This window comes from Arvicanthis niloticus, chromosome 13 (assembly GCF_011762505.2).
Source record: "Arvicanthis niloticus isolate mArvNil1 chromosome 13, mArvNil1.pat.X, whole genome shotgun sequence".
NCBI classification, from domain to species: Eukaryota; Metazoa; Chordata; class Mammalia; order Rodentia; family Muridae; genus Arvicanthis; species Arvicanthis niloticus.
In genome coordinates, this window is record NC_047670.1 from 17063570 (window position 1) to 17351927 (window position 288358).

Sequence of the window (288358 nt, forward strand, 5' to 3'; positions counted from 1 at the left end):
GCCTGGCTGGGTGCCATTTAGGATTCTCTGCTAACTGTAAAATGTGGACTGATTTTCTTAACTTTCTTACAGTTCACATGTATATAAACTTAAAAAAAAATAGTATGACTATAACCATGTCAGTGCATTGCCCTAGCTTCAAAAATGTACAACTATATAAATAAAAACTGTTTCTTCAATGTTACTTGACATTTCTTCTGTAATTTATTTAAAAAAGTAAAACGTAACAAGATACTTAAAAAAAGGCTAGATACAAAAGTAGTTAAGTTGCTCACGAACATTTAAAATTTTCCAAAATGTATTTTTAGTAATCATGATCTTATAAAACATTTTACAGTTATCAGAAAGTGCCCAGGCTGAGTACACATAACTGGATCACCTTTTAGTACAGATGTCTGGTTAGAACTCAAGTGCAGTGTGACCTATCCGCCTGCACCGGAACAGGTACAAAGGAAAAAAGGTGACTGTGGTCAGGTATTGTGCATCGGCCCATCGTATGTACAGAAAAGTGCCTCTCGAAAATGAACACATTACATGCAAAGTTTTAGTGGTATTTAGTATCCTAGAGCTCAATGCTGTTGAAATAAACCACAATAAAAGTGGGGTTTATAGGTAAAAGTGATTTCGTCTCTAAAATCTGAATGTAAAGAACTTTTTACAAGTTCCATATACATGATACACAATTGCAGTCAACCACAAATAACACCATAAAAAAAGTTAAAATGAAAACACAGAACATACTTAATTTTTTATTTTGAAATTCCCTATTCCCTCTATACAAGAACCTTTGCTGAAACACTTTCCACAAAGGCAGCAGTGAATTTTCAGAACATTTTACATTTTTCCCCCTCAGCAAAAAAGATAAATCACAGTGTAAATTATGTTGTTCTGCTGTCATCTTTGGCTGGGGTTAGACCTAGAAGTTGTCGACTAGCAAACCATCATAGAGAAAAGGTGCCAGTGCTTCTCAGGCCTTTAAGCTACAAACTCAGCAAGGAATGTTTGCATTTAATCTCTTTAAGGTACCACCAGGGGAGGGGTATGACAGCATTAACTTCCATAAACTTTTATAGACAAATGGGAAAAAAAAATCTACAAAATTAGCTAGTAATATTACACAGCAATACACACTTTTTATACTCTACACAAAACCAAAATTCTTGGTCTTAATGGCGAGTAGTAATTTTTGTTTGAGAATCTGTTTAGAGGAATAGAGTGGGACATAAAGTCGAGAAATACAAGTATTTGCAGTAGGAAGATGTTGGTCATCTGGTGGTCTTATTGTGATTGAGGGCATAGGCTGAAAACCTTCTTCACTGGCTGGCAATGATGGGCTTGATGTCCAGAAGTAAACCTAAACAAAAGTATATAGTTACGTCGGCTGTAACAGATTAATAGTCAACTTTAATTCTGCAACATATACAACCCCACTGTGATGTTTTAAACTTAAAGCAAGAGAGAGAGAGAGAGAGAGAGAGAGAGAGACAGAGACAGAGAGAGACAGAGACAAAGACAGACCCTGAATTTGAAAAAGAGCAAGGGAGGGTTTGGAAAAAAAAAAAAAAAGGGGGGGGGGGGGGAATGATGTAATTATAATCTCAAAGCAACTAACAAACAAAATATCCCTTAGTTTCAAAATTATTTTCTTGTACTAAAAAACCACAATCAATTATATTTCAATAAACTACATTTTAGAAAAAATTTCAGGATTAAAAGAAAAAAAAGGTGTCACATTATGTGGTTTTTTTAAATTGCTATTTTAAAGTAACTGTCTTAAGGCCTAAGAGTTTTCTCATCTGAGACATGAAGTTATTGTGTCAAATGATCACTAAGGGCCTTTACTGTAGCTAAGTTCTCTGAGTAACTCTTACTGAAGGAAAAAAAAAAAAAAAAAAAAAAAAAAAACCCACATTTCTAAACAAAAGAAAAACTAACATTCCCCCAGGATAGCTAAAGTCATTTTAGATTTTATCTACTAACAAAATACAGTTTTATCAATGATAATTATGATAACAGTAATTTTATAACAATATATGAATACTGGGCAATACCTACAATGGATCAAATTTCATACAATGACATATGGAATTCTAACACAAATTTATTTTGTACAACACACAGTGTAAACCAGTACTGCCCAGTAAGTGTCTAATGTTACTCTATTTATTACTAAATATACCAAAGAAATGCTTCTTTGCAGAAATACATACTTTGTGAATATAAAATACTCTTCAAGATCTATCCTTCTATACATTCTTCTAGAATAGAGATGAATCTATGGTATTTACTTTGTACAACTAAGCACTCAAATAAATCTAACTTTCCAGAGTGACTCAGAAACTTGAGTAATTAGGGTTATTTTCTAAAACATCATCTTAGAATGCTACAAAGGGAAAAGAAGAAACAAATCCTCTCCAAAGTACAATTGTTAAAGAACTAGGAACAAAGCTGGTCCCATCCATTCATTTAACAGGTAAGAAAAAGCTTAATGGAAACAAATTCCAGAATGAATGAGATGGGGCTAGTGAGTGGGTTAGCAGGTAAACGTAGAGGGATGTTCTTCCAAAAGATCTGGGTTTGATTCCCAGCACCCAAACAATGACTCAAAACTATCTGTAACTCTAGTCTCAAGTGATCTCACACCCTCTTCTGGCCTCTGAAGGCACTACATGCACCTGGTGCACAGACATACATGCAGATAAAGGAGAAATGGGAGAGGGGATGAATGATCAACCAAAGTGGTAGATTTCACAGAACTTTTATCAGTAAACTGTTCTCCAAGAGGGAGATCCACCATTCCATCCCCTAAAACACACACACACACACAGAGAGAGAGAGAGAGAGAGAGAGAGAGAGAGAGAGAGAGAGAGAGAGAGAGAGAGAGAGAGAGAGAGAGAGACACGGACGGAGGGAGGGAGGGAGGGAGGGAGGGAGGAGAGAACACAAAGCAGTTTTGTGAGACTTTTAACTTACCAGGTCCTGTCGTTCTGTCATGCTCATTTTCTCTACTATTGACCAGAACCAACGTTTGAACTGGAGGAGCTTCTCAGCATTTTCTCCTAAGAATATAAATTCAATGTGTTGTGTTAGATGTTGTTTCTTTTGAATACTGGTAAACTTCTTATATAAACAAAGATAAATTAAACTTACATCTAATTCCTAACAGGAAATTAAAGCTTTCTGTGTAATTACAAACTTTTGTAATTAATTAGGTCATCCTGACTTGAGTAAGAAAGAAAATGCAACCTGTCATCATCAAGGTTGATGTCTCATCTATAAACCCTGATTCTCCTGTGACTTTAAGCCACAGTGCTTCTCAAACCACTGAGTGTATAAGCCACAGAAAAGATTTTTTTTTTGTTTTTTGGGTTTTTTTTTTGTTGTTGTTGTTGTTTTGTTTTGTTTTTTTGAGACAGGGTTTCTCTGTGTAGCCCTGGCTGTCCTGGAACTCACTCTGTAGACCAGGCTGGCCTCAAACTCAGAAATTCGCCTGCCTTTGCCTCGCAAGTGCTAGGATTAAAGTCGTGCGCCACCACCACCCGGCCAGAAAAGATTTTTAAAAGGCAGATTCTCATTCACTATTCACTGAGTCTAGAAGATGGAAGAGAAGGGCACCACAGAGTCTATATTTCTAAAGTTTTCCAGTGATGCACACGCTCCTCATCTGCTATCTTTGCATGTTATGTTTCCCCTTCTACAGTTTTAGTTTTAAAATGAAACAAGTTCTTCTAAGTACTGATATTATAATGTGGCACAAAGCCCATTACATAAAAGTTAATACAAAAGAAAAAATACCAATTTAAAATTTTCTGTAATTTGAGCTCATCATGATGGCACATCTTTAATCCCAGCACTCAGAAGCAAAGGCAGATGGGATCTCTGTGGGTTCAAGCCCAGCCTACTCTGTATAGTAAATTCCAGGACAGCCAATTCTTTATAGACCCTATTTCAAAAAACCTAAATCTATAATTTAGTGGAGGCCACTTAAAACACAAACCACAAAAGGGAAAAATTCATGTACGTAGAAATCTTAGTACAGCTATAATCTTTTCATAATCAACTTCTTATAGCTTTAAATTCTACACTTACTTTAAATGTCTAAAAAATAAAACAACTTGAGAGCAAAGCATACACTGAGATAAAGCTTATTTACAAAAGATTATCACTTTTTTTGCTTCTAGAATCATGTGACTTTTGTCTTTACAATAGTGTGTGATCCAGTCAAACTCTACAAAGCAAACATTATGTGATCAAATTCTTTGACTGTCAGAGGCACAGAAAACATTTATTATTTTTATTACTTTAGCATATAAACATCATTTTCCCACCACAAACAAGTTTACTGTGTTCTAAATTAGTCATCTTTTTGTTTGTATGTGAGCATACACACACACATATTTTTTTAGACAGGTTCTCACATTAAGTATTTGAAGCAGATACTCCTGCTTTGGCCTTCCAAAAGGGAAATTAGAATAACCCAATTCTAAGCTATCAAAATACTAAATCTGATTTAATCATACCTTTAAAAGTAATGTGAATAAAAAACCAAACCTGAGTATTTACAGGGCTTGGGAAGTACTCTCAGATCCAGAACCTGAGAAGGGCATGGAGCAAGCTCTCAGGTTTCTACCTTTTAGAAGACTTGCACTTTTCCTACCTGACTCATCATTGAAAGAAGTGAAGCTGATCAGCATCTGCACATTGACTTCACCACAGCCGTTCACCAAAAGCCGGAAGTCCTCTGCTGTTAGGTCTTCTAAGGAATTCTTTGGAAGCACATCTAGTAGACCCTTTCTCATTGCCTAGAGAATTTAAATTTTTTCTTTTAATATAAGCAGAACTTTATTTTCTAAGGCATCTGTTTATACTATTAAAACTCAGTATCTAATTTTAGCAGCATTCTCTAAAAAAAATACTGGTTCCTAAAGCAAGGAGAAAAAGAGCAGGGCTGTATTGTGACTTTCTTAACAAAGTCAAGATAGAAAGAGGGGAAAGCTGAGCACAGAAAACAGGCTGCAGTTCAGAAGTTAGTGGTTTTCTATTCCAGTAGAAAAGGGAAGTTACTTTTTATACTATATAAATAACACACAGACAGCATATAAGCTAAGCATCATTTTAGTTTGGTGAAAGTGCATTCTAAAAAACAGTAACAACAAACCTTCCAGACTCAAACCCAAAATCTATTGGAAAATGTACCCAGAGCTATGCTAAATACCTTAGGTTCATTAATTGTTCAATCTTAGCCTCACTTTGCAGAAGGAAACCCTTGAACGAAAGTATTAAATAGCCTGCTAATATGCAGTTAGAAAGTAGTGAGTGGAGTAATAACTTAATCTCAGTATAATAATTCTCAGCACAAGAAATCAGTACCACCCTTAGTTTATAGAAACTTTATCCAGGAAAGGGAAAACATTAACATTACAGGAATGATGTGTTGATTTTTTTGAAAGGGCCCGAATGCAGAGCTGGCCCTTGGGTCTTAAGAACTTCATGTTTGGAATATCACCTCCACTGCTAAGACTAGGGCAATGAACCTTCCAATATATAACCCAATGTTATTTGTGTTAACAATATGGTAGAAACACGTTTTCCTCTAAAACTGCAGTAATGGCAGCTGGGTGTACAGCCAAGAAACATTTATGGGTCTGACCACCAATAAAAACCCTGTGACTCTGAGGGTTCCTTAAGCAATGTCGCACATGGGCTGAAGCACTTTACACTCAGAGGAAGAAGTATATTGTCTGTGACAGCCATTCATGCCCTGACCTATAGAGAACAAGGCGAAGCTTGTATTAGGAACCCTTTAGGTTCTGCGTACCATAGCCTCCTCCTCTGCTTATGTTGCTGGGGTATGTTTGCATTTAGTAAGTATAACTGACTGAGTGCAGTGAGTCCTTCTAACTAGGATATTAGTAAGCACGGGTGGCGACAGGATAAGTAAAGAACTGTATTTCAGCCCTACAAGCCCCTTCCAAATTATGCTCACAGAGCTACTTTCTGATGGTTACATAGTTTTTCTAATAGTCATATCCAAAAGAAATGAGTACTTAGTCTGAACTCTTGAGTTTAGTTGTAAACTCATTTTAACTTTGAAAATCTGGGCCTTTTGGAAAAGAACAGATGACTGGGCGAATTCACCACAATGCCAAAACAGAAAGTTTCATCACATGACATAGTGCTTTCTAGAAAATACTCACGTGCAATGGCTGTTCTGCAACCACCAACATCCTGTGCTCTGCGTATTTCCTTACATACTCATACACATTCTGCGGAGTGACGGGTATATTTACACCGTTTGGAATAAGTTCAACCTACAAAAATTTCAGCAGTGACATTTAAACACAGTTCTGACAACAGTCAGAGTTCATGAAAACTTTCTATCTCACTCGTTCTTGGTTCTTCTCTGTTATCACCTATAATGCCGTGTGTGTGTGTGTGTGTGTGTGTGTGTGTGTGTGTGTGTGTGTGTGTGTATGATGCACCTTGTCTCAATCTTTCTCTCTTGGCTCCTACCCCAAACTGTTCTCTATAAAGTGAGCCTAACAATCCAATTCTCTTGCAAAAATCAGAAGTGGGTTTGTTTTACCTGTCCTCCTCCCTCTTCTTTGCACAGGTCAATTGCAAAAGCCAAATCCATTGCTGAGAAAACAGCATCAGCATCTGAACTCTGAGATGCAAGGATCAGTTGTCGTAAACTCTCATACATTACAGGGTCAAAAAAAGCAAAGTCATGCCAGTTGACCTGAGAAAATAATCAAGAAAGAGTCAAAATAAGCATCCTTTCTCCACACAACACTAAATTAAAATCTGTGATGACTTTACCTTTTCGGGGAGGGGAAGTGATAAGGATTGAACCCAGGAACTGTGCACGATAAATAAATGCTCTACTACTGAGCTATGTCCCAGCCCTAATTGTATTTAATTTACAGGTACAATGATAAAAAAAATTTCCCACAAAATACATAAAACTGCTTTAAAGAGAGAAAAAGTAATAAATCTTTGGCTTTGACAATTCAATTTTTAAAAACAGGAATAAAAAAAGTTAATTGCTATGAGGTGGAGCCAACAATATGCTTTTGATGTAGTAGTAGTAACAAAAACAAAAATTAGTTTCAAAAATAATTGGGAAAGCCAGCATGATTTATTGAACATTGATTATGTGAATGAACTGGCTCTTGACTAAATATCCCATATGCTCTTGATAGTCATCATATGATACAGGTTATTAAATCCAAGTGATAAACTGGACTGCTCTAAGAAACTTGGTAACTTACAAAGGTCAGATCACTGAGTTAAACTCAAGTCAAGTAGTTCTCAGGAGCTAAAGGGTCAACATATTAGCATTTCTATGTTTCAGAGCTTTGGTTCTCACTCTAATTCTATGCACAAGAGCATTTTAGCTGGAACATGTCAAAACTTAAAATTGTAGTCTCAGCTAAAAAAAGAAAATATATACCTCTCATTATAATACCCTTGTTTATGATACATTCAGTGGTTTGGTTAAAAGCAATTAATTTGGTAATATAAATGTGATCAAATATTGTGGGATGAGAAAGTAGGCCCTAGGGGAAAGGCTTCTGGAGTTATTCTGTGAAATGGACAAGATGTACCCATCAAATTGTCTTCTAAAAATTGTATATTTAGTGCTGCTGTCAACTTCTTTCAGAAGTGTTTTGCATCAATCAGTGTGACTGAAGACTCAACTGGTCAAAGTACCAAAAATAACTGTTGAATGTCCAGCTATAAATAAATGGGAGATCTCTATCACCCTACCCAAGGTTCAGTGTTCATTGTGAAAAAAGTGGGTTGAGAGGTAGGGGTGTGTGTGTGTGTGTGTGTGCAAGTGTGTATGTGCACGTACCCATGTGTAAAAGCCAGAGAAAGCAACACTGTAGAAACTGACTATGGAGCACAGCAAGGCTCTTAAAATACTGAACTCAGAACAGCTGTGATTACCTGCTCAAGACTGGGGGCCATCAACACCCAGTCACCGACTGGAGGGTCTCACAGTGCCCACATCTCCCTAACAATTTATACAATTAATGGCTGAAGTGGAAGGACAGACCATTTTCTTCAGTGACTTAACCACTGGTCAAGTGTCCATGCTCCTGTAAACAACCTTAATGATACATAAACCACTAGGTCACAAACAAAAACAGACATGAAAACAGAAGGTGATCAAAGGGAGCAGGAAGAGGATAAAAACAAGTGGGGAGAATGGGGATGCAGTCAAAATCAATTATTTACACAGGTGAAAATGTCAAAATAAACTCATTACTGTGTATAATTAGTATGTGCTAATAAAACCATTAAAGGGGGTAATTAATAGACTCAGTTTTAACAATGCAATTTACAATACAGTCTGGTATAGCCACCTCTTTAAAAAGACTGATATTCAATACTTTGTGTCAATTTCTTTCTAATAGCTTTAGGGATTGTTCTGATACAGCTGAATAATTAACACATTAATCTTGCCAGACTATCAGACTATCAACACATAAAGAAAATAAGCTGATTCTATAAGCCAGAGGAATACCAATCATGTCTGCCTTATTGGACTCTTGGCCCACTGTGGCACTTCCATGTATTTTTCAAGTTGAAGTGTTATTGAAGACCATCTCTATACTCTATTGGCACCCACTTGTGACCAATTACAGTGGCTTAGGTACAAAGCTTTACAAAGTTGCCAAGAGAATTTTTCTTCAGTAGGATCAAAGTCTGTGAGGAACCAAGCCTAATCTGTTGTTACCTATTCTACTGTGCCATCTCTCCATGTACAAAGACTTTATGTCATTAAATACTTGACATTTATTTATGACTATAATGCTTCAATACAAAGTGAATGCTATACAGTGTACTATCATTTATTTTGCAAAAGAAAATGTTTACAATTATAAAAGCAGTTATATGCATCAAACTTACTTTTCTACCAAGCAACACTTTAATTACATGCCTATTCAATGTGATAGGACATAGTTCATTTTGCAACAGACATAGTCCAAGAATCCTAAAAATAAGAACAGAAATATAATTTAAATTCAAAACTAATTATACAATTAGTCTCACATACATAAATATATATAATATTGAGAAATTCTCTAAGCCTTATTTCTACCTAATATAGAATACATATCCAATTTAAAAGCTAATACTATATTTTTAGCCATGTGGTGACACACCTTTGATTCCACAGCCCTATGAGGCTAGCAGGAAGATCAGCAATTTGAGCCCAGCCTGGCTCAAATAGAAAGCTTGGGGCTAGAGGAGTAGCTCAGTGGCAGAGAGCATGTTTAACACCGACAAAGCCCTGGGTCCAATCCCCAGAACCCCGTGTCCCCAGATTCAAGTAGTAAGAATTGTTAGTTTACCTGCCAATGTTTCTGAAACAATTCAGCCTTGCTTCTGTGTTTTTGCCAGGTCTTGGAGTATAAAACCCTCTCTTTCCAGGTTGGTAAAACAGAGGAGCATTGTCATCGCCGTCATCGGTGTCATCTAAATCCATATCGACTACACTTCTACTAGAGCCATGACGCTTACGGTTTTCCTAGGAACAAAATTATGAGTAATCAAATCCTGAGCTCATTTGTAAAACTGAAATGTTTCTCTGAAATTATTCAACCAGAACAGCATTCATGTTTAAATGTGTGTACATAACAATGTTAGAGGTAAACTTTAATAAATATTAAAGGCAAAGCTGTATTACACAAACCTTATGTGTCTTAAATCTTCTCTATATTATTTATTTACCTATTTGCTTATTTATTTACTAATTTATTTTTTGCCTTCTTACTTAATATTGTCTTGTGTGTATGGGTGTTTTGCTTGCATGTATGTCTGTGCACATGTATCCAAGGCACAGCAGAGGCTAGAAGAGGGCAGGAGATTGCCCTGAGACTGGAGATGCAAACAGTTGTGAGCCATGTGGATGCTGGGAATTGAACCCTGGGTCTCTGGAAGAGCAGCCAGGTGATCTGAACTGCTGAGTCATCTCTCCACCTTCTGTATGTTAAATATTAACGTGTAGTCTTCAAATAAAAACACTTTAGGACCTCAGGTCAGTTGGGAGAATACTTGACTCAAAAGCACAAAGCTCTGGGTTATCTTCTAATGCATAAAGTAAACATGATAGTGCAAGTATGTAATCCTAACACCGGGAGGGCTGAGATAGGAGACTCCCCTGGTAAATTCCAGGTTAGTCTGGGCTAGAATAAAACTCTGCCTTCAAAACAAAATGAAACAAACAAAAACCACTCTTTTACTTTAATGTATAGAAGGTACTTTTTACAATTCTTCACTGACAGTTCTTTCAGCACATAAATGATGAAGTTGTACTGTCAAGGAGATACTCAGTGTAGTTTCTGATAAGAAATCCATTGTTTTTTCAAATCACTGTTTCCCTGCTTTGAATGTTTTATCTGAACAGTTTTAGTTCTGGGTGCTTGAAGTCCACTGACCTTGAATTTGTAAATCTACACCTTAGAAGAACTGATCAGTCTTGACTTGTTCTTGTTATGCTGAATAGTTTTAGAGCTTAGGAAGATTTGTAGCTGGTACTTTGTGAGTATTAGGTGTGACACTAAGTTGTTTTAAACACTGCATTTAGGGGAGGGGGACAAAAGGAATCAAAATGGTCCAATTACACTTCAAAACCATTGAGTATGCGCTTTCAGTGCATCCTGCATACACACACACACACACACACACACACACACACACACACACACACAGACACACACGGGATACTTGCAATGCTTCCCAAGCAGGTAATTCTCAAAGCCTTTGCCGTCTTCCAGGTAGGACAGAAGAACAAGGATCAGCTTTACCCTCCTACTGAAGACATTGTACTAGCCACCTGTCAAGTTTGAACTACTCTTTCTACTCTGTGTGCTGCTATGTACTTGTTCAGAATGTGCATTTTGTGCTGTTTTTCACTGTAACCAATGACAGTGATTGCAGAGCTTGTTCCTCTTCGCTAACACTAGAAGCTTACTCATAAAACAAACCACATTATACCTAGTTTCCCATACTGCTCTACTGTGATATACTGTTTTCTCTGCATCTTTGGCACCAACAGCTTCCTGGAGGAGTGGCTCCTAAGATTCTACACTGCTAGATTCTGCTATTCAGTTCCAGGGCCCTAAAGCTTAATTCAGTCTGTGTTCAAACATAAAGAGCAAACTGACTAGGCTTTCATTAATGACTAACTTAAGTTTTTATTTGACTCTGTGTAGTACAACTGCATGTCTTTCTCTTTCTGTACTATAAAATGTGATTTGTATTTTCAAAGGCAGCTCCTAAATCCTGGGGGAATGCGGGGGGAGGTGTGCTGTTGTTCTATTGTACTGAAAATCCCTTACCTGTACCTTTTCTGAGGAGTCTAATAATCCGAGGTCCAGGATACTGTCAGCTCCGTTTTCCCTAAAATCAAATGAAATCCTTTTATAATCCGGAGAGGTGAAATGTCTAAAATTTAGTGTGAAAGTATCTATTCATATTTATTATACATTTAAAGACCCAAAACCATGGAATATGCTTACAATTCTAGTGTTTGGGAGCCTGCATTACACGGCAAACTCAAGGCTAGTTCTTGTGCTACACTGGCATAGACACTGTTTCAAAACTAAAACAAACAAAAAAATCAAAAAGTAAACCAACAAAAACAAAATTAAACAAAACCCCCCCAAATTCCATTAGCCACTACACATACAATTCAAGACACAGCTAAGGCTCCCTGATGTAAGACAACATACATAGTAGTCTTTAGTGGGATGCTAGGACCAGCACAAAGCAAGCAATGCAGGAAGGGCAGAAGAATGTAACTGGAATCAAATTCTCCATCATTATGCCTAATATACTCCAACTAAATTCACTATTCACTCCATAAAGCCAGGTATTAGTTTTACTTAATAGGCAGTGCTAAATCAGCAATACTTACAAAGTCTTTTTATAAAAATGCAACTTTCTCTCAACATTTTGTATAATGGGCTAAGCTATTATCAGTCTGCTTCCAGCCCCAAAGACGAGGCAAAGGAATAAAGAAACAATACATAAAAGTCCAGAGAAAAACAGCAGCAGTGACAGCAAAGGAAATTATCAGTAGATCAACAGCCTTTGACTTGGACCATGCAAAGGCCTTGAAAAATGGCTCTTTAATTCCGACCCAGCCCAGCTGTGTACACTACTTCTACAACTGTATCTAATCCCGTTCCTCACTCAAAATTATGATCAGGAAGACACTTACCTAGGGTCTGGGATGTTAGCCCTGGGCTTGTATCTAGTACAGTGGTTTAAATAAGAATGGCCTCCATAGGCTCATAATAGACTTGAATGCTTAGTCATCAGGGAGTGGCACTATTTAAGAAGTCTTAGAAGGCTTAGGAGGTGTGACCTTGTCCAGACAGTGTGTAACTGGGAGTGAGGTTTCAAAAGTCCATGCCAAGCCTAGTAGCTCTCTCCCTTCCTGCTGTCTACAGATCAGGGTATTGAACTCTCAGCTACTTTCCCAGGACCATGTCTGCCATGCTCCTCTGCCATGATGATAATAAACTAAACCTCTAAAACTGTAAACCAGTCCCAACTAAATGCTTTCCTTTGTAAGAGTTGCCTTGGCTATGGTATCTCTTTACAGCAACAGAACATGACTAAGACACCTAGTATGTACAAGGTTCACAGTACCACAGAAATTTTCATTTAAGCTGGCTGGAAGAGTAAGCCCTACACAGGCCATCTAAGTACACCAGATCTTCCTGGTGCGTCACTTGTACTTCTCACCATCAGTAGAGGGACTATTTGGTATTTTTGGATTTCATATTCAAACAAATACACTTTGCAGAAGGGAAAGAAAACACTTGCACAAAGTTTTAAGGTAGATTTGGAGCCCTAAAAAAAGTCATATTTAACACAAGAAGTTAGGAGACTTCCCCAAAGTTCTTTGCATGTACTGTAGTCTCCTACCATGGGTACTCCAATGGAGAAATCCGAGGTCTAACTCTGCATACACTTCTTCCAAATAAAATGTTTCCAAGCCAGAGTAGCTCTAAGTCCCAGCACATGACTCAGAGGCAGGAGGTTAGGGGTGCAAGGCTAATTTTGTCTTGTAAACAAAACAGAACAATTCTAAATACCAAATACTTCTATATAACCTAATAAACATGAAAAATTTAGCTATTGCACTTATGTATTTGAAGATGCCACTTTAAAAAAATCTTAAGAAAGTACTTTGTTTTTAGAGATTTTTGTGTATGTAGTGCCACGGGCTAGAAGAAGGTATGAGATCTTCTGGAACTGGGGGTAGCAGATGGTTGTTAGCCAATAGATGGGTATAGGGAACCAAAACTAGGTCCTCTGAAGAGCAACAAATATCCCTAATCACTGAACTATAACTATTTTTAGGATATGGTGAAAACTGCTGGATCTGGAAATAATAATATAGCTACTAAACTGAAATGCCATTCCTACTGTCCACATTACCGTCCGTGTGCAATAATGAGTTCCATGGCCTCATCGACTCTTGCCCTCAGAGAATCTTCACTTGCTAGAAGGAGAAGCAGCTGAGCTGGGGATAATTCCAACAGCATGCCAGTGATTTTACTCGCGAATGCCTACAAAGGATGAACAAATATTATTTTATCAACTATCTGCTTGTTAAGAGCTACAATTACAATCAAAAGAAGAAAAAGACACGAAAAGCTAAAGTAACACAACTGTCTTATGACTACCAAGGCTTTTTTTTTTTTTTTTTTTTTTTAAAAAACAAAACTGCAAAATCAGTCAGACAGCTCTCTGACAGGGGAGGCAGTTGTCCAGGAACTTGAAGTTTTGTTGGGGCTAGAATATTTGTATGAGTCTTTTTTAAAAAAAAAAAAAAGATTCCAATTAAACATATATACAATTTCTATCTTCCTCAGGAGCCACACACATGCTTTCTCATTTAGTACAGGAAAAAGGGAGGAAGGGGAGTGTGCCCTTCCCCCAGGCCTGAGCAGGCCTGCAAGCCATTTGCCACAATAAACCAAACAATAGTAGCACCTGAGAGGCACTGCATTACTAGCCTTGGCACCTTGGAGCCTGCTACCTGAGCTAAGAAGAATGGACTGCCTACTGAGCTAGCCTTGACACCTTCCGGACTGCTATCTCCTTGCCCAGCCCCTGGGCTGAACTGAGAAGAGACTCTGGGAGGTGGGGATTCCCCTTTATATGTGAAAGCAAATTATTAAACTTTGGGCCTTGATCAGAATACTTTGTCTTGGCCCCATGTATCTCTCGACCTCCTTCCCGTTAATTCCCAGGCTTCATCTCAGGAGAACCGGGTTACCCGTACAGGGGAGGAGAAAGGTACCTATTACCTTAAGGCTGGCTTACTGCCAAGAAACAGAACTGATTTTCTGTTTTATTAGTCTTTGGGCTACAACATTTATACATAAGGCACAAACACCTACAACACTGTATGAGAGAAAAATAGATAAGACATTCAAATTTAAATCTTGAGCTATTTTATTATTATCAGTAAAAGACTGCCATTTTTTCCCCAGCTACAACTTGCTAACAACAGATCATGTGTACTTCAAAAAGTAACAATGATTTGTGCAAGTAAACATACAAGTAAATATAAATCACAGCAATTAGCACAAAGGAATTCAAATTGGGTAGAATTAGAGTATACTGAACTAAGTTAGTGGGGGAAAGAGTCAAGTTGTACAGTTACTTTCAAACAACACTTCATTCCTTCTAAAATCCCTTATTTCCTCTGTACAGCCATGCAGTCCTCAGCCATGTAGCTGCTAAGTAGTTGACAATTACAGAGAGAGAAAAAAAAGAAAACCAAATAGCCATTTTAATTCAGAAGGGCAAAAGAACTGCACATGTAGTTAGGAGTAGAAGAGTGCCCAGCACTTACAGGTTGCATTGCTTGCACTCGGGGGTAAAGCCTCTCTCCAAGTGCCTGCCGATGGGCAGGAAGAGGGTCAGGGTCATCACTAGGATTCCCCTCAGAAGCAGGTCTGAAAGGTCTGGTGTCAATGGAGAGCTGTCTCCTGAAGTCTCTGTGAAAGGAAGAAAGGTGTATGACTCCACTATCAGCACACCTTCATCAATAATCAATAGAAAGCCAGAATGCATACAGACAGTGTCAACCATGACACCAGGTTGGTATGACATCTAAATACAAAATGTTTGAGAAATACAGATGATCTAGGTGTGTCTCTAAATATCTACATGTAAGGTATAATTTAATTCTAAGGGTGCAGAACCAGACTCCAAAAGACTACCTATAATTCCTGGAAATTCTAAACAAAAGTAAGTGTAACCTATTTTTTAAAAAAAGTAAAATTAAAAGCAATTAATATAGTTTGCTGCAATTAAAGACTTAAAATAAGAAAGCAGTAACTGCAACAAAATGTCAAACTTGAGTGAAAAAATGAAAAGGCAGCGTAATTTCAAATGTCCTGGAGCTGTTAAAGCAGAACCTTTCATTAAGTAACATGACCATGCACTCGTCCAAACGACAAATTTTCTATTATTTACAAAAGCCTTTATCCAACTTGCCTAAAATGCTCGCATTCAGGAAAACCTAAAACCTATCATACCTATCCCGGTCTCTCCGAGATCCTGCTCGCAGGCCACTACTCCTCCTCATTTCCCGTTCTCTCTCTCTTTCCCGATCTCTTTCGCCTCTGTTCCTCAACCTTTGCATTAAACCTAGAAGAAAAGATGAAATACAGCACATTGAGAAAGGTGCAAAATAAAAGGCTTTGTATTTCAGTCAATGTTAAACTGAGAACACAAGAAAATATGGCTGCTCAAGATCATCTGTGCTGCCAGAGCCTTTCTCTTTCCTCGGGCTATGTGCAGTATGTTGCATGTATGCCCATATGCCTAGGTGCCTGCTTCACAGATGTCTATTGCCATGCCTTTTGATACAGGCTCTCTCACTGAAACTTGCCATTCCACAACATGGGTTACAAGGACATGCAAGCCATGCCCAGCTTTTAATGTACTAAGAATTTGAACTTGGGTCCTCCTGTTCCCACAGCAAGCACTATTACTAAACCATTCTCTTATCACCTTGGTTTCTGAGGGTTACTGATACGTGTATAGGATGTACATGACACATTACACTTCACTTTAATTTGTGAACTACATTTTCCCCATCATGCCAAAGCTATGAAATAATATGCAACAACTAGAGCTAGACTGCTTTCATTATATTTGGTTGTGAGCCTAGCCTCTGCTGGCTGGGCCATCTCTCCAGACCTTGATTTCATTATAAACAGTGCTGAGATTTCTTACACAGGTGAAGCCACTGAATATCTTTTCTATTCTTAAGTTTTTGCCTTTGAGCCGGGCAGTGGTGGCGCACGCCTTTAATCCCAGCACTTGGGAGGCAGAGGCAGGTGGATTTCTGAGTTCTGTGAGCTTCCTCTGACTTTTATAAGTGACTCCAGTCACTTATAAAGCTGCCAATCTTCTGACTATACTTGGCATGCATCACCAATTCTCTACAACTTTTGTCATTTCCACAAAGCTATAAATATATTCATTAAAAACCAGGGAAGAGCCCTAACCCCCAAGTGGATAGTCTGTGATGAAGCTATAACACTCTTGATTTTTAAACAGGAAAACAAAACAAAAAAAAAGTTATTGAAATTAAAATAAGCACAGTAACATGGCTGGTTGACATGTCTCAAGCTCTTTACCTCACTGCGATCACAGCATGTTTGTCAATCAATCCTACAACAGCCTACTCTGAGAGTTCTGTTCTCTCTTTAAATAACTATCAATTAATACAATTAGTCAATTAAGCACTCCAACCCCCTCACTGGATTTTTGGAGTAACACTTAAGATCTTATAATCTGTCACCCTCCAAACAAGTAACAATTGAGGTGAAAAGCTAATCACAAATATCCAAGAACACGTTGTAGTAAAAAGCAGACTGTTAAATTGTCAATTCAAGCAGTTTGGTCAAAACTAAATCATAATCTAAAGTAATGTAAAATGTAGAATCATGATTACCACAGCTGTGGTGACAAACAAGAGAAATAATTACACTGCTTACAATCTGTACAGTACTTACTTGTATGAGTACCTTTGTTGGCATTTTGGATACAATCTAGATTTGGCAATTTTTCATTTGATAAAAACGCTTGTGCAATGGCTGTATAGAAGCTTCGTGCTACACCACTGCCCTCCCCTGGCTCATCCTTAAAGGTGACTTTAACTCTGTGGACAGCCATTGGCGTGGTAGCACATCTTCGGCCGAAGTGATTGTTGAGCTGTCTCATAGTCTGCTGAATGAGAAGATCCCGATCCCGATCAACCTATTAAAACACACCAAACAGTTAATCAGGGCTAGAAACCACAGGGACCACAGGGTTTTCTGTCAAGCCTAAAATAGAATCTCACCTTTGTAGCACACTGTAAGAAATTTGAGGTCTCAGAAGCTTTTACACTCCAAAGCAAAGAAGAATGTCTTTTAATTAAATCAGGCCAATGGAATTTAACTCAAATTCATTCTCTCTCACACATCCCTCCCTCCTCCCTACCCCCATATCTTGGCATGTAACCCAAGCTAGCCTAAAATTTATTCTATAGCCCAGAAAGGCCTCAAACTAATGAACCTCCTACACTACTGATAGTGTACTCCAAACACATAGAACTCCCCAGGGACGGAATGTGGCATACTAGAGAAAACACCTGCCAATTCCACCACAGAGACAATCACTGCATGCACATCACCTAAACACTGACAAACAACTTCAAACATTGGAAGGGATTGGCAAAGTGGCTTGGCGGCTACAGGCAAGAGCATGAAGCACTCTAACTTGGATATGGTCTAAAGACAATGAAACTACAAACTAATCTTAAGCTATTACCAATAATCATTTTAAACCAGATGTGATAGATCATGCTTGTATAGTCTCAAAACTTGTTAAATTGAATCAAGAGAATTGCCAGAAGTTTAAAGGCAGCCTGAGCTATATAGTTGAGTTCTAAAGCAGCCTAGGCAATAGAGCAAGTCGTGTCTCAAAACAACAAAAAGAAAAACTTTTATTGGTGGTGGTGGTAGTAGTAATGTTGTAATTCTAAAACTGTTGTAAGATGCGGAATAAGAGCACCAGTGGTAAGAAGCTGTGCATTCTGCCTAGAAGAAAGGAATTTTCAGTGTGAATTTAATGTCTCAGTATGAATTCACAGTAATTTCTTAAAGGCCTAGAAATAACGATCAACTTAGTAGAACAGGTAACCTCAAATCAGAGCCCCCCCCCTTTTTTTGGGGGGGGGGGTTTCGAGACAGGGTTTCTCTGTGTAGCCCTGGTTGTCCTCGAACTCAGAAATCCACCTGCCTCCGCCTCTCAAGTGCTGGGATTAAAGGCATGCGCCACCACCGCCTGGCTCAAAGCCCATTTTTAACCTTATAATTTATTAAAGAAATGGTCAGTTTAAGGCCCGTGGCAGGAAATGCACATGACATACATGGGAAAGTAACAAGGAAGGCTATTATGGACAATATTAATTGAGGCAAAAAAAAAAAAAAAAACAAAAAAAAAAAAAACAAACAAAAAAAAACCCCACAAAAATTAGCCAACAAGACAAATTAACCACCAATAAGAATATTCTGAATGGAATTGTGTACATCAGAAATTTTGCAGTTCCTGTTTATGTAATGAAGTGTGTGTGTATATACATGGTCATATGTCTGTGCAAACATGTGTGCAGGTATGCTTGCCCATGCAAACGTGTGAAGGCCAGGGGTTGACGTCCGGTTTCTTCCTCTATCATTTTCTACCTTATTTTTGTGAGATGGGGCTCTCACTGATTACACCAAGATTAGCTGACCAAGGAGCACTAAGAATCCTGTCTGTATCTCCCCACGCCACCACACTTGGCTTCATAAGTGAGTACTGGAAATCTGAACTCAAGTCTTTAAGCACATGACCAACTGAATCACTTTCCAGCCAAAAACTTTCTTTAAAAAAAAAAAAAAGTTACTGCACTAAGTTTTGTAATTATTGTTTCTTTAAAATTTTAATTATAAGCACGTATCTATCTCTCTCTGAGCAATATTGTTATTCTAAATGTTTAAATGTGGCATGGCATACTATAGAGAAAATCTAAATACCTTTACCTCTAGTGATAAATCTCTTGATTGCTGGTTTCTCAGTTTTTCCATCTCTCTACGGAACTTTGATTCTTTTACTTCAAAACCACCCAATTCAGTTAAGATCTTTAGGGAAAAAAAAAAAAAAAAACAAGAAAAAAGAAGCAAAACAATTATTCATTAAAACTTGTTCTTAACATGCAGAATAGAATTAAAGTGCACAAGATACACACCGATCCAGGCTCTGCTCCAACATCTTCCATGAATACTCTACCAAACAATTCTAAAGAAAGGCGCCAACGTCCCAGCAGCATGTCATGAGAAATAACCATCCCCATGAAACTACACTGAGGCCTGTGAGAGATTTAAATAGAGAGAGAAGGAAGCAATTAATAAACCCCCCAAATTCAAACCTTTGGTCACTAATAGTACCTTTCTTGGTCTTTTAATATTTTGCCATCTTAAGTATTTCAAACCATATCTTATTTAATGAAAGAAGCTTCCCAGGGCTGACTGCTCCGGTGTCTGTGTGACTGACGTGTGTACGTCCACATCCACATCAGGGCACCTGCTAGCTCCAACTGCCACTTCATTTGACTTCCACTCCTCAGGTCAAATGTCTCTTGGATCCCCTCTAGAATTTGTTATATCCATCAGTGTACATAAATAAAACTGATCACGGCCTCATGGCAATATTTCCTAGTGATTTATATCCAGACTTGCATCACATTTTTCTGCCTTCTGTCCCTCCACAGTGATACAGTCCACCTTCCTTTGGCATCCTTTCCTTTCTACGCTGGAAGCTAACTTGCTAATCAACTCCACTTTTCCTCATCAGGCGGAACCACTACAGTTTGTAGCTGGTCTTCCTACCTCTAATTCTTTTCTCCAATCTGGTTTGTGTATTCTGATTGGTTCCTCACATACTTCTAAGTCTAGGCTACTGCACTGTAGAAGCTATCCCGTGCCCTTTATGGCTGGTAGACAATACAGTGTACTTACTTGTTTACTAGGTAACACCTTTTATCTCTCTTATTTCATTAACAAGTAAGCAAAAATATTGTCTTATACTTCTAGCCGAAAACTAGTACATAAACAAGAGGCAACATTTGGTGACTAAGCAACAGTATATACCTGTAACTTCTTATTTAATAAATAAAAGCCCACTATGTCCAAGATACCTTAAACATTAAGAAAAACAGCAACTTAGAAATTCATAAAAAAAAATCAATTTTTTAAATGTCAAAGTCCAGAAAACTCATTAATATTTAACTACCCGATAGTATAAATTATAATACCAATATACAGATTTACAAACTATGTTTGTAAATGTTATATGTTATATCTAACTAAAAATGATATTAAAAGTGTAACAAGAACCCCAAGGGCATACTTCATGTGGGTGTACCTGAAGGACGTAAGCGGAGGCCCTTCACTTTCCGTGAGTCCTATCTCTGCTAGTAAACTGCTTTTCAACTGGGCAGCAACATCATGGGCAGATGGCCCAGGCTTTGAACTGTCAGCTTCTTCGGCCAGCATGCTCTGCTCTTCCCCTTCTTTCTTCTGCCGGTTTTGCATGTTCATTACATTTTTTAGATTGGCAGCATAAGACATTTTAGTTGGAAGAACCTATGCAATATTAGGTTTAAATAAAAAGTTATACTTGGGGGGGGGGGCGCCACACAAATTGATTTGAACTTAACAGAGCTCCACAGAAACCACATGGGTAGTTAATAACGCTCCATTTCTAAAGCATTCACCATCACAGTGCAGTCTGCTCTTGTCAACCTGAAGCCCTGAATGACCACTGACTCCAGAGGCGCCTTAGACAATTTCAAAGCAACTATTTATAATACTATCTCTGGTACTTCCGTCTCCTACATATTCTCAATAATTTTAATACTACATTCTCCTTAACCATAAATATCTATTCAACTGTATTTCTCCTATACTGCCTTTAAACACAATACTGTTTATTTTTCCAGAACAATAACAAAATGTGATTTCACCTCTAAAATGAGACACGACTTTCCAAAACCTAAATCTGTCATGTAATTAGGTGTGAAAACTGACATTCCCACTTGAAATTCATCATCTCTTCAAACAAAGTGTTCTTACTAAGTGTTTCCTTTGTTATAAATAATGAGGTACTCACTACCTACGGTCAGACTATTTAGGTGTGTGTCACTGCTAATGCTGCGGCCTTACTTTATTAACTTTATTCTTCATTCAAGTAACAGCACATCAAGGGAAAAAAAAACCTTGAAGCTAAAATTACAAATGTTTATACAGAAGTATTCTCATTTGGAAACCTAAGTTTTCATCAGCATACATTAGTAACTCTCTGGAAAACACTAAGCCATAATAAAGCGGTGTGTGTGAAAGGGGTCGACACTAAAAGCCAGTGAAAGTAACAGCTCCATTCTACTGAGAGAAAGGACTTCCGACACTTCTACTATCAGGAATATACATATATTATAAACTTCGACTATCTTACCTCGAGACAATTTCTGTCCATTGTGACTTCCACTAAGCATTTCCCACTACCAGTAGATGAAGAATAAAGACCTTGACTTGGGCGACCAAAGAGATCTTCCTTTCTAGCATTTGGCTGGAATTGTAACAAGACATATTATAGTTAGAATGAATATGTGAAAATCAACCATAAAGAACATTAAATCTGTTTAGTTCACCTGCAACAAATGTGGCTGATCAGCCAGGGGTATGGCCTCAGCCAAAGGCACTTCAAATGGATTTGGAGGTATACATCCAAGGAATGTCATAGAGTCTGAACGTCGGAAAAATGGATGGTTTTGGCCAGTTTCTACAGGAAGAGATTCATCATCCTTATCATTCAAAGTAGCACCTAAACATTAAAAAAAATATTGTAATTAGAAAAGGTAACAATATTAATCTGTTCAACCTAAACTGCTCGGAATCTCATAAAATATTAATATACTAGGAAGCAAGTGAAGGGCTGGAGGTGTTATATGATAGAGCTCTTGCACAGCACATACAACCCTGGGCCTGGGCCTGACTCCTGCAATTCATGCACACATGCACGCATGCACATAAACACTCCTGCATGTATGCACACATGCATGAGTCCATAGTCCAAATTTTTGGCATTTTGTGGGGTTTTGTTTTGGAAATAGGGTCTCATTGTGTGGTATCCTTGGCTGTCTTAGAATTCTTCGTAAAGACAGGGCTGACCTGCCTCTGATTACCTCCATGCTGAGATTACAGACCTGTGACACCACACCTAACATTTAGTGTTTTTTAAAAGTGACAATCCAAAATAGTTGAATGTATATTTATCCTGCAATAACAAAAATCCAAGAATAAATACTGTCATCAATAATGGTCCATTCTATTTGAATAGTTTTCTTATATCCCCTCTTTAGATAGAGAGAATGAAACCATAGAGAATGAAGCCAAAATACAGCTAGTTTCCTGAGCATATTTCAGGACTCAACCTGATTATGCCAAAAGGAGATGACCAGAAGCGGAAGTCTAAGTATTCCCATACTGAAGTGAACAAGAAGCTGTCTGAACGCTGTATTGATCCAGCCAACAGTAACAGATACACAACACACCAGCGACAGCTCTCCTTAATGGAACAGAACTTCCCCAGGCGGAGCTCACTAAATAAAGCATAGAAAGTGAGCTTCGGCTGAATTTTCAAAACAAGAAAAAAGCCAAACCCACCACCACAAACAGCACCATCACCAATAAGACAAAAAGCCCAGACTGTCTGGGAATAATAAACAGGAAGAAGGACTATTTCACCCCATTTTAAATCTTTAACTGTCAATTAAAATAATGAAAATCTACAAGTTGTCTCTACAACAACAGTGGTTCTCAACCTAATGCTACAACCCTTTAATACAGTTCCTCATGTTGTGGTGGCACCCAACCATAAAAATATTTTCATTGCTACATCATAACTGTAATTTTGCTACTGTTCTGAATCATAAAGTAAGTATCTGTGTTTGTGACTTAGGAACCCCCAGTGACAGGCCACATAAGAGGCCCACTCCATACTCTGTGCCGCCCCACGGGACACTCTGATTTTATGGCATGTAATCTTAACTAAATCTATTCTGCATCAATATTAACAGAGACTTTCATGAGACTTAAAGTAATAATGGTAAAGATAACCTGAGAGAAATAAAAAACATGAAGTAAAAGAAAAAGTATGGATATTGGAAAATTCAGAACCTTAACTCAATCTTAATTATGAAATGTAGAATATAATGCAAGGGTGTATAAAAAAATGACAGAAAAGGTATTCAACACAGAGAAGAAAAGAGAAATTCCCACCCCAACAGAACATAATGTAGTTAAAAAGCCTGGAGGAAATACTGAAGCAGCCATTTCTTAAGGAAGAGTGGGAGACACTCTGGGAACTAACTTTGACTGGTGTCGTCATCATTTTCATGTTCCGAATCTTCATTATCAATACCCAGTTCCAGAAGTTCTCGTGTCCTTAAAAACAAACAAACAAACAAACAAACAAACAAAAAAACAATGAGAGTCATTTAAATGAACTATTTGTGTGGTGTGAAAAAGAGCACAGGTGAGAGGGACATTGGAGATGTCACTGGGCATCTAACTTGTGTGTGTGTGTGTGTGTGTGTGTGTGTGTGTGTGTGTGTGTGTGTGTGTGTGTGTGTATCATAGCTAGTACATGGAAGCCAGAGGACAATCTGCAAAGATTGAATTTTTTCTTCTACCCTGTGAGACCCAGGACTTGAACTCAGGTGGTTAACCAAGTGCCATCAGAAGTCTCACCCTGGAACCTAACACAGCTGCATAGTCTGCTGCATAATTTCAGATAACAGGAAATGGTAAAGTGGTCTACTTAATGCATTCCAATAACCAAAAGGGCTCAACAGAAGCTCCCCACCCCACTCACTAAAACAAAAAGCACTAAAGAAATACTGAGTGTCCACACAAACTCTCTCATAAAATATGACAAGACTTAAAACACAAATATCTCAACTATTAGGTTTAATCAGCCTCTGGTTTCTCATTTTAGGTGAGAAGTTGACAGAGGACAAGTCCAGTTTTCTACATGAAATATCTTTGTTCTCTTTTGCAATGCTGATCTCCTTAGTCCAAACTGTGACTGTTTATTCAGATACCACACAAAGCAAGGAGATCTCGAACAAACTCAAAAAGTCTGGATATACCTTTTGCGTTCCAGTTGAGGGGTGTCTAATGTTGTCTGTTGATTCATTGCTTTAATCCAATATATAAGGGCTTGGAAAACATATGCCACATGTTTCAGTGAGCACACATCCAATACTGGAAGAACATCAGAGTGCTCATCGTTATGAGATCTCATTAATGACAGAGCATAATTGAGAAAGTCTCCTCGAGCAGACATCATTCCCTGGCGGGCGCTCAGCAATGTCGCACGTCTACTGGAGCAGAAAGAAATGAAAAGGTTTATAAAAAGCACAAGTATGAAATTTCATGAATACATAAAATTAAGAAATGAAGAGCCTGGACCGGAGTGACCATCACTAATGATCACCAGTTAGGAGCACTTGATGCTCTTGCAGAGAGGACCCAGGTCAGTTCCCAGCACACACATGGTGGCACTCAACCACCTCATAACTCCATTTTCAGGGAGACCTGACACCTTTATGGACTCCTTGGATACTGCATGCACAAAACACTTAAACATGAAAATAAATGAATCTTTAACAGAGAAAAACAGAACATTTATAAATATCTTTGAAAATAATACTGCTTATGATTTACAGTCCTGTACTTAGGGTATCTACTACCAGTCTTAATAGGTCTGAATTTGCATTTTAACAAGTTGTCAGTTAAGGCCAATGATAAGAGTTCTAGGAACCATTATGAGAAACACTACCTATCCTGCCTAGTATTATGTGTCAACCTGATACAAGCTAAAGCCATTTAAGAAGGAATCATCAAAATGGCTCTATCAGATTGACCCTGAGTGAGTCTGTGAGGCAATTTCCTCCCTTATGTTTGAAGTGAGAGGATCTAGTACACTGTGCATGGTGGCACCCCTAGTTGCTTTAAAAAAGCAGGCTGAGCAAGTCATAAACAAGCCAGTAGTAAGTAGCTTCTTCTAAGGCTTCCTGTATCAGTTCCTTCCTCCTGGTTCCAGGTTTGATGTCTTACACCAACTCCCCTGGATGACTGACTACAAGCTCTAAGATGAAATAAGCCCTTCCCTCCCTAAGTTACAGCAATAGAAAAGGGATCTAAGACAATACATAAAAGTAACATTGCATGTCGGGCATTATGACTCATGCTATCCCAATGCTTTGGAAATGGAAGGCTGAAGGATGGAGAATGGAGCAGACCTGGGCTATATACCAAATCTGATGCCAGGCTACATGGCAAAACAGCTTAAAATGGATGGGAGGGAGGGAGAGAGGGAAGGAGATACCAAAACCCACCCACAAGCAGCAAAGAAAAGTGTTAAGAGATCCGGATTTTTATTAAAATTAGAAACGTTTGTACTTTTCAAAGGACATCAACAAGTAAGTCAACAGGGAGACTGAAGAAATGGCTCAGAGGTGAAGAGCCCTAGAGGATGCAGGTTTGGATCCAGGAACCCAAGGAAGGCAGCACACAATTGCCATTAACTTCAGTGCCAAAGGATCCAATGCTCTCTTTTAGGGTTTCCACAAGTGACATTCACACATATACACATTCTTTTAAAAAGGAGAAAAAAGACAACTTAAGAAAAATGAGGGAGGCTGGAGAGATGGCTCAGAGGTTAAAAGCACTGACTGCTCTTCCAGTGGTCCTGAGTTCAATTCCCAGCAACCACATGGTGGCTCACGACCATCTGTAATGGGATCTGATGCCCTCTTCTGGTGTGTCTGCAGAGAGCAACAGTGTACTTATAGATTTTAAAAATAAAAAAAAAAATAAAAAAAAAGAGGGATAATAAATCTTTTTAAAATCTGATAAATTCTGATGGGATATATTATTGTGCACTGTGTAAAGATTATCTTTGTATTATTCAAATGAGATACAGGCTGAATTCTGGTATTGTTAAGGATTTCCTGACTTAGTTTGTTAACAATCACCTTCTGATAGTCCCCATGTCATTATTTGAGAACTATGGTAGGCATAGAAAGGCACATGGACATAGAATTCTTACCCAAAATATATTAAGAACTCATGTAAATAAAGCTAATTTACAGTTGTATGAAAGAGCTAAGGAGACACAGGGCAACTGTTAATCATGATAAAAAATGTTCCAACTTGCTGGGCAGTGGTGGCACACGCCTTTAATCCCAGCACTTGGGAGGCAGAGGCAGGCGGATTTCTGAGTTCGAGGCCAGCCTGGTCTACAGAGTGAGTTCCAGGACAGCCAGGGATGCACAGAGAAACCCTGTCTCGAAAAACAAAAAACAAAAAAAAAAAAAGTTCCAACTTTACTACAGCAAATCAAAAACCTCACAATGAACTCCGATCTGTAATGTGAGATGCCCCCACCCTCAGGTAGGAGAACAGTTCCGTGCTGTGTTATACCAACTAGGATGCCTACAATAAAAAAGATACAAAGAAACTGACACCTACTGGTATAAGATCTATGTCTATACACCCAGCACACTCAAGGGGGCTACATGAAGATGAGAAGTTCACAAGATCAGAGGTCAGAAGTTCTCTGCTACAAAATGAGTTTTATGCCAGAAAGGGAGTGGTAGAGTGGGGGGAGAAAAATGTAGAAAAAGTAAAGCTCTTCCAAATACTACTATTCAGAGTATTTTCCGTAGGAAATACTTATAGGAAAATAGCAAATTTACAGCTAGGTAAAGACACCAAAAGTTTATGTCCACACAAAACCTTTATGAAAATTTACAACAGCATGCACAGTAATGAAAGGTAGAAATACTTCAATGGTGAATGGTTAATATTTTTAAAATGTGGTATAATAATACACAGTGAGTTAGAACATATTTGGGTTGGTTTTTTTTGTTTGTTTGTTTTGTTTTTTTTTTGTTTGTTTGTTTGTTTGTTTGTTTTTTTCGAGACAGGGTTTCTCTGTGTAGTCCTGGCTGTCCTGGAACTCACTCTGTAGACCAGGCTGTCCTCTAACTCAGAAATCCACCTGCCTCTGCCTCCCAAGTGCTGGGTGGGATTAAAGGCGTGCTCCACCACTGCTGGCGAGTTAGAACATTTTTAAAGCGTTATTGTCACATGCTACACGAGTGATCCAAAACAAACATGTTAATGCCAGTCCTAAAAGTCCATGTACTGTATGATTCTATTGACATGTGCTCAGAATCTACAGATAGAAAAATACGACAGAAATGACCATTGAGATGTGTATGATTTCCTAAAGAGATGATGATTTATTGCCAGTTGTAATTAGTCAATTAACTACATACCTTAAAAAGAGTAAATATATGTGATTATAATGTAATAATGACTGAGGTATGGAGGAATAGACACAGCACTAACACCAATCAAGATCCCACATCAGAATTCTGTGTTTTGGTTTTTTAAGACCATTTTATGTATGACACTGCCAGAGGAGGCCAAAAAAGGGGATTTGATCTCCTGGAACTGAAGGTAAGCTGCCACACGTGTGCTAGGAATTAAACCCAGGTCCTCTGCAAGACAAGTGTTGTTAACCACTGAGCTATCTCTCCAGCCATGCTATATTGGGTTCTTTTACAGCAACTGATTACAGCCTAAGAAAGACAAGAACCTCTGTCCTTCCTTTGTGGAGCCGGTCTCCTAGAACAGAAGAGCTGCTATTTCCCAGTCTCCTTCTATTGCAGGTGTCTCTACCAACTATCCCACTAAATTTGTTCCCAGTTCCTAAATAGTCAAAAGCAAATATGATAATTATATGCCTAATTTTTTTTATTTTTTATTTTTCAGTAAGTTGTTTAGAAGCAAGCATTAAACATGCATCTTGCCGTACACTGCCTGGCAACAATTAATAGTTTCTCAATGTTTTCTTTCATCTCGTCCTCTCTTGCTGTCCCCTCTCACTTCTTTATCTGCCAGTAACAATAAGACCCAAATCCCAGACTCTGCTGCAGACCCTCGCTCTCACTGGATGGTACAGCTATTCCTCTGACTGCAATGCCAGGCTAATTCCTAGTCCTGAGAGGTGGTCTGTATAACTGAACACAGAGCATATACAAATACATAATTGCATTTTATGGTTTAACAAAATGGCATGTTTGTGTGTGTTGACAACCTATAAGGGACAACACAGTTGACCCTCCTACATTCCTATTAAGGCCTAGTCAAAAACAAGTCTCAAGATCGTGCACCTGCCGTATAAAACAGAGGCAGAAGAGGAACAGGACACATGTAAACAAGGACACAGGCCAACAATGGTTTTCACTAACAGGTTCCTGGGATGACATGAATGGATTTTTAAAAAGTAACTTGGCTAACTAGATTATTCTGCTTCAACTGCCTATCAAGTAGCATGAGGCAGTTACCTTCCCCTTTGCCATTAAGAGGAGCTCAAATGTACAAACAATCGAAAAGCTCTGACCTCGGCTTTAGGGCCTCTGGTCCAACACATGAATGATATGGAGGATCTCATACCGTCTGCCTTCAAGCGTTCTTAAACTGGCCTCTTCTCGTGCAGTCATCCTCTCTCTTCGAGCTGAATTCTGAGAGGCATGAAGGGGATGATTTGGATGTCCTGGATCACCAGCAGATGCTAATGCAGAACCATAACGTAATTGAGCTTCAGTAGAATCCATAATACTGACCATCCAGTTCCACGTGGGAATAAGCTTTTCTTCTACATAGTTCTATGAAGATCAAACTAAAATAGTCAAAACTATCCAAGCACAGCTAATTTTGATACAGTACTAGTATATCAACAGTTAAGCATTTCCAATATAACCATTTATATTGAAATTCTCCTAATTGATAGGCAAAACAATAAGTAACTTTTCAGTGGTTTCATACCTGCAAGTTGACTGCATCTTGGTAAGTCAGTTTCACAGCTGCTGGAATCTGAGAGTATACTAGGTGATTATACTTAGGAATAAGGCCCATCAAGTCCGAGATTTGTCTGATGACAATGCTGTAAGCCCTGGCTAAACTGCTCGCAGATGTTAAGTAGCTGCTGGCATTGCTAGCTTCCAAAGCAGCTGCCGCCGCTGCAGCACTTGTACTGATGGTGCCGCTCCGGCGTAAATTTGAAGGATCAATATAAATCAAACCTGCAGAACTTGCTATAAGGAGAAAGGACAATTACTATGAGCTTATATAGTTGCTAACTGTAGTGACATTGTATAAGCTTATACAACTCTAAATGGTCAATTAATAATATGTACATGAGCAAAAAAGTATACATCTACTATACAGTCTGGAGAAGGAGAGTGTCAGGGTGGGCATTATCATCCAGGAGTAATTCTGTACTTCATAACCGCTACAAAAGGAAGCATATGGCAATGTGTGCAGACACTTTCGGTTGTTACAAGGAAAGAAGTAAAGAACACAGGGTTGGAAATACTACTGACGTCTACCAGGCAAAGGCAATGGATGCCAGTAAACATCTGACAATGGGCAAAAGACCTCAACAATAGAGATGATCCAGCCCAAACCAATAATGCAAAGATTAAGAAATCTTGATATAATCTTAGTTATGTACTTCTTATATCTGACACTCAACAGAAGGAATGTTTATCAAACTTTATTGTCTAGATAAACGAGTTTGCAGACTTGCCTGCCGGTGTGGACGCACTGGACGGAGCCGCGCTGGCCGCTCGCTGATGGTGCGTATTACGAACAGCCCACTGCATGGAGCGAGGAGCCTGGGCAGCACCATTGGCATGGGAGCTGTTTGTGGTCCTTTCTAGAGGCTCATCGAGCATAAAGGTCTCCTGCTCTATGTCATCACTCTGACTGCTACTGCTGTCAGAGTCACTTGAGTCATTTGACTGAGAATCATCTTCAGAAAAAAAGGCAGGAACACTGCTCGCTCCTAAAATTTTAATTTTTAAAACAAAAAACATTGTAAATCCATTGATAATTAACTTCACAATGTGCCCCTCACTCAAGAAAATATTATATTCAACAGTGACAGGTGGTATATAATACTGAAAAGCCATCATAAAAATATTTTAATTAGAAAGGAACTCTTTTGGATAAACTTTAAAATTAATCCATTACTGAAAAAACAAAAGCTACGAAGAACAGTCACAGAAAAAGAAATAAAATTACAGAAGGCTCTGGCTGCCCATATATGCATACAATATCAACTCATGTTGAAAGCAGCTGATCCCGTAAGACACATACCTGCTTCTGAGCCAGCAGTGGCAGCAGTGACAACACTTCTGCGCCCACTAGCATTATCTTGGTTGCTATGGTTACTTTCACTGTCACTTTCCGTTTCAGCTGCTGCTAACAAATCTAGCTCCATGTCACTTCCTAGAAAAGTATTAAATAAATAAAAAGGGTAAGGGTTCCACCAAATAAATAATCAATATATGTCTGACAAACTGGTATATCCTAGGAGTAGGAACTAAGAAGACACAGTGGTAAGGCAGGGGGGAAAAATTTAGAGATCCAGGGATAACAGCTATTTTTCAGAAAGAATACCTGGCTGCTGGCAATGGAAAAATTCCTCAAGTACTGTAATCAGTAGGCTTTGACACAGCCATTCACGTCCTGCAGAGCCCTGGTGTCTGGTCAGTACCCACTATTCATTCACCTGCCCTATTTTTCATCTCTTTTTCTTCAAAAAAGTTTTTTTTTTGTATTCACACTAACGTGTTGAGATAAATGAAATTCCAATACTGCAATTCAGTTCCCTTAAACAAAGGGTAAAGATTCTACGTGTCATCTTTAGGGAGACTGCATGGGGACCACCAACACAGAGGAGAGTGCTGACTGTAAGAACACAGCTGTTACTATCTCAGGAGATTATAAACTGTTTTTCTGTTCTTTCCACTGCAAATTTTCCACTGTTAAATCATGATTGATTTACTTTAGAGGTAGACAAGTCAGACAGGTTCTTATAGCCCAGTCTGGCCTTAAATTTGAAATCGGCCTCAGCGTCCAGAGTGCTGAGTATTTTACCACTGAAGTATTTTTTAAGAAAACAGACTGACTGCTGGGCCAGTGAGAAGGCTCAGAGTACAGGCAGTAGTAGTGCAAAGTCAGAAATCAGATCTCAACCAGAGTGCAAGGGAGACAAAACAGCACGTTGTTGCTGACTTCACACTCAAACCATGGCAAATACATTCTTACATTCACAAACATATATACACACATCAAGTAAATGAATAATGAACTCAGGTCATGGCTGGCCAATGATGTCTTTACCCACTGGCCATCAACCAGTTCCACGTAAGCATGAAAGAACTGAAGGTGGGCTAGGGATGTAGTTCAGGTGGGAGTGCTTGCCTGGTGCATGTGGATCCCCACCACCAAACAAACTTGGCCTAGTCATACACATCTGTAATGCCAGCACTTGGGAAGTGGAAGCAGGAGAATGACAAGCTTAAGGCCATGCTCACTTACACAGTAAGTCTGAGGTCAACCTGGGATACACAACAAATACCCTGACTCACATAAACAAGTTTCTTAAACAAAAACAGGGGAGGGCTATTAAAAACAATTACGTATGTTTATAGTTACTTCCTGAACAGTAACACATACTACAGAACAAATTATTTTTGGCTGAAAATAATCTGGTTACCTACAGACCAAATGAGGCTTCTCTCTAAAGGCACCTGACGTCACACTACAGCACTCAAACCCCCCACATACCGTCTTCATCATGTTCATCGTGATGTCCCTCAGCCTCAGCATTCTCTTCCCCATGCTCTTCCTGCTCGTCGTGATGGTCCTCCTCTCCAGCCACGCCTTCCACCACCTCAACCTGAACCCAGAATTTCACTTATAGATAATCACAGCACATAACAAACCTGTCTACACCAGTTTTGTCCATAGAATTAGTGAACTAAAATTGTAAAGCTCCCTAAAGTACGGGAGCCTAAATTTGTATTATGCAGTTTTAAAAATCATTTACTAATGACAATTCATTATGAAAAATTCTATCAGCATATCCCATAGTTTGTAATTAGTGTATATAAAGAGGCTTCAAAATTAGAAATATAAAACTGTTCTGGGAAATGGGGAAGGGCTGAACTTTCTATATACGTCAACCATTATAAAATTACAATTAAAAATACACTGCATTAAACTATTAAAAATTGCATTAAACTATTACATTATTATCCTTTAGGTAAAAAACAAGTTTATGCATCCAATTTCCTGGTACTCAGTAAATGGAAGATTACTGACATCACTGTAATATACAGCCACAAGTGAGTATAACCAAAGTCCACAAGGTGGCTGGAAGACAGAGCAGTTTTTAAATTAGCACCATTGATACTTCTAGTGACGGCTCTTTCTACCTGCACGTAAACAATTCAAACTACCTCTTCCACATCTGCTGACACAATATCATCCTGTTCTTCATCTCGGCCTCTGACAGGCTGTGACTGGCTGATCCGCCTCTGCTGTGGATTCCGGATGATGTAAGATGACTGAGACTGACTGGAGCTGTAAGGAGTCAGGGAGAGAACACGGCTATCACAGACTGCTCACACAGCACACTGCTCACTGGGATCCTTTCTGCAGCTCAATCGTTACATTTTTTCTTTCCTCCAACAACCTCAGATGCCAAGAGCACTGACACCGACATTCATGCACTACAACAGTTGCTATCCTGCACCAGCGTGCTTCCCACTGACTGGTTTGTGGGTGGACATGGCATAGGAAAAATCACATTTACAAATCACATACTAAACAGACTAACAACCAAAAGCAGAGTGGGCAACGTTTCACTCCTAAAATTTGACTCAGACATAACCAAAGGCAGGTGCATCCACACAAAAGAAAGCAAACAATTACTAATTGAGTTTTTAAACAAACCAGAAACTAGAAATGTAATATTAAATAGCCCTCTGGTCACTTCATTTAGAGAATCAAGAATGAGCTAAAAGAAATTAAAATATAAAGCTTTTAGTGTCTTTCTTCTTAACAGTTTTCCTGAGAAAAGAGATCAAAGAAACTATGAGAGACAACTAGAGTAGCAGTGCCAAGGTACTTACCTCACAACCAGGACTTCTAGGATCTGCTAAAACAGATGCATCATTACAAAAGCAAAAAAGAAGCTGAGAGGAAAAAATTTTTAGAACTACAAAAAAAAAAAAAAAAAAAAAAAAAAAAAAAAGGAATTTCTTTCCTTTTTTTAAGACAGGGTTTCTCTATGTAGCTCTCTCTGTAGACAAGGCTGGCCTTAAACTTAGATCTACCTGCCTCTGCACCGCAGGCTGGGATTAAAGTCATGTACCACCTCATCTGTGAAGGGAGCAGTTCTGATGCTAAGGTTCTGTTCCCCAATTGGTTCTTGCAGTAAAGAAAGGCAAGGGGCCAATTGCTGGGTAGAAGGTACAGGTGGGACTTCTGGGTCACAAGAGGAAAAAACAGACGCAAGAAAGGAAAGGTTTTTCTGCCATGCTTTGGAAGAAGAATGCAGCAACCATGTGAGGTCCTGGGGTAGGGGGAAAGCTGGGGCCTGTGGCCACTTCTACAGGCAAGTGGCCAGACATATTTGACAGGAGCTAGCCACTGAAGTTAGGGCAGGTAGAGGGATGAAATAATAAATTGGTAAGGGCACACTTTTCCAGGTAAGAGATATCAGCACCCAGAAATTGTGCCAAGAAAGCAAGTGGTAAAGGAATTAACTGTGTGTGTGTCTTTTGTCTGAGGATTCAAGGAAATCCAGGTAGGGGCTGGTAGCACTGCCCACTTCCTGAAGCAAAGGCGGTAACATAAAACTGCTCACAACACATCTGGCTATTTGACTATTTTTTCACTTAGTAGTGAGGTGTTCCAATTCCAAAACAATTTCTGTTGTTAATATTTAGCTTTAATCCGTGGTAATCAGATTAAGTTCTAAAATATTACACTTACATTAAGCGAGTAAATTAGACATGTAAAAATTGTTTCAACTGGTACTCAAAAGCACAGCTTTAATAAGCCAAACACAACATTTCCATACAAAACATTAACATACCTGCTTGATTGATCTGATGATGGTCGTGGTGGTAATGGTTCTACTGAAAATAATTCTTCACTGCCTTGCATAGCATCTATGCTAGTACTGGCCAGTGTAAATGGTGCTGTAGGGCGGGCAATCCCCATTCTGACAGGAACAATCAGAGACTCTGCTACATTACACAATTCTTCTACAGCATAAGGAAGTAGTGCTTGGAACACACGTTTGCATTTTCCAATTGGCTGTGGAATAAAGTTGCTATAGCAGAAAAAAAAAAAAGAAACCTCTAATGACTCTTCTTATATACACACTAACACTAAACTGTGTGCTGAAGGTTTCTGAATGCCTTACTTTTTCTTTTTGGAAGAAGCCATCTCCACACTAAGAATGACAAACACTCGTGCGACTGATCGTAGGAACCTCATTGTCACGGCAGCTGCCTCTTCCCGGCGCCCAGGGGTGTATTTGTTTTGGAGTTCTTTTACTAATGTGCCTAGCAGAGTATCTAAAAGCTTTAAAAATTGAAATCATTCTATTAATGCTGAGGTAGTTCATATGATGGTTAAAGTACAGTATTCTAATACTTTTAAAATATTAATAGTTCCTAATGTTTAAAATGTTTTTCTGTGTATATACATATATATGATGCATGCATGCGCGCGTGTGTGGTGTGTGTGTGTGTGTGTGTGTGTGTGTGTGTGTGTGTGTGTATGTGTGTGTAGATGACCACCAACTTGCAGGCGGTGTTCCTCCCCTTCTATCATGTGGGTCCAGTGATGGAATTTAAGCTGTCAGGCTTGGGTGGCAAGCACCTTTTACTAGTTAAGCCACCTTGACAGCCCTTGGAACAAAATTCTGAAACATAATGAACCAAACCATTTACACACCTACCACTGTGTGTCTGATATAGAGTGGATCCCAAATGCATACTAACTTGGCTTTTGTTCCATAGTCCTGTATATACTTATCATGGATGTTTAGAAGAAAATATCAAACATATAAAATCAGAAGAATATAGTTCACTCACTGAAGTACACTTATTGGATATCTGATTTACTAATTTCTAATACTTTCCTGTGCATGGTTTAAAAAACAGATACCAACTATAAAAAAAACCTAATTTCGTGTTATTTTTTAATGTTGCTTATAACAATCTATATCAAAATGCATTACATTTCATTTCCATAAATAACTAGGCTGTAATTTAAGATCTACTATGGTTAGAGACACAGAACACTTTCGTTTTCCTCATTTCACAGTGTTGTATAACAGCTTTGTGCTGCTTTATAAACTATGTAGAACACATTTGGGGGAATAGGTTAGAGTGGCCCGTGACAGTAACAAACTAGCCCGCAGAGAGGACTGAACTCAAGGTCCTGTCAGTGCCTCAGTAACATCTTCCCACCTTTGGCTCTTATGAGCTAAATGTTAATTTACAAAAAAAGAAGAATTTAAAAGGGGGTTACACATTTTTATCATTTTAAGGTTTTTATTTAAAATAAAGTAATTTTTCCACTGAAAAGCATCCATGTTAATGGATTCCTCTTAATGTAATCAACAGAAGTTACCAATCTTACAAGTCTAACTTTAAAACCATGAGATGCTAAGAAAAGATTTGTATGTTGAATGAACTCACCAAAATGTCTGCCGTACACTTGACAATAAGGCAATGAGTGAAGCAGTCGAGCCGGATCGTGCCGCTCTGCTGACTGAGGTAGACCTGCTCTTCTGGCAAAAGATGGCCTATCCTGCTACTGGCGCTCAGACTGGAGAGGCAAGGAGAGACAGGATACACTGTAAAAGGCAACATTAACCCAGGAACTGAGAAAATGATTAAAATAGTTTAACAAATACTTACGGGTCTTTATTTTCCTGTGACCCAAACATAATCATAGATCTCAAAGCATTCCAGTCCTGGAGGACACGCTCTAGGGCAAGCTGGGCAAACCTTGGGGGCTCTAAGTCATGGTCAGGCATATCAGAATCTGGAAAGTTGGAATGGGTCAGACAAGATAGAATTCAAGGCTTTGGACATCAGCACAACTGTGTGATTCACTCACCTTCAGGACTCGCTGTTTTCCTGTTACGATCCTCCCTGATTCGGGGAGGCCGATACTGACAGTGCTCCACGGTCTGCCTGGCCACAGTCTGTACTAAGAACAGCAGGAGGTGCTCTCCCCTGGAAAACAAGGCATGTTGTGAGGGTAAGAGAGAGACCAGCATGTGCTAACCTCCTTCCGTCTATGCAGTCTGCATCCTAATCATTCCACTTGCCTACTGTTGGGCAGGGTGACCAGATTTGTAGCCGTGAGCAGGCGGTAAAGCAGGTCAAGACGGGCCGACTTCTGGCCAGCGATCAATGTTTTACACTTACACTTCTCCCAACAATCACAATAAGCTGTTGGTGAAGTCCGCTTAAGTCTGTTTAAAAAAAAAAATTCACAGCAAAGTTCATATATGAAAAAAACTTTTAAAAATACAGATCTACATACACTGCAATGGGGACCCATAACTTGATAAAACTAGAGAACTCTGGTTGATGCTTAAATTAAAGGGTAACTGCTACCAGCTACATACAAAAAAATATTATTTAATGGTGCAAAGTCCAGAAAGCAACACGGAAATTCCTCTGAAAACTAATTCTCTGTAACGTCCTGGGACACCATTTCCGTTGTCCTTCCCAATCCCTACTTGGTCCTCACATGGGCAGAGTCAACTCTAACCATGATAAATAAACACGTTTCTTACATGTGTTTTATCTGACAGGTCTGCAAATGCTGTCACAAAATGAAATAACTGGCTCTCCCTGGCCTGGTAGCTAGTGTTGAGTATACCTAACAAACACAAAGTGTAACTCAGCATCGATGAGGAACCTGAAATGATCACCTGACACTTAGTACAAGGCAGGGTAAGTGAAAGACAGAGGCACACATGTGCCATGGAGTATGTAAGTCAGAGGACAATTTGCGAGTCTGTTCTCTCTCTGACATTATGTACACCCAGGGAGCGAACTCAGGCTTTGCAGCAAATGCCCTGCCCTGCCAATCCACCTCAGAAGAACAAGATGGAGGATTCTGATGGCCCATTTTTAAAATAACTACCACATCTACACATTTTTGTACATTTACAGCCAGTGTTCCTGTTGGTACCACTGAGACTCTGTAAATGTTAACCTCGAGTTTTAATGCTTAGGTCTGTGAAAACTAGCAAAGTCAGCTAGAATGGCCTTCTTATAAAAGAAGATTACTGCATCTAAAAAATAAGTAACACAGTTACTGGCCCAGAATGAGAGGGATGGTGGTACTTAAGACTTTGGCTGTAGAATACAAATGAAACCATTCTGTAAACATACTTAAAAACATTAATCCGACTAACAAGATTAATCGGATTCTAGACACAATCCTTAGCCTACTGTCCTGCTGTTAGTTAAGAACTACACTACAAGTAACAGAATACAAGTATTTCTGTATGTATGAACTGAAAACCTCACTTTGTGAATTATGTCACAATTAAAGCATACAGTACTCTGTATCTAGTCGTTTACGAACTTCACAACGGCACCAGAACTTACTTGCAATCGTGCCCTTTATGACAAACCCTTGCACATTCTGTACAACAACAGAGCGACTCCAGCAAACCGCAAGTCCGACACTCAAAGATGTCCTGGAATTGAAAAGGTCACTTTTGAGAAAGAATAATCACATGTGTGAGTCATTGATACCAGGTGCTTGGGAACCCAGCACAGTGTACACACAGCTGACGATGTAAAAATGTTTGATCAAAAACCAAACAGAATGAGTACATCCAAACTAACTCAAAGTAGACAGTGACTGGTTATACGGCGCCTACCACATGTGCAGACCTAATTTTCAGAGCTGCCATATTTATGTAGGACTTAAATCAAAATTAATTCTTTGGTTGATTTTAAAAGTTAAAGTAAAAGAAAGCAGCAGACATGCTAACACAATTTTAACTCTCATCAAAGGAGGGGAAAGGAATCCTGCCAACAGAACAGATGCAGGGAGCGTGGATCATTTACCTGGTTAATGTGCTCTGCTCCCGTCCACGTAAAGCTGCAGGTGTCATTGCAACATAAGACGTACAATGGAGAGTCATCGGGGTTGGTGCCTGACGGGCAAACCATTCCCATAAATACATCTTCCTCCTTCTCACTTGCAGATACTTCAGCTAAAATAGCAAAAACACATAAATTTATCTATCAGGAAAGGACTAATCACAAGCACAACAGAAGAACCTTAATACATATTTTGTATAAACTAGAAACCACTACATATTAATTAACATTTTTGGTTAGTCAAAAGTCTGCCTGGAGATGGCTCAACTATTAAAAAATACTAGCCATTCATCCACAGTACCTAACTAGTACTCACATGGCAGCCTCAGAACCGTGTTACCTCCACTTTCCAGAGACCTAGTGCCTGCTTCCTGCCTCCACAGGCATCAGACACACACATGGTGCACCGAAAAACATAAACGCAATACCTGTACACTTGAAAATAATTTGCTTTTTTTTAAATTTTGAAAGCCAATGAATGTGTAAAAAAAATCTAACCACTGCTGAAACAAAACAGGCAAAGCAGAACTACACGGCAACTGTGTGTGGTGACAATGCGCTGTCCAGTCACTGCAATTCTTAGCCATGGGACCAATAGTGAAGACCCATGAAGTCAGACCTGACACTGCACACCTATAATCTCAGCACACTGGAAGCAGATCTCAAATCAAAGTTTAGCCTGCACTACGCAGTGACACAGTCTGAAAACACTAAGACGCAATCTGTGTCACTTACTAAGTTATAGACCATATCACAATTTATTAACACCAGTGTTTGGAAAAAGATAATTCATTTTGAAGAGCTCAATGGCAGAAATCGCTATTGCTCAGTTCTTGCTTAAACTCCTACTGTGGCAGTCTGTCGTTGCCACACACCCTTCCATATCCATCAGGCAACACTTTTATCAAGATTTCACACTATGAATTATAAGCATAGTCCTTTTACTTTTTTTTAAGTCAAAACTTTATACCATTGTTTTTTGGAAAAAACGTTAGAGAATGTATTTGAAAAAAGCACTAACAAAAGTCTGTATTTAAACATACAAGACTGCCTCACTCAACAGAATCTCAATGCTATCGTTTATATACACAGATATAGTTCAAATAATTCCACTGGTAGATATGAACAAAATCCATTCAAATTTTAAAGTGAGAAACTTACTTAGACCCTGATCTATATTCATTACCTTTGGCAATTTTCTGGGCTGTTTCTAAGATGGTGATTGCAGCAGGGTAAGCTCGCCCACTCACAGCCGACATGAATGGGGTCATTCCTCTTGCATCCCTAAAATGAGAAAAGATTATATGTTAAAATCTTATCTTCTATATCAGGTGTGATGGCTCACACCTTGAATCCGGCACTTTGGAGGCAGATCTCTGTGAGTAAGCAGCCTGCTCTACAGAAATCCGGGCCAGCCAAGGATACATAGTGAGATAAGTCTCAAAAAAAAAAAAAAAAAAAAAAAAAGCCATAAATAGATGTTCTCTTCCTGTTTTACTGGAAAAGAAGCATCCACGGTAATCACTCAACTTCTGTCAGCATCACAGACAGACTACTCTATGATCCTGTTAGAGAAACAATCTTACTATTGTAGCCTACTGATCATGAGCGAGGCAGTATCCTAAGTGCTTGGATAATGGCCATGCCAACATCATTCTGTGCTTTTATTCCACAGAGAAATATGGACACTGATTCAACTAACATAAAAGCTGGTCTCTATTCATTCAAGGTATATTCTCTGAGGCTGATCTCGTTCACTGAAGAAAATTTAGTAGCAGAGCAAATACAATCCTATGCTTTAAATTCAAATAAAGAGTGTTTTAGCAGCAGAGGAATAACACTGATACATTCGAATGTTTTTAATGTGTCACAGGGTCAATTTAATAAGTCTGTCACGCCTCTTACTTGGCAGAAAGAAGCTCTCGTAGATAAGGCTGCAGAACCGCACTGTCGCATAGCAATTTTAATATAAAGTGAGCATTGGCCTTTCGATCCTTGGATTCTACAACAGAAGGCTCTGTGGAAGGACCTGTAATTAAGCAGAATCATGTAATATCAAGTAAGCAAGACAGAGTTCTGCAAACCTATCAGATATATATTAAGTCGACAGAACAAGAACCATAAAAATAAATTAACATATTGTAAAAAACTGAAGCATATTAACATATTTTATGAATTTCAAATGATTTCTTATATATTCAAACAATACACTGTAATGCATATTAAATATACATAGGAGAATGTACACAGAAATACTTTTTAAGCAAAAAAAAAAAAAATCTGAGACAAAAGAACAAAACTTTATTTAAAGTCCTATATCCAGTGTGTTCTTTTTAACTCAAAAAGCACAAGTAGACATATAGTATAGTCTTACCTGGAATGGTGGAGGTGCTTGGTCCTTGACCACTGCCAGTCGCTGCTGTGGTAAGAGATCCCACAGCGGGGGCCAGGATAAAATCAATGTCACCGTGATCTTTCGGCACAAGAACAGCAGGATGCATATCATTATAGGCATACACCCCAACCATTCTCTTAACAGGCCTTAAGGATTTTCTCTGTAAACCAGTGGTCAAATCCAACAACAGGTTAAGTGAAAATTCCTTTTCAAGACTTTAGGAGGAATCCACTGGGTAAATCATTCATTTATTTGATGTATTACCAATCAAGAGGTGACCGTGCCTTTTTACCAGTACAGAAATTACTGTCAAGAGAAAATTCTAAAAAAGCAAACTGTGTAAACCAATATTTCAAATAATCCTGTTGTAGTATTCACCATACTACACTCACAATGTTTTAAACATTTCACAAAATGTTCACTTATTTTCTTTTACAACCTTGCCTTTTTATTAAACACTGAATAAAACAAGAGCTCTTACCAGGATCCATTGAAGGAGGGTCAGGAACCCAACTAGGGGGAGCTATGGGGGGTGAGACTGGATCCTGGTGGTCGCTGGATGAAGCTCCAGCCTCATGTCTACCCAAACCAGCTGCTCTCAATGAACGTCTCATCATCTCCCGTAATCTCAAACTAGAAGGACATGGACAAAACCAGAACTCATTACCATGGCTCACCTAAGCGGAGGCGTGCACACAGACGTTCTCATCTGAGAAAGTCAAAGACTGGTCTATAAGCAAACACTCCAGGCAAGGGAATGAAGGACAAATGCCAATTCTGTAGCTCACAGAATGAGTCAGTAGAGGATACGGATGAAGCTAGGGAGTCTAGCATCCAGTGCAACACTGAAAGCGTTATAGTAGCTCCCTACAGACTTAAACCAAGGGAACAAGAGTCTCAGTGAAAAAGAACTAACGATAGCCTTTTGTGCACTTTAGGATAAATGAACAGCTAGACATTAGGAGAGTTTTCAGTCCCAATTCCTAAAAATTAAGTTTAATAACAAATATCAATAAAACTACTGATTAGTACAAAATGAAGTTAGCCTACTAAATCCCTTTTCTGTAACTCAAAAGCAATTAAACTAATATCCACACAAGCAATTTTAAAACAAAGAACAGTTTAAATGTTTTAATACCAAAAGTCCCTCAAAACAAAAAACAACAAAACAAAACAAAAAGCCTCAATAGTATAATTCACATCTTCAAGAAATTAAACTAAAATTGTTACTATCTGGGGCTTGATTTTTTTTTTTCCTCCTGCTATGGAAAAAGAGCACTGTACAGGTAAGTGTTTTCCACCACAGGTCCCTTCCTACACAAAAGCCTGTACTGTACCTGAATAAAAGCTTCCAACAGCCACGCAGTCACGCTTAGGAATAATAGAAATTTAAAAAGCCCAAAACCCTTCATTGAGCCACACTTTTTAAAGCTTCCAAATAAAAACTCAATTGTGAGGGCAGGATAACACATGGAGACTTCTTTTTTCCATGCAGCCATAATCCCAAAGACATGACTTCTAGAGACCTGATACTTTATAAAATGAGAACATAAGTGGCCCTAAATGATTGTCCATTTTTGAGTCTCCAACTGTAATAACTAATCTCAGAGTAAATGTTTTCCACATTGATGTATTATTGCTTTTGTAAGATAAAAAGGGTATGTCCATTTCTTTTAAAATGCTATTTCCAGAAATGCGTTTTTAGAAACTTATTTGTATTGTACTTTTTGGAATAAACACTGAAAGACCCTACAAAGTAAATTTTAATGTCTCAAATAATGTTATTACCTATTATAATATTCACTCCTATAAATATCTATTAAACATTCTCCCCCCTTCCCAATTTAAAAATTTAAGATGAAAAGTTTTGTTAAGACAAGGGAGCAGAGCGCCATGACTATTTCAGTCAAAGTCACTTCTCTGTTCACAGTCATCACTCAGAGAAAAAAAGCAGCTTTCTTCCAGTGACAGAATCCCCCAGTGCATGTACACTGTGCTGATGAGACACTAGGCATGCCGATATGCTGTACTCAAAGTACAGATGGGGAAAATGCAGTAATAACCTGAAATAAATGTGCCGTTGGGGCTTTAAGGAGCGTGCTCATTCCAAGTTCACAGTGAAATGTCTACTGGGTAGGAAATACAGAGGAAGTGACTATAAAGGGAAGTCAGGCGTGAGATAACACAGGCAATAGCAAACTAGAGGTATACATGGTCGTATAAAGGCATTCAGATTTTTAAAAAAAATTAACACTACATAGGCCAAAGAAAACACATGTGGGGTATTCTCCAACTGCTAGCTTAGAGTACATTAAAAATGAAGAAAGGAAATTGAGACCACAGTCTCATCTTGAACTTGAAAACTCCCAGCTTTGTTGCTGTGATGTTGTCAATTCAATATTAATGTGGGAGTCATTCTTTGTCATGTATTTAAATTGTTCTTAACCTTTTTCTTCATTAGGTCTTGGGAACATTTTTAAGTATATTGCCCAGCTCCTCATACAGATTCTTAAAAAATAAAACAAAAACAAAAAGAAAATTCATCTTCAAGATGCTGTACACAATTCATGGATTCACCTGGATCCTCAGCCACTGAGGACAACACTGAGGCGATGCCACCTTGGCTGCTAAGATTCAGAGTTTTGACATTTCTTCACATAGGCTTGCCTGGAGTCATCGTGTTTTCTGACAATATGGAAGAATTCAAGGATGGTGTAATTTCCTCTTTGTAAGCACGTTATATCCATGCTACAGAAGCCTTAGAATCCAGTCATGTTCAAATATACCACTGTGACAAAAGAGTGAAGGTCATGTGTCTTCCAGATTAACAATGGCTAGAGTACACACACCTGCAATCAGATGCATCAACCAAGCTCTCCACTAATTCTGCCCTTTGTACTCAGGAACTATTGAGTCACATAACAAAACTTGGGAGTCATAGCATCATCAGAAGTCATTACAGTATTCCATTCAACAGTGAGACTGCATCAGTTCTGAGCTCACAGCTCAGGAATCCCAGCCTGCATACTCATCAAGGGGCATCGCCTAGAAAATCCATTGCAGGCTAGTGGAGGGTTTCACTTCAGTGAAGCAGTCTGTGGACTTCCTACTGCCCGGCGTGGATAGTAAGCCTCCTGTGCTGTCATCTGTTCAGCTGGCAGCCCTGAGTTTGCACTGGTTAAGAGCACTGCAGTGGAATCTTCGGCAAATTCCTCAAAGGAGCTTACTCTGCAAATTTATTTCTGTGAGCAACTCTTCGCCCACTCTTGAAGCTCCTTTTAGTCTTTGCCTTCAAAATAATCCTTATATGAAAAAAGATGGCAGCATTGGTATTGGACCAACCATATCAGAGTCCAAAGTGATTAGCACCCGCAATTTCCCTGAGGAAATGAAATACCTGAAATAATTCAGACTAATGTCTTCATGAAGAATTTAAGTTGTTTTCCATTTTGGAGTCAACACTTTGCTTAATGTACTTCTAAATAAATAAACTGATAATAATTTCCATTCTGTGTAGTATACATAAAGTTTCTGTACTATTTAAAATTATAATTTTGATCATCCACAGGGTTTTTGTTAAGTGTTACTTTTGGATCTTTTTGAGCCCAGGAACCTATCAACCTGGTAGCCTTCCTAATGCCAATTTAAGAAGGAAAAACAAAACAAAACAAAACAAAACAAAAAAAAACAAAAAACAAACAAACAAAAAAACCCAAAATACTTTGAATGGGGAAGATGATGAGTGTGTAGCAGAAAATAGGCCAATAGGTCTCTACTTGAAGTAGCCTTCCACCTGTCACATGACCACCTAGAGAGCAGTGCTTTCACCAACCATTGGTCAATAACCAACAACTCTAACTTAAATATCTAAAATAAAATTGTTTTTCTACAGAAAACTACTAAACTCTTTATATTTATCATATAGCCAAACACTTAACAATTTTAAATAAGTTATTAAATAAAGTTATATAAAGGACTATCCATCCAACAGCTCAGAAAACCTAGAAAATTTAAAATCAAGCAATTCAAAATACACACCAGCCTTTCTTTGCTTCCCAGGCCATTAAGACATCTGAGGGTTGGACCTAAAGAAAAGAACTACCTAAAAAGAATGCTAAGTTCAGAACATGTTCCAAAGATGACAGCTGAGCTGTGTTTCCAAATGATCCTGCTTATCAAGTGTGAGAGAGCCTAGTGTTCAGAGTGGAACTCTAATTAGTCAGACACTGTGCCAGTGTTATTGGCTAAAAACAAAACAAAAGGGAACCCACCAATTCATGCACATGACAGTAAGAGACACACTCTTTCTGTACTTGGACTTTTTTCCTCCAATTAAAGTTTCCTTGCAAAGATCATATTACCTTCGACTACTTGATGATCCAGCCCGATTACCTGGGCCGTTACTGGAAACAACTGAAATAGCATTTGCAATGGCCTCCACAGCAGAAAGCCTTTCTGCAAAGGTATTTCTTTCTGAGCGCTCGGCTTCTGGAAAAAAAAAAATTGATTTAACCTTTGAAAACAACTGACAATAAGTGCATTGGCCAGTAAACACTAACTCATGCATGTTAGTGCTTCAATTAACAAAGTGACCATTCTCCTAACGGCAGCAAGGTTGTGAGAAAGATTTGACTAGGACCTTTATGCAATTTCTTTATTCTACGTTATTTCAGCAACATATAAACTTAAGTGGACTTAAACTTATCTTTTACTATTAAATATATTAATATTATATATACTATTAATATTATATAGATGTATATAATACTAGTGTATCAGTCTTAGTTTATATGCTACTTATAAACAAACCCTAGTGATTGTGAGGACATTAAAAATGAAACAAATGGGTCACATTTCAAAATGCAGTGTCCACAGTAGCAGCAGCAGAATTCAAGGTAATTAAAAAGTTGCACTTTAGGGTCTTCCTTCATTTAGCCAGTGGAAAAAATCCATAGCAAAAACAAAAAACAAAACAAATAAACAAACACCTTTATTTATTTTTTCAGTAACATTTTTTCCCTTCTAAATTCCAAACAACAGAACAAAAACTTGACTCGGTTAGCTTAAGATGCCACATTCCTATGGTAGATTCATTGGAGACTGTGGGTGGGAAGCTGCTGGAGAGACAGGCAGCTCACAGCTATTAAGAGCACTTTCTGTAATAGGGCAGTGGTGGCATAAGCCTCTAATCCCAGCACTCAAGAGTTAAAAGGCAGGTGAATGTTTATGGGTTCAAGACCAGTCTGGTCTACAAAATGAGTCCTGGGACAGCCAGGGCCACAAAGAGAAAAGCTGCCTCAAAACAAACAAAAAAGAAGAAAGCACTCACTGCTCACATTCACCTACAACTCCATCTCTAGGAGAGCCAAAGTCTTTGGCCTCCCTAAAACTGGCATACATGTCAGATAAACAGACATATATGTAAATTAAAAATAAATGTTTGAGGGGGTGGAGAGATGGTCCCACAATCAAGAACACACACTACTCTTCCAGGGTACCAGAGTAAGGTTGTCAGCACCAACGTGGCTCACAGCTGTGTGTTTTAAGTCCAGCTCCACCCAGGGGACCCTCTGGGTCTTCTTCCATACCTGCACTCATACCCATAGACATACACATGTACGTGGAATTTAAAATATGAAGGTTTTTAAAGTAATTTGTACTCATCAAACTAGTTACATTCATTTAGTGTCAACACAGACCAAACTTTGTCTGTTTTCACATCTAACTCTTAGAAATATTTTTACCACATGACAAAAGTCAGACCTTCCAAGACCATACAAAATAAAGTAAAAATGATACATGTTCTCTACAAGAGTCTTCTTTTCCTAGTATTCTTGCAAAGGTTTTGTTCTGGTTTGAATCTTACCCTCCTCTTCTTTAGTTTCCTTATTGCTAGTTGGAAAGCAAACTGATACACAAGCATGTAAAATGTTCCGGTTTCCATCACATCTGTGGCTGATGAACGTCTGTAACATCTGTAGGTTCTGCTCTAAAACAACTGCTTGCTCCAGATTCACGAGATATTGTCGGCAGGCCTCATAGTCACATCTGAGAATGTGCTGCATTAAGGTTTGCTTCTGTCCTCAGGCAAAAGAGGGCAAAAACACTTCAAAAAACTGAAACTGAACACTGAACATGTCAAAATCACATACAGCAGAATGGCTCATGGCTACTATCATACAACTGTATCTTCAAGGAAGTAGAAATTGGTCACAAGTGGCCTGGTAAAAGGAGATGAACTTGTCTAGACTCTGTAAGGAGAGTACACAGAAGTGTAGAACATGAGAAAATATTTTCAATATTCCACACCACCTCAACCTGTAGCCAATGGGAAAGCAATCAATCCACTGAGTAGCTGAAGGAGAATGCTGCATGTGATATGCAGCCGTGTTTGTGGCTGCCTGGGATTCACTCCGGCTTTCAAATTACAACTCTAGCAATACTGTCAGCCAATTAAGCAAAGGATGTATATTTTCTTCCAGAATTATTTATCAGCACCTCACTGTTTAAGCGTTACATTTCAGGTCCCATGAGAAGGACCAGGGATAAAGCACTTGCTACCAAGCCAGACAACCTGCGAGCAATCCCCAAAACCCACGTCGTAAAAAAAATCAGCTCCCACAAGCTGTTACCTGGCTTCCACAAGAGCCTCTATCACGCCACCACAATCATGGATATAGACAATAATGTTTATAAACGCTTACATTATGTTGTGATACATAAAATACAAAACTTTGGACTCTCTAGGAATCATGATAGGTGTAATCATGATAGGTGTAATCATGATAGGTCAATGGCAGATATATGAAAGACATTAACAATGCTGTAAGGTATACATAGAAAATATCATTAGCTGTCTCACAGCAAAAAGTACTAGTTTGATTGCTGGAAAGATAGCTCAGCAATTAAAAGTACAAGATGTTCTTGCAAAGACCCCAGATTCAGTTCCCAGAATCCACAGGAACCACAGTAACTATAGTGCCAAGCGGTCTGACACACTACTCTGGTCTCTTTGGGCACCAGTAACACACACGCTGCACAAGCACACATGCTTGCAAATACTCATACACATATAAAAAAAATCAAATCTTTTGAACAACAAAGAGTATAGAAATAAAAACTAAAATTATGGAACACTTAAGAGTATAAAGCACTTATTTTAAAAAGCAAACTCATTATTTGTACCTTTTACTAGAAACACATAGGTGGGTATGAAAATACAAAGGGACAAAGGAAAGGCACTTAACAACCTGCCAGAAAACTGCCTAAATAAAGTCTCCCTTGCATAAACTTATGGGGAAGAAAGTGCCCTAGAGGGACGGATCACTGTCCACATGAGAAAATAAATGTTAAAGGACTTGGCTCGTGTGAGAAAAGCTGTTTTCACTGTAGAATTAAGTATATTCTGGGCAAACTTATGCTCGTAAAGTGAAACACAAAGCCTTCCCAAAAACCAGAAGCCCAGTATGTGGGCAGCATACGGTTCCCTTGTGTTCTGTGCAGTATGTTACACAGCACACTAGTCAAAGTACATGGGTTAACACGCATGTTTCCTTGCTTTGTGCACTTAGTTGGCACCAGCGACTATACAGGAAACTCTTATAATCATCCTCTGACGTAACCCAGACTGACACTGTCAGTATTGTCAGTATCATGCGTAGCTATGCTGTAATAACAATTCCTATATCAAAGGGCACAGGGAATATTAAAAAAAAAAAAAAAATGCAGCTCTATCCATGTCACATTTAAATAACTGAATTTGGTTCTGTCTCTCCTAGCCTTCAAGTTTCTGTTTTTCCTTTTTATTTCCCATTGCCCTCATAGATATGTGATAAACATTCTCAAGGTCACATGTCTAAAAGCAAAGTACCTATGCTAACCCCACCTCCTAAACTTCTTTAGATGCTCCAAAAATAGAAGCTTCCTTCTGGCAAACCTTTGGCTGTCAAGATGGCCCAGCAGTGAGGTGTTTTGTTGCAGAATCCTGACAACTCTGGCTCCATCCCCAGAACCCAAGTAAAAAGAGAACAAAGCCCACAAAGCTGAGTGCTCACCTCTATGGGCCCCTTGGCACATTCAGATAATTTAGAATTAATAATTAAAACAAGATCTTTTGCTCTTTCTTCTTGAATTTGATCTCTTGCATTTAACAAATTAAAATCTGCTGATTCTATTTGTGAAACCAAATCACAATCTAATCCACTTCAGCTAAAACTGCACCAAGGGCTTAGTATAACACCTCTTTCCTACAGCTCACAAGCCCTGCACCAAGGCAAGGTCATCTCCCCCATCTTGTCTCCACCAAGTCCCCAGGGCAGAGATCAGACTTGGTGCTCCTGTGACTACTACCATCCAAGTAACAAGCTTTCCAGTTTCTGCTTCCTTCACATATATCAAATCTGTCCTGCCCCCTTTCCCACTTCTAAGAATTCAAGTTTGCTTTGTTTCTGACTTGGATTATACAGTGACCTTTATACGGTTTGCTAATAAACAGCTGTCTTCTGCCACTCCCCTGATACTTAATTACTAATCTTTAAAATACACACACACACACACACACACACACACACACACACACACACACACGAGTCATTTACGACTCAAATTCTTCTGTTAGCATTCGGTTCAAATTTAGGTGCCTCAGGCAAGGATGTAAGTCAACCTGTGCACTCTCCAGCCATACCGCCTGCTACTTCTAACCAACACACCCCTCATCTCTTGGCTAAATACATTTTCCTAAAATTAATGACTCTCACAGATGGCAGCTAGCATCACAGAGAGCAATCTCTTCCTTCACCCTAACCACAGATCACCTCCTCAAAAGCTTATCCAGTCTGATTTCTCTCAATCAATATGCTATCCCAACAGTATATATGCCTGTTTTAAAAAAGTTACAACATAATCGCTGACTTTTCTTATCTGTTATATTAATAAACTATTAGCTCTTATAGGGAAGGAGGGACAAATGATCTTTTCATGAATTTTCAAGATGTCAGTATTTTTTTTCTGAATTAGAATGCCAAGTAATTTCAAAAGTTAGATTACCTCTACAGCCATGATAATAATAGCTGCTTTCTTTTTGATTGTTGAATTGGCAGGAAGATTTATTAAAGAATGTACGCCCATCCCAAGACTACTAATTGGTGGGAGATCGAGCCAGTCAGGGTCCCTTATTCCTCCCATGCAGTCTTTGGCCATTGGGTAGATAGTACCATTTCCATCTCGAAGAATAATAGGAGATTCCTACAATAGATGAAAGACAATAAATAATACTTGTTCCAAGTCACAAATGTTTACACAAGCCTAGTGTGACCACGTATGCCCAGATTCTAATACTTGGAAGGATAAAATAGAACAGTTCAAGTTCAGCCTAAGCTTGGGACCCTTATCATCCAAAAAAATAGAAAGAGAAAATGAAGGGGTGAACAGATTTTTATTATAGTAAGTGTATTTATTTTAAAATAAACTAAATGTTAGAAATAACAAGCTTTCCTAACAGAATGTGCTAAGTATTATCAACTTTTCTTTAGTTCTCTAATAGGCAAACCCTAAGTTGCACAAAAATGCCAGTCTTGTATCTGTTCTTAAAAAATAAAATGAACAACAAAAAATAATTAAAAAAAAAAAAAAAAAAAAAAAAAAAAGTCCACTGAGCTTCTTACCTGCCCGGCAGTAAAGATAGCTACATTCCGCTCATCCTGACCAAGGAAAGCAATGCTGCTTGTTGGGAAATTATTTTCTTGTTCAGCTTTTCCTGTAGCAAGATCAAAGATACAGTAACGTACCCAGCTTCCTGTCTTCAGAACAGCATGGACACCTTTCAAAGGCACAGAAGAGAAAAGAAAAATAAAAAGTCTTACACGGTTCAAGCATTTAACAAGCGTTAAAATCTCCAGCACCAGCTGTGATTCCATCCATCCAGCCACATTTCACTGCTGTGTTACGTGCCGGGGCAAACACTGTCAAATCTCAAACAACTGTACCCTAGTCCCACATGTGACAGAAGATGTAAACTCTACACAACTATAAAAGGCTTACCTTTGGAATCCACATTCACTGCTAGTATTTCCGTCTTCTCAGGTATACAAAGCTTTTTGGGAGTCCTCTGAAAACAGTCGGGAACTTTTGGAGTGCCACCTGTTTTGACAACCTGCACAACAACAGAAGTAACTTTGTGCTCACTGTCACACTCTTAGTGAGTCCATCCCCACATTCTCTCAACTCCCATACAGATTACCTGCAGCTCATCAATTCGAAGTAGCCTGCAGTCCTGCAGCAGCGAAGAAGGGTCAGCGTCTGGGCCAGAGCTGTTCTGACAGTTGGTGTTACTGGATGTTCCTGGAAACTTTACAGCTACATAGGCACCATCCACCTTTAGCACCTGGAAGTAAGAGATGGATACAATTAGTAAATATTTTAAAAGGCTTGAATAAAAACCTGCAACTTCTGCTTGCCCACCTGACAAAACTAAAGACACTTAAGCCCTTGTAAGTATTTATCAATGAACATTGTAACGTCAACCTGGAAAAAAAACCAAAGACCTTTGCTGTTTGTATCCACAAATCAAGACTCAATGAAGCAACTCACACAGCCACTAATCACAACGAGTGTTAAGCCATTTACTGACCCAAAACTAGATCCACCCAGATAAACCTCTCATCTTCTATCTTTATTATCTAAGCAACAATATCTCATAGACAGGTCTTCATGTGTCCTACTGGTCTTCACCATGCAGCTGGGTGGGGCCTTGAATAATTTCTGGGTCCTTCTGCCTCCTCCTCTAAAGGGATGACATTACAGAACTATAACTGCACCCATCCCAGCACTTTCTGCAACCATACAGGTCAGCAGCCTAGGAAGCCACAAATGGGACTAGCATGACTGAGGACGAATATACATTACTAGTATTTTATTTAATAAATTCAAATTGCCAGATCCACAGCTGTGGCCACACAGCTTTCAAGCTGGAGATGAGAGCAACAATACAGACAGATGAGCACAAGACTTGGAAGCAGGACACTTGAATCCCAACCTCTTCCACTGGGTATTTGTGAGTTTAAGTCAGTGTGATTTTCTCAAGTGAAACTGCAGCTAATCAAAAGCTTTATAAGGCCCTTATACATTGTAGCTCTTCATTTTTATCTCTTTTCATTGTGTACAAATTAAAACACCCTATTTTAAAAGGTTGAATTTTACAAAACTAAAAAGCTATCAGAAAACCTTCACTGTGCAGATATTCTATACCTGTAGGGAAATTTAAATTATGTACTGCAAAACAAAGGGGTAAATTAATGACATTCAAGCAAATGGCTTCTATTTACTTGACTTCTTGCAGTAAGAAAAAGAGGAAAAAGAACAAGAGAGTTCAAAGAAAACAGAGCTTAGTGCTACAAATTAGCATCTTCTGCAGTTTCATAGTTCCAGTAACTTTATCAAACAAAAAGGACTGTGCTGGGCCAGCAGAGCTAGCTTAATAGCTGAGAATACACACTGCCAAAACTAAACTAAAACTCAGGAGGCTGGGTACACCTGTGAGGAATTTTCTCTTAATTAAGTCAATTGAAAAAAAGACCCACTTTTCATCTGGGCCACACCTTCTGCCGGACAAAAAAGCTGCAGAAGGGAACTCCTGGCCCGTTGCTTGTCTTCTGTCACTAGGAAACACTTTCCTTCCCTGGCTCCTTGGACCTTCCATCAGTAGACAGCCATTGTTAGACTGGATGGACCTCGTAAGGCATCTTAGTAAGTCCCACATATATCCCTGTTATCAGTCCCACCCTCTGGACCTAATACACCACAGTGTCACCTCCTCACCTCCAGCAGAGACCGATCTTAATCAGACTCAGACTAAAGCAACCACTGAAGGAGACAATGTAAAGGCAACCTTGAAGAAAGAGGTCTCAGACACTAACCATAAAAACCCTCAAGGAATCAAAGTGAGCTAGTAAGTAAATAATTCTCATCTATTTTGTACAAACCTTGCCAACAGGAACATTCTTAACATCTTCAACAAAAACAACTTCCCGAAGGGACCACTGCTCTTCATTCACCTTCTCCTCTTCTTTCGGGGCAGGAGTTGATCGACGACGTTCTTAACAACAAAATGTTAAGTATCAAAAGGAGAATATAGAAAAGCACACCAGTAAGGACAAGGAATGAGGAATCTTTAAGTCACCCCTTTGTGATCTGAGGGTGATGTAAAACTGTTACTTCAAATAAACACACAGTAAATAAAGAAGAGCTACAACTGGTTACTGCTTAACTAGACTAGTATCACTACAAATACTGAAATGAGCCAAAATGTGTGTGTGCGCTACACTTAAAAAGAAATATATTCTATGTTCTTCTTAAAACCACTATGTAGCTTCACTCTGTGACTTTCAAGGAGCTTAAAATTTAGGACACAGTTCTAAACCTAGGTTTATAAATTCTAACAAGTTGAAATCATGTCATAACTAATATACAAAGTAGTAAGGGTCTCAAAAGGAAATGTAACATATATTCTGGGTAATGGTGGGGTTTCCATTGATGTTTACAAAGAATTTTATATTTTTAACTATAATTGTCAAAAAGACAAAAACAAAAAACCCTGAAACAATTAGGACCGTAAATATTGTCTTTCCAATTAAAGCTGTATCAAAACCAAAAAATAGAAAACACCAAGGGAACACACAACATCTATAGAGAGAGAGTTTTGAAATGCTACTGAGTCGGCTGGTCAGACAACACACATAAAGCTTACTGTATGGCATGGATGCACTGCTGGCAATGGAGGAAGCATCGCTGCAGGTGGATGCTGGGGATGGCGGAGGACCCATTTCTGTTTTTACTGGTTCCTGCTTACTCTCAGGCCTAAAATGAGAAAAGTAAAGTACTCTTCTTATAACTAGGAATTAAAACAACAGAAACTTTCAAACAACTTACTGAGGCAAGTTTATAAAAGAGAACAAAATTCTTACGAAATGGATATAGTTTTAAATATCAAATGTAACTTATGTCAAGAGTTCCATGTAATAAAAAGATACATGGTGCACATAAGAAAGAAAAAGCAGTAAAGAAAGCTCTCTACAGCTCAAGTCGGCAGTGCAGACACACAGCCCTGCTCTAGGCGACGCAGCTAGAACTCCAGCTCCAGGACGGTCTATAAGCAGCCCACATTTACATCAAGTAAAATAAGTCTAGACAAACGCTTAGTTGCTCACAAACCTTTTAAAACTATTTTATCATATATACAAAATAATTTGGGTCTTCATCTTAACCCTCCTGCTTCCTACTGCCCTCACTGGGAATTTTGCCTGAATTTAGACTTAAAAAAAGTTAAAGGGGGAAAAAAAAAAAACCCAAGGTCTCATGATGTAGCTCTGGCTGGCCTGGAACAGACCAGCTTGCCCTCCGCTTCCCAAGTGCTGGGATTAAAGGTGTCACATCAATCTGAATTTTTAAATGATTCTAAAGTAACATAACAGTATTTTATCACCATGCTCGAGGCAGTCAACACTACTACTCTGTAGAGAGATGGAGAAACGGGGCAATCTGACTGATGGCTAGCATACTGTAAGTGAAGGCTCTTCAGTGGCAGGCAGGCAGTTCTACTGAAGCAGAAAAGGCTGTGTTCTCTATACAGAATGTGACTTAACTTTATTGATAGAAATTAATAAATCCAAAGAAGACTGAAAAAATCTTTTTATGGAGTTTAAATATATTCCACTCATTTTATTTACAGGTTATATCTGTTTTTTTTTTTGTTACATTTGTTTGAAGATAAGTACACAAAACTTTGAGCACTTTCGACACCTACGTATATGGTGGACCCGTAAATTTCCATGTGTAAAATTGTGTCCATTTTCTGATGTACCCAAAACTTAGCAAAGAGAAAACACTCTTCCATGCTACAACGATGGGAGCACACTTCCATCAGGTGACACTAACAACTTTACTGCATAGGAAGAAGAGTCTCAAGAACTATATTAACACCTGCAAAGCACACAGACTAACGACAACAAACAAAACAAGACAACAAGAAAGAGCACTGCCTTGTCACTCTGACCACCATCAGAAACTGTAACAATGCCTGGACACATGGCTCAGCTGTCAAGAGCACTTACTGTGTTCTTCCATGCTCTCCAGCATACACAGCAAGCAAACACTCTACACATAAAATCAAATGTTTTAAAGAAGAAACTGTAAAGTACAATTAAAAAACAAAATCAGCATGTCCCCCTTTTCTTTATCACATTTTTGATGGCCGTGTTCACACATACAGAAAGAACAGAGGTCCCAGTACTCACTTTGTTTCAATCGTTTTGCTGGCTTTTTCCATGCTTTTCAGGCTCTCTGGAGACCGAAGCTGAAATCTACAGCTGTCATTCATATTCCAGACTGACTCCATTAAGACACCAACTTTAGGAATCCCAGCACTAATTGAAAAGGCAACCGCTCCAGCATGATAGAGAGGATTATTTCTTAAGCACACCTGGCAGACAAAAGAAAATCACAGTTAGGATGATACAACAGACAATGACAATCAGTTCAAACATTCGGGAAAGTGCCTTCCTGTTTTCCAACACAAAGTCACCGGCAGCAAGGATACACTGTACCCTTCTCCATCCAGACACATATCCCCACAACTAAAGAGCAGTGACACCAGCCTGTCTGCTAGGAATGAGTCACTAAACTCACACAGCCAGTGTCAACCATTCTAGGAAAGGGAAAGGAAACAGAAGAGAAGAAAACAACTATTTTTCTCCATTTCATGCCATTTTAAACTTTTTCTTCCTTAATTCTGATGTTCCACAGGCTCTAAGATATCGTTTCTTATGGATGCTACTCTCAGCCTTCAATGGACCCTGTAATCTTCTAAAGGAGTATAGTGTGCAGCTCAGCCTGTATCCCAGCACTCAAAAGGCTAAGGTAGAAGAAATACCTCAGCAAAGCTGGAGTAAGACTCCTGAATAAACAAACACACAAACACTAACCTTGGCATCAGGGGTTTAAGGAAGCTCAACTGTCAATGACCTATAAAATTCTCACTGTTAGCTAAAAAAAAAATAGGACATATTAAAGGACCATGCAGAACTAAGGCTATCTTATCTCTAAAGCTAAAAAAAAAAAAAAAAGCCAGAGGTTCATTCATGGCAGTTATGGGCGAGCGGGCAGCTGGCCTCCAAAATGACACAGTCAAGCAAACCACAGCAGTGGCTCAGTTCCCCTGACAACAACTCTGAGACATCAACTACAGGTTCTGGCATAAATAAATAAATAAATGCTCTCTAAAGCAAATGTGGAACTAGAAAAACGTACAGCCAGAAACTTTCAGGAAACATGTCTGTCTGCTACCCTCCACCACAAGCCAAAACCAGCTACTGCAGGCCATGCTCCTGCCTTCTCTTAAACATCTCTCCCCCGATATTTAGTGACTGCACCTACCTAAATTCATACTAAAAACTTTTCTTGCCAGGCATGGTGGTGCATCCTTTTAATATTAGCAGTCAGGAGGCAGAGGCAGGGGCACCTCTTTTGAGTTTCAAGAGGCAGAGGCAGGGGCATTTCTAATCTGCATGGCAAGTTGCAAGCAAGTTCCAGGGCAGTCAGAGCTTTCTAGGTGAGACCCCATTTCAAGATAATAAATACACAAAACTCCCCACAAACCTATCCCTAATAAACTCCAACTTAGCCTTACTCTAAAAAATAAAACTAATGAAAGCTTAGAGCCCAATATATGCTCAACAAAAAAAAAAAGCACTTTAACTGAAATCAAAACATTATTATTAACTGAAATTCTTTACTGGCATCTTCTTACATTAAATGTGCCTCAAAGTCAAGGAACAATTCCAAGTCTGGGTCAGCAGTGTTCAATTAATAGTTGGTAAAGACATCATTCTCAACTATTAAGATCTATAAATGCAGGTGACCAACAGTTCTTTCTGTTGTCAGAAAGTCAATGTGTACGAGTCTGTGGCTCCATAAACCTCTGGGTTTTAAAAGAAAACCTTACTTGTACCAGAAGGAACTCCGATATGTCCTATGCTTCAGCGGTTTGTTACCAGTGTTCCTTATTTAAAGATTTCCCCTTGGTCTAGAGCAGTGACTATCAACTTTCCTAGCGCTTCAACACTCTCCTATTTGGAGTCAACCCATGTTGTGATGAACCCAAACTATAAACATATTTTCCTAACTATGACTTTGTTCCTGTTATGAATCATAAATGTAAATCTGTGTTTTCCTATAGTCTTAAATGATTGCTGCTAAAGGTTCACTCGACCGCTGGGCTAACGATGGCTCAACAATTGAGAGCATTTACTGTTCCTACAGAGAGCCTGTGTTCGGCTCCGAGCACCTACCTACCTGCTCACAATATTCTGTAACTCCAGATCCAGCCATTCAACATCCTCTCCTGGCCTCAACCGGCACCAGACACACACATGATGCAATACACACATGCAGCCAAAATACGCATACACACAAAATCAAGTCAGGCAAGTCTAGAACTACACAGGTCAAACCTGTTTCCTTCTTCAAGCTCCTTTGCCCCACCTTCTTGTCACTTGCTCTTTAAATAGCTGCTGTGTCCTGTCTGTAAGCTCAGTCACTAATAATTAGTGTTCATACAGAAGAGACCTTGTTCAAAGCACCTTAGGGTAAGTGCTGAAAACAGAGTCACCTTGGAGAGCTGACATTTCTATCTGGAAGATGAACGACTCAGAACAAGACAACCTGGGACTGGGGAAGAGGTAAGGAAACAGTCCAGGAAAGCTGGGATACAGTATGACTATTTCTGGACACACAGAGAGTAGGGGGATAGGACAAATATTTTAGTGCTGGAGAAGAACCTGAAATGCAAATGCATGAGAAGGTAGGAAGGCTGTTATGTAATAAAAATCCACACTCGTCCTAAATCCCAAGGACAATGACACTCTTGAAGTACAACACTTGATATGATAAATAAATACTAAATTTTATCATGTAAATGTCCACTAGGGTCCTTCTGATCAATGTCCCAAAAGCCCTTTAATCCTGTGGGTCATCTCATTTTAATAATCATTTTACAAACATTTAATAATATTAGTAACTACAACTAAAAACCATTAAAATGTTTTATGATAGTAATAACATTATAACTATCAAAAGCAGCCAAAATATTAGTGGCAACAGTTCATAAGTACCTTTTTGATAATCTCTTTAAGTGTTTTATTTTTAAGTTATGTGTGGGTGTGTGTGTCTGTATGGGTCTGTGCTCATGAGTGCAGTACTTGCAATGTCCAGAAGATGGGGTGCAAGCATCTACAGCTAAGCCACCAGGAGCCAGGAGCTGCCCAACAGGGTGCTCAAGAATGGGCACTGTGAACCACTGGGCTCTCTCCAGCCTTGCAGAGTCCTTTTATCATGTATTATGTGCACGGCGTTATGGGTGCGCGTGTGCCATGGTGCACATGTGGAGATCAGAGACTTGATACAACTGTTTTCTACCTCTACTCTCTGGGGCTCCAGATTCAAACTCAGGTCACTAGGTTAACAGAAAGCTAAGCCATCAACAACCCACTTTTACTAAACTCTCACTATCTTATCTTCTCCTTCATTCAATTTGCTGTACTGTGTATTAGGCATTCAGAAATAATCAACTACACATAGATAAAAGGGACATGAGGCCTACAAGAGACTCCTCCACTTTGAATATCATTTTCTAACATACCATCTCAGAGCCCAGAAACACCAATTTGTAGAAATGAATGCAGGATCTGACACAGCCTCTTTCTGTCTGACAATACTCCACAGAGCAAACTTTCAAGCTGCTCACCTCCAAGGCTTCCCTAGGATGTCAATCATAGACATGCCCGGCCTTACTGCTAGGATGACCTCAACCAACACTCTTACAAGGCTCTGCAATGGAAAAGCACTAAATAATTCTTGAAGCTATGCCAATAAGGAAACCCTGCTCCGTAGGAAAACTCCAAAGACATGAGACAAGAATCTACAGAACATCGCTTCTCTGAAAGAAGGCTGACAAGGCTCCAACATGCTAGAGACCCAGAACACTGGCTAGCAACACTCACCTACAGAAAGGCTTGCTAAGGGGAACTGCTCAGCAGGGAGAATGATTGCTTTAGAAACCAGCCATTTAGACAAGTTCAACCCTAACCACTTACCTGAGTTCCAACAGTGATGTTTGGCATGGAGGAAATACCAGCACTGGACTTGGGCTTTTTATTCTTTGCTCTGGCTTTCTCTAACATTTTCTTCCTTTGACTAAAAGGAACAACACCCCTGGAGAGGAAAAACATAAATGGGTCAAAAACCAGAAAAACAGTCCATTAAGGAACTGTAAACTTACTTAGCCATGTAGTAAGCACGGCTGGTGCGGGCTTCTCGACGGTGTCTCTCTGCTCAGCACTGACCTGCAACTCCTACTTACTTATACCTTGCTCATAACTTTATTAGTGAAGAGCAGCTGGTTTTAGTCAACCTTCAGAATTAAATCCTATAGAGAATACAACCAATATTCTCTTTACAATGAACTTCTCCTACACATAACTATTGGTACCCCCTAACAAAGATTAACTTTAGAGCTTTATTAACACACACACACACACACACACACACACACACACACACAAACACACACACAAAAAACACTTGAAGAAAAATTCATGCAATAAAATTTTTAAATTATATATCCCATAATTTATAATTGTGTGGAAAGGATTAAAACTACCTGCAAATATTAGCCGTAGTTATCTGCACATAGTAGGAGTCTGTATAATGTATTATACTTTGTGCTCTCAGGAAACTTAATAACATGGTTGCTAAGCATACAGAGTTTGCATAAATGTCTTCTTAGTTTTTCAATGGAACGGCTTTAAAGAGAAGCTCCTTCCTGTGTCTACAAAGCACTGTCTCACAATGACCTCATGATGAATGGCATTTTTCTCTTCAAAGCAGCTTTCGATGTAGCAACAATATTTTGTGAAACTTACCACCAATATAAATTATTCTCCAGCTGGGCGCAGGTATAAAGGGCACAGCAATGTAAAGAAACTATCCGTTCTCCTTGAAGCTCGGAGTAAGTCTGTGCTGTGTGTTCTAACTTAGAAGCCACAGAACTTAGTGTTTCATCCACCCAGGTAGCAACCTAAGGAGACAGGAGGCTTAAGTAAGAGCTGTGGTCAACACAGAGCAAGGGACAGTGTGTATTCTATCAACTCAAGGTCTAACATGCTTGGAGTTCAATACAACAAAAGTAAGATACTTCAGAAATTTTTCCTGGGGACTGGAGAGACTGCTCAGTGATTAAGAGCACTTTCTGCTCTTATAGAGGACCCAGATTCAGCTCCCATCCCAGCACCCCATGGAGCCTGACAACTGTCCCTAACTCCAGTTCTAGGAGCTCAGACATCCTCCTCCTGTGGTCACCACTGACACATGTGCAGGCACTCATATACATCAAAGACTAAAAACTACACTTTACTCCCTTGTAATCAAACAACAACCATTCCTAAAGCACTAACCATGTGCTCCCCTAAGAATTTTTAATAGAATTTGATCACTTTAAAGCAAGCTGCTTGCCTAACGTGTAATTCCAGGTTATAGGCGTGCCATGAACATGCCTACTCTCAGCTGAAGTGGAACATCAATCCAGTTTCAAACAGGCTGTCCTAGCTTAAGCCCCTTCTCCTGTCTCTAAACACTTTCCTTTCTAGCTTTTCTTGGGTATTTTCCTCTTTCCTCAACTATAGAAAGCCACTTTCAACATACATAACCTAGCAGGATGGCTGGTGAAAGTGCTGGCCCTTAAACCTACAAGTTCAGTCAGCAGACCCCACATACTGATCTGGAGAGGACTGGCCCTCACATGTTATCCCTCCCACCTCCACATGTCGCCATGCACTCACAAACAACTACAGTAAGCAACTTTGAATTACGATACAAACTAGCCAGCATCAAGACTGAGGGGCAGAGTATTGTTGTAAATGTTCAAAGGCTTTTACTATGGACCTACATCAGACTGAAAGAAGATGAAATGAGGCAGAGAACGCAAGCCCACAACTCTACACAATAAATGTCCATCAATGCAAAAATGGTCCCTACCTTGTTATTTTCAGTAGCTACGGTTGCTCTTATGCTATTTGCGGACAGGAGGACTATCTTTTCATTGGTCAACCCCAAAAATGTTGCTCGTGGATGATGCAATGAAGGATTCTTTGAAAGCATAAGAAAAAATGATTATTACTTCTTATGTAGACATGTAGAGTCATGAATTCCAAGGCTTACTGTAATAAAATACCTGGGCATTTCTGTAAGGCTCAGATTCACTCCATCTCCACTGGTAAAGTTCTCCTTTACTGCTGACAGCAACAAGCTCAGAATACAGAGCCCCAATGCAGGTAAATTTTGTTCCATCCTAGAAAATACAAATAAAGCAAAACTGTGAATACAAAAATTGCCAAATTCCTTGATTTGACACAGCTTTTAAATCACTGCAGAAATCCAGAATGCTTACATAAGCACATACACCACAAGCTACAGCACACACACACACACACACACACACACACACACACACACACACACACACACACCCCGCCCTTGGCTCCCTTTCACTAACTCTCCTCCAGCAATGCTGGCCTGCTTCCTGTTTCCAGACGGATGTCCACCAGGACACCACAGCAGTACTTGCTGTTGTCTCTACCTTTGCTTTGAGGTAATACATTCCCTCTCCTTCAAGTCTGTGAAGAGACTCTCAGCAGTGCTGACAGCCTAGCTCCCACCCTGCCATCTTCTCTGTTCACACCACATGTCCCAGCCCAGGGAGTTTACCAGTTCATCTCGCACAAATGACAGCTCTTGCTCACCACTGTAACGTAACCTAGACAGTCCTCAGAAAGTACTCAGTGAAGGTGCTAAATGAGGGCTGAGGTTGTAGCAGGAACATTCCTTCCCTGTGGACACTTCCACAAGTGTCCTGCTGAGACACTGGTTTTTGTGGTAAAAGTTCATTAACTTTTAAGGTGAAAGATAGACAATAAATTAGGGTGCAATTATATCAACAAAAAAAGCAATGACTGTAAATATGATTTTTTAAAAATGTAAGACAATGACTGAGTCCATAAACCTTCAACTTCCAAAACCAGAATCTTATTTGGTCAGATAAGCTCCACACTGCTGACCTAACTTAGAGTTACAAACAACAGGTTATACCTTAAAATTTACAAAAAGATCACTGATTTTAATCTTATTGGATCTTCTCTAACTACTTCCACTTCAAGTCACCCTACAGATGGCACCTGAAGGATGATACGCAATACAATTTCAATTCTTCAGAACTGACCCGAGCCCTCTTCCTGCTCTTTGTGTAGGGTTGCAGTGTGTCTTACCTCTCGACCTCATTCACACTTCTCAATCCTTCAGGGAAAATTAATATACTGAACAGCGTCAGCAAATGGGAATCCAAACCTAGGTCCACTTGTTAAAGCAACCTGGGGTCAATTATGTTTCTCTAAACCTATTTTCACATCTGAGATGACTGTATTTTAACAACTATTGGTTGGGGACAGAGGAACTACTATACAAAGCATATGGCACAAGTTCTTAATCAGATTTACCCATGTCCAGGATGCTCCCTACTTCTGGCATAGCCTTACCTCTGCTGTTACACAATGAAACCACCTCTCTAACTTCCTGAACACCCTCCATCTCTAGACAAAGACCCGCTACCTTCTCTACAGGCCACACATACACAGACACACACTAAACACTGCCTCTTCTTCTCCCCCTTTCCCCACAACCAATCAACTGGCATGTCTTTCAGCGTCAGCCTCGTGGTAAAGTGAACTCGTAGTTATGCTATTTCATCTTGTGACATTTCTGAAACGAATACAATAGTACGTCTAGTTGCCAAATGGATACCCTATAATCTATCAATCTAGTCTCTATAAAATGCATGGTGGTATAAACCTCTAGTCCTAATGCTCAAGTAGGAGAATCCAGAGCTCAAGGCTAGCCTGAATGACAGAGCTACTGTGCCCTGCTGCTACATGCCCTCTCTTTAAGTCACTAGCAGCTCTCTCCAATTTCCTTACCACTTCATCAGTGCGTTTCCTCCAAACTGTCCCACTATCCCCTAAGGCTCTACCATCAGCCTCACCAAATTTTGAAATATGATGTCCTTGTTATCTATAGAATTCTCTGCTGATATCATTTATTTTTTAAAAAGTAAGGAGAACTGTGATATAATAAACATAATTTAACATAGGCCTAAGCATAAGGGTTAAGAAAGAGAGGTACTGAGAAAAAAGTAAAAAGGCAGCCACACTCAAAACAATGAGCACGGTTTCTCAGAGAAGAGCTGTGGAAACTGACACATATCCAAATTGGTGGGTAAAGCTCCCAAGGCCCACATCATCTGCACTCTCTACCCTACTGATGGCCCACTGGCCACCACCTAATAGTGGACCTCACCTACTGATGGCCCACTGGCCACCGTGTTACAGTAGATTTCACATTCTTCTCTTTCTTTTATCTCATCAGTCCATCAACTAATCAAGGAACATCAAATTCCTTGTCAAATTCCTCAAAGTCTTCCTTCCTCTGGACCATACTTTGGTTAAGGTCTCCTCATTTGATCCAACAATCTTCTCATGCTCAACCTGACCAGATTTTCCTTTTACTGTTACTCTAGTTCTCTCATGATTCCAAGAGTACTCACTTCTTTAAAAACAAACAAAATCCCACCACCCTTATCACAAACCTTCTTTAGAGGCTCTGATGAACCATTAGTCACTGAAGAACAATACCTTAGTTCCTTGGGAAGTTGACCCTTAGCATCTACAATCTACACCATCCTACCATCTCTACTTAGTAAATTACAGCAGCAGTTCTGCACATGTACTGTTCTACAAACATACTATGATCTTCCATGACTCAGAATTCATGCATGACTATGGAAATGTCAGCTCCTCTGTGAAGCTTTTCTCCAGACTCTAAAATGGAATTAGTCATTTCCCATTCAATCCCCACAGAATTTTCTCCACCCCTTCAGGTTAGCAGCAATGCTGCTAACACATGACACTCTATGGTGGGGCCCCTCAGTGAGTTCTAGCCTACTGTAGGCCATCATGACACATTGCACATCAACCAAATGCAGGGCGAATGAACAAGTGACTCCAGTATCGTACCACCCTGAAGGAACCATCCTAACTGCAAATACAATGACTTACTTATTTAAAAACTGACTTGCTACATCCTTCCATGATGGCCCCACTGTTCACCAAGACAAGTCCTAACCGAGCCAGCAGGGCTGATCACGACCTGCAACTCTGCTATGGACCAATGCTGATGAACGGTGCACTAACCAGCCTAAGGAAGGGACCAAAAGGTCACTGAGCACGTACAGTGTGCAGTGCATGCAGTGCTGTGATCAGGAGTCTGCTGTGCCATTTGGTCAGCTGTGGTTCTCGGCCTCGTCTTCCTTATCCTAACATCCCTTTTTTAATGCTGCTTTTCTGTGGTCCTGTCTTGTTTTACTCCTTGCTGGCCTAGTATTCACCTTGAACAAATAGCACTCCTCCTGAGGACTGGGAACATAGGCATGTGCCATACATAATGCCTGGATGAAGCTGACATTTCAGAGACATTTCTAAGAAATTTCTAAGTGTCAACAAAACAAGCTTCCATTTCTAAAACTTTGTTTTCATGTTCACCCACATGTAAAGCAAGGCAAGGATGAAGCAGTGTGGCCAATAAATATCTTTTAGTAGCAGCTGACTTGTCTAAGAAGCAGTTATCACAGGCCAGCCTCCTCTCTCCCCCACTGGACACACAGCACATGACTTCATATTTAAAGAGCTGCTAGGAATAAACATACGAATTCTCCCTTCCTAACCTTTCTGAAAACATATCCAGAACAGAAAGAGCTCTAACTGCTAATTAACAGTGCTGATCTGCACATCACTTCTGTATTCCTCCTATAAAACACCACAAAGCCCTTCCTGGGAGCTTAGCAAGTGAAGAACAGAAGCACCCTTTAAATCTAAATAGTGTGTTTTGTCAGAGGACAAAGCAAAGTGTTTAAGTGAGTTTTACTTAGAGATGTGTGATTTACTGCACATCTTTGAGTTTTCACCATGATATTCCAGCATACTACAGTCAAATGGTTGCCATGGTTGAGCAGACTCAGACTTATCTGACACCACTTATTTAATTACAGTCCTCTAGTGAAGTGAGGCAGCATGTTTATGCCATGTGTGTCCATGTGCCACTTTACACCTGTGTCTTCCATTCACACATGATCTATGGCGGCCGACTTCATTCTGTGTCAGAATGTCTGGCTTTTCTTTTCTGAAGACTACCCATATAAGTGAAATTACATAGTATGCATGTTTCTAACTGTTTCACTTAGCGTACTTTCCTCTAATTCTATACCTATTATGACAAACAGGATATTTTGTTGGCTATCCATTCTGGTTATTGTCAGTTGCACACCCCTTTACAAGGTGATATCATCTCCTCTTAGCACATATTCCTGAAAGAGTGTATAGTCTGTTGAACTCTATGCACCGCACTGTGGTACACAACCATCCACAAGGATAAATGCAATAAATTAATCAAATGGATGAACGTAAAAAAATAAACGAGAGTGAATTAGGTAATTCCCTAAAATTAAAATGAGATATCTACTTTTTGACCTCAAAAGAAACTGACTCTATTTCCTCCTTAGGAATCCTATTCACACTTGGCTTCACCGCTGACCAGAGCACTAACAAACCACATGAGCATTGACAAAGACAAGTTTTCTCATCAATCTAAAGTGCTTAAAAGCTTACAGTAAATATGCAGAAGAGACAGCTCCGAAGTTTAAGAGGTCTGTCTATCCTTCCAAAGGACCCAGGTTCGATTCCCAGCACTCACAGGATCTAATGACTTTCCAACACCCTCTTCTGATATCCAAGAAAACCAAGCAAGCATATAGTACACAAATGTGTGCAGGCAAATACTTGATACACATAAAAAGTAAAAAAAAAGAATGAATAGTTGAGACATAAGCTATAAAATTCCAGTGGCTATAGTATACAAAATCAAGATTACCTTTTCTTATGCTGATAAAGCAAAGAATGTAGATACACACTAACCTATAAAATGCAAGCCCTACCAAAATTTAAAAAAAAAAAAAAAACTTACCACAATAACAAAAAAGTCACATTTACAGAGTATAATTTGCACCAGTGGTTTTAATCTGTCTCTTGCAATAAACTTGACGGGTTTTTTGCTTGATTTGGTTTTGGTTTTTGGTTTTTTTTGTTGTTTTTGTTTTTTTTCTTTTGGGGGGGGGGGTTAAGACAGGGTTTCTCTATATATAGCCCTGGCTGTCCTAGAACTCAGAGATCCGCCTGCCTCTGCCTCCTGAGAGCTGGGATTAAAGGCGTGCGCCATGGGTTATGAGAAAGGGTTTAGTGATCAATACAGACCCGCTATGGAGCAGCTTCAGTCGCCAAACCCTGGGACACAGAGGGAAAGGCAGACTGTGCTCTGTGACACAGAGAGTAAGGAGGCCCCCGGGGCTCCCCATCTGTTCTGGAGGGTTAGCTGGAGCACAGTAGTCTCCACTACATCAAGACCCTCTTCAGAGCCCCAGTTCTCAACCAAAGGTAGTTGTAGCAAATACCAAGTGGATCCTAATCCTGTTCTCCTGTTGCCCGCTCACTTCCTTAAGCCCCCTCAAGTGTTCCCCTCAAACCTTTCACTCAGAAATCACAATCTGGTGAAAGCAAAAACCATGACGGAGCTCTAACAACCAGCAAAAGACATAAGACCCAGAGCCATGGCAGGCATCCATGTTAGGAGAGGGGAGGGAAGAGGCAAAAGGAGGGGAGTATGGGAATGGAAGAGGGAGAAGAGGAAAACAAGAGGAAAAGGAAAGGGAGGGTAGAAGGGCAGGGAGGGAGAGAGGGAGAGAGGGAGAGCGGCAAATTGGTTTAAACATTCTCCCACCCAAGAAGGAACCCGGGATGTTTCCGGTGCTGTGTTAAGGACTGAGAGAGTACAATTCAGGCCAAGTCTGGTAGCTGCCAATAAAAGCAGTCCAAAGACAAGGATTAAAGTGTACACCCCTCTCACATTCATTCAAGTTTCCCACAAGACTATGTAAGCAAAAGCACATTAATTGTATTAAGATTGGTAACTATTTTAAAAAAACATAAGATATTGAAGTTTTAATATCCTTCCAAATTTGAATTCAAAGAAATGAAAAATAAATTCAGGTCACACTCTATCTGCTAGTGATTAACTTCCAAGTTGCACCGATGCCCTTTCCCCTCCTTAAGACAGGGTCTCATGTGACCCAGGATGACCTGATTCTCCTGCTTCCCAAACACCAGAATTAGAGGTGTGTACCAAAAATCCAGTTCATTTATGTTTAAGAATTAAGCCCCACTCAGTCATCTGTGGAAACAGGGAGGGAAGGAGGGCATTGTTTTTAATGCAAGAAATCCATGGCTTTCTCAAAAAGCCTGTGAAGATGACACTCAGGACAATGGAACATACATGCCATCAACAGACTCCATTTCTCACAGAGACGGATCTATAAATATCCAAATCAATTTCACCAATCTAGGTTCTAGTTACCTGGCACTCCGCCCCTCCCCCACTCCCATATGGCCTACTACTTTGTCTACCACCTTATCATCACAAGGTCTGTCAGAAACCTTCAGAAAGTGGAAATCCATAGAGCTCATCCCGTCCCTACATGCACCCAGCATCAGTGACTAGAGCTTGCCCTGTAGAAATTAGGTTCCACTTGACATTTTAAGCCTGGCAAAGTCAATGTCTACCAAAGAATGTAATAGTTATTAAAGTGATCATCAGCAGGAAGATGCCCTGGAGGTTTTAAATGTTCCTGTGTTGCTGAGACTACCACCCCAACCCTGCTTCATTTCATCAAGCAACACCCGTGGTGCCTGGCTCCGGAACACACCAGAAGATCTCTAGTGCTCTGCTTCTAAACCAAGGGCAGACGGGCACTTTAAAACTGATGCCTGTGTTCAACAGTCCTATAAAAATCTCAAACAACAAAACAGAAGCGTTTTCTTGGAGGAAATGGTTGTTAGTACTCTACTTTAATGAAAAGGTATAAACTTTTCCCAAATACCTTATCAGGCCACCACTGTAAGTCTTCTCCCAAAGACACTGGACTTTGAACAGGCGTGTTCTTCTTATCCGGGTTTGGCTCTCCCTCTTTGCTGGTAGAGCCCCTTTCGTTATCAAACGAGGCTCCATCAAGCCACCGTCGCTCCCGTAACCGTAGGACAGACTCCCGTTCCCGCAGAAGCTCAGAGTCTCTCTCTAAGGGAAGAAGGAGAACTGGTATGCAATCGGGTCACACCAGTGGGATAAAAGTAAGCCACTCTAGTCCACACCCTGCAGGACGCAGCTAACAGCACTTTATCTACGAAAAATGCACAGTCAGTATCTAACTAGGCTGACAGGCAACATTCAAACATTAGCCCTTCAAATGACTACAGGAAAATTATAAACCAATATTTTTTGAAACTATGTAGAGGCAGTCCAATGTTTTTAGAAGGTTTACTCTTAAGTTTGATTTGGTGGGCATTTCTTAATGGATTTAAAGATCTGGAATTTTATTATTCATATGAAATTACTATTTCATATCTCGTATATTCCCTAAAACTATTCAGTATAAGGTTCTTTGATTTATACATTTTAAAAGTTCATAAATTAGAATTTCAAAGCATTAAATACATATAAGCAAATTGGGCTGGCTAGTTTTTATGTCAACTTGACACAGGCTAGAGTCATCTGGAAAGAGAAAATGACCCCATAGAGAATTTTCCCTAAATAGTGGTTGATGTGGAAGGACGCTGCCCACTGAGGGTGGTGCCATCCCAGGTAGGTACAGTCCTGGGTGCTGTAAGAAAGAAAGCTGAAAGAGTCCTGGGAAACAAACCAGAAAGAAAGCAGCACCCTCCATGTCCCCTGCTTCAGCCCCTACCTCCAGGTTTCAGCCCTGCTTGATTGAGTTCTGGGCCTGACTTCTCTGATAGTAGTGTAATCTGAAATAAACCCTCTCCTCCCTCTCCTCCCTCTCCTCCCTCTCCTCCCTCTCCTCCCTCTCCTCCTGCTGTTGGTCCTAGTGTTCTACATCAGTAGCAGAAATCCCAACTAAGGCACGAAAAATAAATCCTCAAGGTTTGACTCTGAAGTGAAGAAACAGAAAATCTTAAATAAGTTGGCTATAAATATGTTAGGATACAAACTTTTGATAACTCAAGTCCTTGTTAAAGATAAATTTACAGAATGGTTTTATAAATAAAGTGTTTAAAATGTTTTAAGGAACAGACTTTTTTTTTAAGGGGAGAGAAAATTTTGTAGAAGTCTTTTTATACTTTCCTAAAAACTGACCTCAAATTATATAAAGCCACAGCCACATTTACAGTTGTTTGAAAGTTACTTTTTAAAATTGTCAAACTAGTCAGGCGTGGTGCCACACACCTTCCTCTCCTGCCCCGGGAGGCAGGGGAAGCTGGGAGCTCTGATTTCAATGACAGCCAGGGCTACACAAAGAAACCCTGTCTTGAAAAACTAAAAAATAAATAAATAATAAATAAAATATTAATATGGTAAAGATAAACGTTCCAGGATTTTGAGAATACAGATGAGAGACAATCCACAGCTGAAGCCCACAACAGCAGTGCACCTGAGGCCAGACCTGCAGCTCAAGGTAAAGCACTCCACAGACAGGGAGAGGCTTTGGTTTACAGCCCCCAACACCACTAAAACATCAAAAAAACCTGCCATATTGCCAAGGTCAAAGTGGGGTCTAGCTATTCCTTATGATTCAAATTAAAAATATCTACATAGAATAACTTAAGAAATGGGTATTTAAGAGTTACAAATGTTAGAAAATAAATATTTAAAAATTTGATAACTGACAGTTTTAAAGCAATTTAAGTGAGTTCCAGGACAGCCAGGGCTACACAGAGAAATCCTGTCTCGAAAAGAAAAAAAAAAAAAAAAAAAAAAAACCACAAATAAAGCAATTTAAATGTGCATTTACCTTAAAAAGTTCCAGCTACTACATGTTCACTTCACAGTCCACAGGTGTGTTATTTTTAAAACTCAACTCCTAAGTACCAAGTATATGTAAGCAAGACCAGCCTTAGCACAACATGGCATCTGTTCTAGCTTACTAATAACTGGTAACTATAGCTTATTTTGTCTATTATTTAGATAAAGCAGTTTTGAACTCTGGAAAGCAAAGACAGACAGACAGACAGACGGACGGACGGACGGACGGATGGATGGATGGATGGATAAGCAAGCTAACTCACTCAGAATCATAATGTAAACTAAAAGCTTACATAAGCCTATCAGAGGTTGGCTTAAGTGGCTCAAAATCTGCACTATATGGCTTTTAAAGATTTCGGGGTTATATAAATAGCACATGAATAACATATCTATCTTTCCATTTAATAAGTTTTTCATACTTCACTATCACATCTATTCAATATTTAAAATGAGCATGACTGCATGGTTTTAATCAAGTTAAAAAGTTTATTTTTCTGAATGCTGAATGTTGCTGAAAACTAGAACTCCATTTGTAGTTCAATAGCTATCCCCACAGGAAAAACAGACTTAACAAACCTCAGCTCTGCTATGTGTTACAATGTTAAAATCTAAGCACCCCAAACCACTGCTGTGCAATTTCACCCTAGCTTTCCAGATAGCCAGCCCACAATCAAGAAGAAATAAATGCAAAATTACCTCGAGATGAGCCTAGCCTAGAGAGCGATGAACGACGAAAAGAAGGGTAACCAAAATAGCTAATGTCCTCAGAAAACATGGCATCAGCATCAATAATGACACTTGGGTGGGCAGAGTGAATGTCAGCATCAAGAAGAGACATAAGATCTTCTACAATTAAAAACAAATAAATATAAATGAAGCATCTACTGATAATACAATCATAGACCACTAAAAGATCTCTAAAAATTAAAATACATTAAAACCACAGACCTGGGAGAGGGAGTGTCCCCCAAGATCTAGGAAATAAAATGAACATTAGAAACAGACCTTAAGAATGGAACAGCGTGCCTGATGCTATAGGTGCTACTTACTTATTAAAGAGCACTTTTAGGATATGATACTTGATGACATCAGAGAAATACAGATGAAAATAAATGCAGTTCAGGAAGTACAACATCCTACATGTCAGCCGTGGATAAATCTATGCAATGCCATCATATCTTAATTAGGATCAAATCAAATCCACCGAATAGAAATATCTCCCCTTAAATGGGACATTAGAATCAAACTGTATAGCTTCCAAATGACAATCATCATCAGCTATAAACTCCTGACCTCAGGCAAAAGAGCACCCCAGGCAGGAGCAGCGGGAGAGCAGGCACCAACCTCCAGGCAGGTAAGATTCACTGGCTGTGTCGTCACCATCATCTCCATCCTCATCATCCCGGCTCAGTAAATTATTTACAGCAAGGTTGACATCAAGATTAGTTCTCTGAAGTTCTCGAATAATGACACTTCTTGATTTGCCTTGTAAAACAACTTGTGCCTAAAATAAACAAAGAATAGTGTTACGCTAATTTTCTCTGATTTACTGAAGTTAATATTCTAAATTGACAAAGAAAAAAATCCATTTTTCAGCCCTTAGGAGTCCTGACGATGCAGCTCAGCACCAGCTCGCCCTCGCCTGCCTTCATAGTTAAGGTTCTCAAAGCACACACCTGTGAAATCAGTTCCTCAGGAATGACAGATGCTGGAATAACTGGCTGGGGTTGACTGCCCAGAAGTCCAGACCCCCGATCCCGTCCAGTCCGAATAACTCGAGTCTGTCGTCGGGAATCACGGGCTCCAGCAGACGACCGACCAGAGGAGCCTCCTCCGCTTCCACTCACTCCAGAACTCCAACGGCTTCTAAATATTGAAGAATTTGTAAAATTAATTTTTTAAACCATTCGTTCTTTAAAGTCATTTGAGTCTCATTCTTGTTCATTAGCTATCTAGTTTAAATTCTGGAACAAGCTTTTTTTAAAAACTATCTAAACTTTGTAATAAAATATAAATTCACTGCCAGGCAGTGGTGGTGCACACCTTTAATCCCAGCACTTGGGAGGCAGAGGCAGGCGGATTTCTGAGTTCCAGGCCAGCCTGGTCTACAGAGTGAGTTCCAGGACAACCAGGACTACACAGAGAAACCCTGTCTCAAAAAACAAAAAACAAAAAACAAAATATATATAATTAATCTAAATATAAATAAAAATAATATTATATTTATTATTTAATATGTATATTAAATAATAAATATAATATTATTTCCACCTTGTTTAATATTTACACACAGAGAGGGGGGCATGGTAGTGTTTCCTTGTAATCACACTCAGGAGATACTGAAGTCCAGGTTGGACTACATAACAGTGAGACCCTACCCAAAACCAAAGGGAAGGGGCAGGCCAGGGCAGACGGTTGAGTTCGTAAATCAGAGGATCCCAGACTTTCTCGGCTCTCCTCCATAAGTAAATGAGCCCAGTCCAGTGCCCTGCTGCAGACTCGCCAGACAAGAGTGACTGAGGAAAAGGCCTGACACAGACCTTTAGCATCCACACACCCACACACGTGCAGACCGTGGGAGAACCATGCCAATGAGTCTAAAAGAAACACATTAACCAAAGAAACTTTCTGTCCAAGTGTACCTGGAAAGAGACCCGGCCTCAAAAAAGTAGGCAGAGAACGCTAGAGGAAAACACCTGGTGATGCTCTCCTGTCTGAGCAGGTGAATACAGCTCAGCTTTTACACTCCAAAGGCCAAGGTGTGTCAGTTCAGATGAAATCCTAAAGCACTACAGCGCTCAAGCCAATTAAAAGAAGCTTATGCCTACCTTACTTGTTAAATAAAAATAACAGATTTTTGACAGTCTCAGACCCTTTTTTAGCCTAACTATTAAACACAAACTCTCTTCTCCCAGATAGATGGGCTCTTCCTTCCAACCTGGTATGAAATAAATTAACAAAAACAATAGGAAATTTTTGAGCTATCTCCCAGTATAAATTATAAGAACTTATTAATGGAATAAGCAGCAGCTAGCAATCCAGTAATCTTTAGTCCACAAAACTGTGGAACACAAAAACCACAAAGGAAAAGAACTCTAAAAGGAGCACTACAGTCCTAAGATGACCACTGCTACAATAACTGACATACACAATCATCACAATATTAAAATCAATGAGCAAAAGTATGAGGATAAATCAGGATTAGTGCACTTAGGCTGGGCCTGATAGCCCACACCTTTAATCCCAGCACTCAGGAGGCAAACATTGTCAGTACAACTCAGCCATAGCTCTGGAATTGCCCTGAAAAAGCCCCAACTCAACAAAGAAATGTTTATCTTTGAGCAAAGTATTATTCGATGCATACTATACGTAACAGTTACTTTCTTATTACATAAGTGTACTATTCCAGGTTTATCAGATGGAGTCATTTTGTTCTTATGTTATTCCCAGAATTCTTTAACACACTATATGCATTGGGGCTGTGAATATGTAGGCCAGAAAGAAAGCATTTGCTTGTAATATACAAGGCATGGGTTTGGTCCTCCTCTCTGCAAAATATAAAAAGATGTTTCACTAAAGCTCCGGTTGTGTTTCCTGTCCCTAAACTAAAGGACACACAAAGCAATCTTAAGATTGTACCTAACCAAGACAAACGAACTTCTTCTAACCTGGAAGTAATTTAGTTCAGAATAAAGACATATAAATTAAGAATTTTGAAATCTCAATTCTTGTGGTGATTTGACTAGGAATGGCCCCACAGATTCATGTGTTTAAATGCTGGGCCCAGGGAATGACATTATTAGGAGGTGTGGCCTTCTTAGAGGAAGAGTGTCACTGTTGAGGCGGGCTTTGAGTCTTACAGATGCTCAAGTCTAGCCAGTGTGACACAGTCTCCACCTGGCTCTCTTGGATCAAGACGTGGAACTCCCAGCTCCTCTAGCACCATGTCTGCCTGCATGCTGCCACACTTCCTGTCAGGATGATAATGGTCTAAATCTCCGAAACTCTTATAAGCCAGCCCCAATTAAATGTTTGCCTTTATAAGAGTTGCTGTGGTCACGGTCTCTCGTCACAGTAATGGAAACCTTAAGACAACTCTTATATCTAACTTTTATTTTGCCTACCAGTTCACACTATATATAATTTTTTTCTCTCTTTATTTTAAAGCAATTTCAACTGCATTTAATTATTTTTATCAGCCTCTGAATACCACATAATTTGACTGAACAGGCTCTTCTAATCATTAACCAGGTGTTTTCAGAAATTCTGGTCATTGAGGAACTGATGTATAGCTGGACATGGTACTGTACATCTTTAATCCCAGAAACTGGGAGGCAGAGGCAACCAAATCTCTGGGACTTTGAGGCCAGCCTGGTCTACATAGGAAGTAAAGGACAGCCAGGGCTATGTAGATAGACCCAATCTCAAATTCCAAAAAAATGAAGCAGAGTATAAAATGAATAAAAGCACATGCCTAGAATTTGAAAATGGCTTGACAGTATATAAACTTCACATAAAATGATGGGGGGGGGTATGTTTGGGTTTCTTGTTGCTGCTGTTTTAAACACACACACACACACACACACACACACACACACAACCAGATTTTGATATCAAAAAGAAGTAATATTAGATTTCTATAATTCATAATTAATGGCCAAATACAAACTTTAAACTCTCAAATGACACCCCACCCGTGAGTGACACTGTGAAATCTGGATTCTATAATTGGTTTGCACTGATTATTTTTATCATGGGGGGCACAATGAGCTAGCTCTGACCCTGCCACTAAGATAATACTGATGTGCTCAGTCACAGCACAGACCAGGACATCTGCAACTGGACCAACTTACCCCAGAGTATTGCCTGCCAGTCTGCCCAGAGTCTCGGAACCTGAGAGAAACCACGGGGAGTCACTTGTCCTTCCTGGCCTAGAAGTCCTCCCTGTCCCAGAGCTGCTGTTCAGTTTTGACCTAGGGAAAATCAAGAGAAAACCATCACACGACAGCCATTGGGAGCACAGCTCCAGGCCTCCTGCTCTGCAGGGCATCAGCCTCCCAAATCCTGGCTGTGCAGACTGACATGGCACCAGCTGAGCTTGCACTCCTCCCCAGTAGAAACTGCTCAGATTTCAAATATAAATAAAACATAGTAAATAGTAAATTTTCTTTATATTTTAAAATTAGTCATGTGTTTCTTAGAAAGAACCAAGCAGAATTCAAGTCTTATAAAGCATCATCCGTTAATGCACTATAATTTTTAAAGACCAAAATTTGAAGGGGGGGAAAAACTTTATTGCTTTCAAAACGAGTTCCTCGATTTCTAACTATCAGAGAGAAACATGATATGTAAAGTCATTTCAGTCAAGGAAGCATACAAGCACACACCTATATACCAGCTACTAGAAAGCCAAAGCCACAGAACCTCTGAAGCACACAAGGTCAACACCTACTTTGAGAGCAGAGCAAGGCCTGTGCCATCTTGCACCATAGCCAGCCACTGCACTGACCTAGCATGTAGTACCATCCTTCTTATAACTTAGGATCCCCAGGTGCCATGCCAATTAACTCCTCTGCAACTTAAATGTCAGCGCTATCAATAAACTATGACTTGCTTAAAAATTAAACTCCAGAATTAGGAATATAGGTTGGTGAAACAATGCTTCCCTACCATGCTTAGGGACATGGGTCTACTTCCCAGCTATCAACAGTAATCAATTTAAGATAAATAAATAAATAAATAAATAAATAATAAAAAAACTTAAAAAAAAAACTTAAAAAAAAAAAACCTAACCATTTATTTCACTGTATTTTAAACATGATTTTTCTGCTATGCCTTTTTTTAATCGCTTGAAGATAAGGAAGATCAAAACCTTGGTTTTCTGTAATACCTTCTAAGGGTTCAATGCATACTATATTAATTACAAAATATAGGATAAGGATGTAGCTCGATGGGAAAGCACTTGTCTACTATATACTACGTTCTCTGTTTGATCGTCAACACCATAAAAACACACACACACACATACACACACACTAAGCAAACAAAAAACAATGTCTTACCCATCGTTATTATCAGGTTTACCCAATTCTAGTCTGTCTGGTTGTACTGAAAAGCCAATCCTACAAATTCTGCCATCCTAAAAGCAAAAACAAACAAAGAACATGTTAAATTTTGCAAGAGATTTATTCAATAAGCAGATTCTGCCTGTTACTGTCAACTTGGAAAACAAAGAAGTCCCCTCCAGAAGATACACATACATAGGTGGGAGAGTGTAACACACAGTAATAAAAGGCTATAAAGATTCCCTTATAACAATACAGCCTGGCAGAATTCAGAGTAAAATTATATAATAACTACATTCAGGAGTCTTCCCATGCAGCTATTAACTAGTTTCAAGATAGAGTAAATCATTTACACCCGATTCTCTAGGCCAGTGAATTTACGCAAAAGAAAACTGGGGAAAAAACTAACTCTCAGTACCTTCCCTTGACTAGAAACTGATGCACAGTTTAATTTTCATCTCTCTACCTTATGGTGAACAATTTACCTCAAGAAGAAACGCAGCGTGATTGGGTCCCACAACACACTGTTTAATAGTAGCCTGCTCCAGTACATTCAAAGGCGGGTGGCTAGGGAACAAGCAAAAAGCATAAGTAAAACTGTTCTTTTAATTGTACACAAAAAGAACTACTTCCTGGTGGAATTTTAAAGCAGTAAATAAAAATGACTGATACCTACCGTAATCACTACAGCTGCGTGGTATACCCAACTGTTAAAGAATCAGCACCACTGGAGACTATAATTATAAAGGAGCCTAACTTTGACAGAAACAGTAGAGATATGGTAGTACACACCTTTAATCCCAAAACAGACAGGTGAGTCTCTGTGGTGGGAGTTCAAGGCCTGATCTATACATCAAATACCATGTCAGCCAGGGCTACATACATCTCAAAAGAGTCTCAATGTAATCTAATTCTTAATCTCATAAATTATATTAATCACATTAGAGTAAGAATGAATCCTTTCCCTAAGAAAGAGAACACTACAGCTCCATGTAGGGCTATAGCACATCCATCCCAACACCATGAAAAATGGCTAAAATTAAAGCAGCGTAAAAGTTTTACCTGTTCAAATTGTATTTGTTCAGCTTCTCTGAAACTTCCCGTAACCTTCAAACATAAAAGCCAAGTGTTAATAAACCCTGTACTGGTCACGCGCAAACAAGATGGCTCCAGTGGACCTGCACCAGTACTGGGCTGCTCCCCAACAGTAACACACCGAGCAATTCTTAACGATCACAAGCAGGCATTGCAATTCCTTTCTTTCCCTTTCTAAGCCATCAGCAGCTCCAGTAATAAACACTAACCCCACATCCAGACAGGACAATGAGGCTTGTAGCATTTATGTAACAAACACCAGTGGTAGAGAGCTGTTTCCTGAGCTCTGAGCAAACGCCCAATGGAAAACTCATTTCTAAAACCTGTAGCTTAACCCAGGCATGGTAGCGCACACCTTTAATATCAGAACTCAGAAGACAGGCTCTGTGAGTATGAGGCCAGTCTTTGGGGGGTGGGGAGTATGACATACGACTGCTATGTCAAAAGACATTCTGACAGTATGTGAATATCAGAAATTGAAGGAACTGGAGTGCAGAGAGAACCTGTGTGCATGGCGTGGAAACATCACTTGTCGACCAGAAAAGCCTCAAACACAAGTGTGCTCTAAAGGAGCCTCTGCTCCCTTTTGCAGGCCAAAGCACAGATCTGTGCCTGCGCAGGCCGGGACATACCACTCCCACGGCTGCTACCTGTGTGCCTTATGGAACCACACTGTCTACTGTATGTAATGGAGCTCAGTGGACAAGTTTCAACACTTGGAGTCACAAGCTAGATTTCTTCTAATAACAGTTACACAACAGTAACATCTCTTTTTAAAAAAAGAAAAAACCCTAAAGCTGCTCACTTGCATATATATAAATGTTTCAATAACTCGAAAACAACAGCAGCAGACAGGGAAGCCTGTGAGGTGGTGAGAACACAGCTGGGCAGGTTGGCAATAAGCCTATAGCAACCCTTTCTGCTGTGTTGTTCAATCCTAAAGATGTATCCATATTCCAACTCAGTGCCTGTTTGTTCTTTTACACATAATTGTCAGATGCAGAGACTGGAATCTTTAAGTGGCAAACGGACAATAGTACCTGTTAGGAGCTATCATTACTATTACTCTGGAAAACCCACGGAGCCTGTCCCACTTTCCCCAAGGTACATTAGATTTCAAAGGTAACTTTCACAGATCCTACCCTACTTAGGCACAGTACATAGTGAGGTTCTTCAGTTCTTAAACCCGCTTCCTTCCTGCCACATACCAGACCTCTAAACATCCAGACACAGCCCACATGCAGTTACATTCCATAGGTCGTTCTTGTTGAAGAACATGGAGATATATCCCTGAAGCTTTGGCTCTCAGGGACAGAAGGCAATTCCTCACATGGCACCCTCTCCGGGTGCTGCTGCCCACACATGTGGAGCTGTAAGGGAGGAGAGCTTGCTCGGGTCTCACATCTACCAGCAATCACTTACTGGAGGAAGAGTGTGTGGTTTGCCTTCAGCACCTTTCCCTGAGCCATTCCTACTGAGGCTGTGTCTAACTCAGACACCACTGACTGGCAATGTTTCCTGGCGGTCCTAACTTTCTCCCACAGACATCTGCAGTTTGCCTTTCCTATCTCATCTCACTGTGAACATTCTAGCTATACGTTCCTGTCTAAAGTGTCTTCATACAGACACACACATCACACACCAAACCACACACCTATGCAAATATACCTACACACCACACATAAGCATGCACAGGTACACACAGTTAAACCAATCAATAAATGAAATCTTTAAAATAACACAATTGCAAAAATCATTATCCATCTTCTCATGAGCAAACACACACACACACACACACACACACACACACACACACACACACCCCAACCAAAATAACCTGGCTATGCACTTTAAAAACTTTTCAAAGGCCGGGCACAGTGGCACACCCCTTTAATCCCACCACCAGGGAGACAAAGCAGGCAAATCTTAGAGTTGAGGCCATTACCAGTTTCCAAGGCAGCCAGTATCAAGAACAAAGAGGGGTGAGGGTGCAGAGCAGCTAGCTCACACAACTACAGCAGTGACCAGAGATGCCCTTCGCTGCTTTTGGTGTGGAGCCAGCTAATAGGAAAGGACCGCCCCTGCTCTGGAAAAGGCTATTTCCTTGGTGGTGTGTAATCTGATAGCAGGCTTCAAATCCCCACAAGCCTGTCCACATTTCCTCTCTTTATGTTTGTCTGACATCATTCTAACCCATCTAATTCCTTGACTCCCCAAAAAGAACAATGTCGAGTAGTAACAAATATCTGAATCTGACGTTACTCTTCAAGGACCCCCCGTCACACAAATGATAGCTTTTAGAGAGAAACTCCCAGTCTAGTAGTATAGTTTATTGTTTAAAAATAAAGTTAACTTGAGAGTAGTGGCACCTTCAGTGCCACTACTTCTGAATCACCACTCACAAGCAGGATTTAAATTTGCTTTACCACTTAGGAAGATGACAAATGCCAACTTAGAAAAGACTGTCCCTTAATGTAAATGACATAAGATACTTAACCTCAAGATACATCAAGATGAAAAGATGCTTCTAAGTATGCACTGTGAATACTTTATGAAGCGAGCTTGCAAATGTTCATCTTTTCACCTCTAAAAGGTTTCTAATTACAACCTTGAAGACTTTTATGAAAACAACAAAATGTGGGTCATAAAAACCTTCTACAAACTACAATAAAGAAATAAAGTAACTTCTTTACAACACAAATAATTTCTTCCCCAAATCTAATTTCTACTATTAGAAATTCCTACTTAGTGCCTCAGATAATGTAAGCCAAGAAGGCACAAATCCAGAGACACTGTGGGAGAAGGAGTACCAACACACAAAAATGAGTCATTTTCCCTTAAACTAAAATCAACCATGTTATTTTCAGCTCCACTCAAAACAGGAAAAGGCAAAGAAAACTCATGCCAGACAGACAAAAAAGTCAAAGATATGGCCTTTTTACGCCAGACAGACAAAAAGGTCAAAGATGTGGCCTTTTTACGTGTTATTTTTTGATAACTTTATAAATCCTGCCTCATCTCACTTCTTTCTTCTTCCTCCTTCCCTGAGGCAGGTCGGGCCTCACTGGGATAGCTCTGGCTGACCACGAACTCACTGTGTAGCTAGACCAGACAGGCCTCAAATTCAGAGATCCAGGTGCTTCTGTGCCCTGAATGCTGGCTGGCACTGAAGGTGCCACTACTCTCAAGTTAACTTTATTTTTAAACAGTGAACTATACAATACAGGAACCAAACCCTGTCAACAGGACAAGACCACTTCAGAGCTCTAGTCCAAGAGTGTAGCACACAGGCAATGCTCACACACCCGGTCCAGTCTATATGCTTGCAGCCTCTGCCACAGGAAAGTGTTCGCCAATTGCAGATAATGTGTTCTAATCATTCCAGACCCAGTTTTAATTTTACTTACAAATAAACTACTTCATAATATTTAAAAACTCTTATCCTTGACATAAACCATAAGCCACAATAAAATACCTGAAATGAAATCTGACTGTTCAGGGGATTATGATGAGACTGTCAGTCCACCTGACCAAAACTCCATCAGACTGTTAAGTCTGAAACGCTTCTCAGAACTACAGGCTGGCTTCTTGATGACCTTATTAAACAGGGCAAATAGCAGCTTTTTGTCTTTGAAATGTCCCCAGGTCTTATGAAGGACAGACAGACAGGAGTGTTCAGCAATACAAAGCAAGCCTGCTCCAGGGCCAACCCAACTGTTACTTTGGCCTGTTTTTTTAACTTTACAGATCTTAAAAACCGTCTCATCTGTTAAGTGGGAATGTAACCCACCTGTCTGGTAGAGGTGCTTATAGAATGATTAGAGGTAATTCTTATAATGTATCTTGGACAGAGTCAGTCATTTAAATGTTCAATAAGTAGTGGCTATTACATCAATATTGTAAACTACTTTTCATCCTTATATTGCATGCTCTACTGAACTTCAAATCTGCTACACACTAGCTTAAACTGGTTGCCAAGCCAAATGCCAAATATGGCCCAGTTTAGGCCCTGAGGTCTGGAAGGAATCTGAGGATCTGGAAACAGCCAGAATAAGGCCTCCTTGCAGACAGGAAGCCGCTGCTACTCAGCCTATGTTTGAGCTCTCAGCCTGTGAAAACTGGGGTTGTTGAGTTAGTTGTTGCCCTCACATAATGTTCCTAATCCTGTCTCCTCAGCAGCAATCTCTAATCCAAACCTCCTCATCTTGTCCCAGTTCTTGTATCCAGCACACTTGCTCAGCCTAGCAGGATAGCTGTAACCCCAGAGCCACCGCTAACTCAGCTAGGAAAACCAATCACGCTGAACTCCAAGAAGACAGCACTTCTCTCGAGTCCAATGATCCCTCCACAGCACTATGCACACTCTTGCCCTTGTTCGGCAAACTCTAAAAAGGAAAAAGGAAAGAAAGGAAAAAAAAAGGTAAAAAACAAACAAGCAACAAAAAAAAATAAAACAAAAAGCCACTTTACAAACTACATATTGATAAATACACATGTCTTTACTCTAAACCCTATATTATTTCAAAATAGTGAGGTCCTCGATTTTTCTTTTTTCAAAAACAACTTTAAAGAGTTTATTAATTTTATGTATGAGTGTTTTGCCTAAATGTATGTAAGTATACCACATGCAGGCCTGGTACCTTGGGAGGCCAAACATGGGTGTGTGATCCTCTAGAACTAGAGTTACAGATGGCTGCAAGCCATCCTATAGGTGCTGAGAATCAAACCAAAATCCTTTGGAAGAAGAGCACGTGCCCTTGACCACTGGGCTATCTATATCTCTCCCCAGCTCCACCCCATCCACTTCTTAAAGGTCCGGAGACACTGCCCAATAGGTAAGAACAGTTGCTAAGAAAACATGAGGACCTATGTTCAAATCCTTAGCAACCATATAAAAAGCCAAGCATAGCAGCATGTGCCTGCTAATTCACATTGAAGACCAGACACAGACGGAAGCTGGAAGTTTGTTGACCAACCAGTTTAGCCAGCAGCACACTTCCTGCTCAGTGAAAAATCCTATCTTCAGAGAATTAAGATGAAAAGCTATTTAGAAAGATGTCTCCACATGCATCTGTAGACACACACACACACACACACACACACACACACACACACACACCATCTTTTAGAATAGGTTCTTTAAAGCATACCAAAGGAGTGTTAGTTATCCTGTAAGATGACACTCTGAAGGATACACCCCAAGTTCAGCTGGTGGTGCAACAGCATAAGTAATTTTCTAAATACTTTGATAATTACCCACCCACCCCCCCCAAAAAAAGGGTTAATCAAATAGACTGGAAAACAGTATCACTTTACAGTGTGGTAAAATCTCCCAGTTTCATCCACTCAGGGATCAGTCTCTCCACTTCCGAACCCTGCAGCTAAAAGACTGTTCCTAGGGAAATGTGCTGAAGGGATCATGGTGGAAGCAGGCTAGGGCAGGAGCTCATTAGGACTCAGAATCACAAGTAAACAAACACCTACTGAGTTTAAGTGGCCTGCCCTGAGCCTGACACTGTGAATGAGAGACAGTCCCAGCACTGCGCAGTTTCTGTTGGCAATAAACACATTATGTTCTAACATCTAAGATGAACCAAATTAATAATAATTATAGTAAAAAAAAAAATACCAAGTTCTGTTGAGACTAGAGCCTAGAGCGATAGCTCAAGAGTTAAGAGACTTACTTGGAAGACCACTGTTATCCAGAAATTTCATCCCATATGATTATACTGCCAACTCAAAACTTTAAGCAGCCAAAGTGATTTTAACATTAGCTAAGTCTAGGCCTGGCTACTCTGAAATATCATAAATGTACAAAGAATTCTCTAAGCCATTCATAAGCACAAAAGTCCATTTGGAGAGATTAAGCACAATGCCTCATCATAGGAGACTGGCTTAAGATAGGCCCTTCAGAAACTCACAATTCACAAACCTTATTAAAGCTTCTCTAAGATCTATAACACAGGAATCTATAAACTCTGCCAAATCTTTTGTTCCATAAATTGAAACCAAGCAGAAACTCTCTAATAAGATCTTAGGAAGCTAGGGGACACTGGTTTGAGAGCTAAGGCAACCCAAGAGTCAAGAAGACCAAGCAAGACTTTTCCATCTCTCTATCCCAGAACCATGGGGAATTCAGATCAGACTTCCTCTCAAAGATCAATGACAACTGCCTATACGATCTCTTTAAACAAGAACAACAACAAAACAAAAACAAAAACTTTTCTTATCATTTAACCAACTGAACAGAATGGGCCCCCTCCCCCCACCGCCCTGGTTCACTGTATAGCCCTGGCTGTCCTGGAACTCACTATGTATGTAGACCAAACTGTCCTCAAACTCACAGAGACCCACTTCCTCCTGAGTGCTAGGATTAAAGGTCTATCCCACTACACCCAGCCTGAACAGATCTTTTTACAGTAACTAACAGGAACAACCCTAACTGACCTAAAGTTCAGTTATTTAAAACTGTGACATATCTACACAACAAGATCACTTTGAAAAGCAGTGTCTCAGATGCGTATCTCTGAACTCCTGGTATTCCTACCTGTGCCCAAGTGCTGGGATTAGGAGTGTGTGCCGTAGATGCAGCTCAAACTGTGATCTCTAAACTGAAATAATATGGCAGCAAACAACTCTCAGGCAATCTTTATCGATCAGAACCAATCTGCCTTTAAGAAGAGAGCAGGGATTGCCACAGGATTTCCTTGGACCACTCAGGCAAACTTTCTCAAACCACCGAACACTTAGTTTCTTATTGAAAGCAGGTTTATATACTCAGAATGGGTCTGAAACTTGTACCAAATGCTCTTTGAAATCTCTACCTACGAGAGTTCTTAACAGTGAACTTCTAATGCAGAAAGCCTTCCTTTAGTATAATTCTGGTACACAGAGCACATAAAGAAAATAACTATTTCCTAACACATCTAAAGACACTAAGATTCACGAAAAACACGTTAGGTCACATGGAGAGGAGAATTCTAAGATTTGATATAACATTCAGACGGACGGACGGACGGACACACAAATAAAATCTTTTCTTAAAATGTTAACATTAACAAAAATTCTCAGAAGATTGTCTTAAAAGCCTGAATTGTGAGATGTATGAAATCCTCACAGAATTCATATTTCCTTACATGTAAATTGTTTATTTAAACTAGCCTCTAGATTTAAAAAAAAAAATCTGAATTGGGGCTGTAGAGATAAAGAAGGCTCAGCAGCTAAGAGCACTGGCTACTCTTCCAGAGGACAGGGGTTCAAGTCCCAGCATCCACAAGGAGGCTCACAACCATCCAGGGGACCCAAAGTCCCCTCTAACCAAATCTAAATTACATAGCTCAAAAAGTAGACTGAAACAACCTGTAATTCCAGGAGTTGTGGGCCCAAGAAGCCATGAGAAGTCCCAGCTGCTTTAAGAGAAAGGAAAGCAAGCATCCAGTAAGATATTACACAAACACAACCCTCAGAATCCTTCAAATGCAAAGGGAGAAGAAGGGAGACTAGGAGAAGCTATCAGCCAGCAGGAGGTGGGGAGGTGCCTTAGAAGAGGATTTCCAGAGGAAACAAAGCTCAACACAAACTTAGTGTACAGGCCCATCTCTAAAGAAAAGATACCATTAGTCTGCTGAGCCTGCAAGTCTTTTCTGCACTCCACTTAAAGCAAATCTAACACTTCTCTAAACTCTTCTAGTTTCAAGTTATTAGCTTGGCAGAGTCTGTAAAAAAAGACAAGCCAGACAATTCTAACCACAACATCTAGAACTTAAAAGCCTGGCCTTTAAACCAAATTTCAGTGTTGATCTGAAACACTCAGGAATGGCTTCCCCCTCCTCACATACCAAACCTGATACTTATCATGTGTCCACATGAAAACACTTACAAATACTTTTAAATTATCATTTTATTTTATGCGTATGGGTATTTCCCCTGCATATATGTCTGTGCCTGGTGCCGCAGAAGGTAAAAGGTGGCATGGGATGCCCTGGAACTGGAGCTGCAGAGGGTTGGTTGTAAGCTACCAGGTGGGTGCTAGGAATTGAACTGAGGTCCTCTGAAAGGACCTCATGCGCTCTTTAACTGCTGAGCCAGCTCTCCGGTCCCAGTGAATACATCTTTAAATTGCCTTTTAAAGTCTGGTCTGTTTAGGATTACCACCATGTGTGTCTCTTACCTGAGGTTTGATGGAGGACAGGGAACAGTTCTTATGATCAAATAAGTAAAGCAGAACTGCTCATGTCTGACAGACTGCTTTGCTTAGTTGTGAAGCTCTTTCCATCCTAAATGCTGGGCATGAGGTGTGGGCTAGGGTTTCCTGGGATCATCAGAGCGCTTACAAACTGAAAGCACAGTTTCTCTGAGCTTCAGTTATCTCTAGTGTTGTCACAGGTTTCAAATGCCTCTTAAGTTCTTTTTCTTGAGACAGTGTCTCATTGCAGCTCTCTCTCCATTAAGCACAACTTGTTATGTAGACCAGGCTGGCCTAAAACTCATAAGAAAACCTCAGACTCTCTAGTGCTAGTGCAGCCAAGCCCCTCTCAGTGCTTATCTTTAAATGGAGAAGTGGTGCCTGGATTCACCTTCATCCAAAATAACACTGCCCATAAATAACAGCAGTCGTGCCCAGCACCCCTTGCCGGTTCCTACCCAGCATGCCCTCCTCTCATCAGCAAGGGTAAAGTAGAAACAGCAAGAACAGCTAATCTGCCCCAGTCCCCAACAGCTCAAATGTCTACGTAAACTTTGATCTAATTAAAGAGTTCATTCTAGAATAATGGCACACACTCACAGTGTCATGCCAGCCCTCAGGAAGCAGAAACAGGAGGATCACAAGTTCCAGGCCAGCCTGGGCTACACAGCAAGACTCTGGAGACCTACAAGTTTCAGGCCAGGCAGAGCTACACAGCAATACTGGGGTGGGGAGCAACCCTCATCACCCACTGTATCAGACCCTCTACGCAGGGAGCCCACTCACACTTACTTGAAAAGAGTGCCATAAAACAAGCTTGTTTTCTAGTTTTAAGTTTTGCCAGTGTACAATTTCACATAAAAATATTATAGACTATACAGCCCACAGTCCACTGGGTTTAACTATCTCTAGCACAAAAAAAAAAAAAGAAAGAAAGAAAGAAAGAAAGAAAGAAAGAAAGAAAGAAAGAAAAAAGAAAATCAAAAAACAAGTAAGATATTCTTTGATATACATAATGCTCACTGAAATTTCTTGGCCATTGTTTAATTTGGCTTCCATTAAGACTAAAAGCTGATTTTACTTAATTTGTCACTTCCTATCATTGCCCATTGGAAACTCTGGTCAGTCTAGACTTTGAATTTCTTTCAGATGTAGGTGGGCCGGGAACCTGGCTCTGGCTTACCCACCTTCCACTGGCAACAGAAGGCCTGACAGCCGGAGGGGTTTTTGGTTGGTTGGTTTTTTGTTTTTGTTTGGGGGGCGGGGAGAGGGGGAGTTCAAATAGATAAGCACAAAACAACAAAGAGAACTGTGTAATCAAAATAAATACTGGGTCTTTCTATTCATAGGCACACAATACTTACTGTAAGCTCACTGCATGCTTTATTCAATTAAAGGCTTCAAAAACATGAAAAATGTATGACAAATAATACTCTTAAAATTAACTACAAATATCAGAACACCATTTTCAGCAAAGCTACCCCGAGTCCATTTCTAGTAAAGCTTCACAGTACTTGGGATTGATCCTAGAACCTCACCATGATGAGCAACTAACCCATCTAGTACTCTAACCGCTGAGCATTCCCCAGCCCTGGTTCTAATAAGCACCAATGTGAACAAACGCTATCCTCTCCTTTCCCATGTGGGAAAGCTACATTTACTACAGTAATATCTACTATGTTTAGCCAGCATAGTCTTATGTCAACTTGACACAAGCTAGAGTCATCAGAGGAGGGAACCTCAGCTGAGAAAACGCCTCCCTAAAACTGGGCTGTAGGCAGCGTATAGGGCATTTTCTTAACTAGTGACTCATGTGGGAGGGTCTAGCCCATGGTGAGTGATGTCATCCCTGGGCTGCAAGTCCTGGGTTCTATAAGAAAACAGGCTGAGCAAACCATAGGGAGCAAGGCAGTGAGCAGCATCCCTCCCTGGCCTCTGCATCAGCTCAGGCCTCCAAGTTCCTGCCCTGCTTGAGTTTCTGTCCTTACTGCTTCTGAAGACGGACCGTACCGTTATATGAACTGCAAGCGAAATGAATGAACACAAGCAGCTTTTGGTCAGAGTGTTTCATCACAATAACCGTAAGATAGCCACCCAACGAGATTTCTGGAACTCAATCTCCTTATGAAAGGCTACTGAATACAAGTTTCTTTTCATGCCATTCAATACCTGGGAGAAAGCCTGGAGCACAGATGCCACAGAACAACTACACAACTCAAACACAGTAGAGCAAAGCTGTCATCTCAGGTCATGTGTCTGCAGAGAAAAGCAGCCAGCCCTGAGTCTGACCAATCAACAGAAGGAACTCATGGAAAAGGAAATGCTATTTCCACAGGAAAACACAACATTAAATACTAACCACATTCAGGAATGGTCTTGATTTGGGCCACATTCAGTCTAAGTCAGGGAAGAGTAGCAGACCACACTTCCTCAATGAGACACCTCATCAACCACCTGAGGTAACACCTTGTTTCGAGTCCCTTGTAACTCTAACCTATATGCTTCGTGGGGCACTCTGTGACAGCCATGTCCACTTCAACACTTCTGTCTTGAAGCACTACATTCATTCTAGGTATAATTTTACCAGATGTGTTATATACTGGGCAATCAATATCAGACTGCCGGTGCTTCTGTATGCAAATGCACAGTATCAGCCTGTTCAGGGTATACAAATCTCCTTCTGAATAATTATGTCTACTATTATTGGCTTATCATCTTTCTTAGTAGTGGCTCAGAGAAAGTCTTAGATGCAGTTGCCCCAGAGTTTACTCATCCTCCCTCAGCATGTGTGGGGCCTCAATGAAGTCACATGGGCCAAGCTTAAGTCAGACATAAATGCCGCCCCGCCTGGTTCTTGAGTCTTCCAAACACTGAGCTGCCACAAAAAGAAGGCTACATTTCCTTGTGGCCTCCATACTGAAGACAGGCCTATGGAGCCACTATGCCAGTATTCAAGTGCAATTGCATAGGGCAGACCACAAAATGACCCAAGCAACAGCTGACCTCCATAAATCCCAGACATGACAGATAATAATAGCAAATGGTCTGTGTTGTTTTACCCATTAAGCTTGAAGTGAGTTATGATACCCAAGCCATAAAAGCCAAGTGTGACATCAAAGAGGAACTGGCTGCTTCCTCTGGCCTCGTTCCCACCGCCTAGGAAGAGCTTTGGCTCTGCTTTGGACATCTTCCTGTAATTGAATTACATTAAACACAAAGCCAGAGACTGAGAGGGTGGAGCTCAGTGTTCACGGCATAGCACTTGCCAAAGGTACAGGAGACCCTGGGCACCATCCCTGTAGTGCCCAAAGTAAAAACACAAAACCTTCACATTAATCCACACTCGTGAACCCCCTTATACATTTATTCAAATACATTCTTTTCAAATTCATTCAACCACAAACTCAACTGAAGAATAAATCTTTGCACAAATAAAGACATGCCTTAAAGAGCATCAACAGCAACCACACAGCCTCCCTTGTCTATCTTGGTAACTAAGCCAGTGCTGGCAAGCCAACAACTGCACACATGGTAACACGTTCTCACAACTCCTCACCCTAACAGGATGCTCCAGCAGCACACATGGGGACAGGATCCCAAACAGTCTGACTCCTCACCCTAACAGGAGCCTGCAAAAGAAAGCAAGCTAAGATCCAAACCTTGGCCACTGGTTCATCTCTTAGAAAACATCTCTAAACACCTTCCAGCCCAAGAGTACAAACTGGACTCAAGCAGTGGCTGGGTGTAAGGTGTTATCTAACCATAAGACAGTCCAATACAAATATTTCCAAAGTAAAAGTAGAAATCACACAAAAATCATATTTCACCAGGTAACACACAACACTGAACCGGAAAAGAAACTATTTCACACATCTCAGTTCACAGTGACTCCCTGTAATCTGGTACTGGGAAGGCTAGAGCAGGAAGATCTCGGTGTCATTTGGCATCTGGCTCTCCCTTGTTTTCAGAGAGCATCTCTCACTGGGATCTTGGCCTCACTGGCTAGGGTCCAGGGACCTTCACCTCCTCAGTGCTGGGATTTCAACCCTGGGCCTCAGTATCCTGTTCTTTTCATTTGGTTTGGCTTGGTCTTGTCTGATTTTGGACACATACTCAGCTTTTTACTTGGGTGCCAGGGAGAGAATTTAGTTCCTCATGCATAGCCAGCAAGCAATTTATCAACTAACCTATCTCTCTAACCCTGAGATCCAGTTTTTAAAACAATAGTTTAAGTTAATGAAAACAGAAAATGTTATACTTCAAGAACAGAATGGTGGGCCAGGTGTGGTGGCGCACGCCTTTGATCCCAGCACTTGGGAGGCAGAGGCAGGCGGATTTCTGAGTTCGAGGCCAGCCTGGTCTACAGAGTGAGTTCCAGGACAGCCAGGGATACACAGAGAAATCGTCTTGAAAAACAAAAACAAAACAAAAAAATAAAAAGTAAAAAATAAAAGTAAACATTCTGAATACAGAATGAGTATATATGGCCCTAATATCCAAACATTTTTGTAAAAATGTCTTCATGATAAAATTCAAATGAAAACTTTTGTTTTGAAAACTGTTTTACATCAACATGAGACAAGTAGAGAACTTTAAATATACACCATTTACATTTACGGAATGACTATCATTTTTTTAAAACTTCTAAGGTATAAAAATGACAAAGTGTGCTGGACAATGATGGGCACTCACCTTTAATCCCACACTCGGGAGACAGAGACAGACAGATCTCTAAGTTTTAGGCCAGCCTGGTTTATCTATAGAATGCGTTCCAGGGGATAGCCAGAGCTACACAGAGAAACCCTGCCCCACCCACTCCTCCCAAAAAACAAAAACAAAGTGGTTATATAGAAAAAGATCCACATATAGGGGATAAATTATCAGACTCTCAAACAGTTCAGTCAAGTGTGATATATGCATTCACTTTGGAACCATGGAAGACATTTAACTAAGGCTATGAGATAGAATATCTGAGAATTTACTGATTAGTTTTAAATTTTTCTGCATGTTTACAAATACTCATAGTTTAACACTAGAAAACCCATTTATTGATTGTTTGTTTTCAAAGGAAGTCTGAGCCTAGCCCAAACTGACATAGCAACCTGTCATCCTCCCTCCTCACTACTGGATTACAAACCTTAACTGTAAATGTCAACTATTACACCTGACTGGAAAACTTCAAAAACACAAGTCAGTATCAGAAAAAACACCTAACTACAAAGAAAAGGTCCACAGGTTGGAAATGTCTTCTCCATTCATTCAAGGAAAGACAGTTTAAACCAGAAATGGAAGAAGAGGAAGAGGAGGGGGAAGAGGAAGAAGAAGAAGAGGGGGCAGAACAGTGGCAGACCACTGAACTGGCTCCACAAGTTAAAATCAACAGAAACCACTGGATGCACTGGCCGCAGAGTTCATGGGAAGAAGCCAGCCATGTCGGAGTGGAACACTGACTCCACAGCCCCTCTGACTGCTGCTGCTGCAAGGGCTGACTGTGGCATATACATACATGCACATATACCCTCCACCACACATAAATACCAAAAGATAACGCTTTCTAAGTCAAGGCTGAATTCATTCTTTTTTTTTTTTTTTCTAAAAATCAGGGTCTCAGGCCCTCGGATGGCCCAAAGCTTGCCTGACATGCACAGTTTCATGCAGGACAGGAAGCAGAGGGAGTAGTAGCAGGAACTGAGCTACATAGTGAGTCTGAGACCAGCCCATAATACTTGAGGCCCCAAGACAGAGATAGGTAAGTAGGCAGGGAGGCAGGCAGAGCAAGCATGATGGTGCATGCCTTTAATCCAGCACTAAGAAGGCAGAAGCAAGTGGGCAGAACTGAGCTTGATTCCCTGTGTGACCCAGGCTGGTGACAAAGGTGCTTCTTTTTGCCTAAAGCTCTGGGTTCCGCTCACTTCCCTACCAGGCAGCTCACAGCCCTCCATCAATCCCTATCACCTACTCACTATCTCAGCCTTATTTTAAACAAGTTTTCAGTCCTCTCTAGACTAGGCTACTACCTCTGACAAAGAATCCTGAATGCCCATACAGCAACCAACCATATTTAGGGATAGCATGCCCATGAACCCTCTAATACCAGCACTAGACTGACATGTAGCAGAGGCCCCCAAATTTTGCTAAATTAATGACAATGTCCTATTTTAAATAAATTATGTCAAATAAATGCACACACATACAAAGTGTGTAAAAATACAATCTTGAAATAAGGCTCACAATACACTAATTGAAACAAAGCATAAACAAAATAGAAGAGTCAGATGAGTCTTGGTCTCATTCTCCACATCTGTGCTATGTCATTACTGTTTCCAGCACAGGCCAACTGCCCAGTGAGCAAGTGAGCAGCTGGGCCTGAGGAGTACAGCCCCGCCACAATGCCAGCTACACTCTTCACCAGTCAAAGAAAGCAAGCACTAGGAACAGCAGCCAGCTTTCACATGCGGTGAGCTGCCTATCCTTTGCAGGCAAACAAAACCCACTATCGACATGTATTCTCATACACACATAGGAAAAGCTCTGAACTATAATTAAAATTCTGATTATCAGGCCAGCACTCAGGAGGCAGGAACAGGTAGATCTCCCGGAATTCTAGACTAGGCTGGGTAATTATACAGTCAGGTCATATCTCAGCTCAACAAGAATAAATAATAAACACAAACGTTCCTGTTACTGCAAGATTAATAACTCTCAAAAATACCTAACAGAAAAAAATGTAATTACATTTGTTTCCTGGGGGACAGGCACATGTGCCTGTATAACCCAAATGTGGAGGCCAGAGGACAGATAGCTTGCAGTCTCCTCTCTCCTTCCTCCACATGGCTTCCAGGGATTAAAATCAGGTCATCAGGCTTGCCAGCAAACACTTTTACCTGCTGAACCATCTTTGCCAGCTCAGGAAAATGTTATTTTCTATTGCTAGTACCTGGACAAAATGCCCAAAACCACACAGCATAATTACATGGAAACTCTCTACCACTCTCACAACCTCTTACCAGTCTATAATTGCTTCAAATAAGTAAGGGAAAGTGATCCAAAGCACAGCCCCAGGAAGTTACTCCGTGAAATGTCCAACCTTTGACCTTACTCTTTCTCAATGACTCAGAAAAAGCTCCAAACACTTCTCAACCCAAAGAGCAAGAAAGAGCTGGTCTGCAGCGGTTCCTGAAGGAACCAGCTTGCTGTGAGAGGGAAGGCCATCGACACTGTCCTTGAGATCTGAGAACAGCACAGCACGTGCTGCACAGGCCGAAGACAAAGCTGCTCCCTCACAACCCTGTGGCATGTGCCACTCGCCTGTGGTCCAGTTCTCTACCTAACCAACTGTAAGCTTCCCTCTGAGGACCTTACAGTTCTGGGAGAGGCTAATATCTGTAAAACTGAACCTGATTTTGTTGGGTTTTTTTTGAGACAGGGTTTCTCTGTGTAGTCCTGACTGTTCTGGAATTTGCTCTGTAGACCAGGCTGGCCTCAAACTCAAGAGATTCACCTTCCTCTATCTCTAGAGTGCTGGGATTAAAAGCAGGAGACACCACTTCCTGGGTTCTTTTTTTTCTCCATTTAATGGTTTTTTAAAAAGTGAACAAACTATTCTAAATGATTCCTTGCATTCTGTTCTTATCCAGTGAGTGTGTATGACGACACAAATATGCACCAGAATATTCTCCTTTTAAACCCAACAGCTATGTATGAACTGAAAGTGGAAGGGGAAGGCTAGGAGCAGTGAAGACCCAGCGACTTTAGTACGTAACGCTTGCTGCCATCAACTCATCTTGTTTTCCAGTGCTAAGGATAGAGCCAGGCATGTGTACCACGTGCAACCCTCTCCTGTAAGAAGGATAGCTAAGAGCCTTTTCAAGGGTGCTCCTCATACTTCCTGCTCCTAACGACGGTGGTCATCAGGCACTACCAGAGAACAGCGCTACAGTAAGCCAAGACTCCACCTGAAAAAAGCCACAATAAATGACTTACTACAATCCAACTACAATATGCTACCTATATAATATTCTTCAGGGGAGTAGTCTTTCCATGCCAAAAAAAACTATCAGGTGTGAGGGACACAGCATGCTTAGATAGGTTCAGGGGATGGGGGGGGGGGGGGGCACAATAATGGTCACACCTGTAATCCAGCAATATGGAGGCTGAGGCAAGAGGGTCAAGGATAGCCTGGACTACACAGCAAAATCCTATTTATTTATAAATAAATAAGTAAATACTACAGCCAAAACAAAATAAGAGTGACTACTATCTGTGAAAGGAAGACAGAAGCTTCCTAGCAACTGAAACAGAGGTCACAGAGACACTCCCTCCCCACCCTGCCACTCAAGAGCTTTGACACACCACAACTCCTCTGGAATTAGTGTGGCCACTGACACTGACTGACTGCCATCTGCAGATGCAAATACTCTCGTAAGTCATAGGAAGGTGAGCAACTGCCAAGAGAACCAACACACATCACCTCTGCCTTGGTTCTGCATCCCAACAGTCTGAGTTCATTCTCTGCTGCTGAATACAGAAAACAAAGTAGTTCCTATACTTCTCTCAAAGAGTCATCTGTCCATAGCACTAAAGCCCTCCCTCCCACCTTACCTCTCAATGATTCTAACCCCAGGCACTCATCAGAGCACCTGTCAAAAGGACAAAATCATTTTATAGGGAGAAAAAAAATCAGTGTGTTTCTTAAAAGATAAAAATTAACTTTAAACAGCACTAAAAATGTAAGCATCCTAAGAGAAAGCACAGAACACAGTGGAATGTGTGCCTTCCTGTACACAAACCCCGGAATCCAAAGGCAGGGTGCTTATACCAGATTGATCCACAGTGAAGACCTCACTGGGTGTTTCTTTAAGACTTCTGAATGCAGATGATGCCACAGAGCAGTAACTAGACAAGTTAAGTGACTCCTGCTAGGGGGAGGGAGACAGACAGAAAAGGATCTCACTGGACAGATGGACAGCATCTCTAGCGCCAAACTCTCCAGTGAGACTATCACACCCAACACAAATTACTTTTGGTTAAGGAAACAAACCTACAACCTAGGAGACTAATCAGCTACAAGACCTGACACTCCTTCCCCTAAAGCCTTTCATACAAACCCAGTCTTTATCCTATAGATATTAAAATAAGCCTACCACACTGCCCAATTCTCAAATCCCAGCAAGCAAGCTCACAAGCTCTCTCGCTCTCTTGCTTGCTCACTCACACATGCACACGTACTCACACACCATGCCTCTTAAAGAAGGGTCCCAGAGAGGCAAATCACCTCAGGAGTTCCAGGTGGCTGCAAGCAGGCTGGGGTTTTGGGTATTAGTTTTGTTTGGTTAGGGTTTTCTCGAGAGTGTATAGGATGGTTTGCCAACAGTCTTACTCTATAGACCAGGTTAGCCTAGAAATCATGGCAATCTTGCTGCCTTAGGCTCCCAATACTACAACTACACGCATGGGAGTAGCCACCAGGCCTATCAAAATTGGTGTGTTAGCTCGGACAAAGACGTGAGACTGCTCATAAATAGAATTCTGAAAGTACAGTTCATACTGGAGCAGAGGCGAGCTATCAAAATGGGCGGGTTCTCAATACTTTTGGTCCTATACCACAAAAATATGGCCCAAACTAATGAGGAAGAAAATACTTATTGATTCGTTAAGTTTTATAAGCAGCAATCTAGAATATAATTATTATAATCAATGGAATTTTTCTAATTTCTTTATAAAAATGAGTCATTTAATTTTTTAGATGCTTTGCCAGCAACTTTACCGTGTTGGTGTCTAATGTCTGAGAAGAGGCGCTGGATCCTCTAGCCCTGGAGGAAAAGATGACTGGGAGCCACGTGGGTACTAGGAATCCATGTCTTCTGGAAAGTAGCCAGTGCTCTTAACAGCTGAGCACTTCTCCAGCCCCAATATAATTTTAATAAGAAAATTTGCTATCAAAAATGTAGTATGTGTTTTTTCTATGAAAACTACCATAACTAAAGTAAAAAAAAAAAAAAAAAAAACCAAGTATGTCCATTATAAACTAAATAAAAACAAACATTCATATATAAAATGAGACAGTGTACATTAGGCCTAGGTTTAATTCCCAGAACGGTAAAACAGAAAGACATACAGAAATACAAAGAGGGAAGAAAGGAATCAAAATATTAACTGTGACAGCACAGATTTATTCTATTTTCCAGATTCTTAAAAATAATTTTCTTGTATATAGCAAGGGAATTCTTAAAACTATGGAAGAGACAGAAAACAACCCAACTTTGCAACAACCAGAGAACAAGTCGAACTTAAAACTGTGATGCACCCACAAGGAACTATTTGTGTGCTGATATAAAAAAGACCCCACTGCTACATGCTTCAACACAATGCATCAGAAAATCAACGTGAGACATTCAAGATTCACTTCTTATCCTTTTAAAAAAATGGATCAACAGAGAACAGTTGTCAAAGGAGAAGAGACTGAAAAGAAAAGCTGACACCAGGCAACTTTAGAGTGAAGGGAGTGTTCCATATCTTAACTGTGAAGGCAGTTGCAACTTCAGGGTATATTCAAAATCCCCAGCACACACATGGAGTGGGTGAGTTACTCTCTGTGAAACAGACCTCCAAGAAGTGAAGACAAAAGGTGCCGGCCCAGCAGATGGATCTCTACAAACCTGATCTACAGAGTTCCAGGTCAGCTAAGACTCTATAGTGAAACTATCTCAAAATAAAAATTAAAAATGTTTTTCATGAACTATACCATCTGAAACTGAAAATGATATTTCAGCTATGTAAATAAGATGAATTGTACTCACAAGTAAAACATCAATAAATGCTAGTTCTTTATTATCAATCATAGCAAGAATGCAAATACTGCAGAGAACTATCTGAGGCCTTACCATACTTGGAAGGCGTTTTATTACTAATATACCAACAAGATTATAATATGAAATATCTTATTAAAGAAATAATTTCTACTGGTCAGTGGTAGCACACACCTTTAATCCCAGCAGAGGCGAGGCCAACCTGGTCTGCAGAGTGAGCTCTAGGACAGCCAGGGGCTACACAGAGAAACCCTGGGGAAATTGGGTGGCTCCTTGTTGCTCTTGTGCTGTTCAGTCCCCAGCAACCACATGGTCCATACAATGGGCCAGAGAATCCACTTATGTGGTGCACAGACATACAAGCAGGGAAATAATAAAAGTTTAAATTTAACAAAAAATGTCAGCTTATTTCTAACATATTAAGACCCAACTGACTTTATTAAGAGAAAGTTATCAATCATAAAGAGAACAGAAAAATCTGAACAGACTGTAGACTCTTGTGTGTGTGAGAGAGAGAGAGAGAGAGAGAGAGACAGAGACAGAGACAAAGACAGAGACAGAGACAGAGAGACAGAAAGAGAGAGACAGACAAATAACTATAGGGTTACTTACTTACTTCTTTTTTTTTAATGGACAAAGAGAACCCAGCAGGGCCAGGACTGAGATGAGATGGCTCTGAATTATAACACTGGGACTGGTGATGAGTACATAGTGTTCATTTTACTATTTTTCTCTACCTCTGTACATGTTGAAATTTTCCAAAAGGCTTTTAAATTACTAATATTCAGGGGAAATTTTTAAAACCTGCTAATAAAAGACACAATCAACAATTCATAATCAGAGCAAGCCAAGGGAAGGTTATTTCTCTAAGATCAGAATGGCAAGACATGTAGCAAACAAGCATGGGCGCACAGTAACTGCCATTTTTCTTCTCAGACATACAATGTACTGAGGAAAAGAATACAAAGTACAACCTGCTGCAACATAAAACTGCTGTGGGGGGCGGGGGAGGGAGGGAGGGAGGGGGGATAGCTAAGAATGAGGTCCAACATAAAACTAAACTTTTTAAAGATGTATTATTTTTAAAAACCATGTTATGTCGGTGTGGGGGACAGCTGCCCTCAAAGGCCAGGGGAGTTGAATTCCTCTGGAGCTGGACTAAGACCCTGCATAAGTGCTAGGAGCTCAGGTCCTCTGCAAAGGCAGGCAGGACATGTTTTTCTTAGTCACTGAGTCAACTCTTTGTCCACTGTTTTTGGTAACTTGATTGCAGTTTTCAAGGGTGAGAGCTTCATAGATGCCTGTCACATATGTCATATTGAAATGTCAAAAAGCTGGGACATGCTTGAAAGACAGAGAGGCCTAGGAGGCAGCTCATTTGGAAGACTCCTTGCCCAGATACACAAGAAAACCCTGGGCTTGCACAAGGAAAACTAGGTGTCGTAGCTTAAGCCTATAAATCTCTTGGGAGGAGGCTAGAGGAAATAAATGCAAGGTCATTCTTAGCTACAAAGTGAGTTTGAGACTGAAACACTCCAGAGACAGAAGCAAAAGTATAAAATGTTAAAGGCTAGCCTGAAAGTCATACATACTGATACTCTGTCTCAAAACAGGGTACTTAGAGACCCCACAGGAGGCTAATCCAATGACTCAGAAGACAGAGGCAGGGGGATCTCTGTGAGTTAAGCCAGCCAAGGCTGTATAGTAAGACCTTGTCTCAAAAAAAGGGGGGTGGGGGAATCGTCTCTCTAGTCACTGCGTTCCCCTTTAGAGCCTAGTCCATAAATAACAGTAACTGTTAAGAAAACCCTCCCACCCCACCTGCTCACGCCCAAAGCACCCCTGCAGGCCCTGCCAGCACATTTCCTTCACTAGTGTGTCACTGCCTATGATTCAGTAACAAACTTCTTGAGTTGTAAGCCAATCTGCCCATTTGTCTTTTCGACTTCTTGTTTTACTATTCTACAGTTTTCAATCTTCCCTTTAAGCAACTGCCTTTAATCCATTTATTACATATGACTTCTTTCCATTACAAGGTTTCTAATATTTCAAGATAAGAATCTCTGTAATCAGTGAGATCTCCTGGGAATTATGTAGCATTGTAATATAACTCACAACCTAACACTTGAGTGTTGTTATTCAGGGTGTTGTTATTTGGGTCATAGACTAAAGACATTTCAGGCTGTTTTAATCCTTACCCACCACCCACCTTGGTCCAGCTCTGGGTAATAACTCTTCCATCCCTATGGCTCCTGCTAGGAGCACAAAGACAGAAAACCCAACAGTCCTAAAAATGTTTACACTTAGCTTGTTACATGTAGCCAACCCTAATTCTTGGCACAAGTGCTCCAATGGACCATTTTACCTGCATTGTCCTAAATGGAATGAGAATAGCTACTGGGGTCTTCAGAGAACCTGAAATATATCTACTCACCAACTTCAATTTTAACTAGCTTTCAATGATTATGTTTTGAGACTAACTTAAGAACCTGGTTTTTCATGAAAGTCACTTCTGTTCTTTAGTCTAATCTGTACTGAAAATAACCCCAGCCCAGGTTTCTCCACCTTGCATAGCTGACATTTTGAGTCCAGGATGTGGGGCACAGTTTTGTTCTTTACAGGGGAGTCTAAGAGTCTCTGGCCTAGAGCCACTACAGGCCAGGAGCAATGTCCAAGTTAGAGGCGAAGCATGCACTCTGCATGCCTGCAGGCATGGGGGCTCACTGCTAAGCTCTCACATGTAGAAATAAAAATTGTCTGTACATACTGCCAGGCTTCAAAGGTAAAATTGCTGTCAGCTGCAATGACAGGCTTATGAGTAAGAGTCTGGAGTTTTGTTTGTTCAAGATGGGGGTCTCACTGAGTCAAGTAGCCTGGAACCCAGTAGGCTGGCCTCAAACCTGCTGCGATCAGGGCCTCACTCCCAGAACTGCTGGCAGGAGATGTGGTGCCCATATTGTTTTGTTAAATACTAGCAACACCTCAGGGCCTGGGGATGGAGATCAGGGGTACAGCACTTACCTTGCATTCCCAAGCTCCTAGGGTCAAATCTCCCACCCTGGCGAAGGGGAAAGGGCACTCTAAGAGTTGGGTTCTTGCATTTTTGCATGAATACCACACAGCCATATAAAAACAATCAGAAGTAGCTATCACTTTGTAATATTTTCCAGACTCCCATTCTAATATTTGTGTTTTTCTCATTCAATATCTCAAATCAACTAACTGTTCCTCCCTGACCTTGAGGCCAGTACTCAGCCTACCAGTTTCAGATTCCTGCCTCTTCTATCTCATAGCCTTCCAGCACAGGGGAGAAGCTATCAGAGAACCACCCCGGGGGTATGACCAACAAGCCTGATCACAACAGATTGCACAACACATTATAAAGCAAAAAACAACACTCTCAGGAATCCAAGCACAACGAGAACTGGTTTGTATTATAACCAAGGAGTATTCTGATAATGAGTTATGTCATCTCTACATCCCTTTTAAAAAGGCCTAGCACTAGGAACAGATTAAGAAAGTCAGTTCTGACCAAGGGGGGAAAAAAAAAAGGTGTTGGGCATAAGTTGTCAAACTCGTGAATAGCAAGTCTGCTGACTGAAGACTCTTCCAATAATGTTGTTCTTTAAAGGTGAAATCAACTCACCACAAAGAAAGTACATGCCAAATATAATTATGGACTGCATAAAATCTTGTTGGGGGCCTGGTGATGAGGTTCACCAAGTATATGATCTCCTGATGACTTTGATCCCTGGAAGCCACAGCACAAGTAGAGAACAGACCCCTGTGAACCCCCACACACATCCTGTGGCACTCACACTTGGACACACGTATCATAAACATATGCACACAGTGTTTTCTATGTAATCATTTAAAAACAGTTTTTGTTGGACCAGCAAGATGGTTCGCTGAGTAAAGACCCTTGCCTGACAACTTAAGTTTGATCCCCAGGGCCAAAGTCTAAGAGCAGGTTGTCCTCTGACCTCCACCACCGTGCTGTGTGGCACACTCATCTACACACATATCTTAAAATGGTTTTTAAAATGTTAAATAAAACTTGTTTCTTATATATTACACCAAATATGTAAACTGGCAAATAAATTTCTAGCAATGAGTAAAACATTACACCTCTAAGACAGGTGTGTGTGCTAAGGCTGAGGTGCCTAGGACAGTACAAATAGTCCAACCAAAGTGGGAAATGGTCCAGACAGTACAGAAACTAAAGTCAGGAGACATCCACTCCCCATCGTGCACATTTCAACTGTAGCTCACGTTCCATCTCTGGTTTTATTCTGTAAATCCCTTCACCTCATTGTGAGGAGACCAGCCTATCACATCTCACTTCTCAGGTATTCTCCAAGGTGTAGCAGGGCACTTCCAGATTTTCCCTCAGTCCTTGGGCTTTGACAGGAACTAATAAATTCCCTGGGGGCTGGGACTGGCTCTGTTGGTAAAGTGCTACCCTATGCACCATCAGGGTCCAAATTCCATCTCCAGAAGAACATTTAAGTAAAAACAGACTCTTCAGTCTCAAACTGACTACCTCAGGATTTAGGATACTGTCAAGAGGCCATGCACACTATACAGCTAAGCATAACAGTAATAGGTCTCTCAGTCTCTCAAGTCTCACCTAATGCACTTCTATAGTTTTGTTCATCTGCCACCTTAACAATCACATTGTAAGTAAAAGTCACTAACCTTTTCCCTTCATAAAACACTCGTGCCAGGGGCCTAGAAAGATGGCACAGCAGTTAACAACACTTGCTACCCTTCTGAGATTGTGGGTCCATTTCATTACCCACATCCAGCAACTCACAATATTTACTCTCCAATACAGGGATACCCTATTCTGACCTCCTCCTGCACCAGCTGCACACGTAGTACTGGATACAGGTAGGCATTCATATATACACATAAGATAAAAACAAAGTTAAGAACTCAGCCCAGGTGTTGCACACATCCACAATCCCAGCAACCAGGAGGCTAAGGCAAGATTATGAATCCAAAACCAGCCTGGGCAATAGACTGTCTAGATATCTAGATAGATATACACATACACACATACACACACACACACACACACACACACACAAAGTGTGCACTCTGACGGGCAGCTTTTTGACTTTTTGTCACAAATACCTAAATATTTTTAATACAGTACATGGACTTTAGAAGAAGCTGGGACTGGGGAAATGGCAGCTTAAAAAAAAAAAAAAAAACACAAAACCTGTGTGTAAATTTCTCAAACAGCTGAAGTTTAAAAACAAAAAAACACTACAAAGTATCAAAACATCCAACACACAGGAGATACAGGACAGCTGGTAGAGCATCTGTCTAGAAGCAGGAGGCCCTGGGTTCTATTCCACAAGTAAACTGGGCGTGGTGGCTCAGGCTGTAATCACAGCACTGGGGAGGTAGAGGCTGTAGGGTAAGCAGTGCAAGGTCATCATCAGACAGAAACAGTGAATTCTAGGCCAGCCAGGATCCTATCTAAATAAGTAAGTAATAAACAGAAGATTAGTAATAATAAACACAAAGACAAGGAGTGTGGCATGCACTCTCAATAAAACACGCTATTTAAAGTTCTTGGTACATACAGTTAAGACTACCACAAAAAGCATGCCCTACTTCTCTGGTGCAAATTTCTAAGTTACAAGGCAAATGACTCAAACATGACCAACACACTTCTCTAAATGTCAGTAGAGCTTTCCTCACTACTAATCTGATTCTAAGATTTACACCCCCCCCCCCAAAGCCTTCTGTGGAAATTGTAAACATCTCTAATGAAAGCAAGACAGAGTAAAGATGCTATAACAAAATGTTTAAATAGCTTTAAGGTCATTAATGAACTATAAGACAACTCCAAGTAGTTAATCTTTTCAAAACCCATTTTGAGTTTTAGAAACATGTATTTAAACAATAGGCTACAGTAAAGATTAGACAAATCCTCACCCCATGCCAGAAACTGCCTGCCCAGGATCTAAAAGCTGCCAGCCCAGACCAAGGTAAAGATAACACTGACACATTAGAGGCCAGTATCTTAGCAAGTTAGGCCTCTTCCTCTCCCCGGGAAGCACATGACAAACTGGGCGTCACGCAACTTAAGTCACCCGGTCACTTAGCAAAAATTACACCTTGATTCTTAACTTGAGAAACCATGGCCTTCCACACGTAAAAGAAATATGGGCCAGCAGCGATGTTTGCGGGATGAAGGAAGCTTAAAAAGCACCACTTTCCGACCTGTAAACATTTGGCCCATCATTAGATATGAGTCCTAGATCTCAAGACATGCTTTAATGGAGGCCTCCCTCAACCTCCGAGTCTGTTTTGCAACAGTACAGGGACTTTTTTTTTTTTCCTGCTTTATCTTAGGTCCCAGTAAGCATGTGGCCCTGCAACTCAATGTCCTAAACTGGTATGGCTCGGTGGCACAGCGAAGGGGAAGAATCCAAATCAAAACAGCCTTAAGAGATTTTTCAAATATTTTAAATCAAAATTTCTCCTCTGCCCATAGCAAACCCAACCCAGAAATTCACAGCGCGTTAAGAAAAGAAGCATGATGAACTGCAAACCGAAGAATTTTCCTTTGACACTCCACGCGCGGCTTTCAGCTGTCAAATTACAACTCCAGAAAACACTATCATTAGAATAAAAATGGAAACAAAAAAGGCTCTCACCACAGGGGCCCGGGAGCAGGAGTTTGGCAGTACCATTTTGAAGGAAGGAAAGCGAAGGGAATCCAATCCACTTCCCCCAACCCCCGCCTGACTACATTCCCCTCCCGGAGCAGTCAACCTCACTGCAGGGGCTCAAATCTAATAATAATAACAATAATCATGGCGCTCCCTCCCTCCTCCCCCTCCCAACCCGCGGTCTGCCGGGAATCTCTCCCCCCCCACACCCCCCCCCCCCCCGCCTCTCCGGGGAAACCCAGCCCCCGGGACACGACTCGCGGGAGCCCCCGAACCCGCCGCTCCTCTTCCCTCTCTTTTCCACCTCCACCATCCCCCATCCGCATTGTCTGTCTCAATTCAACTTTGACTAATATGGATTCCTCGGGCCTGGGCCCGGAGCCCCCGGCTCCGCCGAGTTCAACGAGGCTCCTCGCGGGAGGGGGAGGGGGCAGCGCGCCGGGCCGTCTACACCACAGCGGCGTCCACACCGCGCCGGCCCCCGCCCCGCGGCCCGGGGCTCCCAAGTTTGGCCCGCACCGGGCCTACAGGGGGCGGTAGGGCCCCCGGCGCGGCCGTGGGGGAGGGGAAGGAGGAGGGAGGCGCCCCTCCCCCGCCCCATTACCTGTCATTGAGCTGGTCCTCGGTGCCCGGCAGCGGGTGGACAACGAAATGGATGGACGTCATGGTACCGCCTGCGCGCCCGGCTCCAGGGGACGAGCCGCTCCCGCTGTCGCCAGGCCCCCCGATCCCCTTCCCGTCCCCGGATCCCACGGCCGCCGCCACCGCCTCCTCCTCCCGGTCCCCAAAAGGAGGGCCGCGAACGCGCAGGGACCGCCGCCTCCCCGCCGAGCGTGTGTCCGCGGCCCGGCGGTCCGGCGCGGCGGGCGGGAGGGCGGATCAACGCGCCGCCCGCTCGGCCGGCCACGGCGCGCACGGACGAGGGCGGCCCGGAGCGCGGCTAGCGGCGGGCTGCGGGTGGAGGGGTGCCGGGGCGGACGCGGCGGACGCGGGGAGCGGGGAGGGATAGCAGCCCGCAGCGCGCGTCACTGGCGACGAACCGCCGCCGCCAGCGCCGCCGCCGCCATCTTCACTTCTGCCCCAGTTTCTCCGTCTCGCAGGCTGGGCGCCGATCGGCGGGGGAGGGGCGGAGGGCGGGGCCGCGGGGGCGGGGCTCTGCGCGTGGGGCGGGGCTCCGGGAAACGGGCGGCCGGGCTCCAGCGATTGGGCCGCTTAACGTCGTCGGGCCACGGCGCTGTAAGGCGCTCGCCTATTGGCGCGCTGGGCCGCGAGCCCGGCCCCCCGGGGCGGGGCGGCGTGTTCCAGAGAGCACGTGCTCGGGAAGCCGGGCGAAAGGGCACGCGCACCCGGCTTCTTTTCCCCCGGATCCCTAATGGTTGTGCGTGTGCGAGCGGCTTGTTGTTTCTCGTCCTCCAGCCGCAGTTATATGTAAGAGAAAGGTACCCTGAGGAACCAGAGATGCTCGGCTTCCGGCGGTTACGTAAGAGCCCTATCGAAACCTGATAGTAGGATCCTGGAAGTGACTTTGCAGCATCTTTTATCACTCGAGACTAGACTCTTTCCTCAGCACTACCATCGTGCAACTAACTACACAAAGTATGGAAATTCCCACTTACTTTCTGTTACTCATGTGGTTTTTATTTTTTATTTGGGGAGTTGTGTGTGTGTCTGTGTATATATAATGAAAGATGATATGCACCTGTTGTAGAAAGAGATTTCTTGTGATCTGGGGTATCAGAACCACAACTTCTGGAATTCTTCCTCCTCCGCGTACCCCACCCCCACCCCACCCCGAACCAGTACAGTTTCCCTCTTAAAGTTTTCTGTGATCCTTTCAAGATATCGAATGCCTCTTAGGAGGCAAAACCTGAAGCCTCTTCTCCAGTCTGTATCAGTTGTTCGTTAAATCGGGTATACAAGATTAATGATTGCACAGGAGAGCAGTTTTCGTTAGTTTAGGAAGTTCGTCTGAGAATACTATGAAAACTTAGGAATGAAGATTTACTGAGCGCAGCATGAGACAGACAAGGAACACTTGGCCCTCAGCTCCAGGTTTCACCTAAACTACCAAGTGTTCAAAGCTGGGCAGTGATGCACACCTTTTGTCCCAGGTCTCAGAAGACAGAGCCAAACATCTAAGTTGTGGGCCAGCCCAATCTAAGAGTTCCAGGCCAGTTAGAACTACACAGTAAGACCGTGTGCCAGTCAATCAATAGTGGGTTAAGCCACTGAAAGTGCCTAAGCATCCTGTGACTACCAACCATCCTGTAATTGCTACTTTGATTTTTTTTTTTCTCCAGTCCACGTGATGGACACTGCTGGTTCTAGAGCAAGACAAAGTAGAATTTCTGCCCTGTTTATGCTACTTAACCATGTGGCCTTAGTTATTTACCCTTGTATAGCATTTTGGTATACACAAGATCTGGTCAGGCACACAGCTGTCCATAGACATAGTGAAAGATTTTAATTTTAATGTGTCACATGCACTGCTTTATACTGCTGACGGCTCAAAAAATTACAGTACACCTCCTGGAAGGTAAAGAATGTCCTCGTTAGCCAGGTGGTGGTGATCCACACCTTTAATCCCAGTGCTCTGGAGGCAGAGACAGGTGGATCTCTGCTGTTCCAACGTAGCCTGGTCTACTCAGTGAGTTTAGGAAAACTAGGAATACCCACAGAGAAACCCTGTCTAGGAAGGGTGGGGGAAAGTCCTTGTTGCATGCATAAGGATGCCAGAGCCCAAACACCTTGGTGCTGAGGCTCAGACAGAAACCAGTTCTGACTGAGTCCATTGTTCTTCACACAGTATCATAGGTCTCATCTAGAAGTTAATCATTAGAAGGAACAGTATGTAACTGTTAAAAGAGGGAATGGTTCCAGCCACGAGAACTAAGAGAAGGCATAGGCAGAGCCTCAGGGATGCTCCCGAACAGAGCTCACACCGGCCCCTCAGCTTTGCCATGTTTCTTTCTTCCAAACCTCCCTTCTCCACCTCTCCGTTATGTGTCCAGCCTCACTTATCCACTCCTAGTTTTCTGTACCTGAAGTTCAGTCTCCTCACTCAAAGCATGGAGTAGTAATCCATATGGAGAAATAAGATGGGGGAATGACAGTGTGGTGGTTTGAAGAAGGATGCCCCCACCCCGTACGTGGATGCTTAGTTACCTTGGAGTGGAACTCTGAAAGGATTAGAGACCTCATTAAAGGAAGTGTGCCTTTGGGGTGGGCTTTGTGGTTTCAAAGGCCCTTGCCAGGCCCGTCTTTCTCCTCTTCCTCCTGTTCTTTCTCCTCCTGTTTCTTTTCTTTTTTCTTTTTTTTTTTTTTTTTTTTTTTTTTTGGTTTTTCCAGACAGGGTTTCTCTGTGTAGCCCTGGCTATCCTGGAACTCACTCTGTAGACCAGGCTGGCCTCCAACTCAGAAATCCGCCTGCCTCTGCCTCCCAAGTGCTGGGATTAAAGGCGTGCGCCACCACCGCCCGGCACCCTCCTCCTGTTTCTCCTCCTCCTTCTCCTTTGCCTGTCCTCACCTCTCCTCTTCCTCCTCCCCCATCGTGTGCCTGCAGATCAGAATATTGAGCTCTTAGCTACTTCTCCAGCACCATGTCTGTATTTGTGCTTCCGTGTTCTCTGCATAATGATAATGAACTAAACCTCTGAAACTGTAAGCAAGCTTTGAACAAAATGCTGTCTTTATAGGAGTTGCTGCCTTGGTCATGGTGTCTCTTTGCAGCAGTGGAACAGTGACTGAGACAGAAGTTGGTGCCGGGAATGGGGTATTGCCTGACCATGCTGCTTGATGGTAGAATGTGCGCTTTGGGACTTTGGACCAGAAAAGTGGTTGGATGCTCTAAACAGGGCATAATGGGCCATCCTGGTAGGACCATGAAAGGCAGTGCTGAGGATGAGTTGTGCTGTGGGGCCCAAATCAGGACGTTTTAGAGAGTAATAATATTAGCATGTGGCCTATAGATCATAATTGTGATCTTTTGGTGAAGAATGTGACTGTGTTATGTTCTTGTCCTAAAAACCTGCCTGAGGCTAAATTGAAGTGTTTTGGACTAATGAAGTCGGCAGAAAGATTTCAAGACTGCCTAGTATTGGCTGTGGTGTTATCCCTCTTACGAATGTGTGTAATAATAAAGAAAAAGCTGGACAAAGAAATACAAAATGTGCAGTTTGAGGAGAAAAAGGAGCACCAGAAAATGTAATGGAGTCCAAGTCCAGGGCTTAAGGGAATAAACGGCTTTAAAGGAAAGCTTGATACTAGATGGAATAAAGGAATAATGACCTCGGGCAGGACCCACCCAAGTAAGTTTCCAGCTTGTAAAAAGGAATTCAAGAAAACCTTCAGCAGGGAAGGAAACCATCCACCACAGGAAAGCTAATGCAAATGTGACAGCCAGGTTAGGTCAAGTCAAGCAGCAGAGCGGCAGCTCTGGCCATGTGGTTCTGGTTTAGAATCAAGAATATAAGAAAAGGGTTGTGGGATCTCCCTCTGTGGCTAAAGAAAGCCACCGAGGCCAGGTGAGCATCTAGGGCGTCCCTGCATAGAGTCCCAGAGAGGCCAATTCAAAGAGTTCCGTTCCCTGGTAACTAAGCATTCAAATGCATGAGCCTGTGGGAGCCATTCTTACTCAAAACTACAACATTGCATGAAAGTGTGAGTGTGAAGCCTGGATTGTGTTGAAGACCCCAGGATATTGGAGATGCCAGTATCTTGAGAGCCTGTCAAGGAAAGTTGCAGACTGCATGTGTTGTAGTCAACAAAGCTGAAAGAAGCTAGAGACCTACAGAGCACGTTGACATAAGGCATGAAGATGTACAATTTGAGTTTGCCCAGTTGGTTTTCTGTCTTGCTTTGGTCCAGTATTTCCACACTATGCTCCATTTCTTTGCTTTTGAAATAGTAATATGTATCCTGAGACATTGTATGTTGGAAGTATGTGATCTGCTTTTAGATTTGATCTTAAGCCTGCCAGTGGTGGCGTACGCCTTTAATCCCAGCACCTGGGAGGCAGAGGCAGGCGGATTTCTGAGTTTGAGGCCAGCCTGGTCTGCAGAGTGAGTTCCAGGACAGCCAGGGCTACACAGAGAAACCCTGTCTCGAAAAACAAAAAAAAAAAAAAAAAAACAAAACAAAAAAAAAAAAAAAAAGTGATCACCGTTTGTTCTGATAGAGCAGCAATAAGAGCCCATGAAAGGAAAACTTAGCAGTCAGTAAAATAGAACCTCTAGGGGTTGAGGAGATGGCTCAGAGGTTAAGAGCACTGTCTATTCTTCCGGAGGTCCTGAGTTTGATTCCCAGCAACCACATGGTGACTCACAACTGACTATAATATGATCTGATGCCCTCTCCTAGTGTGCCTGTGTACATGCAGATAGAGGACTCATATACGTAAAGTTAAAGTTAAAATTAAAAAAAAAAAAAAAACCTCTGTCCTAGGTAGAGACCTAACATTCTAGTTGGGGAACTCAATCACCTAGCTAAAAGACATAGGCAGAATAATTATTCCTTCTAAATGAGACATGTACTTCTCCTTCCCAGAATCCCTGCCCCATCTCGTAGTCCCTACAAGCCGTCATGGGGTTACCATGAGGTTTGTTCAGTCCTAACTCAGAAAGGCACAGTCCTGCCTGATGCTTTGGGATCCTTACTCTTTCTTTAAACTTCCCTCCCAGTCATGTGGCTGATGGTCTGTGATGTGTCAGGTTTCCATGGTAGTAACTCAAATAGCATGGTTCATTTTATTCTTCATTCTCCTCCAGGGAGCTGCCAAGATTGACACCTTGCCTGCCTGTGAATTTTTTATATTTTTTTTTTCTGAAACAGGGTTTCCTCTGTATAGCCCTGGCAGTCCCAGAACTCACTGTGTAGTGAGTCCAGAATAGACTGGATGGCAAAATAAGATCTTGTCTCACAAAATATGGGGTAAAAAAAGGCCTGGTGTGGTGGAGAAAGCCTTTAACCCCAGCACTTTTGAGGCAGAGACAGGTGGGTCTCCTGTTCAAGGTCAGCCTGGTCTACATAATGAGTTACAAGTCAGCTGGGGCTATGTAGAGAAGAACCAATCTCAAAATTTAAAGGAGAGAGGAGGTAAAATAAGGTAGTGAATAAAAAAGCAAAAGCAAATGAATAGCTGAGCATCATGACATGCACCTGTTAATCCCAGCATGAAAGAGGCTCGAAGAGCTACTCTGGGCACGGAGTAGCTCAAGAACGGAGGGAGGGAGGCAGGCAGGCAGCACATGTTGTAGCACACCCATAATCACAGCACTTGAGAAGCAGGGGAAGGAAGATTCTTGCAAGTTTGAGGGCAATCTAGTCTATATGACAAGTTTCAGAACTGCATAGTAAGACACTGTCCCCATGCCAAAAAAACAAACAAACACAAGAAAGGGAGAAACCCCAGAATCACCTCTGTAATAATAAATGAAAGCTTTTTCCATAAAGTTGGAGGCAAGCATACCTGTTATCACAAATTCTCAACATTGTACTAAGGGTTTCTCTGGAACAGTAGAGGAAGAAAAGAAAGAATCTTAAAACATAAGACTAATTTTCTGAGGCAGCAACCAAGGTGGAGACAGAGGGCAGTTAATGTCGTTCAGTGACTGTTACTTCTAAGCTGCCTTGAGGTTAGAGCGGCCAAACAGGTACAGCTTCGCTGGCAGGAGACAGTCATACATTATAAGGACATTATATTTTAAAAGCATATATGCACACTCCCCATCCTATGGTCCTTACCAGTGCCATGTTCCCAGGAGGTCTTCTGATAGACTCTGCCAGACAGGTCTTCTGATAGACCCTGCCAGGCCTGCCGCCCCACAAGATCAACCATGCCCAGGCCACTTTAGAGTGCCTTAAGGGGTCTAAGTACAAATAGCAGAAAAAGAAAATATAATTTCTGTTCAAAATTGTGTCTGTAAACTGGGAGTAATGGCACAGGCTGTAATCCAACACAAGGGGGAGATCCAGCAGAAGAGATCATGACTGAGGTCATCAAACCGGTTTTAAGCTAGCCTAGTCTGTAAGACCTGCCTCAGAAGACCAAACAACAGCAACAGTTACCTGAAATCAACATGCAAGTTTGCCAACCGGAGACACCTGGTTTATGGGATTGGTCGGAAATACTGGCACACTGAAGAGGAATGGGAAATGCCCCTGAAGTGGAAATTTAAGGGTTCTTTGGAAAGTCAGTTGTGTTGGATGGTGTTTTGCTGAGGCAAATATGGGGAGAAGTGTTTTCCTGAAGCAGACACCAGGTGAAAGACTGAGGCAGACTCATGAAGGAACACTTAGCTGAAGTAGACACGGGTGAAAGAATGCATGTGTAGCAGGATACTTATTCTGCTACATTGTATTCAGTGCCGCTCGGTGGTTAGGCAGTAGAAGAGGAGGTGGAGCTGGGAGAAGAGAGGTAGGGGAGGAGAAGAAGGAGGCTATGGACCATGGAGAGCCATGGATGGGTCGAAAGCTGTCCTGGGTAGCAACTTCTATCAAAAGGTTAGCTATTGGGTAGCAACTCTAATTGTGTGGGCATCTTGTTAGTTGAGCATTTCTAAATATATAAATCCTTTAAATAATCATTAAGCTTTAGGAGTCTCATTTCTACCCAGGTACTGCGAGGATGGCAGATACTGTCTGGGGTTCAGCTGAGCTTTGTGGATGCAGTGTGGGGGATTGACAGAGCCATCCCCCCATGCTGCCGTCTTATGGGTGCCAGGACCTGCGCATCTAGCTAGCCAGAGCCCTGGTCAGAACAGAGGAGCAGCGGGAACATGGCAGCTGCTGGGAAACAAGCCCAGCCAGGCGCCGTTTTCTAAATATCTCCCCCTACATACGTGATGAAGGATTTTTCCCCAACGACACACATGTATTGGTCCGCCTTACATTGCATAATTGAGCTTCATTTGTCAGGGCTCCATAGAGAGAAGTGCATCAAAAATCTGATGGGGCTGGAGAGATGGCTCAGTAGTTAAGAGCACTGACTGTTCTCCCAGAGGTCCTGAGTTCAATTCCCAGCAACCACATGGTGGCTCACAAACATCTGTAATGGGATCCAGTGCCCTCTTCTAGTGTGTCTGAAGAGAGTAACAGTGTACTCACATAAAAACAAGTAAATAAACCTTAAAATCTTCTGGTAGTGTGCTGTGGCTTCTTGTCTTCTTGTCAGTTCTGTAGACTGAGCCAATTGGCAAAGTGATGTCAGCCAAGATAGACTCACGTGGAGTTTTGTAAGTCACACTCAGGTGCTGAGGCAAGACCTGTGGAGGACACATGATGTTTGGAGGGAGTAGAAATAGGACTCAACGGATTGTCAGGGGCTTGCTTACAGAGCTAGCTCTGCAACCTTCTCCCACTTACATTTTTGCTGATCTTCGATTTGCTGAGAGAGGCACGGCACCCTCTGGCGTCCCTGCTGGTCCGAATCTCTCCTGCTGACTCAGGCCAATCCCGCTGAGGCCTGGATATCTCTGCTAGGTGGTGCCACTGCTGCTGATTCATGTTTACCATCCTGACCACCAAACAGGATTGTTGATACATTCGTGAAGTATTTGCAAGTGGATCGACCTGTGACTGCTAACAAGACAGATAGATGGGACTGTGTTGTTTACTCCAAAGAAATGTTTCTAAACAGGTCCTCTTTCCCACTGCCTCAGGTGGGTGGTGGGCTAGAAGGGAGGTTAACGAATTTAAGAACCATCATTAGAAGTAGGCTTTTAAAAAATTAAAGTTACAGCCCCCCACCCCATAAGCTTATGTTTTGCTATCTTAGTCCCCAGCTAGTTTTGCTATTTTGAAAGTTTCTGAGAACTTTGGGAGGTAGGGCCTAATTGTAGGGTAAATCACTAGGGGTTACTCTTTGTACACGATCTGTGGTGCTTTGAATGAAAATGGCCCCCATAGACTCATAGGGAGTGGCACTATTTGAAAGGATTAGGTTGTGTGGCCTTGGTAGAGGAAGTGTGTCACAAGGGTTGGGCTTTGAGGTTTCAGAAGCTCAAGCCAGGCCCAGTGTCTCTGTAGCACTGTGTCTGCCCATGTGTAGCATGCTTCCTGCCATGATGATGATGGCAAACCTCTGAACTCTAAAGCCAGCCCCCATTAAATGCTTTCCTTTATAAGAGTTGTCATGGTCATGGTATCTCTTCACCACAATAGAAACCCCTAGATGTGGAACATCATCCTGGGCCAAAGGCTTTCACTATCATAAAATTCTGCTGCAATATGCGGAACCAAGCAACTGTAGGCTGGGCTTTCCCAGACTGTGAGCCAAAATAAGTAATTCCTCCTTTAAACTGTATCTGTTAGGGCAACACAAAAGTACAGAAAAGAAAAAGAATGAATAGTCAGACCTGGGGACCTGAAGACAGTCTTACTGTGTAGCCCACACTGATTTGGAGTTTACTATATAGACCAGGCTGGACTTAAGTAAACATTTTTTCTGCTTTAGCAGACTAGGCTAACCCAGAACTTACAAAGATCCACCTGCCTCTGGCTCCAGAGTACTGATATTAAAGGTGTGTGCCACCTGGATTCACTTTGTTTGTTTGTTGTTGTTGTTTTAAGATGGTTTCTCTATGTAAAGGCCCTGACTATCCTGAAACCCACTTTGTAGCTCAGGCTAGCCTAGAACTTCTACCTGTCTCTGCCTCCCGAGTGCTGGGATTAAAGGCATGTGCCTGGCCCACAAATGCTTTTTTTTTTTTTTTTTTCGAGACAGGGTTTCTAGTGTAGTCCTGGCTGTCCTGGAACTCACTCTGTAGACCAGGCTGGCCTCAAACTCAGAAATCCGCCTGCCTCTGCCTCCCAAGTGCTGGGATTAAAGGCATGCGTCACCACCGCCCAGGCACAAATGATTTTTTTTAATGATGTATAAATGTATGTTTCTATGTATGGATATGTATACAGTGGATGCAGGTGCCCAGAGTCCAAAAGAGGATGGCAGACCCCCTGGAGCCTGAGATTGGCAATTGTGAACACCCCCCAACATGATGCTAGAAACCAGACTGGGGTTCTCTGCAAGAACAGCATGCTGGTAACCCCAGAGCCATCTCTCCACCCCCAAAACTTGTTTTCCAAATATGGATATGTGAAGACCTCAGTGAAGTAAAATGTTAGCAAACTTAAACATAGAAGTTAAGGCTTGATAATATAGGCTCCCCAAGGCAGTCTCTACACCAAGGCTATACTAGCATGATTGAGGTTTGTTATCTTTATTTTTATTTGTATTTATTTCACGCTGGATTTATTCTTGTGCTGTAAGTTTTTGTTTCTTCAGTTTTTTATAGGACATTTTTTCTTTGTGTCTCTGTCTGTCTGTCTGTCTCATATATATATATATATATATATATATATATATATATATTTATTTATTTATTTATTTATATATATATATATATTATAAAGATTTACTTGTTGTGTTTCTATAAGGCATTTGCACTTGTATGGATTCCTCCGAGGTCCAAAAGGAAGTCTCTTCTCTTCAGTGTTTTGTTCACCTGGGTCTGTTCAATGGCTGGAAATATCTCTGCTTAAACCTCTTAGCTCGGCATTACACTCTTCCTCTGAAATCTTGTTCGGCAAAACGTCAGCATTCTCCATGGGCTTTGACCTTGCATCCAGCCCCACTGTTGGTTCTGGGCATACCTTGCAACCCTGGCATTACACACATGGCACATACTGCTTCTTCAGAGTGACACCTTTTAGATACTTGGTGGTTTTTCAGATACACATGCACTTGGTGGCCTGGGCAGTTTTTCTGTTTGTGATGGGGATCTTGCTATGTAGCCCTGGCTGGCCTAAAACTCTTAGAGATCTGTGTGCTTCTGCCTTCAATTGAGGGACTAAAGGCATGTAACACTATGCCCAGATGCTTTTTGTTGTTGTTGTTGTTGTTGATGATGATGATGATGATGATGATGATGATGGTGATGATGATGATGATGATGTTTTAGACAGAATCTCACTATGTGTTTCTGGCTGGCCTGGAACTTAATGTATAGACAGGCTGCTAGCCACAAACTCACAAAGATTCACCTGCTTCTGCCTCCACCTCTGGCCCAGACAGTTTTATAGGTATTTTTGAAATAATCATGAAGATATATGCCTCGTAGTATGCTTTTGTGGTGTTTTATAGGGCAGGAAGGCAGCAAACCATTTCATAGGTCCACTCAGACCACTTACAAGAAAAAGGTTTTTTTTTAAATTTATTTGTTTTTATTTTGTGTATATTGATGATTTGACTGCATGTATGTCTGTGTGGAGGTTTCGGATCCCTGGAACTGGAGTTACAGACAGTTGTGAGCTGCCATGTGGGTGCTGGGAATTGAACTCAGGTCCTCCGGAAGAGCAGCCAGTGCTCTTAACCACTGAGCCATCTCTCCAGCCCCAAGAGTTATTTCTTATTCTTGTTTTAGCCAGGTTCTCACTGCATGTTTCAGGCAAGCTTCGAACATGTGCTTCTCTTCCCTCAGGCTCCAAAATGCTGGGGATATAGGCATGTACAGTAATGCCTGGCTCTTGATATCATTTTTAATAGATAACCACTACATACATCAAACACAAAGTTCTAGGTAGAATATAAACCTAAATGTAAAAGGGAAGTAACAAAAGTACTGAGATAATAATATATTAATAGATATCTATATAACTTAAGGATGTGGGAAAATTCTTACAGGACATCAAAGCTGTATAAATAAGAAATTCTGTTCATTAAAAAAGATATCATTATGACTTTTAAAAATAACCCAGAGGATGGGAGGGAAGATTGGACATGCACATAACTGTCAAAGGACTCATCCATCCTCCAGGTTATATTATTACATTGTAGTTCTGGGATCAAAGGTGTACACTACCACTGATGGGCTAAAACTTTTAAAAGAAAGTACTGGGCTCTGTCTTTGTAGGCTTAGACTAAACAATAGTTTCTTGGGTACACAGATGCAAAGAGCTAAAATTTATAAAGTTGACTTCATCAAAGCCTAACACTTCTGTGCTTCAGAGGATACCACAGAAAGTTGAACAGCAGCTCTTGGAATGGAAGGAAGTATTCACAGACTGACAAGAGACTACTGACATATTGTCTCGAATATATGAGCAACTTCCACAGCCCAACAATAAAGACATTCCCTTTTTGAAACAAGCAAAGCAGAAAGACCCCTGAGAATAGGCTCAAGTTTATGAAACAAGATGACTAAGAGTGTGAAGTACCATGAAACCCGGAAGAGGGCTGAAAAGATGGCTCGGTGGTTAGGAGCCTGTGGTGCTCTTGCTGTGACCTGAGTGACTAACACCCATGTTGGGTAACTCCAACACTATCTTCTGGTCTTCAGTGTCACTGCACACACACACACACTCACACAGAGTGGGGAGAAAGAATTAAAAATAATAAATCTTAAGAAAGAAGATGATGAAGAGAAAAAGCAAGATGTGTCAATAACTGCTTTTTCAAAACTCTAAAGTCTCAAAAATAAGAAAAAGTGTATATAAACATAATATTCTATAAATGGTTATATATATATATATATATATATATATATATATATATATATATATATAATTTCTCTCTCAGGAGTGCTTAGTTTCCACAGCCTCACATACTAGGCACACACTCAGAAACTGAGTTACATTTCCAACCCATTGTATGTAGGCCAGAGGACAGTGCCACTATCATCTTCAGGAATGCTGTCCACCTCTTTCGAGACAGGGTCACCAGCCTGGAGATTACCATTTTTGCAAAGGGAGCTGGCCAGTAAGTCCCAGGAAACTCCTGCCTCAGTCTCTTGGGTAGCTGAGACTCTAGCCACTACATCTGCTTTTCTCGGTTCTGAATATATCCTAGCAACACTTGAGAGACAGTTTCCTGTGTGACTGTAGGCTTAAATACTCTTGCCTGTGTAACTTTGTGTATATTACCTACACCACTGCAAGTGTGGGTGTGCTCACCCCCTGGCTCTGCGCACACCACCATGCACACCTCGTGTGAGATCTGTGGTTTGAACTCACATCCTCATGCTTGTCAGGCAGATTGTTTACCAACTGAGCCATTTCCCCAGGCCTCCAACATAAATATTTTGAAAGTGAAAAATTAAAGCTCATATTAGGATAAAATCTGTCTGAGAGCATTGAGTTGTCCCAAACCAAGCCTCCAACATTACAATACCTACACAACACAGAACTAATTAGGGTTAATGCACTAAATTTTAAAATTGGCAAAGGATATGAATAGGCACTTGTTGGAAGAAGACTTATAAATAACCAACATACGCATAAAAAGATGGTAAACATTATTGATAATTGCAAGTTAACTCCCCAATAAGATACCATTTTTATCTACTGGGATAACTAAGATCAAGAGGGTGGGCCACAGAGACTGAGTCACAGAGGTAGAGCAGCTGCCAGGCATTTGGGAGACCCTGGGTATGAGATCTCACCAAAGAAAGAGAAAAGGGAGAAGCGGGAGGGGGGAGAGCAGAGGAGGAGGGAGGGAGAGATTGGTTTTCCAACTGAAAGTTTAGGCAGCTTCTCAGAGCTACAAGATCACTGTAAGATCACTCACGGTTACACAAGCAAGAGTATTTAAACCTATAGTCACATGGAAAACCATCACTCACGTGTTCCTAGGAACTGTTAAGATCAGAGAAAAGCAGATGTAGTGGCTCATGTCTCTAGTTTCATCTACCCAAGAGGCTGAGACAGGAGGACTGCTTCAGCCTGGGAATTCAAGGCCAACTTGAACTATCTCATTATCTCAATAAGTAACTAGAAACAAACGGAGAAAGCCCACATGTCTATCAACTGGGGGCTAAAGTAAACGTGACATGCCCCACAATACAGTGTGCTTGCTATGTAAAAAAATTAAGCTCATACAACATGAGCAGGCCTTGAAAACATAAGTGAAAGAAGCAGACAGAAAAGGCAGAATATTGTATGATTCCATTATTCTGCAGTGTCCAGGAAAACACATTTCTCCTGGGACAAAGTGGATTATTGGCTCTAAAGTAAAGAAGTGTAGTTGTTAATAAACGTCGTTTTTTTCAAGGATAGTGACAACTGTAAGCCAGCTTCCTGTCACTAAAATAACTGAGAGGATCAACTTGAAAGGAAGAAAAGTTTATTTTGGCTCCTGCCTTCAGAAGTGTGGATCCAGGGTTGGGCAGTGGTGATTGATGCCCAGCACTTGAGGCGGAGGCGCAGAGGCAGAGGCAGAGGCAGGCAAATCTCTTGAGTTCAGGATCAGCCTGGTCTACAGAGTAAGTTGTAAGACAGCTAGGGCCACACAGAGAAACCCTGTCTCAAAAAAAATAAAAGGAAGACAAAGGAGGAGGTGGTGGTGGTGATGGTATGGTTCATAGTGAGTGTTGCCTACACTGGTGGTATCATGCCTGTTGCTGCAGAGTGCAACAGAGTGCAGTGGGAACAGGTGTGCTCGTGGTTGGCAGGAAGCAGAGGGAAAAGCAGGAAGAGGTTCTAGTCTTGGTCTCCCTCCCAAAGCTTTGCCTGCCTTCCTTCTGCTAGGTCTCACTTTCAGATGAGGCCGCACTTGCTCAAAAAGGTCTGGCCAGCGACATGATCTCACTTTCCGAAGGTTATGATAGCTCCTGATACACCACAGCTTGAAGGCCTACCTTTAACTTAGAGGACCCTTCTCTCAACCAGGTCAAAAACATTCCAGAATTAGGTCAAGTGTGGTGGCACATGCCTTTAATCCCAGCACTCGGAAGACAGAGACAGGCTGGTTTCTGTGAGTTCAAAGCCACACCAATCTATATAGCAAGTTTTAGGCCAGCCAGGGCTGCATAATGAGACCTTGGGATTAGATAGTGATTGACAATGCAATATTTTCTTTTTCTTTTTTTTCTACATTCCAGCTGCAGTTTCCCCTCCCTTCTCTCCTCCCAGTCCTTCCCTCTTCCCTGTCCCCCAATCCACTCCTTCTCACTTTCTCTTCAGAAAAGAGCAGGCCTTGACTGCAAATTTCATGATGTCGTTTCTTTTAACCACCAAGTAATATCCCATAGTGTAAATGTACCACATTTTTTTCATCCATTTTTGAGGGACATCTAGGTTATTTCCAGTTCCTGGCTGTCACACAATGAATAAAGCTGCTATGAACATGGTTGGGCAGGTGTCCTTTGGCTATATGCCCAGGAGTGGTAGAACAGGGGCTTGAGGTAATTTGATTCCCAATTTTCTGAGAACCCACCCTATTGATTTCCAAAGTGTCTGTACGAGTTTGCACTCCCATCAGAAATGGAGGAGTGTTCCCTTGCTCTACACCACTGCCAGCGTGAGCTGTCACTTGTGGTTTTGGTCTTAGCCATTCTGACAGGTGTAAGATGGAATCTTAGTGCATTTCCCTGATGGCTTAAGATGTTGATCATTTCTCTAAGTGGTTCTTTGAGATTCCTTTGTTGAGAATTCTGTTTAAATCTGTAACCCACTTTTTAATTGGATTATTTGGTTTTTCAATGCTTAGTTTCTTGAGTCCTTTATATATTTTGGATATCATCCTTTTGTCAGATGTGGGATTGGTGAATATCTTTTCCCATTCTGTAAGCTGCCATTTTGTCCTATTAACAGCTTTTTAAAAAAAAAAAGTGTGTGTGTGTGTGTGTGTGTATTTGGTTTTTCTTTTTCTTTTTTTTAAGAATTTATTTATTTATTTTATGTAAGTACGCTGTAGCTGTCTTCAGACACCCATATGAGGGCATCAGATCTCATTATGGATGGTTGTGAGCCACCATGTGGTTGCTGGGATTTGAACTCATGACCTCTGGAAGAGCAGTCAATGCTCTTAACCACTGAGCCATCTCACCAGCCCTATATTTGGTTTTTCAAGACAAGGTTTCTCTGTGTAGCCCTGGCTGTCCTGGAACTCACTCTGTAGACCAGGCTGGCCTCGAATTCAGAAATCCGCCTGCCTCTGCCTCCCAAGTGCTGGGATTAAAGGCGTGCGCTACCACTGCCCGGCATACTTTGACTTCTTCCTTTCTAGTTTGCATCCCTTTTATCTCCTTTAGCTGTCTTATTGCTCTGGTTAGAACTTTAGTTATCGAATAGATAGTGGGCATCCTTACCTTGTTTCTGATTTTAGTGAAGTTGCTTTAGGTTTCTCTTTATTTAATTTGATGTTGGCTTGGCTTGCTATATATTACCTTTATTGTGTTTAAGTATGTTCTTTATATCCCAGATATCTCCAAGACTTTTATCATGAAGGCATGTTAGATTTTGTCAAAGAGTTTTTAGCATCTAAAGAGATGATCATATCATGTGGTATTTACATAGTGGATTACATTGATAGATTTCCATATATTGATCCATCTCTGCATCTCCAGTAGGAATGAAGCCTAATGGATCATGGTGGATGATCTGACAATTGAATATATAATATATAATTGAATATATAATTCTATAAGTCATTCAACCCTGTACTTTAAGAGGGCTAATTTCATGGTATACAAATTACAGCTCAATTAATTTGTTATTTTAAAAGAAGGAAAAATGGTTGTTTGACTTTATTATTCTATGTGTATCTTGGGTTCATATTGAAATGGACAATTTTTAATTAACTAAGTGGGCTTAGTTAACTAGCTTTGTTGTTATTGTTTTTTCAATATGGTTTCTTTCTGTAGTTCTGGCTGTCTTGGAACTCACTCTGTAGACCAGGCTGGCATTGACCTCAGAGATCCACCTGCCTCTGCCTCCAATGTGCTGGGATTAAAGGGGTGCACCAACTGGCAATTAGTTGGCTTTCCTATCTTCTCAATGGGTTTTATTTTGCTTCCTTCTGTTTTATTTACCTTTTTTGTTTGTTTTGCCTTTGAGTGTAAATCTTCAGTAAGTTTCTGCCTCATCCCCCAGGGCTGCAAGCCCCATAGTGGTAGGCAGAAGGGGAGAGATTACAGATACCTCAACAAAACATGCTTAGGAGTCACCTGGCTAAAGTCACACAGTAAGTGGTGGCCATTCGGGAAGGTCCAGGACCCATCAGACCCTGATGGTCATTTAACCCCATGCTCTCATCCACAGAAAATGCTGAAGCTCAGGAGTTAAGCTGCCCACTGATGCATGGCTGGGTCGTGCTGCCCTAAGAGATCCACCTCTCCAGGTTAGGGGCCCCACAGCTCTTGAGATCTCTCAAGGTCAGATACTTCTCTTGGCTAGCTTAGTAGGCCTTGGCAGTTGACGGTGGCCTCAGACATGGTAATGACTTACAAGATGAGGTCACAACTACTCATTACTGTTCCATGTGCTTGGCATTACATGGCACTGGGACCTGGCAGTGAGCAGCACATATGTTGTCCTTGTCCTGTGGCTTCGTAGAGTTGGTAGATTCCCAAGACCAAGGCTTGGCAGCTGCCACCAAAGCCTTAAAATAATACCAGGTCTTCCTGGGCCCTCCCTGCTATCGTGAGTCCGCTGATATGGGTGGAATCTGTGTTTTAATCTGTCCATAGGAGATTGTGGTGAGCAGCTAGGGTTTGATCTTACAAACCTGGTAAGTCATCCCAAAACTTAGCTATTTGTGTGTGTGTGTGTGTGTGTGTGTGTGTGTGTGTGTGTGTGTGTACACACTCCCAGAAGAGAGCATCAGATCCCCAAGAGCTGCATGGATTGTTAACTTCTGAACCTTCTGAACCTTCTGAGCCATCTCTCCGGCCCCTCTACCTTATTTCCTGAGATAGTCTCTCACTAAACCTGGAATTCAGTGTTTCAGCTAGACTGCCTGACCAGAAAGTGGCCAGGACCCACCTGTGTCTGAGCCCCGTGCTGGGGCTACAGGCCTGGAAATCTGAACTCAGAATTGTATGTTTGTTTGCACAAGCATTCTACCCACAGAGCCATGCTGCCAGCCATGCAAGTTGGCTCTTAAAGGTGAATAAGTAAGATGAGAGAGGCTTGACCAATGCCAAAGACTAGTAGGCAATAGAATACAGGATACATGTAAATGTAGCCAGGTCAAGTCTGCTTTTGACTGACAGGAGCAATTTCATGTCTTATAGGTGAGGGTTAGAGGAAGGTTAAGTTCTGTCTCCCAGCATAAAACCGGAAGGTGGTCTCACAAAAGGCGTGGCAAACACAGGAATGCCTGACAGACTGGTGGCAGGGCTTGACAGAAGCAAAGTCTCCAAGAACTCATGGAAGAAGAGTGAGAAGAATGACATCACAGACGTCTCTTCATACATCCCTCCTTTCTCCTGCTTTGGAGTCCAGCTTCTTACAGGCTGGCACCTTCTCTGCTCAGAGCCCTCTATGGAAGGACTGAGTCAGAGCGAAAGCAACATAAACACTCACCTTTCTGTCCAACAGTGTTAGACCTGTTTTCCACAAGGAATTCAAGTCTTTCTATATCCACCTCAACACACACACACACACACACACACACACACACACACACACACACAAAGGCTCTCCAGCATTTCCCTCAGAAAGTAAGGGATGTTAAGCGGCTGACCCTTCCTGCCTTTCCTTCTTTTCCTTTGCATAGGTTCTTTTCAAGTTCGACAATCTCAGAGAGAGGGTGAGGCCGGACCCGGGCAACAGGGAGAAGACAGTCACCACCTGAGTTAGAGTAAACCCAAGGGTACAGCCTGCCTCTGCTTCTGTGAGCAGGGAATCCTCTTCATCAAGACGGTTGCCTTGTCTAGACACTTGAGCTGGAGTGGCTGCTCTCTTTCTTTCTATATGAACTTAGTTCTAACATCTACCCTTGGGCTTTCTACTCGTGTGCTGTTACTGCTCATGCTGCTTCCAACGAGTTCTTCCACATAGATAATGAATAAGTTAATGAGTGACAACTAGCTGGAGTTCTGATTTTCTGCTTAGGTCTGTGCAAGACTGTATAGTAAATAGAGCTGGAAAGGTGGCTTAGCAGTCGAAAGCATGCACTACTCACGTACAAGGCCAGAGCGTGTTTCCCAGCACCCACATTAGGCCGTTCACCAGCTACCTGTAACTCCAGCTACAGGGGTCCGACGCCCTCTACTGGCTTCTGATAGCACTTGCACTTATGTGCATATACTCAGACATGCAATTAAAAACACAATTAAATAAAGTTGTAGTAAATTGTGCTAGGTAACTAGTATAGGGCTTGGGGTATAGGTAGGTTAAGTATTGGGTTAAGCTAACTGCCAAAGTAACATCTTTGCCCCAGGATGCCTTTTATCTCCATTTCACAAAAATAATACTTCCACCATGTGGGGCCAGTGTGTGCTTTGTAAGGTGCCCTGTGGCTCTGTGGGGAGCCAGGTGGGTCAGGGCAGCTCTGGGCATGGCCCTGGATTGCTCCAGTGTTCGTGCTCCAGAAATCTCCCAACCTACCAGCCTAGACAGACTCTCCTCTGATCACCTGCAAGTCCTACTTCCTGTGGAGCAGCTCCCAGCCACCTGTTCAGTTTCCTATGCTTGCCCTGTGGGGCCTCAGTTCTCTGTTGTCAGGCTCTCTCTCATTGACCTTTCTTCCTGAAGGGGAAAGAATCCCTCTGACTTACCTCACAGTTCCATTTTCCAGACATAGACATGGCCATGAGGGCTGTTTGTTGAGCCCAGCCTAGCCATTCCTATATGACTTAGAAGCTAGTTACTCCAATTCATGAATATCTCAGGTGTGTAAGTGAACTTCACCCCCACTCCCTCCTCTCTCTCTCTCTCTCTCTCTCTCTCTCTCTCTCTCTCTCTCTCTCTTTCTCTTTCTCTGCATCTACTGTTTGGGGGGGAGGGAGCAGGGGTTACTGCACCACTGCATCTCCCTCAGTGTCTGAGAAGAATGCTAATACATGCATTTACCCAGTACTTAGCAAGCTACACAATGACATTACATATACAGACGTATTTTAGTCTCCTAAGAGTCCTGCAGAGCAAGGCTGATCATTCCTTCTTTCCAGCTGAGCGATGATAAATGACTTGTCTGTGACCACACAGTCAGAAAACACAATGGGCCTTCAAGCTAGCTTCTGATTCTCAGTCCAGGGTTGTTACTATGAAACCCACTAGGGAATGCAGATTTCCTGGGCTTACTAACCATTAGAAGTCATGGGAAGAGCTATTTGCCAGAGTGGTTTCCAGATACTTACAATACAGTTTTGTACAGCTTGAATCCTGCAAGCTTCTGTGACTAGAATGTTCTAGCCTGGCACCTTTGAATGGGTCATAGCTTTAACAACTGTGTATGCCCAAAGCCCACATTGACGCCCTTTCTGAAAGGTGTATGTTTTTAACTTGTTATCACTCCTTGGGTAGTAGTGTTCACGTTGTGAATGGGCTGCCCATTGATCACTGTGTACCAATTACCTGATAATAAAAGATCAACTTCTGAATCGTACTTCACAACATCGAAGCTTTTCAAGCCAACTGTGTTGGCTCATCCCTATAATCTCAGCTCTCAGGAGGTAGAGCCGGAAGCAACAGGAGCTCAAGGCCATTCTTAGCAGTTTGAGGTCAACCTAAATCACTTGATCACCTATCTCAAAAGAAAAAGGAAGGAAGGGAGGGAAGGAGGGAGGGAGGGAGGAAGGAAAGGAGGGAGGGAGGGAGGGAGACTAATTAACCAACAAAACATTTGTAACGATCCTCATATGTATGTGAAGTAAATAACAACATTACCACTTCCACTTTACAGACAATAAGAAACAATATCGGAGAGTGAGTATTTTTCAAGCACACACAACAAACTGACTGTCAGGCAAATCTTCTAATTCTAAATCTTAGGTTTATTTCAGAAAGACAAAATATCTATATATCTAGGTAAACATGTACATTAGATTTTGTTTTTGTTTTTGTTTTTGTTTTTGTTTTTGTTTTTTTGAGACAGGGTTTCTCTGTGTAGCCCTGGCTGTCCTGGAACTCACTCTGTAGACCAGGCTAGCCTCGAACTCAGAAATACACCTGCCTCTGCCTCCCAAATGCTGGGATTAAAGATTAAAGGCGTGCGCCACCACTGCCCAGCCATTAGATATCTTATAATTAAATATGTAACATTATATCTTCATGTACCAATTTAATTTTCAACAGCACCTATGGGTTATTACTTAACATTTAAAACCCTCAGCCATATTATCAACATACCCTTATCTTTGGTGTTATGTATTAGTTAGTTACCTCAAGATTGAAACATTCTATCTTGCAAGGAAGGCTTAAAGACAGAAAGTTAAAAAAAAAAAAAAAAAGTCCCTGAAACTGACCAGATTCATTAGGTCTCTCCCTCCTCAGACAAGCCAAGCTGCAAAGAAGATTCTGAGACCAGACTAGCTGCCTAGAAGAAGCAAAAACCAGCTGAGCCTCTTGGAAGACGTTTATACCAAGTAAATCACCTGGAAAGGACACTGCAACCTGTTGAACTGTCTGCTAGCTGTGAAGTGTTCCCAGCTTTTGTGAGCTGTCACCCAGGCTGTGGTGGGCTGTGGTGGTGCAGCTGTCTTTGAGTCGTTTCTGCTTCTGTAAGTAATTCCTCACCCATACTCCAGTAAGTAACCCCAGTAAAATTCATTGGTTCACCACGTTGGACTTTAGCGGTAGCCATACTTTGATTTGTTTTGAGCTCCTTGAGGCAAATAGATGTGTCTGCGTGTGTGTGTGTGCGTGTGCGTGTGCGTGTGTGTGTGTGTGTGTGTGTGTGTGTGTGTGTGTGTTGCGTCTCCCCAGGAAAAGTCTTGCCACAGAACACTTAGATGATATTAATTTCCTTATTCAGCAGATGGTTTGACTTATGTGTAAGAACCTGCATCCATTACTGTGGCCAGAGCCACTTAGGATTTTCCTGGTTCCTGGAACTACCAGAATGGGTATGTTATATTTATAACTAGATGAGAAATGACAAGAGCAGATATGCTGACCTTGTACTTTATGATTAGAAGTGGGTGACAAGGGTTACAGATGGGAAATGACCTAAAAGCCAAAAATAGTAGGTTCACAAATAGCACCAAATGCTTTAATTAGTGGCTGTTCCTACAGACTAGAAAATAGATCTTCTATACTCTGTAAGGAACTATGGCCTAGCCTTGTTTGTGAGCCCTGAGCACACACAGATGATACCAGTCATTATGATGTCACCCCCAAGGAGGAGAGTGCAGCAGGGCCTGGGCTGTCAAGTCAACAAATGAATAAAGTTTGGCTCCTGCCCTCCTTTGACTGAATTCAAGGTCTCAAGTGTAAGGAAATCAGCATTTCAAAATTTCATTTTATTGTTGATTGTTTGTTTGGACAGTGTCTCCGTTATGTAACCCTAACTGTCCTGGAACTGTATGTAGACCAGGTTGGCCTCATAGTCACAGAGATCCACCTGCCTCTGCCTCTGCCTCTTTTGAGTATTGGGATTAAAAGTGTGTGCCATCATTCACAGTGGATATTTTGTAATTTCAATGAGGAAAGGGCTACACACATATCAGCCCTTCATTTCTTCGTTTTCTGTATACTGTCTTTTCTTCAGCAATTACATGTAAACCCAAGAGGCTAAACCCAGAGAGCAGAGTAGGCACTGGTGGCCTGCTGACGTGATTTTTATCGTGTATTTCCCCCTTTGCTATGATAAAACACCCTAACAAAAGTAACGAGAGAAAGTTTATTTGGCTTACAGTAGTTCCCGCTTACAGTTCATCATTTGAGAAAGTTATGGTGGCAGGAACTTGGAGTCACATCCACAGTCAAGAACAGAAACATGCCAGAAATGGTACCCACCTTTAATCCCAGCACTTGGGAGGTAGAGGCAGGCAGAGACTGAGTTCAAGGCCAGCCTGGTCTACATGATGAGTTACAGGATAGCCAGAGCTACATAGTAAGACCCTGTCTTGAAAAAAAATAATTAAAGAAAAATAGAAATAGGGAAAAAAAAAATGCTTGCAAGTTTATACTCTGCCCACCTCCTTCTCTCAGTCCGAGAGCCCCGTTCTAAGGAATGCTGCCACTGGAAGTGGACAGATCTCCCAACTTCAGTTAATGTAATCAAGACAGCATCCCACAAACATGCCTACAAGCCAACCTGATCCTGATAATCCTTCATTTAGACTTCCCTCTTAGGTGATTCTGCATTGTGTCAAGTCAACAAAACAAATCATCAAAAGATTCCATCCCTAAAATGGCAAGAGTGCTTCAATTCTAGATTCCTCTGATTTTGTCCCATGTGACTCCTACTGGTCAGTGCCCCTTGGATGGTGCTGAACAAACTGGCAGGATACAGGCTTGATTTTTGACCTTTTTCAACGAGGAGCATATCTAGACGGTATATAGGAGTGGAGAAAGCACTTATGTACTCTGAAGACAATCTGTCAACCCAGTGGCTTTTCCGCGGCCATCATTAAGACCTAACAAGGGTGTGAAAAATCTTAGCAGAAGCAGTGTGAATGCAAGACTGTGAGAGATGAGGAGAGAGTCAAGGATGCTGGCGTTTTGGTTTTGCCTTGTCCCCTACTAACCTTGCACATATCCTTTAACCCATGGCGAGTGCCCTTCCATCCTGGATAGTCTGTCTCTGCAAATTGATTTCACTCCCTTTTCTACTGAGAAGATGACTCTCTTGACAGTTACTGCTCTGTGTGTGGTGATGGGGGTTGGGGTAGAATTAAAAGAATCTGGTGGTACAAGGATTGCAAAAAACTACAGCTATGGCCCCTCCAGGCTCCATTAATGATCCCCGCGTGGCTCTCCCTTATGTGTGTTGGATGATGATTTTGTGCACTGTGTATTCAAGATGCTGATTACTGTGCCCAGAGATCAAGTTGCAGTGGAGACATTGCTGTTGTCATTATTATGAAGCATTTCCAGACTCAGTATTTTTGTAAAACATTGTTCTCCATCATCTCCTGATTGGTCAATAAAGATCTGATTAAGCCTTTAACTGGGTAGGTGAGGAGAAGGTGGAACTTCTACACCTGAAGAGAAAGAGAGGGGCACAGAGGAAGAGATCCATAAGGAGATTCGCCAGGGGCACGTGGCTGGAGTTAGGCAGCTATAGAGGGTTAAAATATTTGATGTCTGCCTAGTTATAGTGCTTAAACCTTTCAGTAAACATACCAGCTTGTATGTTTACAACCATAGTGGCTGGTTTTGTATGTCAACTTGACACAAACTGGAGTTATCACAGAGAAAGGAGCTTCCCTTGAGGAAATGCCTCCATGAGATCCAGCTGCAAGGCATTTTCTCAATTAGTGACCAAGGGTGGGAGGGCCCATTGTGGGTGGTGCTATCCCTGGGCTGGTGGTCTTGGGTGCTATAAGAAAGCAAGCTGATGCTGGGCAGTGGTGAGTTCCAGGACAACCAGGGCTACACAGAGAAACCCTGTCTCAAAAAACAAACAACAACAACAAAAAAGCAAGCTGAGCAAGGCAGGGGAAGCAAGCCAGTAAGTAACATCCCCCTCCATGGCCTCTGCATCAGCTCCTACTTCCTGACCTGCTTGAGTTCCAGTCCTGACTTCCTTTGGTGATGAACAGCAATGTGGAAGTGTAAGCTGAATAAACCCTTTCTTCCCCAACTTGCTTCTTGGTCATGATGTTTGTGCAGGAATGGAAACCCTGGCTAAGACACCATATCTCCATGTCATTTATTATGGAGATAAAAGGGGTAATGGAGATAAAAGGGGTTATAAAAAAAGTCCCCTGATTATATGTTATATTTGGTGTCCAACATGGGGCATGTAATTTAAACTTACACAGAAATCCAAGCTTACAGCAAAAGATTCAGGTATTAGAAAAGCCCCAAACTACTTCACACATTGCTGTATTAAAAGTACTCAAAAAAAAAAAAAAAAAAAAAAAAAGCACCTTAAAAAAGATTTATTGTGGTTCACAGCTTGAGGATGAGGCCCTTCATTGTAGGGGAGCACCGATAATGTAGAAGCCTGAGGCAGCTGGTCACATGGCATTAGCATTCAGGAAGCAGAGACCAATGGATCCCAGCCTCTGGAACGGTGTTAGGTGGGTCTTCTTCCCACCTCTCCTCAACTAATCTAAGAAATTCCCCTCACAGACAAAGAGTTTTGTCTTTGGTTATTCTAGAGACTGTTAAGATAACAGTGTCATACACAATTCCCCTCTCCTGTTCATGGGGCTGATAGGTTTCTGCCTGTGGCTAATCCTTGGGTGCATCACCAATTCTTTTTTTGTTTTTGTTTTTTTGTTGTTTGTTTGTTTGTTTGTTTTTCAAGACAGGGTTTCTCTGTGCAGCCCTGACTGTTCTGGAACTCACTCTGTAGACCAGGCTGGCCTCTAACTCAGAAATCTGCCTGCCTCTGCCTCCCAAGTGCTGGGATTAAAGGGCATGCGCCACCACTGCCCAGCCACAACAATTCTTAAAAAGATACAGCTGTTACTGGTGTAAAATATTTCATCCATAAAATCTGTGATGGGAAATGCCAACCAGGTTGGGACACTTGCCCATATCCCAGATGGGAAATTTTTTTTCTGATCTAAAAGATGCAGAGAAGGAAAAAAGAGGGTGGAAGAGCTGTATGCACCCTCATTTCCAGAACAATTGGGTGTCACAGGATAGAAATAAACCAAATTTATATATCAGATCTCCACTGGCCTCATTTGCTGTCCTAGAATGGGAAACATACCTGTTGTGGCCACTGATCTCTTGCTGTGGAGAAACACCATGACCAAGGCAACTCATAAAAGAAAGCATTTTATTGAGTGGCCATTTGTAGTTTCTGAGGGTTAATCCAACTGTCATGGCAGAGAGCATGGCGGCAGCCAGGCATGACACTGGAGCAGTAGCTGAGAACTCACATCTGATGCGCAAGGCAGCTAGCAAGACTAGGCCTGCCATGGGCTCAAAGCCCACCCACCCCATGACACACCTCTTGCAGTAAAGCCATAACCCCTAACCTTCCTAACCAGTCCACCAGCTGGGAATCAAACATTCAAATATATGAGCCTATTCAAACCACCATAGCATCATCCTATAAAATAACTGTTCAGTGAGCTGAGGAAGCAGGAGTAGAAAACAAAGGGTGGGTTAGCTACTTCAAAGTTAATCTCCTTATGTGGGCAGGGAACAGAACAATAATTTAAAACAATAACTCGTTGATGTCAGTTTACATTTGGGGGCAGAAGAACGTCTCCTGTCATGTCAGTTGAAACTCCTCTGCATGGAAAGTTGGGTGACCTCTCTCTTTCCTAATTTCTCAGAAAGTCAGAAAACAATGTGTTGTTTGGTTTGGTGATCCGGGACTTTAATGTGACACTACTTTGGTTTTTAGTTTGATCTGCCAGTGCGCAGTGCTGGGGCCTGCTCTAAACTAATACGCCTCCTGTAATTTCTTGCTTCACAGGAGTTAGCATAACCTTTGTCATGGCCGGTTGGGGGTATGTCTCAATGGTAGAGAACTTTCCTGTCATGTACAAACTCCTGGACTGGATCCCCAGCACTTTCTAACAATGTCAACATCTGGAGTTCCTCACTACGAACTCCTCATACGAGTTTGAGGCTTATTGTATTATTCTGTGTGTTATTTGCAGTGAGTCCCACTCAAACATTAACACGACACACGCTTCTGGGCTAACGGTAGGCCCAGGATTCCAACTAAAGTAAACATATATACACATTTCTCAGCCCAGGGCCGTCCTGATGGAAAGCTCCCAGAAAGGGAGATTATCCTAGAACAGTCCAGATGCACATTGAGCTCCAAACAGAAGAAATCAAATCAAGTCCATGTGTTAACATGTCATAAGCAATTTCCAACCATCAAAGAGGGCAAAAGGGAATGATTTGCCTACAAAGAAAGCTAGAGAGACTGCAAAAGCAACAATAAAAGGCAGAAAGTAATGAAATGCTGTCTCCAAAGTATGAGGGAAAAACGACTGCCAACAAAGTTGCCCGGCCATGGTAGAAGCGAATGCACGGTGGGTGTTCCAGGTGCACCAAAGAGCTTGCCAGCAAGGGAAGCTTGAGCAGGGGTTTCTGGGAGAAGCTTCTTAGACATGGAACTCAAGAGCAGACACAAGATGAATAAATCAGTAAATGTTTGGATGAATCTGAACAAGGCCTGACTGCACAAGAGCAACTCACCCAGGAAGTCAGAAGACGGCATGCAGAACAGCCTATGCAGAATTGAAGAGCAGAGTAACTAGACGTCACTCAGTGACTAGCCAGTCCTAGTACTGTTTGAGAAGCATAACGGCAAGAAAATGGGCCAACTCTGCGCTTCACTCCCCTAATCTACCCCCCAGAGACTGGGGCAAGAGGATGGAGGATTCCAGGCCATTCTGGGCTAAACATAGCAAGGTCTGGTCTTGGGGGTTGGAGGGTGGGGGGACTTAAAGGCAATCAATAAAATACTAGAAAGTGAGCAAATGGCTATTAAAGCAGAAGAAAGGAAACCCAACAGGACAGACCCAGAAGGAATTTCCCAGCCATAGTACTCAGTGTTTCAGAAGAGTCTAGACCATGAAAAGGGAAAGCTAGTCCATCCTCAGATACATATATCTACACAGGGTCTTCCAAGAGAACAAAGCACATAGACTTCCAGGTCTGTAGGAAGCCTGGGCTGAGACAAAAACCACTCAGGGATGAGCAACTGTGAAAGCTAAGGCTGCCTAGGTCTGCTTCTCCATGCCAGAGTTATGTGTGATACAGACTACATTCTAACCATCACACTTCAAAACAGTATTTCTGATTTAAAAATAATGAATGTTAAATGTCGAACATCTCAACTATTCAGAAAGCACAAATATTGAACTTCTTAAGGTGACTGTGGCAGAAGCATCTCTGTTGGGAGTTTTTTAATACTGTGTCCTAGGGATCAATCAAAACCAGGTGCTCAGCTGTGCTAGGGACGTTTGTTTACCTGTTTGTTTGATGTGTTTGTATTGGGACACGTTTTGCTACTCAGAGATGTGACTGTCAGGAATCCCAGTTTCCTGATGCCATCGTGGAGGTGTCTGCACCTTCTGCACTGGATTTCTTCTGCACAGATAAATGACTTTATGCAGATCATGAAACATGTATTACATTAATGTTAATGTTTCCCCACTCTGATACTGTAGAGGCATACTTCAAGTCTCCTCTGTCTTATGTTGTCCTTTTCCTACTAAACTATTTGATGGAAGTTTCAAAATCACACAGTGTCAATTGCCACTTAACAAGTTTTTAAAATCCCACCACCGCATGCCCATGTGTCTCCAGCTGCCCATTCTAGAAGGACCTATCCTAAGTTGGTCCCAGTCTCCACTGCCTTCCTTCTCCTTCCTTTCTGCCTTTCTGTGCCTGAGCCTGTCAGCACTGACTCCAGTCTTCCTTAATCTTTGATTTCCTGTCCTGGCTTACTGCCTAGAACAATTCCTCAAAACACAATACTTACCCAAAAACTTGCCAATTGAAGTACATGGAAGTCATAAGGTTTCAAGGGTTAAGCCCCTCCCCATCGTGTCTCATCTCGTTCTCATCTAATGACCACTGTCATGCTATCAAGTATTTCCATCTAGTGTAGGTTACTAGTATATCCATGGCTGTTTTCAGTTATTCTAAATTTTCTTTTAAAATGTTTCTGTCTGTGTTTTCTATTAGTGAATTGTGATCTCCCTGCCGCAGACTTCAGGATATCACAAGGGTGTTTGAATTAATAACTGACTACCTTTAATCTCCAACCTCAGTAATCTTCCAAAATATTATGTAATCAGAGAACTCACGTTGGTGGTACTTTTGGGGTTTTTGTATGCACAATCCATAAAGCAGAGCTCTCTGGATTTTGTTTCTGATGAGTTAGAGTTACTTGGTTGGTCCATTTTCAGTTATTACTGCTATGAGTTTAATTTTTGGACACAATTATCTACTTGTAATAGGTCTCGTGAAAAAAGACCTGTCAGTGGCCTCTAATTTTATTCTGCTAGATGATTTGCTTTGCTTTAGACAAAATTTGGCAGACTTTGTAGAACAAAATTAAAGCTTTTCCTAAAATGTTTAACACTTAAAAAGTCAAAATGCACTTCACTGGTCTAGACAGTATTGCTCAGTGGATAGGGTTCATAGCATGCATGAAGCCCACCACCTTATCAACCAGCACTTGTGAGAGTGGAGGCAGGAGGATCAAGAGTTCAAAGTCATCTTTTAATACATAGAGATGTGGAGGCCAACTTGGGCTACATGAGACCTTGTCACAAAACAAACAAACAAAGTACTACTTTTTACTATGCCAAAGATCTCTGATGTTCTAATGCAGCTGAATGATTGGAAAGAATATATGTAGATTTTTTTTTCTCAAAGGGATTCAGAAGCTATTTAAAATCAATTTCCCACTGATGATCAGAGAAGAATTTGGTAGGGGTTCCTTACAAGTACATGGAAACTTTTTCATGACTTTCTAGAGGGTATAAAGATATGTTCGAACTTAACTTTTAGTTAGGCTATGCACCAACCATCTAGAAAATTGTATTTTCTTTATCTCCGGAAATTAAAAAATTAATTGCTATCATCATCATCAGTAGTGGTAATAGTAGCTGCAGGTTGTGTGTGCATGGATATGCGTGCACACAGGGTATGTGTATGGGGCTTAGAGTAGGGGGTATCATGGTGCATATGCAGAGGTCAGAAGGCAATGCTGGGGAGTCGTACTTTCCTTCCACCTTACGTGAGTTCTGGAGACCAAAACTAGGTCATCAGATTTATGCAGCAAGTGATTTTAGCCCCTGAGCCATCTTGTCGGTTTGGTTTGGTTTGAGTCTTGTTGGGTAGAACTGGCTGGCCTGGTATTGGCTGTGTAGATCGACCAGGCTAGCCTCAGAATCAAGGTGGTCAGCTTCCCGAGTGATGAACGTGTAGGCATGTGTGTCACCATGCTTATCCTGAAAGCTCACTCTTGGACACTCTGAGTGAAATCTTTCTGAGTTTTCTCCCAATTCTATTTTGTTTTTTTTTTTCTAATTTTTCATTTCTATTTTTTTCAACTTCCCTTTTATTTTCTCAAGTTTCTTTCCATTAAGAGGATCCTGGTCCTGTTAGACCTTTTGGTTCCTTTGCATAATTTGGCAAGAAGAAAGTACATTATACATTAAAATGTAGGGAAAGCCAAAAACAACCAACCAGACAGAGCCCGGTGGAGGTGATGAAGGGGCAAGTCCTGGGTGAGTGCACAGAGGAGCGGCCCTGCAGGGTGACAGGCTTGTTCTGCAGAGTGCTCACAATGAAGGATGGCTCTGCATAGACCAGCCACTTACTGGAACATCAGCCGGATTGTCAAGTGTTGTGAATGTCAGAAAAGTATTTTGTTCACTCCTTCATTGAAAGAGCTTTCTGGAGGCAACCAGGACTGATGTCTTGTTCACTGATTAAAAAGTTGCTTACATCATGGGACCCTCTTAGAAGCAGTCCATGGAACTATAAAATATAGTTTAGCAGTTGAGTGCTTGCCCAGGATTCTTGAAGCCCCATGTTCTACCCTGCGGATGTTTTACACTGCGGATATAAAAACATCATAAAAGCAGCTTGCAGAAGAAGAATTTATTCTTGCTTATGGTTTTAGAGGAATAAAAGTCCATTATGGTGGGGGAGGTGGAGTACGGCAGGAACAGGAAGCTGAGAGCTCACATCTTCAAACACAAGCAAAAAGCAGAGAGAGCAAACAAGATTTAACCTCTCTGGGCCCTCCTCCAGTGACATACTGCTTCCTAAACCTCTCTAAATGTCACCACCAACAGGGACCAAGTAGTCAAATATCAGAACCTATGAGGGACACTTCTTATATAAACTACTGTACATCCCCAGAACCACAAAAGACTTTTTATTTTGTTTTTTGTTTTTTGTTTTTTTCCGAGACAGGGTTTCTCTGTGTAGCCCTGGCTGTCCTGAAACTCACTCTGTAGACCAGGCTGACCTCAAACTCAGAAATCCGCCTGTCTCTGCCTCCCAAGTGCTGGGATTAAAGGCATGCGACACCACCGCCCGGCCACAAACGACTTTTTAAAAACAATCATAATAATTGTATATATTTTTGTTTGTGATCACAGAGGTTTACAGGGACTTTAAGTGGCAAGAATATGGATTACAAACAATGCAATATTGTTCTTTGGACTTCTGAGAGACAAATCAGTGCTGGATAGTTTTATGTCAATTTTACACAAGTTAAAGTCATCAGAGAGGAAGGGAACTTCAACTGAGAAAATGCTTCCATAAGATCAGGCTGTGGGCAAGCCTGTAGACCATCTTCTTGATTAGTGATTGATGGGAGAGGGCCTAGTCCATTGTGGGTGATGCCATCCCTGGACTGGTGGTCCTGGGTTCTTTTAAGAAAGCAGGCTGAGCAAACCATGTGCAGCAAACCAGTAAGCGGCACTCCTCCGTGGCCTCTGCATCAGCTCCTGCCTCCAGGTTCCTACACTGCTTGAATTCCTGTCCTGACTTCCTTTGATGATGAACTGTGATATGGAAGTGTAAGCCACATAAACCCTTTCCTTCCCAAGATGCCTTTGGGTCATGGTGTTTTGCCAGTATGTATACTAGGCGCTATCTGAGGGGATCTGCAGGGCTCTGGCCCAGCTGGAGCAGCCAAAGAGTTGCAGGGCTCCCAGAGGGAGTCTTCCTGGGCCACAGGCCACCAGCCACCGTCGCCCCAGGCAGCAGGACGTAGCAGGCTACTAGAAGCCAAGGTCAGGGCCACCAGAGCAGGAAGTGGCTGTGGTAGGCTTGAGTAGCTTCCAGCAATGAAAGCGGCAGGAGAGAATACTCTTCCGTAGAGTGCTTCAGCTCAGTAAGACAGACACTCTCAGACAATCTTTGGTGAAATAACTCGTGTACTTTATTCCTTGTGGATAGGACCTTATAAACATCTTGGGGTAGGTTGGGGTCTAAAGGCAGATACTTTCAATTGGCTTAGTCTGAGATGTTAGGAACGCCTCATCTGCATGTGGAAGGGCTTCAAGTGTTGTCCGTAAGTGACTGCTTGTCACAGGCCTCTCCTTGGTTGGGGTATTGTGGTCACCTGTTCTAGGACAGGAACCCAGTTGGGAGTAGATTTAAACACCTACCATTCTCGATTATGAGAATTGCTAGGGTTCCTAAATCCACTCGATCTTACCAGGTTTTCTGTCTGATGGCACTTGTTTTGAGACAAGTTTTCACACAGGCTAAGCTGGCCTTGAACTTTTGATTCTCCTGACTCTACATCTCAAGTTCTAGGATTAAGGTGTATGTCTATGCCTGTCCACAAAAGTAGCTTAAATGTCCTCCGGTTGATTTATAAAATATAAATTCATAGTCATTAGCATGATATGGGATGTCAAAATATCATTTTTATGTGTGTGTGTGTGTGTGTATGAGTGTTTTGCCTGAATGTATGTCTGTGTTATGTGTTCAGGGCCTTGGATCTCTTTGAACTGGGATTACAGACACTTGTTAGCCACCGTGTGGGCGCTGGGAATTGAACCTGAGGCCTCTAGACTCAGAAAGTCAAGTTTGGAGATCTAGACCAGCAAACTTCTCCACTCATTAGTCCGTGAATGCTTAAAGAGCTAATTGTAGGGGCTGGAGAGATGGTTCAGTGATTAAGAGCACTGGCTGCTCTTGCAGAGGACCTGGGTCTGGTTCCCAGCACCCACATGGCCGCTCACTACCACCTGCAACTCCAGCTCCAGGTGATCCAGTGCTCTCTTCTGATACATGCAGGAAAAACATACATACACATAAATTAATTTTAAAAAAGAGAAAAAGACTGCCAGGCAGTGGTGGCGCATGCCTTTAATCCCAGCACTTGGGAGGCAGAGGCAGGCGGATTTCTGAGTTCCAGGCCAGCCTGGCCTACAGAGTGAGTCCAGGACAGCCAGGGTTACACAGAGAAACCCTGTCTCGAAAAAAAACAAAAGAGAGAGAGAGAGAATCAATTGCAAGTGCTACACAGCCTTCCATAATCTCTAGATATGACAACCAATTCTGTAATAACCAATATAATATCATATTAAACCAATTAAACATAATATTAAACCAATTATGGTTTAAAAAGAATTACAAGATCGATAGAATCTTCCTTTCCCTCCACCCCAGCCCCCAGCCCCTACCTCTCTCAACAAGATCTGAGGCTGGCCTTGAACTCTTTTTTTTAATATATATATTTTTGTGGGGGTGGGGAGGTACATGTGGAGGTCAGAGGACAAACATTTGAGAGCTGTTCTCTCTGTTCACTCTGCAGATCCAGCAGATTAAACTCAGCCAGTGCTCTTAACTGATAAGCCATCTCTCCAGCCCCCAAGATCATTCTCATTAACAAATTCAGTGCTGGTTTTCAAGAAGATTGACAACGTGAAGGAAAAGTACAGTTAATTATTCAACCCAACTGCAGGAAATAGAAGCATTGGCTTCTATTTTGCTTTGTTTTTCTAAGACAGGGTCTCCCTGCCTTGCTTAGGCTGACCTTGAACTCCCAGGAACAAGAAATTCTTTTGCTTCAGCCTCCCAAGCACCAGAGCCTCTTGTATCAGCGGTGCTAGGAACTGAATGCAGGACCTCTCACCTTAACAGGTGCCTTTCACCAGGAGCGCATCTCCAGACGCAACCCAGGGTTAACTACTTTTTCTGCAAAAGCGATCCACATGAAGAGGACAGTACACCGGACCGGACACGGCGCACTAACATGAGTGGCAAGTTGCCAGCTGCAGATACATGTGAGCTAAGATTGTTCCCCCAGGTGCTTGTGCCAAGTTTCTACCAGTACTCTACCTCTGTTCTGTACAAGTCACACCGAGTCTAGAAGGAGACAGAAGAACATCACAGTTTTCTCAAAACTTTTCATTCTTTGTGTTCCATTGTTCTCCCAACTGTTAAAAACGTTGACAATATAAAGACAGTTGAAATGAGCTAGATGTGGTGTCGCATGCCTGTAACCCCTGCACTTGGGAGGTGAGGACGAGGCGGCTTCGTAGGTAAAGGCTCTCAGTGCCAAACCTGTTGACCTGAGTTCAATCTACTGGACCGTAGTGAACAGAGAGGACAGCTCCCAAACGTTTATCCTCTTGTGCCGCGCCAACCACCCTGGCCAGCAGGGAAGAAAGACTAGCACACCAGTTCCTTCCAGCAACAGTTTTACTCAGGAATGACTTTCAGTTACAGCATCAAGGGTGTGCCCCCATGCCTCCCTCGAGTGCAGCTTAAGTAGCCTCCAGTGGACTGCCCATCAGCCCATACTACATTCCACTCCACCATAGGCTGACACCCATGATGAGAGATCAGGCTACTGGCAAGCCCAGCCTCCTCACCAAATAAGGACTTGTTTACCCCAAGAGGGCTAAGGCAGTAGGCACCACCTTTAGGGCGCGGCAGAAGCTTTCCACATCTCCCCCCTTTTTATACAGAAGCAAGCATTGCTTGATCAAGCGGGCTCCATTCCGTAGGAGCTCACGATCGAAAGCAAGCAGCTAAGACTAGAACACTCACTCTACTGGGTGCAATGGGTCAAACCCACCAGGTGCAAGAGCTGAGGTCTACATAAACAGGTAGGACACCCATCCCATGTGCAGTGAGATCACAAGTCTCCAGGGGTACAAGAGCTGTCCAATCCTGAATATAAGGGGTTATAGAGAGTTACTGCTTCAAAGCCATCAGCCAAGCTTGAGGTGAGACACCAGCCTCAATGGCTTGAAAGGCATGCACCACCAGGGCTCTCTCTTGTCTTTGAGATCTAGCCATACGACAGAGACAAAACAATCAGAGCAGACAGACAACCATTAGGGCAACTACTAACACTCCTATTCCCGCCCACTCCTTCAGATGATGAACTGCTTGCAGGATCCACGACGTCAAGCCATCTGCCAATGATAATGTGGCAGCTGTTTGATTACACATTAATATCACTAATATTCTTAATTACCTGAAAACACAAGGTTCCTAGCAAATTGAAACTCCTATTTTCACTAATAACTATCTCATCATCTTTAGACAAAAAAGGAACTTCCATACTAGCATTACTACTAAAGAATCGTGGAAACACTTGAGCATCATGCCTTATGGGCATCAGATCGGAAATACCGATAGGATTCCCCCATCTTGTCTCCATCTCGCCATCAGGAGAAGGAGAACCAGACATGGAGCATCTTCGTGACATCCTCTCCGGCACCCAGATAGGGTCATGTTGGTCCTGCGGGAACACACAAACAGAACCCCTCGCCCACACCAACACTGGGTCTGGACCATGCCATTTTCCTGTTAGAATATCAAACCCTTTTCTACTGGCTCAGGGTGAGCATGTCAATCAGCTGCAGATCGTCCTAGGAGTGTTTCTGTGCTAGTATAGATGAGAAATGCCGAGACCACGCCTAGTAAGATGCCCACACCCAAAGAACCCAGGCTGTCATACAATGGATTGCCTGTTATAGAGGTAAGGCCCATGCAGGTAGCTGCAATTATCACTCCTAAAACAGCTGTAGCGTCCCCCAACAGAATAATATTTGTACTCAGATCACGTCTTTCCATGACATACTTATAAAATGACGTGTCCTTGGTCTGAGCGCTCCTGCGAAGTTCACTTATGGCAACAAGAAGTGTTGCTCCTTCAGACACCAAAGATCCTGCTAAAATACAATATGCCCATAGGAGGGATTCCATTGGTTGAGGATGAAGCAATCCCATGACTCCATGATACCAAGAGAGTCCTGCACCCATCATGAAAATACCAACACCACTAATCAATGAAGAAATATAGTGCTTATTTGAAAAGCCATATGGGTAAGAAGAATCTGGTGTTTGTATAGACTTGCTGATGTCCAGTGCTAGCAAACCCTGGTTACAAGTATCAGATAATGAGTGTATAGCTTCTGAGAACATACTTGCTGAACCCGTATAAATCCAGGCAAGAAATTTAAAGAAGCAGTTTAAGCCATTAATGCAAATAGCAACCATAAAACATTGTGCTTTTAACTCCCTCCAGGCCTCAGGACAAAAACTCCTTCCCGAACCTCCAGTAGGATCGTACGGAGGCGGCCAGGGCGGCCCTGGTCCAGTTGATTCTATTTCCAGTTTCGTTTCTATTTCTAGTTTCTCTAATTCACCCTCAGAGACTTCCTCCTCTTTTAGCTGTTCTAGTGCTTCAGTTGTCTTCTCTAGCGCTTGGCAGACTCCTCCCTTTTCTCTCTCTTTAGACTGTTTTGAGCTAGTACATCGAGTCTCTGGCCGCATCTCTTTCACTTGCTCTAATGCTTCCGTTGTCGCTTGCATATCAGGAACACACTCCTCACTAGTCAAGCAGGTGCAAATAACCCTCCAGATCCCTCGCACCCCAGTCTTTCCCTTTTTGTCCTGCAAAGTACCTTTCTCCCATGCTCGGTCCAGATCCCTTCCTAACTTATCCCAGCAGGCTAATGACAGGTTTCCTGACACTGCAAACCACGGAGCCACCGCTTCCACCTCGCTAAGAAATTGCGCCAAAGCTTGATCTTTAAATTTTAAGCCTTTACTATCAAGAAGCTCATGAAGAGCTACCTTCACTGGGCAGGACGGCGAGGTACCCATTTTAGTGGCGACGCTCGCGGCATATCAAAACCACAGCTAAGAAAAAGATCCCTCTTGGCACGAGCACAATCCTTCGGCCGTTACTTTCACTTTTATTCGCCTCCTTCCGAGGACCTTAACATATGCTGCCTCCTTCCGAGGACCTTGTCTGTTGATGGGCCCCACTTACCAGCCACTTACCCATCAATCGCCCTGTCAGCCCCTGGTTCTGGAACTCCAGGAACTCACGCAGAGAAGTTCCCCGTACGGGCCACCAATTGTGCCCCGACCACCCTGACCAGCAGGGAAGAAAGACTAGCACACCAGTTCCTTCCAGCGACCGTTTTACTCAGGAATGACTTTCAGTTACAGCATCAAGGGTGTGCCCCCATGCCTCCCTCGAGTGCAGCTTAAGTAGCCTCCAGTGGACTGCCCATCAGCCCATACTACGTTCCACTCCACCATAGGCTGACACCCATGATGAGAGATCAGGCTACTGGCAAGCCCAGCCTCCTCACCAAATAAGGACTTGTTTACCCCAAGAGGGCTAAGGCAGTAGGCTCCACCTTTAGGGCGCCGCAGAAGCTTTCCACACCCTCTGACCTCCACGTGTGTCATGACACATGTGCCTCCCCACCCACAAAAAATATATATTAAAAAAGAGTTGAAGGCCAACTTCAGATCTTGAAGAGAGAGAGAGAGAGCAAGAAAGATTCTATCAGTCTTGTTCTTTTTAAACCATAATTGGTTTAATATTATGTTTAATTGGTTTAATATGATATTATATTGGTTATCATAGTATTTGGTTATCATATCTAGAGACTACAGAAGGTCGTGTAGCACTTGCAATTGTTTCTCTTTTTTAAAATTAATTTATGTGTATGTATGTTTTTCCTGCATGTATCAGAAGAGAGCACTGGATCACCTGGAGCTGGAGTTGCAGGTGGTAGTGAGCGGCCATGTGGGTGCTGGGAACCAGACCCAGGTCCTCTGCAAGAGCAACCAGTGCTCTCAACCACTGAGCCATCTCCGCAGCCCCTACAATTAGCTCTTTAAGCATTCACGGACTAGTGAGTGGAGAAGTTTGCTGGTCTAGATCTCCAAACTTGACTTTCTGCTTGCCTTAGCTTTACTGTGTGGTAATTATGTCTGTACTTGGGACAGTACACACGTGTCATTGCTGCCATTTTAAGATTACCACTGATGAGAACTAAATAAATATATCAGATTATTTTACATTTCTGCTTTTGTCTCCTAAATTGGAAAACATTGAAAGAAAGTATATGGGACCAAGTTTTCATTCCTCTAGTTCTAATTGCATCCCGAAGTGTGATTGGAAAGGGCTGGGGGTATATATAGTGCAGCAAGCAAAGTGCTGAGCCAGCATATCCAAGGCCCTGGCTCAATATTAGCTCTCCCTCCCCCAAAAAGTGGGAGAACTGTTAAGTTTGAGGTCAGCCTGGGCTAGATGAAGAAGTTACAAGCCAGCCTGGGGTATACACTGAAGCCCATGTTTCAGAAAACAGGGGAGACTTTGGGGAGTTCCTTTCCCAGCACCCACATGGAGACTCACACCCATTTGTAACTCCAGTTCCAGGAGATCTAGGTCCCTCTTCATGCCTCTGAGGACACTACATGCACACAATACACACACCAACATGCAGGAAAAAACACACAGGAAAAATTACCCACCTCAAATTGTGTGTGTGTGTGTGTGTGTGTGTGTGTGTGTCTTTTTGGGGGGTGGGGTGAGACAGGGTTTCTCTGTGTAACCCTGGCTGTCCTGGAACTTGCTCTGTAGACTAGGCTGTCCTGGAACTCACAGAGATCCACCTGCCTCTATCTCCCTAGTGCTAGGATTAAAGGTCTGGGCCACAACCACCCAGCTTCCTGTGGTTTCCTATATTTAATATTTATTTATTTTGTGTGTGTGTGTGTGTGTGTGTGTGTGTTCACACAGCATGTGTGTAGTCAGAGGACAACTTACAGGTATCAGTTCTCCTCTTTCACAGTGTGGACTCTAGGGCCTGAACTCAGATTACTAGGCTTAGCAGCAAGCATTTCTACCCACTGAACCATTTTGTCCATCCTGGTTCGTAACCCTTTAAGGGTTTTAACCTTTTCTCTTTAGCATGAAGAATGAAAGTACAAACTTTTTTTTTCCTGTGGCCTTTTGGAGTTAATGTTGGTATTTGTGAACACACTAAACCCTTAAACAAGCCATCTGCTTGGGATGTAGCTCAGAGGGATAGTGCATATAGCATGGTGCAGGGAAACGGAGGAAGGGAAGAAGGGAAAGGAGGAAAAGGAGGATATACGTTTTTCTGAATTTACTTTTAAAGATAGAAGACCACATATAGTGGTTCAAGCCTTCAATCTCAGCACTTGGGAGGCAGAGACATGTGGATCTCTATGAGTTTGAGGCCAGCCTGATCTACAGAGTTCCAGGACAGCCATGGCTACATAGCAAGACCCTGTCAAAAAAACAAAAACCAATTCAACATACGAAGTTCTTGATTGGAAGGCCGCCAGGAGTATCAAAGCCTACCCCCACAGTGACACCCTGACTTCAACAAAGCCATACCTCCATTGTCCCTATGCTATGGGTCAAGCATATTCAATATGCACGTGTGTTGTATGTTATGTGCGCGTATATTATATGGTGTGTGTGTTTTAAAGAGATGCCTCAGTAGGTAAGAGGTTTTCTGTGTAAGCTGGAGGACCTGACTCGAGCATGCCTTAACTCCAGCATCATAGGGTACAGACACAAGGAAATCACTGCATTTACTGGCCACCAGATTAACTCCAAATTCAGAGGGAGAACTAGTCTCAAAGGAACATGGTGGAGGGTGAGGAAACAGGACACTCGATGTCTTCCTCTGGTCTCCCACAACTACATGCCCCCACACATGCACAAACACATCACAAATGAGAAAGAGGGAATATGAATGAATGAATGAATGAATGAATGAATGAATATAGACTAACTTCACTAAAGTACGGAAAATTCTGCCAAGCAAACTTGCATAGGAAGGCTAATATAGATAGGCCAAGGAAGGAAGGGTAATTCTCGCTGTCTTTTCAAGGGCGGGTGTGTGTGAAATGAAGATTAATTCTGGGCCAGGCGGTGGTGGCGCACGCCTTTAATCCCAGCACTTGGGAGGCAGAGGCAGGCAGATTTCTGAGTTCGAGGCCAGCCTGGTCTACAAAGTGAGTTCCAGGACAGCCAGGGCTACACGGAGAAACACTGCCTCGAGAAAAAGAAAAAAAAAAAAAAAGAAAATTAATTCTGTTCACATTTATTGTTACGTTCCTTTGTTGAAATGCCAAGGATTAAACCACCCAGGATCTTAGAATTTGCTTAGCCCATCGGGCCCTGCTGAGATTCACCCCTGGTCCCAGCAGCAGAACATTGTCAACCCCACAGACTGAGACAAGCTGAGAAGTTAGCTGTGGACTTAAAAAGTCAAGGCTATGCCCTCAGAGGAGATGGTCACTTCGGAGTCAGTTGCTTGAGTCTGTGTTTAGTTCAAGGTCTTGGAGTCACTACCATAGTTCTGCCTGAGGGGAAAAACGCCTGCGTGCTGTTTTGGCAGAATCTTCCTAGTTGGAAGACAGACTTGGAAGGTCCCAGTGCCCCATTGCTGAAGCAAGTGCATGACTGCCTGGGACTGAGAGTCACCAGAAAGCTTTCTGAAGTTCTCTCCAGCTACAAAGCTGTCACCACCCCGAGAATCCTTTTATGTGTTACTCCCATCTCACAGCCTGTGGAGGAAAGTGACTCTCCCTTGACAAAGGGAGATCTTGCCAGAGTTGACCTCACTGGCCTGGGAACAGCATAGCGACTGGAATTCAATTTAAAGAGTGGCAAAGGTCCAAGCCCATCCTCTACTGCCCAAAGAAGTGCTGACCTCCTGTGCCAGCAGAGCCTTGGTGGCTCGCACATCCTTCTCCATCAAAGCCCAAGTCAGAGTCAGTTGTCTACTAATGAGAATGTTTTCCCTGCTCATTTACTTCCTTATGTGGAGACAGAGTCTCACTGTCTAGCTGATGGTAATCACAAACTCAGGATCCTCCTGGCAGTCTCCCAAATGCTGAGATTATAAAGTATGTACCATTTTGCCTGGCTCTGTTCTGTTGAAATTATTTTTAGATAGACTTAAACCTTAGTTTCTACTCCATTTTGTTTCTACACAACATCTATTTATTTTAAATGAACATTTTTTTTTATTTATATGAGTCTTTAAGGAGTCATTAAAATTTGCTTGATTTGGAAAAAAATTAGAAAAGCATTATTTTAGCAGGCAACAGCTTGTGCCTGCTATCCCAGCTATTCTGGAGACCAAGAATGTTGCTGGGGCCCAAGAGTTAGCAGCTCAGGCAATAGAAACAAAATTTATTTCAGAGAGGTGAGGGGAAGGGAGAGGGAGAGAGACTGATGATTCCTCTTAGGTAACAAAAACCACCTCTGAGGTAATAAAACCAAGTGTGTGGAAAGGTGTGTGGGTTTCTGTGCATTTTCTGAAAGAGATTTTCATTCCTTTCATTACATTCTTGGCACAGTTTGTGACTGGAGAAATGTTCTGACATAACTGGAAATTACCTTCCAGCTCTCAGGATCCAAGTATAAGAATCTAGACTGTGGTTTTGAAATCTTTCAGTGGCAGTACTCAGAACACCTCGGCCCCACTCTCTCCCATTGCCACTCACAACCCCACCTGTGAGACCAATCAGTGACTGAAGAATTTTTGTCTTTCCTCATTCCTGATGGTTGGTTTGGTTGGTTTGGTTTGGTTTGGTTTGGTTTGGTTTGGTTTGGTTTGGTTTGGCTTGGCTTGGCTTGGCTTGGCTTGGCTTGGCTTGGCTTGGCTTGGCTTAGATTGGCTTTCTGAGACAGACTTTCTTTGTATAGCCCTGGCTGTCCTGGAACTCACTCTGTAGACCAGGCTGGCCTGGAACTCAGAGAGCTATCTGCCTCTGCCTCCTGTATGCTCAAATTAAAGATGTGTGCCACCACCGTTTGGCTTCCTGATGAGAAGAAACCTCCAGAAAGCATTTGTAAGGCATACTCACTCCACAAACAATGACTAAACACTTCCTACTTATATGCTATTGAAGCATATTCAATGAAAAATGACTTGCTTGATTAATCTATTGAAAAAATCTTTATTATGCAAAATAGCGTGCATATATAAAGATATTACTGTCATAGAATTAGCGCTTTGAGGTATGTTAGCAGTGGAAAGGACTCTTTAGTGATGGCCCTCATGTATAGGATTCACCTATGGCTTGCTACAGAAAAACTAGCTGGCCCATCAGAAGACTTCACCTAAGCCCATGGCCTCATTCCCATCTCATCCCTCAGACTGAATTAGAAAACACTATTCATGACAGTAAGATTGAATTTTTCCTACTTCTATTCTATTTAGCTGTCTGTAACTGCAGACCATCCCAGACACCAGCTTTTCTTGCTTCCAATAACATGGACCATAAGACTCCTTCTCTTCTGACTTTAACATCTTCTGCAGTGTGGGAGACCTTCACAGTAGCATTTGTGTCTGTCTAAAACCACATGCACAATTGAACCCCTACCACGTAGATCATGTGGTTTTAGAGACAGATCCAAAGACACATACTGTCCTTTTGGACAGTGTCTTAGTTAGGATTTTATTCTTTGAAGAGACACCGTGACCAAGGCAACTCTTATAAAGGAAAACATTTAATTGGGGCTGGCTTAGAGTTTCAGGGCTTCAGCCCATTATCATCATGGTACGAAGCATGACAGCAGGCAGGCAGACATGGTGCAGGAGGAGCTGAGAGTTGTACATCTTGATCTGATGGCAGCAGATGAGACTGTCTTCCCACAGGCAGCCAGGAGAAGGGTTTGTCATCTACACTGGGCAGAGCTTGAATATAGGACCTCAAAGCCCAGCTAAACAGTAACAAACTTCCTCCAACAAGGCCACACCTACTCCAAGACCACACCTCCTAATAGTGCCTCTTCCCATGGGCCAAGAATATTCAAACCACCACAGATGGCAATAAAGTCTGTGACCAGAAGATGGTTCCCCACATGGTTTTACCTGTAAAAGGACAATTTAATGTAGCCTGCCAGTCCACAAACAAGAGATCCTAGGTACCCAGGAATGGCTTCCTGGCCATTCATTCCCCTTGCCAAGGGGAATGTTCCAAGGCTCCAAGTTCCAGACATCAATGTTTCATTTAAATCAGGAGCTACATCAGTCGTGACAGTCTTCTGATGAGACTCTGTACATGCTGTCTAAAAGGACAGAATCAGCACAAGATATACCAAGACCAAGTTATCACCACCAAAGAGATCATTTGCCCCAGAGGGACAAAGGGCAGGGAATAAGAGAGAGGGGCAGGAGACATGACAAGGGAGAAGGGAAAAGGAACAAGGGAGAGAGGGAAGGGATATTTGCCCTGGAAAGACAAAGGACTGCCTCTGGATAGAGAAGAGACAGACATGGCTCATAGACAAATGGCAGTTTATAAAGATAAAATGGGAAACCCCGTGTTAGAATGAGGTTTAAGTTTAATCGAGCATGTTAGTTAGGTGAACCAAAGGGGGAGTTTTGATTGCTGGACTTCAATACTCTGATAGTTGGGCCTTGGTAGTCAGCCTCGGGAGGAGGAAGTGGACAAAGGACTACACCTTGGTGGCTAGCTTTAGGCTGTAATCTAACAGTTTAGCCAGGCAGAGGGAATGGGGGAAGGGCGAGGCCTGCCTGAGCCATGCTTGCCATGCTCAGCCTTCTAGGACACTACTGACAGCGCTAGCAGTGGGATCTGGTGTTACTACAAGTACTTGGAATTTGGAGGAGAAACAAGACACAGCTGTCTCTGGCCAATAAGGAGTTTGAGGTCCTCAAGGCATTCATACATCTCATTGGGTAGTAGTTCTGGGAGAAGCTTTCTGACTTAGTAATCTGTAGTCCTTGGATCTACCCACTGGCACGGGTTCACCGAACATTAGCATTGGTGGCCATAATCGGAATACGTTTGAGAGGACAAACAACAGTTACAACTGTTAAAACGGTTGTTTGTTTTAGCTAGGTTTCTGTGTTCAAAGCCTTGTGGACTTTTCATCTATCCTTTCCAATTAAACACACACACACACACACACACACACACACACACACACACACACACGGAGGGAACATACAAGCTGATCTTAAACACGTGACAGTCCTCCCAACATAGTCTCTCATGAACAACATGGCTGTTCATTTTTGGTTTTGGTTTTGAAACAATCTCATGTAGCCCAGGCTACCTACAATTTGCTATATATAGCTGAGGATGACCTTGAATTTCCGACCCTCCTGGCTCCTCTAAAATTCTAACTCTGGGATTATGGCAGTGCATCACTTGTCCTGGCTTATATGTTGCCAGCAATGGAACTGAGGGTTTTGTGCATTCTAAGCAAGTCTCTACCAGTCTAGGTATTTCCCCAGCCCCTCATCAGATGGGTTTTGATTTGGGTAAATTTCACAGTTATTAAGTCATCAGTCTCTGTGTCTTGGTAAATAGGTAAATGAAATGATAAACCTCCAATGGTTTGGGTTTTATGCTGGTTATCACACTGCACACTACAACTAAAGCTTTTCAAATGAGTATCCTCAGATTACCTATCTTCTGAGAGGATATTTCGAGAATTGTGGTGTATTGGCCTCTGGAGCATCTGCTAGCTTTAGGGAGATTGGGTTTCTGAGACTTAACTGGTGCCTTGACAAAGGGGCTGGGCTTTGCTTTAACACTCATTTTCCCAGTGCTGTTTGTGTGAAAGTGCAGTCTCTTCGCCATGCTGTATAGTCTGTATTCCCCACACACTCTGTGGTAGAGTTAATCACTTTGGACTCTGAATTGAGCTGAACCTAAGCCTCTGGTGCTCATGGTTCCAGTCACACCTCTCTGGAGTCTCTAGGGGATTGCCAGTGGCCTGCAGGTGACATCAGATTCTATATAGCTACGTAATTGAGGCTGGCCTTGAACCGATCCTCATGCCTCAGCCTCCTAAGTTGTGATTATAGGTATGTGCCACCTTGACTGGCTTGTCCCCTCCTCTTGAAACAGTATTGCTCCTCAGTGGAAAGCTCCTCAGTTTACTCATGGTGTCGTGAAGGTAAATGGAGGGCTCTGGTGGCCACCTCATAGTGATTTTCCTTCTCCCCAACACAGGGTTTGAACCTAGGGTCAGGTCAATGTATATGTGTCTACTCCAACACAGGGATTGTCTGCCGTCTTTTACTGCCCTCTGCTATTTCAGCAATAGAACAACATGGTCACTCAGAGTAAACAGTGCCCTTTTTAGCCTTCCTTGAAACAAACGCTGGCCCTGAGACTCAGTTCAGGCTGGTGGGAAAAGGTGTTCATATTCAGGCATTGTCACTGTACAATACAGGTATGATGTGTCTCTCTGAACTGTGTCATGAAGGCCATATGTCAAGGATGGAAGGACAGGAAACAGAGTGGCTGGGCTGGAGAGATGACTCGGCAGATGAACATACTTGCCACGCAGGCCTGGTGAGTTGACCTGAGATCAAACTCTGGAACCTATTTCTTTTAAAAAAGGCTCACACTTTAGAACTTCTATTGGAGTTGGAGGCAGAGGCAGGAGAATCAGCTAGAAGCGTACATACACTACCTCAGTCAGAATAACAAGTGACCATGCCCCCAAAATGAGCTGGGAAGAGAATTAACTCTGACATCCATGTGCACATGCATATTTGCACACGGAGTAAATACCTAGGTGATCAATAACTTCAAACTATTTCCCCTACTAAGCACAAGGAAGACCTAAGAATGTTATACAGGGACGAACACAGTGGGCAGGAACCAAGCTTGTGGCCGTGGCTTTGGCCCCCTAGCACAGCCAGAACCAGCAACATCAAACACTCTGGCCATGGAGAGAAGACAGATCACCTCAGGACATGGTGACCCAAGGAACAGCATGGTAGCGGGTTCCCAGTGGGTTTTGGTTTTTCTTCGCCTAATATATCTTGGCTTTGGAAGGGAATAAGCCAGCAGCTTTGACATGCCAGCAGGCTAAGAAAGGAAAAAGCCTCTGACAAAAGCCTTCTCTCGCCAGCCAAGACCCTGGAAAGGGGCAGCTAAGCAAGAACAGAACACTTTCAGTTGAAAAATGGCCCTAACTGCAGCCAGATACCACAGAGAAGCTGTGGCCCCCATTCCACCACTGTTAGAAAAAGCTGCTCTGGATGGCTACCCTTCCTGGGCTGTGAAGCAAGTGCTGAGTGTACAGTGTGAATATAAAACCACTCAGGGTGCTGTGAAAGAGGCCGTACTGGGACCTGAGAATTCCATCCGTACCAGCAGCAGAGCCCACACATGCAGCCTGGGCTTCCACGTTACCCACCCCCATAATGAGACACTTTTTGCCCACTGGGATGGTGTCAGAGTAGGACTTTGCCCATGCCCAGCAGCAACAAGACTACCCCACACCCTGTGATGTCAGGAGACGCCACATGGGCTATAGAAGGTCATACTTTTTATCCCTGATAGTCAGAACAACAGAATTAGAAAGGCCTGGGGTAACACTCAATGGTACAGAACTTGCAGAGCAAGTAAAAGATCCTGGGTTTGTTTTTTTAGCACTGCAAAAATGGAAAACTCTCACCAAACCTAGAAAAGGCCAAAGAAAAAAGTAATAAAGAGTAAAAAAAAAAATCATTGAGAAAACCACAATAAAGGAAAATATAATGAAAACGGGTCTTTCCATAAAAACATTGTTGTAATGCAGAGACAAGTAGTAAGACTGATAAATCATGAAGAATTAGATATTAGGAATAAGGCGATATAGTTGTACACTACCCACACATCAAACATGTAATACAAGCTGTGAAATATAGGTCAGAGGTAGAGCATGTATCTAGTGTACAAGCCCCACCCCCAGTGAAATAAGCCCTAAAGATTACTATAAACAACACTACACGAAACATTTACAGTAAGATGAAATGGGATACTTTATTGTTTGTTTTGAGACAGCGTCTCTCTACATAGCCCTAGCTGTCCTGGAACTCATTATGTGGACTAGGCTGGCCTTGAACACAGAGATCTGCCAGCCTCTGCCTGGGATTAAAGATGGGGGCACATTTTTTTTTTTTTTTTTTGGTTTTTCGAGACAGGGTTTCTCTGTGTAGTCCTGGCTGTCCTGGAACTCACTCTGTAGACCAGGCTGGCCTCGAACTCAGAAATTCTCTGCCTCCCAAGTGCTGGAATTAAGATTAAAGGTGTGCGCCACCACCACCCGGCTGGCACATTTTAAAAACAGAAACCAAGCACTTTTAGCTGATGCCCCGAATGTCCCTCTATTACTGTGATGAACACCATGACCAGAACCAAAGTAACCTGAGGGGGAGAGGGCTCATTTGGCTTTGACGTCTCTATCACAGTCTGTCACTGAGAGAAGCTGAGGAAGAACTCAAGCAGAGACCTTGGAAGACTGCTGCTTATTGGCTTGCTCAATCTGTTTTCTTATACAACCCAGGGCCACAAGCCCGGGAGTAGCCCCACCCACAGTGGGCTGGTTCCTCCCACATCAGTCATCTCACAGGCTTGCTTTCCAGCCAGTCAGGCAGGTGGAGGCATTTTCTTAGATGAGGTTCCTTCTTCCTAGATGACCCTAGCATTAGATCAGGCTCACAAAAACAAAAAACAAAAACTCCAGCACATCTAGTGTGAAATAGATACTTTTAGTGGTCTTTATAACTAGGATAATTGAATCTGGGTTTTGGTAGTGATTTTTCAAGACAGGGTTTCTCTGTGTAGCCCTGGCTGTCCAGGAACTCATTCTGTAGACCAGGCTGGTCTTGGACTCACAGAGATCTGCCTGCCTCTGCCTCCTAGGTGCTGAGATTAAAGGCCTGTGCTTCTACCTCTTGACTGATAATTGAGTTTTAATTAACAGATCTTCCAAAGGAAAACTGGCATCTGTCTACATGATCTCTTCTAGAAAACAGAATATCGCCAGGCAGTGGTGGCGCACGCCTTTAATCTTTAATCCCAGCACTTGGGAGGCAGAGGCAGGAGGATTTCTGAGTTCGAGGCCAGCCTGGTCTACAGAGTGAGTTCCAGGACAGCCAGGGCTACACAGAGAAACCCTGTCTCGAAAAAAAAACAAAAACAAAAAACAAAAACAAAACAACAAAAAACCTGAGAACTGCAGGGTACTTGAAGCAGATGACTAGAGCATGGGACAACACAGAGGCTTCTTATGAGAAAGCCACATCCAGAAGAGCAGAAGGACAAGAGGGTACCCAAAGGTTAGGATGCTTTTCAGCTGCAACCAGGGGTCTCTGAGTCAGAGAAACCCTAGTGGGCATCAGTAGCTGAGTGGTCACAAAATAACTATGATATCAACGCAGCCATGGCTTCGTGAAGCTCCATGGACTATGTAAAGTGGCTGGAGTGTAGGTAGCGCTGCTGGGAACACAGGGAGTCCCTCCAGGCTGGAAGTTAGGTGCAGCAGCTGTGGCTCACTAAAGGCCTCTCCACGGTTCCTCATGGCGTGGCCCCAGCGACACACGAGAAAGTCCATGGGTTTTTACAGGCTTTAATGTCATGGTGGATGGTGGATGGATCTGGATGCACACACACCCCACCCCAACCCCGGTAAAACCCAAGGCAGTCCTGAGTTAAATAGGGAGGGAGGGAGGAGGGGCTGGGGAAGAATGCTTAATTGGCTCCACCCTCCACCCTCCAGGTACCTCATTAGTATGTAAATCTCTCTAGGGCCTGAGCCCTGTTCCTAGGTGACTGTTGGCCATAGACCTCTCTGTGGGAGTGGTCATGGAGGGCTGAAGCTAAATGAAAAGAACCAGGGCCTGGAAGCAGAGCTGAACTCCTGCCGTCCGATAAAGGTTCCAGGGTTCCAAGCTCTTGCTGGACCAAGTACCCAGCTGCTTCTCACAACCCACAGCCCCACAACTCCTTTTTTCTTTTTTAAAAAAGAAGGTGGGTCACTGTCATTTGCAGTGAAAATTTTGGATGATGAAGTCAAAAGAAAACACTATGAAGACCATAGGGTGTGGCACAATTAAGCCACGGGGCAAGCGGAGCTAGGAGTGGGGGTTAGGAAGGCATGGGATCATTTAAACAATTAAACACAGGTGGTACAGTTTGAGGGTAATAACATCTGATTAATCTAGATAGACATTATGTTTTCCTTACTAACATTTAGCTATTTGACTTTGGCAAAAGAGTTCATCTGCAGCTGGAAGCTCTGGATCTGTCTTCTGTAGTGAGCGTCTCTGGATCTGGCATGTGTCCCTGGAGTCTTCAGCATGTGTCTCTGGATCTCAGTCAGACAAGGTGGCTGGAAGAAGGCTGCATTCGTCACAGGCAGGTTCCAGGAGATGGCGTTGCCTCTGCTGGACTTGTGGGAGCACCTATAGGATAATCATGACAGGGAAGTGGCACCCTGGCAGGGGGATGTCTGCAAAGGGTGTGTAGCAAGCATTAGGCTACTTGGGAGCAAGCATGCCATGGTCTGTCATTGAGATCCTAGAAAAGCAAAGGTGTTTGAGGAAATTCAGTCTTAGAAGGCACCTTTGAATCTGCTTTGGATGGCTGAAGAAGAAAAACATGTTAATTATGTATGTGGGGTAGGCAGCAACAGTTTGTCTGTAAAAGGGAACTAGTTGTTAATTAAGAGCTTAACATGGTGATCAGTATGTTGATTTAACCTGTGGAAGTAGATGACTTTTGAACCTTAAAGAAATCTTAAAAATTGGGGAAAAAATGTTGGGCATATATCACGAGTGTTAGAGAGAAAAAAGAGACATTTAAACAAGAAAATTTTTGGTTGAGAAGTACAAACATTGTTGCTTTAGGCGTTCCTGTTAGGGAGAAAAGGAAACATTTTAAATTTTTGGTTGAAAAACAGAAACATTGTTGTAGATCTTCCTGTTGGGGAGAAGAAGCACTAATGGCAGGTTCAGAAGCAGTGGGGGAGGGGCTTGCTCTGCCATGTGGCGTCTGGGTGCTCTGGCAGAGAGGTCCTGTATTCCCCCTTTGTTTTTCTTAGAAATCTTAAATGTAGAGAAGGAGAAAAAGGCTAACTTTGAAGAAAGCTTAGAAGAAGAGACATATAGGCTTAATAGGAGAGCCAAGAGTCAGAGAGAGTGAAAGGCTGTGTCTATGGGAGAGACACGTGGAAGCTGGATTGGAGTCGGCAGCTCCTGGGGTAAACTGGCAGGTGGCATGCAGTTTTTTTAGGCTCAACCTGGAGTTTCTAGCCACGCAAAAGAAACTGTCTAAGGAACACAGGGCTGGGTAGCAAGCAGGGTTTCACCCCTGTTGCCTCAGGCAAAATAACTATTATAGCAACACAGCCGTGGCTTGGTGAAGCTCCATGGAATATGTAAAGTGGCTGGAGGGTTTCTAAATGACTAAATAATTGTTTAAGCTATTTTTCAAATATTTGGATTGTGAAATACTGAGTTTTGTTAGTGGGTCTTTGAGTCAACAACCTGCAGTGGAGAAATAACCTAGGAGCCAACATAAAGAGACTGTTTGTAATCTTTTGTTTGTTTTTTGAGACAGGGTTTCTCTTTATAACCCAGGCTGGCCTCAAACTCAGAAATCCGCCTGTCTCTGCCTCCCAAGTGCTGGGATTAAAGGCGTGCGCCACCACTGCCTGGCACAGAGCCCATTTGTATCTCACTTATATAACAGTACCAAACCCAAACAAAGACAGAACAAAAAGAAAGCATGATCCAATAGCTCTCGTGAGCGTAGACACTGAAGTCTTCAATAAACTACTAGCCATTTTTTAAAAACATACATGTGTTAAACTCTCCTGTGGAGGCATGAGCAAATGTCTATTTACCTCAGACAGAGCTTCGGTGACAGACCACAAGAACAATTCCACTCGGGTCTGTCTTGGTGAACCAATGAGCTTCTGGGCTCATGAGAGCTTGAGAGAGGGGGTCACTTTCAGGAGTGTGAGTGACCTCAAAACAGCCACATCATTTGGAAAGTCTCCCTCTGGCATGGATGGTAATTTCTGCATAGCAACACAAATGGAGTCTCCTCTTCAGTAATGGTCTCATCTTCTGTCGAGAGTGGGCAGGCAGAATCGTCTACAGATAAGGAATGGAGACAGATGGGAAGGAGAACTGGACTCTCGGGTACAGGCCTACTGATCCTCCCCATGCTTCGCCAGCTCCTCTGGGGGAGTATCCACAGGCCTGACCCTGTGAGGGACACTGGGTTAAGCACAGTGTCCCTCACAGGGTCAGGCCTGTGGATTCAAAGTCATCCCCAACTACATAGTGAGTGTGAAGCCAACCTGCGCTATACAGGACCCTTAACAACAAAAACAAAGAAACAATCAAACAAATGAAAAATCCACATTGCTTCAAAAACAATAAGACCAGGATGCCTGCATTTACTTACCTTATTCAACAAATGGTTAATGTTCTAGACCATGAAGAAGGCTAGAAAAGGAAATGAAAGGCCAGCAGCCTGAAAGAGAGCAAACAAAGCTGCCCTATTTGTGCATGAAATGACCTCTACATAAAAATCTTGAAGAATCCACCAAAATACAACCACAAATGAAACAAATCTACAAATAATAAATAACTTCACAAAGTTTCAAAATGGGAAATCAGTAATAGTGTTAGGTTTGGGTGCCCGCCCTTGGGATGGATCCCAAGTTGGGCCAGTCAGTAGGGGCCTTTCCTTCAGTCTATGCTCCATTTTTGGTCCTGCATTTCTTTTAGACAGGAACAATTCTGGGTTAAAAAAATTGAAGGTGGGTGAGTGACTCCATCCCTCCACTGGGGGTCCTGTCTGTCTACTGGAGGTGGTCTCTTCAGGTTCCATTTCCCCACTGTCGGGCATTTCAGCTAAGGTCACCCCCTTGAGTCCCGGGAGCCTCACATCCCATCTCACATCTCTGGGACTTTAGAGGTTTTCCTGCCTCCCACCCGCAGCAGCTGCAGATTTCCATTCATTCTCCTGACCCTCTGGGTGTTTCTTTTGTCTCCTCCCATACTGATCCTCCCCACTTTCCTTCCCCCCTCCCACCCAGACCCCTCCCTTCCTCTGCTTCCTGTGATTATTTTTCCCCTGTGTTAGTGGGATTGAGCATCCTCACTTGGGCCTTCCTTTTTGTTAAACTTCTTACGGTCTGTGGGTTGTATCATGGGTATCTGTACATTTTTGGCTAATATCCACTCATCAGTGAGTACATACCATGCATGTCCTTTTGGGTCTGAGTCATCTCACTCAGGATGATATTTTCTAGTTCCATTCATTTGCCTGCAAAACTCATGATGTCCTCGTCCTTAATAACCGAATAGTATTCCACTGCGTAAATGAACCACATTTTCTGTATCTATTCTTCTGTTGAGGGACATCTGGGTTGTTTCCAGTTTCTGGCTATTACAAATAAGGATGCTATGAACATAGTGGAACACGTGCCCTTGTGGTATGGGGGAACATCTATACCAGGAGTGGTATAGCTGGGTCTTCAGGTAGAACTATTATTTCCATTTTTCTGAGGAACTGCCAGATTGATTTCCAGAGCGGTTGTACCAGTTTGCAACCCCACCAGCAATGGAGGAGTGTTCCTCTTTCTCCACATCCTCAGCAGCATCTACAGTCACCTGAGGTTTTGATCTTAGCCATTCTGACTGGTGTGAGGTGGAATCTCAGGGTCGTTTTGGTTTGCATTTCCCTGATGACTAAGGATGCTGAACATTTCTTTAGGCTTCTCAGCCATTTGAGATTCTGTTGTGCCCAGATCTCAAAACCCCCAGAGAAACCACCAGGCAGAGTCTTTATTTAAGCTGTCAACAGGACAAAATAGCAAAATAACATTTTATAATTGCTCAAAATTGAGATCTGTTGGTATAACTACCAGACCATGTACAGCACTTGGATGACAAGCTACTCATGAAAGAAATCAAAGATCTAAAGGAGTGGAGGGATACCCCTGATTATTGATTGAAAGACTTTTGTGAGTAAAGCTGTTACTTCCGCCCACACTGTAGGAAGACTGCATTCCTGTCCTAACCCCAGAAAGACTTTGTAGGCAGTAGTATTCTAAAGTAACAAAAATATCTAAAGAAAATGTAATAAGAAGAAAACGGTGAGAACTTCAAAATGATGTTTAGCAACGTTTACCGAGATTATCTGGGGGGCTGGAAAGATGGCTCAGTGGTTAAGAACACTGACTGTTCTTCCAGAGGTCCTGAGTTCAATTCCCAGCAACCACATGGTGGCTCACAACCATCAGTAATGGGATCTGATGCCCTCTTCTGGTGTGTCTGAAGACAGCTACAGTGTACTCATATACATAAATAAATCTTTAAAAAAAAAAAAAAAAGATACACTACAAAAAAAAGATTATCTGGCAATGGTGGAGAAATTGGCTTAGGTCAATAGGAAACTACAAGATTATTAAACCTATAAACAGAACAAATGCGTCCAACAAGTTCTTTTACAAAACTGCAATGGGAATTCTATAACTTTAATTTTTTTATTTTATTTTTAATGATGGTTCTTAAACGTTTTAACCTTTCTTGTAGCCCACCACCCACCAGAGGTAGTGGGAAAGACAGGATATAGGGGAAGTGGACCTGTTTAGAAAGGTTCTTTGGAGCAACTCCCATCTGTGTTGTCTGGAAATCAGCAGTTTAGTTCACAGGTCAGCAGGCCGCGGCAGCTCAATCCACTCACAAACACCTCACAGATACACCAACAGTCCAGTTCGGTAGAGTTGGGTTAGCCACAAGGGTGACAGGACCTAGCAGGGACAGGCATGCCTCAGCAGGAGGGACCACCAGGAACACTGTAGAGTGAAAAATTATAAAGGCCATTTTATGAAATATGTGTAGATTTTTCCGCCTTACAGAACTTGGAACTGAAAATAAGATTTCAGGCCTTCACATTCCAGGTGAAGGACACTTGCTGGATTACATTCCCCAAGCCTCGCCCAAGGCAGGAAGGCATTCCTGACTACAGATAAAGATGCTATCACCTAGGTGGGGCCATAGCCCTATAGCCGGAAAAAGTAAAGATAGTAATCTGAAATGGCAGAATAGGACACAATAGCATGGTGAAAACCACATTTTTGAGAAGAATGAGTGTGCAGAGTGATCTCACATGACTCTAGATCATTTGGGCTAGAGTCTCTGAAATGTTCCACTGTTCTTGGTTACCCCTCCCTTGGTCTTCCCAGTGCTATGTTCAAAATTTGTAAAACAACCAATCATGTGTAAGCGCGCGAAAATGCCTTCCTCCCCCCACCCCATGCTATAAAAGACCCTTTATCCCACCACACGTGGCCAAAAACCCTGCTCTTGGAGCTAAAGAGCTTGTCGTTTTTGACCGCCGGCTCCTCCCCTAATAAACCTCTGCTGATTGCATCCAGGTATGGTTTCTTGTGATTTTTGGGTGGTCGCGATTCCGGAGGCTTGAGGAAGGGTCTCCTGAGTATGGGGGTCTTCAACACCAGTTGGCTGTGCCTCTCTCAGGGAATCGAAGATCAGCAAAGAAGCAAGATCCACAGGCATTGCACAGCTAGCTGTAGCAGCAAGCCAAGCTCTGTCTCTGTCACTCTGAGGAGTCCTATTTATACCCTGCAAACATCACATGTCCTCCACGTGCCTTGTCTCAGCACAGGTCTTGCCTCAGCACATGCATCCAGTCAGCCTGAGTCCTTGGAAGAGGCAACAAACACCACCAAAAGTTTCTTGGTGAGTTTATCTCTATGGCGTCCCAACAAATGCAGCTCAACCATGCAATGTGAGGCTGACCAACACATGCGTGTCGTCAGTAAAGACTCCTTCATCACGTGTCCTTTCACGTGCTTGTTTTAGCAGAACATCCTCTCTCCTGTGCCTGCTTCAGTGAAACGTTCCTTCACGTGTTTGCCCCAGCAAAACACCATACAAACGACTTTCCAAAGAACTCTTATGTTTTTACCTCAGAATTCAATATCTTTAACAAAACAAAATTTCAAAGTGATTGAATATAATAGTGAATAACAATGAGATTGACTTTGTACATGTATTAACTCAAAAGAGATCACAAACTCACCGAAGATGTAAAGCTACTGAGTTGTTGGTGGGTATGTTGGTTAATCTTCTCGTTCTGTGATTCCTGACAAAAGCAACTGAAGGAGTGGTTTATTTGGCCTCATACTCTGAGGGTATAGTCCATCATAACAGGTGATCTCTCTCTCTCTCTCTCTCTCTCTCTCTCTCTCACACACACACACACACACACACACACACACACACACACACACGTTAAAGGAAAAAACTGGGCTGGAGAGATGGTTCAGTGGCTTAAAGTGCTTACTGCTCTTCTAGAGGACTCAAGTTTGGTTCCCAGCAGAACCTCCTGTAACTCCACCTCCAGCTGTCTGGGGGATCTGAAACCTCAGGGCTCCATCCTTCACTCACATGGATATGCACCCCTTCTCCCACTACACATGATTACAAATAAAATCAATCTTAATAAATAACAGAGAAAAAGAGAAACCAATAAAGAGACACTTTACGAAGAAGAGTGAGTGGAAATAACGACACAAAAATATGTGTATTTATGAACAATGCAAATTAAAACCACAATAAGGCATTGCTGCACACCTTTCTTGAAATGACTAATTCAAAACTGTGCTGGCACTAAAAGCTAGCAAGGGACTGAGTCACTCCCACTTACTGATGCAAATGAGAACCGGAAAGCAGTCTGCCATATGCAAATGCAATACGATCCAAGCAGTTTCCCTACTGGGGGAGGGGGAGGGGTTACCACCAGAGAACTGAAGAGTTGTGTTAATGAAAAATTGTAATGAATATTTATAGGCACTTTGTTCATAATAGCCCAAATTTTGAAATAAGCCAGCTGTTCTCCCATAGATGAACAGTTGAATAAGCTGTGATATATCCATGCCGTGGTTTTTTGTTTTGCTTTTTTTTTTTTTTTTAGACAAGGTCTCAGTAGGTAGCCCTGGGTGACCTGGATGTTAGGTTTCAAACTCAGAATGAATGGCTGAGGTGGCTGTTTAACATATAAAAGTGGATGCTGGCAGCCAGGCTGTCTTGAGTTTCACTTCCCTCCCCCCAGCTTTTCTGATTTTTATATAACCCAGCCATTTTGGCTACGTAGATGTCTTGCTCCCTTGGCCTTTTGGACTCTGGGTTCCCAGGTTCTCCCTAGCCCTTCCCTCTCCTCGTCCTCTTTGTTTCCCAGCTCTCAAGGTCAGGCTCAGCCTGGATCTTTTCCGAAGCCTCTGCTGTGCTCTCCCTCGAATCTACAATACATCTCCTCAGCCCATATCTAGGAGCATCATGCCTCTGGAACTCACTGTGTAGACCAAGCTGGCCTCAACCCTACAGACAACTTCCTGCCTATGCTTCCAAGTACTGAGATTAAAGGCATGGGCCACCACATCAGGCAAGAACCAGTTGGATATTTGTAACAAAATGCCTGAATCTACAGAGGGATACACTGAGTGAAAACAGGCAGATGGAAGGCTAGAGATGTAACATTCTTGAAATGCTAAAATGATACAAATGGAAAGCCAACTGTGACTCTTGTGGACCCAGGAAAGATCGGAGAGGGATTTGGCTCTAAGAGAGTTAGTTCAGTATAACCCTCACCACCTTGGAAACATTCTGGGTCTCTACTCTATCAACATCAATATCCTGGTTGTAAACTTTGTAACGTGTCTTCACTGAGAGCAATTGGGTAAATGATAAACAGAATCTTTCTATGTTATTTACCATAACTGCATTTGAATCAACAATGATTTTAAAACAAAAGAGTATAATTCTAAAAAAATAAAAAAGAAGAAGGAAACTTTTTACTTATTTTCCTATGTGATGCATACAGGTGTGCATGGCAGCGAGAAGGGTACCCTCCCTTTGTAGAATGAAAAATTATAAAGGCCAAAAACCCTGTTCTTGGAGCTAAAGAGCTTGTCGTTTTTGACCGCCGGCTCCTCCCCTAATAAACCTCTGCTGATTGTATCCAGGTATGGTTTCTTGTGATTTTTGGGTGGTCGCGATTTCCGGAGGCTTGAGGAAGGGTCTCCCAAGTATGGGGGTCTTCACCTTATCACATTCTCCATCTACTCCTGAGAGGCAAGCCATCTCCCTGAACCTGGGCCTTGGGCCTTGCCCCCCCCCCCCCTTTTTTTCCCCCAGCTAGGCTGGAAACCAGAAAACCCTAGGGGCAGTCGTTCACCACCCTTCTTACCTGGGGCTCCAGGCATTTTAGGATGTCCAACTTGCTAGGTTGGTGTTGGGATCTGAACTTCGGTCCTCTTGGTTATGGACCAAGAGCTCCTAACTACCAGACAGTGGCTCCAGTCCTTCAAAAAGACTTACCCACGAGACGGAAATCTGACTTGTTAGATGGTTTGTGCAAGAGGCAGCCAGTTTTACTTTATAAAACATCGGGGCCAGTGAAATGGCTCACTGAATAAAGACGTTTGCAGGTTGAGCCTGGTGATTTCAGTTTGGACCCCAGAACTCACATAAAGGTGGAAAGAGAGAATTAACCCCACAACGTTGTCCTCTGACCTCCATTCACATAGGGTCCTCTGACCCTCATCCCACATCGCACATCTGTGCACACACACACCAACTACGACTACTAAATAACATTTAAAAATAGTTACAAAATGTACATAGGGCTAGCACTATAGGTCAATACCAGAGTTTGTTCTTAGCATTCATGAGGCCCTGAATTTACCTACTGAAGACCCCCATACTCGGGAGACCCTTCCTCAAGCCTCCGGAATCGCGACCACCCAGTCATGAACCCAGCATCCTGGGGCTCCCAGCCCTTGGTCAGTTTGTTTGTTTTAGATTGATTTTTTTTTTTTAAATTTTGGGAGGTTCTGCTTCCATGTATGTCTGTGCATCACATGCATGCCCGGTTCCCACAGAGGTCAGAAGAGGGTGAATGACCACTGGAACTAGAGTTACAGACAGTCGTGAGACACCATTGTAGGCGTTAGGAATTGAACTCAGTGGTCTACAAGAAGAGCCAATGCTCTTCACTCTGGAGCCAACTCTCTAGCCCTCCTTCTAGAACCTTCTTTCTCCCTCTAGAAAGGAATGTTTCAATTCAGAGGAAATAGCTATACAACATAGGCTATCTCAAATAATCAGATAATATCAGTAAATTGTATTATTCCATGTCTTAGACAGAAAAAGATTGAGAGGGTGCACTGTCCTTGGAAGACAAATCCATGGCCCACTGGTCGCCAGGTCTAACATGGATAGAAACCTAGTGTTGTGTTTTATAAAAGGACCAAGATATGTCTTGTAGAGCATGGTATGGTGAGGTGAGAGGGGTGCCTCAGCCGGCCCAGGCTGAGGTATCCCTTCCCCCTGAGGTAACAGCCATAGTATAGTATTGTATTGTATAGAATAGAGTTTATCTGGGGGCATGGGAAGGGGAAGTGAGAAGGGAGGAGAGATAGAGAACGACACATACAGGGGAGGGGGGAAGAAGGAGGAGGAGAGAGGGAGAGAGGGGAAGGAGGATAGTGAGAGGGAGGAACAGGTAGAGATAGAGAGAGAGGAGGAGGAGAGGCTGGCCAGAACCATGTGGAGAAAGAGGGGGAGGGAAAGGGGAGAGAAGGCAAAAAGGATTAGGGAGAGAAAAGAGTCAGAGAGGCATCTAGGAAGCAGTGAGAGAGAGGAGGGGCTAAGCAGCCCCTTTTATAGCAAGCCCAGCCTACCTGGCTGTTGCTAGGTAACTGTTGGGCAAAGCCTAGAAGGAATGCCAACACATAGTTTGTCAATTATACTCATCTGAACCAGACAAATGGGATTAGATGTGAAACTACAGCTCTGATGCATCAGCACTGAGTCATTACCCAGGGACACATTCTATATGTGCTTTGATGTACTTTTAGACACTAAAGAAGATGCTGTCTAAGGGTCAGGATTGAGGATGCCCACTGAGAGTTTCCATGCAACAGCCAAACAGATGCCATAGACAGGATGGGTAGCCCAGGTCCTCTCAGTTGCTACTTGGTGTTGGAAGCCAAATTCTAAGCTGAATAGCAATGTTTATTTACAATGTTAAAGATGATTATCACGAAGATGAGACTACATCATGGCATCCATATCCTCTTGATTTTCCCCTGTAGAGAGACACTAATTGGAAGCTAGTCATGGAATGCAAGCAAGAGGAGCTTTATTAGTTGGATGCTTAACAGTGTTGGGCACACATGTGTTGTGGCCCGAGCTGCCCCACGCTTGGGGGCCAAAAATGTTGGGGACCGCTCTATCAATGTTGGAACCCGCGCTGCCAAAAGCCTTGGGGGCTAAATTGTTAGAGCCCACACTGCCCCAAACTGCTCCGTCCTGCAGGTCAGGGTTCAGCAAGAGAGAGAGTGAGGACAGACGTGAAGAATAGAGACCAGACAGAGTGTGATTCAATCCCTTTTATTCTTTAGTCTCTCTTCCTAGTCCAAGTTACCAAATCTTGAGTTCCTAGTCCTTAGTTCCTAGTCCCTAGTGCCTCCAAGTTCCAAGCTTCTTTCTCCAATTGCTAAGTGCCTAATGTCTAATTCCAAGTTCTTCCTCCAAGTGCCAAGTGCCTAATACCTAATAATAATTTCTTCTGTCTGCCTCTTGCCTTTTATATGTCTCACTTCTAAGCCATGCCTTTAAATCACACCTTTAAGTCATGCCCTTAGGTTTTGTCTCTAAATCTGATCTCTAAGTCACACCCTTAAGTTACACACCTTTAAGTCTCCCACACCCAAGGGAAGATCCTGGGTATCTAAAACAAGATGCTATCAGAGTGTGCTCAGCTGTTGTAGGCTATTGTAAACAAGTCTCTTGTCAGGGTATATGGCTCAAGATGGCTGCAAGGATGATAGCCGCCTTCTGTTGGCTCTCCACACACATGACTATGCCCAGCTTACTTTAGGGAAGGTCTTATTAATGGAATCTGAATTTCTGGCACATTTGATGGCAGGATACCACTTTTCACGCATTAAAAATGGCTGTGTGGCATAGTCAAAATTAACGAGCTGTTGGCAAACCTTTCTGCTTGGTGGGCACTGCTTAAGTTTCTCTGTGCTTCTTCTAGACAGCCACTGCCTGTCTGAGTCCCATTCACTGTTGAATATTTATGCTTTATAATCTTTTGGTTTTACACTTCAGCCCAGAGGACCATCTTCTTCCCAGCTCTCCATCCAGATGCTGCTCCACAGCCTGCAAACACACACACACACACACACACACACACACACACGCCTTGCAGCTCATTCACCTTGACAGGCACCCAGAGAGGCTCTGCAGTGCAAATCAACACACGTTTTTTTTGCCATGCAGTGGTAGCGCATGCCTTTAGTCCCAGCACTTGGGAGGCAGAGGCAGGTGGATTTCTGAGTTTGAGGCCAGCCTGGTCTACAGAGTGAGTTGAGTTCCAGGACAGCCAGAGCTACTCAGAGAAACCCTGTCTCAAAAAAAAAAAAAAAAAAGAAAGAAAGAAAAAAAAAAAAAAAAAAAGAAAAGAAAGAAAGAAAGAAAGAAAGAAAGAGAAGAAAAAAGAACCCAAACATTTTTATTTTATTGACTCTGGTGCTCATTGTCCCATTGAAGGACTGTTCTAAGTCCTTCAAGTCAAAATGATCCTGCTTTGTAATGCTTAAAGCCTTGGGGCTACCCCCAAATACTATGTAGCTGACCAGACTCCTACCATTTTCTGAGTTATTACTTATTCTCTTAATAGAATAAAGAAAGCAGAATGACATATAACATCAACCTGCTTACATAAATCACCAGGTCACATGTCACCTAGAAAAACGTATACTTAATCTGTAGAAAAACACATGCATGCATATGAAAATAATTTTTAATTAAAAAATTTTTTTATTGTCACTTGTTTTCTTTTGGCTTTTTGTTTTGTTTTAGTTTGGTTTGTTTTTTGGTTTTTTGAGACAGGGTTTCTCTGTGGAGCCCCGGCTGTCCTGGAACTCACTCTGTAGACCAGGCTGGCCTTGAACTCAGAGATCCGCCTCCCTAGTGCCACCAGCACCTTGTTATTGTTTTTGAAAGTTTTTTTCTACAGAGACCAGATTGGACTTGAACTCACAAAGAACCACTTGTCTCTGCCTCCAGGAATGTTGGATTAAAGATATGTGCCACCGTGCCTGCCTCGTATTTGTCTGCTCTCTACCAACAGTTTTATATATCTTTTGTCACTAGTTAATATTAGGTGACAAAGTGTCCATCTGCCTGGAAGCATGAGCTCCCATCTGTGGCTGAGCTCACAAACTCTGTCCATGCTCCTGACGGTGAGTCCCCTCTTCAGCCTTGTCATGGCGAGTGAAAGCGAATAGTCATGTCACTGAGCGTCCTGTACGTGTTTAATGAGCAAGTGACTTTTGCTCAGGGCTTATCTTCTGCAGTGATAAAGATGTACCTGGGTTTCTTCACCTGGATCCTCTCTTACGAAGCTTCAAGGATGACTTGCTCCCACCACATGAGATAACCTGGACCAGGAATTCATGTCTAGATTCCCTTATCAGTAGAAGGCAGAAGCATCTGGGTTAGGAGTAGAAGTAGGGAGAGCCACAGAGAAGTATTCCCTATACAGAGCTGAGATGCATGACCATGTATAGAACTCAGAATCCTGAGCTGCACTGCACAGCTGTGAAGAACCTGTCACTGCGTTGTTCTAAAGTTTAATATATACACTATTACATTCTCGTCCCTCCTGCACTGATTCTCATTGACTTCCATAGTCAAGTTATATCACAAAGACATGAGAATTTCTTGTCTTGTTATAGCCCTTGAATATGGCTTTGAAAATTATCAATTTAAAAAGTGAGTATTTTTCCTGGGCCCATGAGGTGGCTCAGTCAGTAGGACACCTGCTGCTCAAGTTTGAAGACCTGATCAATGCCTAGAGGGGAGAGCAGACTAACAAGGATAGCCTCTGACAACTGAGACACTTACCTGCACATATGTACACAACACTAATAACAAAACAATCTCAACCAGGTGGCAGTGGTGCACACATTTAATCCCACCACTTGGGAGGCAGAGGCAAGCAGATTTCTGAATTCAAGGCCAGCCTGGTCTACAGAGTGAGTTCTAGGACAACCAGGGCTACACAGAGAAACCCTGTCTCAAAAAAAAAACAAAAAAAAAAAAAAAAACACAAAAAAAAACAAAAAAACAATAACCAAAATCCAAACATTGTAGTGAGAATTTTGGTTTCTCTAAGAACCCAATTATGTCATCTGAATATGTTTTTATTTTAGTCCCAGGTGTGTTATATGGGAGTGCTTCACACTGTCCACAGCAGCTGTGATTTGTCTCATGCTCTGGCAGGGCGCGATTCTGCCAGTCAAAGACTGTTTACATTTGGAATTCTGGGGACTCTTGAGAGGGTATAAAGATGTCAGAGCCCGGAGAAGCTGCAACCTGCTGCTCTCCAAGCTGTTATGCCCTTGCTGTTGCTAGATTACTGTTTGCTATTTGTTGCTGGTTAAAGATAGCCTGACAATGAAAATTGGACTTGCCCTAGGAACTCTATACCCCTAACCGCTGGGTAGTAGTCTAGCAAGGTTGATGTCCCCTTCCCCTCTAACCTTCTTCCTCTCCTACCTATTGTTGATAGGTTAGAAGGGGTATGAGTGGAGTATGGTGGAAGGGAGGTAGAGATATAAGAACCCAAACCAGTAACCAAAAAGTATGGTTATAAATGGCGCCTAATATGGGGCTAAGTAAAATGGGAAACTTGGTTTCTAATTCTGTAGAGAAGATGGCAGGGTAGAAAGGAATGGATGTTTTGTTTCAGGATGTCAGTAAAATGTTTATTATAGGGGCTTCCACTAGGTAGTCCCCCTGTTTTGCTCCTAGAGGGGATTTTCTGTTTTGTTTTCTTCTTCTCCTTCTCCTTCTCCTCCTACTCCTTCTTCTTCCTCCTCCTACTCCTCTTCCTCATCCTCCTTCTCCTCAGCCTCTTCCTCCTCATCTTCTTCCTCCTCATCTGTAGGAAGCCTTGATCAGCGGTGATATATGCGCCATTCCAAGATGGCGCGGGCATCGTGTCCTCCTCAAGTAAATAACTATCTGCACAGGTGCAAAAAGGCAAAAGCACGCCAAAAGTCACTGCCCATCCCGGGGCGTAATATGGGGTGATGAGTGAACAGCCAATCAGAAGTGAACATGTCACTCTAGGGTGTATTTAAGCTGTGCCTCTTCCTGTCTTTGCCCCTTCTGCGGTCTTTCCGCTTCTGCTTATACAAGAAGTAAAGCCTCGTTTGTAGTAACTACCCGATCACTGCCTCCATGTCCTTTTTTGCGGGCGAAGGGGACACAAGAGGCGCGCGGAACAACTGGAGCTGAAACCCGAGAGTTTCAAGGCAACGCGGAGGACCCCAAGTTTTGGGGCGGGTTAAAAGACTACAGGATCGAGGTACACCTCTGGAAGATATGCCTGGGGTGGTAGCGTTTGTGGCAAGCAGATTTAAACTCACCGCTGCCGCTCCACTAGCTAGCCTCTTGCTTACATTACAGTTGTTTTTAACTTATTTGTGTTGTGAGAAAGAGGGCCACTCTAGCATACCAGAAAATGGTTAGCTTCAGAAAATGGTTAATTGTTTTACATTTTATATATACAAATATTGTTACTGCTTTAATACAAAAAACTAAGAGGTTAAATCTTTTAGTGTGTATTATTCATTGTGTGATACTTTATTAGTGGGTTTCTTTAAAGAAGTTTTTTCTACAAGCCATTGCTCCAATATAACGAGCTTTAAAAATTTTAGAGTACTTGTTACTTCAGAAAAGATTCAAAGACAGTGTCTTTTCAATATTTGAGACAGGTTGGGGCTGGAGAGATGGCTCAGCCGTTAAAGGCTAGACCTAATATTTTCAAAGGGATACAAGTCCTAAATTAAATCATATGTGTATTTTCTTGAGTTTATCCTGCTTCAACACAATTAAATTATGTGTTGTAGCCACTGTTTAGAATGTTAAAAAAAAAAAAAAAGGGTGTATCTGCCTTTGTCTTGTTGAATGGTGTGTTTCATGAAGTGCAGAATGTTTCGGCTACAAGATTTAATATCTCTAGCCATTTGAATAACATTAAAATTAATAAGGTGTTTAAGAATGCATCTGCACAACCAGTGTCAATGTGTGTAGACCCTCCATTTTTCTTTATGTTATCCAACTTTCAGAATAATTCTGATATCTTGGATTGTAAGAATGTTATGTGCCTTTTAGCACAATGCTGGAATGGATCACTAGACCTAGCCATGGTTAATAAAGTTACAGCAGCTACTGTTGTTAATCAAATTTCAGAAAAGACCTCTAAGGCTTTGACCATTTTACAGAAAGTGGATGCATATCAGACATCCTGTTGGTCAAACAGAGAGTTGATTTGCTCCAAGCCCATGTGGAGCAGCTCACGGATGTGGTTCAAATAAGCTGCGTGTCAGCAACCCCACATCCAGGTATTACACCTCTGAGATTTGTGAATGATACATTTATTCAAAGCCATAATCTTTCTGCTTATTTAAAAGAGAAGTGGACTGGGGAGTTGGACCAGGTGCAACAGCAATTGCAGATCCGGATTTCGAGCCTTGATGGAGCACAGATGGACCCTGTTACCCCTGGCGATTTTACTTCTTGAATTTCTTCTACCTTTTTCCTTCTTTCTTAAATGGTGGGGATAGGCCTGTTTGATACAGCCCTATGTTGTGGATTGGTGTTCATGATGGTTGGTCTGTAAGCTCAGAGCCCAACAAAAACGTGACAAGGTCGCTAGTGCCCAAGCACTCGCAGTCTTGGAGCAAGGATCTCCCCCTGAAATTTGGCTATCTAGACTAAGAAAGTAGCTGATGACTGAGACCCTCAGTCGATGCACCCCAAGGGTTCAGCCCATTGCACTGGGTCGATGAGAGGTCTAAGTCCAGCCAGCCCTTGCCTAAATAGCTGTGGTACCTGAATAGTAGGTTGACAGCCCTTGCACTTCTGGGAGCTATACTCCATTGCACAGGGATGGGTGTCAATTCCTCTTTACATCCCCTTAGCCCTTGCACCCAGAGGACTTGTTTCCATTGCACCTGGTAGGGTAAGGGAGAATCTTTGGGCTGTAAGCTCTTGATCGCTTATTCCCCCAAGATGGAGTTTGCTTGATCGGGCTTAAGTTCGCATCTTGATTGGTGCTGCGCTTTATAGGCAATAGGCTGTTCCATATTAATAATTTAAACAGGGGAAGATGTAGGAAGCAGTGGTCAGTGGTGATATATGTGCCATTCCAAGATGGCGCGGGCATCGTGTCCTCCTCAAGTAAATAACTATCTGCACAGGTGCAAAAAGGCAAAAGCACGCCAAAAGTCACTGCCCATCCCGGGGCGTAATATGGGGTGATGAGTGAACAGCCAATCAGAAGTGAACATGTCTCTCTAGGGTGTATTTAAGCTATGCCTCTTCCTGTCTTTGCCCCTTCCGCGGTCTTTCTGCTTCTGCTTATACAAGAAGTAAAGCCTCATTTGTAGTAACTACCCGATCACTGCCTCCGTGTCCTTTTTTGCGGGCGAAGGGGACACGAGAGGTGCACGGAACACTCATCTTCTTCCTTTTTCTATATTTTGCCTCATAAAAAGGTTGGGAGAATGGCTTATCAATTGGAAAAGTTGCAAGTGGAATGGAGGGACCTGAGAAACACAAATTGTATGAAAATCTTCTGGGAAAACCAGAAGGTTCACTCTATTATCTCATTTTTGAAAGGGTTGCAGTATTAGCTGTACACAGGGGAGGTTACGAGTAATTAATGAAGATTGGCAAAGAGCTTGTAGTAAGTATTTGGGAGAAATTAATAACAAATATCCTAAAAACAAGTGTCTTCTGTTTATAAAAAGTACTGATTGGATTCTCCACTGTGTTATAAAGGTAACACCTACATTCTATATTGCTGCAAATAAGTTTGGAATGTCAGGGTGTAAAGTCAGACAGATAACAGAGTAATCCAAAGCCCACATTCTTCAGTTCAATAGTCAGGGTTGTGTGCAATCCTTATGGTATTCTTAGATTTTCCTGAATTTCTAAATATAATTATGGACTCTCAATATGCAGAAAGAGTTGTTTTGCATATAGAAACTGCTGAATTTATTCCTGATAATTCAGAATAACTTTGTTACTTATGCAACAAGCCATCAGAAATAGCAACTATCCATTATATATTACTCATATTCAGTCTCACAGGTTTGTTAGGTCCACTGGCACAAGAAAATGAGAAAATTGGTCAATTGTTAGAAGCCCCCAAATTCCATGAAAACAACCATGCTAACATAAAGAAAATATTCGCTATCACTTGGCGACAAGTCAAGGAAATTATAAGGAAATGTCCTACTTGTTCTTTATATAACCAAACTCCGTTATGGGCCAGAAGTAACCCTAAGGGTACCAAAGAAAATGAAATCTGGCAGATGGATGTGTTTCATTTTGCAGAATTTGGAAAACTAAAGTTTGTGCACCATGTTATCATTACATATTCAGGGTTTCAATGGCAACTGCTTTGAGTTCTGAAAAAGCTGATTCTGTAATTACACATTTACTGGAAGTAATGGCTATTGTGGGGATACCTGCACAAATTAAGACTGACAGTGTTCCCACATTTGTTTCCAGTATGATGAAGCAATTCTTTGCATATTATAATATAAAGCCCATTACAAGTATACCACACAATCCTATAGGACAAGCAGTTGTAGAAAGATCTAATTGCACTTTAAAAGAAATGTTCATAAAACGAAAAGGAAGACTAAAGACGCCTAGGGATAGATTAAATAATGCTTTGTTAACTTTAAACTTCCTAAATGATGGTAAGGAAAAAAAAAAAAAAAAGAACAGCAGCAGCTAAGAGACACTATATTATAGTTTAAAAAACAAAAAAACCTGTGTAATTAAATAATCCTATTACTATAAGGATGTGTGAATATCAGAATGGAAGCTTTCTATAGGTTTAGTTTAGGGGTGTAGTTTTGTTTATGTTTCACAGGGAATGAAGAGATATAGATATCATCAAAACTTATAAAGATTAGAATTGAGCAGGCAAGGTCTCCTGAAAACCTTGACTCCTGATTTGAAAGGTGCTTAGTTCATTGATAATGTCTCTGTTTATAATTTTTCACTAAATGCAAAACAGTTAATGGCAGAAAATAGAAAGTGGGAAGTGCAGTGAAAATTTTGGTTTCTTAAAAAGCCCAGTTATGTTATGTGAATGTTTTTGTTTTAATTCCAGGTATGAGATATGTAGCTACTTCAGATTGTCCACAGCAGCTGACTATGATTTGTCCTGTGCTCTGGCAGGGGTGTGATTCTGCCAGCCAAAGATAGTTAGTTACATTTAGAACTTTGGGGACTTTTCAGAGGTTATAAAAATGCCAGAGCCCCTAGAGGAGGTGACTTTTACTGCTCCCCCTCAACCCGCCCCCCCCCCCCCCCCCGCTGCTGTGCCCTCCCTGCTGTTGCTGGATTACTGGATTGTTGGATTGCTGGGTTGTAGTTTGTTATTGGTTGCTGGTTGGAGATATCCTGATGATGAAGACTGGACTTGACCCTAGGAACTCTATGACCCTAATCAGCAGGAAGTAGTCTGATGAGGTTGTTGTCCCCTTTCCCCTCTAGCCTTCTTTCTCTCCTATCTAGTGTTGGTGGGTTGGAGGGAACTAGGCTGAAGAAACGTAGTAGGTAGAAATGCAAGAACCCAATAAAGTAACCAAAAGGTACGGTTACAAACAAAACAAAACCAAAAACAACAACAACAACAAAACCTCACCAAAGTATTTCTTGCCATTGCCAAGTAATTGCCAGTTGTCCTAACACTCAGCTTACTTGACACCCAGTAGAAACATGTCAACAGTTTCCCATACTTTCCTTCCAATTATCAAGCATTTAGCTCATGGCCTTGCAACAGTAATTTGTTGTTGTTGCTACTCTTGGTGGTGGTGGTGGTGATGGTGGTGCTGATGGTGGTGGTGGTGGTGGTGGTGATGGTGTTGGTGGTGTTGGTGGTGGTGGTGGTGATGCTGGTGATGGTGGTGGTGGTGGTGGTGGTGGTGATGGTGGTGGTGGTGGTGGTGGTGGTGGTGGTGGTGGTGGTGATGCTGGTGATGGTGGTGATGGTGTTAGTGGTGGTGGTGCTGGTGATGGTGGTGGTGATGGTGGTGATGGTGATGGTGGTGGTGGTGGTGGTGGTGCTGGTGATGGTGGTGATGGTGGTGGTGATGGTGGTGATGGTGGTGGTGGTGGTTCTGGTGATGGTGATGGTGGTGGTGGTGATGGTGTTAGTGGTGGTGGTGCTGGTGATGGTGGTGGTGATGGTGGTGATGGTGATGGTGGTGGTGGTGGTGATGGTGTTAGTGGTGCTGGTGATGGTGGTGATGGTGGTGATGGTGGTGGTGATGGTGGTGATGGTGGTGGTGGTGATGATGATGGTGGTGGTGGTGGTGGTGGTGATGATGGTGGTGGTGGTGGTGGTGGTGATGGTGGTGATGGTGGTGATGGTGGTGGTGGTGATAGTGCTGCTGCTGCAATTCCTGTCCCAACTGCAGCATTGCACTTTGTGAAGTTGTAACAAATGTAACACCAACCACCACCATCTGGAATCTCATATATCAGCTTCACTGGGGAAAAAGATGCTCTAATAACTGGTAAAACATGATTTATACACATATTTATGAGGGGGTTCCTGGGTGAGATTTGCATTTAAATGTGTAGACTACGTGGAAGGCATGGCCCTTGCCAATGTTCCTCATCCACGTTCCTCATCCAATCTACTGAGCACCTGGTAGAGCAAAAAGACAGAGGAAGCAGGGGATGGACACTGAGCTAGGTTTCAGTGTTCTCAATACTTGGGTTTGAGATGTGCGGATCTTTGGTCCTTAGGGCTCAAGACTTTGGATTGATTTTCTAGGTTTCTAATTTACAACACAGATAAGACTTCCTAATGTCCATAATGGGGGGGGGTGCAGTTTTATGACTTCTCCCTCTTTTCTCTGCATATGATTGCTCTCATTTCTGTGGAAACTCCTACTACAAATAACATTAAATTTTCTAGTATTTTGAGTTCCAAGTATTTTACACATATTAATGAATTTAATTTTTATAACCTGTTTAATTTTTATAAACTCTTTCTGTCTCTGCTTTGTAATGGAAGAAACTGGGGTCTAGAGAGGTAAAGTGCAGCCACTGAAGCATAGAAAGTTAGATGAGAGTATTTATGTTTCAGAAATGATGTTGTATATTAGTCTTCAGGAAAAAAACTGTTTCTGTTGTTCCCAGGCTATAAAAAATATGTTTACAGATTTCAACAAAGCTCTTATAACCCTGAGAGTTACAACAGAAAAAGAAGTAGAAAGAAACAAAGGAAATTATACTGAATTCTACTACTGAGAGACAACCACCCTGTATGTAAGTGAACCACCTTTAACCATTCTTTACGGATTTAGGGACACCTTGGCTTATAGTTTTTATAACTTAAATTAAATCAAACATGCAGCACTTTCCCCTCATCTCCTCTTTGTGCTCCATCATCCACCCTGGGCGTCAGCAGCTCTTTGTACATTGCAGAGTGCAGTACACGCCTCTCCAGTGATTAGGACTGGTGCTGAGGGGAGGCTCCGACCCCATCACAGTGTGGATCTGAGATCAGAGCACGTCCAGTCTCTGAAGTCTCTTAGCTTACTTCATAGCAGGCTTTATTTTGAGTCTGATTTTGAACACATCCTTGAGAAGGCCACAACGGGCCTTTCTAGAATGTAGGTCGTGAAGGGCTGCTGGCCAGTGTCTTGACCTAGCTGTCTGAGTTAGTGTTGTGCCTTAGGCCAGTGATTCATTTGTTGATGTCTGAGATCACATGTCAGCTGGCATCATGGTGAAGCTGGACTGCCACTGGGCTGTTTTTTAGTGATACGACAGCCTATGCATAGTTAAGAACAAAGCTGAGCCTCTCCAGAGGCCATGCAAGTGTTGTATGAAGTACGGCTCCCATCGTAGTTGGTGTCAACCACACTCCTGACTTGTGGGTACAAAGCATGAGTCCTCATAGCTGACGGCTGTGGATGAGCTACATCCTGTGACCAGTGGAAAGAAAGCTCTAACAATAGCAAGGCCAGCATTTCCCGTGTGCCCAGTACTACCGTGCATGGCCAGGTGTGTGGCACGTATCATGTTGTTTGAATTTTTGCGATAACCAATGAGAAGTCTGGGGAAGTGGCTCAGATGGTAAAATGCAAGTACAAGGACCCCGAATTCCACCCCCAGAACCTGCGTTTTAAAAAGTAGGACAGACGTGGGGGCCAGAGAAAAAGCACTTATTGCCAAACCAACAACCTGGGCTTCATCTCCAGGCTCTACATGGTGAGAGGACAGACTCCTGTAAGTTGTTCTCTGTGGTGAATAAACACCACACACACACAAACACACAGCACATACGCATATACATATACACAAATATATACACATGCACACACATATACATACACATGTACACACACATATATGAACACACATATACACACACAAACACACTTACACAAACACACACATAGCACACACACATATGCACACACAAACAAACCACACAAACACACATACATACACACACAAACACACACTCAGTACGCGCACACACACAAACACACACTACACACATGCATACAAACATATATACATACACACACTTACAAACACACACATCACACACACATACAATGAAATGAAATTAAAGCACTTAAAGTGGTACACACTCAGAAGGCAGGGAAAGGAAGATCCTATGAGGTTCCAGGCCAGCCAGGGATACTTGGTGAAACCCTGTCTTAAAAAAAAAAATCTTTAATCCCAGCACTTGGGAGGCAGAGGCAGGTGGATTTCTGAGTTCAAGGCCAGCCTGGTCTACAGAGTGAGTTCCAGGACAGCCAGGACACAGAGAAACCCTGTCTCAAAAAAACCAAAAAAAAAAAAAAAAAAAAAAAGAGGGAGAGAGAGTCCCAGTCTCTTCTTTCTTTGCTTCCAGTTACCATGAAGCCAGAAGCTCATTCCACCACACCCACCCTGCCATGATGAATTGTCTCTCTCACCATCAACCCCATAGCAGCAAAACCAACTGACGACAGACTGTAATGTGCAGAACCATGCACATGGAACCTCTGTTTTAAGCTCATTATCTCCGGTAGTTGTTTTACTGACAGGAAACTAACACGTGTGTTCCCTGGAAACAGAAGCAGAGAGAGGCAGAGCAGAAGGTATAGGAATCCTTGGTCGACTGGCACAGTCTTGGGCTGCGGGAATGAGGGAGAAAGCAAAGGCCAGAGAAGAAAGAAAGCAAACACAAGGATGTGTTACTAATACAGCCAAGGCTTCCCATGACAACCCAGCTAGATAGGAGGTGCTGAGGGGAGAAATGGAGAAAGGTTTTCCTGCCAGATTTTTCTTGCCCTCTATGGTGCTTTGAATGAGAATGACCCCTGTAAGGTTCATATATTTCAATGCTTGGTCCTCAGAGAGTGCACTACTTGGGAGGGATTACAAGGTGTGGCTTTCTTGAAGGAAGTGTGTCCCTGAAGGTGGGTTTAAGGTTTCAAAAGTTCAATCCAGGGCCCAGTGTCTTTCTCTTCCTGCTGCCTACGGATCCAGATGTAGAACTCTCAGCTGCTTCTCCAGCACTGTGTCTGCCTGTGTGCCACTGTGCTCCACACCATGACTAACCCTCTGAAACTGTAAGCCAGCCCCCAATTACATGCTTTCTTTTATAAGAGTTGCTATAGTCATGGTGTCTTCACAGCAATAGAACTATGACTAAAGCACCTCCTGAATCTCATTAGTTAGATTTCCCTGGTGCTCTGTGAGGTCTCTTACCTCATGGAATTTCCTCGAAGACCAAGAATCAAGAGCTTAGGTCTGAAGGAGGAAACATTGGAATTATTCCCCTGAGTGTCTGGAGAGGCTAGCCCTGAGTGTAGGAGAGGACAAAGGCTGTTGGCAAGATGGTCCATGTAGCAAGCAGCCAGACCAGGGAGCTGAGGGGGGGCTGGAGAATCCCACCAATCAGATCTCTGACAGAATCTGCACCCAAGAGCCTTCTCTGAGCTAATTTCACAGAAGACTAAGCCTCAGAGATAGCATTCACAAGGATACCAGTCTGATGTTTCCCCTTGAAATCATGTGCATTCAGAACTTTAGACTGTGGCCTTGTTAGGAGAGAAGGCCTTTCTATGTGTAATTAGTTGAGAGGAGGTCATACTAGATTAGAATGGGCCCTGAAGCTAATAGAACAAATGTCCTCATCAGAAATGAGATGGTCAGAGGCAGTTCAGTGGTAGAACATGAGGTTAGTGTGAGTGGTCCTGAATTCCAGTCTTAGCACCAAGTGTGGATGGGGAGAGAGGGACTCATATAGATATGCACGGGAAGACCCAGCCATGTGATGCCTCAAGTAGACTGTGGGAGATGGGACAAAAAGCCAAGGAATACCAGAGAGCGCTAGACACTAGCGAGAGGCTAGCATTCTTCCTAAAGCTGCAGAGGGAGTATAACCTTAAAGACACTTCAATTCCAGCTTCCTGACTCCAAATATAAAAGAATAGGTTTTCTTTTGGTTAATTAAGTGATTAATTAATTTTTGAGATGATGTGTCAGGCTGTGGAAGGGTATCCTGGTTCTTGGGTTGTGGGTGTTCAGCCACGCCCCCAGAACCCAGGCTTCTGACAGGAGGGCACAGGTGAAGGGCGTGATAAACAGGCCTCAGGCCCTAGAGAGATTTACATACTAATGAGGTACCTGAAGGCCAGAGGGTGGAGCCAATTAAGCATTCTTCCCCAGCCCCTCCCACCTCTCTCCCTGCTATTTAACTCAGGACTGCCCTGGGTTTTGGGGGGTGGGGGAAGGGGTGCATCCATATCCATCCACCATCCACCATGACATTAAAGCCTGTAAAAACCCATGGACTTTCTCGTGTGTTGTTGGGGTCGCTACGTGAGGAGCCATGGAGAGGCCTTTAGTGAGCCACAGCAGCTGGGCCTAACTTCCAGCTGGAGGAACCCTGCCATTCCCAGCCATTTTACCTACAATGATGTATCTCTATGTAGCCCAGGCTGGACATCCTCCTGCCTCACCTTCCCCAGTGCTGGAATTACAGGCATTAAATGCTATGCCCAAGCTATTGTGTGGTCATCTGCAATGGAGCTAACGTTGTTCCTGGTGCATGCTGTCTTGCACTGCCAGGCCTCAGTGCAGATTCATAGCCAGGCTCTGTTCTTCACAGTTCACGTGAAGTAGCTAGGTTATCCTCACAGTTACGTCACTGCAAGATGGAAACTCTGAAGTCAGGGGGACACCCTACAATTACGCTGACTGGCTCTGCTGGACAGGAGGACATGGAAATCAGCAGTTAATAAGTAAAAGATGTGTTTTAAACTCAAAATATTTTCCTAATGTTGGTGGTGGGGAAAAATTAAAGCTGGTGAAGACCCCCATACAACTTAGACAAACCTAGACAAAACAGCACATGAGAAATCAGACGATTTAGACAACCCAGCACATGAAAACCAGAAACACCAGAAACCAGGCAATTTAGACAAAAGGTCACACAACAACCAGACAGAAAACTGCGGTGTTCCCTTACCTCCCAGTGTGGTTCTTGGATTAGGGTGGTCAAAAATCCCGGACGAGCCCCCAAATGAAGACCCCCATACTCGGAGACCCTTCCTCAAGTCTCATGAAATCACGACCACCCAAAGATCACAAGAAACCATACCTGGATGCAATCAGCAGAGATTTATTAGGGAAGAAACCTGGCAGCCAGCGGTCTGACCACGTACTCTCGAAGGAGTGGGGTTCAACCCCAACATCCAGTCCGTGGAGGGTTTTAAAGGAAAAACCACAAACCAGGGGAGTGGGAAGGGGGGTGAGGGGTTGCCAAGGATACATAACATAAGAATAGTGAAACATTCCAGAGAAACCCACCCTAAATGGTTAGTGTCATGTAGAAATCACCCTGCATTCTTCTCAAAAATGTGGTTTTTACCATGTCATTGTGTCCTATTCTGTCATTTATCAACTATTTCAGATTAGCTATCTTTACTTCTTCCTGCTATAGCCCCACCTAGGTGGCTGCATCTTTTATCTGTGGTCAGGAATGCCTTCCTGCCTTGGGCCTTTTCCACCCATAGGCGGGCCTACTGCCTGAGCTTTGATTCAGGGAATAATGTCCTCCACCCGGAATGTGCCCCAGGGAAAGTGAAGGCCTGAAATCTTATTTTCAGTTCCTCGTTCTAGAATCTGCACTTTTCTGCCCAGGTCTAAGGGCAAAGAATCTACACATATTTCATAAAATGGCCTTTATAATTTTTCACTCTACACTGGCAGTAGAATTCCACTTGAGGGAAGTGTGATGCTTTGTTTGAGTCCCTTGAGAAGGGGGTACAGTCTTACTTCACTTTCCTCTGAGAAGAGAGGGGTCCCCCGTCTTACTCCACTTCTCTCTTCTTTACAGTGATGGGAAGAAGAGACCCAGGAGCTGGGTACCACTGAAGTACACAGAGGTGCTGCTGAGGTTTTCTGAGGAACAAGGAAGTAGAATAACCTATTCTGACTCTCTCTCTTTTCTTAAAAAAAAAAAAAAAAAAAAAAAAAGATTTGTTTCTTAGGTGGATGAGTGTTTTGCAGCATGCATGTACCACACGCACACCTGGTTGGTGCTCACAGAGGTCAGAAGAGAGTATCTGATCCTCTGAAACTGGAATTATGGACAATTGTGAGCTGCCTTGTGTGAGCTGGGAACTAAACCTGAATTCTCCTCCTCTTCCTCCTCCTCTTCCTCTTCCTCTTCCTCTTCCTCTTCCTCCTCCTCCTCCTCCTCCTCCTCCTCCTCCTCCTCTTCCTCTTCCTCTTCCTTTCCTTCCTCTCTTTCTCCCTCCCTCCCTCACCCCTGACCCCCCCCCCCCAACACACACACTTAATGCAGGGTCTCATGTAGTCTAGGCTTGTGTTGAAGTCACTATGAACTTCTGTCCTGCTCCCTCCTTTCCTCCATGGGCGGAGCTGCATGCTGCACCTGGTTTATACAGTGCTGGGATGGGAGCCGGGCTGCATGTACACCAAGCAAGTACTCCACCAACTGAATTACATCACCAGCCCTGATTTATTCTTTGTGCTGAGATGCCATTTTCCCCCATAGTTTGAACCTTTAAAAGACTTCTAAGGTACCAGGCCTAACCCTTATGCCCAGAGCCAGCAGTGGGGCAGTGTTCACGGTGGGTAGAGAGTTCTCAGGAGGAAGGGACACGGGGAGGGAATGGTGTTTGTTGAAAGCGGTGTTAAGAATTCCTGGAAAGAAGCTGTCTGCAGAGGCTGATAGACTCATAAAAACTCCAGTGACTCTGGAGAGTTGGGAATCTCACTGATCTTATAGCCTGATTACAATTTCTTCTGGGCTATTTTTAGATGCAGAGACTGGCAGGAACCCAGTGGGGACAGAGTGACAGGGTTCCTGCCCCTGGGACAGGGTCTAGGTGTGAGCCTCCCCAAGTGTGGATGGCTGCTTGTTTGTGTAATAATGTACAGATTTTCACATTCCTCAAAGGAATGTTCTCTCTATTAACATTAATGACTCCCTTACAATCTGAGACAGCATGAGTCTGGGAGGTAAAGGTGTGGCTTATGTCTCAGCAAAATGGTAAACGCTGGGACCTTCAGGACAACCCTTAAGGCTATGGCAAAGAGATATAAATACATGAGTTAAAAATATATATACTTTCACAGCTATGCAAAATATAAGGGTGCAATATGAATTATGAGGGGCTTCACAAATCTAAAGGGAAAAGGCAGCTGCATTAATGACCCAGTTTGTTAGAAGGATACAAAGGCAGGCAGATTCCTGAGTTCAAGGTCAGCCTAGGACAGATCGAGTTTAGGCCCAGGTGTGGTAGAAATGGTAACTTGGGGGCAGGGTTCCACCCAACAAGTTTAACAAAGGCAAACAGATCTCTGATTTTCTTTTGCAATGATAAGAAAAAAAAAATGTATGTTGGCTGTCTCCAGAGAATCAAAGGGCTGATTAATCAAAAGAAAACCTGAAGTAAATGACTGGATTGATATGTAAAATAAAAGACTGGACCTATGTTCTGCAGAGGCGCTATCCAGAGAATTTTTTTATGATAAAAAGAAAGAACTGCTTGGAGGACAGATAGACACAGACAGACAGACCACACACGCACACGCACGCGCACGCGCACGCATACACACAAGCAAGCAAGACATGGACAGAGAGATCTCTTAGAATAACAAGCAAGCAGAACTTAGACAGAAATCTCCAGAGAGGAAGCAGAACACAGAGAGAAGTCGACTGGAAAAGCTGTATCAAGTAGAACACAGGTCGGCAGCTTGTACCCACAATTTGAATAGTTCTTTTGGTGGTTCCCAGACACCCCTCCTCCCAGAACCTCTCTCCAGCTAAGGCTGGTCCTAGCTTTTAACCTCTCAAAGAGCTAGTCACTGTCTGCTTCTGTAACAGAATTAACATCCTGAAAAACAACAAAACTTTGGAAGATATTAATATAACAAAAACCTGTTTTGCACCATAGGAGAGCCAAAACCACAGCTATCAGATGACACCTAACAACTAAGAACACGGGGCCGGACTGCCAGCTGCTGCTTCTCTGATGTACCCACCCTACCAATGTGTTTTAAAATTGATTTATGACTTTCTTTGTTCTGCTACCACAGAACTTCCTGAAACCGCTTCCATATGAGAACAAGGAATCTGAGGTGACCTGTCTTCTTAGGGACCTTAGTCAGCCATATTTGGCTCCAGACTATTTTTTATTCTGTTTGAGGAGAGAGAGCTGTGTTTTGTTTGCTTGTTGTTGTTTGTCATTTGTGCATCCACAGCAGTGATACTGGAAAATGAATGCTGTCTGAGAAGGCAAGGCAGCCAGGAACAAGCTTGGCGGGAGGCCTTGGGCTGCTGACTGCATTAGAAGTGGGTGTCTGCAGAGGCTGTGTTGATAAAGGGCGACCTTGCAGTGCGGAGGCTCTTGGTGGCCAACATCTTATCTGAACCAGGTGTTGGCATTTGATTCTTTGGGTTTTCGTGAACTGATCTGACCCCTGCATGGGAGGGAGTCATGGTCCATGAACTTTCCTTAAGGACAGGATCATGTCCTCAGCACCCGGAGCAGCTGGTTGCAAATACTCAGTAACTATTTGTGGGCAGTTTGGTTTGGTGCTAGGAGTTGAACCCAGGGCCTTGTTGATGCTTGGGAAATGCTATACCCCTGAGCTGCATCTCACCCGCTTCATCCCTAGTTCCTTTTTAAGATTTATTTACTCGTATTGCACTTGTTTGGAAATTTTGTCTGCATGTCTGTCTGTGCACTGTGTCTGTCTGTGCACTGTGTATATCTGTGCAGTATGTGTTTGCTTGGTACCTGCAGAGACCAGAAGAGAGCCTCAAACCCCTTAGATCTGGAGTTAAGGATGTAGGTGCTTGGGTCCTCTGGAAAGCAGCCAGTACTCTTAACGGATAAGTTATATGAGCTATTTCTCTCTCCAGCTCCCCCAAACCTCAATCTCTTTTCACACCAACGATCTCACACTCTACATATGCTTCCTGCTTTGTGAACTTACCGGAGAAGGGGATCTAGCTGTTAAGGCCTCAGTGTTTGAGAGTCAGACTTCCTGGGTTCAACTTCACTGTGACCAATAAATAGTTAACCATGTGTTCTTAGGAGAATTATTGAATTCCTCTGTGCTCCAGCATTCTCATATGCTAGACTGCATATGTAATAGCCTGCTTCCCTGACTCCTTGCTTGGGGTTATGGGTTAAATTGTATTCTTTAAAACAAACAAACAAACAAAAACAAACAAACAAAAAAAACCAAACCAAAAAAAAACCCCAGAAAGTACTAATACCTTAACTTTCAATTCCTCAGATTTTCAATCTATTTCAAAATAAAGGCTTCAAAAATAGAAATCAAGTTTTTAGGGTCAGCTGTAGTATGATCTATCTGGTCCCTTATTAAAAGGGGATGTCTGGACTGGAGAGACAGCTCAATGGGTAAAAGCAGCAGCATGTGCTGCCAAACATGACAAGATAGGAGAGAACTGACTCTCATCCCTTGTCCTCTGCCCTCCATACACATTCCCCACACACTCCCAACACACACAAGATCAATGAATTGATTTTAAAAGTTAAGGGGAGAATTTGGACATAGAGATACAAACACGTACCCGGAGGGAAATCCTTGTGAAGACTGGAATTATGTTGCTTCAAGTCAAGCAAATTTTGGCACTACCAAAAGCTAGAAGAAGCCAGGAACTCTGTCTTCCCTGCAGCTCAGAGGAAACAGGATCTTAGCCCACACTTGGAATTCAGACTTCCATCCTATAGAACAGAGGCAATCACTTCTTGTTCTCAGCAACTAAGCTCTAGGAAGCTAACACACCCAGATTAAATGAGTCTGGGTCCAGAATGGAAGACTACAGTTGATTAGCATGAAATACTGTATAAGTGTTGGTGCTGCCGCTTCATAGAGCTTCTTTTAGGAGTGGGGGTGGAGTACTGGGGGTTGAGCTCAGGCCTCGCACAGGCTGATCGGTGCTCTACCACTGAGTTACAGTCTCAGCTCTTTCCTTGTTCTCTTTATTGATTGTATACTAATTTGTGGGGCAGGCAGAATCTATCATTCAATGTTTGACTATAATCAAAACAATACATTGTTAAAAACTAATTCCAAAGTGCTTATAATAACAAAAGATCCTCCAGTCAATTTTGAATACTTTTGTAAGGCAAATATTTTTAGTTATCTGGTTCCTCGCCACTGAGACTTGTCTTCTTGCTTGTAAATCATGTACTTACCACATCTGTTTCATGAACAATCAGTTTGGGGCACTTTCTTCTGCCTCTGTGTTATGACAACTGAAAATGTTGGTTTATGACACTCCCTACCCCCACACGTTTCTCTTTTATCGTCTTTACAACATAATTATAGAACCATTCTTAGTTATGTAACAGACAGTTAAAACAGGCTTTTGTGTCTCTGGTATTCAATGATGATTCCAAAGCTGGAAACAATGGATATAAAGAACCTCAAATCCTAAGTAGATCTTCACAGTGACTCTTCCAGTCAAGGCCACTAAGCATGTCTTGTCCAGAAAGGAGATGGCTGAGAATTTCCTGGGGCTCTAGGGAGCAAGTAACGGCATTGCTTCAGACAAGATCATTGTGTTGTGTTCCCGTCTCTGCCCTCAGTACTGGATGGGAGAGAATGTCTCTCATGTATCTTAGACCAAATGAGGGGGATCCCAAGAGACTCCCTCAAGTGTGTCCCTAAGGGTTTCCATTGAATGACATCTGGAAACTGATAAGGCAGAAGATTCAGGTGGGTCCAGGATTTTCAAGCTGTAGCAGAGAATGAATATAGTTTTCTGGGATCAGAGTTATAGAAGAGAGCTTATATTACACACACACACAACACACCCCACACCCCACACAAGGTGGGGGGTTAGAATACCATCCAGATGGGTGAAATTGACTTCAACAGAGAGTATACCACAACCCAGGTCTCAGATCAGAACATCTAAAACATCCTCAATCCCCAGACAGGTCCTCTGAGTTGGCCTTGGTCATGTGATACTCCGAGAGGGCATCGATGGCAGGTGATACCATGCAGCTTAAGAGCTTGTCATACCATTATGAGCCACCTTTCCATGCCTTCCCAAATCCCGGAGAATCAGGGACAGTGAGAGAATGGAATGTAAGGATAGACACCCTGTGCCTGTGGTTGCCAGATTTGACAGAGGAATGGCTCAGCCAAGAATAATACTTGATGCTCTTCCAGAGAACTTGAATCCAATTTCCATACCCACTGCAAGAGGCTCAAAAGTGCCTATAACTCCAGCTCCAGAGAAACCAGCACCCTCTTCTGTTGTCTGCAGGATGTAGACAATAGGCATGCAGATCACACACACACACACACACACACACACTACACTCAAAAAAAAAAGAAATTTAAAAATACCTAGATACCTAGCTCACTTTAAATTTGAAACAATGAAGTGTGTGTGTGTGTGTGTGTGTGTGTGTGTGTGTGTGTGAAAGAGAGAGAGAGAGAGAGAGAGAGAGAGAGAGAGAGAGAGAGAGAGAGCACAATCTTGTGTGTTATTTCAGACTCAATTCTCTTAAGAGTAAGTGTTCCTCTCTGGAATTTGCATCTGTTGGTAAGGCTGTATTTTACTTGGCATCCCCACCTGCACAGACTTGAAGCCATGTCAGCCCAAATCATGGGCAAGGACACATACACATTGGGTCAGAACTGGATGTTATAATATTAGACTAAAATGGACTTTAGGTTTTCCCCAGAGGTGAAGAAAGACTATTCATTAATAACATGAGAATGCTTAGAAAGACTATAGAAACTGATACTGCATCTGAGGGGTGACAGACAGGTTTGTAGCTGGAACATTCCACGTCCACTTTTTTGCTGAGCAAGTTAAAGTATTAGTATTACAGAAATATTATTTGTGGCCAAGCCAGGCTGCAGATCAGATTGCAGTTCTTACTCAATTTTAATTTTTTTCCTCTAACAATCATCTAGTTTAAGCATTTTTCATTTTTAAGAGCCATTTGTGTTTCCTTTTCTGGGAATTGCTTATTCAGGCCCTCAGCTGGGTTGTTGAGCTTCCTCTTACTCATATACAAGATTTTCTTTATGTGCAAAAAACCAAAACCTGCAGGAAAGCTCTTCTCGTGGAGAATTGGAGATGTTAAGTGACAGGTTATTGGTGGAACTTTTTGTTTTATTTTTAGATGTATTTTGTTCTTTCACATATCTATATCTGTGATGGATAGGCCTTTGGTCACACCCCATCTTGTCCTCCTCCTCACACAGAAACTCTACTTCTCCCAGTAAGTACCCTAACATTTATGTTCATGTCTGTTTGTCTGTGGCCCAACTCATGTGATTGGAGTTGTCTTCGTGACCACGGGTAGGGAGTTAATTCCTTGAACAAAGGCAATTTACCATTGTCCACACCACCGAGGAGGATGACTCTCATCTCCTGGCAGCCGTTAACCGTGTATTGCTCCTTAGGAAAGGGTGGGCCCTTATGAGCCCTTTCCCTATCCCTGACGGGTTATCAGCCTGCACAGTCTTGTGTCAGGAGATGGCCACTGCTGCTACAAGTTCATGGAAGCAGCACAACTTGCCCAGGAGACAACACAGAACAGCATGTCTTCCTCCTATGGCTCTTACGTCCTTCTTCTCCCCCCACCAGATCAGATTTTCCTGAGCCTTGGATGATATATATATATGTGTGTGTGTGTGTGTGTGTGTGTGTGTGTGTGTGTGTATCTCCCCAAACTGCCATCATGCTTGCTCCATGATAATGTGACAGGGAAAGTCAGCTTCCTCCATTTTGTATTCCTGCTGAGGCCATTTCAGGTTTAACTAGAATTTAATCTCTGTAGTGAATAATAGTGTGGGAAATTACCGAACTCTATTCTAGGACCTGAGGTCAATATGCCCTAACTTATCCTAGATTCTGTTAAAGCTGCCTGTTTGTTCAGATCCACTTCCAGCTAACTGCTTATCTTAGCTTCTGTTCAACAGCTTGCTTTTGCAAAGCACTCCCTGTAGCTGCCAAGTGAGATGCCAAGAAATGCTCTGAATATATGGGACTACTAGTGTCCCATGTATCCCAGTCTCTGCTGGGATAAAGACTTTCAATGGGCTACAAACTGTGACTGAGTGGACATTTCTAGTGGCTCCCCATAACAATATGGTTAAGGTTTTTATTGTAGGTATGAGAAAGACAGCCAGAGGCATCTGTAAGAGTCCACAGCAGAGAGAGGAAGAAGCAGACTAAACATGGCCAGCGGACTGCACATGCCCAGAGCTATCTGTGATGGGAGGAGACTAACCAGAGATAGAGTATAGCAAGAAAGTATAAGATATAGAAAAATAAGTAGGTAGGTAGGTAAATGATAGATAGATAGAGCTTCCTGAGCTCATTTCTGGATATATTATGGTCTGCCTTTTGGAGTTTGGGGAACTGGAGTTTCCTTTGCCCTGTACAGGGCCAAACACTTTACATCTGCTTATTCTCAGCACTTTGACTAGTGTGAGTCCATGTGCTGACCTTTCCCACAGCAAACAGAAGGCTCCCTGCAGGACTGAGAGCAGCAGTAATGGGAGAAGGCAGTTTGAGGCTGCGAAAAGGCTTAATGGATAAAGACAAACTTGATGGCCTGAATTCATGTAGAAAAATTAACATAGGGCTGGTGTTACAGCTTAAGGGTAGAGAAGTTGTCTACCACATGTAAGGCCGTGGATTCAGTCCCCAGCATTGAGGCAACAGCAGTGAAAAATATAGTCGTGTGTGGTGTCACACACCTTTACCCCTAGCACTCTGTGGGCAGAGGCCAGCCTGGTCTACATTAGGGAGTTTTGGGCCAGCCAGGACTACATAGTAAGACTGTCTCAACAACAAAGATGTTTAAGAAGACTGTTTGGCATCATGTCATGCCCTTTCTGACAGTTGGTTAGGAAGCTTTTCAACAGGTTCTATTGTCAATACAGAGCCCAACCCTTGAAACCGCACTTTCCCAATTCAGTAGCTGCCATATGTGTTCCTTCAAAGCTCACACGTCCCCTCATTGGTTAAATTTACCTAAGGAGGTTGTATGTGATCCTTGCCTCCCAGCTTTTTCCTCCTTTATTCATGATCATTTGTCCTTGAGACAGTTGTGTGGCATTTGCGAGGCCTTTGCTCACACAAGGAAACAACTGTGATGACAGTGCAGAGCCTGTGGGCATTCCTCCTAAGAGGCTGTTACTGTGTAGTCGTTGTCAAGTTGGGACTCGGGATGGAAGGATTAAAATCTTAACCTTCATCCTCATTTCACTCACGCTTAGGATCCTGATTTGATAACACGGTGCACAGTAAGAGTGTTTACTTTCTCCTCTCTGGCTGCTGGGGTTCAGTCTCTGAGGTATCTCTGACACAGGTCACTGTCAATATTCGGGCTACTGTCCCTGCATAGAAGACTTGTAAAAGGGTGGCAAACGACTCATTTTCACATATAAGTCCTTTCGAAGAATTCCTTTGTCCTTGTCAGAAATTAACTGTTCCCCAAAACAAATACATTAAAGTGCAGATTTGGAGACGCTTTTAGAACAAGAGACTGAAGAAGTGCGTGTCAGATTAGCTGTCAGTGGAGCCTGTTTGTCAGTAATTCCTCAGAAGAGCCCAGGATGTTCTCCTCTCCTTATTTTTATTTATAAATTCAATTTAGGGCTGCAGTGAGACAGACTGCATCTCCTGTTTCACTGCCTAATTTACTTACTTCTCTAGGATAAATGACATGTTGGAAGGGCTGCTGTTCAGAATCCCAGGGCCCTAGAATTAAAAAAAAAAAAAAAAAAAAAAAAGCCTTTGAATGTCTTGCAGATGCCAGATCTGTTTAGCCTCGGCGATGTCATCCACAGCATCTGAAACATCCTGTGCCCTTGTTCCTGCCCAATGGGAAGACAGCTCTACCTTAAAACCTGAGTGCTGTGTCCCGCCCTTACTCTTCTGCAGTATGCAAGTTCATCTATGTGGCTCCACGCTCCAGTAACAGAACCGTGTTCAGATAAAAATCTGGTTGGTGTACAAATCAATCAAAGATCTGTAATGTAAGCTTTTCAAAGCATTGCGGGATGGAATAGAAATGTCTGCCAAGGGACAGTCACATTGCTGGCACCATTGCTGGGTATTTGGGAACAGCTCTGTTGAGATCCCAGACAGTTTCCTTCAGGCAAAGGAGGAATTTCAAAGCTAGAAAATGAGAGTCCCTTGCTAAGGCCTCTAGCAGGTAAATGTCAGTCGTTCCATGGCGCCTTGCCTCACACGCAGCCTCGCCTGAACCCCATGCAGTCCTGAGCAGGTTGATATTATAAAGTATGGCCAGCAGATCACATCTAATGGATTCAATATACCTCTGATAAATTTTTTATTAAAAAAAAAAATCAATGGCTTCACAAGACAGTAGGAGTCCCGTGAGTATGAGGAGCCTGGGCCGCCAATAGGACCTTGTCTCATGAACGCAAACAAGCAGAATCGCCCCCCCCCCCAAACCAAACCAAAGCAAAATCTAGGGTTGGGAATTCACAGGAAGAGTTAATACCTCCTAATATGTTTGTTATAAAAAGAAACCCCAGGCAGTCATGATGCCATGTAATCCTCTACTTTATCTGTGTGCCTGATGCAGGCATTCAGGAATAAACACACAGATGTGCTTCTCCATGCCCGTGGGAGCAGGTTCCAAACCAAGCCCTGCAGGCACTGTGACTTCCTATATAGCACAGTGATAATGGTAACAGCAAGAAAACACAAAAAGGAGGAATAATTCTCTTTCTTTCTTTTAACTCCTGGCTGGAATGAGATTATATAGTAATGTTCAGAACTATTTCCTTTAGTTTTATGGTCTTTCACCTACTTATCAAACAACCCTTGAAGCAATGACACATGCTATTGAGCCTTCGCACCCTCCTACAACTGAGACAAAAGTACCTACAGCCCTCACCTTTCTCTTTTCACGTCTTGTAATATCTATTTATCTGTCTGTCTGTCTATCTGCCTATCTACCCATCTGTCTATTTGTCTGTCTGCCTGCCTATCTATGTATCTATGTATTTATCTATGTATCTATCTATGTATCTATGTATCTATGTATCTATCTGTCTGTCTGTCTGTCTGTCTGTCTGTCTATCTACAGTATGCCTATCATCTATCTATCTCACGTTTCTGACCTTGAGTTCACAGTGGGAAAACACCTCTATCAGTGTTGCTGAGTCAGTATCTCATTGCACTGCATCATCCAAGTTGGTCTGGAGCTCTTGATCCATTTGGCTCAGCCTCTTGAGTGTTCTGATTTCAGGCAAACATGACAACACACCCAGATATAATCTTTGAACTAAGGTCAGGGAATTAGCCAGGAATGCATACTTTGAGGGGAGGGGGCAGAGATGGCAGCAAGCTGCAGCTTGGTTTTCAGAGAAATGCTAGGGAGAGGAACTGTAAACAGGGAGAATTAGGAGCCCAGGATGCCCCTCTGTGAACTATACCACACCTCAAAATGGTTCTCACTCTACAAAACAAAACAAAACAACAAAACAAAACAAAAAAAACCCGCAAGTGCCATTCATTATACCTGCGCTGCAAAAATTTCATATGACCTGAATATTAATTAAGCATCAGAGGGAACAGACTCTCCTGTTCCCTAGGTGGGTACAATCAGAACAGTGTGTCACCTGCTTCTGGTTAATTCCTTATTTTCTGTATTTGTTCATTTCATACTCATCACATGTCAAGTGGTGGTAAAAATTCTATTAGGAAACTCTCCAGTGCCCCAGATAGACTGTGGACGTTACATAATGAATGGAAGTTCACGCTCTTTCTATCTTCAGAGGCTTTTTGTTTCAGCAGAACTCACATCTTACTGATGACAGAGTAATTATGGGCAGAGTCTCTGCGGCAGGTTTCTAGAACAGTGCGTCCAGAGGGGATATTTTGGAACTTCTGGTAGAACTTGCTAAAAATGTATCACCTTGCTGCTGCTGTTGCTTCTGCTTCTGCACAGTCCCAAGGAGGGAGAGAGGCATTCCACCTGGAACCCACAGCTATCGCAGAGGAAGGCATCTCTGCCCAAGGCATCTTGGACATTAAACATGCCTGCTACTTTTCAGGGGGTGTGGGAGACTTTTTGCAGCCAAAGAAGCCTGGCACAGTTCTCCAAGTTGCCAGTCACTGACAAGAGTCAAATCTTTCTTTGCATGTCCACATCTGGCTTCGGTGGCCTTTGCTTGTCCTGCTGGAGGAGGCCCTTTGTGCTGGACATCAAACTAATATAATTATGGCTGATGACAGCAAGAACTATGGTAATGAGAGACCCCTAGAACTGACAGAAAGGAAAAGTCAAGAATAGTGGCTAGTAGCATTCCTTGGTAGTTAGGACCATGGTTGTCTGAGGCCAAGAAAGGAGACAAAGCATGGTAAGTCAAGCATGCACCAGTGGAGGACCACACATCCATATATAGGTAGATCTGCTGGACACAAAGAAAGAGCACAAAGGTGGTGGGCAGGGAAGGTCCTGGGGTGGCCTGGGAGGAGTTTGGAGAGGGTGAACATGCTCAAAAGTCATCGGATGGAACCCTCAAAGAACTAATAAATACTTTTAATTAAAGGATAAGGCTGGGATGCTAGGAATAGGGGCAGATACCTTTAATCTTAGCACTCAGGATGTAGAGTCATGAGAATCTCTGTGAGTTCCAGGACAGCATGACTACATGGAACATGGAGAGACCCTATATCAAAACAAATACAAAAACAAAAGAGCAAACAAAACCAAGAAAAAACCCCAAAACAACAGGGCTAGAAATGTAGCTTAGTTAGTGGGCTGATTGCCTAGCACGTGCAAAACCTGGGTTCAAGCTCTCAAACCACTGATTGTTGCATGTGGCACCACATGCCACAGTCCCAGCATTCAGGAAGAAAACACAGGGGGTCAGAAGTTCAAGGCTATCTTCTGCCATATGGTGATTTCAGGTCAGCGTTGGCCACATGAAACTCTCTAATATAAAAGAAGACTTAAGTTTATCCCCCCAACGTCCCCGTGGGCTGACTTACTCAGAAATCTCCCAGCGGGCTGTCTCCTGGGAGTTCTGCTGCCTTTACCAGAGAGAAGCTGTACTTTGCTGAAGGGTGGTGATTGACTGGCCTCTACACTGAAGTAAATGTCACCAGTCCTTCTGCACTGAGATCCCATCCAGAGACTATCACACCGAGCCATCCTGTCTCTTTAGTTTCTTAGAATTCCTTATTAGTCCGTAGAATTCATCAGGACCTTAACAGTTTTGAAGATTCTGGTTATGTGTCTGGAAAAATACTTCTCAATTTGGATTGATCTGGTCAATGTTCAATGTGGGTTCCGGATAGAGAAAAATACCACAGAAGTCAGGCGGAACCTCCTCATGTGCCAAACACACACATCCACATGGCACATCACCACTGATGCCACAAGCTTCTCCTCTGTGACATCTGCCTGACCCCTCCTCTAACGCTGTGGGTTTGTTTGTTTGTTTGTTTGTTTATAGCAAAAGCCAAGGCTGAAGGGGTGGCAAGAACTAAACCTTGCTTCCTGGGGACAGACCGTCTGTGCAAAGCTCTTGGTGTTTTGGAATTCTTCTGTGAGAGCTGTATCTTCCCTTTCCTAGTGTGGCTGCTGAGGGGGTGGTATTTATATTACGGCCTAGGTTGTAGTCCAATGCCGAGCTGTTTATCTCATCACTCTGGTCCCGGGATACAGCACACCACTGTCTTCATCTTTCTATTATTCTCAGCACTTCGAGATTTGCTAGGCTTGCATCCATCCCTGTCCCTATCCAGGTGCCAGCCATTTTTGAAGTTTTTGCTTAAAAAAAAAAAGAAAGATATTTACTTTTGTGTATGTGTGTTTGCCTATGTTACATTATGTGTATGTACCACAGGCATGCCAGAACCCACGCAACCCACAGAAGAGAGAGGTAGAGCCCATGGCACTGGAGTTAAAGGTTTTGTGCAGTCATGTGGGTGCTCTGAATGAGGCTTACAGGTATCACAGAGCCATCCATCAAGGTCCTGTTGTTGTTTGGTTAGTTGGTTTTTAATTTTGTTATTTTATGTGTATTGATGTTTTTGTCTGCATTTATGTCCGTGCATCCCTTGCAGATCTGGTGTCCATGAGGGCCAGAGGTTAATGTTGGATTCCTGGGAATTGGAGTTTCATATGGTTGCAAGTTCCCATGACTGGGCTCATCCCTCCAGCTCCACCCTCTCCCCCATTTATTTTGTTTTTGGGGGTTTTGGTTTGTTTTTAGCCAAGGTCTCACTCTCTAACCCTGGCTACCTGGACCTTACTATGTAGGCAGGCTAGCTCCAACCTGGGGCAGTCCTCCTGCCTTGATCTTCTGAGTGCTGGGATTACAATCTGTACTGTACTGGACGCGCTGCTTGCATTTCTTTTTTGAAGTATAAATTCCTGCTTTCTGTCCCCAGGAGATTTAGATCTATTTTGTCCAGGGAGGACAAGAACATGGTTTTACTGTTGTTCTTTAATAAAGTGAAACGGGGCTCGGAGTCTAGCTTGGGGATAGAGCCCTTGTCTAGCATGGACACTGGACACAGCCCTCAGCCCTGAAAAACCATCATGCCCAGTAATACATTTTTATGGTAAAAGTGAATTTAATCAATGCAAAGGTTTTACACACACACATGCGTGCACATGCTCACCCACACACACGTGTGTACACATGCTCGCATATATACACATGTACACACGCATGTGCACACACGTGCTCACACACGTGTGCCCACACACACACACACACATTTGTGATTTTTTTTGTATAAACCAGAGTGTGAACTGCCTATTCATGCATTTGCTCCTTTCTCCTACTACGTCAATCATCTTGTGACTTTTTTTTTATTATAATCTCCTTTTTCTTCCATTTTTTTACAGAGATTTCACATAGCACAGAGTAGTTTTGAAGTCCCGATCCTCTGCCTCTGTCTCCCAAGCGTTAAGATTACAGGTGTATATCTCTTTATTATATTTTTACTACCATGACCAGTGCTGGACAAGTGACTCCAGGTGGAGAAGGCTGCATTTTAGTTTGTCCATTGTGATGGGGAGGAATCTGTTGTTCAACAGAGGGAACCACAACAGTCGGAAAGCAGAGGGGGAGGAGAGAGGAGGGGAGGGGAGGGGAGGGGAGGGGAGGGGAGAGAAAGAGAGAGAGAGAGAGAGAGAGAGAGAGAGAGAGAGAGAGAGAGAGAGAGAGAGAACACCCGTGCCCTCAGGGTCCCCGCACCCCAGGCTACCGGCGCCCACAGGCTTTTGGCTTTGTTTCACTTCCTTTGAGGCCAGCCTAAGGGCTGGTGCTCCACACACTCAGCGTGGACCTTCACCCCGTAGCTAACCTTCTCCGGAAATGTTTCCTGCAGCTCTTACAGACATCCAAAAATGTGCTTTACTAACCCCAGGCATTGTTTCAGTCCAATGAAGTTGATAATTAAGATTAACTTTGTCGACTTCGCACCCAAACATCTCTCCCTGAACCATAACGCTCCTGGCCCTGAAAAGTCCCATAATGCATTCCGTCCTAATGGTTCCAGTAACGGACCAAGTCTCCTCTGAGATTCAAGGCAAATTCTTAGCTGTGAGCCCCAGAAATCAAAACCAAGCTACACATTCCCCAGACACAGTGGCACAAAGTAAACTTGTCATTCTAAAATGGAGGGAAAGGAAAGGAAAATGGAGCTGAAGCAAGCCCAAGGCCGCAGGGCAGACGCTAATCCTGTGTCTGTGCGACTGGTGCCCTGTTTATGCGGTGCTGAGAGGGAACCTCCAGCAGATGTCAACAGCTGGCCTCTGCTGTCTGGACAGGCTCAATCCCCACGGCCTGCCGTTGACTGCTTCTGCTGTCTGCGGCTTTTAGTGACAGACTTTCTCACACTCTTGGCCCTCCTGGCCTTTTCAACATCCTGGGGCTTCACCCTTACAGCTTCACACGTCGTTCCTGGGAGCTGTCTTTAAGGACTCACACCCGGTCATGTGCTGCCTGGACTCCCAGGCCTTTGAAATCTGTGTGGAAGCCTCCATGACCCAATAGCATTTACATTCTGTGGCTGAAAAACCAACACCACAGGAACAGCCCTAAAACCTTCCACCAGCTCCAGTGTGGACAGATGCCCCTACCCACCAGATCATTGTTGCAATGACCCAAGTGTCTGGGTGGGTGGACATAGAGAAATGTGTAGAAATGTACTTTCCTGTGTAGCTCTGTGAGCAGGCCACCCTAGAATTCTCCTTTCAAAGCTAAACCTTCCCAATGACTTTCCACCTTTATACACATAGTCTGGCCAGTTCTGAGAGACCATCAAGGCATCTCCTATTTCCCCAAAGCAAAGGACTTGTCTTCTTCAATCTCTGCACACTTCTTTCCCGGTAAATCTTTCAGGTCTTTCTGCTCTGCCCTTTAAGAGAATCTTATGTCTCTGGCTCAAAGCAGCCTGTGATCAGAACACCACGGCCTGGATGCTGGAATGCCTTAAATCTTCTCTGCCAAATTGGTTATCCCATCAAGTTTAAACTCAGCTTCCCTAGTCCACCAACTCTAAACCCAACCTCCATGAAGGGCTCAAGACAGAGATAAAAATGCATCAAAGTTCTTTGCCATAACCTTGTACCTACATCCACTATGAAGTCAATTCTCAGTTTGAATTTCTACCTAAAAACTCATGAACCGTTTTCACTGTATACATTTCCACTGACATTACATTCTTCTGAGTGAGCTTTACAAAATTTACAGCTTTCTGTGGCTTCCCTAACCTCCTGCAAATGCTTCTGAATTTCTCCCACAGACTAGTTCTAGGGCTTCTGATCCACAGAGCAGCCATAATGAACCCACATTATGAAACACAAAAAAAAGCACCCATTTTCTGTTACTTTGACAATTACTGGACAGAAACAACCTTAAGTTGTTTAAAGGGTGAGGGATGATTCAAGCTCCTGGTTGTTTATTAGATCTCATTGATTTCTAAGGGTTATCTGTATATTAAACAAAACATGCATCTATGTGCTCTGATTGTGTACATTGTCTTTCTGTTTCTGTCTGTCTGTCTGTCTGACTATTTGTCTTCCCCTCCACCATGTGCATATGTGTGTGTAGTATGAGTGTGTGTGTGTGTGTGTGTGTGTGTGTGTGGTATGAGTGTGTGTTCTGTGTTAGGAATGAAACTGCCAACATCCCCAGCCTCTGAATACGTTTAAAATGTTTCCCAGGTAACGCCAATGACTTACAGGTTAAAGAACCATCGCTTGGGAAGTTCATATTAATCAAATTTAATATATCCTATATGTGAACCTTCAGTTGCAGATACAGATAACAGCAGCCTACCATCTGTGGTCTAAGGCTAACAATAAAATCTGTCCAAAGTCATCCTTGTTATCGCACTGCCTTATTTAACAAGTGTCTAACGAGCATTGTATCTGTCTTTGAGGGGCACGGCAAGGGGCCTGCTACCAGGGACATCAGCAGCACATGGAGTAGGTATCATGCACTGGCTAGGGCTCTCTGCCCTACCTTTCCCTGAGATCAGAGCTAGAATAGACTAAAATAAACACGAGGTAGGTTATCTTGGCACAGTGTCTGTCATGGGACTTGTGACCTTGTTATCAGCAACAATCAAAATCTGATTATCTTGAGAGCAAAGTGGTATGGGTGGCCCAACACTTCCCCATTCCACCTTCCACGGCCCAGGATCCGAAGCCTCCTCACTTCAGTGTAGGAAAGACCCTGGCGTAGGAAATAGAAGCCTATGTGTTTAGCCCCAAAGAAGATTGTAACAGGTCAGTAGAGGGGATGAGAGGAGGGCAACATGGGGACATGCAGGGAACAAGGATATGAAGGAGAAGGAAAGTCTTCAAAAGACAGAGCTGCTACCCTGGTCCGGGAGGGTCACAGTACAGTCCTGGTCAGTGAAAGAACCTAAGAAGAGCAAGCTGGAATAGAACAGCGGAGCAATCTGGGGGTTGATCACTTCAGTCTCTAGGATGGCTGGGAGGGCTAATGATGCCTAGGATTACAAGGTGAGCTCTCCAGCACACAGCACACACACACACACACACACACACACACACACACCGTGGTCAATTTTGAGAGCAACTGTCCTATGGGGGAATACCTGCCCACAGCATTCAGATTTAGCAGAAGAGAGCCAATAAGCAAAATGAAGACAACAGCATTATATACTTGCATGAAAATGTTCCTAGGAAATCCAGTGCCATAGACAAGAAGTAGATGCTGATAAAAAAAGAAAGAAGATAGCATGTGGCATACCTTTAATCCCACCACTCCAAAAGCAGAGGTAGGCAGATGTGAGTTTCAGGCCAGCCTAGTCTACACAGAGTTCCAAGCCAGAGAAGGCTGCATAGTGAGACTTTGTCTCAAAAAATAAAAAAGAAGTTGCTCATTTTAAAGCAGGGGAAATTGATTTTTAAAAGGGGGGGGATTTAATCCAGACATTCCCTCAGGGATGTAAACTCGGGCATATAACTATCACTTTTTTTATGTGTATGGGTGCTTGCCCACATATGTCATCATATCCGGGGCTGGTACCCTTGAAGGCCAGGGGAAGGTGTTACATCCCCTGGGATTGGAGGTATAGAGAGTTGTGAGCCACCACAGGGGTGTCTGCTAGAAATTGAGCTGAGGTTCTCTGGAAGATCAGCCAGAGCTCTGAACCAACAAACAAACCATCTCTCTGACACCACAACTGCCATTTTGATCTTGAAGATTCTGGGTGCATGTTCATGGGGAAGGGTACTGCATCTCAAGACCACGGCACCTGTGTGCATTCCCAGAATAGGTTTCTGAACAAGAACGGACTCAACAAGAGCTTCCAGGAGAGCCGGGATGGAAGCCTGTCCTCAGACAGGAATGAAGACAGGATTTTAAGGAGTTTCACTGTTAACATCTGTCTCGTTCCTGCATCTGTGGAGGGAGGATTCTGTGTCTTCTCTGCATTTCAAAGTTGAGTTCATGCACTGAAGGCTCCCTATAGTTATATCCAAGCTCCAGCCAGTTCCCCATGGCAGCTATAGAACAGATTTAAAGAGTGAGTCTTGGTAGTTTTTCCCCCGGTGGCTTGAAGATAACTTGGGGACTGGAACACTCTTGTAGTTATCAGCAAGTGACCTTCATAAGCACTATCTTGAGATTTATTGCCAAATCATACTTTTTGTAAATGTTTTTGTATAAAATATTCAAGGCCACATCCGACTTTGGTTCACTGAAGTGATTATGTTTCTTCTAAATATCTAGTGCAGTTGCTAAGGTTTGGGCCACTTGGCACACTGGGGTGCTGGCAGTTTGTCACAATTCAAATGACCTTGGCACTGACTGGAAAAGATACAGCAGTCCCACAAAATTTCAGAATTAGTTCTTAATTAAATTCCCCTTATTTTCCTTCTTTTGATAGGCATCAAATTCAAGTTTCACATACCAAAAAGAGCGTGTGTGTGTGTGTGTGTGTGTGTGTGTGTGTGTGTGTGTGTGTGTGTAGAACATTAGTGTAAAACGCCATCTTATCTTTGGTCTCTAGTTAGCAGAGAAGAGGGAACTGGGAGCACCAGGATTGGGAGAACCTTGTTTGGGTGAAATCCTAAGGCCTCTATTGAGGAAGAACACCAGAGGTCGACCCCACAGTGGGCAAGCTGGACTCCTCGGCTACTGCCTGCCTGCCCCATGGTCCCTGTAGGAGAACAGACAGAGCGATCGCTGTGAGATGAAATGGATCTCTCTGTACATTTCCAGCTTTGTGCTGAGAGAGGCTGATTTTGAAGACGAGGATGTCAGCATTTATGCCGGTGAGGTCAGCTTCCCGTGGATTTGGATTACCAGCGTGACCTGACTTATGTACACTACAGTGTAGGATGCAAACCGAGGACCCTTGATCCATGATAGTTGTCTCATGACCCAGCTGCTTTTACACACACACACACAGAGAGAGAGAGAGAGAGAGAGAGAGAGAGAGAGAGAGAGAGAGAGATGCTGGCTGCCCAGAGCCTCATACATGAGAGGTAAGTTCTCGAACACTGGATCTCATTCATGAATTTCTCCTTTGCTGATCTGAAGAACTAGATAGCCACATGGAAAGTGGACACTTAACCTTGAGTTTACAAAGCCCTGAAAGTCCATTTGTATATGTGCTTTCTCTAGGCTAGGGGATTGCGTCAGAGAGAGCTTTATAGGTTTAAGGACTCTGGCCAAGTTCAACTCTAAAAGCCATGGCAATAGTTAATTACTGTTGGCCGCAAATGGATATTCCTGAAGTATTTTGATCAAATACTTTTTAAAAAATCAATATTCTTTCTAGCCAACACACACACACACACACACACACACACACACACACACAGAGTCAGGGGAGTCAGTTTCAAAGGCCATGTTTCTATTTATCTTAGAAAATAACTTATTTTTTACATAAAAATGTTCTTATAGCCCATCTATCTTTCTATTCAGTTGTAATATTTGTACTTTAAGGTTTTTTTCTTAGTATTAATTGAAACTAAGAAAACATTACACACATTTTGAGGCAAGGTGTACAGGCCAGGCTGGCCTGAAACTCTGTTCTCCTACCTCAGTGTCTGATTTCTGAGGTTATAGGCGTGGACACATCTGGCTCAGAGGCTGATGTTAGCCCTCTTTCCCTCTCCCCAAAGTGATTGCAACGACAAACTTAGCACAAGTTCCTTCAACTTACTGTTTATTTCCGTGTCTGCAAGCTTAGCCCCGAACAGTACAATGACTTAGCTATTATTATGTGTGAGTGTTGAGGGCATCATTCTGTAATTTGCTTTCTTCATTCAGATGATAATTTTGAAATTTGCAGTCCGTGCTCTGTGAGCTAGGGACACAGATGGCTCAGCTCCTACCGAACTCGGTGAGGTTCTCACTCTATTCCCAGAACTAAAAAAAAAAAAAGAAATAGTTCTTATTTTTGTGTATGCTACTTTGTACTTTAACATTCAAATGTTACCATTCCTTCATCATTAGCAGATATCCGGATTATTTTAATTGATTTTATAAACAATCAGCAAAGTAGTTCCTTGCACAGTCCTCTTGTGACAACATCTTCTAGAGTTTGGGGGAAGTGCTGGCATATAGGGGACATACACTACCACCATTGTTAGATGCTGCCAACAGAGTCTCCACAGGGGAGGGGATGTCCTCCCCTCAGCAGCATCCTGAGTTGGTTGAATTCTTTCCCCTGGAGTCTGATAAAAAATAGACCTGGTGATAGCTCATTAATTAACTAATTAGAAAGTGTGTGCCTGGTCTGAGGCCTCCTGTCTCCTCCCACCTTTCTGTGTTCAAGAACTACTTCTCTGGGTCTGGAGGTAAGAGCCTGTCAAGGAGTCTTTCAGTCCCTGCCTTCCCCACATCTTGTTGATCCTTGAGACCTTGGTAACTTGCTGCCTGGGACCGGTAATGGGTCCCAGATCGCTTGGTTAAGCCTTTTAGTTTGACTTTTTTTCTGACTTGTAAAAACAAGTGAAGACTTGCTTTGCTCACTCCTGCGCTTGCTGGAGAAGAGGACTCTGTTGTTGGGTATGATTGACATCACCTAGGGCTGACCTGGGGTCACCTAAGGTCAAAGCTGCTGTGTGCTTTCTCATGTGTGTTCATTGACAGATATTTAATTGAGCACATGGTTCGTTCATTGACAGATATTTAATTGAGCACATGGTTCAGATCCAGCAAAGGTGAATTGAGGACCTGGACCTGGCCGAGAGCCAGCAAAGATGAAGGAGACATGCTGCCACCTGCACAGGTGGATTAGCTACCTTTCTATGGTGATAAAACACCATAGCCAAGGAAACTAATAGAAGAAGGCGTTTGGGCTTATGGTTTCAGAGGGATGACAGTCCATAAAGGTAAGGCAGAGGCAGCAGGGGCAGCCACACCGCTGTGGTGCAACTGGAGGTAAAGTCTTAAACTACCAGCAGGGAAACAGAATCAACTGGGGGTGGTGTGTGGCTTTGAAAGCCCAAAGCCTGTCTCCAATGACATGCTTCCTCCAGGAAGTCCTCCAACATCTCCTAAACACACCCAAATGAAACCACTTTTCCGGGACCAAGTATTCTGAGGCTACCAAGCCACCAAGATGTATGCAGTTCTTGTTTGTCAGACCAGTCCTCCCAACTGGCCTGGGCAGTAGGTACTATGATTAGATATGGTTCATTTGACAGAGAAGGAAGCCCCAAGAAAATGCAGACTAACTTGTCCAGGCAAAGCTAGGATTTCAGCCTACATTCTTCTGTCTCTAAATACCTTTGATAACCACAGCTATCTTTGATATCTCTAAGGGTGGGATCCAGGTCTTTCTTGGAATACCCAAGTCCTCAAATTCTCATCCCTTACATGGGGTCATGTTTGCACATAACATCTGCATCTTTCCATGAACTTGAAATCATCTTATTTCTAGATTACTTCTAACACTTAATATAATGCCCCCACTGTGGATATAACTGCCACACTCCTGATAAGGGATGATGACAAGGAAAAAAATGCCTGCATGTGTTCAGTACAAATTCAGTTTTTTCCTCTTGATATTCTTGTGTGACATCTTCCCATGTAGTTCAGACCAGCCTCAAATTCATGATCGTCCTCCATTAGCTCCTGGATGCTAGGATGCTAGGGATAAATGTGTGTGCACCACACTGCAGATAACTTTTCCCGCTTTCTCCACAGTTGGTGGAATTTGTAGTTGTAGAACTCACACACTGGGAAACCCAGTGTTCTCATGCCTCCATGATTTGGCTGGAGCTCCATAGTGGAGTTGTTAAGAGGACCCTTTGATTAAGGCCTGAGAGGAGCCAGTGAGTAATTCAGTGAGTGACAGGATTTGCTGGACAACCATGATAGGAGGAATTTTATTTCCAGAACCTACTGAGGCAGGAGAGAACTGGCTTCTGAAAGTTATCCTCTGGACTCCAGATCTGTGCAGCAGTGTAAACACACACACACATATACACACATGCACACATGCACATACACACATGCATGCATGCACACATGTGCACACACATATCCATATACACACATGCACATGAGTACACACATGTATACACGCATACACATGCACATACATACACGCACGCACGCACGCACGCACACATACTACATGCATACACACACACACACACACAAATGATAAATGAAAGTTTAAAAGGGTAAAGGCATCAGTGAAGAACATGGAAAGCCAATGTTACTGGACAGGCTCTAGAAGGCAGTTGTGTCTTTTATCGCTGGTGAAAGCAGAGTTTGCTCAGAGATGTGAGGTAGAAAGAGTAGAGTCCAACTGGGGAAACAGGAATGTCTGAGGCAGAGCAAGCTGTAGGAGTGAAGTAGGAGAGAGCCGGGGAAACAGGCTGGGATTCGCCGCCTCTGAGGGGTGTGAGTGACAGCAGAGGGGAGGGGAGGATGAGTCAGAATCCTCAGAGGCTTTGGGGCGGAGAGTCATGTGATCGGGAAGCAGCACGGAGCGTAGAACTGGAATAAGGGGACATGGCAGTCAGACTAGGCTCTAAAGCTCTCTGGAGAGCCAGAGCAGGGTACCAGCAGACTCCAGTTGGCCCTCACTCCCTTGCACTCCTGGTTCCACTGTCCTTGTATCCCTGAGTTCCAGCAAGGACGGCTGTGAATCACAGAGGAAGCAACTGGAGGAGCCGGCTGCTCTCTGGAGACTGGGTGGGATGTGCCTGGGTTCCAGGTGCACCGTGAGCCAGACCTGGTCAGTGGTTTTATCTGACTCTTCTGCTCCCTTCTCTTGACCTTTCTCCTTCCTGAGTTCTTCTCCAAATTATGTAAAACCTGTTTTTTAGGGTAGATCCCTCGCCTCATAATTCACATAATGAATCTTGACTAATACTCATGTTGAAATCATTTACTATATAAAAATGACAAGGCCTCAAAAAATAAAAACAAAAAAACATTTTTAAAAAAAGTGTCTGGAGAAAGGGCTGGCAGTGTTCACAGTACTGACTTTAAATCTGAGGCCCCAAGGCTGGCTCTGGATCACCTCGTTTTCCTTCCTTCCTCCACCCCGAGTCCTCGGATCATTTCTTTGCCTGTACGCCCATTTCCCTCTTTCTCTCCAGATTAGAGACTCGCTGTAAGCATTGTCTCATTCACTTTCACATTCCTCTCTGCCAAAAGGAAGTGTCAACCCAGCGCCAGAATTCCCAGAGGGAGCAATTAGTTCAGGCTGGCAGGGAGAGCTCACAGTCTTGGGGGAGGTGCTGGCGCTTGTCTGGTGCCTAGATGACAGAACCGGAAGCTAGGGAACAAGCTAGAACAGGCAACATTAATCTGCAGTGTGTGCCAAGCACGGGGATGAGAGCTGTGTGTGTCAACCCACTCATCATCCCTCCTCCATCAGCTGTGGGAAGCAAGGGGTAGATGTTCATTTCACAGGTGGGGAGGCTGGGCATGAGTAACTCGAAAGCCGATTGTCAAATACTCCTACTAACATCTAGGTGAGGGGTAGGTACGGTCAGGGTTGGCTTGTCCTAGAATTTCAGTGTTTAAGGGATTATTCTTAAGAATGGGAACTTCCAAACCTCATGTGGTTCTTGAATATGTAAAGGGAAAAAAAGGAAAAGTGGGAGGAATTTGTGTGTGTGTGTGTGTGTGTGTGTGTGTGTATTGTCTGCTGTAATCAGAGCCAGAACAAATAGGGGCTCCTCGGGGATCTGCTCTGGCTGGGTATGCCAGAAGGGTTACAGTTCTTAGAAGACAAGGTTTGAGCAGCCAGCACGGGGCAGATAGCCAAGGTCCTGGGTCTCTTGTCAGCTACCTGGACTGTGAGAGCACCAGGAGCAGAGACAGCAGAGAGGCAGGGTGAGCCTGGCCAGTCAGGAGGGTCCAAGGTCCATCGATGAATGCTTCAGGAGAGAGAGCGCTTCCCCAGGTGTTACAGCTCAGTAAAAACAGACGCTTCCAGACGATTCTCAGTAAAAATAACCTGTGTGCTTTATTCCAGGTGGACAGAGACTTTATAAACATTGAGGAGTGGGGCGGGATTTAGGAGTAGGTGTTTCCTATTGGCTGAGTTTGAGGTGTTGGGGTGCTCTGTTTGCATGGGGAAGAACTCCAGGGGTTTGCTTATATGACCGACTGACCACTGGCTCTCTCAGTGGAGTGTTGTGGCTAAGTGTTACAGAGCAGGCACAGAAGCTGGCAGGGAGCAGTGCCACTGCTACAGCTCTCAAGTCTCTGAGATTCCTGGTGTTTGAACTCACTCAACCTCACCAGTTCTTCTGTCTGCTGGCACGGCCCGCTTGCCTTACGATCGTGTGTGTGTGTGTGTGTGTGTGTGTGTGTGTGTGTGTGTGTGTGCTGTGCCGTACATGTATGTGTGTTAGGGATGATGCTAGTGAGCTTTGTATAACTTGGTTTTCTCCTGAGAAAAGAGAAGCAGGAAGTGAAAAGAAAGGAAGGTTGGAGGAGGTTGCATAACCAGCACAGGGCAGCTGAAGTGGCTAAGAGTGTCCCCAAAATATGAACAAGAATCCTCTAGAGAACAGCAATGGTCACTTTGAAGTCGCCTGATTTTCCTTCCATGTAAATGTCTCTATCTTCCTGAATCTTAGCAAACATCAAGTCTACACCACACACAAAGAATTATCGGTGTGAATTCATAGAATACAAGAAAATGGCTCAGTCCTGCATTTGGCTTTCTGTTTGGTTTCACACACACACACACACACACACACACACACACACACACACACACACACTTGAGGCACAGTCTCATCCCATGATGGCCTCAAACTCACTATGTAGTTGAAATGACCTTGAACTCCTGATCCTCCTGCCTTTGTCTCCTGGGTGCTAGGATTGCAGGCTGAACCAGCACACACCTGGGTTGTACACAAAACAAGCTGAGCCCTGAACTGAGTTATTCTCCAGAAGCAGAAGTCCAGAAGGTAGGGCCTGTTGCTCAGGCTTCCTGGGAACATGTAGAAATCTTAGGGCAAAGAAACAGACATTTTAGATAATTTTCTCCGGGTTGCAGGAAGCGAGAAGACTTCTCCTGACACTTCCTCAGTCTAGAGATCTCCGTGTAGATGAGTGAGGACAGGAAGACAGGGAAAATAAAAGGAAATGAAAGGGAAAGAGCCTCTTTGCTCTGCAGTCTAAAAATCTCTTCACAGTCAGAAGTCAAGAATTTGAGCACAGTTAACATTTGTTGAGAAGGTTTGGTTGTAGGGACAATACTGCTTTTGTATGGAGGTATTTCGAACAAAAATATACAAATACCAATGAATCTTACTCTAAGCCCTTGAGTCCTATCCTTTGCCAGCTATAAACCTGCAATATTCTGACACCTCACAGGCAAGACTGAACTCCATTTATAGTAAAAACTCAGCCTCAACCCCTGAGAACAGTGGTTCTCAACCTGTGGGTTGTGACTGCTTTGGGGGCTCAAACGACACCCCCCTTTCACAGGGATCACCTAAGATCGGAAAACATATTTACATTACAACTCATAACAGTAGTTAAAATTACAGTTATGAAGTAGCAATGAAAATAATTTTATGGTTGGGGTCGTCATAACACAAAGAACTGTATTAAACTGTATTAAAGGGTCCCAGCATCGGGAAAGTTGAGACACACTGCTGTAGAACAATGTGAACAACCTGTGTTACCTTATCAGATTTAACTCCATTCAAATCATCAAGAACTATCTGATGGTCTCATTTCCCAAAAAGAGACATCCACCCTTCAGAAGCAAAGCCCCGAAGGCACCCTTTAAGATGTAACTCAGATGTGGTTAACATAGCATATCTGGCTAAGACACTTAGAAGGACTCTCATGTTTGGTTGAATGCTACCCTTTTTCTAAACACCTTTCTCTGTGAAGGCCCTCACCTAAATCAATGTCACAATCTCTCCTCAATAAACTCCGACTCAAGCTGGCTTACCCTGAATTTTTTTTTTCTTCGACAAAATCAACAACTACTGCTTCATCTGTGTAGAGATCTACACTAAGAACCCCTCGGGCAACTTCAGGTATCAGCGGCACCCTCTCTGGCTTGCACTACCTCTGCTGACAAGTGGAGGAAAAACAAGAGGAACCTAAGGGAAGCCCAGGAGTGGGCTCATCTGCCGGGCGGAGGCCAAGGAGGAGTTGAGATGACCGAAAGCTCTTCTGCTCATAAAATTCAACATGTATTTTGGGACGCAAACTGTACAGATCACAGGAAGACAACAACATGGGAAGGCCTCTAATTTCCTGTCAGAGAGAAAGCGCCACGTGGTGGATCCTTTTGAAATCTCCTGCCCTTTGGTTATCTTTCTATGACATTTGGAGGTGAAGCTTTTGAAAACAGACCATGGAGTGTTTAAAAGCACCGGCCTCAAAGAGTTTTTGTAGCATGGACCAACATACCAACCACCTGTCACCCTCCTTCACCTCTCTTCCCAAACCCCACACAGGATCTGCCCTGCTGCTCCTCCAAATCCCAACCTGAATTTAAAAGGAAAACAGAAACACAGCTCCATTTGATCAGGGACTTAATTTTGACTTCAGTTTGTCCTTTAAGAGTTTTCTAGAATTCAGTTCTATTCTCCGAGTGTTAATAATGGTCAAATCAGCAAATGTTTGCTGGGTTCAAAGCGTGCCAGGCCTGGAAGGTGACACTGTTAAATAAAAGTTACATGAGACAATTGTTTTAGACTTAGTTCCTGCTCCAAATCTCAAAGACAAAATCAAAGTGGGGTTACAGTCACTAGTGTCACCAAGCTGTAGCTGTAGCTGTAGCTGTAGCTGTAGCTGTAGCTGTAGCTGTAGCTGTAGCTGTAGCTGTAGCTGTAGCTGTAGCTGTAGCTGTAGCTGAAGCTGATGTTCTGAGAAGTCAGCCTTGGAGAGACAAGAGACAAATTTCTCAAACAGGTCGGTTCCATCTACCTCAATCACCATATCAAACCTGACCGTAAGGAACCTGGTGGAACTTACCAGATCATTCCCTGTTGTTCTGGCTCTCTGTCCTGTCTTCCTGTTTATGAGTAACCTCGAGTGACAATCCATTCTGTTCTTACTTCTCCATATTGGGCTCTAAGGCACTCTCTTCCACAATGAATTTTCTCTTGGCTTCTTTTCTTGTTAAAATGGTTTGTTGTTGTTCTTTTTGAGACAAAGCCTCCTCACATGGTTCAAGATCACCTTAAATTTACTACATCTAGCCTACCATCAGAGTCGTGGTCCTCCTGTCTCAGTTTCTCGAAGGCTGTGGTCCCAGCCATGTGCCACTGTGCTCAACCAGAGCTTGTTGTTGATGGTGTTTGCTAAATATGAAAATGCTGGGAGAATTTTCTCTCTCTCTCAAAAGCTTTCCGAATGGGACTAAAGAGAGTTTTTTCATGTTTCTCAAAAGAGACCATCTGTTCCAGAGCAGGGTGGGCACTGTCACTCTGACGGCATGTCCAAAGTTGAGTGACATCAAATGTAATTTTCCAACTTAATTCAGCCAGAAGCCCACAAGTAGTCTTCTCTACCTACCCTTTATGACAGAAAATAAAATTATGTGACCTCCTGAAACAATGAAGAAATCCTGAAAAACATTTTTGCAAAACAGTGAATCCTCCAAAGTCAGTTAAGAGCAAAAAAAAAATGACCAAGAAAGGGTCATCCCACCCTGGGGACTGCAGTAGAGGCTGGCAGGGACTCACGGCAGGAGGTGGGTGGGTGGGGGCTGGGGGTTAATGGGTGTAGGGGGACAGAGGGGCTACTTAGGAAACTGGGACAGGTCTTGCCTGTCCAGCGACACTCCCCTGGGACCTGTGCTCAGGAACAGCTCCACTGCAGGGACAGCCACTGGCTGCTCAGTTTCAAAGGTTGCCTTCCTCCCCAGGCCCCAGAAACACCATCACCTTTTCAGATTTCTGAGAATCTCAGCAGCCCTTGAGTCTACTTCACTAGTCTTGTGGCTTGAAGGCTGCCGCAGGCTCACAGATCTGAGTGCTTGGTGACCAGGAAGTCTTAGGTGGTGTGGCCTTCTTGAAGGAGGTGTGTCACTGGGGTTGGCATTGGGGTTTTTAAAAGCCTAAGCCAGGCCCAGTGGCTCACTCTTTCTGCTGCCTACAGATCTGGATGTAGAACTCTCAGCTACCCTTCAGCATCCATGCTGGCCTGCATGCTGCTATGATCCTGCCATGATGATAATGGACTGAACCTCTGAAACTGTAAGCCAGCCCCAATTAAATGCTTATTTTATCAATTGACATGGCCATGATGTTTGTTTGTTTGTTTGTTTCAGGCAATAGGACACTTGACTACGGCAGGTAGCATTAGGTAGGTTTTAGGAGTGCTTGCTGCCCTTAAGTGTGGCTGCAGCTTAGCAGTCCCTCAACCCAGCTCCGTGGCTCTGTGACACATAATGACCATTAAAGTCTCGTTCCCATGAGGTGTCTGTGGGAGAGGAGCTAGCTTTGGATTAGTCATATCCTAAAGGTCACAGCACCAAATATTTATCGTCAGTGAGATGTTCTTTCGAGCCTTTGGACCACCTAACATGGACAGGGGTCCTTCCCCTGTGTACGAAAATTTTCTTTCACCCAAAATTCCCCTTCATTTTCTTCCTATCCTCTGGCCTTGCCCCACAACTCAGCCCCAGGCCTCCCTTTGTACAATATAAGATAGTTTGGCTAAAGAACCTGATCAAATTCTTAGACTAAAGCTACAGCTCCCCACTTCACTGGTCATTTAAAAACGTGCCTCTACATTCTTTGCTGCTTCTCCATTTACACTGTGGCCCCTAATAGGAGAAGGGTGTTAGGGAGAATGCCTGTAATCTCAGCATCAAAGAGGCTGATGTAGGAGGATCCCAAGTTTCAGGCCAGTCTGGTCTACCTAGTAAAAGCCAAGCTGCAAAATGGTTCCTGTTTTCCCTCCCCTTCCTGTGGGCTGTACTTACTACACAGTTCCAACAAGTGAAGTAGAGCAGAAGTAAGGTGTCGCAGGTAAGAAGTCACTGTCATCTCTCTCCCACTCGGGGCAAGCAGCCCCACCCCCACAATCACTCTAAACAGGAATCTTACAGATCCACTGGATAGTGACGATTTCTTGGTGATTTCTGTAGTGATTTCTGTGGTGATCTTTCTAGTTGAACCCTATGTTGATTGCGCTCACCATAGTTGTCATATATACTACTGTGAGGAAAAAAAAAATTCTACCAAACGTAGTTAACCCACCAAGGACTAGTTTTCCATAAATCTCTACAACAAAAAGAAATTCCTTGGTATGTGTGATAGCCGTCAACTAGGGATTTTTTTTTTCCTCAAGCAAATCATCTGCCATGTGAAGATTTACTTCCAATCAGAATCTTTAAGGTGGAAAGATCCCTCTTTAATCTGGACCACGCCTTCTGGGGGCAGACTCTGTAAGGACATGGAAGAAGGAAGCTCTCTTTGCCTGCTACTCTTGCCTTCATAGCAAGTCCATTCCTTCACTGGCATTAGAGCCCACCTCTTCAGGACTCCTGGCTCATCTTGACCAGCTGAGACATCCAGCCTCATGGACTGAACAACTACTGGACTCTTGGACCTTCCATTCATAGGCAGCCACTGTTGGGTTAGCTGGACCACAGCTAGCAAATCAATTTAATAAATCCATTTCTCTCTCTATAGATTCATTCTATAAGTTCGATTGCTCTGGAGAACCCTGACTAACATAGCAGCTACTTTCCCTTTGGGGGTTTATCTGTGTAATGTCAAGAATATTCTTTCTAACACAGAGAAGTCTAATACACGGTTTAATTTTGATAAAGGGGAAATTCAGGTGCCTTCTTGGGAGTTCTTAGTCTCATTAATAAAAGAACTTAAGAATGGATTCATTGGAAACTTGAGGACAATTTTATTAGTGTTTAAAAATTCCTCAGAGCAGGAAAGCTGTAAATCTTAGCTGCTATCTAGAGGAGGAGAGAAGGGGGGAAAACACTCTGTCGAAGTCAACTCAGAGATGATCAGAGACTGGATGGATGCACTGTCCCAGGGCAGTGAGAGAGGCTTTAGAGAAAGCAAGGAAGCCCAGAGTACCAGAAATAGCACATTTACGTTTTGGCTAGCATCTGAAAGAACGAGACAGAAAAAGGGTAATGTTCCAGAAGGTCATCAGGACTACTCAATATGTAATATATATATATATATATATATATATATATATAGCTCCAGCAATACTTCTTGTTTTGCCACCAAATCCCCTATTATTTGCAAACCCCTTACTTATCCCTGATGGCCATGTGATTGACTGCCCCCATCAGAATGCTATGTCTCCACTCAGGCCAGAGTATCCTTGGGACCAGGGTTTTCTAGTTTAGTGCTAGTCTAACAGCTTTTGCTTGAACATGAATGACTCCAGCTTGACTGTTAGCCTTGTCTGTTGGGTCTTGGTGTGGCTTGGTCCCAACACTGGCTTCCAAGTTTTGCTGAACAGCTGCAAGGATTCTCTCCAGAGCTTTTGGAAAGAATATGGCTTTGCTGACATCTCTATTCTGTAATTTGGGCTTCTAAAATAAGAGAAAATAAATTTGCATTGTTCTAAGTGCCAAGTTAGTGGTCATTCTTTATAGCACCACTACAAAACAAATATATTTATCCCAACTTTATACAAGAACATGGTGATGCAGAACTATAATTTCAGCATTGGGTGAGGATCAGGATTCAAATTCAAGGTCATCCTTTGCTATGTAGTAAATGTGAGGCTAGCCTGGAAGATATAAAACTGTATAAAGAGAAGAGTTAAGAGGAGAGAAAAGAGAGGAGAGGAGAGAGAATAGAGAGGAGGAGAAGGGGAGAGGGAGGGAGGAAAGGAGGGAGGGAGGGAGGGAGGGAGGGAGGGAGGGAGGGGGAGAAGAGGGAACAGTCTGGCTCTCAGTCTGTTTTTAATAAAGAACCAACTTTGGGTAGTTGCAAATGAAGCCATTGAGTGCCCACTAGAGAAAAGATTAGAAGCTAAAACAAAATTAGGACAAACGAGTAGTTTCAGATTTCTGCCTGAGAAAGAAAAGCAAGTTTGCATCATTTCATTTAGTGTGCGTGGCTTCACACAAATGCCAGAACTCATTTAACTGGGTCAGGAGAAACCAGCCCTCTCGAAAGGAAAAAGCTAGAAAATAGAAGCCAAGCTAACATGGAAAGCAGTTTTGCCCCGCCCTCCATTGGAGAGACCGCCCATCCCAAAGCAGCCCAGAGCAGCGTTGAGATGACATTCACAAAGCAATTAGGAGCAGGAAGCAGGCGGGCCTCTTAAATTCTGGGCATGGAAGGTCTTTGTGTACAATTGCTCCGTTGGAAGGATGGAGTCACAGGCTTGAATTTCATTGTTTGTTTCTTTGTGGAGATGCTGAAATGGCAAGTCCAGAGAGCAACTAATGCTCACGGTTCTCGGAGATGCAAGCATCAGGGGATCATTAATCCTTGAAGTCCACCCAGTCCCCAAAGCGCCCAGGAGCTCTGCCTGCTCTTGGAGGTTTAATCAACTCCCAGAGCACAAGGGACTACATTCTCCTAATCTAGACCATTCTCATGAGCCGTGCCTTGCTTGGGGGCAGAGAATACATTCTTCCCTAGTTACAAAGTAACAAACATGCAGCATACAAAGACTGGAAAACTTGAAAAGGCACGAGAAAATTAAAGGGAAAAAGATTGCTGTAATTCTAACTCTAATATATTGAATATATTTATCTCATGGTTTATATTAGAGCAGAAATGTATGTCATAGAAAGAGAAACCTGAACTTTTAAAAACAATTTTTAAATTATATTAAATTAAATTTGCTTGGATATTGCTATGTAGACCAGGCAGGCACAAATTCAGAGAGCAACCTGCCTCTGTTCCTGGGTGCTAGGGTTAAAGAACTATACCACCAAGGTCTGATTATTTTTATGTATGTGTCTGTGTGTCATGTGTATCATGTGTGTACTAGTACCCACGGGAGCTGGAGTTACAGGTGGTTGTAACCTCTCTGACCCAGGTACTGGGAACTATCTCTGGCCCAGGGGAAGAGCAACAGCACTCTTAACTGCTGAGCCAGCTCTCTGTGCCTAGAGATTTTAATGTAACTATAAATGTGTGACTTTAGACCAAACTAGGAGCTGAGTGTGGTGACACACACCTGTAGTTCCAGCACTTGAGTGACATAAAGATGACAGCACATGCTTGTAATCCCATCCATGAGGCAGGAGCACTGGGAGTTCAAGGTAAGCCTGGACCACTCAGCCAGACCCTTTCTCACAAAATAAAAATAAAACAGCTGGGGTATAGTTCTGTGATGAGTGCTTTATCCAGCATGTGAGTGAAACCCTCAGTGTTCACTGCAGGCAGGCAGACAGGCAGGCAGGCAGGCAGGCAGGCAGGCAGGCAGGCAAGGAGAAAGGAAGGAAGGGAGGGAGGGAGGGAGGGAGGGAGGGAGGGAGGGAGGGAGGGAGGGAGGGAGGGAGGGAGGGAGGGAGGGAGAAAAAAACACACACAGAGAGACACACATATATACACAGACACACTTGCATAGCTCAGGTGTTGTTCCTCTTTCCTCTCAGAATGGTGTAGGTAGCAAGCAGCAAGCATGGTTATTCATAGTTTCTCTTCTGGCCAGACCAGACATCTGTCAGAGTCATCAAGACTTCTTGGATTGCGATGCCCTGGTGAAAGATACCAGAAGGAGTGGAAGCAGGAGAAGGTTGCTTCCGCTCGCCTGAGGCCAAGCCTGTGGGAGCCTCTTCTGGCTCTGTACCTTGAGAGAAAGGAACTAGCTCGCATGTTCAGTGGTTTGGGGACATGGTTGCATCCTGCTTTTGACATGGAATAGGGAAGAGAAGAGACAAGTCTCTTTGGCTGAGAATGAGCCTGAAGACTCGATCTGCTTAAGGACACTGTGCTGTCCTTTCCAAAAGCCTAGACTAAGGGGTGGGGGTGGGGTGGGGGAGGCAACCCATTTTATTTAAGTCTAAAAGGGCTGATGGGACCTCATCTGACATCTAGTAAGAAATACAGGCATGACTGTATGTACATATGTGTTATCTGTAACATGTCCATTTTGTACATTGTAAAAAAACATAACATAAAGAATGTTCAAAGAGATGTGTGAACATGATTTTTGCCTGTAGTCCCAGATACTAAGGACACTGAGCGGAGGGCTCTAACAGGCTTGAGCGCGGCAAACACGGTGCCAACAGGCCCTGTCCTTGCCCTTTCTCTTCCTTGCCAAAAATCATTAGATTGTATTTCTAAAGCTTGAACCCAAGGTTCATTCCCGTATTTGGCCACTGACTCATTCCTGAGACTAAACACCAAGGGCCAACAGTTAAAATTCATTATCTGGCTAACACGTCCAATCAGAATTTACCAACTTTCCTAGCACAGAATCCCCCTACTTAAAAACCCCATTCCTGCAAAAAATGCTTGTTCTTGCTGCCTTTGTTGCCCACCCACCCTCCAGGATAATACATTTCTTTTGTGCTGAGAATTTGGTGCTTGCATGTGTCCTGTACAGACTTCAGGGGTGCTGCCCTCACTAATAGAGGGTTTCAGGCCAGCCTGGGCAACTTAGTAAAGCTCACACTCACACCCTGAGCCGGCTCACCCACCCCCACCTCCCACCTCCCACCCCCCACTCGCACCCCCCAACTCCCTAAAAGGCCAGCTCCACTGTTTGGCCTGGACTAGGTGCAGAGCCTGCTCTTTCAAGTGCTACTGCCAGTTGAGACTCCAGAGTGCCTTACTCAGTGAGGGGAGGGACCAGTTATGTTTAGTCCCTGGACATCCACAAGGTCTCCAGCTGCCCCAACAAGGGACATCCCTATGTTTTCTTGTGGTAATATGAGCCATGGACATCAACACTGACCCCTGCCACTGCATCAACACTGACCCCTGCCACTGCATAGCCACCAACTCAGGCATGGCCCTCAGCAGCAGCTCAGGCTGAGACCTCACCATGGACCCAAGTGGAGGGGCTGGCCACTCACAACAGGCTTCTCCTCTCCACCCTCCAGTCTCCAGTTCCATTTCGCTTCATAATGTTTAAACTGCTCCATTTCCCTTTCCTGTCTGACCATGCACATTGTGGTGGCTCCTGCAGCAGGCTGGCCATGCAGCTGGTGGCCCCTGACATCTTCCATCTGTGCTGTGTGGCATGGCAGCAAGCAGGTATCTATGGCCGGCCTGTGCTATGCTCTGGAGGGAAGGTCTCTGTCTTCCTCTTCTCTCGCTGTGCAGCCTGGATTTGATTTGACTTGATTTTTATGATAGCTTTGGTCACCATGCCAGGCATCAAACTGGAACGAACAAAGGACTGGCATCTGCTTTGCCCATGACTGATAGATCACCGCCACCACCAAGGTATCTCTTTGCCCATTGCAAGAGGGGCTAATATATTTTTATAATCTCAGCCAAACTGCAATAATTTGCTTGACTTATTGCTTTGTTTGATTTGGGTAATTTGGTTTGTTTAAGTTTTACCTTATATATATGAGTTTGTATATAAAATATATAAAGAGATCACTGGCTTGCTACATGCAGCTGTCACCAATGAGGGCCCAACAGGAACAGGTAGCCCAACAAAGCTGAGTGAGCAAAGAATGTCACAGAAGGAGAGGCATCAAGGTGTAGGCTGGGCATAGGGAAACCAGTTAGAGACAGGAAACAGTGCCTCAGGATGACTACACCCACAATGGTTCATTATTTTCATTTGCCACTCTCCTTACTGCGGGAGTGTCAAATACTTTGTATCGGTATGGTTTCTTCTTGTGGCTTGCCTTTGTCTCTGGGAGGCTTGTTTTCTTCTTGATTCCGGGAACATTTTTACATTGTAAACATATCACTGTTGCTCTGTTGTCCCAAATTTTTCAGTGGGTGTCTTAGGGTTTTCTTGCTGTGGAAAAAAAAAAAAAAACCCAGCAACAACAGCAGCTCTTACAAAGGAAAACATTGAATTGGGGCTGGCTTACAATTAGCGAAGGATTAGTCTGTTATCGTGGCAGGAAGGGGTGAGATATAGGCAGACACGGTGTTAGAGAAGCAGCTGAGAGTTCCACATCTTGAGCTGCAGGTAGCAGAAGAGATTGTGTCCCATATTGGGCATAGCTTGAGCTCAAAGCCATGAACAGTGACACACTTCCTCCAACAAGGCCACACTCACTCCAATAAGGCCATACTTCCTGTTAGTGTCATTCCCAGGGGCCAAGCATTCACACACATGAGTCTATGGGGGCGGTTCCCACCACAGTAGGTTTACTTTTTTCTAGGTAGTTCCTGCTGTTTTGATACACAGGCGCTTAGAATAGTGGTCCTATCAATCTTCATCTATCTTTGAGAACGATGCTCTGGAGGTTGGAATGTGAAACATCCTCCGTAGGCTCCCATATTTGAACACTTGGTCTCTAGTTGGTGGTACTGTTTGGGAGGTTATGAAACGTTAGGATAAAAGTCTTATTGTAGCAAGTCTATCACTGAGAACAGACTTTTAGAGTGTGTAGCCTCTCCTCACCTCTAGTTGGAGTTCTGCCTTTTGTGTGTGGTGGGAGTGTAATCAGCCAGCTTCCTGCTCCAGTTGCCTGCCTCCATGTCTTCACATTGTTATGGACAGCTAGTCTCTTGAACTATAAGCCAAGATAAACTGTTTATTGAGTGGCCTATGGTCATGAAATTTTATCACAGCAACAAAAAAAGTAACTGCCACAGAAGCCAGTTTCAGGAGGAATATAATGGCACTATTATCTATTTTAGAATTGCCTTCTGAACCTTTACAGTGCATCTTCTTAATCAGAGCTAGAGTTGTGACTTTTCTTGGGAATTAATATTTATGCTAAGCCTGAATAAAACTGCATTTGTTTCTTCTTCCTATAAAATACTTTGAATTTTTCAAGCACAAGCTGTCAGCATGAATCGTTGCATTCTCTGACCTGAAGTCAGAAAGTGTGACTCTGCCTTTTCCTGAGGCTGAGACTTGAAACCAAAGCCCCGCCTGTGATCAGCAAGTTCTGCAGCATAGAGCTATATACCCCAAGTATCAGGGTGGTGGTGCTTGTTATTTTATTGACTTTGTTCTGACACTGCTGCCTGGCCATAATGTCAGAGCCCACAGGCTAAGCGCTCAGTGCCACAGGACAGCTCAACTTCAGATGCCAGTCACCATCTGGGCCTCTGGTGTTTCTGCCAGCAAGCCAAGTCAGAGATCCCGTTAAAAATGAACGTTTAGTAGTTTAAGGGACAGCTGTTGCAAGATCAGTCAAGTATTCAAATCTGAGGATGCACAAGTTCTGGATAAAGACGGTCCATCCAAACATGAAGGCATGAGCTTGGACCCCAGCACCCATACAACATGGTAGACATGGCCATATGAACCTATAGAGCCAGTGCTGGGGGATAGAGACAGGCAGGCCTCTGTGCTCTCTGGACAGCTAGTCTCAGGTCAGAGAACTTATTTAAAAAAAAAAAAAAGGCCAAGAGAAGATATCTGACACTCCCTCTGGTCTTCACATATGTGAACACAAATGTACATGCCAAAGAACACACACACACATACGATGGCAGGGCATTTGTGTGTAACCCATGTACATACCCCCATATACTTTAAATCATCTGGATTTAAATCATCTGGATTCTACCCAAGGCAATATAAAAGTGATGTCAATAGTTACTACATTGTGTCATTAGGAACAATGACAAGAAAAAGAAATCTGTACATGTTCAGTACGGTCAATTTTTTTTCTTATTTTTCTTCAGAAGCCAGAAGAGGGTGTTGGATCCCTTGGAACTGGAGTTGGCAGGCAGTTGTGAGCTGCCATTTGGATTCTGGGAATCAAATCCCAGCTCTTTAGAAATGCAGCCAATGCTCTTAACAGCTGAGCCTTCTCTCCAGCCTTTTACCCTCCCCCTCCACAGCACTTATAAAAATATATTTTCACTGTGCAGTGGTGGTACACACCTTTAATCCCAGCACTTGGAAGGCAGAAGCATGGGGATCTCTGTGAGTTGAAGGCCAGTCTGGTCTATAGAACAAATTCCAGGACAACCAAGGCTACACAGAGAAACCCTAAACCTCATGCTTCATCCTAGGTAAGCACTCTACCATCAAACTCCATCCCCGACCTCTAAAATGTTTCCGATCTTCGGTTGGTTGAATCCATAATGTAGAAACCATGAATACCGAGGCCCACTTTGTGCTCAGTTTTACTGAGCCCTTTAGTGTGAAAAGGCATTTTCAAAGACAAAGTATATAGACTTTCATTGCAGGTCATTATTAAGAAATGGCTAATTTGGGCTGGAGAGACATCTCAGTGGTTGGGGGCACTGACAACTCTTCCAGAGGCCTTGGGTTCAAATACTGGCACCCGTATGGTATCTCACAACCGTCTGTAACTCCAAAACCTGAGACTATCACATATACGTGCAAGCAAAACACCAATGCACATAAAATAAAGATAAACAATTTTTTTAAAAAAAAGATTATTTTTAAAAAAATGGTTAATTTGGTATAGATTTTGGTGATGGAAGGCACTAACTGAGCCAGTTAATTGTCCTCTACAAAAATTCTATTTCTTTAAAATAAAAGAAGTTTATTTGAAATAGACAAAAGGTATTTTTTTAAATTATGCTTATTTAAAAGATTTAAATTTAAATTATGCTTTTTAAAAAGATGCTTATTGCATCTCGAATTTTGCCAGCGTAGATTTTGTGGGATGTAGTTATTTTGTCTTTTAAGCACACAATAAATTCAGCTTTACCTTTAGTTAATGAAGCTCTGATATTTTCCTCCTGGCACTTAACAGAGTGTGGACCTACAGGCTGTTTCGCAGAGTAGAACTGTGATGTTATCGCTTGTGGGTAGAACAACACGCTTGATATAGATATCCAGCATGGACCATGATGGCTGACACTGGACATGCAGGGTAGCCTGTTAGTCAACACAAAATGGCCGACAGTGATTGTCCAGGACACACAAATGTAAGCAGTGGTACGATCTGTTCTATGACTATTTTGTCATAATGTTACTTTTGTGTGGGTTTTGTATAGATATGGCCTTGAGTATGGATGTCACCTGGAATTTCAGCTAAAATGTTCACGTTCCCCACCTCAGCTTCTGTCAGGCTGCCTTAGCATAGCAGTTAGACGTACCACATAGGACCAGTGGGTTTTATTGGGTATGTAAGATTTTATTTTATGTGTGTGGATATTTGCCTGCATGTGTATGTACACTACGCTTGGTACCCATAAAGGTCAGAATATGGTGTTTGATCTGCTGGAACTGGAGCTAGGGGTAACCGTCATCTGGGAGTGGGCGACCAAACCCTGATCCTTTGTAAGGGCAACAGGGACTCTTAACCAGTGAGCCATCTCTCCAGCCTTGTTTATTTTATTTTTAATTTCTGTTTTGTATTTGATATGAAGGAACCACAGGTGCACAGACCTGGATTCTTTTTTTTTTTTTTTAAAAAGAGTGGAACTGTGTTGTTCCAATCTGATCATGTTACAGGAAAGGCATAGAAGTACATAAAGTATTTGTTCAATAAATTCTTGCCGATGGAGTAAATGAGTCAGGGTCACTCTCATGCACACATTTGTGCTGTGATAACGACTGTGCTGAGGTCTCACTCGGAGCTTATGAGTGTGCACGTGTGTGTTTGAGTCTCAGAGACAATATAGTTTCAGGACTCAGATTCTTAGATTTGGAACCTCAGCTCTGCCATGTACTAGCTGTGTGGTTTCGGGGAAACTATATAACTTTTCTATGCCTTGAGGGTCATAGTAACACTCATTTTGTAGGTATGACTGTAAGTTACATTAGTTCTAGTTTTAGGCCTGATGTAAGTCATTTAACATACAGTTGAACCCCATCACCTGTCATCTCTGTTCCCTGTATGGTGGGGGGTTTGTTTGTTTTGTTTCTTAATTCACTGACCCAACACACTCCACAGTCCTTAAACCACAATAAATTCTAGCGGCAAGCCGAAAGCTGGCACATACCTGTAGTCACAGACAGCTCCCAAGTGTGAGCCATGATTCAACCGAAATGAATCCCCAAACGAATGGTCAGTGGCCAAGGCATGTAAACACATTTGCCTTCTTTTACTAGCCAGCCCTCCCCTGTAGACAGCTGAAAGAAAGAGACCATGGAACTTAAAGGGGCCATATGCCCACTCCCACCTTCCTCCCCTGATGCATGAGCTCAGAGCTGCCACCAGGCAGCCGTCCTTTAGAGGCCTTGGCCTTTGGGATCGATCATCTGCTCTCTGTATGTAACCTGACACACACACCTGAACCTAAGGTCACACCATGTCATCACATACACATACCCAAGACTCTGCTGAATTGGTCATCTTGTGAAAGAGCCCTCTTGTTTCCTGACCCAACATACACACAATGCTTAATCACAAGACAGTCTAAAGGCTCAAGAGACTAGTGAGCAAGTTGGGGGAATGGTAGATAGCAATTAGACTTGACAAAAGCTTGTTATTAAAAGTTGGTACAATAGTTAACATCTACAAAAGAAATGTAAATTGGAAAAAAAAAAAAACAGTACAAAATTCTGTAAGGTACCCTGGGATTTCGGCTGAAAGGTTGGGCAAACCATAGCCCTCTTGTGATTGGTTGATGAGTCACCCATAAAGTCAGACTTCCCTAGGCTTCAGGTGACTCAGGGACACTGAGCAGGTAGCTGGAGACAACAGAACTGAGCTTTTATTTTACAGGCCTGAAGGTCAGAAACCACAGACCCTCCCCTGGCATCCTACCTCCTCAGCTTTGGCTTACTGGCTCTCCCTGGCTTCCCTGGCTTGAAGAAGCCTCATTCTGTTGCTCGCTGGGTGACTCCTTTGTTTCCTGTAGAAACTATAGGTGGGTGTGAGAAAGGAGAAGAAAGAGAAATAGCAAATGTCTTCTCTTACACTGAAAATCTACATTTAAGTATATAGATGCACACACACACACACACACATACATGACACTGTAGTCAATGTTTTGGGAGAAAGCCTGGGGTTCAGCAGCCTCACATCCCTAATTCTGAGGTGGATGAAAATTCAGTGCAGTCACGTTGGAAAGAAGACTGATGCTCCAAGTCTATCTTTGGTATACTCATGGGAGCATTAGGCTTAAATAGAGAAATAGAGGAAAGACTGGAGAGAGCAGCGAGGGCTGTGCAGAACTGAGCAGTCCTGTCAAGGTGAGCTCCCAAAGGCCAGTCCTCAGCTCTGCTTCAGCCAAGTGGTCTAAGCACTGAAGAGGTTCTCAACCTGTGGGTCGTGACCCCTTCAGGGGGGTCAAATGATGTTTACACAGGGGTCAACTAAGACTATTGGAAAAACACAGATATTTACATTACTATTCATAACAGTAGCAAAATTACAGTTCAGAAGTAACAACGAAAAGAATTTTATAGTTGGGGTCGCCACAATGTGAGGAACTGTATTAAAGCATTGAGAACTTTTTTTTTTTTTTTTTGGTATTTTTGAGACATGGTTTCTCTGTGTATCCCTGGCTGTCCTGGAACTCACTCTGTAGACCAGGCTGGCCTCAAACCCAGGAATCCGCCTGCCTCTGCCTCCCAAGCGCTGGGATTAAAGGCGCGCGCCACCAATGCCCACCACATTGAGAACTTTTCAAAGAAGCTTTATACTCACTTAAGGGAACAAGCTGGCGCTCAGATACTGACTTCTTTTGGGCTGGAGAGAAGGCTGGAGAGATGATGGCTCACAACCATCTGAAATTAGTCGCCCTCCTCTGGCTTCTGTGGGCACTGCATGCAAACAGTGCACAGGCATATGTGTAGGTAAAACATCCATACACAATAAATAATAAAATAGATTTTTAAATGACCCTCCCCAAAGGAAACAAACAAACAAACAAACCTAGAGCTGATTTAATTACAGAAAAGAAGGACAGCAGGCTAGGCCCCTCTCCCAGGAGAGGGGCCCCAAGCAGTTTGTACAGGTTACCTGGAAAGGGAAGAAACTTACAATAACATGGACCACTTGCCACTGCCACTTTGTACATGTACTGTCCTCGTGTTAGAAGTCCCTCTGGGTGGAGACATCATCCTGCTACTGGGTTCAAATGAAAGCATGCTAAGACTCAGGATCAGTTCTGGGATTTTGGTCTTTGTCTTAGTTAGGGTTTCCATTGCTGTGAAGAGACACCATGACCATGGCAGCTCTTATAAAGGACAACATTTAATTGGGGCTGGCTTACAGAGTCATTACATAGTCCATTATCATCATGCCATGTGAGGAGCCGCATTCGCCATTAAAAGATGGCGCTGGCTTCTGCTTCCTGGTTCTTCACGGAAGCTTTACTTGAGAATGCGCCTGCGCATGGCGCGAAAACCGAGTATGACAATTGGATGAAAGATTTGAGCCAATGAGGGATCTGCACGTCTCCCAAAGCTCTATTTAAGCAGTGGGCTTTCTGAGCTCGGCGTCCTTCCCCTTTTCTCCATCTTGAAGAGCTGTTCAATAAATGCTGTCAGAAGAATCCTGAGTGTGGCGTTCTCCTTATCGGCGAGGCTGTGCGCTACAATGCCAGGAAACATGGCGGCATGCCAGCATGCCAGCAGACATGGTGCTGGAGAAGCAGCTGAGAGTGCATCTTGATCTAAAGGCATCAGAAGGAGACTGAGACACACTGGGCATAGCTTGAGCACAGGAGATCTCAAAGCCCACCCCCACAGGGATACACTTCCTCCAACAAGGCCACACCTACTCCAATAAGGCCACACCTCCTAATATTGCCACTCCCTATGGGCCAAGCATTCAAACACATTAGTCTATGGGGGCCATTCCTATTCAAACCACCACAATGGTATCCAGTGAGTCTACACTGCCTGCTTGCAAGAGGCTGCTGCAGCCAACCCCATGAACTGCATCTCCCAGTGTCCACATAGCCTTCCATGTTCATTGGCAGCTTCCTTCTGTTCACAAACCTTTCCTTTGAATTTTATTTTTTTAAAAAAGATTATTTTTATTTTATGTGTGTGTTTGCTGTATGTATGTAAGCATGTGTGTGCCTGGTGCTCTGGAAGACCAGAAGTCAGCAGATACCCCTAGAACTGTAGTTATAGATGGTGGTGAGTTACCATGTGGGTGCTGGGAACTGAACCTGGGTCCTCTGTAAGAGCAGAAAGTGCTTTTAAGCACCAGCCCTTACTTTTATTTTTAAAGTTACATTTATGTATATATGTATGCGTAAGACTCTGGCGAGCCTTATTTTACCGGAGACCCCCCCCTGAGTGAACAATGTGGAGCCAGGGAATGGATGCAAAAGCAAGAGGAATTTTATTGTTCCAGCATGCTGGGGTCATCCTGCATCCAAAAGGAGAGGCGACCCTGCACAGCTTGTTCAGTGAGCTTTTATACAGTTTCTAGAGAAACAGTGACTAGGCACAATATGATTGGCAGAACACTGTGACTTTTAAACTGCTTGGTCTTTAGGGAATGAGGTGGCAGGGACTTCCCTTGTCTTCTGGTGGCTAATGGTCTGTCCTGTGGAATGTGTCCATGTGCTCTGGGCCTCCCCCACCCTCAGGTCAGCCCCCACCCCCTGTTGTCTGAGGAATGTTAATTAGTCCCTCCCTTCCTGAGCTGACCCTTTTGTATGTATGTATGTATGTATGTATGTATGTATGTATATAATGTGTATATAATGTCTTTAGAAAGGACGCCAAACAGAATGGGTTACAGTCCCTTTGGCTTCACAACCCAACTTGCCTGTGTAAGACACTGCTGGTGAATAGAACACATTTGGAAATTCACAGATATGGACTTCAACATATCTCTTGTAGGAGCACGATCTAAGCCAGAATGATGGCAATGAGACACCGTCTGAGTGGCTGCTAGTGGAAGTGATGGCACTCAGCTGTGCTGAAGGAGCCTCTGGGGTATAGTGAGGTGTCCTGGCTTGTTGGCTTGCTGGCTTTGGCTTTTTGTTTATTTCTTTGTTCATTTATTTTTCAACTTGACAGAAGCTAGAATTATCTGGGAGGAAAAACTTCAGTTCAGAAATGTCAGGGCTGGAGAGACAGGTCAGTAATTAAGAACACTAACTTGTTCAGGACCCAGGTTCAATTCCCAGCACCCACATGGCAGCACACAACTGTTTGTAACTTCAGTTCTAGGTCATCTGACACTCTCACAGAGAATGCACATGAAAAATAAGGAGGGGGTGGGGGTTCCATCATAATGCCTATAGACAAGTCGGTGGGGGATTTTCTTGACTACTAGTTGATGAGGAAGAGCATCCTGCTAGAGTAGTATCAGAACTTGGCCGATAGCCCTGAGTGTTGTTAGGAAGCAGGCTGAACAAACCACAAAGAGCAAGCCAGTCAGCAGCATCCTCCACAACCTCTGCATCAGCTCCTCCTCCAGGCTCCTGCCTGGAGTTCCTTCCCTGACTTCCCTCAGTGATGGAGTGTGCCCTGCCTGAGATGAATAAGCAGAAATGCACCCTTTCCTCGGCAAGTTGGTTTGGTCATGGTGTTTTATCACAGCAATAGAAACCCTGACTAAGACCTGGGGTTTGCATCGTTTCAATCCCTGCACTTAGCTGCAGGGGCAGCTGGGAAGCAGCTGCTGTAGTGGTGTGAAGTGGTGTGAGTCTGTTAGCTAATAAGGGAAGCAGGCGCTCCACTTCACAGAGGAAGCTGCCCGCCCTCTAAAAGGCGGCTCACTGTACTTTCATTCTTTCTTTTTCAGCTGAAACTCTTTGGAGGCACTTGCAATGAGCTAGTCAACATTACTAAGATACTCTGACTCATATTGTTTTAGGCTGGTTAGAGTAAAGTTGGCTCATTATAATACTGAATTACACATATCTAGAACACGTGTCTACCCCCAGCCCCCACAGCTTACTTTCCTTTTGACCTATGACCTCAAAATGAGCATGCTCCAAAATGTCCCCCTTGCGTGCTTTTTTAAGTCACTCTGAACGGCCCCTCTAAGCTCCCCCTCTTGGGAGAACAGTCCCACTGCTATCCTTACTGGCTGTAGGTGATACATCTCTCTCTGCTCTTTCCTGTTCTGTCTGTGCATTTGGTGTTTGTAATCACTGAGATGGACCCCATACATAGCAGACACATTGTAGTGCAGTTGTTACTGTTTGCCACTCCACAGATGGGGAAACTGAGGCCTGGCCAGGTCAGCAGACAAGGATTAGATCCCTTGAGGACTCTGACGTTTCTGAAATGTGGAACTTGTCTGTGTCACTGTTATCCCTGTTAGTCCTCTCTGTCCTGTAGCTAGGTGAGAACCAGTCAGTCAATCAGTGGTTATGGTGAGGTGTTCCTTCTCTGTGGGTCACGTGGTTCACTCAGACTTAACTACTGGTATCATAGGAAAACAGAAGTGAGATGTTTCTCCCCTTGGTCAGTCAGCGTTACAGCTCCTAGGATTTTATGATGAATGTCATGTTCAGTTGAGGAAAGATCTGGAAATCACACCAGGGAGCCCTGTGTCAAAGATGTCAACCCCCAGCCCTCCATATTAGGACCCCAGTCTAGGCATGGGCCTTAATTTTCTCAGTTAGCTTCCAGACAATGCCTACTATATTTTAGTATCTTTAATGTTTTTAATGTTTCCAGTTAAAAGAACTGATAGACTAATAGAATCTCACGTCTAAGTGAGGGTAAAGTCAGTGTTGTAAAACACGACAGCCTCTCAGCACACACCCACACCCACACCCACACTCATTCAGCAGAGTTTAAGGTCAGAAGAGGGCAATGGCCTTCACCTTGAGAGAGAGCCCCCTGCTCTCCAGGAACCTTGCCTCTCCCATGTGCAACACGTTTGGTTTATTGCTCATTGACCATCAAAGCAACCAAAGAAGGTCCCCCTCTGCTTTCCCTTTGTCTGCTCCACCTCCATCTCTGGTACTTAAACAGCAGGCTTGCCCAGCACCTTTTATTTTTAGGGCCTCAAAATGTTCAGAACAAGACATTTTTTTATTTTTATTTTTTTTGTTATTGTCATGTGTTCATGACTGGGGAAATGGAAATCACAGACTATTATGCGCATAAAGATTCCAGCGATTATGCAACAAAGAGAGCTCAAGATAAAGTATGGGAGGAGAGGCTCCTCCGGGCTTGGGGGAGGGAGCTGGCTGCCAACAGGAACGAACCCAGCAGTACCTCAGCTTCCAAAGCCACTGATCAGCTGCTTCTTCCTAGCAGTGGCCTGAGTGACAGGCAGGGAGACATGGACTGTCCAGACACGAGGCTCATCCACGTTAGCTGTTTCAACAGTTATTTTAAAAGCGTTTCAAGTAAGAAGAGCAGTTTGTCACTTTCTCTGTCATTATTTTTTTCTGCCAGAGACATATTAATATGGATGTGGCTAGCAGGCTCCAAGCTTTGAATTGCACTCATTAAATCACAGCTGGCTGGGAATACGCGGCAGTCCTGCGCCTTTATTTCTTAAGCCTGTTTTATAATGAAATTAAAATGGACTCCTCCTGACACCCCTTCCCTGGAAGCAAGCAGCTTAGCCCTCTGGGAGAGTGTGTTCTGATGATGCTCTAGTCCCAAAAGAAATGCATATGCGATTTGAGTAATTAAAACATTTAATTTGGTGATTAACTTCACAAAAAGAAACTGCTGGAATTGTCTCGGTAGGGGAATGTTCCTTCCACTGTTACAGCTGGGGGCTAGTCCGTCCCCACACTCCTGTCCCTCTTCCCTTTATGAGAACGGCCCGCCTGCTTGGGATGATGTCCTGGGGTCCACTCACCACATCCGGGTTTTCTGAAAGGAAGTATGCCTAACCAGATAGCCCCATCCTTATTATTTTCCTCTGCTTACATGCATAGTTGGTTTCTGAGACACCGTATCTATTTTTTACCAAGAGGTAAGGAAAACGCTGATTCATTGTACCTCCAAGGGAATCCCTTCCCGGAGGATAACACCCAGAAGGAGGACGGACATTTCATAGAACAGCTTCTGCACTTAAATAAAACTAGCGCCCCGAGGCAAATACGCTTAGGGAGCTTGTTAGCTGAAGGGATTCCTAGACCCCACCCACCCAGCACCAGTTTAGCCGGCAAGGGCTTGGGGGCGGGGGCGGGGCAGATACTCAGAACCCGGGCTACTTAACAAGCTCCCTTAGCGATTCGTTTGTTCCCCGTAGTTCAAGGGCCACAGAGGTGGGAGGCATCTACAAATCAGCACAGTTAAGGTGTCATCCTGAGTCACTTAGGGAATGGCGGCGCTTCACCTTTGATTAGGGGCACCCGAGCTTATCGACCTGGAGGACTGTGCTTTGTTTGAAAATGACAAAGTAGAAAATGAGGTGCAATTACGCTTTTCACAAGGCAGCTAATCACCTCATCCCCCTCCAGTACCTCAGAGCTAGCCTTCCTGTCCCTGGGTAGTTAGGAAAGTCAGTAAGGCTCCATATTGTGTGGGCCGGAGGGAGACGAGCAAAAGCCCCATTTTGCAGTCAGCCCCAGAATAGAGCAGACCACCAAATCTCTGGGCCTCGCCCCTGCAGTGTTCGGACTCTTGGAAACTGCAGAGAAAGAACCTGGCGTGTTTGCTGGCGGTTCTCTTTCTTTCTTTCTTTCTTTCTTTTCTTTTTTCTTTTTTCTTTCTTTTTCTTTTTTTCTCTTTCTTTCTTTCTTTCTTTCTTTCTTTCTTTCTTTCTTTCTTTCTTTCTTTCTTTCTTTTTTTTTTTTCCCCCTTCAGTAGATTCCAAATGCCAGCTCAATGGAGACCTGAGCTGGGCTGGGCCCATCAGAGTCTCCCGGGAGCCAATTAAAACTATGGATACCTGCACTGTCTATCCTTAAGTGGCTTGGAGGCTGCACCCTGAAATCTCGTGCTGATCTTGGCACATGGGAACTGCCGTGAGTAGAGAGAGAGTACTCCTTGTTTGATCATGATGTTACTAAAAAAAAATTTCTGAGAGAAATAGTGTGAAGCAAAAGAAGGAGATTTACAGGCCAGTAGGAGTGACCTGTTCCTCTCCCCACACCCGTGAGGTCAACCAGTTGTCCCCATAGGCCATCCTTACAAACGGAGCTCAAAGATGCTCCTTAAGGAGAGGCCGTGCAACTCTTGTCCCTACTTACCGTTGGCAGCTTCTTGAAAATGGCAGTTAGGATGGGACGGGGATGATCCTAATTGCAAAGGCTGCTATGTAAATATTTGCGGGCAGGATGGATGGAGTCTCACCTGGGCAGAAGATGTAATTTGGGCTGGCCTCGAACTCATGATGATCCCTGCACTTTTAAATTCCCGATGTGCACCACCAAATCCAGCTACATCAGAAAAGATTTTAAAGAAGATTTATTTTTTCTTTTTCCTGAGCAGAGAGAACATAGATCTATTAAGGACAAATGAGAAAGAGTGCTAGCAGGGCAGGTGCCTACCCTTGAGAGATTGTGTGTGTGTGTGCGCGCGCTCGCGTGCGTGCGTGCGTGCGTGCGTGCGTGCGTGCGTGCGTGTGTGTGTGTGTGTGTGTTTGGTTAAGTGAATACTCAGGTGTGGGATCAGAAAGTAAAAGAAACAGTCCAGGTTTGTACCGGTTTGGGTTTCTTTGGGATGGACACTTCCTGTGTGGTAGATTTCCTCTCTCCTTCTCCCTTTCCTCCTTCCCTCCCGTCCCCTTTCTTTCTTCTCTGTCTTCTTCCTTTGTGTGAGTGTTGAGGCCTCCAGCTCGCTAAACAGTCCCCAGCAGCCCCACCTTGGCAGGTTCACCACCACAGTCTGAGGTGGCATTGGTTGACTCTGTTTTGACAGCTGTGCCTCTGCTCCCTCACCACTCTGGATAGTTCCATACTCCAAGAAGATCTTTCTGCAGTTAGCTACCCGGCTACGAGTGCAGCAGCATCTGTATGACACTGCAACATCTGTATGACACTCAGAGGGCAGAAGGCCGGAGTGCTCCCACTCTGTGCTGAGGGAGCATCTTCTCTCTAGGCTTGCTGAGAGGAGAGCTCTCCCCCGGAGACACTGTTGTCATGACCATCTCCTTAGCAAGCAGGGTGTGCAGAAGGAGCAGGAACTAAGCTGGTGGCGGTGACAGTGGACATGATGACACATGCGTGTGAGCCCTGCACCTGCGCTGCAGAGGGAAGAGGGTTGCTTCCAAGTTCCAAGGCAACCCAGGCTCTGGAGCGAGTGCAGCCTGAGGAGAGCCACATAGACGACTTGGATGAAACACAAAAGCACTGGGAATGGGGGAAAGGTGTTTGTGGATTGTGCTCATAGTCACTCAGTGAAGATGGAGTTCAGAGAGAAGGAAGTGGAGATGCTGCCCGATGCCCGATGCCCGATGCCCCGGAATGCAGGGAGCTGGATGCCGAGTCAGCTGCAGCCAGAAGCAAGGGGTTGGGGGAGGCGCACACAACAGGATATGGCTAGATACCACGCTTACTGCACCACTTGAGTTAGAGTGGAGTGGAAAATATCCAATTAATCCGTCAGATTTGTTCCTGAGGAACCAGGGTGCTCAGAAATAAATTTCAAGTACCTTTATAGCTGCTCTGGGATGTGAAGCCCCTGATAGATATAAAATTAACACATATTTTCCTAAGTAGATTACAATGTGATAGGTGAATAACAGGAAGGGAAGGGAAGGTTGCTGCTCACCTGCATGAGTGAAGAAACGGAAGGGGAGAGATGACGGGAAAAAGTAGATTCCTCCAGTGTGGTGGGAAACACCTTTCTTCCTCTTAGTGGCCCTAGTGGGGAGAGCTTTGCCTGTGAAAAAGTCAGACACTTGTCCTATTGTTTCCTATGTTTTATTAATATGTCACATAGATTTAGGACTGAAAAATAAGGACATTAGAACCCACGAACTACTACTATATTTTCAAGTCATTTGGCTGCACGTGTGCACGCACACACGTCTGTATATGTGTGTCTTGTCTGTGTGTGTGTCTCCGAATCTGTGTGTGTCTGTGCATGTGTAGAGGATGGGGAGGGCAAGCTAGGAAAATGCTATTTTATTATGAAAAATACTACCATGCAATGTGCTACTAAAAATTACTTGCTGCTGGCATTGACAGAGGAGCACGGTGGTTTGGCGCCTGCTTGCTTTCGACGGCAAAAGCCTATGGTAGGTCTTCCACTGGGTGCTGAGTGAGATCAGAGCAGGTGCTTGATGCTGGCCCTCAGGGAAGAGGTGACGCCACAGGAATTGGCGATTCCAGCTGATCAAACTCTGGCTTTACAGAGCTAGTTGTTAACCATCTCTTATCACATAACCACGGGCGAGTCTTCTTGACCGACCAGGAGCATCCATCTACTTGGCCATCATAGTGAAAACAAGGAACTGGGTGGCTGAAGCAATAGGAATCCATTTCTGACAGTTCTGCATGCTTGAAATTCATCATGGAGGTGTCGGCAAGTGTCCTTTCTCCTGAGCCTCTCTCCTTGGCTTGGATGTCCACCTCACTGAAGCAGGTGGCCCTTTCTCTGCACACATGTGTTCTTGTGTGCTTTCTTCTACCAATCATATTGCATCAGTGACTTAGCCCATATGACCTTGTTACCAAACTTGGGGTACCCCTCAAGTCAGTCCTGTGTCAGGTCCCTGAAGTGAGATCAAAGTTTAGTCAGAGGCCAAGGATGTGAGCAGCCCCAGTCAGAGTGTGGCCTTGCCCACCACTGGCCTACCATTGTCTGAGTTCAGCTCCTCATGAAAGGTAGTCAGAAAACTTGCTGGCACTGTATGAAATCTCTTTCCAGGAGACATGGTCCCTCTCTGGCCAATGTCTTTTGGTTTGTCCAGTATGAGATTCATATGGAAATTCTTATTTCTTTGGGGTCTATTGTTTCTATAGTCTGATAGTCAGACTGAGAGACACAAGGAAAGGTCTGTTTAGAGTATCTTTATGTTTAAACCAGGCATAGTAGCGGGACGGTGGTGGTGCACGCCTTTAATCCCAGCACTTGGGAGGCAGAGGCAGGCGGATTTCTGAGTTCGAGGCCAGCCTGGTCTACAGAGTGAGCTCCAGGACACCCAGGGCTACACAGAGAAACCCTGTCTTGAAAAAAAAAAAAAAAAAAAAAAAAAAAACCTTAAACCAGGCATAGTGGTGCTTACCTTTAATGCCATCACTTGAGAGCCAGAGGCTATGAGTTTAAGGGCAGCCTTGTCTACATAGTGAGTTCAAAGACAAGCAGGGCTACACAGAGGGACCTGTCTCAAAAAAACAAACAAGAATACCTTCACTTCTGCCAGACTTATTACAACCTCATTCAACATTAATTATGTTTTTTAAATAGTCCAAATCACACCGGGGGTTAGGATTTCCATATCGGAATTTGGAGGAATGCAATTTGGACTGTAGTGTCATGTGTTACAATTTCAAGGAGACGTGTCTTTTACCGGTTCATGCACTGAACACTTGGTCCCCAGCTGGTGGCACTGTTTTGGAAGGTGGGGGAACCCTGGGGGTAAGAGGCACCATTGGTGGAGGTAGGTCCTCAGGAATGGGCCTTTGAGGGTTATAGACTTCCTGTGTTTCCCAGCTGAGTCTTCTGCCTCTAGGTCACCACAATAAAACAAACCACTCTGTAAGATTCTGCCACAGTGAAGAGACCACCCCAGCCATATATGATAAACAATATACCTCTTAAATCACAAGCCACAAAAGCTTCCATTCTTTAATTCACTTCTGTCCTTAATTTCTTAGCGCATCCAGAACAGCAGTCCCCGTGTGGTAGGAGCTTGGGAAGCTGCATTTTTATTCTCAAATGCATTGATATTTCAACTCCCAAGGAAGAAATATTTCAAGGAATTCCAGGTTCCCCTAACACAATGGAGAATGGAGAGGCTGATAATTCTGTGAATTAATGAAATCTTGGTTCACAGGCACTGTTAGCATCATGGCTGTCATCTCTCAGGGAGCCCTAAAGACATGTGGGGCTTCATCTTGCACAAACTATAACTTTGTGAAGTACAATAGAAGATGAGGGGCTACAGCCACTTGAGTCGTCGTCCTCAGAGACAAAACCACGGGGAGCTTTGAAATGTTCTGCTCAAGTATTTTCCCTGGACCTGCTGAGTCCTGCGATAATAGCAGTGACCTTTTTACAGCAATCAGGAGAGATCACAGGACCAGCACTTTCTCTTTCTCCTTTTTCTCTTCCTCCTCTTCTTGCTCTGTGTGTGCACTGTGGTGTGCACGGCTCTGTGTACACATTGTGGTGTGCGCGGGCTGTGTGTAAGCATTGTGGTGTGCACAGGCTGTGTGTGGGCATTGTGGTGTGTATGGGCTCTGTGTGGGCACTGTGGTGTGTATGGGCTCTGTGTGGGCACTGTGGTGTGCACAGCGAAGCGTATGTGAGCAGCCTGCATTGGTTCTGTGCATCACCACTATCATACATCTGCATAGCTTTCCATTCCTGTTTTTTCAATTACAGTCACACAGAGGGTGGGAGTGTAGGGAAGAGGCAACCCTGGCTGTGGCCTCAGGATGGGAGAATGGCCTCCTCAGCCGGCTTGTGAAGGACCCTGGAGGCCTCCACAGGATGTGCTCTCCCAGGAGAGGCCTGGGGAAGGCGGCTCAGAGTATGACAAGTGTACTGATTAGCATCTGTCACCTTGTGACAGATTAGAGTCACCTGTGAAGAAGCCTCAGTTGAGGAGCTGCCGGCCTTGGTTGGCTGTGTCTTTAGGGGCTTTTGTTTTGATTGATGGTTGATGCAGGGGTGCCTGGCCCACTGTGGATGGTGCTGCCCTCCCCCCAGCAGGACCTGGGTCATAAAGAAAGGGAGCTGAGGCCATGGAAGACGACAGTAAACAGTGCCCTCTGTGGTTCCTGCCTCTGCTCTGACCTCTCAGTGATGGACTGTGATTGGAATGTCTGAGCCATGTAAAGCCTTTCCTTCCCAAGTTGCTTCTGGTCACAGCAACACAAACCAAGCCGGGACAGCAGGAGTGGAGTAATTCCAAGTGAGAGCATGGGTGGGGTGGTGGTGGTGGTGGTGGTGGTGGTGGTGGTGGTGGTGGTGGTGGTGGTTTGTGGGCAGGAGGAGGCACATAGGAAGCCATCCAGTCAAATCCTCACAGACACTCCAAGGCTGACCCACTGACACCCATCTGCCCCAGCAGCACTGCCTCTGCCTGTCCTCTCACTATCGTTTTGCCATTGGCATTGTGGATGATCCAGGGAGCTGTAGCACAAGCCCAGTCCCTCTCTATGGTAAATGGGCCGTGTAGACAAATCATCAACACCATGACAGGGACCCTGGGGCATAGGTATGGGTCCACTCCGAAGCATTTTTCAGGCTTATTGAAGAGGCTGTCCCCAGAGATTCGGCATTTCAACGGAGACAGAGCAATGAGTAGAAATAGCTACATTGAGAACACTGAGCACAAGGCCAGGAAAGCACTGAGGTGAGGGAGCTGGGTGCACACGGGCTCCCCCACCCCCACCCCCGTGTCTCCTCCCACTAGGATCTGGAGTTCTGGGCTGTAGGGGAGGTGGGTGATTATAGGAAAAGCTTGTGACCTGAGAGAAGTGCTGGCCTTGTTCTGAGGCTAGCACCTTCTACCAGAATCAGGTCTCCAATGTTTTATCAAGGGAGGAGGAAGCTGGGGGTTGGCAGAATTCCCAAACCTAAGATAGGGGAGGTGACAGAAACTGGGTGACCTCGGGTAGGTGCCAGGATGAAGACAACTGAAGACTAGACATTGAAGAGGCTGGGAACCCACAGAGACACCAGCCTGGTGGTTGGCAGGAGTCAGCAGGGAGACAGAATCACTGAAAGACTGTATCCTAGACCTGGTTCCTCCCACCTGATGTCATCTTATGGGTGGCTTCTCCAGCTGGGCCTATGGCTCACTTACGTTTGATAGTGCAGGAAGTACAGCTTTGAGAAGCTTCAGGAAAACAGCACTCCAATTTTCTTTAGGTAAAAGATAGACATTGGTTTGCAAAATTAGGAGCAAATGAGATTTTTAAGAGAAGCAAGAGCAAGACTCTTGCAAAGCCTTGGGTCTCTGACATGTTCATAGGGACCTCTGAGGGGATGTGATAAGTCACATTCTTTACATAAGGGTCCAGAGCTCCAGTGTTCTGCGGGGCATCCCCAGTGCTCCTGTCTCCAGATGCAAGTGTCTCACAAGGGTCCCTGATGCTCTCCTCTGAGAGGCCCCCTTTCCCAATACATCTTCCCGAGCTGATTTTGACGATGCCCGTGGTCCTCTGGCCTAGAGAAGGGCCCTAGGGGCTTTGGCCAGCCTTATACCCACCTGCCTCAGGTCAAGGCTAGGCCTAGTTCCAGCTTCCTGCCTCTTGCTTTTGAATCTATCTGCATCTTGGGGTCTCACTCGAAGTAAGTACCACTGACCGAACGAAGGTCTTACATTTGGGTGCTCGTCTGGGATTTGAGGAGACACCGCCCTGTTGCGGCAATTCTCCAACCCAAATAAGACCGGTCAAAGAGAACACAACTCAATAATTATGAATGTAAGCTGCGCGTCTAGATTGGGCAGATTCACCACTACACTGCTCTATTCCCCAGCTATGAGACCCTTATAACTTGTGGGTTTTCCAAAAGCCACGAGCTTGTCCTTCCACCTTCTGCTCCTCTGTAGTCGTCCCTCCCCCTCCTCCTCCATCATCTCCCTCCCCAGTTGTGTGTGTGTGTGTGTGTGTCTGTCTGTCTGTCTGTCTGTCTTCTCTCTCTCTCTTCCCACCAACCTTTATTTCTTCACCTCTCCTCTGCCCAATCACGGGCTCTAGCCTTTATTTTACAAATTAAGGTGGGCAGAAGGTTCAAATAGAAGTCACCTGTGTACTGATTCACTCCTCCTCTGCAGCTACTCCCAGGAAAGTGGAATTCGCATCAAAATACAAGACCAGGGCTTTCCACAACACTGCCCCCCCCCGCCTCCCCCCCCCCCCACTGACTAGACTGATTGGAGGGAAAAAGACCCGAGCTCAGCAGGACCGAGGCGCCTACTAGTAGGCATTTGTGGTTGTCGCTCTGTCTTCTGCGTTCACTTTTGGCTCATGAGGATGCTGCTGCGTCTGGTCTGGTGCAGTCAACTGCTGCTGGAAGATGAGCCTTAATGCAATGACTGTGGGGAGTCGGGAGGACACTTCAGGCCCCCCAGAGGGGATCGGGAGGACTCTACTCCTTTTGGAAACAGCAAGACACAGCATCAGCCGGAGCCGATCAAATCTTGCTGTAATCTGGTTTTTGTGCCCCTGGCAGGGGCGGACTGTCTGTGTTGATTGTCTTTCCCTGTGTTCTTGGACTTGAACTGATGTTATTTTTAGACATAGGTCAGACTGAATCTACCCTGTTAACATCCTAGGTAGCCACTGGAGGGAGGTTAGGGAAAGAGGAGAAAACTTGTCAGCAGCAATAAAGAAGGAAAGCTAACTACTCTCTGCTTCTCCGAATGGCCCACCTTTGGATTAGGGACCATTGACTTTCAGGTGATCAAAGCAGTAGAGGAAAAAGTCTTTAGGTCAGATCCTTCAGGCACCCAGACCAAGTGCCCTATGCAGTTACCTAGAAGAATCTAGTGGAGGACCCCCCACCCCTCAAAGATAAAAGCCTTTCTTTCCCCAAGACCCACCTCGCAGGTTCTGGCTGCCAGGAGAAAAGAAACACAGGAGGAGAAATCCGGACCTGAGAAGAAGTCCATCCTCCAAGACCCTTCAACAGTGGGCCTGTTGCTCCACGACCCTCCTCCATATCCCCCTACCCTTGCCCCCATGGCCCTGCCAGTGCCAGCACCAGCCCCAGGATCTGCAGCCCATATAGGACCAGGGCCATTGTACCCCCTCCCTTTACTGGCGGGGGGAGGAGCAGAAGGAGACCCAACTTGCCGGTCCCTCCATGGGGACCCAAAGTCTGAGAACCACCTCCCCTGATACCATGGTGGCTCTCCCATTGAGGGCATCCTCTAGATAAAGGCAGTCAGGCTAGGCAATATTGGCCCTTCTCTTCAGCCGACTTGTATAACTGAAAGGCCCAACACCCCCCTTTCAGATAACCCCAAGGGACTGATTAACCTCTTTGAGACTGTTTTCTTTACTCATCAGCCCACCTGGGATGATATCCAACTGTAGAGTGAAAAATTATAAAGACCATTTTATGAAATATATATAGGCTTTTTCTTTACCCTAAACCTGAGCAAAAGAATGCAAGTTCCAGAAAGCAGAACTGGATGTAAGATTTCAGGCTTTCACTGCCCTGGGACACATTCCAGGTGGAGGGCATTATCCCTGAATCAGAGGACACTTGCTAGATTAACATTCCTCAAGCCTCAGGGTGGGGCTATGGCAAGTGAGAAATAGTTAACCTGAAATAGTTGGTAATGACAGGGTAGGGCACAGTGACATGGTAAAACTACATTTTTTAGAAGAATGAGTATGCAGAGTGATTTTCACGTGGCTCTAAATCATTTAGGGTGGGTTCCTCTGAAATGTTCCACTGTTCTTGGTTACCCCCCTCCCCTTGAGGTTTTCACAGTGTTACAGCCTGCTGATGTTCAAAATTTGTAAAACAACCAATCATGTGTAACCGCACGAAAATGCAACTAATCATGTGTAACCTCGCGCGAAAATTCCTTCCTTTCCCCACCCCATGCTAAAAAAAAAAAAAAAAAAAAAAAAAAAAAAAAAAAAAAAAAAACAAAAAACAACTCAGCTTGCTGGCCTTTTGTCAAAATTCTGTTCCTGCGTGGACGAGCAGTTTTGACCTTGGCTAGCCAACTCCCCAATAAACCTCTGCTGATTGCATCCAGGTATGGTTTCTGTGATTTTTGGGTGGTCGTGATTTCCTGAGACTTGAGAAAGGGTCTCCCGAGTCTGGGAGTCTTCACAACAACTCATGAGAGTGCTCTTCACAACCAAAGAGTGAGAGTGGATAATGGAAGAAACCAGAACGAATGTCCCCTCAGACATGGGGCCACCATCGATTGACCAGGCTGTTGTTGACAGCGGGTTTCCCCTGACCAGACCTGATCAGGACTTTAATTCAGCCAAAGGTAAGGCGCATCTTAAGGTCTACCACCAGGCTCTGCTGGCAGGTCTCAAGGCAGCCACCTAGCGGCCTACCAATTTGACCAAGGTAGGTGAGGTTAAGCAGAGACCAGTTGAGTCGCCTGCAGCCTTTCTAGAGCAGCTTATGTAGGCATTCCACCAATATACACCCTATGACCCCAGCAGCAAGTAGCACAAAGCCATTGTGACTACGGCTTTTATTGACCAGGCTAGTAGAGATATCAGGAAAAAAGCTTCAGCAGTTAGAGGGACAACAGGATAAGTTGCTGAGGGATTTGATGCAGGTTGCTGAGAAAGTCTACCATAACAGGGAGACAGAGGAGGAGAAGAAACAAAGAGAAAGGGAAAGGAAGAAAGGGAGATGAAAAAAAGAAAAGCAACAGGAAAGGAATTTACAGAGAATCTTGGCTACAGTAGTTAGGGAAAGCAGAAAAGAGAGACTCCAACCAAAGAGAGACAGAAAACCTATTGAAAAGGACCAGTGCGCACATTGCAAGGAGACGGTAACAGAAGCTGGGGGCGGGAAATCCCAGGCCTTGAGGGAAGTGCTCTGAAACGGCTTAGCCCTGGGGGAAGACAGTGACTAGGGGGATGGGGTTTGGACCTCCTCCCTGAGCCTTGGGTAACCTTGAAAGTGAACGGGGAAACCCACCCAATTCTTGGTGGATACTGGGGCTCAACTTGGTTCTCCTCCAAACTGATGGGCTAGTTTCAGGCAAAAAGAAATCTTGGTTCCAAGGAGCCACTGGCACCAAAATGTATTCATGGACTACCTGAAGAACAGTGGACCTAGGGATGGGCCAGCTATCCCATTCATTTACGGTCATCCCAGACCATCCCTACCCTCTGTTGGGGCAAGACTTACTCTCCAAGATGGGGACCCAGATACACTTCCTGCCTGATGGGCCACAACTAACTGATCCAAAAGGAGAGCCCATGGGCGGAGAAAAGACCTCTCCCACAGACTCCTGCCAGAGCCAATGCTACCTGGTTATAGACAAGAGCAGTTTTCTCCATGAAGGTCAGAGATGAGCAGGTGCTGCTGTGGTAGATGGCACAATGTCATCGGGCTGACCCTCTACCCCACCCCACCCCGACACATCAGAGTAGAAAGTGGAGCTGATTGCCCTCACCAAAGCCTTGGAACATGCGGCTGGTGAGAAAATTAACATGCACATGGATAGCAGGTATGCCTTTGCCACAGCCCACGTCCACGGGGCTATACACCAAGAAAGAGGACTGCTCACATCAGAGGGAAAAGAAATAAAAAACAAACAGGAAATCTTGGATCTCTTAGATGCCCCGATGAAGCCAGTAACCGAGTAGTACAATTCATTGCCCAGGACACTAGAAGGGAAGAGACTCATTAGCCTGGGGCATTAACCAGGCAAATCAAGTGGCTGTGCAGGAGCCTATCCCAGTTATGGGCCTGCAAAAGACACCTGCTGGGGAATGGGCCTGGACTAAGGGGTGGCCACACTTAAAATATAGAGAAGAAGAAGGACTCAGATTGATAACTACCCTATCAACTATTACCTAGAGAAGGAAGGGCAATGGTGCACACAAGAAGGGAGAACTGTACTCCCCAGAAAGCAAGCAAAAGACTTAATTAGGCCAGATGCACAGATGGACTCATTTAGGGGATAAAAAGCTTGTCCAAGCAGTTAAGGGATCTAAGGTATATATAACGGACCACAGGTTTGGGTCCAGAGAGATAACAGTGTAAAGTATGCCAACAAGTGAATGCTTATGTGGCCAAGAGTAAACAGGACAAAAGACCTAGGGGAGAACAGCCTGGAGTATATTGGGAGGTCGATTTTACAGAAGTTAAGCCAGGAAACCATGGTTATAAATACCTTCTAATGTTTGTGGATACTTTCTCTGGATGCGTTGAGGTTTTCCCCGCCAAGCAGGAAACAGCTACCATGGTAGCCAAGAAGATATTAGAGAAAATTTTCCAGAGGTTCTGAGTGCCCAAGGTAACTGGATCGGATTGGACAAGGGTCCTGCTTTTGGCTTTAAGGTAAGTCAGGGATTGGCAGAGATATTGGGGACTAATTGGAAGCTCCATTGTGCATACTGTCCCCAGAGATCAGGGCAGGTAGAAGAATGAAGAGAACCCTAAAAGAGACCTTAACTAAATTGTCCTTGGAGATTGTCGCTGACTGGGTGGTGTTCCTTCCCCTGGCCCTGTTCCTAGCTTGGAACACCCCTACCATTTTAAACTGACCCCTTTTAAGATCCTGTATGGGACTCCCACTCCCTTGACCCTGGCTCTACACACACACACACACACACACACACCAGTGACTTTTCAGGCCGACAAGGATCTTGGGGCTTGATTGCAAGCTTTCCAGATCAACCACCAGGAATTGTGACCTACACTTAGTGCCCTGTATAACGAACACAGTACCCCAGAGGTTCCACACAAGTACCAAGCTGGAGATTGGGTATATATTAAGAGGCATTGTGCTGAAAACTTGGAAGCAAAGTGGAAAGGGCCATTCCTGGCGTTGTTGACCACCCCGACCTCTGTTAAAGTGGATGGAGAAACTGCCTGGGTTCACAAAACTCACGTCAGACCAGCACCTGCACCTGATGCCAACTGGATAGCAGTCAGACATCTGAGCAACCCCCTGAAGCTCAAAATCACTTGCCCTTCTGCAAAGCCAGACAAACCATGAGATGGCTATGGTGTATCTCCCTTTCCGTGCTGAGTCTCAGCACCCTCAAAACCCTACCAAAGTGACTTGCCAAGTCCTTTAGGCTACTGGCGATGTAGCTTGGTCCACTACAGAGGAACATCCACTTTATACCTAGTGGCCAGACCTTGTCTTTGATCTCTGTAAGTTAGTGGTGGGCCTTGACTCCTGGGATATTCCCACCAGAGGGAGGGATTACCCAAATGTGGGAGATGAGGAACTTTCAAATCTAAACCATGCCCCAGAAGCGGCCTTGGAGGGTGGGGCTTAGGGTGTGGACACCTGAAGTTGAGGAGTGTCCTTCAAGAAACCCCCATATATGTGTGCCCCCGAGATGGGAGAAGCCAGCAGCAGGCCCATCAGTGTGTGTGTGTGTGGGGGGGGCAACCACTTTCTCTGTGCTAGCTGGGGTGTGAAACATCAGGAAGCACATACTAAAGACCATTCCAGGGTAGTTAAAGATTCAATGGCTAAGGTGAGAGACGGGCTAGCCGGTGGAGGAGAGAAAGAGAACAGTCAGGGCTGATTTGAGTGTTGGTTTAACAAGTCCCCTTGGTTAGCCACCCTCATATCCACCTTGTTAGGACCCCTAATTGTTCTCCTGCTACTGTTGACCTTTGGACCCTGCATATTGAACAAGCTTACAGCCTTCATTATAGAGAGAACAGGAGCAGTGCAGCTGATGGTCCTGCACCAACAATATGAGACCCTGAGGACAGGACCTGAAGAATATGAGTTAGATACCAGAGACCCCTGAATGTAGCTCCAGGATTGGAGCTTATACAAGAAAAAGGGGAGAATGAAGGGCCCTAGGGGCTTCGCCAGCCTTACACCTACCCATTTCTGCTCAAGGCTAGGCCAAGTTCCATTCTCCCACCCACAGGACCAGTCTTGAGTAAAAAATTCTCAGAATGTACTGACTGTCACCTGACTCTCTGGAAAGTCCCAGGTAGAGTTCAAATACGTGTGTCATGCTTGCTAGCCAATAGATTTAAAGGTCGATATGCTTAGCCAATAAGTTTGAACTGTAACCTTGATGATGTAACCTGTGCCCCTAAAAAGTATAAAAACTGCTTGTAATAGCCATTTGGGGTCACCTTCTCATCACTCGCCTCGAGGGATTGATTGAGGGTTGACCCCAACGAGCTGGAAAATAAAGCTCTTGCTTTTGCATCGATCTGCATCTCAGTATCTCACTCAGGGGCATCTCAAAGTAAGTACCACTGACCAAGTACCACTGACCAAGGGTTGAGACACACTAGAAGTCACCTCCAGGCTTCAGCGCCTGTTCCTGGTGAGGTTCTCAGATGAGAACTCTGATGTGCTGGCCAAAGAACTGCTTTCAGTAATGTCTCTGGAACGGCAGTGCTCTTGGATGCCACCGCTGGCAACACCTGGATATACCCCAGGCCACCTGGCACCTGGGTGCTGAGGGCAGAGGGAAGGAGGGAGCTATGGGGTGCTCTTTGGAGCCTTTGGAAAACCAACTGTTTCCAACTGGAGCAGGGAGACAATTTTCTCCCTCATTCCATGCAGCTTAGCCCTGGCTAGAGTGTCCCAGGCCCTGGCCACTCAGAGGCAGAGCCTTCCCTCTCTCCCTACCTATTCCCCCCCCCCCCCCCCCCCGTGGGAGGCCAGTGCTCTATGTCTACCTCCTACTGAGACTAGCTTAGCTCTGCTCATAGCCCCTGGAGACTACCCATGTGTTGTTTTTTTTTTTTTTTTTTTTTTTTTTTTTTTTTGCCTGTCATGAACTTCCTCTTGTTCTTCGATGTCTCTTAACTACTTTCTTAATTTATGCAGGTGATCTGTAAGAAATACTGCCGAATACAGAATATGGAAGGTCCTATCATAGGAGCACAAACTCAAAACCAGACAAGACCTCATTTAGACAGTAATTCACAGCTTTTAAAGTCTAGATCTGTTAGGTCTAGTTGCTTACAAGTGAATTCGTGTACCAACTTTTGTTGTGCAAACTTTGTTTCTTAATTTAAAACTAAATAAAAATGATTAAATACGAAATGGCTACAGCCAGTTACTGGAGAGATTAGAGGTGGGCAGGTTTTGAGTTACCTGGTTGGGGTTGCAGGGGGAGGAGAGAGAAGAAAGCCACCATGAGAGGAGATGGATCATGAGCACATGACCAGGAGAAACATCTAGTATTGGGGGTACACAGCTGGGGAAATAGCCAGGCCAGCAGTTAGAAAAGTAGATTAGGAGTCACCCCCTAGTAATTGTCAAAGCCAAATAAAATACCCATAGTCCGAGGCTCATTCATTTGTAAACTAGATGGTGATAAGTTTAAATTGCTTCAACTACAAACTGCCGATTATATATGCATGCACACTGCTTTGGAAGGCTGCTTAGCCAAGTCCAGTAACGCTGAAGACACACACCCAATGACTATGTGACTCCAGGCCACAAAAACGCTGTGATTATCCATGAAGAAATGTACCAGAATGACTGTAATAGCCTTGGTCCTCACCATATTCTCAAGTGGGAAACGTCCTCTATGCCCACCTGTGTAAATACCGTCAGTACAGTGGACTTTACACAGCAAGATGAAAGAGTAAGATTCTACAACACAGGTGGATTTCAGAATCCTGCTGCTGAGTAAGAGATCAAGACACCAACATAGAGATTTTTATATATCGACATTTGTACAAAGCTAAGAACCTGTCTGAGGCTCTAGGGAACAGGTCATTGGACCCTTGTGGAGAGGCCAAGACATTTTCGGGTAAAAGGGCTTGCTATGAATGACAGGTCACCAGGCTAAACATTTATAATGTTTTTCTCTTTTCTGCAGGTATACTATTCCTCAATACAATTTAGATTAAAACAAACAAAGCAAAGCAAAAGGCAATCCTACCATGGAGCATCTTTTAGAATTGAGAATAAAAATCAAGCCACAGAGGTTGTACTATACCCAGAGTCCAGACGGCCTACCACCCAAGATTCACCTTCCTTCCTAAAAACCTCCTTAGCTACAACCACTAGTCCAGTCCACAATGGGTCAGGCTCAGATCAGTCACAAAGGGGTCACCGCTTGGCTGGTGCCTGCTACCCCACATGGTTTTTATTGCTATTTGATGATTGATGTATAGTTATAGAACAAATCATGTGTCCTGCTGTTGAACTACACCCCCAGACTCTTGCAGTTTTGTTTGTTTTTGAGTCAGAGTCACAAGTAGGTCAAGTTGGCCTTGAACTCACTGTGTAGCAGAGGAGGACCTTGAACTCCAGATCTTCCTCTCAAATGCTGTGATTACAGTCATATGTTGTCACTCCATTTATGCAATGCTAAAGATCAAGCCCAGAACTTTGGGCATGGTAGATAAAGACTCCACCAACTGAGCTACATCCCCAGCCATAAGCATAAGCACTTAGTCTCCTACCCTCCGGAATCATGTGGATTCTGGGACTCAAACCCAGGTCCTCTGGAAGAGTAGTAGCCAGTGTTCCTAATTCCTGAGCCTCTGCTCCAGCCTCCGCCCCTTTTGAAACAGTGTCCAGGTCCTCAAACTTGGTGACTGTTTGAGGATGACTTTGAACTGGTCCTCCTGTCTCCACATGCTGAGTGTTGTAGATACACAGATACATACTCCCACACAAGTTGACTTATGCAGTGCTCGGGCTTGAACCCAGGACTTTATGCATGCTGGGCAAGCACTGAACCTACTGAGAGTCACATCCCCAGACCCTGTTACAGCTTCTACTTCCTTTTCATTTTAGATTCATACTTTTGATATCAACCTTTGAGGCGTTTGTTAAACCAGTGAATGGATAGAGTCATCCATGAGTGGACTGCTCAAACAGAAGGGTCCTCATCTTGGACTTTAGGGGTTGCCCAGCCAAAGAACTTGATCCCCACACACAGCAGCCTCTGTAGCTGGGAGGTAGTCCCTCCCTGTAGCCTCACCCCCACACTCCATGTCAAATTCCTACAGAGGAGAACCCTGCAGACCTAGCTGTGGTTGGAGTCTTCCCTGTGTGCAGAAACTTACACTCCTAGTCAGGGGGGCAGGTCATGTCTTAGAAGGGGTTTGGGGAGAGTTCTTCCTGAGGTTCAGTTCTCAGAAAGTGGGATCAATCAGTGAGCAGACTTCCCAAAAGTTCTAAAACCAAGATGTGAGGCTTATCTCCATGTTCCTGGAATGGTATCTGTCTTAGTTAGGGTTACTTACTGCTGTGAACAGACACCATGACCAAGGCAGCTCTTATAAGGACAACATTTAATTGGTGCCGGCTTCTACTTTCAGAGGATCAGTTCATTATCATCAAGAAGGAAGCATGGCAGCTCCCAGCAGGCAAAGTGCAGAAGGAGCTGAGAGTTCAACATCTTGTTCCAAAGGCCAACAGAAGACTGGCTTCCAGTCAGCTAGAATGAGGTTATGAAAGCCCACAGCCCACAGTGACACACCTACTCCAACAAGGCCACACTGCCTAATAGTGCCACTCCCTGGGTCAAGCAAATACAAACCATCACAGTATGGCTATTGTGGCACTGGGAGTTTCCAGAACCTTGAACTAAATCTCTGACATAAAATGGCCATGACATCAGGAGTCTGAGACCTGTGACCTTCCTCTGTGAAGGTCACATCTGAGCATGGCTGGATCTTCTTCTGCATTTACATAATGCATTGCAATGGGCTGGAGGAAGGGGAGATACGTCAGCTTTTCTGTGTTATGCCAGACATCAGGAGAGTTATAAGTCAGTGCCCTTGTGTGCTAATGGTTTTGGTTGTTTTTGTCTTGGCTGTCCTGGAACTTACTATATAGACCAGGCTAGCCTCAAACACACAGAGATCCTCTTGCCTCTGCCTCCCATGTGCTGGAATTAAAGGTGTTTGCTGACCTCTTGTGCTGCATAAAATAAAATAAAATACAAATCCTATTAAAATGTATTTTGTGGCCAGACAGTGGTGGTGCATGCCTTTAATCCCAGCACTTGGGAGGCAGAGGCAGAGGCAGGCGGATTTCTGAGTTCGAGGCCAGCCTGGTCTACAGAGTGAGTTCCAGGACAGTCAGGGCTACTCAGAGAAACCCTGTCTCGAAAAACCAATAAATAAATAAATAAATAAATAAATAAATAAATAAATAAATAAAATAACATAAAATAAAATGCATTTTGTGGCCCATGCTCTGTCTCCTCTTCTCTCTCTCTCGCTGTCTCTGTGTGTCTGTCGCGGTCTCTCTCTCTGTCTCTCTCATATATACTTTTAAAGGGGTGGTGGTGGAGTGATGACTCAGCAGTTAAGGACACTTGCAGCTCCCAGCAGTCACATCAGGTGGCATAGAACAACCTGCTCTGCCATGTAACTAACAGTTGCAGCTCTCCAGGAGACCTCATTCTGAGGATGCCCTTCTCTGGCTTCTGCAGGTACCTGCACACATGAGGCATACATACATACACCCTCAGGCACACATACAATATGTAAGCAAATAAATCTTTCTTTTATAAAGACCTCAGGGGGTATACATACATATGTATACACTCAGGTACACAGGCAGACAAGGGAGGCTGATGTGGATGAGAGCTTTTCCAGGGTTGAAGTGCTGAGATTCCAGTCCCATGGAAAAGTCTCTTGCCCTAGGGGTGCTGTTCTTGGCTAGTCTTCCTGGCGTTCCCAATCATTTTCCCTTACATGAGTCACCATCTTTGTTCCATACCATAGGCCTTCAGTGTGACAGCTATTCTTGATGCACCAAGATCTGGGCTGGGGTAACAGCAGGGCTCACATGAGATAATGCCCTCTGGGACTGCAGCTCTCTCACCTCCAACCTCAGCCTGGAGTGGTCTCAGTGAGTAGGCCAAAGGGAGCAGGCTGTCACTCCAGTTAGGGTCTGCTTTTGGTTGTTGTTGTTTGTTTCTTAGAGCTTTTTATTTTTCTGGTCCTGGGGCTAGAACTCGATCAGAGCCTCCTTCACGCTAAGCAAGCGCCCTATCAACATGCTGTGACCCAGCTTTTTCCCTTTTTCAGTTTCCCTTGGACTCGGCCGTCCTCCTCAGTTGCCACAACCACAGGCCTAAGCCACTGAGCAGTAGGTTTGTCTTGGTCTTTTCGTTGTTGTTTTGTTTTTGTTGGTTTTCAAGCTTCTATGTAGCCCAGGCTGGCCTCAGACTTGAGATCCTTCTACCACTGCCTGTTAAGAGCTACAATCCCAGCACACGTCATCATTCATGCCCAGCACCTCAGTTGCTGAATCAGAAGAATCAGAGGGTTTTGAAGCAGACCTTGTGGCACATACTGTCTTTCCAGCATGGGGGACTTCAGCTGAAGCAGAGGTCAAGGTCAGCCTGGGCAACATTATATAGTAAGTTCTGGGCCAGCCTGAGCTACATAGTGAAACCCTGTCTAAAAAACAAAAGCAGGAAAAAGAAGAGAAAGAAAAAGACAAGGTTATTGGAAATAGCTGAGGAGCTGACAGACCCGAAGAGCAGCTGAGGACCAGTTTGGGAATATGAGCTATTTTCAGGCCCTAAACGTGAAGTTTCAGGAGGGTATCGGGTTGGGTAGCTTAGGTGCCCATGCTTTGGCTAGGCAACTTCATTGATTGTACCTAATGGTAGGAGTGGGAGAGAGTTTTTCACCAAAAAGAAGGTTTCCTGGGTGATGGACAGGCCAAAGATGTGTCTTACTAGACTTCCCAGTGGCCTGCCCAGAGGGATTTGTTATCTGGTTGTGTGTGACACTGCGTGACCTCCTCGATCACTCTCCCTGTAATGAGGCAGGGTCTGTCACTGAACCTGGAACTCATCCATTTGACTAATCTAGCTAGCCAGCTTCTCAGGGAGTCAACTGACTCTGCCTTCCAAACAGCAGGATAACAGGTGTGTCGTTATCCCACCATCCTCACCATCTCTGTCATCCCTGTCATCTCCGTCATCCCCATCATCCTCATCATCCCTGTCACCTCCATCATCCTCGTCATCCCCATCATCCTCATCATCCCTGTCATCCTCTCTGGCTTTTATGTGTATGCTAAAGTTCCCAGCCATGCTCCTCAAGCTTTGACAGAAGCACTTTATCCACAAGCCATCTCCATAGACTTTTACCTGGATTTTTCAGATGGAGCCAGAGGTAAGCCTTGAGTAGATAAAGAATGCTGGTTATAAGATAGCAGAGTTATTTCAGGACTGGTGAGATAGTTCAGTGGGTAAAGGCTCTCACCATGTAAGCCTGGTGACACGAGTTCAATTCCCAGAACACATGTAAAGGTGGAAAGAGAGAACTGATTTCACAAAGTTGTCTTCTGACCTCTCCATGTGTGTAACATGTAACCACATACATACATATCATGTACACACACATTAATAATAATAACAACAACAACAACAATAATAATAGACTAAATGTAATTTTCCTTGTTTTTTGGGATTGGTCCCAGGGCCTTTCATGATACTACTGCTGGGGGATACTCCTAGCCCTAGAAAAGAGAATTTTAAAAGCCACCTATATCCTACTTCTCAGAGATAACCACAGTCATTCTTAAACGCTGAGGGCATAATTTTGGGGTTAATGTTTACACACTGTGTGTTGATCCCATAGGGATCCTCTAGATAAATATTTTGTAACACATCGGCTTAGTGAATGGACTTGTCCTATATCTGATGGAGGAAGCAGAGGAGTCTGCCTTTGGCACACATTACCACTAACACTGGGGACCAGGCAAATGCTACATGGCATGGGAAGTTGCTACCTCCTGACCTCTGTCCCAGAAGAGTTTCTGTCTGGGCACCAGCCAAGGTGGGTAGACATTCCCACGAATGTGATCTTAAGTAAGGGATGGTCCCACCTCTGCATCAGAGCCAATGTATGCTTATGTTAATGGGTCAAGGAGCTGTGCCTGTAGGTTGTCGCTAAGGGGTTTTAGCAGATTCTAATGATTATCAGCCTTCTGGTATGAATGGACCACAATTCCACCAAATATCCACCTATCTCTGCCTCCCAGCTACTAGAATTAAAGACTTGCATCACCACACCCGGCAAAAATGTAGCCCAGGCTGGCCTTGAACTCATGATCCTTCTACATACGACTCTTCAGCATGTCCTACCAGTGTGTGCCAGCCCGAGCACTCCATCAAATCGTTAAGTACACATACTCAGTCTCTGAAATAATGTAGAAACTGTATTTTGCAGTGGAAGAGTGAAATTACTAGGGAGGCGGGAGAACAGGGAAATCCTAGTTGAAACGAAGCCAGTACTATCTTAATAACGTGCTGTCGAGACGTAGACGTGTGTTTAAGCTCTGAAACATGTGTGTTTAACAAGTTAAAACTGAGAGCTGTCTGATCAAACCTTTGCTGACATTTGCTGAGCACGGAGTTCACAGGGACATGAACATTCAGTAGTCTTTCACTTAGAGCTGCAGAAATCCAGATACTTCCACAGGTCTCAGCCCTGGTAATGGAGGCCACCTACCCCTCCGAACTGCACAGAGCCATCTGCAAAGGGCATTAGCTTGTGTCCCTAGAAAAGTACAGCTCAACCTTGTTGTTTGATTCATCTCACCTGACCCAGGCGGCCAGCTTCTCCTCAGAAGCCTCTGTGGATTCTGACTAAGTATCTCTGACGTTTCATCTTCACAGAGCAGGGCCTTCTAGGTCAAGGCTGGGGAAGGCTGAGCACTGGGAAAGCCAGGCTGACAACACACAGCAGGGATATGTGCTATGTCCTCTCTGGTGAGGACTTTGATGAGCCCTGACACTCTACTTCTGCTGCTTTTACCTCAGTCGTTTCTCTGCCCTGTTCTCCAGTGAGCTGTTCATGGCACCTGTCTCCTGGTTTGTAGCTCCTTTCTTTCTCTGAGTTGCGGGTCCCTATTCATAGGCTTCCTTCACAGTTCCTCCCTGAAGCTGCCACTAGTGTCCTGTTTGCCACACTCCATCCCCCACCTCTTTCCCATTCCCACGATTCACACCTCCTTGACCCCATGAGCATGCCAAGCTTTGGACTCGGGAGTCATTACTGACTCCTCCTGTAGTCCGTTTTCATTCTGTCCTCTGAGTTCTGCTTAGTCTGTTCAATGGGCGGTTCAATGTGTGAGTGCTGACAACGTACCAGGCATCCTGTTGGGCAGCTACCGGGAGCAAACCCAGTCAGGACGCCGTTTAGTCTAATATTGGAAATAGAAAAACTACGTCATATAAGAAATGTGCCGGGGCTGGGGCTGTAGTTCAGTGAATAGAGCTTGCCTAACATGCATGAGGCTAGCTCAGTTCCTAGCACCTCATAACTGAAGTGTGGTGGTGCACGCCTGTAATCTCAGACTCAGGAGGCCGGGTCAGGGGGATCAGGAAATCAAGGTCCTCCTCAGCTATGCAGTGAGTTGAAGGCTGACCTGAGTTAATGAGTCCTTGGCAGGAGAGAGGGGCATGAGGGTGTGTTATAAATGTTTGGTAATGGGACAGGGAAGGCTTCCCCAAGGAGAGCCACGTGAGATAGCCCAGTAATGAGCTAGATCCAAGACTAAGTCAGAGATTTCAACTTCTAAGTAGGTAGAACAACTGTGTTTACCTCCAAATGAGGCAGAAAGAATGAGGCATGCTCCACTCCTCTCTTCCCCCAGAGTGAGTAGCTCTCTGGGAAGATTGTTGTGGCCGAGGGTGACAAATGCCAGTGGTACTATGGGTAGGAAGAGTGGGCACAGGGCCTGTTGTCAGGCCTTGGTAAGGAGTTTAATACTTCTTTCAACAGGCTAAAGCAAGCTGGGTGCTATCTGCCTTTCAACTCAGCACTTGGGAGACAGAGGTGGGCAAATTTCTTTGGGTTCAAAGCTAGCCAGCTGTACACAGTAAGTTCCAGGCCAGCTAGGGCTACGTTGTGGGACCCTGTCTCCAAAAACAAAAAGGTTAGGGAAGACCGATGTTTAAGGTGAGAAGGAGGTAGGATGACAGATTTATATCGGAAATCAGCTGGAGTCGAGGGGGACAGTGAATCCATTGGCTTCCTTACCTTTTAAATTTTGATTTATCTGATTTTATGTGTGTTTTGCCTGCATGTATGTATGTGCATGATGTTTGTGCTTGGAGCCTGTGGCGGTCAGAAGAGGGTATCAGATGCCTGTCTGTGGATCTGATGTTACAACTGAACTGGAGTTCCAGATGGCTGTGAACCACCACGTTGGTGCTGACTATCCAGCCCTCCTCTGTAAGAGCACAAAAGCTCTTAATCACTGAACCATCTTGCCAGCTTCCTTCTTAGGCTCCCTTGAGCTGAGACCACCAACCCAGACCCTCCTTGCCTCTTCACCGGGTCTGACTTACATTTAATATTTATCAATAGGGGATGAGGGATAATCAATGATCCTTTATTGAACTCAAAATAAAAGTTTAAACCCCTTACGGTGGCCTTCAAACCCAGCACTTAGCTGCCTCTCGGGTGTCACATCCATCTGTCCTCATGTGCCCTCCCTAGGACTTAGTCTAGGAAGAGGGGACTAGAGAGCTGGAAGTGACTTGAGGGATAGAAGCAGGTAAGAAGTCCAAGTCAAATCTGAGGCTGCGTTTTCCGTCTTGGAGGTTGATCCCTGTTAAAGAACAGGGCACGGTTGAAGTAAAGGGTTCAGGCTAGTGGAAGAGGATCAGGGACCAATGCTTGGGGGCACTCAGGGACCTGACACTAGGAGGCTTAGAAACAAGACCTCAGGTCCTTGTTGGGGGGTGATGACTGTAGACAGGGACCCTGAGCAGTAGGAGTCAAGAGCTTCTGGGCTACAGTGAGTAGAGAACTGGTGTTCCTGGCTAGCTAGAACCCTGGCTGTTAGAGGATGGGCAGCTGTCTATGATGTATGAGGCCCCGGGTTTGATCCCTGGCATAAAGAAATAATAATAATGAGTGGGACTGAGAAAGCCAAGGACAAAGGCAGGCTTTAGTCTGACTTGGTAGGCGAGAAGTGCAGACAGTCAACATGAATCTCAGAACAAGGCTCAGGGCTAGACTGAGGGCACAGAGGCGAGAGCCAGGTGGCTCCTGCCCTCCCCACAGTCACAGCCACGCCTTGTCTTCTTAACAGGTCAAGGACACTAAAAGGCAGTCCTCGATGCCCACCAGCACCAAGGGTGAATGAACTCTCAGTGTGAATACAGCCCTGAGGAGGGTCTTAGAGGACCATAACTGTGTTGTGGTTGGCATGGTAACCAGGAGACTATGACATACCTAGAAGGTGGGCGAGGTCACAGAACACAAGCTTTAAAGTAAGTGAATCATGTGTGGCTCATTTAATTTTAAAGGAGGCCTCTGAGAAGAGCTTAGAACAATTTTTTCCTCTGAGTGCCATTTCCCAAAGGTACTCACAGAACAATAAGGTGTGACCACAATGGCCGCACTGAGTTGTCTTTTGGACAGTGTTAGAAGGGACATAAAGAAGGTGGACAGAGAATTAAGGCAACTGAGATGTATCGACGAAATCAGCTCCCGCTGCCTGTGTGACTTATACATGCACCCGTACTGCTGCTGCGACCTGCATCCCTACCCCTACTGCCTCTGCTACTCCAAGCGATCCCGCTCCTGCGGCCTGTGTGACCTCTACTACCCGTGCTGCCTGTGTGACTACAAGCTGTACTGCCTTCGCCCATCGCTCCGCAGCTTAGAGAGGAAAGCAATCTGCGCCGTTGATAAGGAAGGGTGTTGGCCAAGTGAGAGGGTGTGACCGTAGGCCTGAGGAGTCAGTGTAACCGCTGCATCAGTGGGAAGAGGCGGGGATGTGGGGACAGTGACAGATGAATAGATGCTTAAAAGGATCCAGATAGCAACTCAGGTGACCAGGAGAGGCTGGAGGAAAGAAGAGTAGGTGGGGCCAGCGGTGGGAATAGAGAGGTCCAGAGGGTCAGTGTGGTAAATAGGGCTGCCATACTGGGGGAAAAACAGGGGTGTCGTTAAAAAGCTGTTGGAAACAGCAAACTCAACATTTCTTCTGGGTATGACTGAGGTGATCTGGTGTATTTGGACTTGCAGAAATGACTGCAGGAGAAGAACGTCAAAATCATCTGTCAAATCTTTAATGTTTGCAAGAAGCCTTGCGAGCAGAGAAGAGACTGAACCACTGGGGGCATTTTTACAGTGTGGGAAATCGTCCTCCCAGCCAGTCTCAGGCAGAGTTGATCTAGAGCTCAGGCTGCTATGCTGGGCCCCCACCCCACCTCAGAAAGGATTTGTGACATCACAGGCTGCAGCCATCACAGTAGATTTAAGTGGGGTTTCAATTGAATTGGATAATATAATGGGGTGGGGGCATGTTTTCTTACAATCTTTTCCTAACTTTTCACATATACCCACAGTCTGTATACAGGGGAAGTGGGCTTTGTCCCCTGGTTATATAGACAACTGTACACGCATCCAATGGATTAAAGAACCCAGTGTAGTAGCTGACTCCTGTAAATCCTAGCACTTGGGAGGTGGAGGCAGGAGGCTCACAGGTTCTCAGCGTCTGACACAGAATGAGTATGAGGCCAGCTTGTGTTCTGTGAGACGGTTTCAAAAGATTTTAAAAGGGGATTGAAAAGTTGAAAAGTTCTTTTTATGTATGGATATATGGTAAATGAAAAGATTAGCAGTAGATAAACCAGAGACAGACAGGATGGGTGGGAAGATGGTCAGACAGATAGATGGATGAATGGAAGGATTGTTGGGTGAGTGGGCGGATGGACAAAGTCCCTTGACAACAGTGATGTTTGTTTCATGGAGAAGGGTAATGGGACAATTACTGACGATGTCACTAAGGGACCAGACCTACCTGACAATCTGGAACAGAGAAATCACCTATGAATTTATCTATATTTTAAACCAATGATTATTTTTACTCCTTAGGATGTCAAGTTATCAAAAGTACATTGTGAAATAGCGATTAATATTTGGCTCGAATATTAAATATCTTTGTGAGCCGGTCTGTGTCCTCTCTCTGAGGCTCTATGACCTATCATGGTCATCTGGCTGCCTCCCACTTCCCCACTTCATGGGGCAGATGCTTTTCTCTCTACTGTCTGTATCCTCCTTGTTTCCACAAGACCATTTCTTGGCCCACAGTAGACTCAACTTCATGCCTGATTCTCATATAAGTTCAGAAAGAACACTGCTTTCTCTGGTCTGCGGTGCCTTCCTGGTAGTGTCCGGGTCTCCTCAGTACCAGCCTTAGTATGTGAAGTGAACAGTGCCCTAAACTTCTGCATCTGTGAATCTCAGGTCTGCCTGCTCTTTATCTCTTTCCCAGCACTTTTCTTCCAATTCATGCCACCTTGCAAAATCCCTGCTCTCTGTTGCCAACAGCCTGACGTTTTCACTGTCTGCAAGGGCGCAGTTGTCATGTGTGAAACTACAGCTTCAGTTTTCCTGAATAGAGGTGAAAATGTTAAGCCCAGATCTGAGCTCTAATCCCAAAGGACTCATGACTAATTTTTTCTTTCAATTAAATCCCTTCTTTTTTTTCTTATCTTTAATCTAGCATCCGAAACATGACTGAATAGATCTAGAAATAACCTCCATTCAGTTTGGTTTTTTTTTTTTTTTTAAACCATCTTTGGTATGATACTGTAGTCAAGGCTTTTTGAGTTTAGAATTTCTAGCTGTATGACCTTTTTCATCCCTTTAAAGAATGCTTGTCTGTACACAAGTCTTTTCAAGTGTTGTCCAGACCTAAATAACAAATTTTAAATTCCCTCCACAAGTATCCATTGTTTGGTCGATATGTACGTACAGTGGGCTTTTTTAGACTCAGATTTAAAAGTCCCACCCACTAGCATTTTGCTTGAGCAGCTGCTTCAAAAGGCCAAGACTTAGGGGCGGCCAGAGTTAGCTCTTCTGTTTCCTTAGCTGCTTCTGTTGTCCCCTTTACTTCTTACCTTTGCACCCCAAGCTCCACCAGTCACCTGACTCTTCCCTTACTTTTGGATTCAAAGGGATGGAGATAGCAGAATTTGGTTTTCTTTCATGAAGCCACACAACCAGCACAAGTTAAACTCATCCACACTTCCCAGGCTTCCCCGACTCTTGTACTAAAACCAGAGAAACTAACAAATTTCTGTCCCTCCTCAATCCTGTCTAATTGATGGATGCCCATGGTGAGACTGACTTCTGGTTTGCCTCCTTGCAGCCGACTGCATCTTAGTTAGCAGTTGTACCCTTGAGCTGCACTGAGCTCAACCTCCATCCCTTTACCTAGCAACCAATCCCAAGACTGGCTTCCATCCTCTTCCCCCCAGTGTCTGTCTGTGGTTAGCTTGACTCTTAGTAAGAGATTCCCTGGGAAATCTCTCCCTCTCCCTCTCCCTCTCCCTCTCCCTCTCCCTCTCCCTCTCCCTCTCCCTCTCCCTCTCCCTCTCCCTCTCCCTCTCCCTCTCCCTCTCCCTCTCCCTCTCCCTCTCCCTCTCCCTCTCCCTCTCCCTCTCCCTCTCCTTCTCTTTCTCTCTCTCCCCCCCCCTCTCTCTCACACACACACACCTTAAAACCTCAAGTATTCTCTTCTTATCTATTTTCATGCTATGAGTCTGAGGTTTTCAGTGAATCTCTACTCAGTCAACAAGGCTGGTGTAGAGCAGAGGTTTTATGGCTACAAAAAAGCTGTTTTTTTTTCCCACAGATGAGAACTCCTGGCTTCTTCTAGATCCACTGAATGGTGGGAGTAAGCTGCCCCTTTGATGTCTTTTATACTCTTTCAATCCCCTGGGTCTCAGGGTCCATTATCACTGTACACAATTAATGTGCCCAAGTAGGTCAAATGCAATTTTTGTTTTGCTTTGTTTTGTTTTTGTTTCAGAGACACAGTAGCCCTAGCTGCCCTGGAGCTCATACAGATCCCCTTGCTTAGGCAGACGCTCAGTAAAAAATGCTCAAAAGCATTTTTATTTATTTCAGTTTTAGTGCTAGAAATAGAACTCAGGTCCTTGTTATGCTAAATAAGTACTCTGTCACCAAATTACACCTCTGGCCTCAGGGGTGTGTCTCAGGTGTGTGTGTGTGTGTGTGTGTGTGTGTGTGTGTGTGTGTGTGTTTGGTTTAACCTTTTTGTTTAATGAAACAGGCTTAAGGCTTGTTCACTAAAGGTCTCAAACTTAGGGTAAGCCTGTTTAAGGAAGAGCATACATAGCCTTATAAAGATGCCTTGCCGCTCACAGAGTAACTAGATACATAGCATCTCCTGTCCAATGCCCCAGTAAGCTATTGTCTTAGTCATTTTATGTCAGTGCAACACTAAAGAGCAATGTTCCTGTTGACTAGGAGATGACAGAGCAAAGTGGCATTTGCCTGAGTACTGAGAAGTACATGTGCACATCCACGTAGTTCTCAGTGTGGCCCCTGAACCAGTGTTAGTGGTGTCACCTGGAACTTACTAGAAAAGCGAAGTCTCAGCTCTACACCCACCTAGTGAGTCAAGAACTCAAATGGGAACCAGATGCCTGTCTCCTGAGCCCTGCTGGGAGAAGGATATCAGATGCAGCTACACACCCCGCCACCTGCTCCCTGCTGCCAAGGGACATTTGCCTACTCTAAAAGTCTGAGGGAAAGAGAAAGCAAGAAAAGAAGGCAGAAAGGAGGCCGAGGAGCTGGTTCAGTTGCTAAAGTGCTTACCCCACAGGCATGGAAATCTGAGTTTAGATCACCAGTGTCCACATAAAGAAGTTGGGTGCTGAGGCATCTGTAACCTCAGCACTGGGAAGGTGGAGATAGGGGGATCTGAGGGGTTTGCTGGCAGCTAGTGTAGTCTAATTGGTGAGGTCCAGGTTCAGAGAGAGACCCTGTCTCAGAAGCTAAGGTTGCCTGATGTCCTCCATTTACACAGTGGGATTTATACAGTCCTAGTGTATAGCTACATAAACATACACTGAGCAAGGGCAGAAGGCGGCAGATGAAGAGAAATAAAGGTTGGTGAGGAGTGAAGTTTAGCTCTTTAGAACTGAAATTGAAGAGAAAAAGAATATCCCCATGAAGTCTAGAGGGAGGGCCTCTTGTCTCTGCACTTCAGAGTCTGTGTGACTTCCTTCTTCATGGAGCTGAATTTTACCTTTGTGAAAACAGCTGATCTATAACTTGTTACAGAGCAGGCAGGGTGCTTTACATATAAGAATGTGGTTGGACATGGGAGTGAACACTGTGTCCAGAAGAAGTGGGAAGCTCTACTCTTGACACACAGGCACAGTCCCACCAGAGCTGGCAAGCTTCCCTCACTCCAAGGAAGTGAGACACAGGAGACCATTTTCCTTGGCTCAGAACCTTGCAGCCATGGAAAAACCCATTTGGGATTGTGAGAAACCCATCAGGCAAGAGGCAAGTTTCAAGTTCAGAGTGGTTTGATAAGCCAGATGACACCCCAACAAGTTCTTCTACAGCTATCTGTTCTTACTTATAGCTATTAATATAGAAGTGATAAGAAATCTGATCTGGGTGAGAGTTTTAGGCAGTGTTCTGAAGATTCATGGTGTAGGATCCCTGGACAGTGTGGGTCCCCTAGACAGTGTGGCATCCTTGGATAGTGTGGGATCCCTTGACAGTGTAGGACCCCTGTACAGTGTTGGTCCCTTTGACAGTGTGGGATCCTCAGATAGTGTGGGACCCCTAGACAATATGGGACCCCTGGACAGTGTGGGAACCCTGAACAGTGTGGGACCCCTGGACATTGTGGGACCTCCAAATAGTGTGGGGCCCCTGGACAGTGTGGGGGCCCTTAGACAAGCTACTGTAGGCCCAAAGGAGACAAAGTGACAGGAACAGAGGAGGATGAGGAGAGGCTAGCAGTAGAATGCATTTGACTGTACCTGAGACTCAGGTGTCTAGCAAATAGATTTGAAAGATGGCTTTGACTGACAGATCAGGTTCCCAGGTTAGTCTCCTGCAGAGAACAGAGCTTTTCCTGGAGTCATCAACAGGAGCTCAGGGATCCTGCTAGACCTTCTGGGCCTCTTGCTAGTGTTAGCCCATCCTTACTGTCTCTAATGTCAGGATTTAATGTTTCTCATGTGAACAAGACTTGTTGTGTGTCTGTACACACACACACACACACACACTCACACACACACACACACCACTTGCCCTTGCCTCTTTCTTCAAGTCATGATCCAGGTAGAGTGAGCTGATGATTTCTCCATGCCTTTGTGAGTTCTTCTCTGCCCACACAGCTAAGTCTACTTCCAGCAGAGCCAATGACTTCAAAGATGCCAGCTCTCTTTTTTTCTTTCTTTCTCTCTCTCTCTCTCTCTCTCTCTCTCTCTCTCTCTCTCTCTCTTTCTTTCTTTCTTTTTTGTGGTATGACCTAAGGTACCCCAGCACAAATAGAGGAACGAGGACTACCACACTACTCTGTTTCCCCAGGGCCAGGGTAGGAGGAGGCCGAAGACCTCTTACTACATCATCTGATCCATTGCTCAAGTTGTCTCTGTTTGTCTCAGTGTCTTTTAGGAGTGAGTTCTATTGGTCATTGTTCAATTGGTCAGCTCATAGTTTGTAATTTTTAATACAAGGGTAGGAATTTACATCATTAAGCCTGTCCCATAGTCTTATCAAGTGAGAAATACAAATTAAAAGTACTATATATAGCATGATTCCATAAGAACACATAAGTCTACCTATATGTATGAGGAAATCATACACACACAAAGAGAATAAAAATACTTTATCTGTATTTCCTGTATCTTCTACAATGTACTTGTGTAACTTAAGAAGAACATATTTAAATAAAATTCAGCATAAAGAGATGATACAGGGGCTAGAGAGATAACTCAGCAGTTAAAAGCACTCGATGTCCTCCCAGAGTTCAGTTCCCAGCACCCACTTCAGGCTGCTTACCATCATCTGTAACTCCACCTCCAGGGTGTCGTCAGACACCCACACTCACATGCACAAAGCTACATGCAGGCACACACGCCTACACATAGTTAAAATACAGTAAAAAGAAAGCTTTAAAAAAAAGTTTTGATAATCTCATTGACACCGCAGAGTTGTTACTTTTAAGTAAAACCACACACTTTGGCTCAGATATACGTAGCACTTGGAAGGGTATATTTTAAGAAAAGAGAAGACAAAGGCCTTCCCTGCTGATTGAGCATCAAGCATTGTTGTAATGCATTTCTTGTACCAGGAAACCTCACCACCACCCAGTAAGAGGGTATCTCATCAATGTCCCAGTTTCACTGAGCTCAGAAAAGCTTAATAACTTGTCAGCATGGCAAAGCCCAGATCCAGTTCCATGGTCACTGCTCTGGTTGGGTACTTTGCCCCTGCTTCTCAAAAGGAGTTATTTTTATTTATGTGTGTAATTATGTGCACATGAACGCAGATGCTCAGAGAGGCTAGAAGAGGTCACCAGATCCCCTGGAGCCAGTTAAAGGTGGTTGTGAGCTGCCAGTTACAGTTGTGAGCTACCTGACATGGGTACTGGGAATTGAACTTGGGTTCTTAGAAGAGTCTAACAAGCGCTTGTACCTGTGGGAACATCTCCCCAGCCCAGCTTCACTATCTCCCGATATATCCTAACTGCTCAGTTAGTGTGAGCTGCTGCTACTTTGTGTCAGCCCTATCGTTAAGGGTTGACAGAGCAGGACAGCTGAGCGGTAACCACAGCTGTAGTATGCAGCGGCCAGCTCTTCAAGCCCCAGTTTGTAGTTTACTCCACTTACCATGGCAAGAATGTCCCCCTCATCAGTGATTTCAAGCTATATACACAACATTGCTGAATTAGGAGCTGGGGGAAAAACGCCACAAACTCTTGCAAGACAGTAGGACCCTGGCCAGCATGCCTCCTGGAGATCGCTACATAGCTGATCCACACTGGCAACCAGACAGACTGGATTTCCACTGACACTGACTGCCCAGGGTCTCTCCCAGCCCAAGGAAGAACCAGGCAGAGCTCTCATGCTTCCTTGTCTTGTCAGTGAGCTTTCTGGTGGAAAGTCTGTCTGTCTGTCTACGTAGTGATGGCCTGAATGATAGGATCATGCTTTGGTGTGTAGAGCACCTTATAACTCTTGGGGTCAAGCAATCCTCCTGCCTCAACTTCTTGAATAGCTGGATACACACACACACACACACACACACACAAACACACACACACAGTTATTCCTGGCTTTGATACCTATCTTTAAGATGCAGAGGTCAAACGCTAGCTTATTGTTTGTGTCTCACTGAGCTAAGAAAGAAGAGGAACCTTGAGTAGGGGCTGTAACCTAGTCAAGCACTTTCCTGACATACATGAGGCTCTAGGTTCAAACTTCAACATCAAATAATGAACAAAACCAAAACTGTCTCCATATGATGATAGCAAAGTAATGTTTATGGTAGTAATTAAGCAAGATTTATAATGAACTAGCATAGTATCGGGTCAGACGTTTTCTCACTTAACCTCCCAACAGTGCTGTGATGTATTATCACCGTTACCACAGGTAAGGAAACTGAGTCACAGGTTAAGAAACATGTCAAGTTTCCATAACTAAATACAGGAGGTGTGCTGGGTTTAAACTTGAAAAAGATCTGAAAGGCCAACAGACTCGGATCAGGTTGCGGCATCATGACTGACAAGGGGTGGGGTAGGGGCGGGGCTCTTTTAGTCTTGAGCACTGAAATCTAATCTCTTTTCTCCTGTCATCTCTTTTCAACTACAGACTCAGAAGGACGACAAATAGAATTCTGGCCTCCTCTTGCTGCAGCAGTAACATATTAGGATCGGTGAACGTGTGCGGCTTTGAACCTGACCAAGTCAAAGTGCGCGTGAAAGATGGGAAAGTCTGCGTGTCGGCCGAGAGGGAAAACAGGTACGACTGCCTCGGATCCAAAAAGTACAGTTACATGAACATCTGCAAAGAGTTCAGTCTGCCGCCATGTGTGGATGAGAAAGACGTGACGTACTCCTACGGGCTCGGCAGCTGTGTCAAGATCGAGTCTCCATGCTACCCTTGCACGTCTCCCTGTAACCCCTGTAACCCCTGTAGCCCCTGCAGCCCCTGTGGACCCTGCGGCCCTTGCGGCCCCTGCGGCCCCTGCGGTCCCTGCGGCCCCTGCGACCCTTGCAACCCCTGCTATCCCTGTGGGAGCCGATTCTCCTGTAGGAAGATGATCTTGTAAGGTGTATGTAAGAACTTATGTCTTAGCAGAAGTCAGTACTCCAGCCAGGCAGCTCTTCAACGTTTCTTGTCCCCTTCCCACAGCCCGTGTGGTTCCAATATGTAGGAAACTTAATACATGACTGCATCTGATGACGCTGTGTCCTTTGGTTTGACTCCCTACAGAGTTAGCTAACTTGAGATTTAAGGGATAGGGATGGAATAGATGCCCTCCATACCCAACAATGTCCAAATTTCCAGAGGCATGCCCAGACTCTAAGTAACTCTGTGAAATGGCCCAGCCTAGAAACCGCACAGTCGGAGTAGTTTAGGTGGGAGATAGCACTGTCGTTGGTGGTGAGATCGACCTCCTTCCCAAGCCCAAGGGGACTGTGGATTTTACTGGAGGATCAGACAGTCCTTAAAAGAACGGGGCAGTGAGCAGGTTCACAGCCCCAAAGATGGGACAGCCATGGAGAACAGGACAGCATTCCTGTGGTTTTGACTCTCTATCTCTGGCCCAGGGTACTTTGCCGCTTCCTGGGCATTTATTGCAACTGTCTCCCTTTTCCCAACTCTTGAAACAGGTTTTCTACACAGAAAGTCAATGCACATTTGGAAACTACGGCTTCCACAGATTGCTAGTGTAGTTTACTTGAATTTGGATTTTTTGTGTTTGTTTTTGAGCTTGAGTCTCACTGTGTACATAAGGCTGACCTCGAAGTCACAGAAATCTCCTGCCTCTGCCTGCGGAGTGCTTCCTCAGAGAAACATGGCCTCAGGAGATCTGAACGCCTTTGTTTGCCCACCACCTGCATGGGGGAACTAACCTGATAAACAATGTTGACTCAGGTAAGATGGTTCAGTGGACAGAGAAATTTGCCACCAAGCCTAACAATCCCTGAGAGACATACGTATCATGGCACATATGCACACCAGAGTACACACACTGAATGAATGTAACGAAACAAAGTGTTAAAATGACAAGTGTTTATTGACCGAGTATTTACCCTATGCCTAGGTACAGTGCCAGGAGCTATATTGTCAATTAGAGAGCTTCCCAAAAATTTCTGTGGAGAAAGTCAAGACTGATACCCACAGTATAAATTTAAATTGCTTGACAGTGTATAGTCAGAAATTTATTGTCTCTGTACCTCTGACATCAGAGAAGAATGTATAGGGTGAAGTTAGAGGAGGAGGAAGGAGAAGAAGAGGAGGAAGAGGAGAAGGAGGAAGAAGAGAGTATATACCTCATCTGGGGCTTTAGGGAAAGGCATACAGTAGGGCCTTTTCCTCTAACTAGTGGAGACCAGAGAGAAAATAGTTAATAGAAAAAAGCTTTGTCATTTTCAAAGTCGTATTTGAAGGCTGCATGGATCCCTGGGCTTGGACAGCTCTACCATGGCCTTGAATGAAATTCTAAAGTTCAGAGCACAGTCTTAAATCCCATTCTCCTATACCTGAAGGGGAAATGGGGACAAGGAAGACTCTTATGGACAGAGGAAGAAAGCAGCTGTGATAGTGTGTTAGTTTCTTTTTCTGCTGCTATGATAAAATACTCAGATAGAGGTATCTCAAGGGGAAAAGGTTTATTTCACCTGAAACTTCAAGGGTGCAGTCCACCAGAGAAGAAAACTCCAGGCAGAGCTTAAAACCTCTGGTCACATGACACCCACAGTCAGGAAGCAGAGAAAGATGAATGCATGCTCTGTTCAGCTCCCTTTCTTTACTTACACAGTCCAGGATCCCAGCCAGGGAATGGTGGCTTCCACAGTGGGCATATTTTCCCGCCTCAATGAGCAAAACCCCTCAGAGGCATAGCCAGAGGCCCATCTTCCAGATGGCTCAAGATCCTGTCAAATTCACTACAGGAATGGTCACAGACAGAAGTCAAAGATGAGAGAGGTGCTAGCTTCATGTGTGTGCAATGAGTGGATGTATGAACCAGGGAGACATGCTATTTTATGTTTTAATAAACAAAGGTCACTGTCTTAGCTAAGGTTTTACTGCTGTAAAGAGACACCATGACCCAAGCAACTCTTATAAAAGCAAACATTTAATTGGGGCTGGCTTACAGGTTCAGAGGTTTAGTCCATTATCATCATGGCGGGAAGCATGGCAGCATCCAGAGACATGGTGCTGGAGCAGGAGCTGAGAGTTGTGCATCTTGATCTGACTGCAGCCAGTAGAAACCAACTCTTCTGTACTGGGTAGAGCTTCATAGCCCACCCCCACAGTCATGTACTTCCTTCTCCAACAAGGCCACCCCTCCTGATAGTGCCACTTCCTGTGGGCCAAGCATGTTCAAACCACCACAGTCACCGAATATTGTCAAGGTTGAAGACAAAGGTGCTTGAACTGCTCAGTGTCCATGGAATATGTTCTAGAGCCAAAAGAGTTGTTTAACTTTTGTTTAACTGAGTCATGAATAACAATTTTCACAGGCGTAGTACTGAAGGAAACTTATCCCCAGTGCCAATCAGGGATTGCTTGATTTCTTTCAGAGTCTACATATAGTTTTATAAAATGTCTTATAAAATGATATCAAAGGGCTGGAGAGATGGCTTAGCAGTTTAGAACACTTTTTGCTCCAACAGGAGTTCAGTTCCCAGCACTCACATGGCAGCCTACAACCATTAACTCCAGTTGCAGGAGATCCATTACCCTTTTTTGGCCTCCAAAAGCATTGCACAGGTGTGCACATACATACATGGGATAAACAGTCATATACATAAGAATAAATCTAAAACAAATGATATTAGCAATCCTTTCAGTTGGTTGTTCTTCACTCCTAAAATGGTTGGATTTAGTGACAGTGTTCTTAGATATAGGATTGGTGAACTTAGTGAAGAAAAAAACTATCTAAATTCTGGGGCTGGGGATATAGCTCTCTACACAATTTTTTTTCACTGTTCTCTGTGTCTGTCTTCTACACACAAGAGTCACAGACTAGGTAAGTTTTTTGAGTCTGAATTAATCCTTTAGCTAAGGAAATAATGTCAAAAATTATGTTCATACTAAAATCAGAAAAGTGTGATTTTTAAGAAAAGTGGGGGTGAGGGAGGGTGCTGCTAGGTGACCCAGATTAACTCCCATGACTCCCCTGGGCCTTCAGAGGCTTGGGTGTTACATGACTTGTGGTCATGAAAAGAATGAACACGACCCTTGGGGCATAACTGCATGGCTATTCTGGAAATACATCTTTCCAGTTTGCAGAGGTTTGGTAAGTACAAGCCAGACATGGGGTACTCTCAGCAACCCCAGCCATTAAAGAGCTGAGGCAGAAGATTCACCTTTCACGACCAACCTGAGCTACATATGGAGACCCATTCAGTAGACAAAACAATATATAATACAAAGCCAAAGCACATCTATTCCGTAGGAGTCTAGACAATATGCACAACTTATCAGACTTAAATATTCTTCCCTCTAAGCTGCACCAAGCCCTTGTTCTAGTATTAGGTGCAGAAATACCAGCAAACATGGCTCACATCCCACCACACACTGGTGGCGCAGAAGCCTGGCTGCAGCCAGGGCAATGCCTGAGAGCAGCACAAGTCCCCCAGTGTGCTTCAAAGTGCCCGTGTCAGAGGGTCCTGGAGCCACAGTGCCAGGAACCATGCTTGAAATTTATCTGCTCCTGGTCCTCAGGTAAGGAAGTAATCTTCTGGATGGGTCCTCTTCTATTGGGTCCCCTTTCTGTACACAGCAGAGAGCAGGCCACATGACTGGTTTCACTCTTGGGCTATGGACCACCAAGCTCTGAAGAGCCAGTATTTCCAGTTAAGGTTCTGGGAAGCACCCTGTTAAACTCTAGTGGAAACTGCATTTTCATACATCAAGCCTAGGAAAGCCAGATACACAGCATTGTACTCTGACAGTTACTTTGTTTATTGTTCCTTTAAAGGTAGGTTTGGGTACCTAGAATCTTAAGGTGGTGTCTTCACTCTCTGGCCCCTGGGTGTATCTGAGATGTACTTTAGTTTGTGACTTTCAATGAAAAATCTAACAGTGGTACAAGAACAAGCAACAAACACAGACTTCATTGTATACACAAACAACGACTTTTGATAGTTATGGGGGTTTGTGTGTGTAATCCTATACTTGGGAAACCTGAAGCAGGAGAATTCAACTTGAAGTCCAACCTGGTCTACAGAGTCCTGTTGAAAAATGAGAGAGAGAGAGAGAGAGAGAGAGAGAGAACATTTTTATTTAAGATAGAATATAGAAAGAATCACAACAAACATTCAGCATTAAAACTATTTTCACTAACAACCTTTCTAGTTAATATCTATTTAGAAGGAAAATAGTTACCATGCTTGTGGAAACAATTACGGCCGCACACAAACTTTGTTCTTTAAAAATATGTTTATAGTTATTAAAGCCATTTTCATTGAGATAGTTTTATAGCTACAATGAACATCCCAGATTTTCTGGAATGACTCGAGTTTCCATGGCATAGTGATTAGGGACAAAAACCTGTGGTCTCCATATATCAACTGTGTGAGGTCAGGCTTGTCTGAGGGAGGGAGTAAGGAGCTAGCACAGACACTTGAGATCAGCTGGCAGCCCAAGGAAGAGCACATGACAAAGTGAAGGCCAGAATCATCAAAGCAAAACGGCTGGAGGGTGGATTAGGTTGTGTCTTGGAAGGAGGTTTCCCTGGTTTGGTACTTGTGCATTGATTAACTGTTGCTACAGTAAAATCCCTCACCAAAGCACGTGAAGGAAGAAGTCTTTATTTTACCTCACAGTTCAGTGTACAGTCAGTCATGTGGGGAGGTCTGAAGCAGGATCCTGAAGCAGCCGCTTACATGGTGTCCACAGCTGAAGCAGTGAGTGGCAGATTCATTTTCTCCTTTTCATTCAGCCCAGGATGGCAGCCCACAGAATGGTGCCCCACAGATAGTGACTAACCTGGGTGATGCACTCTCTCACACGGATGTTCAGAATATAGCTCAAACTGGGCTCTAATTCACTATCCTCCTGCCTCAACATCCCAAGTAGTTGCAGTTATAGGTGTACACCATCCATCATACCCAGTGAAGAAATCTGAGTCCCTACCTTTCTGTAACATCAGTGTCAAGGACTTAGCCTTTATGGCCTCACTGTGGGCCTCTGAGAAAGTTCTGCATCCTAATAAGAATGTGAATTCTAGAAGGGCAGGCCCAGGTAACTCATCTGTGGGAGAAGGTTTCATTTCCTCTCATCATCTGTTAGGTCCAAAGAAGGCTCCCCAGTGGCAGTTCTTGGGACACTGTCCTAAACAGAAGGGCCTTGACCAGGTAAACAGAACGATGGTTACTGGGTAAACAGAAAGAATCGAAATTTCTGTTTACTGGAAAGCCATCACTTCCTTTATCCATCCACAGTGGTCAACTACCTTTTTGCAAGGGAACCTAGTTCGTGAACAGCCTGCTATAGACCAAAGTGCCCATGCTAAATCCCAGGCTGTTCAGCCTGCACCCCCTCATCCACAGCCCTTCCCCCTAACTTACCTGTCCCCTTAAAACTGACAAGACTACCCATGCCACCTGATTGATGCTCTCTGCTCCCCTGAGAGACAGCCTGGCAGTTCGATTCACCAAACTAACTTTCTTTCCACCCGCTGAGCTGTCCAGTGTTGTCCTGCTAACTAAGGTTGAAGTCTGCCATTGTCTGGATAGCCTTCTGGGGCTCAGCTCAATATGGAGGATTCCTTTCATTGGCAGGACTTCCCCTTCTCTGACCTTGTCTAGGAGTTAAAGACCCTCCCCACCTCCCAGGCTTCTACCTGCAGAACATCACATAGGCTTGGTTAAGATTACTTGTTCAACTGCCGTTCTCCTGATAAGAACCCACTCAGTTACCACTTGAGACTCCTGGAATGCCTCCCCATGCTAATGAGGCATCTGGTTCCTCATGCCTTCAGCCAATGGCCTTTGCTCATATTGGATGTTCCCAGTCCCCAAAATTATATAAGCCTTGAATCATCCCAAGGTAAAGTTTATCTGCCTCTCTGCAGCTGTTCCTGGTATCGTTCACCATACATACTCACAGGGGTCCTGAGCCCCCATCTATGGACCACTGTCAGCCAAGAATCCCCAGAGGGATTGTCAGGGAGGGTCAGGGGTTCTGCTGCATCTCGCTTATACCATGAGCTCATAAAGTCAATAGAATAATCTTATATTAAGAACAAAAATAGGTGACATTTCAGTCTATACCATTAGTAGACAATTTGAAGAAAAACAGCCAAGCAAAAACCTAACTTCACAATGGACTGGAAGACTGTCCATTGCATCTTTGTCATTCCCCAGAAACTAGAGGTGAACATGGTGTCCTTCATTAGCTGAATGGATAAACAAAATGGTCATATAACTCTGTAGGGAAAGATTATGACAAGGAAACGAAATGCCGAGCCACCAAAAACCATGCTGTTAAGTGAAAATGCCGATCTGAAGAGTGCTGGCCCAGGGTGTCAGTGTGTGGCATCCTGGAAAGGGCCAAACTGTATACTTTTAGGGTGATGAAGCTAATCTATAGGATACAGCATTTGTCAAAACTCATCCAGGGGCTGTAGAGATGGCTCAGTGGGTAAGGTAAACAGGCCATGTGTTGCTCAAGCATGAGGACCTGAGCTGGGATTCCCAGCGTCCATATGGAAAATCTGGTGCTACGCAACTTTGCAACCCCAGCTCTGGAGAATAGAGAGAGAAAAGAGGGTCACTGTCTTAGATTTGATGAGAGACACCATCTCCTGGGAATAAGGTGGGGAGTGATATCTCAGGATGCCTTAGATGATCCTCTGGCCTCTAAATACACAGACAAGTATATACATGCACACACACACACACACACACACACACACACACACACACACTCACGCTATAGCATAGGCTAACGTAATGTACATAAACTTTTAAAAAGCCATTTAGAGGTGGGTAAGATGGCCCTATGGTTAAAGAGCTTATCATTCAAAGATAAGGACCAGAGTTTGAATCTCCAGCACTCACACAAAAGCCAAGACTGTGTGACAGCCATCTGAATTCTGTGTTCAGAAGGCAGAGACAGGGTGGGGTGTCCCTGAAGGAAGCAGGGTCACTAGCTATACCAGCAGAATCAGTAAGTCCAGTTCAATAAGAAATTGCACCTCATTAAAATATAGAGTGATTGACAGAGACACTCAGTGTACCCTCTGGCCTCGATGCACACATACATGAACCCACACAAATATATGTGCATACACAGTGCACACACACAGTCATTTTAGGAGTTTCAGGTGCCTGCCATGTAGGGGTCTTGGTTGGGTTTGTTTTATCTGCCAGTGAAAGTTAAAAGGCAGGGAAAAGTGTGACAAGTAGCTTCACGGACATGGAGCACACAGGCAAGGGGAGCCAAGAGAATGAGCAGTTGAAGAAAAACTTTTGTTGGGGTGAGGGAACACCCACAGTAGGCACACACAGATAAAGAGTCTCCACAAGGCAGATGGGGGCTTGGGAAGCTGAAGTCTTCTTGAGGGATGGGTTTTTTTACATCTCTGAAGGGTCTTCCTTCCCTAATTTGGAGTTGGTCAGTTTGAAGAAAGACTAGGTGGCTGGTTGGCCTGCAAGTGTTGTGTGAATTCGCCCTAGTCCAGCCTTGATTTTACTGAGCCCATTCACCAGCAGGGAACCTCACTGGATGGAGAAAAAAAAGCCTATCCAGTCTTTGTTTTAAGCTGCCAGGCTTTTGTCTCAGGCAAGGAGGATAAGAAAGATAAGGGTAAGAAAGGCAAGGAGGATAAGTGTGCATTTTTGTTACCTAGTTGGGTCTCTCTGTCTGTCAGAGGATCTGTATAATTCCCTCACAAGGCTGTCGGGATAGAATGCACACTGAGAAATCTATACAAGAAATTATCAAAATGCCTCAGTGAAGGGACACAGTCACAGGAGCAGAGGTGAGAAGCACCAGGTGCTTGATCTAGTTCACAGGCAGATCCATGTCCCTCCCCAAAGATGCCCACATACTAGTTGAAGGATTATAAGATCAAGGGCTACCAGGGATTACCCAAATGTGACCATGTCTTTAAATGAAGGGAGGGGGAGGTTCCCATTTACAGGCAGGGATGTGATAACAAGCCGAGACTGAAGTAATACCAGCCAAAGGGTCACAAACCAAAGGGAGACTCTAGCATCTGGTAAAAGCAAGGAAATGCTCCCCACCACCAAGAGTCTGCAAAGGAAACCCAGTCCTGCTCATATATTAATTTAGAATTCCTAATGTCTGGGAATAGAAGAAAATAATTGGTGTTATTTAAAGCTAAGTTTATGGCATTTTGTAATAGTAACAACAGAAAATGAATACAAGACATCATTTAAGACACACAATCACAGTAAAGCAAATACGTTCAGAATGAAAAGAGAGAGACCACTGCTCCAGTGGAAATGCCTAGACAAGGCAAACTTTACTTTTGATCTAGAGGGCATGCTTGGAAGACTGGAAACATACTTGGTTTTTAGTCTAACTTAGGTGGCAGCTGTGTTTCCCCCACTTGTTGGGGTCCAACCTCACAATCGTATTTACTCACCTAGTCAGACAAGATGGAGATGGAGGAAGGGGAAAGCATCTGTTCTAGGCTATCAAATTCCAGGAATACAGATGGGACCTTTATAGAAAAAAAAAGTTTTACTGGGATGGGATGGGATGGGTTAAATCATTTACATGAAATTTTTACTAGGTGGAGAGATAAGTAGATGTGAATTCTTTGTCCTAAATACAAGTTTTATAGTACTTGATTGAAAGACTCATATTTAATATTTCTTGCAATAGTATCCCCATTTCTTCTTTAGCAGCTCTGAGACTTAGAAGGGGGATTTGTGTGAGGTAGAAGCAATCAGAGACTGTAGGCTTAATTCTTTCACAACCTACTTTAATAAGGGTTCTTAAATGCTTCAACCTTCCTTCTAGCCCACTGACCAAAGGTAGGGAAGAGAGATGGTTATAGGACAAGGGAATGTGGAATTGTTTAGAAGTAGTTCTTTGGGGTGATATCCAATCTTCATTGTCAGGATATTCACACTCCAATCCAAAACATCAAATATGAATCAGTAGTGGCAGTCCAGTTCAATGAGCAAACACCAAACACATATCAGTAGCAGCAGCTCCATCTTTAAAAAACCACTAGGCTCCTCGGAACCAGTGTGAGTCTGCAGAAGTGGCAAGAAACAGCCAGAATACCATAAGAAGTTCTTTGGCATGTCTCTCTCTGCAAAGACACAATAAGCAAAGATTAGTGAAAACTAGTGAAGACCAGCGAAGTGTTGCAAGGTGAACCAATGCCACTGTCTGTTGGGTTCTACTTATTCTCTTTTCAAACATCATACACCCTCTCAAGTGTCTGCCTCAGCAAAACAACCTTTCCTAAGACAGTTTCCAGAAAACTATCACAGGACACAACCAAGTCTCCAAAGAAATCAGAAATTTCCACTTCAAGAGAACTTCAGATTTCAGCTAGGCATGGGCCGTCCCACTGCAGAGTGTCTGGAAAATTTTATATATCATACACCTCTTGAAGGACACATTGATTCATAACACTGATTCTACATCCAGAACAACCAAGGACTGCTAGAACTAGTTCCCTCCCTGGGGTCTCATAAGGCTGGGTGCTTACTGCATAAGAGTCACAGCTGTGCAAGGCTGGAGGCCCAGTGGCAGCATTGCTACTAAAGTGGGGAGTGGCATTAGACGACCAGAATTATTTACCCACAATAAAGGGACCTTAACAAAGTGTGAGGAGAAGGGTAAGAAACAAGGAAAGCCGTACAAGCCCCTTCCTCCAGTGGTGCAGTGCTTACCCAGCACGCGTCTGCTTGGGTTAGTTCCCGAGCCTAGACCCAGGCATGATGGCTGTCTTAGTCACTGTTCTATTACTGTGAAGAGACACCATGATCAAGATGGCCTATGGAAGAAAACATATAATTAGAAGGTTGCTTATAGTGTCAGAGGGTTTGTTCATACTCATCATGACAGGAAGCATTGTGGCATGCTAGCAGGCATGTGTGGTGGGTTGGCCTAATGCTGCTTGTATTCTAATGCTAATTTGGGTCCCCCAAAATTGTTTGCTCTAAAGACGAGAGAGTCTGGGACACAGGAGTAGGTGGCCCAAAGAGACTGTTGCATTTTTGCTGCCCACACTTGAGAATGCTGAGTAATGCTTAACTTAAGGATTCAAAAATTCTCCCGTTACTGAATGTACCCAGGTGTCATGGTTTATATATGGTTGGCCTAGGGAGTGGCAGTATTTAGAGGTGTTACCTCGTTGGAATAGGTGTGTCACTGTGGGTGTAGGCTTTAAGACCCTCATCCTAACTGCCTGGAAGTCAAGTCTTCCAGTAGCAGCCTCCAGATGAAGATGTAGAACTCTCAGCTCCTCCTGCACCATGCCTGCCTGGATGCTGCCATACTGCCACCTTTGACCAAGCCCGCTCAGTCAGTCAACAGGTTCTCCAGCGCAGGAGTGAGGATTAAAAGAAAAGAGACGATTAGACAATATTGCAGCATGACCCCAGCCAGTTCTGAGGCTGACGCGGGTTTGTTTATTCTCACTTTTCTTTTAAACCCTTTTAATTACATGCAAGTGTTTAGGTCAGTTCTAGGTTGAGGAGCCAACAATACAATGGATACAGTCAAGGAACAAACAAGGCAACAGACAAAGTCCTGTGATCACTCCCAAGATCACTCTGGCTGGCTCTACGGGATGACAAAAATATCTGAGCCTGCTTCCCTGTCCTAGCCCACTGTCATGTCCATGCCTGAGGCCTACTTCTTCTAGCCTAAGACGTGGACTCCTGACTGAACTTACTTCTCTGTTTTAGCCTAAAATTAGATTGCTGCCTGAACTTACTTCCTTGACATGGCCCAATGTCAGATTCCTGCCTAAAACCCATTTCCTTGTCCCTGGCCAATGTCAGATTCCTGCCAAGCAGCCCCAAAAGCTCTCCACACATCTTGATGATAACGGACTGAACTCTGAATCTGTAAGCCAGTCCCAATTAAATGTTGTCCTTTATAAGAGTTGTCTTGGGCATGGTGTCTGTTCACAGCAGTAAAATCCTAAGACCCCCAGGTGAATAAGCCCCTAATATGTGGGGCTGAACTTAGAGCTGGGCTCACACAAGCATGAGCTCCCTACTGCAGTGAGAGGACCCTCACTCAAGGGAACAAACTGTTCCAAAGCTGCACAGAAGACAAAGGCATCCCTGAGAAACCTAGGAAACAAACATGTAAGGCACAGGACACACCCAGCATTGCCTTAGGAAGGCTCCTACTGTTGAGATGACTCACTACCAACCAAAGCTACTTAGGGAGGAAAGGGTTTGCTTGGCTTAGGCTTCCACATCACAGTCCATCAGCAAAGGAAGTCAAGCGGGGCAGGAACCTGGAGGAGAAGCTGATGCAGAGGCCATGGAGGGGTGCTGCTTACTGGCTTGCTCAGCCTGCTTTCTTCTAAAACCCAGAACCACCAGCCCAGGAATGGCACCACCCACAATGGGCTGGGTCCCCCCACATCAATCACTAATTAAGAAAATGCTCTACAGGCTTGCCTACAGCCTGATGTTATGGAGGCGTTTTCTTCATTGAGGTTCCCTCCTCAGCCCTTTTACTGGCAGATATTAACCAGCCTTCTTACCTGGGCACAGTGGTACACATCTCAGGCAGACCTATGAGTGAATTCCAGGACAGCCAGGGCTGTGTGGGAAACCCTGTCTCAAAAAAAAAAAAAAAAAAAAAAAACAAACAAACAACCCAACCAAACAAAAACAAAACAAAAGGAGAAGGAAAACAAATAAAACAAAACAAGAAAATAACCTTCTAAACAGACAGGGCTATGGACAGAACAGGGTGGTGGTAGGGAGGACACAACACATGAATGAGTGGACAGACATTGTGGGGACATTTTTATATGTTTAAGTCACTGGTGCCTGTGCGTGTGCGTGTGCGTGTGCGTGTGCGTGTGCGTGTGTGTGTGTGTGTGTGTGTGTGTATGCACGTGCGCGCATTTGTTTCATTTAATTTTGAACTCATGTCTGTTCTTCCTCGGTGTCTCAGGATGTTGGGATTACAGGTGTGAGCCACTTGCAGAGAACAGTGGTTCTTTAACTCAAAGAGTTAAAAAAAAGTGCTTCTGTCTCCTGGAATTAAAGGCATCTGGTAAACCAGACCCCACTAAGAGTTTGTCGGGTTTTTTTTTGTTTTTGTTTGGGTTGGGTTGGGTTTTGTTTTTTTGAGACAGCATTTCTCTTTGTATTCCTGGCTGTCCTAAAATTCAATCTGTAGATCAGGCTGGTCTTCAACTCACAGAGATCTGCCTGCCTCTGCCTCCCAAGTGCTGGCAATAAAGGTGTCTGCAGCACTGCCCGGCTAAGAGTTATGATTTCTTAAGACATGCTTATAACGAGGTAAGGGGTGTAGCTTGGTTGTCAGTGTTTCCATAGCCAGCTCAGACTGGACCCCTAGCATGATGTAAACCAGGCACGATGGCTCATGCCCTGTAACCACAGAACTTTGGAGGTGGAGGAAGAAAGATCATGAAAGCTATCACTGGCTATACTGGTGCATTTAAGGCCAGCCAAAATAAACTGTTAAAAGAAGAAGAAGAAAAGGTATGCTTCGAACGTTTCTTATATGTTGTTTATATACAGGAAGCAAACTGAACTACTGTTTGCTATCTTTTACGTTGCCTTTAAGAGACAAGGAGTAGAGAGCACATCAGACCTAGATGCAGACATGACATGCATGTACAAGACATCCAGAGAGGAGCCTGGGAGGCAGGCAAGGCTGAGTGAAGGGTTGTGTGGCCGGGAGGCTGTGTGGCAGCTCAGCTGACTGGCACCTGCCCGTCAGGAAGTTCCTCATCGTCTGTCACCTTCGTTAACTCTGTATGTGGCCTCAGTGTAATAGTGTCAGCCTGGGGGATGTGTAGGCACCAATGCCGTAACTCTCAGCTCTGCCAAGTGTCTGGAAACTAGACACTTATTTGGTCTTATTTGGTGAGAGGATAAGAAGTAAATGGGGTGGGGGTTGAGGGTAAAAGTAAAGGGGCAGGCATGCTAAGGTTTCTCTAGAACTCTTCAGAAACTTGGAATCGGCTCCTCTCAGATTTTGTGCGATGAGGTCAAGGCATGAGGAAGACAGAGGATAAACTTCATTGCATGGGAAGATCTTCACAGGTAACAGGACCCAAAGAGGCATGCTGGCTCTTACTACCAACACCGTTGTTTGTTACCCCTGGAACAGGTCATTCGCTCTCACCCTTTGCTCCAAAAGAGCCTCGGGCTGTTAGAGTAGAAGTGTTCACCAAGGCTGCTTTACCAAGGCTTGCTTTTCCAAATTCTGATCAATGCTCAGACTGGGCAGGAGAATGTGTGTGTGTGTGTGTGTGTGTGTGTACACGCGCGCGGTGTCCTAAAGGCGGTGGGTTTCCCAAGTAGTTAGGGAACGACAGATTCTTAGCAGTGGCCCAGAATAAAGCAGAGTGACAAACCGTGCTGGCTCCTTCAGGTGGTCAGCTCTGGCCATCTGAATCAGAAGACAGGCCTGCTCTCACTCGAAACGTGAGACACGGAGGACAGGAGGCCGCACTCTTAACTGTGAGACTGACATCCTACCGACTTGTCAGGGTGGAGAGTTGGAGACTAGTTTGATCCTAAATGAATACAAACTCGTGCTGCTGTTGGCATTCCTAAGAACGAGCCTCTGTCATTTCAACCCTATTTGTGAGTGTGTGGCAGTAAGTACAGTTTCAGCCATTTTCAGGGTACCCTTCTCTTAGAGTTGTATTAGGGTTCTGGGGCCATGGTTAGACAGCTCTGCCCCTCCCGGGCTATGGAACTATGTAGTGGGTCACCACATCCAGTGTCCTTCCAAGGTCAGTGAGACTCTTCAGGCCCGATCCACTGCCAGTTGCCCTGTGTCCACTCATTGACAGTAGTGTGCTATTTCTCAACTTTGGAGCCCATGAGATCAGATTGTTATGGTAACCCCACCTGTTGCTGTCATCAAACTACATTTTTAGTGGCTTCAGAAATAATTCCTGCTGGGCAGTGGTGGCACACGCCTTTAATCCCTGCACTTGGGAGGCAGAGGCAGGTAGATCTCTGAGTTCGAGGCCAGTCTGGTCTACAGAGTGAGTTCCAGGACAGCCAGGACTACACAGAGAAACCCTGTCTCAAAAAACAAACAAAAAAACCAACCAACCAACCAAACAAACAAAAACAGAAATAATTCGTATTCCCTGCTTATGTACAAACCCAGAGTGGGTTTTCTTAATTAGTGTCTTTCTGTAGTGCAGGTGCCTTTTTTCTTGTGACTCCTTCCTGGAGTCTCGAAATGAATTATGCTTAGAAAGACAAGCTTCTTGCTAGGCTCCCTGGCTAGGAAATGCCATGGTTTGCTTCTCCCCTACCCTATTGGCAAAAACTACTCATGTGGTGCCCTGGGTATGGGGCATTCTGGGAAATGTAGTTCCTGACTGGGCCACTCTGTAAACTGGAAAAAGAACCCCAGGAAATGTGTCTTTGTGTTTCAGTTTTCAGTCTTTGCCACACCCTTGATGACTCAACTCTAGCTAGCAACCACAATTCCTAGTTCACTGGAAAACAGAGCCATTGAGACATCCTGTTATCTTCTCGCTGCCAAATCTGTCAAGATGTGAGCCCACACTCTTTCTTGTCTCTTGCTAGTGCAATGGAATGTTACAGGCTCCTTCATAATCCTCTGTTTTGATTGAAGATGTCAAAACTAAGCTTAGCACTAAGTGAGCTAAGGAACTCCTAAGTAGGATGCAGACTGTACTGCTGGGTAGCCCCTCTGGCCAGCTCCCAGGGATCAAAGTTGTCTAGAAGTTGTGTGTGCACACATGGGCATGAGCATGTGTGTGTGCAGTTCTCTTCCCTGTGAGCCTCTTGATTTGCTTCTACTGAGTGGAATACCCCAAGCATCATGGCTGCCTCTATGATGTTGGGTTATAAGAAGATTGGGCTGGGGGTGGTTCTGTAGCTCAGTGGTATTTGCCCAGCATGAACAAGTCCATACTCAGCTCATAAAATAAATAAGAAATAAAAATGTTAAAGGCTGGGTTCCACTGAGCCCATCTATTCCTTGCTCACTGTGGAGGAAGTCAGTTGCCCCACCAAGAATTATCCCGTGGAGAGACGCTAGACAGTGAGGAGTTGACATCACCTCTAGTCACCCATAAGTGGGGGCCACCGCCAACAGCCACAGAGTGAGCTTGGGAGTAGATGCTCTTCAGTGGAGTTTCTGCATGACCACAGTCCCACACAACAACTTGACATTAGTTTTGGGAGAGAGTTTGGGGCAGAGGCAGAGGCAGAGGCTAAAAGTACCTGAATTACTTTTCTGTAATCCCAGTCCCAGGTTATCTCATGTCTTCTTCTGGCCTCTCAGGCCACTACACATGTGTGCTACACAGGAATATATGCAGGCAAAACATAAACATATACATAAAATAATAAACACCTTTAAATACAAAATAATAATTCAAGGCCAGGCTCAGCTCCATAGGGAGTTCCAGGACAACCTGGACTACATGAGATCTTGCCTCAAAGGGGGGAGGGCTTATCTTCAAAAACAGGTATATTCTGAAGTATTAGGAGCTTGGATTTGAAGATGTGAGTTGGAGTGAGATCCATTCCATAATCACACAGACACTAAGGTGGTAAACAACGGCTTAGGATAAAGCGGTTCAGTGGGGAAGTTGGGGACGAGCAGAAGAGAACTAGGTTAGACTCTGAGAGGCGGGGCGTAGCCAATAAAGCCTTCGCCATAAGGACCTGAATTCCTGAACTTGATTCCCCAGGACATTGTCGTTGTTGCTGTTTGTTTGTTGTTTGTTTTTAGCTAGGAGAAGTGACACTCACTCATACTGCCAGGATGGGGACTTGGAGACAGATGTGTCCTTGGGAAATCTAGCCAAACAGCCTCGCCTGTCCATTGAGCTTCAAGCCAGTCACAGACTGTCTCAAAACAAACAGTAGACAGCACAGGAGAAACAGCACTGGGGGTTTTCTGCTCTGGTCTCCATGTGTATAGGCATATATACGTGCATGCACCACACACACACACACACACACACACACACACACACACACTAGGTGGAAAGACTAAGAAATCATGTCTGACCATAACCCTCATCCAAGGAGAAGTTTCTGGTAGAAGTGGCTAGTAGTGAGCTGGAAAGACCACCTCGTGGCACATCAGCTGACCAAGGAAGCTTTCGGGGAATGCTTTGAGGGTCTGGACTTTGGGAGAATGGCATTGCTTTCCAACAGCCCCCGTCTCCAACAGGCAAGGCTGTGCCGCAGCAAGGCTCCTGCCTACCAGGGACCAGGTGGAGACACTGGACCACTGTGGAGGGACAAGGTGGTCCAACAAAGAGGGTCAGTGCTGGAAGTTAAGGCAGTCAGGGGGTGTTAAACATGACTGCACATAGCAGTTCCTGAGGGGGGAGGTGGACTGAAAATTATGATTCAGCTCTTCCCACCTCTCCAAGTTCTTTCTCAGAGCAGTTAGGTGGCGTGTCTGCCAAGCAAGCCAGAACCATAGAATTCAAGCCAGGCCTTCTCTGCTCACCTACCACCAATCACCTTCTCCCTGCACATAGAAGCAGCTTGTGGTGTGGGACAGAGAGGTACAAGGGAAAGGAAAGGCAGGACTCAGGTTGCCTATGTCACATTATGGTCCAGGCAGGCAGGCCTACATAGAGACAGGAAAAGCTTTTTTAAATCAACTACCACCATTCTTGGCTCGGTATGAAGACATTTTACTTTTTAAAGACGGAATAAACCGAATGCATGGAGCAGTGCACAGTAAGAACCGGGAGACGCGCAGAAAGCGGCGACATTTTTGATTCTGATAAAGCTATATTGCCTTGCCAAACGGGTAAAGGTGCAGTTATAGGGCAGGCAGTGGCTCAGCCACTAGGGGGCATCACTGTACGAGGATGCAGAGGGTTTCCAAGGTCCTGGCAGACCAGGGAGCTATGCCAATTGCCAAGAAGTAAGCCAGTGATTGCATTTCTATTTCTTAATTTAGACCCTAAAGCATGTGACAAATACAATAAAAGAGACAATCGAGGGAGTGAGAAAAGGCCGCAGTTTGTTTTTTCTTGTCAAATGCCTCCTAGAGAGTAGCAGGCCCATTACCAGAGGACCATTTTAACGCAGAGCAGGCTGTCACAGAGAGACACGCCATTCCTCACCTTTGCGGTGGGAGTTCTGCTTTGATTCCTTTTTTTAGTTCACTCTCTCTGGAAATGGGTGCAAAGCGTACTATCTGGATAGCCAATGCTATCTGCATGGTTTGCATTCCTTCCTGAATGTTTCTTGTGCTGTTTTTGACGCTGTGGAAGTGGAGCTTGAGACCTGGGAGCTGTCGGTCTCTCCGGCTTTATTTAGAATTCAAAGGAAGGCTCCATCACCCTCTAGCGGTTAACCCAGGTCTCCTTCAGGCCAGGCACCACACTAGCGAACTGGAGGTGTGCTGCAACACCCTGGGACAGACAGCAGGCAGGTTATCTGCACCTCAGCCTCTGATTCAAGGAAGTACCCAGGAGGCCTTGGTTAGGGAAGGAGGTCATTGTGCAAGAGAGGAATGGGTCTCGATGAGAGGAGAAGGAATAGTGTCCCCAGCGATCTACATCTTGCCACAGGCAATGCCCCCACCCCCCATTCCCTTCTCATAGAAACGGACACATAGACTGTAGTTAGTGTGTTTTGCTTTGTTGCTTTTGTTTTGTTCTTTGTTGTTTGAACAGGGTCTTATGTAGTCCAAGCAAGCCATAAATTCCTGGTGATTCTCCTGTCTCAGCCTCCAGAATACTCACATTAGATATGTGAACCACCATGCTCAACTCAGCTGATACATTTTGAAGGCCACCATGAAATGGAATTTGTTACGGTGACGGAAACAATCTATGTCTGTGCCTTAGGGTTTTACTGCTGTAAAGAGACACCATGACCAAGGCAACTCTTACAGAGGAAAACATTTCATTGGGGCTGGCTTACAGTTTCAGAGGTTCAGTCCATTATCATCATGGCGGGAAGCATGGCAGCATCCAGGCAGACATGTGGCTTGAGAAGGAGCCGAGAGTTCTACATCTTGATCCACAGGTATCAAAAGGGGACTGTGTCCCACACAGGGTGCAGCTTGAGCATAGGAGACCTCAAAGCCCGCCTCCACAGTGACATACTTCCACCAACAAGGCCACACCTCCTAACAATACCCCTCCTTTATTGGCAAGCATTCAAACACATCTAGGGGGCTGTTTCTATGAAACCATTACAGTCTGTGTCATCCAATGTCATTGCTGTATTAACAATCATATGCCTCTCCCGGCTCCGGAGACTTTTAGGTGCCTATTTTTTGCTATTGTTGGCTACTGCAGCTAAGTGACAGCATGTAATCTTAGCACTTCGGAGACTGAGGCATGAGGATCATAAGTTCAAGGCAAGCTAGGTGTACAAAATGAGCATGAGGTTAACCTTAGCTATGTAGGAAGACCTTATCTTGGAAGAAAAGAAGAACAGAAAGAGGAAGAAAGGAATTTGAAATTTTTACTTGGTTGCAATTTACTTATTTAGAAGGGCATGTGTATCCATTGTCTGCAGTACCAGGCAGTAGAGTTCTAGGAAGACACTCTGAGTGTGAGGCCTTTGTAACGCTGGCATGGCACATGGGAAAGGCTGCCTCCGATAAGATGCATATCAGTATTGTGTTCCAGGTTAGATTTGTGACTGATTATATAATTTTATAATGCAGGTGACCATCAAACCAGGCTCAATCAGATACACATTCATTATCTGTCCACCAGTAAGCCTCTTACTACGTCCACTGAGAGCTTTAAAGCTAAGACCCTGCTCTGCTTGCCTTGCTCTGGCCAGCACAGCACATAAATCCTTCCGTGTCGGAGAGGCTCAGGACTCATTCCCTTGGATGCACTGAGCTAGGCCATGCCTTTGAAGAACTGCTCAGAAAACCACCTCTGAATCCTGTTCTCAAGGAATGCTTGACGGCGGAATCATAAATGCTTAGAAAACTAGATGAAGAGGCTTGGAGGAAAGGCCCGTTACACCAGATACAAGGTAGTCTCTCAGTAAATATCAATATCTTTCTTTTCCTTGCCTCAGAACCCACCCCAAAGATTTTCATAAAATGATCAAAGTACCCGAGAGTTTACAAGATGAAAACTCGCTTTCATCTGGAGAACCAGTGAGGGCTTCTTGGAGGAGGTGGCACTCGATTTAGCTCAATATGAAGTCTGAATACCGCAGATGGGAAGACTGAGGAGGAAAGGGAATGCTCAGCTTAGTCTGAGGAAAGGTACAAGACAAGAAGGTTTGGGGCACAGTTTATAACTCCGAATGTCAGCTGGGCATGGTGGCTCACACTTGGAATCTCAGTATTTTTGAGGCTGAGGTAGGAGGGTTGTAGGGAGTTTGAGGCCAGCCTAGGCTAAATAGTGAGTTTCAGGACAGTCCGGGCTACAACACAAGGGCCTATCCTCCCTCCAAAGAGCAAGATTTTTTGACCAGTAAGAGGAGACTCTTGGCCTGGTTCAGACTCTTTTATCTGTTCCACTGTCACTGTGAACGGCAGTGGCCAGAAGTAACAAGGAAATGGCCCTACTCAGTCAAAGTCACACCCACATCTTCACATTAGCATATCGCTCACGTTAGCATATCTCTCACATTAGCATATGCTCTCATATTAACATACCTCTCATATTAGCATATGCTCTCATACTAGCATATACCTTCATATTAGCATACACATTACATTAGCATATCATTCAGTATTAGCATATGCTTTCACATTAGCATATCATTTAATATTATCATATTTCATATTAGCATATACTTTCATATTAGCATATCATTCAGCATTAGCATATGCTTTCATATTAGCATATGTTTTCACATTAGCATATGGTTTCATATTAGCATATGCTTTCCATATTACAATGTACAAAGTCAACCCCTGAACTACCCAGTATGATGTGATCACACTAGAACTAGCCAAGCCTTCATTTATAGATGTGTAGTTGCTTGTGATTTTCTTATTTTTTAATATAAATCTATCTATAGGATAAAGTCCAAAATGTCACTGCTAAATAAATAATATGTGAAATTTAGGTTTTGAGACTTACCAAATTACCCTCTATAAAAAGTGGTTTCCATTTCCATCCCAGTATGAGATAATGGCGTCTCTGGACTTCACATTTGCTGTGACCAAAGTTAGGGTCTTTGTCAGTTTCAAGATTGTGGGTAGTTTTATTTTTACATTTATTTATTTTATTTATGTACATGTGTATTTATGTATCTGGATTTGTATATGAGCATGCATGTGGAGGTCAGAGAACAATTTGTGGGAAATTGGTCCCTCCTTCTGCCATGTAGGTCCTAGAAATTGAACTCTGACAGGTTTGACGATAAACTTCTATCCACTGAGCCATTTCATTGATTCATTGGTCCCAGATGTGGAAGGGTTTTAATTGATATCTGTTCTAGTTAACTTTAATTATCAACTTGACACAGCCTAGAAACACCTGAAAGGGTGTCTCAATTGCAGAATTGCCCAGATCAGATTGGCTTATGGACAGGTCTGGGTTGGGGTATCTTGATTGTTTATTAATGGAGGAAGGCCCAGCCTACTGTGGCCAGCACTGATTCTGGGATAGTGCAAAGAACTTTAGCTGAGCATAAGCTGTTCTGCAAACCAGCCCGTAAGCAGCACCCTGCGATTCCTACTGTACCAGGAAATGAGTTCCTTGGTTGGAGACAATGCGTGTGGCAAGCAAGCCTGTCTCCGAGTCCCTGTTTGAGTTCCTTCCCTGACTTCCTTCAGTGATGGAGTCTGGCCTGTACGCTTGTAGTGGTTTGGCCAATGGGAAGTGTCACTAGTAGGAGGTGTAGCCTTGTTGGAATAGGCGTGGTCTTGCTGGAGGAAGTGCATCACTGTGTAGGCAGGCTTTGGAGGCTATGCTAAGGCTCCGCCCAGTGTGGAAAGAGAGGCTCCTGCTGCTGCCTTTGGATCAAGATGTAAAACTCTCGGCTCCTCCAGCACCATGTCTGCCTGCATGATGGCCATGCTTCCTGCATGATGATGGACTGAACCTCTGAAACTGTAAGCCAGCCCCAGGTGGATGTTTGCCTTTATAAGAGTTGTCTTGGGGATATCTCTTCACAGTAATAAAACCCTAATTAAGACAAAGCTGAAATAAATCCTTCCCCTGTTGCTTTTGGTCATGGCGTCTTACCACAGCAATGGAAAGAACCAGAACAACATTGCATTGTAGTTTTGTTTTCTGCTTTTATTTTTAGGCAGGGTCTACAGGAGAGCCTAGAGCTTCTGAGCCCCTCCTCCACCTCTTGAGTGCTGGAACTACAGGTGTGCATCAGCACACTTTGTTTTAGGTCTTTTCCTTATTGCTATATAGGAATTATTTGTTTATTAAGGAAATTATCTGTTTGGGATATGGCTGTGGAGATTTTCTGCAAATTTGTCATTAATCTCCAACTACTGCTTTCATCTTTTCGAAAGTTGATACTCTCTTCCTCTGTGGTGCTGGATTTTGTGTCATGCCCAGGAAGGCCTTTCATGTCCCAAGAAGAGAAAGAATTGCTCTCTCAGGTCATATCTGAGCGAAGAGATTGGGGATTCTGCTGCTATTTCCAAATGGCAGCCACCCTGGTACCATTTCTCAGAATTTCTTTAACAATCGAGAGCAAGTCAAGAACTCTTGGTATCTTGCATGTATCCATCTAGAAGTTTCCTGTGTTTGGAACGACATTTTATCAAATGCTCACACTACATGTGACATTGTCTTACTTCTCAGAGGAGGGAAGCAAGACTCAGAGAGACTGAGTAAACAGGTCATTGCCACACAGCCAGAAGTGACACAGCCTACCCTGTCCGTCTGCACCCTGTGATTCACCTTCTTCACCTCTCTTTTAAGGTCTCCCATGCTGTGCCCATGGGTTGGCACATGCCTGAGGTATGAGGGATACTTACCAACTGCCCAACTGGCAAAGCCACCTGTAGCCAGAGGCAAGTGTGTTCTCAAAGCTGCCCAATATGGGACTGGGGTAAGAGCCCTAAGGTTGTCCTTTCTCATGGTCAATGACACCTGTTTGCTTGTTGTTGTTGTTGTTGTTGTTGTTGTTGTTGTTGTTGTTGTTGTTGTTTAAAACAAAAGCCCAAATGTTCAATTTACCAATGAAGACTCCGGAGCCAGAAGTTGGGTGAAAACCTGCTGGCTCGGAGAGGCAGAGAAAGCACCCGGCTGACCTTTCTACTCCACTGATATCCCAGAAGAAAAAGCCCTTTCTCCTTCTCTTTCCTGTGTTTTCTTATGTTGACTCCCTGTCAACTGGTTGCTTTCTCTGCCTCTTGAGCTATGGTTGTCTTTATTTAATCCTGTTTACAGAAAGCTCTTGGGCTGAAGGTGTGCGCTAGGGCTGAGCCGCACCACAACAAGAAAATATTTTTTCCAGTTCACAGTCTCAGGGGTTCAATGTGATCAAATATCCTACAACATAAACCAAAAGGTAAATATTCTGGGTTAGTCTTGTGGCACATGCCTTTAATCCTAGCACTCAGGAGGCAGAAGATCTCTGCGAGTTTGAGGCCATCCTGGTGTACACAGTGAGTTCTAGATCACGCAGGGATACACAGTAAGACTCCATCTTGAAAAAAATAGAAGAAGGAGGAGGAGCAGGAGGAGGAGGAGAAGAAGAAGGAGAAGGAGATGAAGAAGACCACGACGACGATGACAAAATAGTCTGGAGTTGGGGAAATGGCTCAAATAGCTCGGTGAATAAAAATGCCAGCCACATGAGCACACAGCCTGGAGATGATCCCAGCATCTGTGTATAAAGCCCAAAGCCTGACAAGGGGGCACACACTGTAGCCAGCTGTAAGAGAGGTTCAGTGAGGGACCCTGCTCAGAACATGAGGTGGAGAAGGACAAAGGAGATACTTGACATGGCCTGTTCTCTTTGAGCACGCACACACGTGTGTTTCACAAGCACTCACACACCAGAGAATAAATGTGCCTACTCTGAAGTGGGCCATAGGAAGAAGATACCAGAAGGACAACGGGAGAGCCAGATGTCAGGGCATTTTCAGAAATGCTCTGAAGCAGAGAGATGGTACCTTCACTCTTTACAGTCCCCGGGGCCCACCTAGGGCGTTGTCTACAGGCTGAATGTGACTATTTTCCCCTCCAGTCTTTGGGCAGGACACAGACCCAGCAGCTCACTGGGGTGTTACTTCAGTCTGGCTCCAATCTTCCAGCCTTTGTTACCCTTATCAGCCAGGAAAAGACTGCAGCTGCAGGCATGAATCCACAGACTGGAGCCTGGAGCTGGCACAGCAGCATTCTGTTGTAGCATTAAGACTGTGGTTGAGTCTGAGCGAACAAGAGAAAGGTTGCCCCATCCTGGAAATGGTGGGGAGGTAGTGGTGGCACGGGAGAAAAAAATAGAGATATCCCCAGAGGAAAACCCACACACATCTCACCGTGGAGCACAAAAGGCCTCGCAGGAAGAGTAAGGATCAGTGGTTGAAATCACTATTGTCTTCGGGCCACAGTGCCCACACTTCTCCTGATGCTGAGGGTAGCCGCAGTGGGGCCCGAGTAACTCGGTGCTGACCACGCCTGACCTTGTTGGGTAACCACTAACAGACCTCAGCCAGCCTCTAGTCTGTCTCTTAAAAGCTGATTCACCTCCTCCCTTGGCACTGCCCAGATGCTTTGAAAACAGACACCCTGTCTACTTCTGGCTCTGGCCAGCATCTTTCCTACAGCCCTGCCAAGGGACCCCTCTCCAGGGATTGTGGCATTTTTCTGGTGTTCTCTAGAGTAGTCCAGAACTTCTGGGCTCAATGAGTGTCATCTCACCTCAGGTAGGACTGACTAGTGATGTGGCCACTGTGCCTAGCTGGTGCTGCATGTGGTTTTTTGTTTGCTTATTTTGTTTTTTACTTTCAATTTTTAAAAAATTGTGTGAGATTATAATGACATCATTTCTCTTTCCTCCTTCCAAAACTTCTCATGTACTGACACTTTCAAATTCATGGTCTCTTTTTCTTTAATTGTTGTTACATTTATATATAACATTTAATATGACATAATAAATATACTATAATATATTATGATATAATACATACTATGTTTATTTATTATAATAAACTATAAAATAATAAATATTATATAATAAATAGACATTTAATATAATATATTTTATATTGTATTATATTACTAAATATGTAAATATAACCTTGTTAGTCTGTATAATGTTACACCTCTATACACAAGTTTCAGGACTGACCATTTGGTATTGGATAACCAGTTAGCATGCTCTTCCCTAGGGAAGACATCTCTCCTGCTCTCAGCTTTCCTTAGCTGCTGACTGTAGTTCTCTCTCTAATGTTAAGGCCCTGCTCACCATGGGCATTGGAGTCATTCATGTCAGGTTATGGTTAGGCAGTCGTGGTGGTGAGACAATGTGTGTAGTTCCTAGCATTTCTAGGAGACAAAACCTCACTACAGTCTCCCTGTTCCTCTGTCTCTTACAGTCTTTCTGCAATGAGCCTGGGCACAGATGTTACATTGTAGATGTATCAGTTGAAACTGGGCTGCAACTCTACTTTGATTGTTTGTAGTCTTTTGTAACTGATGGTTTCTATCTGTTGCAAACAAAAGTCCTTAATAAGCAGTGATGGCAACACCTATCTGTGGATGTAAGGACAGATATTAGAATGTAGTTAGGAGTTTAGTTAAGTGACAGTTGGAGAGTCTCCTCCAAGATCTATGCCATCACTAGCCCTGGATGGCTAAGATCTATGGTGTCACTAGCCCTGGGTGGCTAAGATCTATGGTGTCACTAGCCCTGGATGGCTAAGATCTATGGTGTCACTAGCCCTGGGAGGCTAAGATCTATGGTGTCACTAGCCCTGGGAGGCTGGCTTCGTTTCTAGCACAAGGCGTGATTTTTCTCTCGTTGAAATGGGTCTTAAATCCGACTAGAGAGCTGTTGGTTTCCACTAAGATGTGTGTGCCCCCACTGTACATGAAGGGTTGTTGTGTCATGGTGGTTGTTTGTAGTTCACAGTTGTCATAGCTGGGTAGGACTGTGGGTTGCTTCCTCCTTTGAAAACTTGCTTGGTGCCTTCTGTACCATGAATGCTAGTCCTCAGGGAGGAGGCTTTCAGACCAGACCCAGCTTGGGGTTGGGACAGGGTGCTTTGGTCTCTGTGTCCAAAGTGCATGGTGTCATCAGTAATAAGGACTTACCTTCTGCCTTTAGTGGGCAACAAAGGCCAATATCAATAGTCTATAATGTTTGGGAAGTCTCTTGAACTACACTGGTCGACAATGTTGAGATTACTGTTAGGTGGTCTTTGGCTCTTAGAGGAAGCATTGCCAGCCCAGATGAGAACATTTCATTTAAACTATGTATGTATATTTATATACCAATTTTCATGTATTATAGATATTTTTAGATAGGTAGCTGTGATGGTTTGCATATGCTTGGCCTAGGGAGTGATACTATTAGGAGGTGTGGCCTTGTTGGAGTAGGTGTGGAGTCACTGTGGTATGAGTCTGACTTCTTCAGACATTCTTACTTCTTACTATTATTTTACCCTGTTTGTGTATCTGTCTTCCTCTAAGATCATTAGAGGCCCCCAGATTTTTCCGTCTCCCTTTTCTGATCACTTACACCCCACTCTTTCCCTCTCTATCAGCCCCACCCCCACCCCAAACAGTCCCTTTGCACTTTCCTCATTTCTGCAGTTATTCCAGGTTACAAACTCACACTCAAAGATTTGGAGCTAGGAACCATAGATGAGAGAGAATACACAACATTTGTCTTTCTGGGTCTGGGTTACCTCATTCAGTACGGATCTTTCCTAGGTCTGTTCACTTACCTGCAAAGTTCGTGATTTCATTTTTCCATATGGCTGCACATTGTTCCGTGTGTGTGTGTGTGTGTGTGTATGATATATATATATATATATATATATATATATATATATATCACATCTTCATTCTTCATTTGTCAGTTGAGGGACATTCGGGTTGTTTCTACTTCTTAGCTGTTGTGAATAAAGCAATGATGATGATGGCTATCTGGGAAGATCTTTGAGCATATGTAAAGGAGTAGGTCATATGGTAGATTTATTTTAGCTTTTTGAAGATCCTCCACACTCATTTTTCAGAGTGTTTGTACCAGTTTTTCAATCCTGATTAAGCTCATATTTCTATCACAGTGGCATGAACTTGTGTACCCAGGAGTGTGTACATATAATAAATAAAAGTTTTAAAAAGTTTAAAGTAAAAAAAAAAAAGACAAATAACAACAAAAAAAGGTAACATTGCTTTAAGTGTTACTATTCCAGATCTCAAAACACCTTACAGAGCCATAAAAACGAAAACAAATGGTGCTGGCACAAAGTAGACACGTAGGGTTAAGAGGCGCCAGCCAACTCTAAGTGAGAGCTCTCTTCTCCCGCGTCCTCTCCAACACTAAGTGTCAGCTGGTTTGTTGATCTTTGCCATTGTGATTGGGGTAAGAAGTGGTCTGGCTTGGCCCTGTAAGGGACAGAATGACACGGTTCCTGCCGTGGGACGGAGCCAGCAGGTGTCAGCAAGGCATGAGGCTTATTTGTATAAAATATATATGTTTCACTTCATGACCCTCCTTCAAGGAATATCCTCTCTGCCAAGGTTAATGACTTCATGGTTGTACCTTCCCCCCACCATGAGCAAGCCTGAGAAACCTTGTTTACCACAACAAGGTCAAGTAACAGGATCTAGGTGGAGTTACCCACCTTGGCTGCCTGGAACACAGAAGCAGAACTGCCCCTGGGCCTGCCTTGAGACATCTCCAGCTGTGACCTGGAAAGGACTATGAATTATCTCACCCACCTGAAACCATGAGGGGTTGTGGGTTGGGTCTTCCCCTTTAAATTGAGAGCTGAACATTAAAGCTTGGGGCCTTGATCAGAGAACTTTGTCTTGGCCTCATCTCTTCTCGCCCTCCTTCCCCTTTCATTCCCAGCCCCCCTTTCAGGTGAACCCAGTTGACTTGTGGCCTCTACACATGGTAATCAGACAGCTTGTGGGAGGCAAGGGTGTGTCTAATGTTCCAGAAAGATGGTAGAACACTGTGACCTTCAGGACAGGCTTTAAGGCTATGGGATGGTGTCAATGCCTAACGTGTTAAGATCCCAAGGGTAGAGTCACGTTAACAAGGACACAGGGGTGCACAGCCAAGTCAGCCAAAGGCACAGTTTATTCAGTGTCAGCTTCTTTTAAGGCAAAGAAGAATAAAGCTATCCCAGGCTTCTAGTTCTTGCCAGGTGCGGTTTCCCTAGCAATAGCTTATCTTGGTTCAAAGTGACCCAAACCTCCTTGCACACTGAGAAATCTGCCAGCAGCCCAACTCTTAGATGTATTGCTTCTTATAATTAAAAACAAAGTTATTTTCTCATGAATAAAGGATGGTTTGTGCTTACTTGGCAGAACACCAGGATTCTCTGAAGAGAAAGTATGCTCACTCTTTGTCCCAGTATGCTGGGATTCTCAGGTATCCTTAAGCTGCCTTGCAGCTAGCAGGCTGGGAGCAGTCTCCTCGTGCCATTTCTCTACAGGAAGGGATGCTGAAAACATGAGTTCTAAAATACATAATTTCTCAGCTATGCAAAATATAAGGATGCACTATAAATTGCATAAGGAGCTTCACAGATCTAAAGGAACAGAGGCAGCTGCACTAGGAGCCAGCTTGTCAGAAAGATATTGAGGAAGGAGAGAAAGAGACTTAGGGAGTGATGATCACAGGAGATCCCACCCAGCTAAATTTTTTATTTATGCTTACCCAGGCAGGCAGATTCCTGAGTTCAAAGTCAGCCTGGGACAAAGGGAGTTTAGGTTCAGGCCCAGGCATTGTAAAAATCTTATTGTCTGCACATCCATCTTTCTTTTTATTTATTTATATTTTATTTATTTATTTAATTTAATTTAATTTTAAAAATACATTTCAGATTTTATTCCCTCACCCCATTCCCCCCACCACCCAGGAACCCCCTATCCCATCCCCCACTCCTGCCTCCACAAGGGTGTGCCCCCACCTACCCCCCACTCCCTCCTCCCCACCCTCAAATTCCTCCCCAATAGGTGTTCAGGCTTTATGGGACCAGGGATCTCCTCTCGTGCCCATGCCCAACAAGGCCATCCTCCCCTAAGTATACAGCTGAAGTCATGGGTGCCTCCCTTTGTGCTCCCAGGCTGGTGGTTTAGACCCTGGGGAGCTCTGGTTGGCTGGCGCTGTTGCTCTCCTCTTGGGGCCACCAACCCTTTCAGCTCCTTCAGTCCTCTAACTTCTCCATTGGGGACCCTTGATCAGATCAATGGGTAGTTGTAAGCATCTGCCTCTGGATATGTCAGACTCTGACAGACCTCCGAGGAGACAGCTACATCAGGCTCCTGACAGCATGCATGCACTTCCTGAGATGGATTGCCTTCTCTTTCTAAGAATCAAGGGGCTGGGGTCCTGGGATGATGATTCATGGGATAATCAAAAGGGAGCCTGGGTTAATGACTAAATTGATATGTAAATAAAAGACTGCTCTTGATCTGCAAGAGCTATCCAGAGTTTTTCTGAATGGCAAGAGAAAGCTGTCTAGAGCAGAGCATAGAACACCACGTCAGCTTGTAACCCATTATCTGTTTTGCCACTCGACACCCCTTCCTCAGAAGCCCTTTCCAAGACAAGTGTGGTTCTTGGCAAAGAAGTCTCAAAGTTGCTTTGATTTGCATTTCCCCCATTTCTAGGGACAATGAACATTGTAAAAGATTTTCCTGCTCCATGGTCATTTCATCCCTTTGTTTTTTGATTTCTTTGTATATTCTAGATCTAAACTCTATCAGTTGTTTGGCTGACATGGATTCTCCCTCATTCTGTGGGTTTACTTTTCACCTGGCTGCTTTTTATTTGTTTTGAATTTATTTTATGTATGTGAGTACACCATCCCTGTCTTCAGACAGACCAGAAGAGGGCATCAGATCCAATCACAGATGGTTGTGAGCCACCATGTGGTTGCTAGGAATTGAACTCAGGACCTCTGGAAGAGCAGTCAGTGCTTTTAACCACTGAGCCATCTCTCCAGCCTGCTGATTATTTGTTTTAGCTGTGTAGTCAATTGTTGGCCTTGATTCTGGGGCAAATGGAGTCTATGAAGTCTTTTCCTTGCCCTTCTCAAAGGTCACAGTCTGCGTTCTCTTCTGGCAGTTTCAGGGTCTCAGGTTGTTGGTTTAACTCACTAACTCATTTGGAGTTAGTTTTTAGGCAAAGGTGATAGAGCTTGATGCCACTCTTCTTAGACTGGATTAGTGCTGCGAACCGCTCTATCAATGTTAGAACCCGCACTGCCAAAAGCCTTGGGGGCTAAGTTGTTAGAGCCCGCACTGCCCCAAGGTGCTCCAGTCCATGGGTTGGGGTTCAGCAAGAGAGAGAGTAAGGACAGATGTGAAGAATGGAAACCAGGCAGAGTGTGATTCAATCCCATTTATTCTTCAGTCTCTCTTCTTCTTTCCAAGTCCCTAGTTCCTAGTACCAAGTGTCAAGTCCTAATCCAAGTTCCAGCTGTAATGAGTCTCAAGTCCTTATCCCTGTTCTAAGCTGCTAGTCCCTTTCCCAGTTCCCAGTCTAATTCCAAGTTTCAAATCTCGAGTACTTTTTCCAAGTTCCTAGTCCCTAGTGCCTCCAAGTCTCAAGTCCTTGGTTTCAGCACCAAGTCCTAATCCCAGTTCTCTAGTCCAAGTGTCTAGTTCCTAGTTCCAAGTTCTTCCAGCTCCAAGTTTCTCTGTTCCAAGTCTCAAGTACCAAGTTCAAGTTACAAGTCTCTAGTATTCTATTCTGTCTGCCTCTCGCCTTTTATATGTCTCACTTCTAAGTCACACCTTTAAGTCTTGTGTCTAAATCACACCTTTAAGTCATGCCTTTAAGTCTCACACCTTTAAGTCTCACACACCCAAGGGAAGATCCTGGGTATCTAAAACAAGATGTTATCAGAGTGTGCTCAGCTCTTGTAGGCTGTTGTAAGCAAGTCTCTTGTCAGGGTATATGTCTCAAGATGGCTGCAAGGATGATAGCCACCTTCTGTTGGCTCCCCACAGATTATAACCATTTGTTGATGATGCTTTTCTTTTCCCCAGTTTACGTTTTTGGCATCTTTATCAAATATTAAATGGTTGAAGTTTTATAGTCATGTTTTGGTCTTCAGTTTTGTTTAGTTGGTCTATGTTGGTATTTTTGTCTAGGCTCCACCCCACAGTTACCTGGCAACAGCCAAGTGTGCCTGACTCACTATAAAAGGGACTGCCTGCCTCTCTCTCTCTCTCTCTCTCTCTCTCTCTCTCTCTCTCTCTCTCTCTCTGCCTTTCTCTGTCTCTACTCCCTCAACCCCCCTCCCCATGTCCTGAATAAACTCTATTCTATACTATAATGTTGTTGTATAGCTGGTCCCTCAGGGGGAAGGGATGCCTCAGCATGGGCCCGCAGAGGCACCACCTTCCCTCACACCTGACTACATATCCACCAAACATATTCCTTTTCTCTCTATATATTTTTATAAAACACAACATTTTGTGCTGAGACTTGAATTGAGAAACTCGAAGTTTCATATGTCCCACTGCCACATGGAGAGCCATCGCCATACCTATCCACTCACACTTCAGAGAACTGGTAAGCCCCTCCCTGACTGGTCAGTGTAAACCCTGGTTCCAGGGGAGAGTTCCTGAGCTTGAAGCCACTCCTGTGATGCCCTTGAGTATGGAGACATTCAGTCTTTCTGGCTAGTTTTTTCACTGACCCTGACTTGTTCTAGGGCCTCTAACCCTTGGGTGATCCCCCCCCCTTTTTTGAAAGCGGTTTTTGTGACTTCCTCCCTTAGGATCTTGCAGCTGTAGAGCAAATACCTAATCTTAGGTGGGCCGCTTGAGTCTGGGACTCACCAACCCTCACGCATACACTTGACGACTTGGTACATCTAGACTGGCTACACTTTTACATTCGTTGTTAAATTTTGTTCTCAGGACACAAGTAGGAACATTTCTAGCAACGTCCACACCCAACGGGTTGGTCTTCGCCACCTTGCCCCTACTTATGGGGCATTTCCAGGCCTAATTCACAGTACCCAGCAACCAGTATCTCTACATCATCACTAAACTGGCACTTCACGACTCTCTCGCTAGCTATCCATAGGCTTTCTGATCCCTCTTCATTTTCTTGCCCCGTTGGTTGGAGCCACTTGCTCTGCTCTTGGCTCACCACAGAAAAACAGGTCTCATCCTTGAGCTTTCTGATTTCTTTCCATTCTGGTCCACATTAACTCTAAGCCAAATGTACACCAGACAAATCGCCATTTGTCTCTTGGTGCATATCTCTTCATGTGTTTTCCTCTACTGATAAAAACCTGTCAAAGTCACTTAACAAGTTATAATTTTTTGTTCTATCCTGCCTTGGTAAATAATGATTTTAAACAATATAAGGTTAAAGATCTCTGCCTTTTATGAATATATGTTCAGCCTTATTTTTGTTACTGCCATCAAGTTATAGTGTGCTCTATTGTCTAACTCAGATTATGCTTAATAGATACTGCTCTCAATCTTGTTAGAAGTCTGCTAAATGTGTTAATATTTAAGCTTATGACAGAGACTCCCAAAACCTAACAGCCTTCAAGGTCTCTGAGAAGATATGGACAGAGCGACAAGAGTCTACCTGGATTGTGGTATGAGAACCACTGAGAAACACCGCCTTTGAGTTGCCCACTGTCCACTGCCAGGGCTTGGTCTACACTGTGGACACACAACATACCCCAAGAGTCAAATGTCTCATATTGCCTAACTCAGAGTGGGTCATTTCTCATTCCACACAGATCTACTTCACAGGAAAAAAAGCTTTTTGTCTTCTGGGCTTGACAGCCCAGACTGACTCCACCAAAGTTGCCATGGAGACCACAGGGACTTGGGAACTGTTTAGGTAGTGGACCATAGATGAACCTCTGTCATTTTAATTAATACATGACTCCTAGATTATAATTTATTGTTCTCAGATTTCTGACTACATTGACAGCTAGTGTACCTTGGCAGCTAGAGAGCAGACCTAGCTCCTTACCCTAAGGTAATCCACCACCATATTTATTCATTAATGAATTTGTTGACTAGCTAAGACTGCCAGATTTCTTACAGACTTCACAATGAATGATACACAGGTTCAGATGTAAGCTTTCATAGATGTGACCTGTTGCTTCCTTACCTAGAACTTCAGTTTCCAGCAACTAAATGCTTCGTATTTCCTCCTCTAGCTGTGCCGCTGTCCTAACATTATTCGATAGAGTTCTTGTGGATTTGCCTAACCCTAATGAAACATTTTACTATGCAATCCAACTGTGTAATCACAAATTCAAATTTTAAATTTTCTTTGATTGTCTTTGAACTAAATGTAAAGTGTTTCTCGTGCTGAATCCACACTATAAGCTATCATGCTCAAATATAAGTTTCCCTTGGTTGTCTTTTAACTATAGACTTAAGATATTTCTCGTGCTAAACTATATGATCCAACTATATAATCACAGGCTCAAATATAAGTTTCCTTTGATTGCTTTTAAGATAAACTTAAGGTGTTTTTGTGCTGAATCTACATTATCAGTTATCATATATAAGTTTCCTTTGGTTGTCTTGTATCTATGGACTTAAGGTGTTTCTCTTACTAACAACTGAATCACAAGGTCAAGGTTTTGAGTTTCCTTTGTCTCTCAAATATGGATTTAGAATTATTTCTTTTTATGCTAAATTTATATATATTCAGTCTCCCAGACAGAAGGAAAAGCCTTCTTGCTCCTTCTGCTCCACAAAAGTTTTTTGTCTTCCCTAAGCTCATCTTAAAGACTGTTCATGTTGTTAGCAAGTTTACCTCTTTTGTAAATGTATAAGCTACAGGAAACCCA

At 43.5% G+C, this 288358-nt stretch overlaps 2 protein-coding genes and 2 long non-coding RNA genes across 10 annotated transcripts; 2 read left to right on the forward strand and 2 right to left on the reverse strand.

Annotated features, from left to right (window-relative positions):
* Positions 1 to 717: 717 nt before the first annotated feature.
* Ubr5 (ubiquitin protein ligase E3 component n-recognin 5) lies at positions 718 to 103387 on the reverse strand. 6 transcript variants are annotated; one of them, XM_034516931.2, is made up of 59 exons: positions 103148 to 103387; positions 76826 to 76870; positions 76249 to 76330; positions 75761 to 75837; positions 74552 to 74671; positions 71375 to 71564; positions 71043 to 71202; positions 70395 to 70544; positions 67762 to 67973; positions 60904 to 61020; positions 60708 to 60818; positions 59597 to 59751; positions 58769 to 58886; positions 54914 to 55098; positions 53368 to 53477; positions 52604 to 52716; positions 50863 to 51006; positions 50664 to 50775; positions 50288 to 50442; positions 49671 to 49868; positions 46492 to 46702; positions 44987 to 45113; positions 41107 to 41258; positions 40605 to 40703; positions 40136 to 40259; positions 39417 to 39514; positions 38195 to 38343; positions 37727 to 37818; positions 36430 to 36576; positions 36216 to 36334; positions 36014 to 36140; positions 35792 to 35921; positions 34507 to 34667; positions 34174 to 34413; positions 32531 to 32654; positions 31857 to 31968; positions 30381 to 30512; positions 29809 to 30066; positions 29046 to 29314; positions 28674 to 28885; positions 24293 to 24526; positions 23512 to 23585; positions 21791 to 21963; positions 21595 to 21708; positions 20506 to 20726; positions 19331 to 19451; positions 19125 to 19223; positions 17073 to 17316; positions 15585 to 15696; positions 14897 to 15041; positions 13471 to 13601; positions 11358 to 11418; positions 9369 to 9544; positions 8923 to 9007; positions 6587 to 6742; positions 6198 to 6311; positions 4658 to 4802; positions 2974 to 3059; positions 718 to 1354 (listed from the first exon to the last, which is right to left on the reverse strand). In XM_034516931.2, exons 1-59 carry the CDS (start codon positions 103207 to 103209, stop codon positions 1142 to 1144), a joined length of 8403 nt encoding a protein of 2800 aa, XP_034372822.1. In that variant the 5' UTR covers positions 103210 to 103387; the 3' UTR covers positions 718 to 1141. The 6 variants fall into 6 exon arrangements, with proteins under 6 accessions (XP_034372822.1, XP_034372818.1, XP_034372820.1 ...); XM_034516927.2 differs by having other exon boundaries at positions 11364 to 11418; positions 103148 to 103334; XM_034516929.2 differs by having other exon boundaries at positions 24293 to 24523; positions 67762 to 67955; positions 103148 to 103333.
* Positions 103388 to 103756: 369 nt separating this feature from the next.
* On the forward strand, positions 103757 to 140245 carry LOC143434055 (uncharacterized). Its single transcript, XR_013103235.1, has 4 exons — positions 103757 to 104139; positions 123754 to 123980; positions 135653 to 138180; positions 139850 to 140245. It is a non-coding gene; the product is annotated as an uncharacterized LOC143434055 (long non-coding RNA).
* An 81909-nt stretch (positions 140246 to 222154) lies between these two features.
* On the reverse strand, positions 222155 to 224534 carry LOC143434056 (uncharacterized). Of its 2 annotated transcripts, none has more exons than XR_013103237.1 (3): positions 224293 to 224534; positions 223782 to 223867; positions 222155 to 222353 (listed from the first exon to the last, which is right to left on the reverse strand). It is a non-coding gene; the product is annotated as an uncharacterized LOC143434056 (long non-coding RNA). The 2 variants fall into 2 exon arrangements; XR_013103236.1 differs by having other exon boundaries at positions 224132 to 224534.
* Positions 224535 to 246474: 21940 nt separating this feature from the next.
* Positions 246475 to 255451, forward strand: Odf1 (outer dense fiber of sperm tails 1). Its single transcript, XM_034517559.2, has 3 exons — positions 246475 to 246916; positions 250503 to 250515; positions 254873 to 255451. The coding sequence occupies exons 1-3, from the start codon at positions 246607 to 246609 to the stop codon at positions 255330 to 255332; spliced, it is 783 nt and encodes a 260-aa protein (XP_034373450.1). The 5' UTR covers positions 246475 to 246606; the 3' UTR covers positions 255333 to 255451.
* The last annotated feature ends 32907 nt before the right edge of the window (positions 255452 to 288358 follow it).

Bases quoted from the DNA above. Each gene is read 5' to 3' on its own strand.
- Ubr5 (XM_034516931.2), bottom strand. From the start codon at position 103,209: ATGACGTCCATCCATTTCGTTGTCCACCCGCTGCCGGGCACCGAGGAC. The intron at 36,141-36,215 runs GTGAGTGAATCA...CCAACTTTCCAG, and splicing joins GAAAACAGCGAGTCCTGAAG to ATTCTGATATGCCTGACCAT. The intron at 21,709-21,790 runs GTGAACTAAACA...TTACAATTCCAG, and splicing joins ATCAGCCACATTTGTTGCAG to CCAAATGCTAGAAAGGAAGA.
- Odf1 (XM_034517559.2), top strand. From the start codon at position 246,607: ATGGCCGCACTGAGTTGTCTTTTGGACAGTGTTAGAAGGGACATAAAG.